Source organism: Oenanthe melanoleuca, chromosome 2 (genome assembly GCF_029582105.1).
Source record: "Oenanthe melanoleuca isolate GR-GAL-2019-014 chromosome 2, OMel1.0, whole genome shotgun sequence".
Taxonomy (NCBI): Eukaryota; Metazoa; Chordata; class Aves; order Passeriformes; family Muscicapidae; genus Oenanthe; species Oenanthe melanoleuca.
The window spans coordinates 67,643,084-67,931,441 of NC_079335.1; the positions used below are offsets into that span (position 1 = coordinate 67,643,084).

Genomic DNA, 288,358 nt, shown 5'->3' on the forward strand with positions numbered 1-288,358 from the left:
GTCTTACAAAGAGACAGTTCAGCTTCATCTCGGCCTTTCATACCTGTGAGATTTCAGACATACTGCGGACTATCATCAGCAGAATCTTGAATCTCATTATTCAAGGTATTAGCATGTTCCAACAGATTGTTAACAAAGCAGTGACTGAAATATGCAAACCATCACTAGAAAGGAAAGGTTTCAGCATACTTATGTTCTGCAAATGCTAAATAGCACTCAGAAAGTAATTGCAGATCTCGGACATAATCCACACATCTTGTTCTAGTATTAGAAGTAAATTGTGGTGAGTCTTCATCTCAGGAACAGACTGGTTAGAATTTTCTTGATAAAAATGAAAGATTCAACTACCTGTTGTAGTTGTCTTGCTTATTTGGCAGCTGCTAATCCTTTATATAAATTTCAAGTGAAAGGAACTTAGCAGCCAGGGAGGGTCTATGCAGCTGAGCCTGATGGAAATGTTTATTAAAGACACTCCACAAGGTTTCCAACTGTTTCTTCCACCTGCTTTACTCAAAAGCCTGGTGCAGAAAAATGGAAACAGCTGAGTCCAGATGCCCATTCTGGGATTCATTTCACTGTGGATCAGTACAAAAGCTTCCTGGACGCAGGACAACTATGTGGCCATCGTAAGGTGGCTGCCAGTAACTCATTTGTGTCCTTCAGATGGCACATTCTGATGTTCATGTAGGGAACAATGAGTGGAAATCTTAGCTGCCAGTAACAAAATTTTTACTACATTGGCCAATTTCGACGTGGTCTCTATGTTGCAGATCAATATCCTGCTAGTGTAGTCTGGAGGGTAAATTTTGTTTCCGAATGTGATGAGAACAAGAATGTCAGTGGCATATAATCTCTCTAAGAACAAAAGTAAATAAATGGTTCTAATGAATACACAACTCACAGAATAGAGAAAGAATCAAAGAGTGTACACAGCTGCTTAGAGTTGGTTACAGAGCCATGAGTTCAGCGAGGTTCTCCCTAACAAAAACTGTGAAGAGTAGCTGAACTTAAAAGGGCTTTCCTTGGTGCAGAGATCTCTCTCACAAAATTAAACTGAAAGTGACTCCCATCCAGTACAAGGAAAAGGGGTGGCATTCTTAATTCAGTAGTCTAGATTGTGTGATTCTTCTCTCTCTACAAAATCAAGTCCATTAGTGAAACTTTTCATTAGAATGGCTATTGGTATGGGCTAGACCGTAATCAGGTTGCTGAAGAAAGAAATCACAATTGCTTAATCTAAGGGGAATTGTTAAATAGAAGCATAACATCTGGACTTTCTTGGGAGGAGAATATTAACCTTAAATATAGGGGATTAGAAATATGGAAAAGAGTGAAACAAAGGCTATCACCTGATAGAAATTGTTTTTCATGACATCATCACAGCATATATCATATTCAGGAAAAAAGGGGAAAAGTGATCCTTGGTGTCATGTTTAACCCCAGCTGGAAACTACCATGCAGTCACTCTCACTTCCCCACCAGCAGCCCAACCAGCCTAAACCATAACTTATCTTTCCTATCAGCAGGAAAGATACCTCACTGCTGCCACCAGTAGAGCATGGCAAAAGTTGTCCTTTTTCCTAAGAATGAAGAGAGTCTTTCTTCCTCAGATCTACTCTCTCCTACTTGACAATTACTTTCTCTGAGTTTGTTATTTTCCTTCTAACTTTGCTTTGCAGTCTCCATTATTAGCTGCTTGCTGAAATCTCCTTTTCCTATCATCAGTCTTCCGTTTCACTGTCTAGTATTTTTCCACTCTCCTGTTGACTCAGCATCTTTCTCTTTGATCTTACAGTTCTATTTTGCTTTCTGATCTCAGTCTTCTCTCCAGTGCAAAGTAATCCTTTCTGTACATAATGAAAGAGGGCTTTAAACTTATGTTGCTGGAGGAGGGGAACCTCATTTCAACCCACTCTTATCAGTTTGATGCAATTGTCAAATAGAGATGCCCAGGGCATGGAGAGGGATCACATGTCGGGTGGAGAGCACCTGAGGAGCAGCACAAAGGAATTCCAGCTACTAGGTCAGCCTCATGGGGGGCCCAACTCAAATGCCTCTATGCAAACATATGCAGAATAAACTCCTCTAAACAAGAGGAGTCTAGAGACATGCACACACCAGCAGGGCTATCATCTCACTGACATTGGGAAGATATGGTGGGGGGGCTCCTGTGACAGAAGAGTTGGAATGGAAGGATGCCGGCGCTTTAGGAAGCACAGGCTGGGCAGACAAGGAGAGGATTCAGTGACGAACTGAAGTTCCTAGGGACAGATGAGGAGCTGACTGAGAACTCAGGAGTCAGGGACAGATGACATTATACTGGGGCTCTGCTGCAGGTCATCCAAACAGGAAAACTGAGCAGATGACAGATATAGACAGAAGGAGAAACCTCACATTTACAAGTCCTGATGCCCATAGGGGACATCAACCACCCCAAAAATCTGTTGAAAGAACAATCCAGAAGGTTCCTGGAATTCCCTGGTGTTAACTTTCTTCTGCAAGTGAGAGGAGCCAATGAGAAGAGGTGCTGTGCTGGGCCCTCTTCTCACCAAAAAGGAGGGTCAGGTGACAAATGTGAAGCTCAGGAGCAGCCTGGACTGCAATGGCCATGACATGATGAAGTTCAAGATCCTAAGAGCAGCAAGGATGGCACTCAGCAAGCTCCCTACCTTGGACTTCAGAAATCTGCCTGGTAGAATACCATGGAATATAACCTCCATTCCTATGGAGGAAAGAGAGGTCCGAGAAAACAGGTTAATATTCAAAAATTATCTCCAAGCTCAGAAGCAATGGCAAACAAGAAGATGTCAGACAAAAATGCCAGAAGGCCTGAGGGAATGAACAAGGAGGTTCTGGACAAACTCAAACATGAAAAAGGATCTTAGTGAGGGCAGGAGTAAGGACAGGTAGGAATAAAGATAAATTGTCCAAGAAGCCAGTGATGAGTTTAGGAAAGCTAAAGTCCAGATAGAATTGAGTACAGCCAGGCATGTCAAGGGCAACAAGAAAAGATTCTATAGGTACATTGCTGATAAAAAAAAGGCTAGGGAAAATGTGTGTCTTCTCTGGAAGGGAGCAGGAGACCTGGTAACCCAGAATATATAGAAGGCTGAGGAACTCAAAGACATTTTTGTCTGTCTTCTCTGGGAAGTGCTCCAGCCACACCATCGCAGCGTGGCAAAGGCCGGGACTGGGAGAATGCCTGCTGTTAGAAAAAATCAGTTCCAGGTCTATTTAGGGAACCTGAAGGTGTTCCATCAGTCCATGGGATCTAATGAGATGCATCTGTGAGTCCTGAGGGGAATGGTGGATTAAGTGCCCAAGTTACTGTCTATTACATTTGAGAAGTTGTGGCAGTCTGGTGAGGTTCCCAGTGATTGGAAAAAGGCAGACACAGCCCCCATTTTAAAAAGGGAAAAAAAGAAGGAACCACGAAACTATAGGCTGGTCCATCTCACCTCAATTCTCTTCCAGGTCATGAAGCAGGTGAAAACTTAATAATTTTAACTTGCAAGTAAAACTTTGTTAATAGTTTATTTAAGAACAAGGTGCAACAAGACTGCAGATGTAATGAAAATGCAGATATTCTAGTAGGCATAGCAATTTTATGAAATAATATGCTGTCTTCCCACTCCTTTAAATATTTAAAATCATTTTGCAACTCTTTCCACATAGTACAGAAGCAGAAAGCAATTGGGCAAAAATAGCAGTCATTAACTTTGTAGATGCTCTAAGCACAGCAGGTAGTATATAGGATTCAAATTCAAACCACCACTCTTCAGAAGCAAAGTCTGGAGGGATTCTGCTTTTTGCAGTAGACAGAGGGAGTATCCTCTGAATGCTCATTAAAACAAAACATAAGGACTGATCCTTATATCTTTATTGCTATGAGTAGACAAAATTTATTTGGAACTCAGGACAATTATGCATAAGAGGAGAAAAAAATCCTTTTGAAATCCTATGAAAAAAATCTAGATTAATGAAATAAAAAATATATCAGTGAACTGTATTACAGACTCTAAAGGATGGAAACCTGACTTTTGCAAATGTGTATGGCAGGTAGAAGTCCATAAAAGTTATCTGGTACTTTTCTGTATGCAGAAGTACAGTATGTAGTAATCCAATATTGCCTTTAACATATTTGATATCTCTTGGGGAAAAGGCACATAGATCATATTTGTAACAGAACATAAAGAAAAGTATGCTATTGTGGCTATGCACTTTGCTTTTGCTACGTGAATTACAGACATTTTCCTTTTCCACCTTCTCTATGAAGGTCAAAAGTTAAACTCCTGTCCAACAGTTGCAAACTGCTAGCAGACCGCATTGACAACCAAGAAATAATTTTCTGTTTAGTCTAAGTTCAAGTCCCTTGTACCAGCAGGTGTGACACAGTGCAGATCACCAAAGCTGTTCCCAGAAACCACAGGATTTTTGGAAGGAGTAGAATGACTCCACACAGTTGTAGATTCAGTGGTGCCATTCTTAATCTCTCTTCAACATCCAGGACCCAGAATCTCACAAGTTTTCCCAGGTTTGTTTCTTTACTGAATGAGAAAACCAAGCAGGTTTTACTGCACTTTATATCCCTTAATCCCATGCAATTTCTATATTAGTAAATTTAAAAGCAGCCACCATTGAAAATTTGTATCTACTGTGAAAGTAATGATGGTAATATTAATGAGGCAGTACAGACTGGACCACAGGCACAGGTCAATGCTTTACCAGAGGTGTACATGCCATTCAGAAGAGATTTGTTTCTAAGCATTTAGGGACTTCTCCTTTGCGTCTGTGAGTGCCTCCTGTTTCCAGACACAGGAAGAATGCTATTTTTTGCAGTGCTACTTCAACTGATCCAAAGATTATCTACTACCATGGGCTGAAATAGAATGTGAGAAAGGGCAGGTTACCTTAAAGCTACTTAATATCCAGGGAGTTAAAAAATGTGCTTATTATCAATCTTTGGAAACTTTCCTGCTAACAAGACCTTTTTAGTGTCCTCTCTTGCATATGAAGAGTTCCTGGTTTCAATCTCCAGCTTTGTAGATAGCTTTCACAAGGGACAAAAAAAAACCCCAAAAACCCAACACAAAACTACTTCACTTGGTTGCTGCCTCAAAAAAAGGGCAAGGATTAAAGATGGAAGAAAACCAGAACTAACCTTGTTGCAAAGATGCCATGGCTACATATGGGAAAAAAGAATGGTAGAGAGGCAGTGAGAAAAAGTTCACTCATCCCATATCTGCAGAAATAACCCTCTCAAGGAAAAGGCTGAAGGAGTTCCATGTGCAGGAAGTGCAAGCATTCCCCTTTAGTGAACACTTCATTTTACTTAGTGAGTTTTATAATTAAGTAGCAACATGCCATTAGCTATGGCATCATACCATAGCCTTCACAAAGTCAAGTCTTTCCATCTATATCAAGCAGGATAATATATTTCAAAGTCAAAAGGAAAAATGCATTAGGCAACATGATGGAAACTGTAACCCTTCTGGATGTATTGCACCATAAATACAAGGAACCACTACAGTAGAGCTTTTATCAAATCCTGGCCTTGAATGTAAGAGACTGAGGCTTCCACAAATCAGAAAAATGATGAAATAAATCAATCTTCCTAATGCCATATTATTCCAAGCTGCCATCCCTAAAGAACACAAGATGGTCAGTAGTTGGTGTGACAAATGGACTGGCCACTGCTGCAGCTTTGAGACATACAGTGATCTCAGGTTAATCAATGTAAAGGGAATAAAATACCCAATTCTTTGATCCTGTTATTCAAAACACCTGTTTGGCAGAGTACTAAAATATATATGGCTAATTTGGAATTCAGATTGCCTTCACCAGCAGCCGTCCTATCCTTGAAAGTAGGCACGTATTTAAATGCCTTACAGAAATGGAACTTAAAAGGGGAAATGGGCTAATAAAGATTTAGGAATCTGAGCTGACAGCACAATCAATTTAAAATTCACTCAGGGATGGTGCTTTTCATGTTACAAGAAGGAAGACACCTACTGTACGTGTTTGCTACTTTGTAAACAACCATACTTACTCTGTTGGCACTGGCATCCCATAACAATTTCCCTTATCCAATTAAAGCTGCAACTGAAATTCCCCTCATAAATCTTTCTTCCCCGAACAATTCAATTGGTTTTGCTTACCTCCACTACGATTAGCTGAGCATGCATTTTCAAATCCTGTTTCTTCCCCCCATTTAAATGTGGGGTCACATGCTGACTTCGAAATTGATTTTCAAGGAAAGTGTTCTGTACTGAGCACCTTGGCTTCTATCAACAGGTGCGACAGGATGTGAACCTTTGTGGCAAAGCCTGTAACCAAGGACACAGAATGGTAATGACGACTGAAAAAAGCAAGAGGGAGAGCTAACACCTCCTGTATGAGCACATTATGGTGTAACTGGCTGCCTCCTCCACGGTCAGAGATAAAATTACTAGCAAAGAAGGCTTAGAAATGAGTGTTATATGTACATGTATGCTGCCTGAAACAGCGTTGTCTCTGCATTTGTGCGGGCTATGAAAAATAAATAGATAAAATTTTGGCCAAGAGGCTGAGAACCATAATCTTCATCTAACCATATCTAAATCCATGGCAGCTGCTGTACGACATCAGGCCTACCACTCTTCACATTGCTGGTGTAATACCAAAACTTGGTCCAAAGCACACTGAACCTAGTTTGTCATTTTGGTGCAAAACTGGTAAAAAAACGACAACATTTTCATAAACATCACAATACATTTGGGAGTGTCTAAGTGAAGTTTTGTTTAATATAAAGTAAACTTCAAAATTGCAAGAGTCTATGGAAAAGTAAGAAACCATTCTGTTTTATTCATAGGAGCCAGAGAGATGAAATTTGGGAGGGAGGAAGGAATAATATTTACAATTTTATATGTAGAACAAAAACATTTTATAGACTAAAAAAATGCATGAGGTATGATGGTATTTATAGAAATGCTTTTAAAAGCAGACCCCAGCTGAAGGGACAGATTATATAAAAGGACATATACTGCAGTACCAAAATGTTATATATGTTGTACCAAATGTAGTATCACTGGATGATTTTTCTGAATTTAATAATAGAGTAAGAACATGCCTGCTTGAGGGAGTCTCCAGCTCAGCAAGGAAAATGAAGGGGTGCTGAGACAAAACACCAAATCCTGTGTTTCACTGAGAGCTCCTCCTGCTTTCAGGCACCACCACAGCTGTCCTGATACTAACCCCTACAAATAGGAAGACTTTGATGTTTTTCACCCTGTTAGAAGAAGGAAAAGTTAGACAGACAAGAGAGGGTCTTATCATGACTTAAAAAAATAAAGAAGAGAGGGAGATATTTCTACTTTGTTTCAAAATATAAGGTAAACTAAAGAGTTTTGTAAAGGAATGGTACTAATTCTAAATAAGCGTTGCAAAATATGTTCTTGTCAAAACACAGTGGGAAAAATAGCTGTTGCTAGCAGTAATTCCCACTTCATTATGTTCCCACTGATTTTAAGTCATTTTAACCTGGATTGAGATAATGCTCTCATTGAACCAGGAAGGATTGGCTAGGAAGCACTGTGCTTTGTGTTGAGCTATATTATACCTTCTAGTCTTCAATTCTTTCAGCATTTTGCTCCAATGGCTATATTTTCTTGCTATTTATGTGTGCTTCGGTCCTATTTTGAATTGGCCAGTCTTTAACTTCCTTTTCTTTCCTTTATTCATTCATTAAAAAGAAAACACAAAGTCAAATGGTTCTGTCTTTGAACAGTTCTTGTTTCGTTAACCTGTAGTTCTGTAATTAATTGTTTTATTGATAAGGGGTGTCATACTGTTTGAATATCTCAATCAATTACATAAATTTAAATTACTTTAAAAGCTAGTCAACTATGTTATGAGGTAATGCCAAGGAATTTTTCCTTTGACAAAAGCAATTTTGTCAACACTGGAACACCTGGGGACTTTTCAAATCTGATACAGCTAAGCCTTTAAGTATTCATTGAGGGTGAGTGTTGTAATAGGGAAAAGAAGTGAATGTATTCCTTGAAAGATCACAGGAGCACAGAACAGGAGGGGAAAAGATTACACTAGCAACTATAAAACATTTCACTGTGGCTGTGGCAGAGAGTCCACCTACCAAGAAAGAATATTAAGGAAAAAGAATAAACAAACTTACATGAAAATATTGTATGAGTTGGTAAATTTGCCCATACTAACAAATTCAAGTGGTCAAATGTCAGATGCATGTGGGGAAACTTAGGTAGTTAAACAAGCAAATTCAAAAAGGGGAGCGTAAAATTGGTAGCTCAAGGGGTTCCTTTTATGAATTTAACAATACAGAGAAGTGAGACCATATGTAGTGTAACTCGATATGCATACAGGTTATAATAGTTAATCTTAAATTAAATATTATTGAGATTGTTGTGAATCTTTTGACTGGCAGGTTTTTCCACCAGGATTGTGTTTAGTATAACTTCTGTTCTGCTTCATGCAGTGTCCTCTGACTCTTTGTGGTATCTGTTGTTTCAAGTGGTGTTCCTTAAATATATGGTAGTGTCAAAAAGCCTGAACTGGAAGCATTTTAGTTGAATTGGTTTTCAGTAAATGTTTTTCAAGAAATCTCAGTGTTCTTGACTTGAATTCTTTGTATCTACAAAGAAAAATTGTGGAAAATTTTAAACTTCCTCTGAAAATAGTGTTGTTTCCTTGGTTTCGATAAGCTCTTTGAAGGAAATATCCATTAAAAGCTGTATACTGAAGACATTTTGAAATACAGATGTTTAGAATTAAAGTGAAGAAGACATCCATCATATATTCAAAGAGTATATCCTCTCTTCACTTGTATTGCATTTATTGGTGCTCTAATTCTTGCAAGAGTAATTTCAAGTATGTTTGCAGTATACCTACAGCTTTACGATGCTGGATCTAATATATTCATGGTATAACCTCATCCATATCTATTGTATTTGCAAGGATTAATGGTGGGAAGCCTATTTGAAGGATTAGGATTTTCAGTCCCAAATAGATTCAAATATTTTCCTGCTGAATACATAATCTCAGACTATAATTATTGTGAGGAATTTCCTTTCTTGGAGGCTCTCTCTTACTTCACCATAGAAATCATAGCACTTTCCTGTTAGCTTATTTTAGAGATTTCTATCAGCAGATTCTGTGATTTTCTAAAAAATTAATTGATCATATGTTTCTGCTAACTTCATCCCTTTATTCGCTCCCTAGTTTATGTGTTGGAGTTCAGAGGTTTACTCCATATTTGTTGTCCATACAACCACTACATCTTACCAGTCTGTGTTGTTCTTGTTGAAACAGCAAAGTACACACCCACAGTACCACCAGCCCAGATTCAGCTGAACTCTTGATTTTTATCAGATTCCCAGATACCGTTGCTCTTAGGAGAAAATTTAGGTTAGGTTGTGCACAGTTGAGCTTGGTTATATTTAGGTTTCAAGTTCAAATTATAAAAGCAATTTATATTCCAAATAATATTTGAGTCTTGTTATATTTTACACTGATTTTCCTGCTATTTCCTTTGCAGTCATTCAGGTGCAAATATCTGTGGGTTTTCCTGGTTAGGGCAGAACCTCACAGAAGGAGCACAACAGCTATTCTATGTGAATTACTTGCTATCCAAGTAGAAGCTTATTCCTCTTCTGTTTAAAAGTCTTTTAATGAGCTGGTAGAGAAGCCTTCTGGAAAAGAGACCTGCACCCTCTTTGATATGGACAAAAATACTCCTTTAGCTTTATGTTAGTTTTGATTTAAGCATTCACAGCTATGGAGTTTCTGGGACTTTGTGAGTTAGCTAGGAGCTGCAACTTTCTCAGTGAAGGAGCAGTGCTGAATACAGAAATACATGTACAAGAGGAAAATGGGATTAAATGAAAGGGGCCCAGAGAAATCACAGCTGATTTTTTTGGAGCAATTAGTCCTACTGTTAGAATATGGAGTATAATGCTGTCTTTAGTTCTGAATCAGGATGTTACACAACATAAAACAGGACACAAAAAGGGCAGAAAACTCATTGCCCAGATTTTAAAATGAGCAACAAAGCTACAGGTGGTGTTCCAGTAACTGAATGGCTTCTTTGCCACTGATGCAGACCATCAAGGAAGGAAATGGTTACAATTCTGCTAGCTCCAAACCTTCAGTAATGACACACAGGCTGTACACAAGCGTGTATCGACTGGAATTCTACAAAGACTATCAATATGAGAAGGGATTCCTTTCTTTTCAGCAGGATTTCAAGGTCATAAAATCAATTTCATTCCAATTAAATTTTAAACTCTGAAATGCAAAAAAAAACCCTTAAAAATAAGGTTGATAATGATATGACAATGAGAAATTGGGGTGACAGGGGGAATGCTACTGCTTTTTCCTTAAATATACATAAGGCATCATCAGGGACTTTAAATACCCCAAGATCATGAAGCAGTGCTGTTGTAAGGCATTGATGCACAGCACTTTAAATTGATAATTAATATTTTTCTTAGTATGCCTTTTCTGTCATGTATATTATGTGCGATAAGTCCATTGAGTGGGTGAAACTATAACAGCAGTCTGTCTCAGTTCAAACTACCACTGTAATTGCAGATTTTGCTTTCAGGTTGCAGGATCAGCCCTCATTCTCTGGCAAATGTTTGATTTATGCCTTTAAAAAAATCGGAGTCCATAAATGGAAACAACAATACCATATATCTCTAGGGCTTTTACATTTTCATTTAGTTTTGTTCAGAACTTCTATCCTTTTTTTTTAAATATTTGTGCCCTAGTAAGATGATAATCTGAAGAGAGTTAAAAACATCAAGAAAGGGCAAATTATTTCAGTTAATATAATCATCTTTTTTTTTCTCCTGCCTCAGTGTCATTGCATTCAAAACCTCTTCTGATGACTTCGTACAAAATTACATTTTACATTTTATAAGCTGACAGAAAAATAAGCCAGACTAAACAAATTAGATATTTCAAAGATTTCATTTTGCAAGCAAAGTAGAAAGGTTTTCTTGGAATTTGTGATACTAATAACAAATGTGATTTCTTGAACAGCAATTAAGTATTTTCCCAGTGAAAATACTGCAAATACGCAGAGCTCTTGCAGATTATTTTTAGTTCTCTTAGACCTCTGTCAAAAGGCAGTCAAGCAGTGACACCCAGTGGTTTTAGAATTCTGTTTTCCGTCTCTACTGCAGAGAAATCTTTTGTTTATCTCTTGGTTTCAAATCCAGTATTACTCAAAATGGGTAAATAATTTCCTGTTGAAGAGGTAGTCAGAATCTAGTAGTGATCCATGGTAATCCAGACTTCTTCACTTCGCTAGGCAACTCTAGATTGAATGATTTAATTATCACCAGTATGGATATTAGCCAGCTCTGTGGATTCAATGAGTTACTCAGGAAATGCATAAAAATAAACACTGCAAATAAGCAATTAAGTTATCTTTTGAACAATCAAGGGTACAAAATTCTGTGCTTAAAATCCTTTAATTGTCAGAAAGAAACATCGTTTTAAACATTTTTAAAGCCTTTGAAATTCATGAATGGAAAATAATGTTCTATTGAAAAATTCTATTTAGATTTATGATATTTGGAGAAATAAATAAGAGGTGATATTAGTAATGGCTTTGGGATGACAGCTTGACATTCTCAAAGTTGCCTGGAATTTAAACTGCAAAGAAATAAAATTCTGCCAAAACAAGTTTTCTTATCAAACACGACTGAACTACAATTTCCTCTGAGGTTTATCTTGAAAAGAAATTGTCTGCCCAACATAAGGAGTGAATGCAAGAAGTCTCATTTTCTAACTGCTATCTCAGAGATAAACAAATATGATATTTTTGAGTTTTGAATCAATAACTTTGCTTTATCAAAACAAGCCAAATATCTTAGTCACAAAGTTGTGATGACCATAAAAACAAATCAGATCACCCAGCCTTTTAAAATGTTCCAACAGCCATTCTCAGGGTGTCTTTGTCAATCTTGCAGACACTGCAGAAGAATAACCCTAGCAGAATTCCTTGTTTTGCTTCTCTACCAGTTCAGTGTAACCAGTTGAGTGTATGGGAATAAAGAGTGTGTAGAAATGCATTACAGATATTTCAGCATAAAAGCTCTATGATTTAATACAGGTTTTATTAACTGAGCTGAAGAAGATAAGGAAGTCCATGTCCATCACTGTCATACATCTCAGCATTCCCTCAGGTTGTGGTTGACTGCCCACTGCAGAAGATGATGCAAGACATCATTCCTGAAAACATTGACACACGTCTATTTCGGTGGGAATTCTGTAAACAGCCATCAGGATTGATAGTCTGTACTGCCACAGAAATGGGAGGGTGTAGTGGCATCCACTTCAAAATTCCTAACGATTCCCAAGCCAAGGTGTCACTGAAGAAACATCCAGATCCTACGTGGCAGTGCATGAGAAACAGCAACAGATGAAGAAAGGAAGTCAGAGAGAGCTGTTCCTCTGGAAAAGGAGAAAACTGCAGTTCTGCCAGGAAGGGCTGGCCTTGAGCACCAAGGTCATCCCCTCTCCCTTCCCTCCCCCCCAATAATTGGTTAATTCAAAAGTTCTTTGAGTTCTTTTCAAAATTGGACAATAAACAATCTTAAATACAATAAAAGAAGGAAAAACAGTAGAAGCGCTCAGCAGCTTGTTAGATAACAGCTCCAAGGTCAGAGATGTTTCAGGCTAAAGAAACCATTTGCTGACTGCACTATTCTTCTTTCTCCTTTTCTCATAGATAATGGCTGATGGATCTGGGTCTATTTATCATGGAGAAGCCTGAGGGAGGACCTTTTCTAAGTATCTGAAGGGAGGGAGTCAGGAGAGGGAGCCGGGCTCTGCTCGCTGATGACAGCAGTAGGATGAAAGTCAATGGGCAGAAACTGATGGGCAGGAGGTTCCACTTGAGCATGAGTAAGAACTTCTTTACTGTACAGGTAACTGAAAACTGGAACAGATTGCCAAGGAAGGTGTTGGAGTCTCTATCTCTGGAGATGTTAAAAAAGTTCTTTGGACACAATCCTGAATAACATGCTATAAGGAACCCTGCTTGAGCAGAGATGTTGCATAGTTGATCTTCAGTGATCCCTTCCAATCTTACCCATTTTTTAATTCTGTGAAGTGGCAGAGGAGACTGGATTGTCCTTCTGTAGTGGCATCCACTTCAAAATTCCTAACGATTCCCAAGCCAAGGTGTCACTGAAGAAACATCCAGATCCTACGTGGCAGTGCATGAGAAACAGCAACAGATGAAGAAAGGAAGTCAGAGAGGGCTACTACTTCTGTAGCAGTGTTTTGGTACCTGAGGAGCTGCAGGTGAGAATGCACCAAAAGCTTGCCCCCATGTTGGACAGAGCCAGGACCAACCAGCACCAAGACAGACCCACCTCTGGTCAAAGCTGAGCCTAGAAGCAACTTTGGTGGCACCTGGATAGCAATGGGAGAGAGTAGCTACATCTACTTAGAAACTCGTAACAACTCCCAAGATGGAGGTCTGAATAAAAGAGACATTGTTGAGTTTTTTCTCAGGATATTTCACCCTTTTCTAATTCTCTGGATATTTCACCCTTTTCTAATTTTTCCTCTTTAAAATATACCGTGAGTATTTCCTTTTGGACAACAGATGCTGCTATGGCTTATGCTGAGGTGCCAGCTGTCCCTTATGTTCAAAAAACAATGCCAAACCTGCTGGCACAGGACTTAATATACTGTCTTTTATGCAATGTTAAGTTGTTCCAAGTGGGCAACTCTTTCTGTTAAAGTTTTCCCTCTTTTTAATAGACACTAGTTTTTATGCTGGAGGTCACTGCTGTTATCTTTACCTGTAGTGACTGGATGTTTGGAGTAATAGGCCATATGGGAGAACTACAAGTGATGACCAAACAGAGTGTGGAGAAAAGAGGGAAGTAGGTATTTCCATTTGTAGGTATCTACATTTTCAACTGTATTAATTCTACAGAGGTGGGATTGTGCAAACTGCTCTTAGGGAAAATCAGTTTGGCTTAGCAGAAGTGAAAGTTTTTCCCTTGTTCAGGAGTGCTTTTCCGCCAGAGTAGTAAAACAGAACTTGTGACCTTGTAAGCAAAGCATCAGTGCCCTCTGCCTAAATCTTCATGAACCAGCATCTTGGAGAAAGACTTCACAGAGACATTTGATTGATCCCATCTCTCATTGCTGACCCACCCCTTGCCCCAATATCATTTATCTAACACAACCATTTCTATGAGACCAGTTATCAAACAGCAAGAGCTTGGGGCCCTTCACCATATCAATACTAGCACGATCCATGGCAACTGCCAAATACATGGAGCTCTCAAATGTTTATTCACTGTCTGGTAACTCCACGAGTATGTACCTCAAAAGCCAAATCTTTATCTAGAGGTAGGTAAAAATATCCCTAAACCACAGTTCATAATTGTGTCTCCTTTGTGGGAGCTCAAAACATGTTTATATGTATGTAGCTGTTCTAGGAAAGAGAGGTTTGTAGCATTTTTGGCTCTCAAACTTGTTCCCACCAGACAGTTCATGACATTTCAGGAGTTTCCCACATGACTTGCTTTTTCTATTTCCCCATCAAAAAACTTTGCTTTCAAATAAAGAGAATGCATTTTCTCTAGGGATGAAATTGGGGAAGTACCAGCATAGCAGACACTAATAACTAAGAAGTCAATATTGCTGGTGCGCATTTTTCTGTAACACCTGGGCCCAAAAGGAGGATGAAAATTCAGATGTTTATTTTAATAAAACACAGGCATATGATCCTGATCTGCACATCTCTCTGATGGAAATTACTTGGAAATAGTGCTGTGAAAAGACTGTAAAGAGCTAGCAAGCCATGGAATTAGCAAAGTATAAAACCAGCTATAATCACTGGAATTTCTCCTGCTTAAACCCAAGCTGCACTTTACTAATTTCATTTAATGTCTTCTCAGATTGCAACATGAAATGCTGTCACTGGAAAGACTCAACTAGCTAAAGATAGCTTCCAGTACCTGAAGGGAGCCTACAGGAAAGACAGAAAGGGACTTTTTACAGGAGCACATAGGGCTCTTGGCATACAGGACAAGGGGCAATGGATTCAAACTGGGAGTAGCATAGATAAGTTGTACAGAAGAAATTCTTCACTGAGAGGGTGGTGAGGCACTGGAACAGGTTTTCCAGAGAAGCTTTGGATGCCCCACCCCTGGAAATGTTCAAAGCCAGGCTGGCTGGAGGTCTGAGCAACCTGGTCTAGTGGAAGGTGTCCCTGTCCAGGAGCAGGGGGTTGGAATGAGATGATCTTTAACATTCCTTTCAGACCATTAATGATTCATGACAAATAAAATATTCTCCAATATATTCTGCAATATAGTTTCTCATTCCTTCAAATATGAATATTTGAGAATTGATGTATCATTTTAGAACATAACATGAATATAATTAGGATGATCACTAGCAGTATCTGCTTTCAAGTTAGCATTCATTATTCATACAGAATTTATTTCCATAAGACAACTGCACTGACATTCAATTCTTACCTTATTGTATCTTCCAAGAAAATGGATCAAAACACAGTACAACTGCATGGTCTGAAAAGAGACAAGCCCCATTATCATCAGGCAATTCACCATCACTTCTTTACAATTTCACCTACTTTCAAATGCTGATGTCAATCTTACAAACGTTCCTCTGGGCAGCAAAAGACTTCAGGAATTTTAGGATCTGTATGCAAACACACAGCAAGCCTTACCTGAACAATCTCTTCTAGCAACAGTATCTACCTATATAAAAAAACCCCAACTTTAATGTATGAATAGAAATACCTTATTTACTTTTTATTTACAATATATTAACCACTTATCACTTGGTGATGGGGAAAATATTTTTAAGGTCATATTCCCTCCTGAAACAGTAAGGTTTTATGTTTCCTGAAAAATGGGAAAGCTGAACAGTAGTATATGGTTTACTGAGTGACATCTACAACATGAAGAAGGGGATTTTTGGCAGTTAAAATTATATTGCTTCAAATCTGTGGGCATTGTTAGATGGCTGGAGCAGGCAGCAATCAATCTTTGTTTAAACACACCCCTAAAGTTAATGCTATTAATTAGGACAATTGGCTCTGGCTGAGATGACCAAGATGCGAAGCTCTCTCTGAGCAGCAAATCAATATAAATCATGAAGCACTGAAGCAAGTTTGTTTGCTGGTAGATTGTTTAACAAATGAGTCAATACGTCATGCATTTAAAATCATGTTTTCTTTGTCATAATAAGTCACAGCCTCAAATAGAGTGCACCACAGCAGCATATCTGAGAAAGCACTCAGATGTGGCTAAGTGTAAGAAAAGAAAATGCTACAATAGTGAAGAGAAAGTCTCACTGGACATTCAGGGTACTCACAATTATCTTTACAAATTCTAGTAGAAGGAATCTACACTGATAGAAAAAATAATAGGAAGGTAAAGGAAATTGTACATGAAATCTTTTCCAGTTTCTCCAGGAAAATGGTACTGTTGCCTCTGACAAAGCAAGTTATGTTTTATTAATATAATGTCCTTCACCTTCAAGACAAAACTATAATTACTACATTTAAGTTCATGTCCTTGTATCACTTGTGTGTCCCAAGAACAGAGCTGCTGCGTGTTTTCAGCTGTTTATTGTACACATGCTTATTAAATTAATTGGTGGATTTACTTCATCCAATTTCCTCCAAAAAATATATAAAAATGCTTACAGGCTGGAACCCTGTTGCCTCTAGTTGTAAGGAGCTTTCAGATGAAAACCCTAATTTTTGCTATGACAAGTCTCTCAAACGTGTCTGTTGTCTGCTGTGCTGAATGTGGGTCAAGATGAACTTTGTTATCACAGAGCTTCTGATACCAAAGGCAGAGTTTGAAAAAAGACCATGCAACTGTAAGTAGATTAAAAAGGAAAATATAGAGTCATATTGGGTGCTCAGCACCTGAGAGTGAGGCCCTTTAATCTCAGTATATGGGTTTCTGGAGTTCATATATCACAGGACACATTGAAAGCTCCACAAATTATCTGGAAAATGATGAGTTACATTTGAGACAGGTGTTAGAAATGAGATATTCTGGGAAACTTTTTTTTTGTTCTGTATCACAATGATTTAAAAGGCTATCATTTAAAGAAAAGAAAATCTCAATCTTTTATGTAAAAAAGGATATTACTTCAAAAAATAAGTTGTTCTCTTCCTTCTTTTTTACATTTTTTTTATTTTGTTAAAAAACTATATAAAATAATCTAGAAAATCAGCTTGTTCTATCTGAATAGAAAAGAGGAAAAAACTCCAATTGGAAAAAAAAAAAAAGAGTAAGAAGGGTATTTCAGAGAAACCAGTTTAGAAAAAGTGATGAATCTTTGTTCTTAAGTACTTTGTAAGCCAGAATTTCAGATGCCTGTTTTCTAATATTAGCTAGAAAATGCTACATGATAAAACCTAACCAGTGCCATTTACTTGCATGGTCTTCCTTGAGGATATATATAGACTTCTTTTTTATCTCTGTGTTTTAGCTTAAGCAAACCCTAAAATCACTTAGATTAAGTACACAGAGGCAGTGATTGCTTATAGTATCTCCGTTGCTGGTTTTTGGATTGCCTTTGCTCTCTGTAGGGAAAAAAATGATCATGTTTATCTGAGTTCACTTAGTTATTTGCCTCTTCATTCTTTTCACTTCTAGCACTTCTAATTGTTTTTGAAATTTCTTTTGTTGATTATTCTGAAGCAGAGCCTCCTCTACCCATTTAAAAACTGCTGCTTCCAATGCTTGTGTTCTTTTATTGGCTGTGTTATGAAATCGTGGGGATTTAAAAAAAAAAAAAAAAAAAGAGAAAAACCAGTTTATGTAAACAGCTTGATATTTTTAGAGCACGGGGTCAAGCAGATCAGCTTTTAATTAGAAACAGATTAAACTTTGATCACTCCTGCAGAGCTCTACAGCATTGACTGAAGGTAATCCCCACAAGCTTTGGAGTGAGCGTAGTTAAGATATCTTGCCAGTGACTTTGCATTTAAAAACTGAAGGTCAGAAAGTCAAAGCAGCATGCTGAAGCTGGGAAGATTCTAAACCCTACTGGGGCAGAGACACAAATGATGTGCTGCTGGGAAACACAAAAGAAGAGCAGTCCAAACTACAAATCAAGTGCTAAAGTGCTCCTAAGTTCTCAAGTTCATTAATTTATGGTAATGTATGAATATCTCTTTTTCAGCAAAACTTATATAAAAAATAGTATTGTAGCTCGTATCTGAGGAAGAGAAGTAACAATTTTTGTTTCAGAAGTTTTAGGCCACAGAAGCTAATAGTAGCTTCAAAATGCAGTGGAAAGGTTGATGGGATTTGAGTAGCAGTTTATACCATGCAGCTATTTATGGAATTTCTGTAATGATCAACTTATTGCTACATCCCAAATGCTTAAACATTCTCTGTGCTCATGTAGATGTGCAACTCTTAATATTGCTGACTATTGTGAAATCGCACCAAAGTTCTCTCCAAAGCAGTCTAGCCCCATGAGCAAGTTGTCAGACTTATCCAGCTCTGGAGAACTCATTTGGAAACCCTTTTTATCTTATTTTACTCACACTTTTAGGGGAATATCTTGCCCTATAGGAGTACCTTAGGTATTTAACTTATGGGAATAATCTTATTCCTTGCTCATGTATGTTACAGGGCATTATTTGGCTCTAAATTAAGGGCATAAAGATTGGACAGATCAAATGGGCAGAGGCACTGGCGACTGCTGTAACTCTCTGGACATCTGCAGGGAGGCAGTCAGAAATAGAGAGAAATCAGAGAAGAACTAACCTCATGGGAAGTTTTTCACTTACCTCTTCAGACTGCACTGCATTCAAGTATTTGAGATTAAAAGAAATTGCTTTTGGAAGCAGCCGGCTTTTATTAATTAATTGAAGGTGTGTCTTGTCAACCATGAGATTTAGTAAGGGTACCTGACAAACCTGTGTGTGCCACAAGAACATCCTAAGAAGACCAGTTTGGTTTTCAACCTTTTTATTCTAGTGTTGATCTTTTATGTCTAATTCTTTCCGTGCTAATTTGGAGTGATTTTTTTTTTTTTTTTTTTTTAATTGCGTTTGGGGTTTTTTGCTTGGTTTGTTTTGCTTTATTTTTTACTCTCAGGCTATCAATCTGGGATTGCATAACACATGAGTTTGTGTATTCCCGTGGGAAAGGCTTCTCTGTCAAAAATGCGGAAATGAATAAATTTCGATTTCTATAAAGCCTTTTTCTGAGGAACAAATAAACATAAGTTTTATAATTTAAATTGTAAGCATAATGTTCATATTTTCCTAAGTGATTTGATTGACCGCAGTGAAAATTTGAATTGAACCAAATTTCAACTAAAACTCTTGGACTTCAAGGAAGCCAGATGGCCTGATTAATGAGAACTTTATTTTCCAGGATTCCTTAAACCTAATTTTTCAGGAAAGATTGAGAGAGCCTAAGCAGAGTAAATGTGCTGAGTTCCAACTTAGTTTTTCAGTACATTATACAAAAACTTTGGACGAGTAGATGGATGAGCTGCATTTTTTCACTCTTTTGCACCTTTCACCTCTGCTCTCTTGCTGCAGCTGGTGTGCGATGACTGGGTCTTTGTGCCTCACGTTTGTGTTTTTAGCAGGCTTTCCTGGCGCTAAGGATTTGCCCCCATGGCAGCCCCAAGCCTTGACCCAGCCAGGTGACTGTCACTAGAGGGCGGTGCACATCCAGAGCTTTAGGAATTTTTGTCCCTCCAAAGGAACCGACAGGAGCACTGTGGGTTGCAGGGGATCCAACACAACTTGCTGCTGTTGTGGCTCTGAACTTGCTGGTTAGTTGTTAGATAGGTATAATAACGCTGATAAGAAAATATAATAATTTGGGAAATGACTAGGAGATCTCTGTCTGGAGTTTTACTGGAGGTGCTGTGTCATTTTTATGAGTGTTTTTCTTGTTGAGCTTTGCTTAAATATTTCTTTTCCTTTGGCACTTCCTGGCCTTTTCTTTTCTTTTCTTTTCTTTTCTTTTCTTTTCTTTTCTTTTCTTTTCTTTTCTTTTCTTTTCTTTTCTTTTCTTTTCTTTTCTTTTCTTTTCTTTTCTTTTCTTTTCTTTTCTTTTCTTTTCTTTCCTTTCCTTTCCTTTCCTTTCCTTTCCTTTTCTTTTCTTTTCTTTTCTTTTCTTTTCTTTTCTTTTCTTTTCTTTTCTTTTCTTTTCTTTCCTTTCCTTTCCTTTCCTTTCCTTTCCTTTCCTTTCCTTTCCTTTCCTTTCCTTTCCTTTCCTTTCCTTTCCTTTCCTTTCCTTTCCTTTCCTTTCCTTTCCTTTCCTTTCCTTTCCTTTCCTTTCCTTTCTCCTTTTCTTTTCTTTTCTTTTCTTTCCTTTCCTTTCCTTTCCTTTCCTTTCCTTTCCTTTTCTTTTCTTTTCTTTTCTTTTCTTTTCTTTTCTTTTCTTTTCTTTTCTTTTCTTTTCTTTTCTTTTCTTTTCTTTTCTTTTCTTTTCTTTTCTTTTCTTTTCTTTTCTTTTCTTTTCTTTTCTTTTCTTTTCTTTTCTTTTCTTTTCTTTTCTTCCTCAAGATATGCATGGTTCTTTTTTTCTAATTTTTTCTTTTAGTTATTGAAGCATAAATGGGTTGATATTTTTAATTACATGAGTTCATACTTTGTTCCAATGAATTCAGTAAATAACTTTTGCATGTGTTTGACCCTTCTGGTAATGTGCAATAGGTGGGCAAAGCAGCAGCTCATGCTAATTGTAATGTTCTGTACATGTAACTATTGTTAATTAATTGCTATGGACACCTTGTGAGCCATTTATGGAAATTTTAATGTAATACCCTATGGCTGGGATGAACTTGGCTTCTATCAAGAATTGTCACCTGTCTATAATTAGTTTTATTTTGAGAAAAAATTGCCATACTGCAAAGATAGAAGTGTTGGCACTCAGGTTTCCACAGCTGTAGGGTTTTTTTCATTTTTAAATTAAACTCCTTGGAAGTTAGGGAGGTATCTGAGTTGGAAATGGTACCAAACTATCTCAGAGCTTCTTTCAGAGCATTTGAGAAATAAGAGTAGGCTGTTACCACAGGACCCATCAGGAAGTCAGGCAAGGGTTTTATTTCTTGTGTTGCCCATTATCCTAACCAGGAAACTGCCGAATGCTCACTTGAGAAGGTATACTTTTCTACCCTCTAGTTCCCCTAAATGGAATGGAGAATCTGTTCCTTTCTAATCTTCAGGGCTTTTCAAGAAAATTTATTTTGATGCCAGTATTAAGAGTCATTGTTGAAACCTTTTAAATGAGAAAAATAGCAGTGACAAGCTCATAGCTGTTATTGAAGAAAGATGAGGTTGGAGATGTGGGTTTGCTGGTATTTTCTCCCTAAGGTACCATACTGCATCACTAGCTGAGAGATCTGGTGACTTTGTGCTGACTGGTGCAGTGGGATTCCCAAAGCTCAGATCTTGCTATCCTGCCTTACACTGGGCCAGTCTGGGGTGCACCATCACTGTGGGGTGTTAGAGGGAAAATATTGGGTTTTTCTCTAGCTTCTTTCTTTTTGAATATGTTCTTTTCTAAAGACTCGGCTGTAGAGCCATGTTTGGGAAAAGACCACTTTCAATATAGTCAGAAGAGATATGTTTCCTTTTGGTATATACATGAAATGGGCATTTATCCAGTGAATTTCATGCACAATTAATTCACTAGTGAAGCACAACCACATCAAGATGTATCACAGGTCAAGAGCCTGCTCACCAGATACTTCTGCCTGGTCCCCCTGACAGGAGTGTTTGAGATGAGAGAAAGCTGTTCCTCTGGGCAGATGTTTTAAGTTAATTAGCTCTAATACAAAATAAACAGAGCTTCTTTTTGGGAGGGCCCAGATTCTTCCCCCTTCCAAGGGCCTAACATTTTGCATGTCTGCTGTGTACCACACACCAGCTGTGAGAGGTGGAGCCTCTTCCTTTCCACATAAGGAACAATTAAATGCCAGAAGACATTTGCTTACTTTCTCTCCTTCAACTCCAGTAGAGAGCCCCTGCTTTACATCACTGTTGTATCCGGTTTCCATGAGGTCTGTGGTGACACAAAGCAGTCAGGTGATGACCTTGGACCAGAGCAGGTGTCATAGCACCATGTGTTTGTTTCCAGTGCTATTTAAACTTTGCTGTTTGCTCTGAGATAGCAAGCTGCCATTTCTTATGGTAAGTTTTCTTTTATATATGTAAGCTGCTCTGCAAGAAGTTCCAATTTAAACCTGATCTGATGCAAAGAACCATAGAGAGGTTGCAGATAAAGTACATTAATTTTTGGTGCCAAGAGGAGCTTTGACAGGATCCAAATACCCAATCTTCTTCTTCCCTCATGGCTTGAAGGGAGGAAAATAGGTTTTGGGTGTAGCTCATTCTTCTGGTCATTAGGGTACCTGTGGAAATGCAGAAGGAATGGTTTTAAATTCTACTGCAATGGACATAGTTAGATATCAAACCTATCTTTGCTTTTCCCCCAGACAGATATCTTTGGGGATTTGAATTGAAACCTATTAAGAAAGTGTCACATCTGTGTCTGAAATTAAAAATGCTTACCAGAAAAATTATTCATTAAAAAAAATTAATTATCTCACCCAAGGAAAAAAGAAAAAAATGACCAAATTTTCTTGTGAGTACTGTAGGCTGAAGCACCTACTTTCTTCCATGAGTTTCAATGTATTTTGATATTCTTTGATTCCATTATTAGGACCATTAAAATATCCAGTATACAGTAAAATTAAACCATCCCTATCCATTTTTTTTTATTCTACTCTGGTACATGAACAAAGAACAATATTTGGGAATTATTTATTGGTGTCTTTGTCAGGAATTCGGATGAGTGGTACTAAATAAACTACCTTTATTTCTTGTGTACTTGGAGTAGTTGGCATTTTCGTGATGCCTTGTGACAGCGTGTTACCTTACTGACCTCTTTAGGCACAACACACCACAATTCCTTAATTACTTTTAATCTCTTTTTAATGTCATTAGTGCACCTAGCACATTTTCTACTGCCAGTGGAAGTGACCAGTAATAGTCTTAAAATAGGGGTGGCCTGACTGTGCCTTCTGCCTTCTTTTTTGTGGAGCTCTAAAAATTGGGACAGGTAAGGGTCACAAGACCTGTCTGTCAGCTGGCACGGGAAGAGTCGAGTTGCTGATCACAACTACAAAGAGTGGAATTAGCTGTGCCATGAGAAATGTCACCTGCTCTGCATGTGGTTCATTTTGCCTCTGCACTCTCCAGAGGCAGGGAGTAGTCCTATGTGCATGAGGCAGATGAAGGTTTTTTTTTTTTCACTCTATAAATGCTTTAATTTCTTTTAATGTAAAGCTAAGACATAACAAGTTTTTTCCAGTCTCTAGGGGAAATAAAAAAGCAGTTAATCCTTTTCTGTGTTTCAAACTTGCCGCTTCAGATATCTCTTATGTATGAGAGCAGACTCATTTTAATTAAACTCTTATAATTTCTTTTAAAGAATATACTTCTACACCTCAGTGAAAGATGCTTTCTTGTTTCTTTTTTTAATAGCAACTGCCTCTTTCTTGTAGTTTTGGGTTGGTGTATGTTTTGCTTCTCTCTTTAAACTGCACATTTACAAGAATGACAGAGCTGAGACAGTTTGAAGCATCACCAAATCACATCATCAGAAAACCACAGGATCAATGTTCTAATTGTCATCTCTCAAGAGGAGGTGGACAAAATACATTCTGCTGTCACCTTTATTGGTTGGTTACTGAGGATTGATGATACAGCAATTTTGCATCTTTAGACGGAAAATAACCAAGGCAAGCAATCATCTCAGAGCAATTGACTTTACTTCTCTATCTCTTCAGAGAGGCCTACTGCATCTCTAAACTTCTAAGATTTTTGGTTTCTTTCTTCATGGTAAGTTTGCCTTACTGGAAGGGGCTGGGTCAAAACTCTGCTCTTCCCACATCTGTCTTTTTCAGTGTGATAGGCTTTGGTTCAAAGTGATCCCAGATAAAGGGTATCACAAACTGAAGAGGAGAAAGTGGGGAAATGTCTCAGCAGGAAACCTTGTACTGGGGAAGGACTTGCTTTGCCTGCTTCAGTTCTGTGAACTTCTCTGGAAGGGAAGAATCAAAAATCTGCTGTTCCAGTTTTGGTATCTGAAGCACTGGCAAGGGTATCGCCCCCTCTATTCCCCCTGCTACCCCTCCTCCTCCAGTTTACACGACAGAAGAAAGGAAGCCGTGAAAATGAGATCGTTTTATAAAAAGAAACTTGTAAATTCATCTCCTCCAGAAATCCAAGGCATGACGTAATGCTGATCACTTTGTTGTCCTGTGAAAAGATGTCTTTGTTCTTCATAGCCCTCTGGAGGCCATAGGTTAAAGGCTGAATTCTTTGTATATTTCTTCTCAGGCTGAATCTTACCCAAGAGATCAACTAGATCCAGGCACTGTCAAAAGTCCTTGCAATATAGGATGAGCTCAACTTGGGAATATGTGAGAAAAGCCATGAGCTAAATGATTCGTAGGAGAAGTATGAGAGAGAAAGAAAGATTCTTTTCAGCATCTATTATATTATCCCACTTCTTGGCAAATGTGCCCAGAGCACAATACAAATCCTGAGTTTTTGAAGTTCTTTGTGCACTGCCTTGTTTATTAGACCAAGCTGCCTTTTTTTTTTTTTTTTTTTGTTTTTTTTTTTTTTTTTTTTTTTTTTGTTGTTTTTGGGGTTTTTTTTGTTTTTTTTGTTTTTTTTGTTGTATGTGTGTGTTAGTTTGTTTCTGACTGGAATGGCACCTGTGCCACTTAAATGTGTTAGAAATTGCTGCTTTACTGTTCACTGAAAGCAAGACATAATGATGAGAGCTAGTCACCATCACTTGATTTCTGCTATCTTTGGGTTGAGTGTAAGGACACACTCAGCCTTTCTAGAAGACACTGTATGTGTGCAGATTAGGTAACTAGAAATCTAAGATTTAAATTTAGAACTCAACTAGTATTTGAATTTTGATAAGCTGCCTGTACTGTGCATGTCTTCAAGGCCAATCTTTACTTCAGGTCATAGCAAATGAAATTTGAAGGTGAAACTTTGCATCATAGTATTTATTAGGAACTGTTCTTGTATTAAGTTTGTCTCTATTTGTATTGCTGTAGAGTCTCAGCCTCGGACAAAAATAATAAATCTGCCCCATCCTTTGAAAATAATATAGATGTTTGACTAGATGATGTTTAAGGCTTCTTCCAAGCCTAAGCATTCTATTACTTCTGGAAGTGGTCCTTGGGGTAGCCCTGTAATGAAGCCACTCCAATTTTCTACCCATATGGCTTTCTGTCATGAAATGAAAATAAAAGCTCTTCTAGAATGCTCAAAATGTGTTTAGGGAAAGGTCTTTTATTATCACAGAAATAGGACACTTGCCAACTGCATCCACCAGCAGCTGCTCTGAACTTTCTATACAGCATTTTCTGAAAATGGTGTATTAGGTTATGCATTATTATCCAAATTCTGGTTTTCAGAGCCAAAGTAAATGGTGAGATTCAGAGTACTATTAGCAAATAGAGTAGTACTCCATTAGCTAGTTATGCAGCCCCTTTGTATTAAGCCTAGAGCTGGAATTCAATGAAGAATTATAACTAAAAGGACAGTTTGAAAGAGGTAATGGCTTTGCATTTGAAGATTTTCCTTTGTTTTGTGAAATTATGAGATGCTTACCTGCATTAAAGCAGCTGCCCACATTGGAAAGAAACTGTAAAATGGTGTTTCTTGATGGGGTAGTCCCCATTCTAAGGAAAAGTGTGTTTGTGCATATATTTTATAAAACATGTTTGTATATTGAATTTATAGGCCTCAGCTGTCATTTCGCCCCCAAAAGGGAAAGTTTAGCTGAGTTGAATCTGTCTGGAAATTCATTATTCAGCAAGTCCAGGTGCTGTTGTCATCTGTACCTGAACCAAATGCTTACATGCTTGAACACCATGAGTTTTTGAAAACAATCCCTAGCAAAGTTCATAGTCTCACTTTCTCTTAATGAGAGCAAGAGAACACAAAGCACTCTGAGACCAGAAGGCATTTAGTGCATTTTCTGGAGTGTCCAAATAACAGATTCAGGGCAGTGGTAAGCCAAGGGCTTTTAGTTAGTACCCAGAACAGAATCATACAATAGTTTGGGTTGGAAGTCATTGTACAGATCATCTCCTAACACCCACCATGTCATGACCTGGGACACCTCCCATTGGAAAAGGTTGCTCAAACTTGACCTTGAATATTTGCAGGGATTGGATACCCACAATTTCTCTGGGCAACCTGTTCCAGTGCCACACAACCCTCACAGTACCTGCATTAAAGAACTGCTTCCTAATATCTAATCTAAATCTGCCCTCTCTCCATTTAAAGCCCTTCCCCCTTGTCTTACCACTTCATGCCTTTGTGAAGTCCCTTTCCAGCTTTCTTCCCTTCCTTTAAGTACTAGAACGTGCTCTGATAAGGTCTCCCTAGGGCCTCTATTTTCTAGGCTGAACAGCCCCAACATTTTTAGCTTACCTACATAAGATAGCTTTTGTGGCTCACCTCTGGACAAGCTCCAGCAGGTCCATGTCCTTTTTAAGTTGGTATAAATGACAGTAAGGATGATCACAGCACGAAGTAAAAGGCATTGTTCATGCAGCTCTCCAACTCTTAAGCTCATTGGTTCAAACTCATAAAAAATAGTTTAATTTTCTTTCTTTTGCAGTCTTTTGGCAGGAAATATATTTGATAAGCATGATAATTTAAAAAGCCTCTGTAGGTAGCAAGACATGATTATTGAAGTCAGGGAAATAGAAACAAAAATTACACTAAATCCTATGAAAACTCAAAATAGTTTTGTGTGAGTTTTAGGGTGGAATGGCTTATAATATTAAGCTTCTCAGGCTAGACTTATTGGGGAGCACTTTCCATCAGAATCTCATGCTGTGTATACAGCACAGTAAACAAGGTAGCTTGAGGCCTGATAGCAGCCTGATAATTCATCCTGGCTGACTAGATCTGCATCTCCTATAATTCTCCTATGCTGTGAACACAGTGTTAAATTTTCAGTACCTATATACCTGTGCTAGTTCAGGAATTAAACTATTTAACCATTTCTATAAGCAGAAGTGTACAGAAGACAGCATGAAAGACATCCTGAGAGTAGTTATGGTTTTTTATTACTTCTTTTCTATGAATCAGCTCTCTTTTATAGATACTTAGATAGGCTCCCAGGCTAACAAATGGACCTAGTTTTAAATCATTGTTTCTTAATATTTTCTGAGTTTTTTTAATCTAATAGATTAAATACACTATGTAAAGTCAAGCAGAGTTTTCCTCCTTAACCCAGAAAGACATTGTAAGTTTACAAGAGTGGTGGCCAGGCAATAGATAAATAATATGGGGCAGGTGTTTGTCAACAAATTTTATTAGCAGTCATGAGTTTCCTCATAAGTCATAAGTTGCTTTGTGCTGTGCTTTGTTGCTGTTGTATCTTTAGAAGCCTTGGGGCAATGTATTGTGTCTAGGACAAATACTGCTTTATGCCCTTGCTGATGTCTGTCATTTGATTAACTTACAGTGTTTAATCAGTCTTGGCTTGAAGGTCAGGTTCTGGTCAGGTGATGTGTTCAAACATACAGCCAGAGTCCCCTGGGAAGAAGGAGGAAGAGAATTCCAGGTTCTTCATTGTTTCTTTCCTGCCAACAGATGGAGGAAAAATACAGGGAATAAAACAAGTGAAAGTCTTGAGCTTGTTCTCTGTCACCCTTGCTCCAGAGATGTTTAAGCAAGTCCTTTACTCCCTAAGCATTTGTGGTGGGTACTTTCTTTCCTTTGAAGGCAAGACTTCAGTTATCTTCCATCCTCAGAAGGGAACAGAGATTTGTTTTCAATATCTTTTCCAAAGCATGCTGGCTTGCCAGTTAGTCTTCAGGTACCTGGTATAAGCAGAAAAGACAAAAGATTGTGTGAGCTCATACTCCACTTCATGTTGGCTGCAAAGTGTAAAAGGAAACAGGGAAAGATTAAGAAACAAGTTGTGGGAAAATTTATTCAAGTAAGAAAGCAAATATACCTGTAATAGAAAAATATTCTTTTAAAACAAGTAAACTCCAACAAAAAATGCTGCTTTGGGGAAACACTGTGGTCGAGTTACCTTGATGTGTGTTTCAGAGCTGTGATAAGAATGTACTCCACAGTTTTTCAGTCAGGGGAGTGTTCCCCTTGGGTCACTGCCTGCTGCTGTAGCCTGCCAGCAGTGCTGAACAGCAGTATTGGCAGGCTGGTACTCATCTGCCAGGACCAACACTGAAAAAGTGAATGGACAGTTCTTGTCAGCAAATTAGATCATATCACCTTTGAAATTTAGGAAAGATCACCATGTACCTGCACAAGCTGTCAAAAAGTTTCACATTGAGACCTCCAGAACCTTGAAGCAATGACACTGAGAGTTAATTCTCTGGGCAAACTTCCAGTTTGCTGCCTAAAGGGACTTTCATCTTTTTATCTGGTGACCCTTTTCTTTTCCTCACTATGTAACCAATTTCTGCTCTGACAATGCTTAAATAACCAACTATTGAATCATGAATACAGACTGTCATTTCAACAGGTCTTGTTATTTAGAAATATGTCTAGAGCCTTAAAGCTAAGTACCCACTGAAATAACAAGGTAATATCTTATTTCATGAAAATGTATGCATTTAAAAGAAAAACAACAAAACCTGACTTTGAGGTTGTACTAGTATGGGTAACATTTATGAAGGTGACTTCTAGGTGGTAGAAGCTGACAAAATAAATGGAAAAAGCTGACAAAATTTTAAAGAGTAATTTTCTATTTGAAGAATCTTGGTTTTGATCCTTGATTGAGACAGTCTTAGGAAAACTGTGCTATGAGGAATGTTAAACTGTCTGTATCCAAACGTTTAAGGGAATATAAAAATTCAACAAATCACTAGTTGTTTTTGAAATATTTATGCATGTAGTGTATGGACAGGATTTGGAATAACCTGGAGAGTTTATTGTTTGCAAAGTAGTAGGGAAGAAGTGATTCAGATCACAATAAAAAACAAAACTGAGACATGCATGGGATTGTTAGACACGATGAGATCAAAATACCATGCAAGTTAAACAAAATATCTTGTTTCCTTATAGCTCAGAGTTATGCAGATGGTGAATTAGTTGGACTAACATAGGCTCATTTATGCAAGATACCACCAAATAGCCCATCTTCGGTGTTGCTTTTGCACCTGTGAGGGACTGTCACACCTTGTCTTCACAGGACTTGTAAAAATCACTGTACATTCCTATGGATACTAATCAGTACTTCCAAAGAGAGATAAGAAGTCGTACAATATAGTAGGATTTTTTTTATTTCATAAATGTCGATTTTAATTTTTTAAGTTTGTTTGTTTTAAACAAACTGGTCTATTGAGTGCTTTTGTGTAAACCAGTAGTCATACATATGAAATCTGGGAAATGGGGACATATGCTTCTCTGTTGGTTATACTCTGTTTCCCTGAATTTGTTTGTCTATTTTTCTTGGCACAAAATCTTCAGAAGAAATAAAATAATGTATGTAGGTGAGACACTAACAGTAATAAGCTTGCCTCTTGAATTGAAAATAAGGAATATCTTTGACAGCTCTCCAAGGCTTATGCTATCAGCCAGATTAGTAATGTTCCAATTAAATCTTCTTCAGGAAGAATTTCTTCACTGAGAGGATGGCCAGGCCCTGGAATGTATTGCCCAGAGATATGATGTAGTTGCCATCCCTGGACCTGTTCAATAAAACAAGCAGATGTGTCACTCTGTGATATGGTCTAGTGAGAGTGGTGGTGTTTAGTCAGAGGTTGGACTCAATGACCTCAGAGGTCTTTTCCAACCCTAATGATTCTGTGAAAGCAAAAAGCCTAGCACATTTCACATTTTTCAGACCCTACCCCATAACTTAGAAGTTTCTCCATAGCTGCCAGTGCTCAGTGGCCTGAACATGCCAGTGTGCTGCATGACTCCTCCATCCCTTGCCATTGACCCTGTTCTCCCTATCCCAAATTGACCTTCCCTCCCAGGACCAAGAAGTTCTTTAGTTCAGGCCTTCTGGGGGTGTTTTCCTGTGGACTTTTTGGGTGGTGGGTTTTTTTCTTTTCTTTCTTTCGTTCTTCTCTTCCAGCAGATGTGATGCCCCATAATTTCTGCACTTTAACGTTTAAAGGCAGAGACACAGTCCTGAGCATCCAGAGATGCTGCCTTTGGTCACCTAAATTTAATTGTGCAGAAGCACATCTTCCTTAAGCCTTATGATATGACTTGAACAGTTCTTGATCATAGGACACAAAGCCTGAAAAGCAAAATTTTCCACAAATACCCTTCTGAATAGGTGTAGGCTTTGTGCTCAAGTTCTGTTTGTCTTTCCTTCCAGCAAGCACTCAGGCTAGCAGTATTACTTGGAATTTTTAATTTTAAAGCAGTGATTGGAAAGAGTTCACAGAAAGCAAGACTTGAGCTCAGAAATGAAGCATTTATAAAGTTTAAATAAAAAGGCTAATCAACTTATGCTTGTGTCTATTTGCAGAATACTTGTTACCATACTTGTACCATATTTTAAGTATGGTTCCTGAAATAATGGCTGGACAATTATTATACATTATTTTAGCTTAAAAATTACTTAACATGTAATACATCTGCAAAGAAGAAATTGACAAGAAGATATTGTTCTTAAATTATCCATATAGTTATGAAATCCACAGTTTAATAAGTGGATGTCTTGAAATATCTATGCCATTTTCTCCAAGTGAGAAAAACTACATCTGCATAAGCTAAATGCCTGTTCTCAGACATTAGCAGCATTTTGATATAGTTTTTATTATCATTCCAAGACATCAGTGCAACAAAAGCCACGAGAGGGCAACACTTTTGCATAGCTTGTGCAGGGAGCTGGGGTTTGGATGATTCCCTGCTCAGCGTCCATTCTGAAAATTCCAGGGCAATGCCTGTTTCTTTGGGATGAGATTAAACTCCTTCTTCACTGGTAATACACCTAAAAGAAGTATTTTTTCTTGTTACCCACCTACACTTCAGAACCATTTACAGTTCCAGTAGCAGCCACTGAAACTACTGACAGCAGTGTCTAATTGGACAAATACTCAATTATGCTTTAATTTTCAGTGGAAAATTAGTAAAATGAGTTCAAATGAACAGTGTATTCTATTCACACTCCCAGCATGGGAGCAGCCTTGGCACAAAAATGCATACATAATTAAAGGTGGATTTTCCCTCTAGATTGGTCCAGATTTCAGCTAATTTTCTGCCTTAAACATTGATTTAGACTTCTTACTATTTCTCTTTTTTAAGTCTTTGGATTCCAAATCATTGCACTTGCTGAAAGGATGTATTCTTTTCAAAGATTTCAAAAGTTAATCTTATTTTCTATCTGCACATTATCTGGTTGAATTATTTTGAACTGAAACTGCCAGAAAATAGCCTGAGATCTCAAAAGAATTTTTGAAATACCATGTGTCTCACCAGTTTTCATAATTTTTTCCTTTTTTTGTAAATCTGTAGATGAGGATCCTCACTCCAGAAAGAATCTAAGTTTTCTCTTAATGCAAACAATTCAGTTGGCTCTTTGGATTAGATTTGATTTTGCCTAAAATAGTCATAAGGCCTTTTTAAAAATAACAGTTAAAACTATAGGCCTTCCCATGTTAAGAAGCATTTTTTCTGAGTTATTTACATTTAAAAAAGAAGTGTAGATTAGTTGAACCTTAGAATATATTGGGGGGGTGCGGCGGGGGGACAGTGATGGCTTTTTTTGTTCTTGGAAAAAAGAGGCTGGGATTTTTTGTTAGAATCTCTATCACCTTGGTCAATATGGTGGGGGACACAGTGGTGTAAAGAATGTTAATCTTTGTGAAATTGTATCAATTTACAAATCCTAGTAACTGAATGATTTACATGCAGCAAAAGAAGTAATTGCTTACTGCAAGAAGTAAAATGGGGTGGGGGAGGACTGGGGGGAATCAGTGGAAAACAAAGACTCTTTGTGGGCTCTACAAGAGCCAAACACAATTTCTTTAAACCAGTTGGGCAGGTTAAATGTAGAGATGTCTTGTCTTTCAGCAAGAAATCCCCTGGAATTGTCAATTACTCTTCAACCTAGACAGTGATTCATTGTCCATTGAATAAACAAAATAAAAAAGCAGTTGTGAACATCATGATAAAAACACCTTTGAGAAAAGCCCAGAGCCTTGAGGGCTGAGATCTCAGTGACAAATTGTGATCCACCACCAACCTTAGCTTTACAGCAGCTCCCAGTTTGTTCCCAAAAGGATGCAGTTCTCTTCACTAAGCACCACATTTTTGCATCTACCTGACTAATGCTGAATCGGTATGCCTTGGGGAAGAAAAAGTGACTGGGCAGAATACTTTTAAAATTGAATTGAAGGCTTTACAATTATTCCAGCTCTTTGTTCACTAACTAGGTTCCTGATGTTGGCTCAGTGAAATCAACTTGTATTGTATATTAGCACAATGGTGCTGAGTGGAAAAAAAAACATCTCCAAATGAAATTTCCATCTCGAAAGCAGCCTACTCTTATCTGAACTTAGCTGTTTCTATTAGTTGATTAGTATTTAAATATGGTGATAAAACTGAGATTGAAAGAATGAGCTGTGCCTTAGTAGTCTTGATATAGCTCCTGTTAGGTGTTCTAACTCTGTGAACACAGAGTACAGCAAAAAATCACTTTAAAACTTCTCCACCTCTCAGGCAGAGACCACTTCTTGGCAAAAGGAGGAAATGTTCTTACTCAGGAGATGGGTTTATTAAGGGCACTTAATAGATTACAAACATAAAGGTTATTTGTAGTCCAAATTACACCGTCTCTTAGTAATCCATACTGATGTATCTAGAAGAAATTAAAACATTTGTCAAAAGAGCTGTTATACTGGGAAAATAGGAATATGTACATATATTTCCCTGCAAACTTTTCAAAGACTTCTTATTACTTCAATAGTGAGAGTTAAAAAAAAACAAAAACAAAAAAATTACAAAAACACAAAACCAAAAAAAAAAACAAACCACACACAAAGAAAAAAAACTCCAAAAACCTTCTGACTGGACCTCATGCCAGCATACCACTTCTACCTTGAGCTGAAATACTCTTCTAGTACATAAGTACATAGAGCTCCTGTCAGTGTTTGAAAGCACCTGTTGAAAATAAATGCAGCAGTAATCTAGTGGACAGGCTCTGTGCAACAAATTTTCCAATAAACAGCCACCTTGTAGGCAGGACCTGTTATCAATGATCTTATTCCAGCAAAACTACCAGAAAGGTTTAGGGTTAAAATTGTAACAGGACTGGAAAAGATCAAATTGTCTCCTCTTATGACAACAGTAAATCATAACGTGAATGGAAGTGCAAATATTTTTGACCAAAATTTCTTAGCAATTACTGGTGGCAAAAAGAATGAAAAAGTTGGTAAAATAAAGGAAAAGAAGTATTGGTGAAATACTCCAAAGTTATGTTGGGAAGCACGACTGTTATCTCTTAATTCCTGATTCACCTTGAGACAACGAGCTCAGAAACATGCATCTGACCTGTATGTTTATTTTTACTTTAACTTTTATAACACCAACCCTGAAGAGAAAGTTGGAGCAGAAGTTTGAGCAACTACTGTAGTAAGATTTTGCTTAAAGTATATGATTGGGTTAATAGAAGACTAATAAATCCTACCAATGAATAACAGAATAAAGGCAATAAAAACTCAGTATGAAAAGCGTCTTCAACCTCCAGATATGACAGCTTTTTGATGAAATAAACCCCTTCTCTACCCTACCCAAATTGTATAGTGCCATTAAAAATTTATCTCTTGTTGTGACTAGGTTTTAAACTACTAAGAAAAGGCTGGAAGATACTATATAAAGACCGAAGTGATTGTTTCAGTGTCTGGTTTGGGCACTGCTTGCCAGCTGATTTACTTATGCCTTGCCAAATTATGTAAGAGTGTGTTGAGGAGACAAGAATGTATTTTCTTGGCACTCATGACTGGTTACAAATACACCCAAAAAAGTTCCTTAAGACCCAGAGCTCTATTAGTTTCTCTTTGGCATTTCTTCTTTGCAGCTGAGATGAAGAATTTTATTTTAAAAGGTGAAATAGCAACAACAAACTATTTGAGGGAATGCAACTTTTTTTGTTTGGTGAAGGCAGAAGACATGTACTGCTTTCAGTAGTTTTCTCCTTGCTTGCACAGTTGCTAACAGAAGACCATACAATGCTGATCTTTTTTAAAATCATCTTCAGTAGGTGATGTTTTTTTCAAACTTGAAGAAAAATAAAAAAATAAATATTTAATATGTGCATATGGCAGGGAGCACCCCCCCACCCCAAACCCCAAAACCTGAAACAAAATCCCAAACTAAAACCACTGCACCCCTAAAAAACCTTTCTGATTTTTTTTTTCCTACTGGCTTGAAAACCTGAGTTCTCCTCTGCTGGCAGCATTGGTACCTATAACAATTAAAGCAGTACAAAAAACTAAGTTATTGTTTTCAGATGCTGATGCTGGGGAAGACCACAGAACACTCAATCAGATATTTCCAGGAACAAGTCATTTGGATCAATACTTGAAAGCATACAAACCTCCCAGAGGTTCAGATGCCAGACCCAGTTAAACCCTAATTTGAGATCATTTACCTTCACTGAAAGCTGTTGGCTCAGAAAACCCTAACCAGAGACTGCTTTTCAGAGGTAGTTAAGAATGGATGTTGTACACAGGCAGAATTGGCTCAGTGCAAACCACCTCTGACCAATACATAAGAGAAGCATGATGGAGTCACAAGATTGATTACAAAAAGGGCAGAACAGCAGCATGTTTGGGTTTTTTTTCCTTCTGTCTTTGTATTGCTCAAAGTCCATACACTCCTTCCACAGTTCTATTTCAATTTCAGGAAACAAGATATTTACTCCCAGCACCACTCTCCTTAAACACAATTTTTTCCATTCTTCTGCCACTTCTGTTTGGGAAATGTACTAATCACCTGTCATAAGAGAAACAGCTAAGAATTCATGTTGCTCGATCCCATTTTTGCTGGTACTTTTTGTGGCCTGGGGTGATTAACCTATTTTTGTTAGGTCATTCTCCACTTCTGTAAAATGGGCTTATTTCTCAATACTTGTATTATTCCATAAGGATGTTCTAAAACTTGGGTAAAAGGTTAATTGAGGTGACTTGTAAAGCATATTTAAAGATTTACCAGTGAGAAGTGCTATATTCATGCTAGCATTTTGAAGACTACCTGTGCTTATTAAGGCAACAAGCCAATGAGTTGAAGATTAAAAACTAGGAACAGAGGTCCCATTGACATGTTCTTGTCTATAAATGAGTAGCAGGGAATAGACCAGCTAAAGAAAACAGATAAAATTGGATTTATCATTCCCTAGTGTTTTACTAGATATCAGCATCTACTTACAGCTTCTATTAGGATAACTTTTCAGCAAAAATTGCAACATTTTCAAAGTTTGTAGGAAAAATTAAGTTGTCATGAGATGAGATGGATTTTTGCCTCTAAAACTGTATTTCTGTGTGGGTGAATAGTAGTCCCCTTCTTGCTGCTTTACCAGGAAATAATTGCTTGCATTCCTGGCAGTTTTAAACTGTTTCTGTTTGTGACCCAAGTTTCCACCCAAAACTTTATCTGCTATTATTCCAATACAGAACTGCGAGTTAACTTTTTTTCCCAGAATCTTCTACAGCATTTTTTTCCCTCTCTCTTTTTTGCCACCACTTAAAAACCAATAGCTGGTTTGAAACAGTCACTCTTCCAGCTGAACAGATGTGACCATTGCATTAAGGCTCTGAGGAATGTTCCATGGCAGCATCTGCTGCTTCACTTTAAAGTTTATTTTTAACATGAAATAGTTATGAGGGTTCATTTGTAACTGAAATGCTGTCTTCTCAAAGCAGTGCAATTAGGTCTGACCCTTCAGCAGAAGGGGAAGAAGGTATGATGACAAGCAGTTTTAAGGCAGAGCTACTGCAGGCAAGCCAGTGACTTTGCTTTGTTATTCATCACATTTGTGCAGATCTATGTATCTTCTATGCTAAAATTTCCTTTGAAGTGAGATTGTGCCATGAGAACTGCATCTTCAGAACTAAATATTTTCAAAAGCTTTGGCAAACTGTTCTTGGGGGTTTTGAAAGTTTCTTATTCTAGTTTACAGTCTCCTTATTGAAGAAAATTTTTCCTTTTAATACAAAATTTTCTCCTTAATTTTTGTGTGACACCACATTGTCATTGGAATAATTGCTGTTATTTCTGTACATAAGACTGATGACACAATGATGGCATAAGATGAGATCTGAGCTTCTGGGAGGCAGAGGGGAGCTTTGCAGTAGTTCATAGCCCCTGGGGAGTCAGCATGGCTGGAGCACTGGGGTGATGAACCTCTGGGGCTGTCTGGGTAGCACAGAGATGCTCCCTGCCATGCTCAGTCAGGATTGTGAGAGAGAGAGAGAGAGGGTCACTTTACTGCCCAGAGCCAAGTGACAGCTCACATCACTCAAAGTGGAATCCCAGATTCTGGCTTACAGCAGTTTTCCATTCATTTAGTGCCAGGGCTGGTGGAGTAGGAGAGAATCTCTAGCCCATTATTTCCAGCCATGCAAAAGGACTGGCAGGAAACATATTGAAGCAGATGTCTTGTGTTTGAACAGAATTTCAGTGAGTCATCTGCATGCCCTTAGGCACTCAATGCACCAGACAGCTTTCTAATGGCTGTGGCATCTTGCTCACAATCTAATATCCTGCACAAGTTCCACATAATAAAACCCCTCATCTTTAGCTGGGGAAAGTCCATGATAAATTTGCTGTGCAGTTGAGGACCTGGCACAGGAATGTAATTCCCAACACAACCTTAATCTGATTTGGTGTTAAGAGCCAGAACCTGACCCTGGCCCATAAGTGGCATTGCTGTAGCAATCTTTTGGGACATGAGCATTTGTCATCTTCTGACAGCCCATGCAGACAAAGGGGTTTTTGTGAGCTGGCTGGCAGCCTGTGAGGTACATACATGCCTGTGTGCTACCTTAGTATTCCCCTTCTTTGTCCCAACATGCTGCCCAGGGACTGACTCAAAGTGAATTAAAAGAAAAGAAAGATGTTTCAGCTTTTAACAGCAGCAAGCTCTTTTTCTTCTATGGGTGCAAAAATGAATCTCTTATATCATGTAAATTGTGATCTTGTTACATGTGACAATATAATGTAGAAGCTACTAAGGGCAGCAGGGAAGTTTCTATCTGTCTTTTTGATACTTACCTGCATGTTTCTTCTCCCCCCAACGAAAGAAATAAAGCCCCATTTGCTGTAGTCCTCAATTAATATTATCTCACTGATCAATTTCATTGTTGGATTGAAGCAGCAGAGGGGACATGCGTCCAGGTAATGATTTCCTGACTGCAAGGTCAAGGAAAATACCTGTGCACAGCCATGGCCTGCACAGCTGATTATGAAGAGCCATGTCTACTTGATCCCACACTTCTGGCTTGCCACTAAGCCTGGACATGAAGCAGGGATTTCTATATCAGCAATAACAAAGCAAAGCTTCATCTTCATCACTCTCTTGGATGACTGCAAAATATTTGCACATATGCTATATGTAACATACCTGATTATTGATGTCATGAATTGACATGTAACCATTCCTGGGAACAAAACCTAGGTAAATCAAAACGTGCTGCAGAAACACAAAGAAACTATTTAACAGTGACAACCAGTGTGGGAAACAGAGAAATTTATGGCAATATGATGTCTAAGCTGAATCATACACTGTTGCAGAGCTGATCTAGGTTTAGTATAATCTGGAGTTTCATACAGGCCTGTTTTTTCTGTTTCCCACATACAATTCAATCTTTTTTTTTTTTCTTAAGACAAACTAATGTTTTTTCCACTCAGTCTCTCCACTTATTCTGTAAAAATAGTTCTCATCAAAAGTCATTTTTACTTATGATTATCATACCAGATTTTCTAGAGACACTATTAAGTATGCTATGCTGGAGGGCAAGGGATAATTTTAGAGACTTTTTTGCATGTCCTGCTGTTTTGTTTTGCTCCTTATGTGGTCTCAAATAATGTATATTGTCTAAAGTGCATAATTTTTATCAGTGTACTCTGTGTACCACATATAGTTGGTTCAGCAACCCTAAAACTGGGAGTTATTTCAGGTGAGTCAAACAGCAGGAGTGTTTCTTCTCCTGAGGGAAAAAAAAACCTTTTAGCTTTACCCTTTGATTAATTTCAGGGTAATTTTAGTACATCCTGAGCTTTGAATACACTCTTCTTTGAACTGTGTGAAAACACTGCACTGACTTAGGATTGCTGAATTTCTGGTATTTGATTCCTCAGATTTTCTACTGTCCTGCAGAGAATTCACATTGAATTCTAAATTGATGAAGAAATTATCTCACTTTCACCTATGGTGGTATCAGACCTTTTCCCTTTGAAGTCTCAACCTACTGCAGCCTGTTCTGAATGACTTTGACTTGCAAATTCTGTTCCTGTATTGGAAACTGAAGCTTGCCATGCAAGAGGATGGCTTGTACTTTAACTTGTATTGTTATCATGGAGAGGCTGAAAATCACAAAATCAATGTAAAGAACCTGACTTCTGGAAATCTAGTTTATTGCCATTTAGTGAAATCAAAGAGAAATTATATCATACATACCTGATTTTGCAAAGTTTAACATCATAACATCTGAGGTTGCCTGTATGAATGCCTCATGCCAGGGTCCTGTACCAATAGTAATGGGAAATGAATTAGTGTGACTCTTTTAATGACATTGATAGAAAATGAACCCTTCATTGTTGTTGAATTGATGTGCTATGGAAGTGGGAACAACTCTTTCCTGCCTCTTGCTTGTGAGTTGTTCTCTGGCTATGAGAAAGGGCATGTGTTCATATTGTAATTAGTAAACAGGCAGTGTAATTTCTGTGCAGTGTATTCCTTCAGCTTCATTCTTTGGTATGGAACTAAAGGAAGTATCAAAGCTCCTAAAGAGTGCAGTAAGCAAATTTAACAGAGACAGTGATGTACCTAACTATTCAAAAGATGAACCTGAACTGGAATGTGACATTCTACATTGTAGCTGATCAGGATCTTCATTACATCCTATGTCAGAATCTTAGATATCTTAGCTTATCATAGATGTATTTGAATTGAAACACTTTGTGTTGACAGCAATACATATCAAGTTTTTATTCTGACTCTGAAGATAACCAAGGAAACTTGGGTTTGCAGGTTTTTGGCTAGGACTTATTTTCTGTTCATTCAAGACATAAATTGCATTTACTCTGAATAGAAGCCTGCTCAGTGAGGTTCTTCAGGACACTGTGGTTATTCATTGAGTAGGGTGATAGTTTGAATGTGTAACCCCATCTTTTTCATATCAAATGTGGGTAAAGAGAGTTTGGCATCTAGCCCACTAACATCCTTAATCACTGAGCTCCTGCTAAAGAAAACTACAGCTGATGGAAATAGGGTCTTTGATTTGAAAAAAGAACAAAGTGGCCACACAACCACACATGCAAACAAATACTGGACTAGCTCTGCAACTAAAAGATGCATTTGAAGCCTGAGGAAACAACAAAAGGGACATAAATGAGGAGAAACTTCCTAAGGCATCTGTAAATTCTTCTTGCTTAACAGTAATGATATATACAGTTCACACAAATTATACAGCATGTAAGTACCTTTACCATTTAGGGGACATTCCTCAGAGAAATAAGTAAGTGATATAAACATATCAATAGGAATAGTAGCATGCTTTAAGAATGCTAAGAGAACAATGGAAATTTGCCAAGTTTCAGGAAAATCTGGATGATATAAAGATATTAGTAAATTATGCCCTGTGTTTGGGTTCAAATGTTTTTGTTCACACAATGTTTAGTGGAAAATAACTAATAAAAGATGCACTATGTTGATTTTATCTATTACATGAATTACATTACCTATGGAATCCATAAACAGAATTACAGTTAAGAGTGATATTATCCACAGTATTTATTCTTGAACTGTTAGGAAATTAGCTACTGCTGGAAAATGTTGACTGGGAAAGAAATTTTGTACTGGTTTTGATATGTGAAAGTGAAATAGTATCTTGACTGTAGAATGAATTATATAAACTAAGTTTGCCATGAAAGGCTGACAAAACCAATGCCAGACAGAATGTAAAAAAAACCTACCCAAATCTAGTTATTTGGGAGTGAACAAGTAGACTTGATTTGAGTAGACTTGAGCTTACAATCAAGGTTTCCTTCTTTACTGTGCTGCCTTAAGCAATAAGCTGGTTAATTGTATGGTGGAACATATCCCTCTGCAAAATTTTTCCTCCAAAGCTGTAAAGGATTAAGTTCCTAACTAATCAGAACATGAACACCTTTGATACATGAATATGAATAAGATAGAAAAATTTAACCTCTAACTGTACATTGAGGACCAAAGAATTGTGTGCTATGCTTTCAAGTGTCCAAACAATCTGAAGCTTTGTGCATTTAAATTTTGATTCTGAGCAGGACTTGAGTGATATTTCTGCTCAAATGTCATCAGTTTTTAAACACTCTTTAGCGTTTGATCTGAAATGCCAGTTTACCAGAAAGACATGCAACTGGAGTCATCCATCTCATCTCATACACACAGGAGTAAGATTTGAACAACACTAACAGGTAGCATATACACTGTGTTCCCTAGAACCAAGGATCCCAGATATAAAAGACAGATGTCTGTCTCCTATATAATGTGTTATGACAGCAGGCTGGAAATTAATCCACTTCCATTGTGTGAATAATAATAACACCTATGTATGTATTTAATACATAAACTTTGCAAAGATTGGTTTGAGAGTAGTGAAAAGTTTTGGAGGTTGAACCCATTTCCTGAAACGTGCATCTGGGATGTCAGTGAATATCAGCAAAGTCCAAGTGCCATGTCCTGCACTTCGGCCACAACAACCCCATGCAGCGCTACAGGCTGGGGGCAGAGTGGCTGGAAAGCTTCCCATCAAAAAAGGATCTGGGGGTGCTGCTGATGTCCAGCTGAACGTGAGCCAGCGTATGTCCAGCTGGCCAAGAAGTCCAATGGCATCGTGGCCTGTATCAGAAATAGCATGGCCAGGAAGTGATTGTGCCCCTGTCCTCAGCATGGGTGAGGCCACACCTCAAATCCTGTGTTCAGTTCTGGGCCCCTCTCTGCAAGGTGCTGGAGTGTGTCCAGAGAAGGACAATGGAGCTGGGGAAGGGTCAGGAGCACAAATCCTATGAGAAGCAGCTGAGGCAGCTGGGTTGTTTCACCTGGAGAAAAGGAGGCTCAGAGGAGACCTTACTGCTCTCTACAAATGCCTGAAACAAGGTTGTAGTAAAGTAGTCTCTCCCAGGCAAACAGTGCCAGGACAGGAGGAAATGGCCTCAAGATGTGCAAGGGGAGGTTCAGGCTGGACAGCAGGAGGAATTTCTACACTGAGTGACTGTTAAACATTGGAATGCACTGTCCAAGAAGGTGGTGGAGTCACCATCCTTGGAGGTGTTCGAGAAACAACTGAACAGGCACATAGTGCCATGGTCTAGTTGACAAGGTGATGGTCAGTCAAAGGTTGGACTTGACCTCAGAGGTATTTTCCAATCTAAATAATTCTGTGATTCTGGGACATGTGTCTAGAAGCTCCACCTGTGTGAATTTGCATCAGAAAATGCTCTTCTGTTTTTCTTTTTTTTTCCCCCCCCCGCTTATGTTCAATAATTGCTCTACAGACATTTCTTCTTTTGTATTATTTGAATAGGTACCCAATGAGATAACTCTGATCTTCTGTGGATCCAAATACTCAAAAATATCCAGTTAACTCTGTGAGGGGACACGAATTTATATTTTGGTATTCCCTGTTTTTATAGCAAACTTCTGATTGTCATCCTTGAATTAGCACTTGTTGAATTCATTAAGGAACATTGACATTTGCTAAACAGCAGATTTGGTTAATAATTACATTTTTTCAAATTTTTAAAACTATTATTCTCATATTTATAAGTGTGATTTATTTGCAAATCAGGCCAGCTGACAAAGAGTGTCTTTTCTCAAGAAAACCCACAATCTAACAGCAAGGAATGGAATTTGTTGAAAGATGAGAAGTTGGGGTAAAAGTCTGCAACATTCAGGTTGTAGACTTGAAGGAGCTTGCTTTTCTTTCTTATGGTGTAAAGTTTTTTTTTGGCCTCCATATATCTTGCACTCTTTGGATTATTTCCTTTCCATTTGATATGATTGCAATTCCAAGGGCATTAGAAACTGCAGCATTTTTGGAAAGTGACTTGCCAAGGACATTTTTCTGCTCTTCACACTCTACATCAGTATCATGTGGACTAAATTTTATTTATATATCTACAAAGAGATCTTGATGCAGGTTTCCACCCTGTCTGACATATACTTTCTCAGTTATCAGAATAATATTTCCCTTTCTACTTAAGGGAGAAGGAAGGAGAGATTTGTATTTCTCGACAAATCAAGAAACTGGAGTGCTCTGAGCTCAGCTCTCCTGGAGGCAATGTCTAAAGTAAGAGCAGATGAACTTAGCTACAAAAGTTAAATGCCTGAAAGTAACAATCCCAGTTGAGAGCATTAATTAGCACCAAAGAAGCATCCAGGTCTTCAAGAGCTTCATCTGCTATTGAATAACCAAGACATCCAGCAACTACCTACAGCAAACAAAGCAAACAAGATTCATTTTCAGAGCCCTTGTGCTTTACAGATATGTTCTTTTTCCTGTGGGAAGCACAACATATTTCATAAGAACAACATTAGAACATAAGAGCTAGATTTGATGCAAAGGCCAAGGCAACCAAATATCAGCTCTGCAGTCACTGTCAAGCCACAAGCATTGTTACAGGGCAAGGTCACCAAGGGCATTGCTTCTCTCTGTTTTTCCCTTCTCTCTTATGCAGTGACTGTGAGAAGACTTCTTGCAAGGATATTATGCAGTCTATTGGATTTTTAGCAGGCTACAGATTTCACTGTTTAAAACTGTTCTTAATGTCCAGCATAAATTTTACCTTACACATAGCTTTCTAAAGGATTTTTTCTGTTCACAGGAGGAACAGGAGTAAAATGGGATTATGTGCAAAACTGAGCCTTTTAGGCTGCCTGAAAGAGTAGCAGCAAGCAAAGAAAAATAAAACCAGTATTTTATAGCTGTTGTAAAAATTATTTCTGTGAGCAAAACATTTTTTTTTAAAAAACCACCTCTTGCCAAGAAGTGACATATTGGGCTTCATTCTGTTATTGGATGCTTGTTAAAAATCCTTCTCTGCTATTGCTTTTTTGGGTTACAGGGTTTAGGTTACAAGAGAGATGAAGCAGGACTTTTCATAAAAGCATATAGTGATGGGACAAGGGGGAATTGGTTCAAACTGAGAGTAGTTTTAGAATTGATATTAGGAAGAAATCCTTTATTGTGAGGGTGATAAGGCACTGGAATAGCTTGCTCAGAGAAGCTGTGGATATCCCATTGCTGAAAGTGTGCAAAACCAGGATGGATGGGATTTCAAGTAACCTGGTCTAATGGAAAGTGTCCCTGCCCAAGGCAGAGGGGTTGACTATAAAGACCTTTTAGGCCCTTTCCAACCCAAACCATTCTGCTAATCCATAATTAATTATTGAAAATAAGGTTTAGGGTGATAATGCAAATAATCCCACCCTGAAGTCTGAGAGCTGACCAACAGTTTACCTGTACATGCAATTTCTACATTCAGTAAGTGGTCATATGTCTAAAGGCTTGCAAGGCTTGTTTCTGTGAGCGTGTTGCAGAGGTTTTTTATGTTACTGGATTTTTTGTTATTTGACTGTTTTTCCCAGTATGGGTTTCCCCACTGGAAGAAAGAAGACAGCTGTCTTATTGTCTATGAGCACAAGAAGCTGCTTCTCCTTGACAGGCAGCAGCTGCCTGCATAGAGATGGCAGTGCTGGGTTCGAGTTGTAGAGCTTGAAGTGATTCTGCCCTGGCAGTATGGGCATCCTCTCTACTTACTAGGGCAGTGCCCTACTGATGTTCTTGAGTTCAGACTTAAGGGTTTGGCAAAGAAAAATTGAAGGAGAAAAGGGAGTTGCCAAGAGGGTGTAACTCTTGGACTCAGCTAACATGCCTGGGAACCCAAGGATGAATAATTTCAGGAACAATATGAGTGCTTCAGAGCTAAACACACAGACATGAGCAGAGTGTGATGTGATGTCTGCACATGATCTTATCTCAATGCTCTCGGAAAGAAAGGGGGATTTTTTCCAGTTGATGGCAATTTGATACCTAAGTCTCATGAGTATTTGTTGGAAATCTTACTGTGAAGATTATCTGTTTAGGCATGCATTCAGCAAAAAATATTTTTGTTTGGGGGGTTTTGGGGTGGGATTTTATCTGAATAAGGATGGGAGAGGGCTAGGTTCCAAGTTTCAAACTTTTTTTAATGTTTTAACAGACTCACTCTACTTATTAGAAAATGTAAAGAAATGAAATGCATTTTAATATACTTTAAATGAACAGCTGCCTCTCTGAAGAATTCTGACGGCAATTATAAAAGAAGGCTATTTATCTTGTGGACACCTACGATATGAGGAAATCATGAGGCATGGCCATACACCTTTTCTTTTCTCAAAATGGAATATGTTTTATTTTGCCAGGGGTCAAAACATGTAACCTGGGTGCATAAGTCAAACAATGGAAATTAAGTATATCCAACATATAAAATATCTTTTATATATCTTATAAATATCTTATATCTTATAAAACATCTTATATATACTGTCAAATATATAATCAATATTAACAAAATAACAAAACCTAAGAGATTTGTACTACTTCTGTGAGTACTGCAATACTAAATATTTTGTATTATCTTTGTATTTCCCTCCATTTGCTTCTGGTCATCTCCTTCTTGTTGAAAGCAGAACTTACTGAAGTGTGTATATATCTTTTTCTACTATGTAGAGAATGAAGAGATAGAGACCCTTGAGCCCCATCCAGCAAATAGCTTTTAGATCCTGAAACTTAAATAAGGAATTTGTTCTAGCCATCTCTGCAGCTTTTGAATGAGGCAAAAGGACTGCAAAGTGCATAGTAAAATGCAAGAATCTCACTTTTTCAATTGCATTGGTTGCCCAGACACTGGACAAGACTGGTGTATGCAAGACTATTATGACAAGGCTCCAGTTGAAATATTGTGCAGCTTTTTTTTTCAGAGTATTCATGGTGATTGACAGGAAATTTTTCCTTGAAATTTAAATCTCCTAGCTAAATGGGTTCCATTTGTCTTTATATGCCATGAAGCATATGCTGAGAATGTTATCAGTCAGAGGAGATTATCTTTTTAATTTCATTTAATATTTTCAGGATGCTTGAGTATTCTGTGATGCTCTCAAGCGCTAATGTTTGTGTAAAGACACCGTATTAACACATATGCAATGTGCTCCAACCCATCCATCACAGCATCAGGGCATCCATCTGCCTGGTTACCCTTCTCGAGGGGACAGCTCACAGCACCTAAATTCAGATCTCGTTTCTGCCTGAAAACAGACAAGTACAAGATGGTCATGTGCAGGGGTTTTAAAAACCAAATCCCCTTTGGATCAGACTTGCCACCTTTGTGGAGATTTGCCTCCCTGCAGAAAATAGTGAGAAGCATGAACTCTTGTCTGCAGAATGGAAATATCAAGCTGATCAACATTTCCGCATTGCTCGCAAGATAATCCTTCATTTGAGCTGCTTATCTGAAATCTGTCTCATGAATCTGATGGGAGGATTTGCCCTAAGTAGTTAATTATGGTGCTGCTAAATTTCCTCCTCTCTACTTATTCTTTCACTTTAAGAAAAATCATGCAGCTATAAAGACTGTAAACTTCAATTAAAAGCAAATGAAACATTATCTAGCTAAAAACTTATTAAGGCACCTGAAATTATCTTTTTACCTTTCATTCTGATCTTACTTTTCCAGATGCTCACTGTAGGTGGATTTTTAGTTGGAGCTAATCTGGCTGTTCTGACAAAATTGTGGGGCTTGAGGGTTTTGTTTGGTTCATTGGTAGGTTTTTAGTATGTTTGGAGGTTTTTTGTTTGCTTGGGTCTTTAGATTGTTGTTCATCTGACTTAGAGCATTTAAATGAAGAATTCTTCTGTGTCAGGCTAAGCCCTGTCTGTTGTCCTGGCCTGAACCTGGCTGTAAAGCAATTGCAAAGACAAAATAAAGACATTGCCAGATTATACAATCTTTTAGTCTAACTTATACTGTAGAGAGGAACCATGGTTTTGGTTTTTAAAGTATTTTGTACCTAATTGAGATTTATGAGAAAGATTTAATATGTTTTGAAATTTAAGTGCCACTTCTGACCCCTGATGTGATTGTGATAAGGGATTGCAAAGACATGTTAACATGACCGATGAAAAATTACCACGGTAATATGGGAAATTGTCAGGTTATTTCCCACACAGAGAATATATTTTGTCTATGAGGAAATATTTTGCTGGTTATTCAGATTTCTCAACCAACCTCTTTAGGAAGAACCAATTCAGGTTCTTTTCTCATCCTCTGGATGAGGGCAGTATATTTTTTCCTGGTGCAGACACTGAATGGAACTGGATGTTCCCTGGGCAAGTGGGTCTGCCTTAGGGTGGGATTTCTTATGTGGTTCAGCAAACGTGCATCTTGTGAGACATGTGAGAAAAGGACTTGAACTCAAGTAATAGAAGGTACTTTCTTAGCAGAGAAGAGGTTAAGTTTTACTCAAAAAGTTATGAAAGTTCTTATTTTTCTTTTACTGGGTTGCTAAACAGGACAGCCCTGGATTTCATGTGGTGCAGCCTCAGCCTCTTGGGAAGCTGCTGGGCACAGCCTTTGTCCTGCTGAGCTCTCCTGCCCAGAGCTGGGTGTGTGCTCTCTGCAGCAACCCAGTCCCTAGAGAAAATGGAGCAAAATGTACTTAATTGTTCTTGCCATGAAAAATGACAGTCTTGGAGGGAGAAATGGCTCCCATCCAACCTCTTTTATAAATTCTTAAAATAAGCTAAAGTTTCTCATCGGAAGGCTTAAGATTTTGGGGATGGTGTTAAATTGCCTTTTATTAGCTGGTGCTTTCATTGCCTTAATTCTGGATGTATCCCAGAAGTTCCCACTTAATCCTCAGGAAGTTTTTGTCTCTAGTATTTCAATAGCAGAGGCACAAGTGTTTTATGAAGACACCCACCTAAACGTTTTTTTTTTATTTTTTTCCTCTTTATATTCCCTTCACACATTGACCAGGACAGGTGTTACCTTACATCCTTCTCATGTTTGTGGCTGTTGAAAAAATTTTGGAGTCTTTTGGTATGTGGTCTATAAAAGCTTGCCAAATGTGAATTTATGTGAACAAATAAATGCTTTCTGCTAATTACTCCAACCAGGCATTCTCCAGGACATGCTGAAGTGCTAAAATAGTTGTGTTTTAACCCTGGCCATAAGCTCTTTTCTTCTCCCACATAGATTTTAGGGGGGTTTTTGCACAGTGTGTGAAGTAACTGTGTGCAAGTCCTGGTCATTTACATTATTATGTACACATGGCCAAGTACTGAATTATAACATATTTAGTATGAGACACAGCTTCACATTTTGTTTTGCACTTTGTTTCTGCTGAGACCTGTGCTCAGAGGCTCTACCAGCCCTGAGGCAGTAGGATTCTCCAGTATTTTGATGCCCAAAGAAACTCATGGGTTCATGGAAGCCTGTGTAGGACTTGCTTGAGGATCCAGTTTTGGGGTTTTTTAAACTTCTTTAGGCACTTGATACACGGGGTTGTTTTTTATTGTTACATTTCATAGGAATTTTGTATCTTGAGCAGCAGCGCCTGCAAAAAGAATGTGAGGAAATAAAATTACTTCTCTCCTGCTTTCTTGTATTAAGAAGCTATTTCCTAAGGCTATCTACTTAACTGCAGCTGCTGTCCGTGCCTGGAGATATTAGAAAAAATGGCATTATAGCTCAGAGCAGCAGCTTACTCTGGTTTTGATTTCTTCTGGGTTCACTACCAGACTCACTGGGGCCCTGAGCACTACCTGAGACTGAGTAGATTGTTAAAACCCAACTGGTGGATGGCTTGTTTCCCCTTAACTGTTTTCATGGTTGGTGGCAGGAAAGTTTCTTGCCACTCCCTTATCTGAGGTTTATGTAATGAATTGATCATAGGCAGTGTGCGCTTTGAACTTGTTCCAGTTTGGCAGAGCTCAGCTGCTCCTGAGTCACCGTGACTCCCAAAGGAATTTTTCCTGACTTTAGAGGCAGGTAGGTGATTTTTCCCTACCATGGGCATTGAAAAAAATGTCCCCAGTGAGAAATCAGGTTCCTAGTGGGTACTGAAATAGCACCATTGTACAGGCACACTCTGATTTAGAGTCTAAAAATACAGACCAGCTCTGACTCCAGGACACACGCTGAACTCCCTGCTCTGTGTGCTGTCCTTCTCTGGATGAGATACTCCAAGTGCATATTCTAGATACCTCTGCCTACTAGGGTCAGTTTGAATCTCCTTACATGAGTGTTTTAACACGTTGTCATTTCTGCACTCTGTGTATATGTGTGCTTTCTCATGGTCACTGACTTGTTCTCCCACAGGCAAGATCTAAGTGTAACCCCATTACCCTGTAAAATAAAAAATTAAACCTTTCACCAAGAGGTAATGATACCAGGTGTAATACTTCCTAACAGATAACTCTACTTTCCCTGAAAGCCTCTAGATTGGGAACAGAGCAACCCAGGATTACACTGACAAATAGCCAAAGACAGCAAATTGCAAGTTCTTCTTAGTGGTTACAACATGATGTAAGTAAAAAGAAGAACATACCATAAAATAGCAAGCAGTAAACTGTCACAGCTGCTAGCAGATGTTGTACCCTACTGACAGGCTGGTGGGCTCACTTCACATCTAGTGGGTTTTATAATGACAGCAGTGAAACACTGGAACAGGATGCCCAGAGAAGTGGTAGATGCCCCATCCCTGGAAACATTCAAGGCCAGGCTGGATGGGGCTCTGTGCAACCTGGTCTAGTAAAAGTGTCCTGGCTTATTGCAGGTAGGTTGGATCAGACAACCTTTCAATGGCACTTTCAACTCAAACTACTTCATGATTCTATTAAAACACTCTGAAGTAATACAGCTTGATCAAACTGCAAAATCACCTCCACCCCAAAGAAGCCTCCATCCAAAAACTCTGTGCATGGTGTGTACAGTGAGGTGCATCTCTCCCAAGCTGCCATGGTAGGCCAGGCAGAATTGCCTGCTGACAAGCAGGTAAATCCTCTTTTTTTCCCCCTTGAGTCTCTTTTAGACTTTCAGATTCACTTCCTTATCCTCTAAGACCCAGAGAAAACCCTGTGAAACTGTGACTGTTGCTGCAGACTCCCTGGCCAACAGAGGTTTTGTGCTCTCTCTCTGCTCTCTGCAGAATTTTCCTTCTTCTTCCCCACCAACAGGTGGAGCAGAGATGTCTCACCTCTGCCACTCTCCACAGGAACCTTGCAGTAAAAATAGCACACTTACTTATTTGTCTCCCCAAAAATTATTCTAAATCTCGACATTATTTCCCTAGTCTTTTTTGCCAACTCACTTTTACCACTTGTGTGTTTGTTCTCTTCCACTGTCAGAATGCAAATATACCAGGTGAGACAAAGTGTCAAGGTCTTTTTTGCTCTCCTTTTAAATATTCACTGGCTGTAAAACAAACCTCAGGGCTCTTTTACGAAATAAATAAAGAAAACCACTTAAAATTGTTTGCTCATTAAGGTATTTATTCCTATATTTTGTGTAGGAAACTCTCCCAAACCTGTGCTTTGCTCCTAAATTACTGAAAGTGTCCTTTCAAATTGCTAAAAAGAGCCAAATAGCACGTGTAAATGTTGCACAATGCACACATAAGAATTAATGTTTAACAATAGAGTGCCACTGCTGAGAAGGTATCTGTAAACAGTGCTTGTTTATATGAGAACCCTTGGCATATCTCTGGCAGTGAAGAGCAGATCTCAAAAAAGTTTGCACCTGAGAGACTGACTTACAGTCCTTCAACTCCTCTAAATGAAGGAAAAAAAGCCAGCTTCCTGCAAAATGAGCACAATGACCTCAGAAATTATCCCAGGGGAACTTTTGTTCACTGCTCCCCTATTTTTAATTTGTTTTTAAGAATTCCAAGTGAGGTTACTGCATTTGAGCTGTATTTTGTCTTGTGCAATTACCTTTAAACAAGCATAGATGTTCAGCTGTGGCATTGAGGCTGCCCTTCAGGAAAAGTAGAATTAGGTGTAGACATGGGAGCACATACTTTGGCTACATTTGCTGTGTTCAGCTTGGGCTCTCTGACATAGGATTAAAAACTCCAAAGCATTCACTGATGCAAACATCTCATTATAGTATTCAAAGACAAACAGAGATAGAAGGATGTTGACATCTTAATGGACAAACAATTAATATATATATATATGGGAAAAGAGCCTTTTTTCTTCCATGGCTAGAATAAACAGTGTATTTCTTGCCTATATTTACTTGGACAAGTCACCAGCAGATCGGGGTGATGGGCTGTGACCTCTAGAAGTTAATATGTTACACGGCAATAATAAAAAACAGCATTAAAGTAGCAAGTGCTGGAATTTGTGCCTGCTGTAGGCATTTCAAGTCCACGTACCTTGACTGCTGCCCTGTTCCACTCGAGGTATGTCACTCTACTGTCATCCCAATTTGAAACATCACTGCACCACCCTCCCACCCCACCCAAAACAGGAAACCTATCTGGCACAGCAAAAGCTTTCCCTGTCATTCAAGGAGTGTTTCCCAGTTGTAGTCAGGATGGCTGTAACTTGGACTGGGAGCATGGGGAGGCTGAGAGTGTGCTTGAGAGCAGCAGGGTTGTCCCTCTGGGCAAGCTGCTTGCCCCACTCCATGCCACACAGAGACAAATAAAGCTCTGTGTGCGAAGGGGTGGGAAGAGGGGAAAAAAGAGGGAATAGCTTTGCTGGGGACAGACAGGCAGGAGAGAGTCCTCCTTTCACAATCTGTGCCAATTTAGATTTGCTTGAAGTGACTATGAAACTGAATTAAGTTTCATCCCATGTACCCAGCTTTATTCATAATTGCTCAGAGACAAGGAGTCTGTTGAGTCTGGGGTAGTATTTAGTTATTTTAATATACTGTCCTTTTTTCTTGCTAGAATCTCTTTGTTCGCTTCATTTCCAAGCTAATGAGATTGACTACACTGCCTTAGTACAGCCTCACACTTCATATCCTCCATCCTACATACCAGTGGTAGCAGGGATCCTCTGGAAAAAGAAAAGTTTAGTCATTTCATTGAAACACTGCTGCTGTTGTTCCAAAGTAACCCTCCTGCCAGGACATGACTGGCAGCAACAAGATCTGGGTTGAAATTGTAGGGAGCTGCTCCAAATGTGGTGACATGAGGCCACACCTGGAGACAACTGGAAAAATTATACTGAACTCTAGTATTTCAAAAGCAGAGGCATAAGAGGCAAACACGAATCCAACAGTTCAAAAAGATTTTGTTAGGTATTTTTTTTTTTGTAAGAGAGGACAAAAATCTGACCAGGTAGATGAACAGTGATAGCAACTGACTGTTAGTTATTCTTTAACTATAACAGTTCATAGTCTTTTTCCTCTAAAGAAGTAATTCCCAGGGTAGAATTTTTCCCATCATCTAAGTGAAAGTAAGTGAAAGCAAAGATTTGTTAGTGATAAACTGCCCTATGAAGCAATGCTCTGGTAGCTGCTGATGGCTGTGCCTCTGGCTGCTCCATTTTCATTCATGGGCCTTGGCAACTCTGCTGAGAGCCCTTTGCTCCCAGCCTGGCCCAGCCACCTCTATGACTCCTGCAGCCTCTGGACTTGCAGTGCTTTAATGCTCAGAACTGTCAGCTGGCTGAACTGAACCAAATGACAATCTGGACATGGATCTTCAAGGAGGCAGGGAAATGGTTTTTTCCTCCCTCTTCTGCATATACAGTCTGCAGCACAGAACCTTGTGAACCCCCTGCCCAAGCTGACTAAGCACGACCACTAACCTTCCACTCAAAGCACAATATCAGCTGTTGCCTTAGGCTGGGACAGCCATTTGCCCAGATACATTTCACAAAGCTTCAAATACATTTGGAGACTATAAATATCATTGTTAGAGCTGCAAAGTTTTCCCCAGTTTTTAAACTCCATTTCTCAGCAATGACTCTCAAGTGTAGTAACACAACGCACAAAATAAATGTTTAGGACACGTTTGTTTGTGTGCCTCCCTCTCACCCCTCTGGAGAGAAAAAGAATCTCCTCTGGTGGGGTCCAGGAGTGTCTAGGGCGAAGGTTGTTCTTAAATTTTTGGGGCAAGCCATCAGGTCCAGGACTCAAAGGGACTGAGTTAAGGATTGTTCTGCTGCCTAAATGTCTTTCCCCGTTTTTTTTTTTTTTTTTTTTTTTTTTTTTGGTTTTTTTTTTTTTTTTTTTGACATAGAATACCTGGGAATACAAGAGACAAAAATACAAGTCCTTACAAGTCCTTCACAACTGGCTGAAATCATTGTCCCACTGATGGTGGGTTCAATCTGACCTCTTCAGCTCTTCAGAAGAGCCATGAGCTCAGAAACTCAAAATCCTTTGTCTTATTTTTGTACCTCTCTCTCATCAAAGCTGGAAGCTCTGATAACAAATCTACCCAGGGTGTCCTTTCAGCTTCCTGCTGCAGCTGTGCTTTTATGATGATGTTAGCAGGATCTTTCATCATCCACCTCCTAAGAGCACCCCCTTCATGCCCACACATTTCACTCCTATTTTAAGAAAAAGGTAAAAGCTGTTTGGCTTTGCTTAGAGCATAGAGGGATTACAAAAGCAGATATCATTATTAAAATAAAGCCATCCTGTTCTCTTTTCCAGGAGATAGTAACGCCCTATTTCACCACCTTAGGAAAGGAGTTGACCCCTCCTCCCACAGATGCATATTGGGACTATCAGCCCCAAGTTCCCAGGGAGCAGTGACAGAAGCCTCCCAGTGGAGAGGCGTTGGATACAAACATTTAAAAGCCTAATTTTGCAATAAGACCTTGGGGAATTTTTGTTGTTTTGTTTTGGGTCTGTTTTCCTGCTGATTGCTGTCTTTCCTTTCTTAATCATTAGTCTTTTCCAAGTTTTAATTCAATAATTCAAATGTTATTAAGATTTTATTGGTCATTTTCTTGTAACAGATTGTCACAAGACTGTTGAAGAAATCATGCTCATTAAAACTTCCTTCCTGAGCTTTCCACAGCAGGTTTTCTGATCATACTGTTGGACCACTGCAGAACCACTGATTTAATTTTTAGCTCCTACAATAAAAATTAAACTAGGAATGAGTTCCTATCTGTTTCATTGGCTTAGCTGCTGGATTCTGTTTACCTTCAAAAAAACTCCATTTAGGGTTCTGAGTCCTGGAGTTTCATTATCAGTTGACCTCAAATATTCTTAGTTTTCCAGTGATGAATCCTATATTCTCACTTAAGCCTACTAACACAGATACCTGAATCCTCATTTGTGTACTCAAGAATCAAAGAGCAGTTCGGGCTGGGAAGGGCCTTTAAAGGTCATCTATAGTCCAACCCCCACAGCATTGGCAAGGACATCTTTAACTAAACCAGGTTACTCTTCCCCCCATCTGCAGTGATCCCCCCCCAGTGCAACACAACACCCACCCAATCTAACCTTGAACATTCCCAATGATGAGGCATCCACTGTTTCTCTGGACAACCTGTTCCAGTCTCTCACCACTCATTGTAAAGAACTTCCCTACATCTGCTCCAAGTCTACTCACGTGTAGTTAAAACTGTTACCCGTTTCTTTTATCACTAACTGGCCCTGGTGAAAAGTCTGCCCACATCCTTCTTATACGCCCCCTTTAAGTATTGAAAACTGCAGGAGCTTTCATTTTTCAGTTTGAACAACACAAATTCTCTCAGCCATTCCTCATGAGGGAGGTGTTGCAGCCCTCTGATGATTTTTTGTGGCTCTCCCCTGGACCCACCCCAACAGTTCCATGGCTTTCTTGTGGTGAGGGCCCTGGAGTTACATGCTGTTCTTCGGGTGAGGTCTCAGAAGAAGCCACAGGCATCTGGAGCTTCCAAGTCAGTATGCAGAAATAAAACCCCAAAACATAAAACCCTACCACAAAGGAAACAAAACTCTAGAATCATACAATCATATATGGATGGATAAACATATCTATTTTACAGTCTATGTTACATCCATCTGAAAATTCCTGGTTTAGCCATTCTTAATGCTCATCTATCAGGAGGGAATGAGGAATTCATAAATCAGTAGGGTAACAAATATAATTATCAAGATCTGTACTAGACAACAATTTGGAAATGCAATTGTTATGTATCAATGAACCGTACTTTGTAATTTTATAGGGAATCACCTTAAAATTGAAAACATGGTAGCAAAGTACTGCTGATTTTCAGTGTCACTCGTGCCCACACCACTCTTTTCCAAAGAGTTAAAAATGCCAGTCCTCAAATTGTATAAATATTCTCCTATGTTATGACATGGAAATCCCCATGAAGGAGATGATTAGACCAGCACAGGGATGACTGTGCAGGGGAGCTGTACCTGTTGTTTAAAATATGGTGTGAACTTGGTAGTAGCTGGGACTGGGCAACCTGACAGGTGGTTTCAGTAGCCACGAGCCGAGGCTGCATAGAGAAGGGCATGGAAGCTTCCACCTGTGGCATGCCCAAGTGTCTACAGGTGGGAACCCACCCTGTTCCCACACTGGAATAGGACACAAGGGTATCTTCTGTTCATGCAAGGACAAGAAAAAACAGGGGCTGCTCACAGCAAGCACCCTGAGAAACCTTCATGTAAGCAATGACTTAGGCTGCAGAGGTTGCTGCAAGACTCCCAGCTGCTTACTCTTGTGTGCACACATGGTCTGACTCAAGCAGACACTTCCTTCAAGTTTGAGAAGTGTTTGGACAATGCTCTCAGACACATGATGTGATTCTCCATGTTCAGTGCAGAGCCAGGAGCTTGGCTTGATGGTCCTTGTGGGTCCCTTTCAATTCAGCATACTTTGATTCTATGAACTACTGGGGTGATTTGGCACATCAAATACAAAGTATCTGTGAACAATTAAAATGTCACTCTCTGACTTTTAGTTTTCCCGTGTAAGCTGTAGATAGGTTTCAAAGTACATAATCAGTGAAAGTTTGCAAAGATTTCCATGTGCGTTTTGGTTCAGTACTGATCAAGAAAGTTAATGTGGCTTTTGTGACAGACTTAAAACACAGGCCAGTGCTGTGAAAGCACCTCCATAGTTATTTCAGGTATTAGTCTAATGCATTTTAAGAGGATTAAAACCTTCATTTGTCATCTTCTAGTAAAAGAAAAAATGGCATGTAAATCTGTGGTTCCTTTAATATTGCATCAGATTATGAACAAGTATAAAACCAATCTCTTCCTTCGAATCTCTATGGACACATGCCTATTTACTGAAGAGTTGTGGTCTTTATCCTAGAAGGATTACCCTTCTCTACCCTTCATGGTCATTATGGCCTGTCTGTGATAGAGAAAACAAGAGTTTCTGTGGGATTATTGTTTTCCTCCCTTGTCATCCACCTCTGCCGAGAGAGTAGAAGGTGGAGAAAAGGTGGGGCTCTGGCTCTCCGCCCACTCTGCTGGGAAGGTAAACTGTGCCAACAGGCTGGGCAGCAAGCAAGTGCTGATCCAGACACCAGCTGCTGCCAGCAGAGCTCCTGCCATGAAGGCAGAGGAGGAACCAAGCACAGATCTTGTCATCACAGTTTGTTTTCTGGGCAGTCCCTGAAGCCACATAGTAGTGCACCACCCTGAGCAGCAAATTCACAGGAAGTCTTGAATTTTTCCTAGTTTGCAGCTGTGAACAGCAAGAAAGTATTCTCTCTATTTATAAGTTAGAGGTTCTCCATATTTATTTTTCCTAAGGACATCTAATGAGCTGTTTTTGTACTCTTAATGCCTTGAACCTGAGGTAATTCTCATGCTGTACGTTTTCCGGATACCTGCAGATGAGTCACCTGAAAAAAATGGAGTGTAGTTTCATTATAATTATGTAATAATTTATACTGCATCCCTAGACTGAGGTTACAGTGTAAGGAGAGCTGGCAGGCCAGGAGAAGACAGAGAAATAAAAAGATTCCAAAATTCATTAACCAGGGTGTTTAAAGGGTGTTTAAAGAATGTGGCAGACTTTTTACCTTCATATTGTCTTTTAGGGGACAGTAAACAGCAGACTCTTGGGAAGATTCACATAGCACCATTAAAACTGGTCAGAGGTAGAATTCCAGCATGGTTAACCTCGCATTCAAAAGAAAGAGGGAAACAAATGAGAGAAGGAAAGTTCTGGAGAACAGACAATCATTACTGCCTGTTTGCGAGGTGAATATTCCATAAATGCAATTGGAATCAGTAGAAAACCTCTCAATATTGAACAGCTTTGGATCATTACAGTGATGTTGACCAGATAATCCATACTTACTCCACCCCTCTTTGACTCTCCAATCCCTTCCTTGATAATTGAAGGACAGTTTTTCTGGTTTCTAATTCTGTGTATTGCTCACAGGAGCGGGGTGAGGAGGGTGACCACAGCCCGTCATAAAAAGAGAAGCTCCACCCTGTCTTGTCTCTGTGTGACCACACCAGTTCAGTGATTCTGTGGTGAAACAACTGTGTACTTCATCTCAGACCAAGATCTCCTGGATTTTTACCACCAGACATCTTTGGAAGACACCCTTTCCTCTTTAGTCATTCCTAGCTAACCCAAATCTTCTGGAAGAAGACAAAAGCAGCAACATTGGTCTCAAGGTATGTTAGCAAAAAGAAAAGTATTATTGCTTTGTCACCTGTTGGTATTAAGGTGCAAACTTTATGAAATGTACAATGGGTGAGTTAAGAAGCCTTTGCTGGCCTCAGAGATCAGGTGATGGCAAAGTCACCCTCTGCACTACTGATCACATCATGACATGCTGAATACTAGAAAAATTTTACTTCCTATGATGTCAATCTAAATAAGCTTACAGAGAATTCCTCAAGGTAAGGAGGTAAGCTATTTTATCATTTACCCCCTCACACTTGGAACTTAAACCTGAGTAAGGCTTTATGTATGTCAGAGCTCGTCTGCCTTCTTCAGATGCTTTCCTTACATTCTCTCAGGGCTATGAGTCTCATATTAATAGAATTTAGTGATTTCAGCAGGTTCATGAGGTCTGTGTTTGGGGTAGGAATGAGTAAAAGGTAGGCTGTTGGGAGTGCATGTTGTAATTTAACAGGAAGCAGCAGTTCAAATTCTGTTTAATTCATGGGAATTGCACAGATTACATGATATGTTAAAGGTCTTTTTTCCCCAAAGATTTAAGGAATATGGTGGTATAATATCAGTGAGCTTTCTTTTTAAATCTTTGCGTGCTTTGAATTGTCGAACTAAGGCAATCACAAATTAGATAACTCAAAAGAAACAGCAGCAGCACCAAGACTGCTACTTTTGTATCTCTGTATAAGTACATATGTATTCGTCTTTACCTGTAGTGTATTAATTTTGGCTTAAACACAGAACCAAAACCTGCTTCCATTTGTGTTGCTAACAATCAGGATAAACTGAAAAGTGCATCAGAGGATGCAGGTATGAAATGAGAATTATGTGTGCAACTATAAAATTCTATAAAATCTATGCTGTAATTTATCCATTCTGAAACTTGAAAATGAAACCTGGAGATACTACTACCTCCTAACCATGGAAAATTTCCAAATTTCAGTGAAATTTGCAAAAAAAAATTCTGAAAAAAAATATTTAAATGTAGTAGAAGTTTTACCCACTCTATGAGCTAAAAGATAGTTGTGGACAACATTAATAAAGCTTCTCCCATGCAGTGTTAAATATTTACATAGAGGACTGTGAGTATATATAATTCTCCTGATTATAGCATGAAGATACATTTTTTTACATCAAAATAGAAATGGCCTTCTTGAAATAGAAACCCTGGTACTGTGTATTCACTACAGACATGGCTCAGGAGAATTGTTTTCTAAGGGCATTTGGGAGTAACTTACTCCAAGAATGACTCCAAGAGTTCGTAGCTAAAGCCCCACCTGACAGTCAGGGTTTCAAAGGCAGCAGGTCTCCCCACTGCCATCACTCCCAGCTCCACTGCTGGCTGGAGAGCTGGGTGTGATGCATGGGAGGGTGCAGGCTGCTTGCAGTGGTGAATGTGTGGTGTTGTATGTGCAGTGTGCTGCACAGGAAACACTGGGAATGTGGGAATCCACAGTCTACAGAGAGGAGCTTTCTGTTTTATGGTGTCATTGGACCATGTAAAGTGTGTCCCTTCCACAGTCTTCTCAGTCCTGCCCAGCTCTACAAAGTTTGGCCTGTCTGTAACCCCACAACTGGAAAAGCATCAGTCACTAAGCGATGTGCTACAACTTCACACAGCTTCTAAATGAACTGTTTCAGATCTGTGGAAAGTTATTTACACAGGAACCTCATAAAGTTTCCCTTTCTGATAGCTCTGCTGGGCTGCATGGCCCAAGATCTTTACTTCTGTCTCACAAAAATTCTGAAAGAGAGGGTAATTCTAAGAGTACAAATTCTTGAATTACAGGAGGAGGTAAGGATGACATGTATTTTAGTGGCACAAGCATCTGTGAGGCAGTGAGTTGCGTCTCTGAAATGCTACTTTCACAACTTCAGACTCTCTTTGGCACGGCAAACAAAGAGCAAAAACCTCCCAGAGAGGAATGGCTGTAGCAGGGTCACTCTGACCAGCAAGCCAAGCAGGATTACCCAGCTCAGTATAATGAAGATAATTTTACATAACTTAGTTAGTGTTTTGATTCAAATTTGTTTTGTTAGGTAGCCAAGATTTCCCAAATGCTTTTTTCAGTCACATAAGATGACATGGTCTTGAAAATTGATTTTGGATTTTCTCTGGATAGTACTATTGTCTTCTCTGACACTGTTCAGAGAAGTATGTTCTCACTGTACAGATGAGTATGAGTCATGCAACTATTAATTTTAGGAAGCATCTTATTTTTTCATGTTGTCTTGGAAGGTTCTCACCACAGCTGGGCCCAAGAACATGGCTGTGGCCCAATGGGTCCATCCCAGTAAATAAACTTGCATTAATATCAGTTCAGTTGAAGACCAGGCCTTGGGTTTCAAATTTTGGAAAAAAGTTCACCTAAGAGGAATAGTAGAAAAGACAGGAAGTTAAAGGTCACTTGCCCAAAATATATAGAACAAAATGGAAGGGAAAACAAATGTTGGGGAAAAAAAAGAATATATGGAAGAATAAGCATGAAATCAATACCTGACCTTTAAAACAAAATCCCCAAAGTTCTGTGGTTCTTACACTCAAGATTGTGTCAGTGTATTATAAAGACCAGCTTCAGTCTGGGTTATGTGGTTGTCTGCTGTGTCCACTTTTAGCCAGATTTAAAATAATCCAGTTTTAATGTCCTGATGGCTTCACTGTTCACAGAAATTCCTCTTGCCCTATTCACACTGGGCTCAAACCATTTCCCCATCTCTTTTAATGTCCAACACATTCCCCACCCCACATATGTGTTCTGAAATACTCTCAGGCAAAAGGATCCTCTCTTTCCAGAGTATTTTTACACGGTATGCTGATGCTTGATCTGCTGTGCAGCTCTTGACTGTCAGCGCTGGATTGCCAGGACTGCACCAGGCACTCTCTCATCTCCTGTGCTGCTCCATCCCTCTCTCCACCACTTTGCAGATCACACCACAGTTTTAAGGAGTTAGTGAATGGTCAAGCAAGGGTTTCTTCAGCAGCCTTTTCCATGCAGGGGGTGGGCAAGGGCCTCTAGTTTTCCTCATCACATACTTTTTTCTAGATCTTAGTGCCAAAAACCCACTAAACCCTTCGCTGACTTCAGTAAGTTTTGGGAGATAAAAGGAAAAAAATCTCTGAAGGGATCTGTCTTTCAAAGCAAAATGGGTTGAAAGATAGCAAGACAAAGAATAAGCTTCAGTAAGTATTTCTACATACACAGAACACAATTACCTGATAATTCAGAACAGCATGAACTATCTCAGCAAAAGCTACAAAAACCCATATCTGTATCCATATCCATGTGCTCTTTCAGATGGCTTGTCATGTGACATATGATTAGTATCTTTTTTGGTTCTTTCTTTGTGATCCTCAATTGACATCACAGATGTTTTATACATAAGTCTCTAAAAGAGGAAGAAAACCAAAATCTGTTCCAAAACCCCCCAGGTTGTCCAGGGCAGGAACTGCCTTTGCTCTCTTGCAGATACCATGCAAGTGCAGTTTGGCACTGAGTTTCAACAGCACCTTCTCAGCACCACAAAAGACACGTCAGAAGAACAAAAAGTGAAGCAGAAACTTGTTGGCAATTTTCTATGTGACTAAGGGCAGATCCAAGCACCCTTGTTCCTTGTTCCCCCTTGAGTGCCCCACTCATCAAGCCATGGTGCCTTTCTGAAGCAAATTCAGCCTATTCAGTGGTATTTGGTAATGTGCTAGGCTGTTATGGACCAGCAATGACCCAATATTTGTTCAAAACTAGTAAATGTTTTTATTTGTTTATGACTCGTTCCTCTAAAATGTATTTGCTATAATTATTTGCTCTCAGCTATTTCAGGTTCCTAACAAAAACAATAGGACATGTAGGGCCAACTCCCAGAGCAAATTTCTGAAGAAAGGGTGCTCTGGGACTTAAGGAAAAGACCTAGCATGCCCTGAAAATCTAACTTCCTGTCTCTTTTTTTCCTCTTTACTATGGATAGCAAAATAAAAGTTTTGTGAGCTTGAAGCTACACAATTCCAATTGCTATAATTACATAGCTAGGAATTTTATGATTGTACAATAAGTCAACTCTTTTACCAGGACTAATGCTTAAATTGCAACTTCTAGATTGCTTAAAATGGGAAAAAGGCTTATGTGGTTAAAAAAGTTTGCTATTAACTGAACCTGACCACAATAACTAACTTCTATTCAAAATTTATTCCTGCTATAAATTTGAGGTTGTTATTTTTGTTTTGGTTCGTAGGCTCAAATATGGTTTCCAATGCTGGGATGGTCCTCAAACAGCTAAATCATAAAAAGAGATTATGTGTTGGACTAGAGAAAAAGTTTGATTAAGGTGCGTATTTGTTAATGCTGAGCTAATTTTAAACTCTTTTTGCTATATAAACAAATTCTTTGGTATTAGACTTGTCTTACTAGATTCCTTACGTGTTCAGTTACGTTTATACTACAAACTCAAATTCCTGAAATATTGCAGGCCAAAAAAAATGCAGCCTTAAAGAGTTGATTCAATAATACTACTAGCAGTGAAGGTAAAAAAATAGGAATAAGTTTTAGAAAACTGTACAAAGGCATAAATGGGAAATTGCACTGGTGAGTAATCGATTTTTATTTTTTATTTGTAAAGGTCTAAACTATTTTACAGCAATGATTTTGTCATCCAAGTTAATTGATTTGCTTAGAAAAAATATTGAAGGGGCCCATCAAAACAGAGATGAAGCTCTACAAACAGGAAAGGGTTAAAGAAACTCAGAGCACTGAACATGCAAATATCACAATTTTATGACACTGGCAAATTCTCATAGAGCCCCTCTCCAAACTAATGCCCTTTGCCTAAACAAAGGAGCACAGCACCCCAATTGTGGGAATTACAATGCACACTAGAAATAGCCCCTATGCCCTTTTTAAGAGGGACAGACATTGCCAAGTAGCCTAGAGAAAAACAGATTACCATGTTGCATCACACAGTGTACTCCTCACATTTCACTCAGCTTTTTCCATATATGCAACTAAAGAATGGGGGACATGGGCACTTGGCCCCACTGATGCTCTGGAGGTGCAAGATAATGAATTTGGTAATTAATAGGCTTTCCCTCTTTTGATATGCTGCACAAAAAGAAGGGAATATAATAGGCAAATACTAGTTCGATGTTTTGTACTTTACACTCCTGCTCAGGTATATAAGAATAGAAGTTACAGCTGAGGCAAGGGAAGTTATTTTGGTGCAGTTTGCTAATTATGCAGATGGGGAAATGTTTGGGTGTTTCTGGAGAGGGTTTTGTGCCTCTGCAGCTTTAGCAACTGCTCTAGAATAAGGGAGAGTTCACTAAGATTTAGGAGTAAAAACAGGAGATGAAAAATTAGTGAACAGATGATGAACAGAGCTGTGAAATCAAGTTCCTGTGATGTAATAGATGACCATTCATTCCTGGAGCTATGGAAACTGACAGCATGTAGTGACAGAACCAATCCACTTGCAAAATAAAGTATGCAGCCTAGCCTATTTATTTTCATAAAGGCTCAAATTAAGATCATACATGTGGCTCATTACCATGGCATGTGGCTCAGATGACCGGGGTAATTACTGAACTGTGGTGACTCAGTCAACTTCTACCCATGGTAACAGGGAAATTAGAGATCAATGTTTTGCTTCTGCAAATTTGTGGTTTTGTTTCTCTACATACAGCTAGGATAGGCAGCTGCCTCCCATAGATATCTGCACATGTGAGGTTGGAGAGAAGGGAGAGGAGATGGGAATTAAGGGGATACTTCATGCTGACAAAGTGAGAAAAGATAGTTAAGGATAACATAAGAATTGTTTTGTTATACACAGGGGGAAATATATAGAAACCGGTATTTTGGTCATAATGCAAAGCTTTGGTAGACAAAGGTGGGCATTTAAAGTGATTTTCCAGTTATGTAGTACAGGAAAGATCAGCATCTCTTTCACTCCTCTGTTACTTGCAAATCAGTCCAATGTCTGAATGTTTCAAAGCATTTTCAATCTGCCTAGGATGGGGTTTTCTTGCATATGGCAATGCCATCAGCCACATGCATCTTCTGACCCCTATTTGCCAAGTCTTGCTTGCTGAGGAAGCAGCTCTCACTTTTGGAGCCGGAGGAGCTGCTTGCATCTACTCTGCTTGGTTACTGAAATGGCAAGACACTTTCTGATGGGCAGAAATGCAGAAATACGAGCTCAAGACTGAAGGGATGGAAGAGTTTGTGGAAAGGGTGACCATTAAGCAGAATCTGAGTGACTATCACCAAGGCAGCCAGGTGAAAAGCCAAGTAAGGCAGCAGCTCAGTTCCTCATTCGAGCTTCTTACTGTAACATCACTCAGCCTGCTTGCTCCCGTCTCCTGGTCCCGGTGTTGGCTGCCGGCATGACTTGTCTGTTGTCTCTGCCATCCTCCTACTGTGGCCGGGAAAGTAAGGTGACACAAATGGAGAGGAGCAGAGAAATTCCTGAAATACCTGGAGAAGCCAAGGCTGTCCAACGCCGGAGGTGCCGGGCTGAGGACACACACAAGAGTTGTGACAGCCAGACTCCTCCGCCTCCAGCCTGGTTTTGCTTTCGCACACAGGTGTAGCGGCCGATATTCTGGAAAAAGGTGTGAGGGGGGATATTCCTGGAACAACACACAGAGATTTTAACGCGATGCCCGCGTTTCCACGAAGACTGTGCCGCTGGGCGCCCCGCACCGCCCGGGGAGTGGGGCTGCCTGCCCCGTGCTGGGCTCGTTCCAGAGGAGGAAAAACCCGGGAGAAGCCTGCCTTGCCGTGCCACGGCCTTCCAGCCCCTCTCCCTGACCACAGCCTCTGCTAATTTTAAAAGTTGTTTGTGCCGCCTCCGAGAGAAGAAAAAATGTCTGTGTGAACAGGGGTGACGAGAAACAGGCCGTAGGTGGCAGAGCCAGGGCTGGGCAGGGTGTGAGGCTGAGGAAAAGCCTCCGCTCCCCGCGGGGCTCAGTGTCGGGCACAGCCGCCTGACAAGCACAGGGTTTGCCAAGTTCGTGGCGAAAGAGACGGAGCAGGGTCCCGGGAGCTGGCGCCGGCGGGGGCGTATGTCGGATTGTCGCTCCTCTCCTGTTACCCCATCCCCTCCTCTCCCACGCAGTGGCGTGGGTGGCGTGGGTGGCCGCCCTGGCAGTGCCCGCGGGGGCACCGCCGTGTTTGCGTTTGTGCCGGGCAGTCACATGGAAACCGGCCCGCAGCGCCCCCGCACTCCGCGCTGCCCGGGCAGCCGAGCCCCGCCGCGCCGGGAGCGCCGCCGCCGGCCTCTCGCCCTCCGTGCCCGGCTGCGGTCTGGCCGGGCAGCCCGGGCGTCAGCCCGCGGAGCGGCTTCCGTGCCGGCCGGGCGAGGCGGGCGGAGCCGCCCCGGCAGCGCATCCCCGCCCGCAGCCGGGCACGCCGGGCTGGGCAGCCGTGGGCGGCGGCGGCCGGGCAGCGCCGCCCGGCAGCGGGGCGGGGAGCGGGGGCGGTGGGGGCGAGGGCGGCTCTCACTCCTGTGCTCGCCTCTCCTCCCTCCCTCCCTCTCGGTACCCCCGCCTCCGACCTTCGCCGCTGCCGGGATCGCGTCTTGCACCGGCCCGTCCTCTGCGAAGTGGCGAGGGGGGCCCGGCCATGGAGACCCTCGTGCGCCCCGGGGCCAGCAAACCCCCCACCGGGTAAGCTCCGCTCCTCTCCGGGCGGCGGCACGGCCGTGCTGGCCGGCGGGCCGCGGTGCCTTCCTTCCTTCTGTACCGCCTGTCCCGCTTCCCTCCGGGGCGCCGAGGTCGGAGCGGCGCGCAGGTGTCGGCGCCCGGCCCGCTCGGAGCACGGCCCGGGGACGGAGGGGCACGGCGAGGATCGGGGGGCGGTGAGCTCGGGAGCCAAAAGGTCAGGAGCGGGAGAAAGTGCCTGTTTCGCCTTTGACCTGCGGGAGGGACGCCCCGGCCCGGCTGCCGGCTCTGCTCTTGCGGCTGCGAGACCGGAGAGCCGGTTCGGTTCGGGGCTTGTTCCCTTCAGGAGGTGGTTCTAACCTGCGGGACGAAGGGCAGCCGCTGCTTGCAGCTCCCGACCCGGGCCGCCGGGCTGGAAGGGACGCTGGCGGGGAGGGTCCGGGGAGCCCCCGCGGCCGCAGAGGCTCTCGCCCTACTCCCCCTTGCCCGAGCTCCAAAACGCAGCTGCCAAAAGCCTTTGAAAGCTTTATTCGGCCGTCCCAGACGTGGGTCTCAGCCCCACCGCACGGCCGCGGCAGAGGAAGGAAGAGCACTGCCAACCGCGAATTAAAAGTGCCCGAAATTGTCCGAGGTTGGTGGGAGACCGCGGTGATTACTCGCGGTGCCTCCTGCCTTTGGTGACAGGCACCGCTCTCGCAGTACTATTGCTGAGTAGCGGGAGGGTTAGGGGTTTTTCAAGAGAACAGACAAGTCGAAGATATGCCAGCAGTGGAATTTATTAGTCCGTTAATTAAACGACGAGAGCAGCAGCACGATGAGGTCCTAAGTGATCTCTTTTGTCAGAGCAAAAGCTGGGCAAGTTTTAAGAGCTGTGCTGTCTGCTCGCTGCAATTTACTGCTCTACTTCACACTGTCTGCACAGACTGAAAGAGACTGTGATTGCTTCAGCAGCTTCTTTTATTTTTAGTTTTAATGTTTATATCACAAATTTATTTTCAACAAAGTAGGAAACAACTCTAAAGAATGTGCTAGTGGGCTACAGTAGTTCTGTTCAGTTTCATTTCCTTAGTTTGTGTTTAATAGGGAACCTTGCAGTGTACACAGAAGGTAGTACAGGGAGCAGTGGTGAAGATGCCATTGCTAGAGCTGTGGTGATGAAACAGTGTGTGCCGTGTTTCTTTGTCTGGCAGAGTAGGACATAGCTTATTGCTCTTTTTGTAAATAAAATGCTTAATTCCAGCTGAAATTGAGCCTGTTTGATCGTGACCTTTTAGACTAACCAGTGGTAGATGTAAGGTTCCTCCCCTCTCTGTATTTAGTTGATGTAACAGTATAGCTCCTTTCTAAAATCCTGATGAAGAGGAGATATGTGGTGCCAATTTACATGGGTGCTTTGAAGAGTAATTCGGATGCAGTACTGTCTAATAATTTGTCTCAATTGCTAGGTATCCAAAGATTCATTTAAAAAAATTAATTTTCAATGGGAATGCATGTCATTGGTGCATCTCAGAGAGGATCGCTGGGGCCTGGGGGCATTTCTGAATAAATCTCCTGAATCCTTTGTAATGACTGTCATCTGTGTAAACTTGTCCACACCATACTCAGATATCCCATACATGAACAGAAGTTGTAGTAAATGCATTAAGTTCAGTCATATTGCTCCTGACATGGCTCAAGGAGGTGAATCCAATCCTAGGGTCCAGACGCACTTGTGATATTGTATAACAAAGTGTGTGGGTGCTAATCTGCTCATGTGGAAGCTGATGGCAACACTGTCCTGTGCACCAAGGGGTGACTGCCTGTTTAATCTGAGCTCATTTCAGCCTTTAATTACTTTGTGTTGCCTTTTCTTGCAAGTCAGATCTTCCCTGCCTGGTGTATCTGAAGTTAGCAGGGACTTCACTGGATGGTTCATAATTCCCTGAGCTGCTATCATCCACACTGGACACTGGTGGATGTTTGATCCTTAATCAGATTTTTCTCATTCTGTGATGAAATCTGTTAGGGTCAGGAAGGTGCAGCCAAGAGCACAGCTTTGTCCTTTTTGGTTCCCATATGAATCCAGACATGAACTGTATCTGTGGAGTGTAGCTGAGGACCTCTGGCTGTTAAGGCTTTTGTGGCAGAAATAATTTCCTTTCTTGGCAGAAGACGTGCTATACACATTTCCAGTTTATTGATTGGCTTAGCTTGCAATTAGAAAAGGGAGGTAAAAATTACCTTAGCTTCACAATTTTAAACAAAATTTAGGCAGAGCTGTCTGTATGTAAATCATTAACAGCAACATTGTGGCCCTCCCTTGTTAAACAGTGAACAAATTCAATGTACAATTTTGTTCAGGGTAGAGCAGCTGTGCTGTGTTTTTATACACATAAATTCACTTATATGTGTTCCATGGCAGAGTTCCTTGAGAATAAAGCATTTAAATGTAGGATACTGTTCTTTAGGTTTCTTTTTTTTTTTTTGTTTTCTCTAAATGGCAAAGGAAAGTCTGAAGTTTGTTCTGGTGTTGTTGCAGGATTTTTCCAATTTTTCAGTTTCAAAAATAATTTTAGACTTCAGAACCAATAATTTTATTATTACTGATTGCTAGGCATAAGGTTTTTTTAATAAGCTTTACCAAGTTCATAGTGCTTTATTTTGGTTTATGAAAGTGAATTTAAGACAACCACTAGCAACAGCAGAAATTACAATTTACTCTATGATTATGCTGTGGATGCTAAAAGACAAATACACTATTTTAGTATCTTTGTTTATATTTTCCCTTGTTTCATTAGGGAGAGCAGGGATAATCTCTGGGTGTTTCAATTGGTTTCTTTTTTGACCATAATTTGGCATAACAGACATACACTGGTCATAATGGCACTGCAAGCTCAAGGATCAGTTCTGTTCTGCTCTGTTAGGAGCCTTGCAAAAGAGCAGAGCATCTTCCCTGGCTGCTGAAGGCATCTCCATCCCACAGAAGCCAGCAGTTTATGGATCCATCTTCAAGCCTCTGTCTGAGCACAGAAAATCTTCCTCTGGAGTCTGGCAAATGTGGGGAAAGCCTCTGTATTAAACTGGATGAGTGCTTTCTTGAAATAGGACCTTTATTTTCTGTGCTTCAACTTCCTTCCCTGTCTCACAGTGCCTTATGGTACTAACAAATACAGGCACATCTTAGCACACCTACTTCCCTGCTGGATTGAAGTGTCCCTGGAAGTCAGATAAGGATGTGAAACATCAGTAATGTTGACATGCAGAACTGGGGAAAGCAAACCCCCAGCTACAGAGCAAGTTGCACATCTCAACTTGTTGAAACATTTTCTTACTATTCTATAACTACTATACATAGTTAAGTTGCTTTGTGAAAGTGCACAACCAGCTTTTAAAAAAATATTATTATTGTGTCTATGATTTTATTTTCTTGTCTAGAAAAGCCTGGAGAGCACTGTTGTGCGCAGAACATCTATTAGTCTGTGCAACACTCGTGTCATGCTGTAGCTGACCTCCAGGTGTTGCACAGTTTAGGATGAAAAGAAACACCATGTAATTAGTTTTTAATTGGAAAACTGAACAATTTGTGTGTGTGTTCTATGTTTTGTATATATGTGAGAGTGGTGGATGGCAAAGGGCAATGACTGCAACCAGAAATGTAGAGTAGCACTGTGGTAAAATCACAGAGTGGCTTGGGTTGAAAGGGACCATAAAGGTCATCTCATTCCAGCTTTCCTGCCATAGGCAGGGACAGCTTCCACTAGACCAGGTTGCTCAAAGTCCCAGCCAGTCTAGCCTCCAACACTGACAGAGATGGGATGTGCACAGCTTCTCTGGGCAGCCTGTTCCACTGTCTCACCACATGGTAAAAAATTTATTCCTAATATCTCATCTAAACCTCTTCTCTTTTAGCTTAAAGCCATTCCCCCTTGTTCTATCCCTGCATAGGAGCAACTTTCAAGATTGCTGCCTTGACCAGTTGCAAAACTGACACGCTTTTTGGCATTCACATTGTTTCATTATTTGTATCTGTACCTCTCCTGCAGAATTCACTTGATTCACTTCAATTCACTCCTTATCTGTCCACTGAGACACGGAGCTTCCCTGTGATGCATTTTTCTGGCACCACTAACATTAACCCTGTCTTCCTCTCAGTTTGGGGCCAAAGTATTTCATTCTATGTCAGTGGAGATACGTGACATTTAATAAAACTCTGGTAGTAATGACAGAAAAATTGCGCTTGCTATTGCATAGAATGAAACAGAGTAATTTTTTCTGTGTTTGGCACCTCCATATTAATGTAACTGTTGAACTAATATACCTTAACAGATTTGTATTTTCAGTCATGACTAATATCTCAGGATTGCTGAAGATAAGGATACTAATTGTAAGAGTAAACCAAATGGCGAGATAAATACAATGCAATCCAGTCCTGACAGCTGTTCTTTCTGAAGTCCAGGTTCTCATACCTTATTTTTTTTTATTTTTTTTTTTTTTTTTCCTTTTTCCTTTCTTTCAGAAATCTGCCAGAGTAGAGAATGAATGTATTATAAAATCTGTTTCATTTCTCTACTGTCTAGAATATTCAGGACTTGTTTTGACTTTCCCCATCTTCCAGTTGTCTCTCATTATTTTGTTCCCATGGAATGTTTTATATTTTTTGGTCTTGCTATTTTTTACTACTCCTGCCACAGTTAGATTAAATAGAACCTTCTCTTTCTTACTGTCACCTGTCTTAGTTGTTGTTCACATTCTTTCCCTTATAATTTCAGGTTCATTTTCCTTCAGATTTTGCTCCTCTAAATTTATATCTTGGTCAAATTGCTAGTCATCATGGAATCATTTCACTGCTCTGCAGGAGCATTTTGATAGGACATATTTTACTTACCAGCCCATCTGGGCTAGCTACACCAGTAACAGTCAATTTCAGGAGACTGCACTAGAGAAGGGGGCGTTAATTACAGTTTCAAGTGCTCTCATGGGTACCCTTTTAGAGATGCTGACCCTTACAGACAAGCAACTTCCTAAATATTTATATTGAAGTCAGTTCAATAAGTACATGGCTGCTTTGTGTGTAGCTAATCTTGCTGGAGAAGTGGTGTATCTCTTTCCACCAAGTAATTCAGATCCCAATGCATGCTTATGGCCAGAATGAAAGAATTTTCATTTTTTTTTTCCATCAAAGGAATGAGAGTTCTTTGGAATACGTGTATTTAATCTTAATCATCTGTCCTCATAAAGACTTCTGTTGTCATGGACTTGATTATCTCACAAGCATTTATGAAGACTTCCTAAAAATATTCATTTGGCTTAAAGAAATGCATTTAGAAGACTCCATATTATTTATATAGGCAAAAGTGTGAACACATTTACATGACCAGCTCCAAAAGCAGCCAGGAGGCCTGTGACAGAGTTAGGGAAATACCTCACTTCTCCTGAATCGCAATTCAGTGCCTTAACAAGTGTTCCCCTGTGTCCGGGCTTTAGCTACTCTGTTAGCATCAGCAAACACTTGATGTTCTGGCAACGACTGTGTTCTGTATACTGCAGCTTTTTGTGTTGCTCTGGCATTGTGATTTCCATGAAAATTGACAGTTTTCACACTATAATGCTGCTTCTAAAAGAATGACGGGCCTTTAGAAATTGTTTTTTCCATAGCGAGTTAAGCCAGTTTATGCATGAGAAACTGGGAATTGGAAAATACTTACAATCCTTGTTTCCAGCTAAAAATGTGATTTAAGGATCATTTAAAAATGGCTGCATTTCCAGGTCATGGAAATTACAACCCTTATTAAGATATGAATCCTCTTAATATAGAGAGTGTTTCCAGAGCTGTTAGTTGCCCAGTGATCCAGGCTGCTTATCATTAAACAAATGATGCTGGGAATAGTGTATTGTTGTCATAGTTTCAGCATGAGAGTGTCAGTGATGAGGCAGGGACTTGGCCCATGAGCAGTCAGAAAGCTGGGTGGCAGGGCTGTGATCTGATGGCACTGATGCACAGCAACTCGTACCCACTTCAGTCCCCTCATACCAGAAAGGATGTCTTTTCAGTTTCATTAATCCCTCTGCTAATGAGCTTGCCTCAGGGTCATTTGTGCAGAGGAGTTGTCATAACTAGAGAAAGGGAAAAAATGGATTGGGAATGGTTTTTCTATGTTCTTTTGTTCTTACTATAACTTCCAGGTTCAGAGTGTCTATAGGACCTTTAAAAATTTATTATTCCCGTGAATTCAATGTGATATTTGTATGTTAAGCTGTGCTTTGTGTGTTCTTTGGGATATGTTGCATGGAAGAGAGTTGTCATTTTCTTGTAAAGTTAGTGTAATGAAATATGAATTGCAAAGCTTTCTCTAGTAGTCAAAAAAATCATGCTTATGTACTTTTTTTTTTGACATGGTGAGCATCATTAAAACAGGTAGGAAAGGTGGAAATGAAGTGGTGCAGTCTGGGCAGAAGTACTTGCAGATGTGCTGTAGACAGACTGCATTTTTGGGTTTGGTTCTGTGTTCACCAGTGTCTTATTTTTATTAAAGGTGGTTGACCTGTGCATAAGTATTTAAGGCTGGTCTGGGAGCTCTTCTGCCTCTTTCTCTCTTGATGTTGCTGTGGTGTATGCAAAGTGGAGCAGCTCAGTAAAGTGTGATGCAGAATTCCTCACCTAAGTAATCATCAACCAGGTAATTAGGGAACTCTTACAGAAAACCCACGTTCAAGGATCTGCTTGGCAAAGGAAGGGCTGAGGATTAAACTTGCAGTAGCTTTTACTACACTGAATTGCTAGGACCAGCCTGCACCCAAGAATCCTCCTTTTTCCTTTGAGTGAGAAGCCAGATAGATGTGAGCCTCAGTATTCCTGAAGCTGTTGTGTTGAAGTTGGTGTCTCAAAGGCTGGAGAAAATAGAGTATTGCTCAGCTGAGCTGATGTTGTGGCGCTAACAGTAAAAATTTCGTTTGTTCAAAAAAATGAACAGCTAACATGCAAAATCATTCCTCTTACATGGAGCTTGAGGAAGAAAATGACATTTTATGTTATCAATGTTCTAAATATAGCCATACTGTGAGGTTCCAACAGCAAGTACCAATCCAAAAGTACTTAATCAGATAAGTGTTACTTTACATTTTCACCAAGAGTGACTAACAGTCACTAGCAGTGACTGTCTGTTTGCTGTGCCTACTTTCCTTTCCTGTGTGTCAGGCTCTATTTAAACAAATGTGTGCTGATCTTGTTGATGGTTACTGGGTTGTTATTGTGAAGTGGAGCTAAAACTGTTTGTTTTCAGTAATCAGGGGTTAATGACCTGTTTTTTTGAAGTCCACACCAATAGAGATTTAAAATGGATGCCATTAATGGTTGATGAGATGCTTTCTGAATTTTCAAATGTTGTTTCCATAAACATTCTTGTTACCATTCATAGTAAGATGCTATAAAACCTCTTTATATTACTGCTTTTTGGTGATATTTCAGTGGCTTAGTTAGACCAAAGAACAATAAAATTAAAGGGCCTGAGTACAAACGCACCATTGATGATCAGTTGTTGCTTTCTCCAAAGTCTGATGGTCATTCTTGTTAATCTGCTGGTCCCCTTTTCTCTGAAAATGCAGAGTTCTTGTTTGTTTTGTTGTTTGTTTGTGGTTTTTTTGGGGGTGAGGTGGGAATGTATCTCCTTTATATTTGTATTACTTGATGACAGGAGATGGTGTGGTAGTGGCTCGAGCAGGAGTTTGTCCACTGAGATTGTGTGGAGGTCCCCACACTGCAGTATATATAAATCCACAAGTTACAGAATCATCTCAGTCAAGGCCAACATCTCCTGGGATACAAGAGGAAAGCTCTGTTTTAGATTTTCTAGATGATTTTTGTTTAAAAAGCTCATTTCTTTCTTCTTGCCCTATGCATCCCACAGTGGGCATTCTCCACTGTTCACCGTGGAGATTTGTTGGGTGCTATGGCAGAAGTTGTAAGAGTGATAGAAGAGAAAATTAACTAGTAAATTCTGCTCAAACCCTTTAAAACACCCATCTTTTGTTGTGTAGAGTTATCTTGTTTATGATAACTACTTTTTCCCTGCATTAGTAGCTTCCAAAAGATAAATAAAACCTCCAAGTTACTTTACAAAAAAAAAATATTATTTCTTTTTTTTTTCTTACTTCTGTGCTTAGATGACTTTCCTTTCTGCACTTTTTATGTTTGAGGTCAGTATCTTGCATAGGCAGCAAAAATACCTCCTAGGTAAATACATCAAGCATAGCATGTCTGCTCTTACTGTGCACAGGACGTGTATTTTCCCCTGTTTTTGTATAAGTTTGCCAGGAGGGGATCCTCCAAAATCAATAAACAGTTTCAGACAAATGGGAAGAAAAACAGTTTTCTCTGCTTTTTTTTCAGTATCTGCTCCTGTGGCAGTGCTTTATTTCTGAATGTCTCAGTAATGGTTCAGGGTGTTGAGGAGTCAATATCTTGGTGCAAATCCAGATTCCTTCTGCTTCTTTTTGTGGTTTTGAGTTTTGTTTTATTTTTCTGGTTTATTTTTTTCTTTTGAATAACTTCTCATGGTACTTTTGGAAGCAAGCCTACGCTTTTATGGATAATAAATAAATTACTGCTGGTTTCCCTGGGGGTACAGCTCACGTTTCAGTGTCAACACAGCTTTCTCTGCTCTAGGGGGGATGGTTGTGTTGCTCGTTCTGAGGAATGCTTGCTGCTACGACAGGGCTTTTTTCTTGGGAAGGAGGCAGCCTTTGGCTTCTGCCATGATTGAAATCTTGGTACTGTGACATCTTCAGGTGCTCCTAAGACTAACTCTCCCAATTCGTTAAATACAGCTACAATTAGGTCAGATCACTTTGCTAAACTGACAGGGTTGTAATTAACACTGCTCTTTATTTTGTTTGCTTTTAATTACCAGTTTCTTTTCCCTTGCTGAACTGGAGAGTCACTCGGTCATGTCACAGCAACACAGAGCAGCATCACATGCTTAAATAATGTTACATTATCAGATGTGCATAACCTTGTGCTTTCTGAGACGTACAGTCTTTTTGCTGTCTTATTTTATGGCTTTTAAGGTCTGCTGTGCAGTCCTCACTAACTGGGACCATTGTCCTCTGAGTAGGTCCCCAAGCCTCCATTTACCTGGGGAAGCTGCAAATTGTCCAACACTGGGCTGTGTGTGGGAGTAGACTTGCCTGAGCCCAGACTGACATAGGGATGATAGGGAGCAAACAGAGTGTGGCAGGAAATTGTTCTCCAGCTCCATTGTGTCTTTTGTAAACCAGAAGATATTTTTGTTCCTGCTCTTACACTAGCAAGTCAAGGATTGCTATATTCTGATCAAGCCTATTGTTCCTAAATAAAATGCGTTAGTGTGGAATTGCATCTTATTATTAAACCTCCCTTTTCTGTTGTGAGACAAACACAGATCTATTCATGTGTGATGAACAGAGGGTTCAGGACCAAACTTAAAATTGAAAGAAATCACCTTTTACATGAGTCATTACCTAACAGAATTTTATCCTAAGTGAAGAGACTTGTGGGTTTTCCAAATTACCTGTGTAGGTAGGAGAAGGATAAAAATTTACACTGCAGTTTTAAATAATAAATTTAATTGGCTTCTTTTTTTTCCTTCACCTCAAGTCCTATACATGTACCAACTTTGCAAAACAGTTCAGCAAAGACTACCTAAGCACAGTCCTGTTGAAGATTAAACCCTGTCATGATGACAGTAAAGTTGTTTCTCTTCCTAACTTCCTAGCAAATACTTGAATTCCCCTTCCAACTTTTACATGGATTTGTAAGAAACAAGAGAATACTTTCCTGAAAGAACAATTAGTTATTCTGCAACAACTATTTCCTCAATTTTCAACTTCACAGGTATCAGTAGAGAACATTGATTATAGTTGTGGTATAGAATTCTTTCTGAAGAAGAAAAATTGTGAATTTTGAAACTATTTGAGTATCAGTGGGTGCAAGCTGTTCTTTGATTTCTTTGCTATTAGTAGTTCTATTTCACAAATAATAATGTCTCAGGTGATCTTAGCACTTGATATCAAGCACTCCTGGCTCAGATACAGTATTTCTTTCTATTTTTTGTAACATTTACTATCATCCAGCCTCATATAAGACAAATCAGAAATTTAATTTTTTTCATAGAAGCATATTTTTTCATTTTTTTTTTCCCTCTCTCAAAATTTTTGGTAAGGCTGTTAGTGTAGTATTGTACAGAATGACTGCTAAGGACTGAGCAGACTCATAGTCTGTCTGTCCCCACGGTCTACTGGACTCTGTTGGGACAGAGTCAGAGAGCCTGCTTGTACTTGCCAGAGAATGAAGAGCAGCAAAAGCACTGGCTAATTGTTCAATGCAAAATTGGAAATGGGACTTTGATCAGCTGCTCTGAAGCAGCATGAATTTATTTGACCTGTTCAGCATGGAGGAGACTGGGCATGGCTGTGCTCCCATTGCCTTAATATTCACATTTTGAGCCAAAGAGCCCTTTGAGTTTGGTCTCACTCTGCATCATTTGCCAGGTTGAGCTGTGCAAATTCCAGATTTTCAGCAGATTGGCTGAAATCTCTGGGTCTGCTCCTGCATCAGACAGGTGTGCACTGATCTTAGTGCTTTACAGAGGTTCAGGTTTATGTTTTATATTAAAGTAACAAAAATTTGGTATCTCATTATAAAAGGAGGGAGGTGTTTAGGTAAAGATGGGTGAGTGCAATCTGTACATTCCTCTGTGTGTTTCTTCTGTAGTTCATTTTTTTGCTTGATGGTAAAATTCAAAGTGCCGTCTTTCCACCAGTATTATACAGCTAAAGACCTCTTGGACACTAACAATATATTGTTCATGCTGGTAAGGATACAGAGGTTACTTGTTTCTGTTCTCATTTGTTCTTTTTGCAAGATCAGATATTGCTTATATTTTTTTATAAAGCCTACAGCTTGACTTCCACTGCACCAGTCTTTTTTAAGAGTACTGCTCAAGTATATAGTTGTTGTTTATTATTGAGTATTCTCAAATTAGCCATAGTTATTTTGGAATGAAATCTCTTTGCATTCAAGTGGTTAAATACCACACTTTCTCCTATTAAAAATGAGATCCAGGTCTACTGGAAAATATTTTACACATATAAAACTGCCTGAAGTATAAAACCTGTTTATACAGATACCATGGATTTCTTGCCATAAAAAGCACCGTAAATTCCCCGTGCTGCTTCATTTTCATAAGGAGTTACTTGAAAAGAAATATTGCTTGCGGTGAGTTGCCAATTATTTATATACTAATTTGCTACCTGAGAATAATTTCAGATTTTTAATTTCAGTTTGGTATTGAAGTGATAGAGAAGAAAAATGTCTGAAACTGCTTCATACTTTACAGTAGTATAGTATAGAAGTACTTTAGCTTAAGTTTGCTGAAAAGAAACTGACAATATTGATTTATTCCTTTTTTTTAAGGGAATGAGTTTATCTTTTTAATTAAAGTGGTGTATCTGTGAATAGTTTTTTTTAATGTAAATTACCACTCACATGTTACAGGACAAACAGCTCAGTGCTGTATATAGAATATTAAGCTGTCGTCATGCAAGTAGTGTCTGTGTGGAAAACTTTGGTGCTAGATTTAAACAGGAAGCTACATGCAATGTCTGGGAGCAGAGAGCTCTATTCTGCCATCATTTGAGAGGACATACACATCAGCCTGCTGTACAGATCAACCCTTCAAGCAAATGATCCAGACAGTTAATGAGGGGAAATATATTCCCTTGCTTCTCTTTTAAATGATACCATTGCTGTGTAGGGAAAAAAAAAGTAAGTTCAGTGGCATTCAGCTGTAGGGATGCAGTTAATAGACTAGAAATAGTATTGCTTTATCTTCCAGCAATGAGACAGTTTTTGTTACAAAAGTTGGGGAACTAAGTGAATTGGAGACTTCATGTTCCTTTTGTGCCTGGTGAGGCACATAGTGCTTATCAGAAATACCTCAATTTTTCTGAATTAAATTGTGTGGGTGTAGAGAGGTCCACACAGAAAGCTGTTTTGGAGGCTTCCTTGCATGATGTTTGTGAGTGGAACCTGTACATCTGCTCGGGAGTGATGTGAGGAAGGATTAGGCTGCAGATGCTCCTGCACAGCTCTAGTCTTTGCATGTAGGTGCTCTGGGTAGCAAGCCCTTTTACCAATGGGTAGCACAAGGGAGAGCAAGCACGTGGCTTACTGAAACAGATTTTTCTTTTATCCTGCTGTTTTTGGTAGGCTCTCTTGGCATTTAAAAGGAAATGTGTGATTATTTTAGGAATCTTTGAAAATGGCAGCATATCTCTGAATTAATATGTTCGTATTTCTCACTGAGTTGCAGATGGAAGATTCAAAACTGTGGTTTGGGCAACATATGTTGATTAATACTGGAAATAAATGCTGCCCTATGGGACCTTCCTTCTGGAGCCAGCATGTCCACTGACTCGTACAGCTGTGCTGGTCTTTCCAGAATTGTTCTGCAATCTATTTATTTTGAACAAATGTTGCAGTCATGGATGGATTTATGAGGATAATTATCTGACAGACCAGGCAAGCTTATAGATTATAAAATTTTCTGTACTCAGGGAAACCACATGTTCACCAATTAGACTCTCCTTATATAGAGGAATGGTACTGTTATGTTCCTCAAAATATATACGGAAGATGAGAGGTGAGGAATATAATTTTTATTGCTGCACAGTAGGGTGCAGGCGTGTTGACACCTGATGCAGACTCAAAATTGCCTGAAATTCTCTACTGGCTTGTATATTACAGTCAGCGTGTTTCTGTGGTTTGGCAGTGCTGCCTGCAGATTTCACAAGTGGTGGAGTTCGGGCCTTCATGGTTTGTTTTTTTTTAAATTGTCGGAAAGTACGTGTACGTTCTTGGGAGCTCAGGGTAAATAGATCTCACTTGGAAAAACATTTGGAAAAAATAAAACTGTTCCTTGATAGTGAAGTCTATTCTTCCTAGCCTTTTTAATTAATTCTCTCTAGCAAGTTTCTAATTTTGTGGCGGGATGGAAGAGGAGAGCCGCGTCCTTGAATTTGTATCTGGAGAAAAGTTATTGTTGCTTGGGGGCTGCGTTATACAAGCATTGGAAGGAGTTTTCTTTGCTATGGCTTGTCATCTGACAGCCACGTTCTGCTTGGTCTTGTGCTCCTTGGTCCTTTTAGGTCTCGTCTGCAAGCCTGTATCTCTCAGCAAAGCTCTGATTCCCCACGCTTGAAGCAGCACTTTGGTCTTCTAAAACTGTCCTTACCGTGGGCCAGAAGTCACAAACTGGGCAGACCCAGGGAGTATGTGCAAAGGCACAGCAGGGCAAATGGTAAAGGAAAGTTTTAAAAGTTCACAGCTACATAAATCACTTTCCTCAAGCTCCTTGTTTGTTGGGTTTTTTTTTTCCTTGACACCTTTCAGTTCTTTCTGCTATCTTCTTTTCACCAAGCATTACTGTTCTGCAGAAGAAGAAAGGGGAAAAATGTTATTCATGAAAAAGCAAGTTAAATTGTGTAGGCATAGTAGTAATCATAAAGTTTTACATGTTTAGATATAAATTTTACAACCAATGTGTTATAAGACACAGCTAAACCCCATTGATTTATGCTTATAGATAAGATATAGGCAGGAATAGAATTACTACTAATAATAAATAGAATAAATAATAGAATTATTTTTTCTCAATCTAATTCCAGCTATTTTCAAGTTCATACAATATCAGTGTATTGTCTACTATATACCTTTGTAACTACATAAAACTGATAACAAGCCATATGACCTTTGCACACAGATCTAAATATTGCCATCAATTCATTTATTATGTCTGAATATATCTCTGTGCTTAGATCAGTCTGTAGTTCATAATGTGCTATCTTTATTACTTTTTACATAAAGAAATGTGGTAGAACAGTACATCAATGAACACTTAAATGAGAGAACTGAGTATGTGATAATGTACTTACTTTTTACAGTGAAAATGTTTTCCTGTTTCAATAGCATTTAATACTTCATTCCATTAAATTATTTCTATCACAAAGTGAAATTTGCATGTACACTGTCAAAACGTGACAAAATATGTATGTACAGATTGAGTAGACAGAGTTCTATTGGTTTAGTACTTCAGTACATTACCTTTTTCACCCCATCTCAAAACTTCCTAATAATCAAAACAAGTGAATGTTGTGTAACTTTTATGATATGGTTATATAAGTCAGGAAGTTCAGTTTTAATAGTGAAATTAAATGCAATATGCAAACAGCCGGGACCTTTTTACCTACAAAACCAACTTAGTCTTGAGTGAAAGTTCAGAACTTTACTGCTGGCAGTTTACTTTCAACTTTGCTGGAAAATTAATGTTTTAACGACTGAAAAAAGTACTCTTGCAAAAATATGAGATTTTTCACTTTATGCAACAAAAATCATATAATATCTTTAAAGATTTGGCTTCTTAGTGAAAAAATTCTAGTTCAAATGAAATTCAGCAAGTTGTCTTTTAGGGAAGGGGAAGGGTAAAGAAAAAATACTTTTTTTCCTACAGATAAAGTTTTATAGCTTTTTTCCCTTTTTCAAATTTTCCCTGAAACTACCAAATCAAAAAGACTTTTGTTTTATGAAACCTGGTCTTGATTAAGTTGATTGAGTTTTATTTACCTACTTAATCTGAACCATGCTTCTTCCTTATCGTGTAAAGTCGCTTACTGTTGCTAAATATACCCGTGCATTTTAAAGAAGCAAAGCTGTGCGTGAGTGAGACCCATTCAGAGCGGGGTTGTAGGGTAGGCAGGGACCTGCTGGTAACCTGAGAGCAAGAGCAGATGCTAAATTAGCAGCTGGATCGTTAGTAACAAGTCCACAAGTGTCTGCTGGGAAATGATCTCCTTTGGGCGCATGTAGCGTGGGTGTGTGGGTTATTCAGAGTTTCTAGCATCTAGTTGCTCTTTACCCATGACTCAAAGGAAAGTCATGGAGCTGTGAGGATTTTTATTTGTGAAGCGACTGGCAACTTTTTTTTAATTGAAATTACAGGCTGCATCTATAAATTGTCATTGCTGTGCAGCATTTTCTACTAGGAGATGCAATTGGAAAATGATTGGAAGGGCAAGGAGATTGCTGGCTGTATTTAGAGTTAAGTAAAAACCACAAAAGATCTGTGAAAAAAAAACATTATAAGGGCATCATTAATAATCCCAGGGTTACATCTGTTTTCACCTTTAATACAAATAGGTATCAACCATTGACTGTAGTCAGAAGTAGCTGAGATTACAACTGGATGGGACTCTAAAATGTGACCAGGGACTATCAGATGATGTGGTTTAAGTGGGAGCCAAGCAGGAAAATCCCAATAAACGATCATGAGGAAACAAGGTAATTAAGAGAGCTGTAAGAAAAGTGCTGAGGAGTCTGGCTTTACTTCATATTGAAAATCAATGTATTTCTTTATATCTTAAGCTAATGATTATGTAAATATGTGTTTCGCAGGTCAGCATTTCTCCATATTGAAGAGCAGGCTTGGGTTGTTTTTTTTTAAGCCTGCCAGTTTGGTGGGGATGATTCAATTTTGTAGTATAAACAGACACAAAAATGATACAGACAGATAGAAACATGATATATGCATATCATGGTTCTAATGTCACCAGAAGATTTTTTGATTTTTTTTTTTGTTATTGTTGATCGGGGAAAAAAGCCTTATTATGGAAAAGAAACAAGCCTTCCAGCTGACAAGTGTGATTCTGCTTACTAGTGACAGCCTTATCATGGGCACAAAGTGAGTTTGTGGTGTTTTGAGGCAGTGACTATGATCTAACCCCCCAAAAGAGACCAAACAAAAAAATCTCCAGATGGACCCCTTCCAGGCTCATGTCTGGACGCCCACGCAGCAGTGATTTAACGTATGAAGGTGCTGTATCCTACTCAGTTATCCTCCTCCAGTAATTCCACTCCAGTACCAGGTCTGACTGAAGGTCAGTCAAAAGTTAAGGCTTTGGGGATGGCAGTGAGATTTTCAGTTGTGTGTCAGGAAAGGTCAGAAAGACAATTCTTACAGAAAACCCTCTAGGCACAAACTTCTCGGCTGTTTCAGAGAGGGATGCACAGGATAGTCTACAGCTTTGACTTTCTTTTTTGGGAAAGGATGAAGAAGAAACATTCAAACAACTGTTTTCATTTGAGGATCCTTTTCCAGCAACTAGACTAGATCTTTCCTCTTTTTTTTCCTGAAGAGATAAACATCTGTGTGAAAGAGAGGGAACAAGTTACAGTCAGTACGGTTTTGTGTGAGTACGGAAGTGCCCTTCCCCCAATCCCCAAAAAAGTTTAGCCAGTGTAGTGGCTATCTATATTAGCCTAAATGTGGAAAAATGTTGACTTTATATAACTTGGCAGAAAAAGACAGATATTGGTTGTATTTGCATGTGCATATGTATGCAGACATTATATTATCAAGTTTTAATTGACGTGTTAATGCCTTGGTAGAATAAAGTGTATGTTGAAGACCATATAATGTTACCCAGTTCCAAGTACAAGCGTGGGGGTGGGTTTATTTTGGGAAAAAGAAAAACAGAGGTTACTCTCTGGTAGCTTTTTTTTCAGGGAAATTTAGGAGTGTGATTCTTTGGTTGCTTTTTGGCAAGAAATTGCTTTTCCATCTTTGTATGCAACTGTAATTTAGCATTAATGGAAAAACAGAATAGTTTGGTGTAAATCCTCCAGAGAGTACACCCCATTCTAGTAGGGATTAAAAAATGTTCTGCTGCATAGCTGATGTGTTGGTTGAGATTGCTGTTGCATAGCAGCTGGGATGGAAAAAGAAGAGAGTTAGCCAATTCTTTGTGATAACCAGGCAAAGAGCAGCAACAGGTTTGGTGTTTGGGATATTTTTGAATTTTTAAAAAATCTGCTATGTAATGTAACACATTTTTAAAAGAAATTAGTGTCTCTCCTATACAGCAGTTTACTGTGAGCCTCTGTCACTAGCAAAGTCACTAGCTTGTCTGACAATTATGTTCTCTTTACGAGCAGGACTTAGATATTTGGGACCTCTTTGGTCTAGTTCTCCTCAAATTGTTTGTACCAGTGTGCCTCTTTTTCTAGTGCTTCCTGATAGCGTGGGTGATGTGTGGTAATGACAACATGAATGATCTGCAAATCTTCAGATCACTCTCCTGTAATTTTGTGGCAGAGTCCTATTCATAGCATGTATAGGGGAGAAATCTTCACTCTTTGCTAATTTATGTAATTGTAAATCAGGAATATTTCAGGCTAAATTGGTGATTTTGGAAACAAGTAGCCACTGTTTTTTGTGAGATGTGAGCTTCTAAAACAGCATTTTAATATAAACTGTACAATAATCTTTTAAAAAGAATGATTAATGCAGAGAAAATGTTTATAATTTCTGATAACTTAATATCTGTGGGGGTTGTAGGAGCTAGCCTGGAAGGGCTGACCTGAGGCTTTGGTCTCCAACCCTGAGCTGGCATTGTGTTCAAGATCCAGTGAGGTCAGTTATGCAGTCAGCAGAACAGACCTTTTAAGAGCATGTAGGCATGACCTTAAACAGCATTTGGGATTAAATTGTTTACTTAGGTGTATGCATATTCTGTCAAATTTTATGTCCCTTGAAACTGTGGTTAAAACAGACTCCTCCTCTGAAGTAGCTGACTGAAGTAAAGTATCTCTTTGGATTTCTGTGTAAAGACCTGGAGGCTGCTTCAGTGCAGTATCTTCTGGGAGAGAAGCAGCTCAGAAGTCATTGCAACTGTGGGGTTTGATGCCTCCTATACCTTTATTCCAGTTCCTTTGCTGCTGCAGAAGCTAAAATGCTTCAGATACAAGTTAGAGGTTCCCCTTGAAAAACTTTATTTGTACATTCATACTTAATATATACCAATGTTCTTTTTTTATTTTTTTCAACAAACCATTTGTGTTGGATTTGCAGTGAGAAACATCTTCCTTTAGTGTATGGCCTAACATATCTTCATAGAACTTCACTGCAGATCAGAATTTCTAGATCAGAAGTGAAGTCAATATCTGTGACAGATAAATTTTACAAATTAAGGTGTAACTGCAGATGTCCCAACTGTGTGAAATCAGGTCCTGCACAGAGAACACCTTCCTGTGTCTGTATTGCATCTTGCTGATTGTGGATGGGGTACAGGTGATGCAGCTACCACAGTTCTGTGACTGCAAGGCTAAATTCAAATACAACAATACCAAGCAAAATTCAAACCAGTCCTTCCCTACTCAAAAAAAAAAAAAAAAAAAAAAAAAAAAAAAAAAAAAAAAAAAAAAAAAAAAAAAAAAAAAAAAAAAAAAAAAAAAGAGAAACAGTTTCTCGCTGCATGTCTTTTGGTTTATATATTCCTTTCATTATAGTATTGTCCTGGACCCTGACCACACAGTAGGCATTGGTAACAGATGAGCAAAGTTCAAAGTTGATGTTTTTTTGACATTGACAGTGACTTTTTCCAGCAGATCCAGCTGTTGGGAAATATGGTTTAAGCATTCAGACAAAATCCTATTTTTTTAACTCACATGAATGGAGGTATTGATGACTGAAGTAAAAAACTGGAGGGTTTATGCTATCTCCGAGTTTGAGTTCTGTGAGTTTTCATGGCATAGGACAAAGAGCTTTGGTGAGGAGGAAGGATATAAAGAAATGCTTGTTAAAAGGTGTTGTATGTCTTCTATCTGTAAGGGAGGCCCTGCAGATGGCCTCTCCTTCATGGTGCTCCACTGTGTGCTTTGACACAGACCAAGTACACGGAGCCTTTCTCCTCCTGCCCTGCTCCCATCCATTCACACCCTGCCTTTTCCACTGTGTTTCTCCTGCTGGCTGCACCAGCCTCCCAAGCCTGTGTCCTGCCTGTGCCGGGCTGTGCCTGTCAGGCTGCACCTGCCAGGTCTCTGCTTTGCCCGGCTGCCTTACAGGACAGCCCATTGCTGCTGGCTCCAGAGCGCTGGGCCAGCTTAGTGTGTGTCTGTGCTGAGCAGGCAGGTGTAACAGAGTCTCATTCTGTGTGCTGCATTATTCTTGGCCAAAGTGTTTCAAAGATAACACAGGTGTTCCCACTGATAAACCCACTTCAGAGGGGAGGGCGTGAGCAGGTTTGAAAGAAACAGGGCATAGGCAAGGCAAATCCTGTGCATTTCTGTGGCATTGGGATCCCATGAAACCTGACCAAAGAGAAACATTGATTCGTGTTGTGTAAGCTGAGGTTTGGCTCTGAGAGAGAATTCCTTTTTTTCCTTCTTTTTCTTTTTCTGGGGATGGGAGGGGAGGTAGCAGTGAGGGCATTTTCCTTTCATATCCTTGCTGACTGCATACAGAGGAGCTGTTGTAATTTAGCTACCAGGACTCACTGATGATCAGCTGCAAATACAAATCCAAGATCAAGGAAAGGAAAACAGGGCTCTGGTCCCTCTACGGAAATTGTTTCTCCTTCACTGCCCTAGGAGGATAAATGAAGGAGGCAAGGCACTTAGCAGTCTGAATTAAGCTGCTGCTGGGAGTGATTTTAGACAAAACCCTCCCTAGGCAGATCACACGGTGTACTATATCTATTTGAAAATGAAAATACTATTACAGTGTGAGTGACATAAATATAAAACTTCAAAAAGGTTGTTTTAGAAAAGGAAGGTGGCATAACTGTCTGGATTTTACATCTGAAGAAACATGTCATGATACACCCAAGGTAACAAGAGAAGGAAATCTTTCTACTTTTTCATTTTTGGTTCAGTTGTGATTTTCAGCTTTCAGATTCCTGCTGCTTTTTGTGCCAGTTTCTGTGGCAGATAGGTGGGTACAGATGCTGACTTGCAGGTTCATGTTGAAATAAAGTGGTAAAGGCATGAAGGGAGGGGTTCAAAAGCAGGCTGCTGCTTGTAACAGCACATGTGCCCTGTACTTCTTAGATCCTCGAAGTATGGGGAATTTTGATTTGATCCTGTGACTGCAAATGATAGTTAAAAGCAAAGACTTTACAGGTGGTGTCACTTGACAATCTTGATTTGATGAGAGGTGAAAGCAGATGGGTTGTTAGACCATAAGCTACCATGAAACAGAGAGGTAATTTTTGTCCAGTGTCTCTTGATGACACTGCTGTGAAAAGCTAGGGACTTTTTTTTTTGGTGTTAAATCTTTTTATGAGTCAACATAAATGCCTTTTCTAGCTTCTTTAGATATGAGTTGTTTTCACTTCGAAAAAACAAAGTACATGTTCTGTGTGTTTAGTAACGTATGATACTGATTTGTCTGTCCTTAATGCCAAATTTTCATCGTAAAATGCCAAAGTACAGATTATCTTTCAGATTATGACAGCTAGGGACCATAAACTTTATACAGAAACACAAACTTTGGGAGCATTTCTAAAATGGCAGTTTTCTCTGTTTTGTCTTGAGACCAAACTGGTAATGGGATGGAATGTGGAGCTCATTTCCAAGGATTAAATCCGACTAATAGTAGCAAGGTTACTTTGCCCATAACAGAATATCAGTGGCTATTCTGTAGTAAATTTATGATACAATGTATATTAAAAACATACTTCAGTGGGATTCCTTTTTGGCTCTCAGCAATAGCTCATTCATATTCTCATTATGATCTGGGAATCCTCCTTTTAGCACATGGTGTCCTTAGGTGCTTGCATGTGCTTCACTTGCTATTTGTTTTCTTGGTGAATTTACAATTCAATAGCTATTGCTATGAAAAAGCAATTACTGCCTTCAATTTTTAACAAATACTGCAACATTCCAACAAAGTTTTTGAGTTTTCAAGAACATTGTCTCATCGTGGACAGATGTCAGATCTCTTCCCTTCTATTAGTCAATCTTTCAGCCCCTCTGCTAGTGCAATGTCTGTTTTCTTAAATGCAAGATCTAACAGTAGAATAGGAAAGAGTAGTTTGTTTTAGGATATATCTGAGTGCAGAAAGTATTAATGTACATGCTTTTTTCCTCTTCTTTGAAGCCCTCATTCAGACTTGAGGATTCACTTAGTTTTTTGTCATAGTAGTTGGCATCAGATAGAGAGATGTGAGAAATCATGGAATATGATACTGATTGACTTCAGGTGAACCACTGGCACTGCCAGGATGTTCTGCTCATCTAGAACAGAACAGAAAAGGAGTTGAGGATACCTAGTCAAGAATTAAACAGAGATGAGTAAATTAATGTGATGAAAAAAATTTCTTTTCTAAAACAACCTACATGAAGTTTATGTATATTTATGACATTTAATCTACAAAAGTATTTTCATTTTCAGATAGATATAAGTACACTATGTGATCTACCTAGAGAGGGTTTCGTGTGAAATCACTCAAAACTGCAGCTTAAAACAGCCACTGCTTTGGGATCTCTGGATCAAACTGTAGAGTGATTGATGTAATAGTGAGTGTTTTTCTGTCAGGAAGTTGAATGTGCCCAAGGCATCTGGTTTTATTCCATCAATTTATTATTTTCTGCAACATGATGCATAGTCCCACTTACAGTGACTGTAAAAGAGCTGCTTCTGCTTTTCTTTCTTGCTCCAAAATAGGGTACTGTAGAATATTTATTATATATGCAACAGGAGTAGAGACAGTGGTCTTTTTTTTTTCTTTTTTTTTTTTTCTTCATTTTTTGTGGACAATGCCTTATTTGTGATACTGAAGATTAGCTTTCAATGAAGATTAGCTTTCAACAGATTACTGAAAAAAAGAGAACAGCTACACTGGGTATCTGGCAGTACTAGATTTCTCTGCAGACTGTAGTCAGCTGGCAAGCATGGCCTTTTAGACAGCCTTTGGATAAGTCTGAGTGTTACTGCCATGATTAAAGGATAATTAAAAACATGAGTGAGTTGTTTTAAACTGAGGGCTGAGTTGCAGAATGACAGATTTCTCAGTATTAACTAATGAAAGTATCTGTAGTTAGGTTCAGAAAACCCCAACTCTGAATCCCTCTGTGTGCACAAAGCAGCAAATCTAGTACATCTGTTCATACATCTAATTCTTCCAGCAGCCTTGCTGTTGCTTTTTGGAGGGAATAGGCATTTGCTCCCTGCTCTTCTCAGTTTCTAAACAACTTCCCTATATGTTATTAACGGTCATGAACTTTGCTGAAAATGTAAAATGTGACTCCTCATTACGACACAGGTCATTAATAGTAGTAAAGTGTGATGAAAATAGTTCAGGAGCAATGGATAGTGTAAAATAATGACCTAATAATGATAGTGTAAAATAAGGGATGTATATCCTCTTCATTGTTTCCCAACTGAATTTAGGCTTTTTCATCCTTTTATCAGTGTTTTAGCTTTGTAGTACTCCAATTTTTGAGCATACCTTCTTGCCAACAGTTGCCAAGATAGGATCAATCTGGCAGGCCACATCCTTCTTTTGTTTCTTTCTTTCTTAATTTTCATTTTCTTTGTTTCTGCAAGTGATTTTTTTCTTTTTTTTTCTTTTTCTTTTTTTTTTTTTTTTTTTTTTTTTTTTTTGCCAGTTTGTTCAACTACAGCTTTCACATTCATTCTTCTTCTCCTGATGCCTTCCACCCTGAAGATGTGATTAATGTGCTACTATTCTGTCCCAGGCTAGATTTTATAAGGGTAACATTACTGCTGTTGTTTCTTGGATTTACTGTAAAATCAGGAAACGATCATAAGAAGTCATCTAGAAGTTTCCATTTTCTAAGTTAAAATAAAACACTGTAAACACTTGTAATACATATTTGCTTGCATTTTTAATTATAGTTTTAGCTTTATTGGTGTAATGGTAAGTGGAAACAGTTTAAAATCTCCATGCCTAGTGCATGTTTTTCTTTCATAATTTTGTGTGCACGATTTTTTTTTTAATAGGAAAATATAAAAATTCTCAATTTCACTGATAGTTGTCACATAGATGCTGCTCAGAAGTAAACTGGCAATAGAGTATGTATGTTAAAGACATCTTGGAAGCAGGTTATTTCATTGGTTAAGGAAAGGTTATCCCTTTAATGTAATGGGCAGTGCTGATTGGCACAGCAAGGGAATGAAACATTTATCAGTTTTATTTCTCTAAGGACTGTTACAAAATCAGTCAGACAGTTGTTCCCCCAGGCCCACAGTTAGCCCAGACGCCTTTTGTGATTCCATTAAGTTAATTCTCTAATGATGGCGTAATTAGCGCAGTTTTCCCAGAGGAAAGGGGGATTTCTCTTTTGGCTCCCGTACTTGTTTTCCATCGCGAACAATAAGAAGTCAAGAGCTATAAATAGCGTTTAAAAGCGCTATATTAAAAAAAAAGGGTAGTGGGAGAGTCCCCTTGACACGCCGGAATAGCGCGGGGCGCGGGCAGCTGCAGCTCGGGCTGGGCTCAGGTTTAGGGAAGGGAGGAGGGAGAGGAGGAGGAGGAGGGAGGAGGGAGGAGGGAGGCTCCGGCAGCCGCGGGCAGCAGAGCTCCCCCGGGCGGCGCCTGGGGCTCGCTGAGCTTCGGGCAAACACCCGACCTTGTTAATTCCTTTAAAAATACCGGCATCGGCAAACTAATGTTTGGTACCGGCATGAAAAAGCAGCTTTTTTTCTCCTCCCAAGAGAGCCATAGCAGGTTTCAAAGATCCGAAAACAGAAGCGATGCTGGACACGGAGCATTAAAGAGGCTGGAGCGCCTCCCCTGTGAAAAGCCGGCAGAGACAGATGGGGTTACTTAGCCCGGGGAATAGAAGGATCCAGGGAGACCTTACAGCACCTCCAGTACCTAAAGAGGGTTTACAGGGGATCTGGAGAGGGACTTCTTACAAGGGCATGTAGTCATAGTACAAGGAGGAATGGGTTCAAACTGGAAAAGAGCAGGTTTAGATTGGATATTAGGAAAAATCCTTTGCTGTGGGGGTGGTGAGGCACTGGTTGCCCAAAGAAGCTGTGAATGCCTCGTTGCTGAAAGTGTACAAGGCAAGGCAGGATGGCGCTCTTGGCAACCTGATTTAGTGGAAGGTGTCCCTGCCCATGGCAGGAGGGTTGGAAGAATCACAGAATCATCAGATTTGGAAGAGACCTTCAGGCTCAGTCAATCCAACTGTCCACCCAGTCCTGTCACTGTAACCCCTAAATCACAGCACCCAGCATGAGATCCAGACACCTCTTGAACACCTGCAGGGATGGGGACTCCACCACCTCCCTGGACAACCTATTCCAATACCTGACCACCCTAACACCTAAGTGAATCTTTAATCTCTCCTGTCTCATCTTAAGGCCATTTCCTCTTTTCTTTTTCCTGTAGTCATGGCTGAAGACAAGAAGACTATCTTTATGCTCCCTTCAAACCCTGACCCATTCTGTGTTTCTACATGTGAATTATTTTAATAGATACATATTTCTTGATGACATTTTTCACACCCATTTTACCAACATATGGCCACAGCAAATGACCAGGAAGCTCTTGAGCTCAAAGTTGTGTGCACACCACTGTAGTTCTAAAAAAGGGTGTCAAGGTGTAAGCAGAACAAAGTCTGCAGCAGTGCAGGTGCCTTACAGTGACAGGTATCTCTATGACATGAGTTGCTTGTTTTGCTTTTTTTCAAAGGTGTTACGTTTTTGAAAATCCTACATTTACTAGGACTATTAGAATTTGGCTGATTTGGCTCTTTGGTTTTAAGACTGTTGCTGGTAATGTAATCTGTGTGAAAAGTTAGTATTTTAGTGATTGCAATCCTTGGCTTACTGGCATTGAGTATTGAGTAACAAGGCGATTGAAAACCTGAAGTAAAAATGCAGGGACGGGGTTTTGTGTTTCAGAGAGTACACAGAGCTTGTCTGCCACCATCCATATGTGTTGCTGCATCCCTGTGTGGTGATACTGTAAGACGAAGCTGCAATGGCTTTCTTTCAGCATTTAACATTGAAGGAGCATTCCCTGAGCTGGATTTCAGAAACTGCTGTTTATTTCTTTAAATATTTGATTTTACTGGATGGTTGTGTGGTTTATTTTATTATCTTTGTTTTCACTGATTATTTGTGAGTCCAGTTTAATTAAAGAAGAGGTCTAGCTTATTTAAATGGTAGACTTTCAAAATTTGATTGAAGTTTTTTCTGGTGTACTGCCAGCCAAAGCTGCAGGACAAAGGTAAGACTGAAGCCCTCTTGCCAAAATCTGACAAGCAACATGATCCGATGTTGCTGGCCTTACAATTAAGGAATTATGCCATCTGTGCTGCTGGTGAAGCTCCTCACTGGCCTTCATATTTTTCTTGTGTAGTTTCATAAGGCACATCCTGTGTTTAGCATGGAGTGAAGGTGACCTGGGTGGATCAGGGTGGGGAGTATTGACTCAGGTTCAGGTATTGGCCTGAGAGTTTTGCATCATTTTTACTGCGTAGCCTTTTTGGGTCTGTCATGAACCTGGAGTTAAGTGAGATCTGCCAGTGTTGGCTTCTACACCCTGTTGGTTGGTGTTCTTCTGTAGAGGCTGTATTTTTTCACACAAAGCTTCTTGCACTCAGCCTGATGCTTAAGTCACTTTTGGGTCTTGGGCAGGTCACTGGGCATGTTGTTAAAACCCTTCTCTTCCTTGGTGTCTGAACACTTTGCTGTAGAATGTGTGTTTCCAGAGAAGGACAAACTGGATGAGCTTGAAGAGGTGGAGGGATCTGTCTGGGTTGTAGAGAGATCTGCCTGTAGCAGAGGAATGACTGGGACCTTCCTGTCCTGCAGCCTCTCCTTGTGCCTCAGCTGCGGATTCCCAGGCAATGTTCCTGAGCTGGAGAAGTCAAATGAGAAGTTACATTTCTTCTCAGCATCTTCACAGCTGGTGCTGTTGATTTTTAACTGTGTTGTGTATCACTGGCAGGGTGGTGGGGCAGCCCCAGTGAGGAGTAACACAACCTTTCCAGTTGGCTCCACAGCAGGACATGACTGAGGAGGAACCCAGCTGGCTGCTGCCCTGGGAGGAACATCCTTCTTTCTTGTTAGATGTGCTGAAATCCTGTATACCTGTTTCTGAAATAGTCCTTCTCTTGCCTCATCTCCCTCCCTGCTTCCCCAGTTTATATCAAGAGACTGGCTAGGAAAATACTTGAAAGTACATAGCTATGTTTGGGCTCTCTATGTCTGTGGCTTTTCTTCAGACAACCTGAAGAAGAGAATGCAAAGTGATAGAAATTATTACCTCCAAAAGTTACTTGTTAATACCAATGAAGTCAGAATAAGATTTCTTTTAATAACCCATGTTTCTTCTTTCAACAATGAAGATGTTTAGGGATTGACAGAAATTTCCGTTTGTATATACATGTAAATGAAAATGCAAAACCCCATTGCTTGTCTATTTGACAGCAGTTCTTAGTGAATAAAAGTTTGTTGATTCAAGAGAGAAACTGCTAAGTGAGGTTAGGATTAGGCTATTTAATTTTTATTATATGTTTTATTATTCGTGCTGGCACTAATTCTTCAATTTTTATATAATACATAGAGGGTTTTTTCCATCCTGCTCTGCAGCATAAATGAAAAGCAGTATTATGCTACTTTCTATATTCTCATTAATATCACTAGTATAGGAAGTTTTTCCTTTTCTTCTTTGGCTTTTTTTTTTTCTTTCTGTTTCAAATGTCTTTGAATCTTCAGATTTCTTTAAATCATTTCATGCCAGCTACTTCTACCAGCTATGCAGACTGAGTGCAAAAAAAGGGTGTGTGGAATTCATAAGCCCAACCCGGATATTTTCAATTGTTCAGACTCTTCCAAGTTTAAAAATAAGTGGTTAAACTTGTTATGTGACACCATTTATATGTGTTTAATTTAGCTGTCATTTTCCAAGACTATCAACATGCCAGGTATTCATTTAGTCAAAGATTAAACTTTTCAGTCATTATTTGCTTTGAGAGAAGAAGCAGTAGTGAAATGAAATTCTCACTCTTCCTGCCCTGTATCTCTGGGCCTAATCCTGTGGTCAAAGACATGTGTGATAAAGCTTGCTTTTAACAGCATGGTCAGGATAATTTGAATAAGGTTGATGCATTAATAAGTCTTTGGATATTAACAGGGAAATGGGGCTGTGTGTAATTAGTACTTTTGCTAATGCCTGTATGCCTGGCTTGAGTACATGGAAGTGTTTGATTCACTCAAGGTGGACTTTTTGCTGCTTATGTAAAGCATATGTCAGGAGACATCTGCTTCTGAGCATCCATTTGCTGCTCCATAACAAGCACAATTTCACCTCCAATTTTTGATATTAGTGACCATGGTTTTTGACACTTACATGTTAGGCAAATCCTTCAATGTACTCTGTTACTGTGGTTCTGGACCTAGCAGACCAACTGCTCTGTCAAATCTAGTGCATCCTCTTATGGGGATGTGATATTAACATTATAGCCAACAAATGACATGATCAGAATGACAGAATGAACTGGGTTGGAAAAGACCTTAGGGATCATCAAGTCCAACCTAAGGCCTGACACTACCTTGCCAGCAAAACCATGGCACTGAGTGTCACGTGCAGTCTGTTTTCAAACACCTCCAGGGACAGTGACTGCACCACCTCCCTGGGCAGCCCATTCCAATGCCCAGCTTCTTTTTCTGAGAAGAATTTTTTTCTAATGTCTATCCTGAACTTCCCCTGGTGCAGCTTAAGACCATAGTACACAAATGCCTCCATGCCTGTTTCTCTGGCTCTGAGCATGGGGAGTGATGATTCACAGGTGGTTATGATCTCTCATGTCTTCTATTATTGCATGGTAATATTTCTGTCGTATAATTTTATCATCCTCTGCTCAGGGCGGGGAAAAATTTTGGTCAAGCAGTTTCCTAAACACGTTCATCTTTTGCTGGCTGATCTGTTCCCATCTGCTGAGATTGAATTTAGCTTGCTAGGATGCCTGGGGCAACCACAATCTAAGTTGGAAATGTACTTGCTTTGAAGTCAGCACTTGGTGGCATCCTTTTGTAGAGCAACAAGGAGTGATCAACCAGATCTGCTTGTGCCTGTGTCAGTAGATGTCCATAATAATTTCTTTATTCATATTGTTGTAGAGGAAGTTGATAGAAGGTAAAGCAGTGCTGTACAGAAGCAGCTGCATCTAAACAGTGAATATAATTAGTATACTGTTTAGTCCTGCTTCTCATATATTACTGACTCAGAAGCAGAAATGATGACATTTAGCCTGATAACATTCTCTCTACATCAGATATATGTGCATGACATGCCTTTGAGTAAGGGGAGAACAGCCTTTACATGCTGTATGCCATGTGAAGGTGAGAAGCAGGCCTGTGCTTTTGTCAATTATGATGTGCAGCAGCTGTGGCTGTGAAAATGCTTTTATGTTCCTGTCAGGAGAGTGCACCCTTCCTTCCCACGCTGTTGTGAGTGGCCTGTGCTAATTCAGCAGCATTTATCCTGAAGTACAGGGGTCAGATGAGCTTGCAGGAATAACTTAGATTGCACCACTGTTGTTTCTTCAGGGCTATAATTAGAATACAAGGGAGACAAATCCCTTCCACTTCTTTTATGGTAGGTGTAACTCTGGGTTTCTCCCACCTTGTTGCTTTGCTTGTATGCTGGACTCAAGAGAATTATTTGGAGGAACGTGGCTCTGTAAGCTGCATGCAGGATTTTCCTATGGTGAAGTCAAATAAACAAGAGAGGGGATGCTAGGTCTGCTTGCTAGCAGTTGAGTGTTCTCATCTCTCTTTGGGAAGCACAGTGCCAACACATGTCAAGTGAGCAATGTTAGGCCCTGGCTCAGGGCGTGCTCTCTCTATGCTGGTAATTTCACCAATTATCACTATGCCACTGGCCTTCCTATTTGGGAGGAGGTGACCAGAGAAATTGTGGTGTGGCAGGTCTGGCTTTATCTGGTGTCCTCAGATTTCCTTGACCTCTCTGACTCATTTTAGAATCGGAAATGGTAAAAAGGCAGGGTGGTAATACATGAAGATAGCCTTGCTTGCTTTTTTAATTGAATTTTTTTCCTCTCTCCCCTTTTATTTTTAAATACGTTAGTTGTATTCTGGTTTTCTGTGAGATGCAGTGAGAACATCTAAGAGAACTGTGCCTTTGCACAGCTAAAAGGCAGCTGGTTGGATGCCCAGGGCAGTACCATGTAGCTGCTCTCCACTTCCCAAAGCTTCTCTAGGTGCCATGCTGGTACCTGAAAAGTGCTCCCTGCTCTGCTGGTACCTGAAAAGTGCATTCTCCCTGGGGGAGCCAGCAAGTGGGGCTGTCAGCACAGAAATGAAACTGAGCTGTGTTAAGGTTCTGCCAGAATGAAAACTTGGCTTTCTGCAACGTCAGTGGCAAAAGTTTTACTGACTTCACTGAGTCCAGGGTATCTTTGTTCTGGTTTTCTTCAGTTGTGAGGAGGAAACTCTAGTCAAATACTTCCAAACTCGTGTTTTCATCCACTGTTTGCCAGGGGGGGCCTTTCAGATGGGACAGACACCCTTGCTTCAGCAGAGTCTGCCAACAGCTTGTGTGGCCATGCAGTGCTATATATACAATTTATACAAATATGCAAAGTTTATTTCATGATGCTCTTTGCCTGTATTTTTCTGAAAAATATTTATTTGTTTTTTCACAGGTTAGTTTGGTTTCAGTTTAACTGACAAGAGAGAAAGAAAAGCCTAATGTACTAGCTTTTTGTAAGTGTCTGGAATGTTGGTGGCTGGCAGGGAGAAGGGGTCTTGTAACCACCTTGGAACCAGTGAGGTGACAGCTGCAGGATAAGGTCCAGAACTGAAAAGAGCTTGTGAGACTTGTCACCCTTTTTGATACGAAAAGCAGTTCAAAACCAGGAACCTGGAGGAAATTGGATGTCATTAATGCTGCTGTTTCTTTGTTTTTGATAAGGAGATGGAAGTTCTCTCTTGGTTAAAAGCCCAGCTCTAAATCACAGGTTTTTTTGTTGCTTGCATTTGAAGTATTTGTGCCTCTTGCCACTTCTAGTATAACTGTGGCAGTTCATGTTATAAGGTAGTCTAATATATCCTGTTTCTTCCTGTGTGGGTGTTGCAGGCTCTGCTGAGTGTGCAGCTGGCTCAGGCATGTCTACAAAATCTTGCAATCACTGCTGAATGCCCCTCAGTACTTCCAGGGCAGCCTGAAGCATGTTTGCATTGAGTTATCTCTTGAGCAGCATTTAAAGCTCCTCATCAGCTGATGCCTTCAGATTCTTGGTGATGTTTTCTCATGGATAACATGTAGTTATCCTGTGGCTTCCAGTCTGCTGAGAAGAAGGCTTTGGTTCTGCTCTGGAAAGTCCATAATGGTCCTGGCTCCTGCCTGTTTCCTGTGTCCTGAGCCAGTGCCACACATCAGTAAAATGCCCACAATAATCATTCCTGATTGGAATGTGTGTGATAAAGAGGGAGGGTGTTTGGCTCCTTCCTCCCTCATTTAATGCTGTCTGGGTGTGTTGACATGCCTGATTTATCAAGATTTTCTTCATAATGTGCTCTAGTTTGCACTGCATGAGGCCTGTATCCTTTTTGGTTTTGAGAGATTTAAAATCCATTAAGTAACTCGTATGCCCACAGGATACGTTAAACAGACTTTTAAGTGGAAACTAACTAAAAAAAATGAGGTTTGCTGGCATATAAAATAGTCCTTAAAACACTTATTTTCTTACTTGATAAATCAGGATCACACTTCAGAGTCCTCCTGTTTGGTCTTGTAACATCTGCAGTAGTCTTTGCAGTCAGACTTTCTGTTTTCTATGTGAACATCAGTCTCTCACCTCCATAGTAGAATTGGAGTGGGGTTACTCACTTAAATTTATGATTTGCTTTTAATAAAACAAAATACTTGAATTTTAGTTGAAACCAAGAAGTATTTGATTCCTGTGTCATTTAGAAAGGAGAGAATATCATAAAAATGAAAGCAAAATACTTGTGTTTCTAATAAGAATTTTAATTAAGCAAATCAGCGCCAGAAAAATACACAGAAAGTCAGCTGAAGATGTGTGATTTCCTGATAAAAATACATGAGGCATCCCAAAAGTACAGGGTCTGACAACTGTTCAGACTGTTGTGTTGAAGTTGGATATGTCTTTTTCTCATTGACACTGAATTTCTGCCTCATTAACCTTCATTTAATATACTGTGGTACGTGAATTCCTTGCTGTGTGATGGAGTATGTATTAAAACCGAATTATAAATGCTAATTATGATGATTAGGGAAGGTAAGGAATGTCCTGGCATCTCATTCTTTTTCTCCAAGAGTGAATGTAAACTGTATGTCACAAAAATGCATTGTTAGATATTTTAAAGGCTTTTTTTCTAGCTCTAAAGAGAAGCTTATCATCCTTGTAGTTCAGGTGCTGGCTTCTTATATGACATGTAGTTTACTACAGTTGGAATTTACAGAGTAACATTAGATGGAAAAAAATGGGGTAGATTCATACCTTTTGTCTTCTAGATCAGACAATCCAAAGTAAGGTGTCTTCTTGTTTATCTTTCAGTATGTCAACAGTTGTGGACTTTTGAATATATAGCAATCAGTAGTGGGTGCTAGATTTGGATACAGCTTTCCATTCCCAGAGATCCCCAGAATATCTGATGTAAGGTCAGCCATGGTAAGATCATGAGTGCTTCTTCAAGGGCAAGTGAACTAGAAAGGAAGCACAAAGGTGCTTCCTCGTTTAGGAGAGCTCAGTGCAGCTGGAAAATAAATGGCTTTTGTAGTCCTGCCTGCCATGTTTTGTGTCTGTCCTTCCTGGGTCCTTGTAGCTGAAGAAATTAGCCAGGTTTCAGAAGCACAGATGCCTTCTAGCCTGGTGCCTGTAAAGACATTGGGGCAGTTGCTATTGATTAATTGAATATGTGCCTAGAAGTACATGTTTCCAATGTTTTGAGAAGCCTTTTGGGTCTAAGGGGTCTAGACCTTTTGGGTCTAACTTTTTGTCTGTGCCTTTTTCTTTGGTATGTTAAGGTTTTCTGAAGTATCTGTGATCTTGTCACCATTTGCAGACAGATGTGTGGAGGTAGGTGGAATACCATAGGTGTAATTCTGCAAATTCTCCTTTAATTGACCATTGCCTGCCTATTTTTGTGGGAGCTGTTTGTGTCAGGGTGAATAGGTGAAATGAGCTTCAGTGGTGTACTCCTAGAGTGTTGTCACTGAATGAGAGATCACAGTAACAGCTCACAGATCTCAGCTCACAGTAACAGGTGTTAGTGTTCACCACACATGTACTTATTTAAGCAGCTAATCATGCTAAACAATTCTTCCCCTGCTGTACCTCAGATGGACACTGTTTTAAGGCTGTTTCTAGTTGAAACAGGCATTGGTAGGAATATGTTAGTGGTTTCCACTTATAAAATGCTTCTAAGCATTTAGTAAAACTTAGGAATTAGCCAGCATAGTAAATCACATCAGAATTTCATTAACTATAGGTACTGTTTCTCCTTGATTCTTTTAAAACTATTCCATCTTTTTGTGGGAATAAGGCAAGCCCTTTACTGCAAGGAGTACTAATCTAAAATCTCACTGAGGTTAAAAGCTTGTGGACACAAAAACAGAGCACAGTCTGGGATACCTGTGCTCAACAATACAGTGCAAATGCACCTGGAATTTACATGTTAGTTGACAGTGCAAGTCACCACAGGAGAGTTTATAAATCAGTGTTGCTAACCAATAAACTTTTATTGAAGGTGATTGTTGATAAGAGATTAAGAAAGGACAGCCACACTGAAATCTGAACAGCACCTATCATTTCAGGGGACATAACATGCAGTACAAGTGTTTCTGAGATAGCCTCAGGCTTGAGAAACCATACCTTTAGTCATTGAACCCTCCAGAAACAAATCATCTGCTCACGGCTGTCATGATTCACTGTTAACAAACATGGTAAAGACTACTGTGTGGTAATGAAGCCTATTAAAACAGCAAGGTACTTTTCCAGACCTAGAAAGTTCGTCATGGAGTTGTGGCATCCTCACAAAACTTCAGCTGACAGGTAGCAGAGTGAGGGCATCTGAAGGATGCCCATTTGCCCACACCATGCAGAAGGCCAGCAGTGCCTCCAGCCTGCTTGGAAATACTCCTGCCTTGTCCCATGGCAGTGTTTTCCACAGGTGAGCATGGCTAGGAAGAATCCAGTTAGCCAACCTGAACCTGACTATTACTTCATGAATAATACTGAGAAATCTCATTAGTTGTCTTGCCAGAAATTTTAACTTTGTGTTTTTCACAATTCAGACATAGTATTTGCCCTCTGCAGAGAATTCAGTGTGCAAGTGGCTTGTCTGCATGGTTATCGCCTACTATCTGCTTAACTGAGCATCTTTAACAGCTCAGTGATGATTTGAGAGCACAGAGAACAGAATAGAGTGCCCTAAACAGGGCTTGGGCATTTTACAGTATAAGCATCAGTATTTTGGTTTCCTCTTTTAAGTACATTTGGGGTGTTAGCATGGATGCCTTTGGCAATTTGTTTATTTTAGTTTGGTTTTTTAACCAGTGCCATTATGCTTTCATTCAATAACACAAATAGAGTTCTCTTTTCCCACTGAAGCATACCATGCAAAGCAGCCTGATTAGTCACAGATGAAAGAACTGTATGATATTTCAGCTGAGCACAAGCAATGTGATGTTTTCCTTAAGTTTTTTCTTTATTTTAATATTATTGTTGATTGGAATGGAATGAGAAAAATAACTCAATTCTTGATAAATGGGGAAAAAACATTGTGAATTTGTGGATAATGAAGGAAGAAGTCAAAGATACTGGTGGGGATAGGATTGGATGGCTATTCACTGAATGCTTTGCACTACTGTATTACTGTTTTCTCTGAAAGTCAGTTTAACAGCAATCTTTTGATTTTGCTCAATGTGAAACTGGCAGGCAGTTTTAGCTGAAGTGGTGGTGGCTAAACATATTAGAGTACTAAATTATTGCCTGTGTTCATGTTCTGGTTCATCAGCAGCTTCTCTTCTGGCAGATGTCACTGTGAAAAGACCAAGGCTTCACCATTCCTACCTAGAGTGGTTTTTTTTTTTCTAGTTTGTTTTTCCAGGCTACATTTTTTTGAAGGTGAAGCTTCTAACCTGTACCTCCTGCATGAATTGTTGGTGGAATTTTGTTTGGATCATGTCTCTCAAGCTAAAGAATTAAAACTATTTGTTTTAATCTCTCTGACCGAGAGATGTGATATCCCTGTAGTTTAGGTTGCAGAATTTTACCTTTCCAAAATAGAACCTCTCTGTGCTCTCTTGCCTTTAACCACTAAAGACTTCTGTTTTTTCTTCAGTGTGTGATTCAGCAGATTAGGTAAATAATTAAATAATGTTAACTGCTCTCCCATTTCGTTCCTCTGTACTGATGTGCAACCCAGTGGAGTTGTACAGCATGGCACCAGCTCGTAGTGTGGTCTTTGCCACACACTGAACGTGTGGGTGGTATCTCAAAAGTCCTATGATAGAGCTATTAGTGATACAGACCTTACAGTGTTATTCAGGCAGTGTTTCATTAACTGCAGTGGGCATGTACCCAAATCTTGGGATTTGGCTGCTTTTAAAAGAATTTCTTTAGGGCTCATATTCTGCTTTGTTTTGGGAACTGATACAGGTTAGGCTCCTTAGCGTGGCTGTGGTTACTAAGTGTAAAAGCATTTGTAGGCTCCAGTGTTATTCCTTGATCAGTTAAAGCCCCCTCCATGTACAGTCCATCCCTGCTTTCACTCTGAGAGGGCTTTCTAAAGTAGCAGTGGGGAGCACTGCATGGCCCATGCGCTGCAGGAGGTCAGGTTAGCTTCTGGCTTCTTCTAGCCCTAAAAATGACTCTGCTGTGAAACTGGAATGTCAACTGCTCTGTACCAGGTCTTGAGGGAATGCCTTAGTGACTGGAATGAGAATTGTTGGAAGAGAGGTACACTATGATTCTTAATCCAAAGTGTAGATGATGTATAAAAACACGATTATTTGAGGATACCAGCCACAGGCCACCAAATCATTTGGCCTTCCTGTCAGAGGCTGAGCCCTTAGTAGTTCAGCTACCTTGTGTCAGTACAGGAGTTTTTATAACAATTTTATAACAATTATTCACTGACACATCCAAGACCAGGAAACTGCAGCCCAACACTTTTAAATGATTGATTGGTTAAGTTTGTGAGAAGTTTGAAATTAGAGAGAGAATATGAGGAACTACTTCCTTTAAACTCACCTACTACTTCCATCATCTTACCTTGGCTTCTGTTTATTTTTCTTTAGCTTCACCCTTGGGCAGCCATGATCATATACTTCCATCCCTGCTTCCTCTTCTACAGATGTATTCATCTGTAGAAGATGTATTCATCTCTTTCTATTTGCTTCTGGTCTTTTTTCTTTTTCTTTTCTTCTGGCATATACTTTTATTTTTAAAGTATATAAAGCTGTAGGGTTTCTCATCAGCAGAATCAAATGGAAGATAAAAAATGTAATTAAATAACTTTTATTTCTTTGCCAGAAACAAATTATTTTTCATGTCTATTTTGGGTGACTTTATCATGCCTGCAAGGAAATAATTTTCATTGTGTCTGTCAGTGTGATTCTGCCTGAAAAATAGAATGATCTTTTACAAATAATATGAAATTCCACTAAATGTTTGAAAAGAGAGAAGGATAAAATAATTACATACTATAATAGTCATGCAATTCAGAGTAAAGTCTGCTAAAACAAAGCAGTAAGTTGATTAAAAAATAAAAAAATTTTTTGCCTGTGCTGCATCCACTAGTGATCTAGTTCATTCCATCTTAGTGCCTGCTGAAGATTTCAGCTCTTTGGAAAGTATAATATTTGTGTAATATTATTAGTTTTACCAAAATATTGTAAAATAATATTGGAAACAAATAAACACAACAGTAATGCATTTTAAACCTGTAGCCTGTATAAGACATTTAAAGATTTGCATTTCCTGTGTTGCATGTAATTGTAATGAATTGGTATATTTAGCCTGTGACAGACAGAGTAAACTTGAGAATGTTCTTTGATATTTTTGTTTTGTTTTTAATTTAATTGGTTAATTTAAATGTTATAGATGGCAAAGTGGAATGAAGTTCTAGTTTATGCTGTAAGGCTGTCTGGATGAATTCATGCCTCTTTAGTAGTTATGGACATTGTCAGGCTCTCCTGGTGTCTGTTCTCAATTTCTCCAAGATTTGTTTGACTTTCAGTTTCCATTTTCAGAATTCTTGAGCTGCCTTTATCTTCCTGCTGATCTGTTTGTATTTCCTTTACATTTGTGTTTGTTGCAGTTTTTCTGACCTGCTGCATAAGAAGCTGAAGGGATTTTACATACAAAGAGGAAAATTGGCATGCTGTTTATTCTGATATAGTGGTTGTCTCTTTCCTAGCCAGTGATCTGGGTTTTCTTTGGTTTGCCATAAGCAACAAACAAAGAATGAAAATTAAACGTTCTCTGAAAGATCTCTCCTTCACAAGTTAGATTAGTGAGCATGAATGACTTCTACCCTGCTGTGTCTTGGTGGCTTGGAATATGAGGTGTGTACCTCAGGGCTGGCCTTCTGACTTTGCTGTGCAAGTTCCCAGGGGAAAAGGACCAACTGAGTGACCATACTCATCTCCATTTTTTTTTCGTGCTTATGTGCACAGATTTCCCCCCAAAAGGCTATAGGAGTCCAATCACCTCAAAATCAGGAATGTTTATTCCCATGTTTCTTGGTTTTCACCCAAGGGATTGCTGTGTCTCTATTTTGCTCATCACTGAACACTTGCAATGTTGGTTTATTTCTTCTAATTATGAGATGGAGTGTACACAAGTGTCACAGAAAAACCCTTTGCACCTGTTTTAGCCTTTTGATCAGACTACAAATTGACTTGACCAGACTGTGTTAGTTTGCCAGTACACAAAGAAATGAATGTTTCCCATAATTGTGCTATGGTTGAGTTTTTGTTTTGTTTTGGATTAGATTTTTCTTGGATTTGTTGTTGGGTTGGGTTTTTAAGGTTTCCTGGTGGGGTTTTTTTTCACCCTTTTTTTTAATATTCTTTATTTTTTTTCCTGCAGTTTGTGTGTGTATGTGTATGTGTGTTTGTGCTTTTGTTGCTGTTCTTGCTTGCTTAAAATGAATGGTTAGAGAGAGACTGGTCTTAGAAAAGATCAGATTCTACAAACTGTTGAATTATGGAGCACTTGCCAAAGTCCTGCTGACACACATGGAATGAAATCTGTCCTGTACCTGTTAAGTTGCCTTTGTTTTACAGGGCAGAGAGGATTATTTATTGGGAATGGTGGAAGTGAGTAGCATTTTACTGTTTCACTTTCAGTTTTTACCGTGTGTGTGTTAGACCTTATCTGAAGAAAGGCAATCTCTGAGTAGCTTTGCCATGGGCGTGGAAGTCCCAGGACCACTGCTGCTCAAAAGATAGATGGTGTTTTTCTAGGATGGGATTGTAAAGTCCAGGTTAATCCTGCTGCTTGGTGGTTATATATTAATAAATTGTAGGTCCAAAGGGCTTGTGTTACCTTGTCTTGAAGTTCATAATCTGATGAAACTTCATTTCATTTCTCTTGCATTTCTTCTGTGCTGAGCTACAGAAACACTGATCTTACTGGTCAGTTTCCTTGTTTTTCCTTTTCCATCTTAAGAAACCTGGTGCTTCTATTGAGAACAGTGCTGGTAGGTGATTTATATATTCTGCCTAGTTATTTCATTTCTATATGTGTTTTTTCCCGTTTACAGTTAAGTGAGAATAAATAGTTCAAAAGCCACTGTACATTTGTGTATTAGAATAATCTGCTTGTTTTCACTGTCTCTGTCTCAAGGACTGGATGGAAGCATTCATGTAACCATGAGTTAAACTTGATCATAGATCTGAAGAGTTCCCACTTGTGATTTCTGCAGACTAGGAGCAGGTGCAGTGCCTTAACAGGTATCTCAGTGGTGAGCACAGTTAAAAGTGTTTGTGGAGAGAAGATGGCTGTGTAACTAAATTTAGGTTGAATTTATCTCACACTGAAGAAGGGTATGCAACTCTTTTATAATATGTTGTGGTTAGAGCATGGGAAGTACCCTTGCTTCCCATGCTTTTAAATCACTCACTTTCTTTGTGCATTATTTTAGTGGGGTAACAATAAGGCTTTTAGTACAGAGGGCTTTTGTGTTGTCCTTTATAACCATTGTTGCTCTGACAGAGAAAGATGAATTCTTTTTCTCACTCACATTCAATAGTATTAACAAGCTTCTAGGCACCTTCTGACTGCAGTTGCTGGAGCCTGTCAGAAAAAGCAGCTGCTCATGTCAGATGCAAGGTAGAGTTAGATGTGTGGATTTCAGTCTGTGATTCATGGAGCTATGTTCTACTACAGAAGTGTTTCAGAAAGTTGGCTGGAAAATGCAAATCTGTGCCACTCCACAAATGTGAACTGCAGAGGCATCTGCTTCCACTGAAATAGTTTGAAATCTGTAATTTGGAAAATGTTGAAAACCAGGAATTTCAAGCACAGTGAAAATATGTAAGTCACTATTGTGGAAAAGTTCGTATGAGGTCACCTGAACTGTTGCTAGGTTAGAGAGACTGCAGTGGGAATGTTTTCCCTTTTCCTTTCTCTGATGTCTCTGAAGGAAACAGACCTGCCCTGTCCTTTCTGCACAAAAGAAAAGGAGGATTGTAGTATCTAAAAGGCCCTGTCTGAATAATTCCAAGAAGAATATTTATTGTTGGATGTTATATGGAGTTCAAGTGAACATCACTGGTCAATGTATGTCAGATGCTTTTGTTGGTGTGATGCCTGATTTGCTGACACACTCCACACCCTGCCCCCCTCTAACCCCCGGCCTCAAGCAGTTTTATACAAGGTCTGTGACTGCAGAATTGGCTGAGGAGTACTTAAAAAGTTTTTTAAAATAGATTAAAGAGATAAAAATCGCACTCTCATTAAGGTGTCTGACCTGGTTTGTCTGTTCCCATGGAACACCTCAGGCAGGTTTATGCTCTTGCCAGGGAACAGACAGACACCTTGTGCAGCATATTCCTGATTTATTTCCAGCTCCTTCACTAGCTTCTTAACTGAGTCTTTCTTCACTGCTTCCCTGAAGTTTCAAGTGTCTACAGTTTCAGCTGATTTCAGTTTCATGATTATTTTATTACCATTGCTGTATTTCTTCTACCTTTGTTCATTGTGAGATCTGGAATTTAAAAGGTAAATCATAATTGCAGCTAGGTCTGCCAGGCTCAGAGCACTTGCCTGCTTGTTTTCTTTCTACCCCCTTTGTCAGGAGCATTGTATTGGAATTATCTCCTACAGTATAGAAAAAGCTTTAAAAACAAAAAAATAAAAGATTGTTTTAAGAAACAAGTTAAACTCTAGCTACTCCTATTGATGTAGTTGATATTATGTAGGGCAAGAATTACATGATTTGTAAATTTATTTGATGCTCTTAAACTTCATGATTGTAAGGTTGTGTTGCCATGAATCTGGTTGTGTGCAAAAATTCCTATGTCTTTCACCATCTGCTTACAAATAACAACTGTAGCTAAACGTGAAGGGATCTGAGCAGAAGATTAATCCAAATTTCTTTTTTCTTCCTTCAATAGACAAATAAATTAAGAGAATGGAGACTCAAGGTAGTTAATTACTTCTCAATGCTGAGAATTTACCATCACCTCGATGGGGAGGAGCTGCAAGTTAGTGACTGATGACTTCATGCCTCTCAGTACACATAGGACAAAAAACTAAATGTTCAAGGAAATTCCTGATGAAAGGGAAATTTCTCTATGCTAGTAAATAGGGCAGTAACTCTTCCTGCATATCTGTAGAGAATGCTATTTGTTATTCACACAGGGAGGGAAAGGCAGTATCTTCATCACTCCTGATTTAACACTGCCTTGCTGACATCTCACTGAAATGAGCATTTTCAAGGAAGTGTAAAGATTTTTTGCAATTTGAGATATACTGTTGGTCAAATGCAGATACTGATTACAAAATATGGAGGGTTTGGATTGCCTCTTTGGTTGGTTGGTTTGGTTTGGGTTTTTTTGTTAATGTGATAAAGGTATTACTTTTTTCTTCTGCCAGGAGCTTACAGTGGTAATCCAAACCCTATGTTTAGTTTTTTCTATATGTGAAAATAGAGGTTATGTCTTATTAAGGAGAGTTTGATTTGGTATTTCAGTTCAGTTTTTATTTTTTTCCCCCTAAACACAGTTTTGCCCTTGGCTGATTTGACCACTAAGCTTTTCCGGCTTTTAAGGGCTAGAGTGCTTTTTCTGTACTCTTCCTTTCTGGACTTCAGTTCATGTTGTTTGCAGGGAAAAAATCGTGTGAAGAATCATAATCTCTTCATGCACCCTAAAAACAAGCAGATTAAAAAATGCAGGCAGTAGGCCTCCATAATAATTTCTGAGTAAATATTTTACTGCTTTTTCCATCTGTTACACTAAAATCTGACTTAAACTAAGCGTAAATCTAGTCAGAAGAGGTCACTGGAGTATTAATCATCAGAGTTAATCCTCTTAGACATGTGTTTGGTATGAGGCCAGCTATTCAGAAGTTTAACAGCACACATATGTTGCTTATCTGTCTGGCAGCTTGCCAAAGAAGTAAACTTCGAGTCTGTGGTGGGTTTATATCTCTGTAAAGTATGCTGCTTCTTTGGTGCAAGCTGATGCAGCTTTTCTGTATCTCACACATGGTGCATAGCCTGCTACTGAAGAATGAGTTCCTTTCAGGGTGCTTTCAAAGAGCTGTAGTGTTGGTGTTGCATGGTAAGAAGTGATATCATTCACAGCTGACCTTTTCATGGTGCTTCTCTATGAAGTACGATGAGCCAGATTTAATACTACTAACTTAGAGCAGAGGAAGAGACAATATTTCAAGTAGAGTAAGACTGTGGAACCCAAATATAGCTGAATGAAACCTCACCCTGCTTCCACTGCTGCCATTCTGACTTGGAGGAAACATTCATGTACGTAAATACAACTCTTTCTTGAGTCAGGTCTGGACTGGACCCAGCATTTCTGTTTCTCACTTCATAGGAGTGTGCTTCATACTCGACAGAAAAACGATTATATCATATCCTAATTATGGAACTGATTCATCCCCTGGGGCATGGAAAGCAAACAGTAGGAGTGAGTGCATCATTAAAAAATTAGTGTATTTTTAGAGAGGGGGTAAATATAAAAGTACAACTCCACTGAAAAGGTTAATGATGAAGAAAAAAATAACATGCATTAAAGGAACTTTTTTAAACAACCTGAGATTATGGCCAAAAGAACATATATTTCTTAGTAATGTGTTTGGATTTTCTTGCAAGAAATTATTAATTTTCTTCTTGCCTTTCTTTCTCAAGGAAAAGAATGAAAGCTCGTGCTCCCCCTCCACCAAATCAACCTTCTGCAGCAAGTAGAATTCACAGTGAGCACAAGTCACCTGCAGAGACAGCTGTAATTTCTGATCAGAACCTTGTGAGCATGAAGGAGAACATGATAAACAGGCTGGTGGACTTCACAGTAGTTTTACCCAGTGGAGTGGAGCAGAAGTGCACAGTGCAAGGAAGGTAAGGCTTTGATTACTCTCACTTCTTGAAGCCTTTTGTTCCCTATGGGATACTTGCTGGTGCTGTCTTTCTGAGTTTATGGGACTTCTCTGTCATGCTATTCTCTGCATTTTAAGCAGCTGTTGCAGCAGAGTCCTGAGAGCCATGAATAAAGGACATTCTCTTCTGGGGCAGGAAGGCTTTAGCAGCTATTGTGTCAGTGTTTTCCCCATGGATCAGCACGTGTGCGGATCCGTCCCTTTCATGTAGTGTCACTCTGCTTAGGCTGTATCACATCCCATAATCCAGAGTGGGCTTCCTGCAGTGGAAGTAGGTGCTGCTGGCAAACAGTCCTGACAGTTTGAGTGCCTGGAGGCACGCCAGGAAACAGGCTGGGAAGATGGATGATTCATTGCATTCAGAGATCCCGCCTTCACAAACACGGCACAGTTGTGTAGACAGTGGAGCATCTGCTCCTGTTTAGGAAGCCTTTTATATACAAAAGAAAATCCTATGGAAAGAGACAGGGGTTTTCTGTGTTACTTACTGGGTACAATTGTATTGGAAAGGTAATTTGAGAGCTCTTCTTTATCCTCATTCTTTCTGTGTAAATTGTTTTGAAAGAGGGAGACGTTACTTTAGGAAATAATATGGAGAAGTTTCAAAAATATAAAAAGTATTATGATGAAACAATAGCAAACAATGTTGTGGTCAGGAATAGTCAAGAAGCTGTAGAAAGTGTAGCACCACATTCAAAAGGTATGTAGGTGCCTGTTGATAAATCAGATTCTGTGTTTATTTTATATTTGCTATTTTCAGTAGTTAGTCTGCATTCCAGCAGAGCTGCTTTCTGGTCTGATATATTAGTCTGTGTTGACTGTTTCTCTCATACTGCATTTTGATGGCCAGGGAGGGTGTGCAAACTGGTGTTTGGTGTCTGGGACTTCTTTTTCCCCTGCTACTTTTCTGGTAGAAGCTAGCATTCCCTTGTCTATTCTCAGATGTGTGCAACTTGTGGGTGTCCACCCCAAAAGCCACAGTGATGTTAAAGGTTTGAAAGGAAAGCAGTGCTTATCAGAGCTCTCAGATAAGACATGTGGTGTTAGAGTTTTTATAGGGAGATTTGGACTTCGTGAGAGAAAGAGGAAAACAGGCGTGGTAAGTGGAACAGGACATGAAACTCAGTGGCCATTGGATTCCAAAGAAAAGTGGTATTTTGTTGGCAAGTGCATGCCAGCTGGGAGCTTCAAGAGGTCAATATTCATGCAGCATTTTGTATTGAGACATAGATAATTGCCATATGGCTACAAACTTCTTTTTCCCTCCAAAGTAAGCAGCCCAAGAGCACTATAAGAGTTGTCTTTTAATGTGACTTTTTGAAGAACATAAAAGCTACAGGAGCAAAGAACAAATAGGAACGTCCCTGTACAGTAAATATCTTGTGTCTCACATAGGTGTTTATCACTATGTATCACATACACTGAGACTGTTTTGTTTATTAGAGTCTTTAGTCTGTGGACAAAAACCTGAAAGAAATGGCAAGTATGAAACTTCACCCATTTCTGTGAGGCTATTGATATCATCTGCATTAAGCATTCTAAGCAACCAAAATGTTCTCTCTGCTGTCTGTGAAGGTGCTTGTTTCTCTCCAAGGTCTGATGACAGGTCTAGGACTCTGAGTCAGGTGGCAATTCAATTCCTGCTTGTGTTAATGTGCTAATCTGCACATCTCTGGTGCCTAACCTAGGCAGTGGCAGTTCTCCCTCAGTGCTACCTTGAAGTCTTGGAGTGGAGAAGTTGGTGACACTGATAGCCAGCTGTGGGAAGTGGAAGATGATAGAAAATGAGAAAGGGAAATTAATAATCCTAACAAGCTATGAAATAAGAAAAGGATATTCTGTAATAAGCTCTGCATTACAGTGGCATCAGTTTGTGAACAGACCTCACATTCTTTGTAATCACTGGAAGATGCAGTTTTATGTATGTTAGCCTTGGTTATGTTTTTAGGTGTGTGGAAGAGTGAATAATAATAATGCAAAGATTATCTAAAACTTTTAGGAGGTGAACTTTCCTAAGTCTCCAGATTTGGGTGAAAGCCCAGGTTTTTTCAAATTTTGTATTGTTTTGATATTGTGAACTAAACAGCTATGAAATGCAATGATACTCAGGGGTAAACATTAAATGATGAAGTTACTGGATTTTAAAAAATGTGGGATTTTTTGGTTGGTTTTTTTTTGGTTGGTTTTTTTTTTTAGTTTGAGGCAAATGTTAGAGCCACTGCAGGTAATGAATTATTTTCCCTGTTCACTCTTTTTATCTGTGATGCTCTCCTGGAAGGACATTTCAGAAAAATCTGCTGATGTTTATACTGCTATAAATCTTCAGCATTTTTGTTGCCATCATTAAAACTGTATTCTGCAAAATCTCCTTTTGGCTACCCTGGGGAAATAGGTTTTCTGTTTCAAAAAAATTTGCAAATCTTTGCCCTGGGCATATTCATAATGAAAAATGATTCTGTAATTTCAGGAAAGCAGTTCACAGAACAATGAATTGCACTAGATTATATTTGAAAATATAAATACTGTAGTTAATTAGTATCACTTAAGATTATTACAAATTAACTAAAAGTAAAAATTATGTCTTTTCATTTGTTCATTGTATGTAACACGTTGTAATTTAACTTTGTTCTCTATGTAAAAAGTTCCTGTAAATACCAGCAAGAAGGCACAAAATTCTTATTATATTTTCTTGAAAAACACTTTAAGGAAAAAGGTGTGTGCTACTTAAAGATATTTTATTGGAATCTGGAACCTTGAAATTGTTTTATTTATAAAAGTTAACTCAAGCTGACAGTCTCTCTGACAGTTTATTGCCGTCTTGTAACACAAAATTTGTTTGAGAATTTGGAAGTATGTGGTGCAGATGTTAGTACAAAGCTGAGTCCTTAGGGAGTGTGTGCAGCAATAGAATAGTATTAACAAACAGTTTTATTTTTGAAAGAATTGACCTCTGGGGACCTTACATGTTGAACTTGTATTCATGAAAAACTGTTAGCCTGCTTCCCCTTGAAAGGGAGGGAAACACTGTGTTTGTACTCTGTGTATGAGCACTGACTGATGTGCTGAAAGGATAGGTAAAGTGCTGGCTATTTATACATTCTGTGCATGCAGATCTGTAGCACATCCACACAAACTGTTAACAGGTCTGAGAGAGGTGATGGGTACACATTTAGAAAACAAGTAGAAAAGCTCCCAAGTTATCAATTATCTGTTTGTGATTCTCAGAGGTGATACTTTCAGTGGGTAACCTGTAAATAAAGGGATCATGCATCTGTCTCTGTTCACACTGGGTGGCACTGAGGAGGACTTCCTGTTTAACACAGACACAGACATTGTGTCAGCACATTGGAGCTCACTAGTATTTGAAATGCATTGCAGAAAAATAAGGATGTTTGAAGCTAAGTGAGGTTTGGTTTGGAGCTGTCAAAACCAATATGAAGGAAACTGGACAGTTGTTGCTCCTCTGTTATCTTGCATATTACACAAATTCTCTCATACAGATGATGTACAGAGGGCAGGACACTAGAAGAAATAGTGAACTAGCTGAAGCTGTAGTCCAATTCTGCAAATATTGCATTATATGGAGCATAAAGCTAATGTCATTGCAGAAAGAGTATTTTCACATATTCTCAGTGACTCTTTATTGTGGGCTTATAGCTCAACATGCAGAACAGTGTCTCAGGAAAGACTGAAGGTGTGAAATCAGCCCAGGTTGGTAAAACATTAAAGAAGTGTTTTAGAAGATAAACAGGGCACATGGCAAAAGAATTAAAATTAGTTTAACTAAATACTAAGTAAGAGTAAGGTCAAAACTACAGTAGTTCAGTGTAGGCTAAGGGGAAAAAAAAAAAAGTTGTACTAGAACTTATGTTGGAAGGGGCCACTGGAACACACAGTCTCTAGGCAAGTTTGAATACCTTCATGGAGGAGGTTTTTGGATTTCTCTGCACCTCTTTTCCAGGGCTGGAACCATCTTTATGGAGGCTATATGTTTACATGTACCTAAATGGAATTTCCTATTCAGCACTTTCCTCATTCTTCTTGTCCTCATGCTGTTCACCAGCAAGAAGAGTCTGTCTCTGTAACCCTACAGTTTATGCTTACAGACAGTAGCAAGGTCCCTCTTCACCTTTCTTGTCCTAAGGTTCAAAAAGCACAGTCCTCTGTCCCATCTTGTGTGTCATCCTCATGTTCCTTCTGTGAGCTTGCTCAGTTATGGAAAATAAGAGCCCAAATGTACAGGAGCAAGCTAAGAAAAGAAACAGAAAACATTTATGAGTGTCTTATCTATCACACTTCCTCAACTTTTTCAGATACAGATTGCTACTTAGTGTGTACATTTTTGTTTGCGTAGAAAAAATTGTAATCTTTTCATGGAGTATCTACTGTACTTTGGAGCATGAGAAAATAGTGACAATTTGAAAACCCTATTTTCTGGTTTAAATGCAAATAGTGAAATAATTAGCAACTTCAGGTCATCCAGCCACGTTACACTGTTATGTTTCTTTTCCAGTCAATTGCTACTGTAGATTCTTAATTGAGATTTGTATTTGTAGATTGACCTAAATAAAGAAGATTCTCCAGTTTGAGATTTTCTAATTTTTTTAATTTTTTTTTAAATCATGGAATTGCAGAATGGTTTGGGTTGGAAAGGACCTTAAAGACCATCTAATTCCAATTCCTCTTGCCATGCACCAGGGACTTGCTCAGAGCCCCATCCAGTATGGTCCCTCATACTTCCAGGGCATCCACAGTTTCCACATCCACAGCTTCTCTGGACCAATTCCTGTGCTTCACTACCCTCACCTGAAGAAACCTACCCTCAGTTTGAAGCTATTACCCCTTGTTCTATCACAACATGCTCTCAGGAAAAATCCCTTTCCAGCTTTCCTGTAGGCCTGTTCAGGTACTGGAAGGCATTTGTAGCATGAAAGTAGAAGGTAAAAAGAAAGTTGGTTTCGTTTGATAGAATACAACTTTACCCTGCACATTTATTTTTAGATGAACAAGACTGTATTTTAAAATGGATTTCTGTGTTTTATCCAAGGAGGTTAAGCCAAACCACACCCAAAACATCTCAATTGTTTTATACTTCCTAAAAACTATAGGCCTCTGCTGCATGTCTGCTCAGACTTGATCAGAACTTCAGCACAATAAGTATTGCTGACAGAGTAGCTATTCTTTACTGTCCAGAATTTGCATTAATGTCAAACAGCTTGGTAATAAAATATCAAAACAGAGCCAAAGTACTCTCCTTTACTAGGAATAGTCATATGGACCTTCTTATCTGAGTCTTGTGTTCACTCCCCAGTTTTGTTTCTGTGCTCTAGTATTTGCTTGTCAATCATTAACCTTTGGTGTTTATTGCATAGTCTTTGGTCTCTCGCCAAAAATTTCAGCAACATCTTACTAAAATGGAAAAATAAGGTGTTTCTTAGCTGAGTAGTTGGAAAGGCAGGACAGATTTCAATTCATTTCAGCTTTAGATTTAAGATCTGCCTGAATTTCAAAACAGAGTATACTCTACCAGATATCCAAGTGGGTTAAAAGAAAGTGGAGATCTGTGTGGAACAAGATAGAAGCACAGGAAGGATTGACTCTTTGCATCTTCCAAGAGCCTTATTCAGCCCAAGGTTAGAAAGAAAAGTTGGTCAAGATTAGTAGATTACCATTGTTTTGCTGTGTTTAGTGACTCTTTTCTGTGTGTGCCATATATATGGACTTACTTGAAATAAAATTCCCAATTAAAATCAAGCTGAACTGTATTATGGTTTAGAGGGAATTTTTTTTCAAGTTGATCCCATAGAAATCTGATATAAGAATAACTTCAGTGCAAGGATTTCCCAGCTCTCTTACTTCACTTGAAACACAAGAATTCTGAACTTTGTGGAATTCCTCTCCTCTCCTCCTCTCCTCCTCTCCTCCTCTCCTTCTCTTTTTTTTCTTTAGACTTCATAAGTTTTGTGAAAAATTTCCCCCAATTTTACATTTTTAAAGAGCATATTATTTGCTTTAAAGCTTTTTCAAAAGCTTCAGTTATGCTTTCAAATCGTACAGATGAAGGCTGGTGATGCTTTTCGTGGAACAATTGTGTATTCTGAGCAGCATGGCACAGGTTGGGATGTTGCAGAATTCCTTAAGTGTTATATTTAATACCTGCCTGTTCTTAATTAGCAATAAGCTGAACCTCAGATTTGGCTGGATTTTTGACTTGTCCATTATCCACACAAATTTGTAAAAGTTGCCTGGTTGTCTGTAACTTCTTTTCTCTGATGGCTGGTGTGGGTTCTGGACTTGTTATAGTTATGGTACTGTTGCTGCTGAATATATTTTATAATTTCAGTGGTATGTGTGTGAAATCATGAACTGTTATTGTGTTGAACTATCCTCTCTTTAGAAATTTGAATAAATTATCACAGTATTATGCTCTACAAAATTATATTACTATTCCACGTTAAATATAGATGTCATGCACATAGGACACCATGTATTGTGACTCTGCCAGGATATTACTTTTCTCTGAAACAATAGTAAGAAGGCTGAGGGAAAGCACACACATGCAAATTTTAGTTTAAAAGAAATATGTCTGTAAACAGACAAGTTGAGATCTGTATCAGGAGAACTGATAAGCACTTTTAAAAAGTGTGCACTGCTTCACAGTTTATGAATATTCATGCAAATACTGGTGTAGGTGGGATTCTCCTGTAGTTTGGACTTGGTAGCTGTAAATATGTGGTGGTTTGTGGTGTGTAGGATGTAAATTGAACATAGTTGTGAAACACAGATGTTTTCAACTTGGGGACAGTGTCAGAATGAGTCATCATGAAATGAGCTGAAACAGTTTTGATTTGGATGCTGCACATTTGTATTTGTGCTCTCTATGTTAGCAGTTGCTGCTGTGCACTCTGTTCTGAAGCCTCCTTAATATACGTGTTAATGACATCTGTTTTCCTTATTTGGTCTTCAGTCATCATCAGATGATGACTGAACCATTAAGCAGACTGATTTATGAAACCAAAACTTTTTAGAAAAATGACCAGTTTTAATAAACCTATTTTCCCTGTTTCTGTAGGGAATTTTTGAGGGGAAGGCTGTGAAAATAAAAGAATCCTATGGTGGTAGAGGAGAATTTCCAGAGTGTGAGGGACCACTGTTCATATCTGCAGTACTAGGCAGTATCAAGCTCCTGTGAATATTGAGTTCTTGACACAGAATGGAGTACCTCTGTGCAAAGGCACGAAATGAGAGGGACAGTTGCTGACTCTTCTAAAATCTCATGTTTTAAGAATCATACTGTAGTAAAAGCTGCTGATAATGGGGACACTCAAAACCAGATGGTTTTGTACAGGGTTAATATCTTCTCCAAAATAAATATAGACAGGATCTATTGTACTGGAAAACACTGCTGGTGTCAAATGGATGTGGAGAACTCGAAGTTGTAAACTGGAAAAATAAGCTTTATCTACCATTTGTTTCAGATTTAAGTGTTCCATTTTGGGTTATGTTCAACTCTAGATTGAGTTTACCAGACCATGAGTTGATAATTTATTCATATCTTGTCTTCATGTTAAAGAACAGGATTTGGACAGGAGCATTTAATGTATGGATTTAGTACATTATGACCCTCAGTTGGTCAGAACATGGTGCTAACACCACCAAGGTTGTGGGTTCAATCCCCATGTGAGCCATTCACTTAAGAATTGAACTTGTTGGATCCTTGTGAGTCACTTCCAACTCGGAATATTCTGTGATCTGTAGTCTGGAAGAAAGTAAGATGCACTTTGTCTCCTTTTGGCTTATGTTTGTTAGTGCTGTGATTGGCACTGCTGTCTGCCTGATTCTGAACAGTTAGTTGTGAGCTCATAAACAGGCACTGAAGTGTGAATATATTTAATTCCTGTTTTATCTGATCTGTTTAACATTTCAAAGCATTAGCACCGTTCCCTCCCAAAGATGGTTAACTAGTGGCACATCCACAGCACGTCTTGTTGTCTTTTATCCCCCCATCTTAAAACTGAGGTAAATTTTCTGGCAACGGTTTTTTCTCATGCTAATGGTGAATTCTTCTTCCTTGTAGTAAAGCTGTGATGGATGTATTGGTTGATTTATGCAGCCAGTATCACTTAAACCCATCCCAACATAGTCTTGAACTAAAGTCTTCGGGAGCTCAACAAGTTCTGAGTTACAAGCCAAACACTTTGATAGGAGCACTGGATGTACAGACAGTACTTCTGAAAGAGAAGATTCCTGAAGAGAAGGCAAAGCGACCTCTGCCAAGGGTCCCTGAGGTCAGTACTCTCTAGGGCTAAAATGATGCCATGGAACATCATGCCATTCCTATGATTTCAGTTCTTCCAATCTTTCCATCTTTAAACCAGATGGGAAAGACTTGGGATGGACTATAACCTGCTTTACTAGCTTAACTGTTTTGCATGTAGATTGGCAGAGGCTAGTCTAGGCATTTAGACAAAATGGTATGTTGCATGTGATTGGATAGATGGAAATCTGAAGTTTGGGGGAATTGTAACGGCTGTAATGAGTGTTGTGGGGTTGTGTGGAGATAGTGTTTTGGTGATATTTTGTGTACTGTCTTCACTGAAGATATGGGAGAAGGCTGATCATTAATATATGTATTTCACTGTACAGTGAAGATTGAGAAGTGATCATTTTCCAAATGTTTGCTGAAATTTTTTGTTATTCTAATAATTATATCTAATTGTACTCTCCCACCTCTCCGAGTGGGACTAGTAAATATTTACATTACATCTGCCTCTGATTTCTTTTCCTTATTCTCACGTTCTTGTGACTGTCTCCTTAGTGGAAAGGGAGGTCTGAGATTTTATTCTTTCAAACAGTATTTTTTGCAATGTGAGATAAGTTTGCCTAGGAATAGGCAAGACAATATGGAAATCCCCAGTGCTTTTCTCATTGTAAAAGGACCTATCCATCACAGAAGGGAGACTGAGAGTTTGTTTGTTTCTGCAGAAATCCGTGAGGCTGGTAGTGAACTACCTGAAGACACAGAAGGCTGTGGTTCGAGTTAGTCCAGAGGTGCCTCTCCACAACATCATCCCAGCTATTTGTGAGAAGTGTGAAGTCAGTCAAGAGCACCTTGTTCTTCTGCGGGATGGCATAACTGGGGAAGAGCTGGAGCTTACCAAGTCCTTGGAGGAGCTAGGGATAAAGGAGCTGTACGCCTGGGACAGAAAAAAAGGTGAGCCAAGACTGAAAAGCAGTCGCTGCAGGGTTATATGATGTGACAGCAATATTATGGGCAATTAAAAGCATTTGTGCTGCCCTTCTTTTGGGGTCAGCTGAAGCAGCAGAGTGAGATCTCAGTCTGGAGGGCAGCAGGGGTTTGTTCAGTGAGCTGTGCCCAGAGCAGCAGCCAGGTCAGCAATGTGCCCAGCCGTCCTTGGCTGCTCTTGGGCCGTGTGCCAGGCTGGGCTGGACTCTGGCAGGGTGCAGGTTGGCCTGGGGCAGGGCAAAAGGAGGAGCTTTGCTATATCCCAGAGCTGCTGTCAGTAGAGGTGAGCTTAATGCAAGGGCCCTCGTCCAGGCAGTCTGTCACCTGTGCTGTGGCTTGGAGAGAAGGAAAGAAGAGACATGCCATAGTCATGGCAGCTCTGAAAGCTGAGAGGCAGAGGCAGCAGACCAGGGCTTATGAGAAACACACTGGACAGGATCAGAGACGGTTTCTCCAAAGAGCAAAGGAGTGAAGCTCCTCTTAGTGAAGAGGGGCTAAGAGGTATTTGTATTTAAAATTTTATTCTCATGCTTACCTATCCTCGCTTTCTGTTCTCATAGACAAAATTGTAGTAGCAGCTTCTCGGACTTCGGTTTTATGAGCCTGATTATGTACTCCCTCTGTGATGTGCTTTAAAATATACCTGCTTTAAAAATACACATTGACAAGCTCTTACTCCTTTGAGGTCAGAAAGTGATAGTCATTAAAATTGTCTCCTGCAGTTTCTCTCCATTGCTATCACTTCCAGCACAGTAAATGTCCTTATTTATTGTTTAGAGAACGTCATTCTTGTAGGTGCTGAGCTGTAGGCTTATTTTTTATTTATAAAATTATTTATTTATGTTGACATTCTGTCTCTTCTTTCCAACTCTTTGATAAGTAACAGTTCTACCTCTGTGAGAGTCAAATTTCACTGAGTTTAGACTTCTAAGTAAACTAAATATCTCCTTTTCTTTTGAATTGCTGGGATGTTCCAAAAAGAGACTGAAAACATGTCATAACTCAATTGCATGTTTGTTTTTTTCAAGACATGTTTACTGTAATTAAGCTAACCATTTTGGAGCAGCATATTGAACATGGAGTGTATTCAACAGGATTCATTCCCTGAACATACTTCAGGGACAACTTAGAGAGTAATTATCCTATGCCTTCACTAAAGTCTTTCCTTTCAAATGAAAGTGGTGCTGTCTATGCTGGTGCAGTGTTGGTCCTTGAATTTAGTTGTAGCATATACAGTCAAAACCAAGACCTTACTACAGGGCTGGGGTTACAGCATCAAATTGTCACAGAATCACAGAATACATTGAGTTGAAAGAACCCACAAAGATCTACACACCATAGTGTGCTGCTTTCTACATCAGTTTTTTTTTATATTCTATTCTTTTTTAACCTTTCAGCATTCCTTTCATTATGATAAAATCCTCCTGATCCTGAGCATAATTCAGGATCTTTTATGCCTTCCTCTTACTCTCCACCATGGTGTCTGAGAAAACCAGTAAATGCACATAAAATTTACAAGAATTTTTGCTGTATTTCAGCAAATTCTTCTTCAGTCTTCTCATTTGTAACCTCCAAGAGGAATAAACCTGTTGGTTTCAGCAGCAGTTGGTCTGTGACTTGTGCACTGAGTATCTAGACTGTTTGCTTAACAGAAAATAGATTTTTAAACACATTCTTACTAATGAGTAAGGCATCACAGGTGCTGAAAGCCATAGGCTGTGCTTGTAACAGCAGATTCTAGAAAAACTCTTCACTCTTCCCTTGCCTGAAACAGCAAACACCAAGAGCTGAAGGATTATTAAAAGAGAAGCTCTGCTGCCACCTGCTTACTTAATTCTATTTAGCAGTTGAAGAGCTTTGTGAATGAATCAGAAATTAATACAAATGCAGCTAAACTGCCTCAGTAGCAGCTCTGTGTGTTGTTGGTCAACGTGTTTTTTTTCTGTAATGCTTAGGAAAAAAGGTGCTTGGACTAATTAATGAATATTATGCTTTACAGGGCTATATTAGAACTTTAATGTGTTTTCTCTTATCCTTTCATTGCCTGACTTTTCCAGTTCCTCCATCAAAAACTCAGTCTGAACCTTCTCTGAACTATAGAGGTACTGTACAATGCTGCTGGGGGGAAACTTCACTCTGTGTTTAACTCTGTCGCTTCACTCTATGTTTAATGTGGGTTTGGTAGATAGATCTTTAAGAATGTAGACTAAAATGCTATAGAGAAACAAGCTAATTTTGATCTGTTTTGTTGCTTACATGTCTTTTGCTTCTGCTAAGAACAAACACATTCTGTGCTTCTATCTCTTCAGTAATAGTCATTAAAATGCCAGCTAGTAACAAAAGCTTCTATTTAACTGTTTTGTGGTGTGGTGTCTCTCTATAGATCCCAAGCCTGTTCAGTTTACCTAAATCATGATTAGGTAAATTTCAGAATTACTTACGTTTCTGATGTCTCTTGGGTTCCAAATTTATGTAATAGCAGAGGCAGAAAATTTTGATGTCTGTGAAGTCTTCCACTGCCTTCAATTTACATATAGCAAAGCACTTTAATATCAAATGTATGCAAACACATCGAGTAACTGAATAGATAGTGACTTCTGAACTGTTACAGTAGTTGGGGTTGGATTAGATTATATTGATGCTTCTGCTTCTAGTCAAATAGAAACTGTGTGTATTTAGTGTGTCCTTTTCCCTAATGAGTCTGTTTTAATACATTGCTTAAATTAATTATCCTCAAGAAAGGTATGGTTGATTTCTAATGAGCTTTAGTTCTTCACATTACTAGTACACACAACAAAACAAAAGTAAAATTGGATAAGTTATTTAAATTTTTATGAAGAAAGTCCACCTCTAGTAGGTGACAGCCACTGAGCAAATCTGAGTTCATGGCCTCTTGGCTTCACAAATGACAGCACTATTCTCCCTAATCCTCTGTCATTATTTGCTGTGGCTTCCTCTCACGTGAAGATCAACACTAGATCAAATATCTACTCTATGTATATAAGAAAAAATTATACAGATTAATAAAGACTCATTATTTTGATATTATATGCATTACTCCCAATTTATTTGGATTACACAATGTTCATTGACAGTGCTAATGATCAGCTGCTACATTAGCCTTTCCACAGCATTGTTTATGGTGGAAGACTATACAAGGAAAGGAATCATAATGCATATCTAGTCACAGCCCAGCCCCAAGCAGAAAACCAGCCTAGGTAGTGCTTAGTGTTTAAGAAAAGCATTAAGTCATTACTGTATTTGCTTGCAGTGCAGCCTTTCTTTAGGATAGTTTCTCCCTGTTGTCCTTCGTGTTCATTGTATACGTTTGACATCTTCTGATACGTGAGATTGTTTATATGCAAGAGTGATCTGTATGAAAATCACTTTGTATGTTATGTAAATAAGTTTACAAGAGTTCTGGGATGAGGTTTTTTGGTAAAGTAAACCTTTATTTTGTGTCAACAAGTAAATAATTTTGAATTTGAGTTTTAATTGTTGTCAAGCAAATATTTACAAGATAAAGTACTTTTATTTTCACTGTGAGCTAAACTTTTTGAATGCTAGTGGAATAATCTGATGTGCTTGGAATCAGAAGAAAAGATTTATAGCATTATGGAGAGTCCAATTTAAAGTGACTCTTTAAAATGAGATGCTTCATGGTCCGTATATTAAATGGGTAATGTTGTTTCCTGTAATGCATGAGTGTGTCATTTTTCTCATCAATCTTGTGGATGGGAAGCTAAAGGGGGAAATTGAAGGGATACTAAATGGTATGAGAACTCCCACAATTTCTTAAGCAGGTTCAAGGAAGATGCATATGAGCTCTTACTGCCTGAAATACCTATACACTCCGCTCTTTTCCCACCTGAAGTAAAAGCACCAAGATAAGAAAGATTACCACAACCAGCTAGTTTAAATTCTAAGGAGAGCCTTGTTTCAAAGGGGAAGATTTTTTTCCTCTTTATAGAGCTTTATCCAAATTACACATTGAGAATCTCTCGTTTAAGTTCACAGTACTAAGTCAGACCTATGAATTGTTAAAGATACTCACCAATATATCTTTTTTTAGGTGTTTGAAGTTTTTTTAGTATTATGGTACTCTATGAGATTTAAGTGATGCATCTAACAAGCATTTCTGAAGTCATAAGCAATTTGATAATGTTTTGGCTTTTAATAAGGGTTACTGGATTGTGAATTCAAAATCTTGTGCGCTTTATTAAATTATTCAATTTGTTTTCATTAGATTTTAGAACATACTCAGAACAAATGAAAATTTGATGACAAAGTGCAGGATCTGGTTATTACTTAGATAATCCAGTCCATAGCGTCTTCAGCTCATAAAAATCCAGCATTTATCCAGGATGTTTTAAAGTACTCATCTTGTGACTCTTTATTTCAAAAATGTAGCAACTATTCCATTAAAATCGTTTCAGAACCAAATCGAAAGGCTTCAGTGAGCAGTGATGCAATAGAGAAAGAAAAGACAAGACTTCTGGGATTGTTTAATGCTGATAGAAGAGGCAGCAAGGTAAGTGTTCAGCAGTGTACTGCTCACTAAAGAGAATTTATTTATTTCCAGATCTATTATGTGTGTGGGTGGTGGCATTTGTTTGGCTTGCCTTCCTTTTCCTTCCAGAGAGTAATCTGTTAACAGGGGCATAAACTGTGTGTGATTAGTGCAGCCTGATGGAGATATCACCTGCTTATTGAAGGGGTCAATCACGTTCACCATTTACTTTTTCTTTTACTTTTTATCAATGCTGTGAGTTCAGTGGGTGTTAAAAAGGGCTGTAGTTTCAAGGAATCTGTGCCTGCTTATTAGTAGTGCTCACATTATAAAATGCATTTATGAAAGGACTGATGTAATTCAGAACAATTTAATTACCAACTAGATGTGTCTTATGACCTCTTCTGTGCATGGGTGATAATCTCTTTTAAAGCATTTATACCTCTTGGAAGCTCTGTGCAGTCCTGCCATTGCCATCTCCAAGTCTGTAAAGCTGATGAATCAGGTATAGAAGAAATAACTTCCAATACTGAGCTGAAGGATCAGTGTCTGCTGGGGTACATGTTAGCCTTTTTTAACTTTGTTTGTATTCTCGAACTTAAAAATTTAGGAAAGAAATTTTGTATAAAATAATTCCCTTGAGATGCATTAATGAAGAGTATTTCATTTGTCACAGGAATAAAATACAGAAAAACATTCTGACTTAAGAACATAGGAAAAATAGTGGGCTTTAAGCTTCATACTTTTTGCATTCTTTGCTAAAATTGTTAGTGTTAAATGATTTTGGACCTAAAGTGTTTAATACTCTAGGAGGAAAGATGGAATTTTCTTTTTTCAAGTGTAAACCCTCCAAGGATTTTAGAGTGGAATTACAAAATGTGTACCTGATTAACTGGCAGAAAGAAACATTTGCTTGTTAATGGATTAGTATTTTACTTATCCAGTCTTCTCAATCAAAATTCTCAAAACTGTGAAGGCTTTTCAAAATCTCTAACAGTTGTCTGCCTTTTTGTTCGTGATCAAATTTGTGGTAATTTTGCTAGGGAATAGATTCCTTTATGGACGTTGTGAATTACTGTGTGAGAAAACCTTATTTCTGTCACAGATAGATACTAAACTATTCGTAATATCTTATAAGGGACACATGGGAACTATTTTATGACATTAGAAGTCAGTCATTTTCTGAGTGTTTTTTCACTAAGTGTAAGAAAATACTTCCTGTTTAGAAGGGAAAAAGCTATAACTGGAACAATAATAATACATCTGCTCAGAAGAATCAAGTAGACAAGGGAGCTCAGCCTCTAGAGCACGCTGTGGGACTGTAATTCCTCTGGAAGAACCAAACATTACAGCATGCACTTTCTGCATCATACTTTGTTCTCTCATTCCATTTTACTTAACTCAGCTGTGAAATCTGTTCTTGCAGTTCTAGCTCCTGAAGCAGATCAGTTTTAACTTTTAAAGTATTGATGCTTACAATCTTAGCAAAAGTTGCTATGAAGCATCCTAATTCAGTGGTTACTGCCGTGGGTCAGAAATGTGTTCAAAGACTGCAAGCTCCTCTCTTTTTTTTCTGTTCTCTTTTTCTGACTTGCTAATCAAAGCAAAGCAGGTGATACCCTGAGCTTTTAAAAATACAGATTTTAAAAAATGCTAAGGATATTGAGAGTGAATTAAATTCAAAATAGTATTTGACCTGGGAAAAAATAGGAACAAGCAAGTATGGGAAACAACTTCTAAATCTGAGGAAAGTGTCTAAGTCCTTCTTGCTGATAGTTCTGACAAGTTAATTGATTTTCCTTGGTAATTTCTTTATTGGACTCTTACTTTCAAATGGCAGTTACTCTAGGAAAAGAAACTAAATCAGTCATTTTGTTCAGGCAAGCAAAGAAGGCACTGTTGCCTTCACAAACCTATGGGAATTTAAAAGGCAATAGATGGAAGAATTACTGAAAACTGAAGAATAGCACAGCACACAGGAGCAAGCAGGTGTTAACTAGGCATAATATATCTGACTTGCTGTTGTGAAAGCTTTGTAACCAAAACAGCAGTGAAACTGCTGAGCAGACTTAGCAGGATGAGGCCAAATTAATAAAGTTCTTTTAATAAAGGATTTTGTAGGTTTATGGAGGGATTAGAGGATGGGATGCCTTGTGATTTCAGGGAACTGGAATCAAAACCCCAGGCTGCCTAAACTCTGCTCTTTATGGCTTTTTTTACATTTTTGCTTCCCCACAGTTGGTTCTGTATATTTTTTGTTCCTTTGTTTGTTTGCACTATTCGCAGTGGTGAGGTGTGTGTGTATGTGGTCATGCACAGTCTATTTTAGAACCATTTAACAGGAAGAGTTATTCAAAATCCTGAACAGTAGTAGGACTGCAAACTTGCAGGCATTTGCAAGGGGAAGGCAATTTCTTTTGCAAGGGAAGAAGAGTGTTAGCCTGTATTGCAAGCTGTCCTGGATCAGATGTCACTGCACACTACAAGCCTGTGCTCAGATTTCCATGCCCATGCTCATGCTTTCTTTCTCAGCTGGCTCACTGAGAGCAGTAATTGTGGCATGACAATACACCAGATCTAACTTTTCTAAAAAAAACTTTCTATTATATTGAAAACACTGTGACATAGAATGAAAGCAAAGCCCTAGGATCATGGCTGGTACAAATTTGTTAAAAGTATTTCTTTGGTTAACTTTGTACTGGCAGGCTTAATGCCAGATCAGGTATCATCTTGTTCTCTCCATTCTAATTTTATGCTGGATCAGTTACCCTCTGTTCTCCTGCAGCTGGCATAAAAAACGTAAAGGTGGCATGAACTTCATTTCTTTTTGATGTTAAATGTAGTCTTTTGCCTGAGGCTAAATCCAGATCAAATTGGCACTGCTAAACAACCCAGTGGAGCTGAGGTGTTATGCAGACAATCCTGGGATCTAGGCTTAAGTAAGGTGTGTGCTAGCACACAGAAACATTTCCTTCATGGTGAAATGGCAAAGAAGGAGCTCCCTGCTTGTTCCATTGTGTCTGTGGATACAGCAGAGACCAGCAGTCTGGTTCCTGATGTTACAGGAATTAGTTACTCCCTATTTTTATCCTTACCTAAGAATTTTTTCTTTGTATTCTCAAATCCTTTTGCTGATGGCTTTCTTAGCTCCTTGCTTACATCAGAGAATTTTGCAGACAACTTCAGAGTTTCTCAGGTCCAGCACTGCTGAGGCAGTTTGTCTTGGTTCCATGATGGGGTTTGGTATTTTGCTCTGGCGTGTTTTTGCAGTTTTGTTTCCTTTGCTGCTGCTGTGTAGGACACTTGTTTGTGTTGCAGACAGAAGAGTACTTGAGGATGAACAGAGATTGGGGTGAGGAGGATGTTTTTAGTTCTGCATCTACAAGTGAAGGAAGCTTGGATGTAAGTACTAACACAGCTTGTAGATGCTATTGCATTCTTATTAGAGCCTGCAGTTTGATTTAACCAGAAACCACTGCTGTTCCTGATGCTTAGCCAAGTAGAAATAGAAATAGCTTATGCTTTAGCAGGCTTCGTTTTGTGAGTGCACTGTTTGCATATCTTCATGAAGTTCAAGTGTAATGCATTGTCTTCAATTAAACTTGCTAGCTTCACTATGAATAATGTTTCTTTCAATGTTAAATTCTAAGCAGTTGTGAGAAAGAAGAGCATAGGTGCTGTGACATGCAGTGACAGTCCTGCATGATGCAAAAGGATGTTTGCCTTACCACTGCTATTTAAAGGGGGCTTTTCTTATAAAATCACACCTTTCCTTTTCATCCCTGTATCTGACTTCTGCAGCATGGCAGCATTCTATTTGTTACATAAGGACCTTGGGGGTGAAGAATAAACACTGGAAAAAAACAGATAGGATTTTTATTAAGTACTTCAATAGGGTTTGGGGTACTAAAATCCTGTGAACACATTTAGAAATGTTTTAAGTGACTGAGAACCTACCAATTTATGAGGAACTAAACAGGAAGATATCAGATCAGGAGGTGTGAATCCTTAATATTTTCTAAGACAGTTCTGGTGGTATAGTAGTTATAACTAATGGCACATCTTTTTATTACTTTTTAAAATTACTTGACTTTTTTATCATATTTTCTAAACCTAGAGAAGAATGATGATGTGATAAAAGTTTGAAATGCCAGGTTCAGCTCTGAATGCCCCTTTCATAAACAGATATTTGGAAAAGGAATGTGGATCTGCAAAATATAGAACTCACTAGCCACAAAAAACTGTCACAGGAAATTGTGGAAAAAAAGAAAGGAGTGAGAGAACAAATCCCAGATGAAAAGAGTACTACAAAAGGAGTTCAAAAGGAGAAATAGATAGAAAGTTGATTGGCTGTAAATTATAAAACTCTGCAAATCTGTAAAGATTTCATAATAAAAGATTACTGAAATGGAAAAGCTGCAACAATTTTTTGTGATACCAAAAATTTGGGTAACACTATAAAGATGAATATATTAATAGATGTCTCTTACTAAAACAAAGTCCTAGAAGCAGGTGATCATGTGTAATTGAAACAGACTAAGTAAAAGCACAGAAAAAGCATCCCAAGCTTTGCCAAAATAAAATAAGTTTGTATTCACTGCCATTATAAATTAATCTCAATATCTTGATACCCAAGTACTAGAAACAAGGAGGAAGAGCAGGAATTACAAATAATAATAATATGATGGTAAAGATGTGTGGTGCTTTTTTTATTTTTCTAGGGAATTTTATAGGGCAAATTGAAAATTAATTCTTTTTCCTCTGCCCTAGTGGCATTGATGGAAAAGGTTTTCAAAACCATTTTGAGCATGTAAATGTCTTCTAAAGGTGCCAGTTTATCGGGAGGAAAGAGGCTTTTGCAGAGGTAAAAATGTTTTCTTTTTATTCAGTTAAATGAGCATGTCAGGGATTTAAATTTTTCCAGCTTTCTTCTTAAGTGGAGCTAATCTTGAAGAACAATGTAGCCCTTGTTCAGTGTTTATGTCTTTCACTTGTGGTTTGACACCTGTATTTGTATGAGCACCAATCCTGAGCTAAGACATGAACTCATAAAGAAATGTGTTGACCCTGTTGTATTGAATTTGGTAGTATTCTGTTCAAGCTTGTAGGTGTATTAAAAAAGTCTGACAGATTCACTCAGCATCACAGAAGGTCTGTCTTTTCAAGAGGCTAGAGGGACTTCAAGAAAAAGTTCAGCAATTGTGATGCCTTAGGTGAAAAATTCAAAAATGTTGCAACCTTGGCACAGATAGTTGGCATAGATAACTCATATTAAGATAAAATTTAAATGGAAACATCAGCAAAAGCACTTCATAGTTTTAAAGGTTCAGCTTAGCAGTTCCTTATGAACTAGATTTGAGACCCTCAATCATTCTGAGTAATTTGTTATTCTGCTTGTTCAAAAGATGCCTCATTTACTTCAGTGGGACTAAGAATGCCTGTTCCAGCTAAGTGGTATCTTACATGGCCATCTATGTGAAATGTATTTAGAGACCATTATATAGAAGTTTCATTGCTGGGATAGGACTGTTGTCATGCAGTAGAGGCTTCCTCTTGAGCGTTTTCCTCAGGTCTGCTTTCTAGTACTGTTTTGGGTCATATGAAAGTGTTTTCATTTTGCTGTGTGGGAACCAAAGGCAGTTGCAGTTTTGTTTCTGAAAGAAAAATATCTTGCCATTGCTTTTGGTACAGTACCAGGAGTTAGACTGACTGGATTGAGAAAAATTTTCTTGCCTGTAACAAAATAGTTAACTCGTGAAGTACTACCAAGGTAAAGGTATGAACAATCATATGCTTAGTTTAAATCCTTTTCTCACTATAACATGGTGGGGATGTGCACTGTGAATTGTAGAAAATGTAGTGATTCTGTTCTGGGTATTGATTTGGATTTGGTTTGTTTCTTTGTTTAAAGTGGATATGAAGTAATGGAAGAAAAGTGTGAGAAATAAGAGACCCTTAGGTGTTTATTCAAGCACAAGTTATAGTCACTTTTTAACCACCAAACCATTCTCAGTGCCATTTTTATATAATTATGATTGGAATTATTAATGACTCTAACATACTTTGAGTTGTTGATGAAAAAGCAGATTTTCAAAGTCAAGATGGCAAAGTCAACACTTATGCTTAAGGTGAAAGGACAATTTTCCACAGTATCAGCAAAAATAAGGCAAAAGTAATTTGTTAACATCTTAGAGAGAGGGTGTAGAAATGCAAGAAAAGACTTCTCCATGAAAATCCTCAAAGTGCAGCAGTTCATTACACCTCACACCAGTAAAGGATACAAAATCCAGCAGTGTATTGTAAATGAAGCAGAAATCCTTTCCCTTAATCTGGGAAGAAAACCAAATCTGCTTTATGCTAAGCAGATGAGTTTTATGTCCAGGTTAACTTTTAACAAAACAAATGCTATTGAAATACACAATATACAGGTAAAGCAGATGGAAGTTGCAGCACAGTTGGCTGTATTCAGCTTTTTCTCTGTCAGAGCTGGAGTTCAGAACAGCTGGAAAAAAAGGGGAACTTGAGTCCTCTCTGCCGCTTGGTGTCACTGTCCTCATAGAAACAGTTGATCAAGATAAAGCACAGTATTGGAACAGTGCTAAAATTAGCTGGTTTTATTTTTGGGCCTTCGTGTTTTCATAAATCAAGAGTGAAAAAACACATCCCAAGTGCTGAACGATGTGTAGCTCTGATGTGGACTTTGTTTATGTAATATATCAGCTTGGGAACAAATATTTAGAAGTACAGCCAGGAACACTTATCAGAGTTTTTGAAACTTTAGCACAAAGTCTTATCTCACAAGGTTTCTCTAGTTCAAACACGGCTGCAGCAGTGCAATGTTGGAGGATCTTCCTCAGCACCACTTTAAAAATACCAAGTCTTCAGTGTATGTCAGAATGTAAGTTCTGCCCATAACTATCAGTTTATTAAATGAAGCAAATAGTCCAGTAACTCTCTACTTTGTGAGTCTCTCAGGATATGAATATACATGCTTATATGCAAAACTACAAGAGGAAAAGAAGCATGTAGTTTAAAATACCAAACAGTCATCAGATACTTTCAGGATATGTGTGAGGGATTTTGGTTTTGTTTTTATTTCATAAAACAAATGGACCTGAATAATTGCAAGATTGTTCTCCAGAAGAAAAGTTCTGTGCTAATATTTGATAAAAGTCATCAAGAACTTTGCTGCATTAATAATCCTGCCAATCACTTCTTAAGTTCCAGCAACAACTCTTTTCCATATAAACACTTTAAAAACATAAATGGTTTACCTTTTCAGAGCCTTGTATTCTAGCTGTAACTTCTGTGCTCTATATGATGGCAAGAGTCAGTCACACCATTCATGATACACTTTGTTAGTTTGGAATGGGTGGAAAGAGGAATCAGGTGCAGTTAGATAAATGTAATTTCTCTTCAGCCATGTTAGATGCCAGGTGATCAGGTAATATATTTTCCTGTCAAGGATTTCATGTCACATGAAATGTGCTGTTCAGGGCAATAGGAATGAGAATACTGCCCATGTCAACTAAATGGAAGTTAACAGCCATCCACTATTAATATTTCCTTGTGTTTGTCAATCACGTGTGTTTTACATTCCTGGTTTCATTTTCTTCCTTCTTGGTTTCCTGACAATACTTAGAGTGTGTTTATTTGTTACTAGCAGGGACAAATCCTGGGATAGTTATGTTGCATTTTGTAGAGTTAAAGTTATCTATGCACTGTCCAAGATGTAGGTTGTGATCTGGCCTTGAAACAATATTTCCTAGTGTGATTTTGTTTGCAAAATATGAAACTCAACAGGCTGAGCATGGAAATACTGCAGCAGACAGGTCTGTCTGCCCCAGTCTTTCATTAAAAGGTGCCTGTAAGCCAGTATTTGGATGCCAAAGGATGACACTAGAGAAGATACAGTTATAAAAAATTTCATTTGTGCAGCCATGATTAGAAGAAAAAGAGATCTAATAAATACCATGTATCTCAGCATAATGTTCACCATCACAGTAGAGTTAGTTTTATTTTGATAGCCTGTGATACACTGTGGAGAAAAAAATCATTACTGTTAACTTGCCTTGGTAAGACAAAAGGTTTGCCCAAGGCTTAAGCTAGCTTTGAGAGAATTTCAGTAGGTAGTAAAGATGCCAATGATCAACTTTATTTTTCCTTATCTACTGAGGGCAGGTCAGGAAGAAATATGCTTTATATATAGCAATAAAAATTTAACTTGGATGCAAGAGGGAGAAAAATTTGTCTGCATGGAAATTTCACAGGGGAGCATGCTATTAAAATGACTGTGAAATTCTTATCATCCCCTAATCCTCAGACCTCCAAAAATGTCTAGAGGATGTGCTACATGTACTTTATTCTGTCTCAGAGCAGAGTTACAGATTAAGCAGACGGTGGAGGTGTCTTTCAGCCAGACTATGGCTGCTGGAGAGATGCAGCTGTACCCACCTCCTTTTGTGCTGTGTGCTTACAGGATATTAACTGTCTGCTCATGTGAATCATAGATGGTTTTGCATATTATGGTATCTTTAGATTTTCCTTACAGTATGTGATAGCAGAAGGCAAGAGCTTGAAACAGTGGCTGCCTGCCACCACCAGACTTCAAGTTTTTGTTCTACAATGTGGTGTTACTAGACCTCTTCAAAGAAAAGGTCCTTGGAGTTAGTGCAAAAAAAAATCATCTCAGAACCAGCTGAACTACTCTGGCTGAAAAAAATAAAAAATAAAAAGAAATAGCCCGAGGCAGGCACCTGGAATGGAAAGTCTCAGCATCCATGGTTAAAGCACGGTGAAGTTACAAGCTATTAAAAACAGTATCTGGTGAAGAGACATGTCGGCTGACCCCTGTTCTGTCTATGCTGCTTAGCTTGTACTTGCCAACTTCATGCATTCAAAAATCACTTGTCAGCTCTTGCCCTCACCACACAAAAGTGGCTTAAGATCATGAGATTTGAAAAGAAATCATTAAGGGTGGACTCCCCTCCACTTTACTTCTGAGCGTTATTTTTGTAGAAGTTGCATTTAAGCTTCTTTTTTTAGCTTCTTTTTTGTGACCATGAAGGTTTGTTTGGGTTTTTTGTTTTTGTTTTTTTTTCTTAATATTATCAGGTAGTCAGTGGTTACCAGAACCTATATCTTTATTTAGAACTGTGTGGTTCAGAGTTAAACCATCACAACTCATGGTATTCATGTTGCTGCTTTTAAAAAAGACAGCTCATAATCTTCAGTTCCTGCAATGGTTTTAGCAGGACATTTTGAAGGAAATATTGTCAAGAAATGTTCTGAGATGAGCACAGAGAAATGGATTAAGTCAAATCAAAAGGGCTTGAGTAGGGTCATATCTACAAAAGGAATTGGGTACAACTATGCCTGGCAGTGCCTGTTTTAAATACCTGACAGTGTGGGTGTCTGGACTCTGAATCTAAGCAGCCAAGAGCCAGATTTCCCGAGTTTTGAATCCACTGAAATCTTCACAGCAGGAGTTGCTTGTTAAACTCTGCCCATCTGTGTCTGTTACTTGCCTCTGTTCAAGATTCAAATCTCAAATCAGCTGTTAGATTAAGGTATTTAAAGCTTTTACTCTCGAGCATTACCACCTACCACTGTTATCCAAAATGTGAGTGACCTACGTTCTCTTTTTTGCCTTTAGAGATATCAGAGAATTATTTCCTCCTTTGCAAAAAAAAAAAAACCAACAAAAAAAAAACCAAAACAACGCAAACCAAAATACTGACTGGCCTAGAGACTGCTTGGAACAAAGCTGTGAGGTATTCTTGATGTGGGAAGCACCCTTTTGTAAAAATACCCAAATATTCAGTGACTCAGAGAGCAAGAGCAAGCTTAACTATCCAGACCAGTAATGAACTTACTTAAGTGCAGTGGCAGCTCTGGGTTCCAGTGCCAGCGCCAAAGATGTTTTTCTGTGTTTTATGCTAAGCAGATGTTACATCCAGCAAGTAAGTAGTCACTAAAGCTAGAACTGGAGGAGCCAAATGGCTTCCTGCCCAGATGAGTGCCCTAATCTCAGTTTCTTTTTAGCTAAACTCATGTTCATGTCCTTGAACAGAGAATAGTCTTGCTCTTCTCACAAGAGGGGAAAGTTTGTTATTTCTCAACTTGGCAGTGCTTTTGGACCTGAATTTACCATACCCTTACTGAATCATCAGACTTGGGGCCGGGGTTTGGACAGGACAGGAGGTTATAGTATATAATATATATAATACATGGTATATAATACCATAGCTGCCTTTTCAGGCAGTTGCATTTTTGTGAAGCCCAGTTGCTTAGTTGTGCTTTAAGCACACCTATTGGATCAGGCCCCTTGGCTGGCAAAGGAGATTGCAGGTTTTATGGATCCTGTTGGAATTTAGGCAGGAGGTTAGACACATAGTTTCTCCACAGTTTCTATGCTCAGCATGCCAGAAGCAGAATTCAGGCACCAAAATGGAAGTAAGGGATATGTGTCAGGCTCATTGATGGGAAAGCACAGACCACTGTGATTTAGGGAGGCATAACCTAACAGGAGCATGCTAAGTTAGGCTTGTGTGTGGCAATTCCAGACCTGGGCTGATGGCATCACTCTCTGCACGGTGATGTACCCAGCCAGTCTGGCATAAGTTGGCTCAGATATCTCCCTCGGATGTTTAATTAAGACCTGGTGACACGCCCTTAACCACCCAAATCCTTTTATGTCTGATTCATCTTTTGTTACTGATTTCACTGAAAAGTTCTGAAGTTAACACACTGAAAAAAAAAAAAAAAAAAAAGCAACAGCTAATAAGACCAATGGCTTTTAATTTGCATTAATGAAAGCACATTAAAAAAATACCCAAAGACAAACTCAAAATTCCATTTGAGATTTTTCTACTGACATGTCAACCGCTCAGGCTTTGCTTTCTTGGTAATTAATATTACCAGAACCCCTTAATAGTCTGTAATAGCCTTGTAATTCACATTTGGTCATAACACATTCAGCATATTGCTCTTAGTGGCAAGCATGCAGTGGTCTGGAAAATACCACCTTTAAACAGAAGTTTATACCAGGATCAGGCTTTTCACAGTTGGAATTTCTTGTCATGCTTTCCAGTGGTAACTGCTGTAGTGAAAGGATTAGTGTGTATTTATGCCAGTATCCTCTACTAGATGAAATCAGAAATGACTAATAGAATGTCATTGATACCATATTTCTAATATACAATGGAAATTTTTTTAGACAGTAAAACCTGTTTTATAGTGGCATAATCTAAATCCCATGTAACCAAGATTCATTATATTAGTCTAAAATATCCTATTAGCATATGCAGATTTTAGATACAGCAAAAATTTTCAGCACCGGTTAAGGTATAATTTCTTTTCTTTTGCAAACAATTTCTGAGGCATGAGCACTAATAGGATTTGGTTTCTTTCCAGCCTCTTCTGTGGACAGTGAAGGCTCAATTTCATTAAAAGTAGTGGCATACAATAACATTTCTTTTAATTAGATGATCTCATGATTTCCACACATATTTGTTCTGTGCATTATTGTTCGTTGGCAAAACTGAGCTGCTTGGTAGCGTGTGAAACCATGTGTCTCAATAACATCTTATGGCAGGTAAGGGAGGATTTGCAGAACACTTGCTGACGGGACACAATGCATTTTACTTTGATGGGGAAGTTTTCCTAAGTGAACTTTATGGCTTAGTTCTCTCATGCAAGTCAGACCTACATGAGGCTCAGTGGCCCTTGCAGGTCTTCCTTTAACTCAAAGAGTTGTCTGCATGAAGCAAAGACTGTACAGCACTGAGTGTGCTTCTCAGTGTGTGCTTCTCAGTTGTTCATCACTACAAAAAGAGACCATATAACACCTGTAGTCTATGTAGCTGTTTCATATTCTCTCTTCTTCTTCTTTTTTTTTTAATAGATAACTGTTGAATTAGGTTTTTTTGTCTTTTATGTGCAGCTGCATATTGTTCCTCCCCTTGGAGCTTAGCAGAAAGAACTACAAATAATTTCAGCCATTGCTTTTTCTCCTACTCTCTTTAAAGTGCATAATACTTCATTTGAATTCTAAGAAACATTTTGGGATGAAAACTGAAGTGGGGAAAGAATGTGGCAAATAGTAGTCAGTCCATTTAAAGGCTTTTCAACAGTGTGAAGTAGTCAGTTCCACTTTCTTGAATTATTTTTTTCAGTATCATTTGCACTTTTAAGCAGATCTTAAAACACTTGGGCAAACTAAGGAAAATATTTCTGGGTTTGGAAGTGCTCAGCTGGAAGGGCAGAAGAGAAAGCAGATCAAGACAAATAGCAAGATGTAGCCCTAGAGAGATCTTAAAAAGGAGAGTAGCTGTAGGCATTGGCCCCACTGCCTTTTCCAGTGCCATTCCAAGCACCTGTTTAGGTGTTTTGCTGGTTCAGTACCTCGGTGACCTGCTGAGCCAGGTAGGACCAGTGTGTAGGTTATGAATTGTGCAGGCAGCCTCTGAAGTGCACAAACATAGTGAGATGGAGAGATTGCCTGTAGATTTATGTTGTCAGTGTGAAATTCCCCACACCCCCCTTCTCTGATGGTAACGTTTTCTTCTTTCTATCCCAGCAAATGCTCAAGTATGCATCTTGATTTCAGTCTCTCAGAGTTTCAGCACAGAGATGGTGTGATTTCATTGACTCTAAATGGAGCTTGTTCTGATTTACAGTTGTTTGCACAGGACAAGAGTCAGGACAGTAAAGTGCACTGTAGAGGTTTGCCTTGTAAAAACCTAATGGCAATGGATTTGACAGAAGGGGGAAGGGAAGAAGAAACATTTAAGACTATTTATTAATCAAGAATTCCAGCAGGGAGGCTTTTCTTGCCTTGATTCTGGCAAATGTACAGATGAGAGATACTGTGCAGAGACTGTTTCTGCACAAACAGAGAAAGCCCTTCAGATGTAAACATTTGAGCAGCTGGCATGGAGATTAGTGCAGCAGCAGTGGAAGGGGGGTAATAGTGGATAGTGGTGCTGCCTAAATTTAACAAATGTTAAACAAGGTCCTTGTTCTAGTTTAAGGGTTACAGGTCAGAAAGACAATACCAACTAAAAATACTGGCAGTTGTACAAGTCAGACAAAGTTATTCTAGTATTTAATTAAAAGCAACTTGCCTATCCAAAGTTGTGACACCTTTCTCCCCCCTTGCCCAAAAGGGGGAGAAATAAGGGAGCTGGGAAAATGCATCCTATGTAACTTCTTTGATTTAGGAAAAAAAAAACCACTTTATTCTCCATGTATGGAAAGGCAATACTTTAGGACTTCTTAATGTTTTCGGTTTTGATTGTGAACTTATTGTATTGTTCTACTTTTAATTTCCTGTGGCTGAAAATTACATCAAAGAAAGCATCATGCTAAGGGTGAAAGTAGAGGTCTTTTAGCTTTGTAGACAAGTTCATATGCTGCTTAACATCATGTGTTTTAGTTTTTTAAACGCTTGCCAGTTAATTACCCAACTAGTTGTGTATCAGGATAGGGTATCTGATCATGCATTGGGTTCTATGGATTTTGGTTTTTAATCTGTTTTGATCATGCTTTTAAAACAACTCCTTGACTATTTGTTGGGATCCAGTTCACATGTGTGTGTTGGAGGTCCTTTATTCATTTCTTTAACAGAAGAGATTGAATTATGGATATCTGGAACCAAATTTTATGTTTAAAAAATGAGAGCTATGCTTTCTCGGCTGGCATTGTTATGATTTTCATTAAGCTTGAAAGTATACTGAGGAAAAAGATTTTTCTAGAGAAATGACAGTGACAGCATAGTTTGTGGTATTATTTTCTTTTGGTGTCATACAGTTAGACTGACCATTGGAGACTCGATGCAGAACTCACTAGAGCCAATGGAAAAATTCCTGCTGGTTTTAACTGGCTTTGGACCATGTCCTTTATGAGTTATTATCTATTATCTACTCTAGTCCATTTTAGAATTGTTCTTTCTTGTCCTACTTCAGGTTCTCAAAAGTCATCTGGCACTTTCACTGTAATCTCTTAAAACGTAAGACTTTCATTCCTTTTTGATGGACAGCTGGCGCAGATAAACCCCTTAAAGTTGCTTAATTTATGGAGCGTTTTCTCACTGGAGAAGGAGAAAACCCCAAAGTAAACATGTTAAGTCTTGTAGAAGATGAATTGCAAACAGTGGCAAAGGAAGGGAGTGGCTTTCACCAACCAATAATTTGTTGCAAAAGCAGGTTTTTCTTTGTTATCTGAAGCAGTGAGTACCCACAAGTGAGCAGAATTCCCAGCACTGGTTGCCCTATTTAAACTGTAATTGTGCCAGTTGAAGTCCAAGTGTAGGTATATGTTTTATCTCTTGTCACAGGTTTTTAACTTCTGTGTCTGTTAAAATTTTCTGCCAAAACTGAGCAGTGGGGAGTTCACTCCAGTGAATTGGAGTGCACCACTGTGGAAATAGATAGGAGAGATGTGATTTCTGAGTATTTCACACTAAATTCACAAAGAAACAAGGCTATACACAGTTACACAGTAGGAAATTAGTTTCTTGGGAATAATAAACATTCACAAGTCAAGCTCTGGTTTCCTAAGGATATGTCTTTTTTTTTTTTTTTGACTTGGAGAAACGTCGCAGGCTACAGTATACTGCAAAGGAAGATAAAATTATAAATTTATGTGTGTGTATATCCAAAGTGGGAAAAGGCTGAAGTGGCCTTGTCTCCAGCACATCTATAGTTCCAGTCCCTTTGCAGTCCAGTCCCTATATTTTCATGTTCCGTTTATTTAGAAGATAGAGCGGTCCGGACAAAGTTAGAGTTGAAAGAATAGCGAAAAATATTCACAGTAGGAAAAGGCTTAAAGGCCAAGGATATTAAAATAATGTCAAAGTATTACTTCAAAGAAAATTCAGAGGGAGGGTCTGCTTCTTTATTCCTCTGTTCCTCTGAACCCAGTTAATGATTTTTGCCAGCATTATCAGGTTGTTGTTTTTTCTACAAAGAGGATAGTCTTTGGAGCATCCTTCAGGATGGAGAGGAAGCTTGGATTTGAATTTCATGATTTTGGAAGATTCAGATCCTGGAATTAATTCACTTCTTCAAAGTTTAAGCATATGTATTTTTCTATCTAAATTAACCACCTCCTTTAAAGAGACAAGCTTAATTTCTGCAGGTATCAATCTGTAGATGTTATGAAACAGAAGGTGGCTGTGTTGCACACCTGGATATGGTCTATCCATTGTCCAGCAGGGGAGTGTTGTCTTTAAACCTTCTTCTCACACCTGTACTCTCACATGGTGTCCTCCTGACTCCTCTCCTGACCACTGATGCTGATCTGGGAATAAATATTCAGTTGTTTTAATAGTGGTTTGTTGACATCTGTACCTGACCATCAATGTGTAAGCATGATGTGAGTTTGTCTCTTGATTTTATCTTTTGCAGAAAGCTGTCATATCTCATTAAAGAGTTGGCCTGCTCCAGTGCTGTAGTTTGCAGTCAGAAGTTGTCATGAAACTCCTGAAAGCATGAAAGAGGCAGGGAGTTAGAGAGCTTGCTTAGGCAGCCCTTAGGGCCTCAGACTCAGCATAGGTTTGTGTGCATTGAGGCACCAACATGCGTGCAGACGTCAGGAAGAGCTGACTGAAGTGATGAGCTGCGTGTGCATACATCCCTGTGGTTCCATGTATGCATGCACAGAGGTTGAGTACAAGCACAGCTGCACATGCAGACATCTGTAAGAGCTAATTGAAACTGTGAAACTCCTGGCTGCAGACTTCTGATTCATGTTGCTAGAATCATCTTCCTGACTCTGTAATTATGGTTTGTTTTAAGATTTGCACTAATTTTAGAGTTCAAAAACTTATTTGTTCTTCCAATTTAAGTTTTAAAGTCTTCAGAGGTTATATTGTTTTTCAGTAACATCTTCAGCTGTTTTATCATTACAAAGGATAAAGTTTCCTTTTTGAAAATTTGCTTTGACAGTTGGAAGATTGTTTTTGTCTCCCTCTAGCTAACCACCTTCTGTCACCACATACTTCAAAGGAAAATGTTGTTGCAGGAATGCATTTTAAGTTAATAAAGTGTTTGTGTCAGAATTGGATTATAAGGACTGGAGCTGGAAGCCAGATTCCTGAGCTTGAATAGATCAGAGCAACACCTTTAACCAGAGTTCTGCAGATCTTGGTAAAAATTTGCCTTCGAATCTCAGTAGATTTTCTTCATTCATCAACAGCTAAGAGATTTTCAGAGGCCAATATTCATATGTGTCAGAATTTCAGAAGACACTGAAAGCTTTTGAGGATTGATCGTTCATGTTTCTTGCCTCCGGAAAACTTGCATAAGGACAACACCTTCATTAAAATGTGGAGAAAACACTTTCTAATTCAAGTGGAATAAAAATACTTTCAGTAAGACTCAGAAATTATTTCTCCCAAACCAAAAAAATACACACCCAAAAAGCTCGTGCCAGGAACTATTCCATTCATAATTCTGGTCGCCATAAAAATTGACTATGCAGACATTAAAGAAGATACTTTTAAAATTGTATGTTTTATATAAAGTTTCCATCTCCTCCTCCAGTATAAATTGGCATATCTACAATGTAAATATATTGAAGATGATCAACTCTAGTGGTTTAATAGTTTCTATATGTTAAAAGAATTCGTGGAGAAGAACTTCTTCTGCAATAGTTTTTAAAATAATTTTAGGAGAACATATATTGCATATATTGCATATATTGCAGATGTAACAACTCCTATCTTCCATGAACTAAAAATATTGGCTGATTGATTTAAAAGAATTAGTAATTCTAGAGAAAATCAATTCATATTGCAGTGATTAATTCATTTTACTCAAGATTTCTGATCCATTTTTTGATTGATGAATGCTTAACACCAGTGGAAAAATGTCTTTTTTTTTTTTTTTTTCCTGTTGTCAGTCTTTGACCTTTTGAACTCCCTGAAGTCTGTTGCCAGACCATTAGGAAAGACAGATTTTGATTTTTGGCTTGGTTGTTCAACACTGTTGGATTAAGCTAATCTATTTGCATGTAGTGCAAAAGTATAAGTGAAAGGAGAAACCAACTTTCCAAGCTTACAAAAATGTGGCTTTTTCCATTCTCAGTCTTCCAAGATTCTCTCATTCTATCTGCTAATGCCCTTCCAAGACAAAGTGTAAATAGCCTCTTTTCTAATGTTCTTCCCTTGTTTTCCTTCCGGCTTAATATTTTCCTATTTTCTTTCTGTACTGGGATTAAATTGAATTTTGGAGTTCATATGACTTTTTCTCTGTAATTCTTTCTTCAGGTTACTTTAAAATGTGTTTTTCTATTTGGATCTCTCATTTGCTTTTTGGACCTTTCTTCGTAGGTTTCAAAATGTTTCTTTGTTATTTTCTTCCATTCTGCCTCATTTCCATGTCTTACTATGCATTAAATCCCTACCACAGAAATATTTATCACACATTCACAGATCTGTATATATCAATCACCTTTTCTTTCAGTGCTAAATCTTTTCTGCTTTGAGTTCTATTCATTTGACTTTTCCCCCACTGCCTTCATGACAAGTGAACATGAGCATCAACATCTTTCTGGGCCAGTATATGGACAGTCATGGAGTTTTCTTACAAAATATGATTTCTGTCCTGCACAGCCTCCTTAGTTTGTTATTCCTTCCCCAGGATATAAGTCAGTACTCTTATCATCACATTCACTGAACTCTTCTACTTTTTGCTGTCTTCCTCTCCTTTTCCAGACTTTCATCTCTGATTTTCTTCAAGGACTTACTTTCTGGTCAAATCTCATGAACATGTTCATTTTTTGCCACAATTAATGTTTTTGTTCCCATCCTCACTTCACGTGTTCTTTCGTACTTCTTTCACGTCTGCTTTTATTCCACTTGGACAAATACCCAAAAAGAGACTTGTAATGTTTTCCACATTTTTTCTTATTTCCTTTTATGATTCACCAATGCTTTCATAATTCCCTGCACATCTCTCATTACAAGCACGTAGCTATCAAAAAAGAAAAAAAAAAAAAGAAAGTTACGTGAGTAGCTGAATTTGCTGACTCTCTATCTTTTGTTGGATATTCCTTTCTGGGAATCTTTTGAAATTATTATTTCTTCCCATCGTGGCTTTATGTTCTGGTATTTTTGACAGTTATGAAAAATCTATTTTCAAAATATGGTGGTTTTTTACAGGTTGACATATTTTGACAGTGCATTGTGACAGAAAGTGTTGGACTTGTGGATGATAAGTTTTGAGCAGTCTAGCCAGAAAGATGTAAATCAGCCCCGAGAGGGTGCATTTTAGATGTAAAGTGATTCTGGTATTTTCCCAAAATGATATTAAAAGAAAGAAGGAAAAGAAAAAAGAGAACATTTCCGTCAAATGAGACACAAAGTTTTCCACACACTTCTGAAAGTCAAGATAAATCATTTTACACTTGTATGGAATGCAAACAAAGCTTGCCCTAAGCCTCTGGTGGCACCCTAGACTGTCACCCTCAGTTCAGCCTGATTTTGGAATTCACTTCGGATTGTACCTTCAGCACTCACTCCCTACCTTCCACCTGAGTGATGGGAAGCAATGTATCCTTTAAACTGCCAAGGAACATAGGAACATTTGATCCCAAAATGTTTTCCGTGCTGTGTTAATGATGGGTTTTTTCCTCACTAGGGTTTACCTACACAAAGCTAAAGCAAAGGTATTTGCATTTTAGTGATTTTTAAAATATGTCTCTCATCCAGAAAGTTAAAAAAGAACCCACATGCTTTGTGTGCTGTCACTCAGCCTGATGGTCTCAGCTGCATAAGGGCAGAAAGGAGGTTGGCATATTTTGAAAGGTTGTGCATATACGTTCATGTTTTCTCTGTAACATGGCACTATAAAGTGACATTTTAAAGGACTGGACACGCATGTCTCTTCTTTTTAAAAAAAAACATGCTGGTTTTAGCAAATCTTCTTACAAAGATACCTGTAATGGACACATGCTGAAGCCTGTGGTTGTTTCATGGATGTCATTTGATTTATACCAATGTTGAAGTATCTGCCAGTATTTTAGTGTCTTATCATCTTTAGCTTCATTTTTGTAAATTGAGAATCTGGAGAGTAGTGGAATATCAAGTGTAAAACATGTTGGTTTGTGTGACGTTGAGCTGAAGTTTGCTGTTTTGAACATACCATTCCTTGCTTTGCTGATCTCATTTGTTCAGAAAAAATTGTTTAGCAGCCTGAGTTTCTTTCATTTGTGGCTAAATAAATATCTTCAGTTTCAGCAAAATGGTTTCTCACTCCTTCACAAAACACACAGTGACAGAAATTAAATCAATTATGCATTACCAAGATTTGTAGCAAGTGTATTTCCACTACATTGAGTTGAGAGTGACTTGTCAGTGCTAACAGCTCTGAATCAAAGAAATTGTTTCTCTTCTTTTTAGCAAGTTCCTCAGCCGTGATTCACAAGGTCCACAGGGTATGAGCTTGCTGGTTACAGCAATGAGTTCAGTGTCCAGACTGATAGGAGAGGACACAAAGGATTATATGTGTGTGCCTTCCAAACACCCATTTATACATTTGGGTCTTCCCATTAGTACCAGGCAGCATTCCACCTGCTCTCACCTTCTGAGTTACTGAGACATGGCTGCTCTATTCTGTCAAGAAAGATTGGTTGTTGCTAATTCTGTTGGAATGCTACTTTTTCTTTTTTTTTTAAATGTGAATTTGTTTGAAACACGCTGTCACTTACAGAAGAGGTGATACAAAGACAAAAATATAAATCAGGTTAGCTTGTCTTCCTTTTTTTGCATCTATTGCTACAATGGAATAAATATATTGTGTCCATTTATTTTGATACTGATTGTCTCTTAATACAGTTTGACATAAATGAATTTGGGTAGCAATAATAGACAAAGGTTTTATTAGGCATGAAGGGTATCTTGACTTGAGAAAATCTGAGAAGTAAAACAGGAAACAGGAGAATTTGTTTTGAGGAAATACATTGAATTTTAAATCACAAGAAGTATTTTAAAAAAAGCTTTAGTTCTCAAAGCATTGAGGAATTCTCAAAGCACAGATCTGTCATAAAATCTTTTAAAAATATAACTGACTTTGACAATCTCTGAGTTGCTTGATTAATACACATTGTTGAACTCCTAGACTTGTATTATACTGCTTTATATGTTCTGTGGTACTTCCTTTAATTTTGGAGAACTCAGATTAAATTTCTCATCTGAGAGTGGCAGAATACTGAGGGAGGTGCTAGTAGTGGGTGATACTGCAAATGTTTCTTTATGTTTGCAAGAGTTTACAGACATGTTTATGTTTAGCTGGAATTCGTGTATTCCCAATCCACGTTTTCTAACCTCCTAATGATTTGAGTAAAATATTTATATTCCTAAGCTTCAAAATATAATATTTGACAGATCATTAAAAAAAGTAAGTAGCTTATGTGTGGGTTTTTATTTGTGGGTTTTGCCATATTCATTCAGTATCCAATGATTTTCAAATGGAAATTAAGTTTTGAATATTGCTTCATTTCTTTTATATATATATGAGGCGTAAGAAGTATAAAAAAAACTAAAGAAGCTTCTTGGAAGCTCTCTCTGGTTCACACCCTTGTTGTCCTCAGTGTGGTGGAAGGGGCCAGAGACAATACCCATACTTGTTCCCTACTGAGAAATTCACAGTGAATCTAGGCCCCTTGGTGTGTTCTGGAAAATCTTTTTCCTGGAGGCTTCCATTTTACTAGTTCCTTTCCTTGGGAGGTTGTTCTTTCAGCTTTTCTACTGGAATAGAAATTGGACACCACAGGAGTTGCAGAGTGTACATGAATCAGATGGAGCTGGAAACCAAGGCTGTACTCTTAGCTGTGGAGACCATTTCCATCACATCAGCTTACCTAAGTGAAGAGAAGTAATCAGATAAGCTTCTAGGAAGGGAAGTTATGCTTGAGGGACAAGGAAAAAATTAATTATAAAGACAATTAAGAAGAAAAACAGCATAATTGCAGATGGTGTGAACCTGTGTCATAGGAAAATTTTTGTGACCTCTGCAGTGACAGATTGGCAGATCTGTCACTTTAGCACTGAGAGATAAAATGGATGATCTTGTATGGGAAGTGACTGCCTTGCACCTAGCACTGCTAGGATTTCTGATCGAAAAACTCTGTACTAAAACAAGAGGAATGTGGTCAGCCACACTGAGGGAGAACTGGCAGGGGCACAGGAGACAGAATGTTCTCAGACATCTCTGGTTCTGGCTGTGTAAGATCTGGTGTCTACCAAATGGGCCCTGACCACAAGATCTGGAACTGCTATCTAGATGCTCTGATAGACTCACAAGTGTAAGGTAGCACGTGTTGTACAGACTTCAAAATATAACTCAAAACTTTTACAGTAAGAACTTGAGAGTCTACTTGCCAGGCATATGAAGTCAATACAGTACTCCTGTGTAAATAACTGTTATAAGAATGAAATAGTTTCTTCTCTTTTATTACTATGATGTGAGACCAGATAATTTCCTACCAACAGCAAAATGCAGTGAGATAATAAAGCAAGTAAAGTAAATTGCATAAAAAGGCTTTTTTTTTTTTTTTTTTTTTTTTTTTTTTTTTTTTTTTAATGGTTCAGAACAGGAAAAGGTTAATTTTTTTTCTTCTGACTGCAGACCGTCAGCACAAGTGCTTCAGGGAGTACAAGAAAACAAACTGTATTCAGTGTGGCTGGTTAAAAAGGAAAATCTGAGTAGTCACAAATTTTTGGGGGTTTTTTTGCTGAGTTTTTTTAACTGCGTCTCCACGCGATCTCATGACTGCAGTATAATGCTTCAGTTTTGAAGCAGAAGCTGGGATTAATTCAGTTTCTGTGTTGTCAATTTTAGTGCAAATTTAGTGTCAGTAATATCAGTGTCATGTCAGGGAAAGCAGCCTCTAAGTTCACTTTGTGCAGTAGGTCTGACATAACCTGTCTGGCATTTTATATGGCCAGTTGTAATCAGTTGTGCTATCATTCAGCTAATCAATAAAAGTTTGCATTAACGGAGTTTAAATGTCTAACAGGCATAAATATTCTTGCTGTCACTGAAAAGAAGGATTTGTTTGCCTGCTGTAAATCATACCTTTCATATTTACCCACAGCACACTTGTAAAAAAAAAATTATATCCTTTATGATATTTTATTTTTTGTTTCTATTTTGGAAAAAATAAAACCCTTACTCTTTGCTAATACATCTGGTACTTTGAGTGCTTAAAAACAGCTCAATTGATTACTTCTGATTTAAAAATTTCTGAGAAGGAAGTTGCATAACAAGAATGGGAGCTCAAATATGTGAGTTTTGGCAAAGAGCTGCGGAAGAAAGGCTTGTCTGTAGCAACCTCGCAAGAAAAGAACTTGACATTTTGAAAAATTTTTATTGACCAGTGTGAACAGGGAATAGGAAGTCAAATCACTCTCACAGGCAATCTGCAGCCTCTTCCTTGCTGACCTTTAAATGCCACTTAGTGTCATCAGAAAGTCAAGGAAATGCTAATAACAGGGCTTTGGGTAAAAAAATTATATATAAGGGACATCTTTTAAAAACAATTGTAAGCTGTTTTCCATTTTTATACACATCTGGTTTTGTAGAACAGTGTTCTCACAGCAATACAGTCACAGTTTTAATAGATTATTCTTACCTTTATTTTTATATGACTAAGATTTTCAAAGTATCCATAAGATACCAGAACTTCTGTTTGTTCTCGAAAAGGAGGTAGTTTGAAAAAGGTATTTTACAATTTCATTCTAGATTTATGACCTTGGAACAGAGACTGGCCTCAGCATTAGGCTCTTAATCTCTTGTATTGAGTTCAACAGGCTAGGGGACTTCAGAAGTCTTGTAGAAAGCTGACTGCTTGTTGTCTTCTGATAATGAGGGTGATATAGAACCTCACCAGGTTACTCTTAGCCTTCCTACTTCTGTGTATTTAGCAGTCCCTATTTGCCTTTCAAAAATGTCTTGTGCTTCAGTACATATTCCAAACTGATGTCCACCTAGTATCTCACCTGACTGCTGTCCTGTGCTGGTCTATGTGGTTTTGTATTGGGTTAGCTTTAATTCAGAGGGAAAACCCCCAAACCAAACTGTTTCTTTTTCTTGGTAGTTTGCATTAATTAATTGCTGTTTGAACTGGTCGCAAAGCGCTCGAGCACTAGTAGCTTAACAAAGACTCTGATTTTGCAAGTTAAGAGACATTTTTGAAAGCTCTTTATATTGAATTAGTTTCCATAAATTTTCTTTCATGAATTGATTTTTTTTTTCCTTTTTCCTTTTTTTTCCATTTTCTTTGTTATGAAACACATGGATTCTGTGAACTGATTTGGATTCTGAGAAGAGTATTTGTGCTAACCTGCTTGTCAAACGAAACAGAGGATAAGGGCTGGCTTTTTTTAGCCAGCAACATTGGCTTCAGTTTCTCGGCTTGGCTTTCCTTACTTACACTGCTGTAATTTGAGTAATTCAATCAGTTCTTTGATAACAAATTAGAAAAACAAGAAACGAGGGATGGTTGGAGTATTTGGCATGTAGATATCATGTCTCTGCAATTTTGCTTGATTAATGTTGTATGCTCTTAATAGTTGCTAAACTGCCTGAAAAACAAACTTCCAAAATCCCATGATTTGAAAAGAAATTGCATTGCATTTAACCCAACATAGAGTATAAAAGCTGGATCAGGTGTTGTCTTTCTGTATTAGTTATACAACAAAAGACGGGTCATGCCATAATCACTTGTGTCAGTGTTTTGTGTCCAGGGTTGTTTTTTTTCTCTTAAAGCTAATGAAAATGGCTACACACATGGGAGAATTTGAAGGTCTGCTTCCAGTTAGGCAGAGCTCTTGTTGTTGCATGAGAGGGCTTTCAAAACCAGTTCAAAACTGTCCTCATTCCATTCCCTTGGAAGCTGGGGCGAGTTTTTGTTTTAGGGCAAGTGTATTCACATGAGCATTCTTGAAATGCTCTGTAAGGCTGGACTGGGAAGAGAAAACAGATGAGTTTGCAAAGTTGGGGTTTTTTTTCTATCATTCAAATTTTTTTATTAAAAACTTCTTATAGTGTCATGGAATTATTACCTTTCCCCCCACCCAGTATCTTCTGTTAGGAAATCCAAGCTTCAAAACAGAACAAACCAGCTTTAAACTGTTTAGTTGTTCGTCACTGTATTCCTTCCCAATGACCTGTAGCTTGGAAAAGGATTCAGGCACAAGATCTTGAGATAAAATTGAATATGCATTTTAAACTGGTTATGGCCTATCATCTTACCAGTACTCTGTATTTGTTGTGCAAGGAGGGAGGTCTTAGGGCTTTTTTATTATTTTCATATATCTTTGTCTAAAATTTCTCCACACTTTTATGTAGAAGGCTAAAGAATTAAGAGTCAAAGCATACCTGCAGAATCCGCTTTGAAATTGTTTTGTTCATTTAATTTTTTGTAAATGTGTGAAAAGAGGAAACTTCTTTGTATTTCACTCTATGAACCCATCATTTATGTAGGAACAAACAAACTTTATTTGATAGGACCTTGTACTGATAATAACTTAAAACTTGTAGCTTACAGATGAGATCATTATTTTTTCCACTGGCCTTATAAGATACAGGGCCAAGACAAGACTGCTTCTCTGTAAGAGTTTACCTAATCTTTTAAAAAATACCTTCTACTTCAAACTTTTTTCTTCATTTCCTAGAAGGGTAAAGATGCTATTGATGCCATTCAATTCAGAGAAACTGGTGATGTAAAAGATACAGCAAACACTGTTTGCTGTCAGAGAAGGCTGGTATCATACTCCACTTGTGCTAAATACATTATTCCAAGATCAACTGTGCTGTGCAGAGTGCAACATAAAAGTTAACAAAAGCATCTAGGTCCGTAATTGGTATCACACACGCAGTAAGTGGAGGACAAGGCACAAATCTGTTTCCATCTCAGTTGCTTTCACAGGAGAACATGTAACTTTACCAGGCAGTAAAGGAACCTGTATTGTATGTCTTTTTGCTCTGCTCTGTTTTTTAGTCTTAATGCTTTATCAGTGCTTCCTGAATGATCCTAAAAGTAAATTAATTGTGTTTTTAAGTTTGCTGCCCTGTGTTTTCATTTTTTTACCTAAGCTTGCACTTGGCACCTGTGGAAAGAATTTTAGGGGTTTTTTAAAGTAATGGCATTTGGGGTGGCCTGTAAGTTTCCTGCCAGTATGTATTCTGTGGTTTTGGACAAAATTCCACCAGAGAGCTTTATGTCCTCTATGGGAGAGTTTTGCAAAATTGTGGTAGCATGTTCTGTTGTGATAAGAACAGCATTATCAACCATGCTCATCAGTCTATGTTTCCAGAAGAGCTATTCAGCTCCAGGTCATGGTGAAGTGGTATCAGTGGTGATTCCACAGAAGATATTTCTGGGAAGAATTTACAGTCAAATAACTTAATTAAAATTAAAATCTTCAATTTAATATGGAAGATTTTCTTAATTAAAAAAAGGAGAAGGTGACTCAGATTTTGAAGGAAAAGTTTTTGCAAGATTTTTATTAGCAGAGTAAAAAAAGAAATATTGAATTTAAGAGTAAAAAGTAAAGTTAAAATGCACATTTTAAAGCGGTCCTAGTTCTAATCTTTCATATTTGTTGATTTCCTACTATGTGACTGTATATGTTTCTGTTTGTATATTAATATAAAAATGTGTTAAGATTCTGAAATCCATTAAACTTTTTCCATTGATTTTACTCAGTTTTCAATGAGAACTAAGGTAATTTTTTGCAGTAAGGAATTACTGAAGTAGTTTTCTGTTTCTCTTTTCATCTGGGCCTGGTAGAAACCAGAGTGATGCCTGTCAGTAGCACTTCTTCTCACCAAGTTAAATGGTTGTTTTCAATAAGTTGTAAGTGGTTATGCTTGATTGTGCATGTAAATTGGAAACAGTTTAATGGTAGCAGAATTTCTCTTATGTAAATCTGCAGAGAAGACTCCGGTAAATCAGGCAGATTGATAACAAAATAGACAAGCCTGAGACACTGACAGCATTTTATTAATACAGTGTTCTCGTTTAAGAGTAAATCTTTCTTCCAGAAATGTGTAGCACTTGTAATTTAAATGCAACTGCAAATGCATTTGGGTAACGGTAATTATGTGTCTTGATGTGAACTTTATATTTTAAATAGCAAGCAGCAGCAGTGTTCCCATCAATACTACTGTTAAACCACAGTAGGTGCTTATCATGCCTCCTGTCTTATTAATACTGCCTGTAAGCTTTGTTCCAGTTGACCTTTGGAAGTTTCCAGAAGTTAGAATTTGCAATTCAGCAGGTTTGGCAGAAGAACATACATGATTATTCATATCGTTGTTTAAACGGTAACCAGATGTGTCTTGTTTTTCTTCTTTCTTTCCCATTGTTTTTGGAGAGTGATGTTAATCCAAGATGTTAATCCATTTACAGGGTTTTTCCACAGCACCAAATTCCCCTTCGGTGAATTCTCGTTCCAGTAGCCTGGGTTCATCACTGTCCCTCGGAAACATCTCTGGAATGACAGCAAACCCAGAAGGGAAAAAGCGCAGAGCACCTCCTCCACCAGTTGCAGCTCCACCGGTACTGCCGAACGCGGAGGTGAGGGGACAGGAGAGGACAGCAGCACAGGTAACAGTGACACAGCTGGATGGGCTCCTTTGTTTGCTGTGCTGGGTGCCATCCATTCACTCAGCAGTCCTAAAGCCGTTCACAGGTTAGCCATTAGCTACAGCTGACAAAACTCCATCTTACGAGATAAAATTATAGAAAGTCTTAGTACACTTTTACTGAGCTCTGTTGAGACTGCCCCAAGCTTTCTGCCCTGTAAAGAATCATTCTAAAACAGGAAAGTTTTGTAAAGCAATATGCTTAGAGAAGGAGAGTAAAGAAAAATTAAGGTAGAAAAGCTGGAAATTGTATTAGGTATCCTTACTGACCAGGGCAGTCCTGGAGAATGAGTGAGAGTTCTAACACAACACTAAAACCTTCAGCACACTGTTCTGTCTAGATACTTGTCAGGCTAGCACTTGTATCCCTGTCTCCAGTGCTGCCATGGGATAGCAGAATATCTGCTCTGTTTTCTGAGTTGTGCCATGTGACCTTTTAAAGCAGTGCTCTGGTTTTGCTTTTATAAAAGGTCACTGTTCCGCTGTACATTATGGAGAATGAAACAGAAATGGGGGGAAACCTTTCTGAGGACCTAAGCCTTTGAAAAGAATAGAGCTAAGGGAAGAGGAAATTGCTCTTGCTTTTATAGTGACACTCAGGGGTGTGTTACTAAACCTGCAGAAGCACATGAAGTCTTCTGGTTCCACCAGCCACTAGTAGTATTATGGTCTAAATGTAAACCGTAGAAATCAGCTTGTAAAGTTATACAGGGATGCCAAAGAAGAGTGCAGGGAACCAGTATCACCAAAGCTGTGTAATGTGCAGTGACTCCTACCTGCTTAGGGCTTGTTGCCTCTACAGCAGACTGATCTTTGGAAAGCAAACTATCCTAGTGCAAAATGGAGTCAGAAAGGAATCTTCGAGTTCACTACAGAGAAAGTAGAGGAGGAGCCTGGTGTTTGGTCTAACTCCTATTTATCTGCATTAAGACATGTTAAACACCTTCTCAAGTGAAGCATTCTCTAAGAAGAGTTGATGCACGCTCTTGTTAAAGTATTGTGGATTTTATTTTCACATTCTTAGGTTATCTAAGTATGATTGCTGGAACATAGTAGTGTTTTGTCTTTCAAAATTGGTATAGATGCCTTTGAAATAGCACTAATTTGTGGATATAGCTAAAGAGAAATAAAAGCACTTTTCTAGCAACACTTTTGCACTTTTCCCGTTAAAATTTCCTTTTGAAATTCCTATGTAAATATTTTTATGCAGGTTTCTTGCGTCCCCCAGAGTTAATGTGTTTAAGGTAAATAGATCTTTTCACACAAAAATACTATGGCATTATAACTCCTAAGTTTGTGTAAGTATGGTAATCACAGACTGCATAGTTCTGCCATTCTCTTTGGCTGATCTCCCTGCAGTATGGCATTGAGATTCTAAATTGTTATGTACAATAACACTGCAAATCTGAACTCTCCTTAAACATACTAACATTTCTATTTTCAGCATGTTAGAAACAGGTTAAAATGCTGGTTTTCTGAAGCCATTTGTAGAAAAATCTGTATTTTTTTATACAAGAGGTATAAAGTACAGTATCAACTTCAAATTCTCTTAGTCTGAAGGAAAAGTTATGTTGAAGAAGGGAAGCAGATGAAGGTTGTGTCAGAGGATTTTCTGTAACAAATTTCATTTTAGGCAAAAGAAATGTCCTGTGTAGCTGATGAAGTTGGTGAAGACCACACCACAGTAGAGGTGGTAGAGTACATTTGGCTGCATTTGTTGAGTAAAGGACATCTTTCTGGAAATGATGGCATAGGTCAAAATGTTAGAAAGTTATGCTGTGTTTCTGAATCTCCCAGCCTGAATGTTGCTCAGATGCTGCCATTTACTTTTAACAGGAATGCAGTAGAATTGAAATAAAGCACGAGTTCCATGAAGCAATCAAAAACTGAGGAATGAAATTAATTATTCAGTATTATGGGGCAAAGTAGCAATGGAGATATTGTTTATAAGAAAACCCAAATAGTTCCATTTTATCTACGTGCAGACAAGCCAGTTTGCTGTGAAAATAGAGTAAAAAATCTCTGGGTGTAAGTTTATTTCTTTAGTTTATGGGAAAGAATTAGCACTGATCTTTTTTTTCAAGGAAGGACGTCAATTCCTTATTAATGGACTTCCTTCCATAAAAAGATAAGATGTTTGTTTAGAAAACTTTATTTATGTGCGACTGTTACTAACAGGAAGATCCTGCAAAAGGGGAACATGTTTATTTCCAGTGAAGCTAGCACACTAATAGAAGATGAAAAGGTGGTACTCTGAACTTTCAGAAGGTTTTTTCTTTTTTAGCTGTCTGGTTCCATGAAATTGTGTAGGAAATAAAGTATTGTAGCTGTTATGAACACCTGTAACTTTCCAACCCAATCAGCCTGTTATTTTTAACCCATTGTTATGTTCCAGGCATAGATGATTCTGTGGGGTTATATATATATCTTATCTCCCTGCCTAGGGGTCCCAAACAGAAATTTCCATGTGTAGGAAGACTGGGGTGTTTTAGTTTATGCTGTACATTTAGATTTTCTCCATTCACTTTTCTGCATAGGTGACTCACTGCAATATATTTTACAGTCTTACAGTTTTTGTTCCTGTAGAGCTTAGGATCATTTATCTCCTTGTGGATAAGGCTCCTGCAGTAACTTTATTTATTTTTTGATGCAACAACATTAGTTTTCCATGTCTATTTAAAGGTAATGTTCCCTCTGTAAATGTTTTAAATCTACCCTAGAAAATATTAATTTCTGTTCAGAGTGTGCTGAACATATGCACTAAGTAGTTTGCAAAGGAATGCAGAATCAAGGAAATGAGTGTACAGATTTCTTCTCTGGACACTTCACCCCTGTTTTTTCTTAAACATCCTCCAAATGGTGCCATTAGGAATAATGGGAAGTCACTTGAAAAAGTAATCTTCAACAGGTTAGGGTATATAACAGTTCCAGAAAAAAATCCAGAAGGTTTGATGCTTGTGAAGCAAGGAGGTCCTCTCCTTTCTTAAGGTGCAACACAGAGCCCACACAATCTGAAGAGCAGAGCAGAACAATGTAGGGCTGAGTTAAAACTGAACACCCTGTGCAGTCTCTATTGTCTCTCACAGCACTCCAGGAGATGTGCTTGCAGAATTTCTGGCCCCCCCACCCCCAAAAAAGCATGCACCATATCAAAAAAATATAAGAGAAGACCTGTATGAGTATGACATTGTAGACAGAGTGCACAGAGAAAAGCCACAGGTGAAATCTGACGGAATTACAGGCATCTCCTTAAGACACTTGATCAATTATCTCTCTCTAAAAGAAATGCATAAAAGAAATGTATTTTTCTTGGAAAAAAATACCCTTTTGGAAGAACCTGAAAGAACAGTGAACTTGAGTTATTTGAGTTTCTAGGAAGTCAAGAGTATTGTGCACTGGCAGATTAGTTTATGGGAATAATTACTTTTTTAGTTTTTTTAACATGTATGCGGAAATGCAGAAACGAGTGAGGGTTGTGATAAAGTTGGCCTTGGGCTTTTCTTCAAGAGCTTTGTCTATAAAATGCAATGGTTTATTCAGAAGTTCATGGGGGTTTTTTGGAGGCAACACAGAGTTAGATGAGAACTCTTCAGTGCCTTCATGAGATTGTGATAAAGGAGCTGTGTGTTATTTCAGCTGCTACCGTTTCCAGAACAGAAGCCCTGTAATCTAACAGGAGGCATCAGGGATTTTTTTTTACTAGCCAGTCAAATTCCTGTACTAATAGAACAATAGAATTATATACCAGATACAGTATTCTTCCATTTGTGTCATAGACTTTAATTTTAGTTGTTATGTGGCAAGACAGTGGGCTTAAATAAAAATAATGTGTTGATGTTTTTAGTGCAGGTGAAAAACGGGACTCACACTTTTAGAAGTTTGTATTATAAACCAACACAACTTTCAGGCTTTTTTACATGTTTGTGTAGTCTCCTGTATGTTGCTATAGACATACTAATGTATATAGCATGCTGTGAAGTTTTATCCTGCTTCTTACATTCCTCTTTTCTCCATTTAGATCTCAAAATTGGGTTGCTGAGGACCATTGTTGACTCTGAATTATTGGTCACGACCATATTTTAGAGCAGAATACTTGCACTCAGTGTTTGATCAAGGCTAATATTTTCTCACCAATTATAACATATTTATTGAAGAGTGTTACTCACCTGAACAAAAAGGCAAGAGAGCCAAAAGAGATCCACAGGCTTACTCTCATCATTTCTGGCAGTTTTCTCTCCCCCATTGCCCATAGTTAAAATAAACCAATTCTATGCCTAAATGAGAAGTTTGGCTTTAAGAGAATCATTATGTGAACAAATGTAAATGAGATTTTCATATCTTTCCTGGAGAAAGTAAGATACACTAAAAATTTGCCAAATGTCTGGCTTATGTAGAAGATATTTTCAGTAATTGCTAGGATTTTGCCATCTTAGTTGATGATCTCTTACACTGGCCACCACATAGGATGGTGTTTTTTCCTTTTCCTTTTCCTTTTCCTTTTCCTTTTCCTTTTCCTTTTCCTTTTCCTTTTCCTTTTCCTTTTCCTTTTCCTTTTCCTTTTCCTTTTCCTTTTCCTTTTCCTTTTCCTTTTCCTTTTCCTTTTCCTTTTCCTTTTCCTTCTCTCCCCTCTCCCCATCCTCTCCCCATCCTCTCCTCTCTCCCAAAGTATGCTGCCAGTGCATATTGCACTTGAAAGTGCACTGATACTGCTGGCAGTCTTTCATAGGAGTGCTGCAGAGCTGGCAGGACCCTGGGTTAGGCATCCTATCCATTTAGTAGCATTTTCATGCTTTTGCTAAGGTTGCCTTTCTCACAGCAGAATTTGTGTTACAGTACTATTTATCCTTTTTATGTAAACCAATATAAATAGAATACACCAGGGATTGAAACCTTAGGTCCTCCCTGTTTGGTTGAGGTTGTTAGCAAGCGGGTCAAAAGGAGGAAGAATACTCCAATGAAATGTCCTTTCTGGAAGCCATTGAATTTGTACCTGTCTACAGGCAGCCCTGAAACACTTGAAATTACTCTGAAAATGAGTACAGCATGTAGTGAAAACATACCTGGGATTCATTCTCCCAGCAAGAACCACGGAATAATCTTCAAGCAGTAAAAATAAAGTAGAGGCAATAATGTAGGAATATTTTAAAATTGAAATCATAATTAACAGACTAAATTTTTTTTCAAAGTGTTATTGACCTGTAGACTCATCCAAATTTTTAGAATCAGTCCCTGAATTTTCAGTTCTTAAATTTCCCATGTGTATCTGTGTATGCTACAGGTATGGACTTGGAAGCTGCTGGGAACTATGACTCATAATCTTCCTTAGAAATAACATATATTTTAAAACAGTGGCCAAGATTTTTAGAAATGGTTAGCTCAGCTGTCCATAATTAGGAAGCTGATTTTGGAGCTTGATGTTTTTTGAACTTTTAAGATGTCAGAAGCTACGTCTGGTTGCTCAGCAACTCAGTATCTGGCCACTGTGATTTTAATATTGTATTATTTTTCAGTGTGCCACCTTCTGTCACCAAAGGAGTTTAAATTGAGGTTGTTAATTCAAAAATCTGAGCAAAGCAAGCATTTCTTCCGCTAATGTCCCCCCAGCACAGCAGGGTTTTTGCAGAGTTATCTTTCATGCATGTTTGCACAAAGTGATAACCACTCATCCACCTTACTTCTTTATAATCTATTGCCACGGATTTGTGGTTAGCAGGCTGCAAGGATAATCTTGATTGATACGAAATCACACTGTTACTGTTGTTCTCCTCAGGTTTTCAAAATCACCTATTTCCCTGTGGCTGCAAATGAAGCCTTGAAGCCATGGGCACACATCCCGTAGAGCAGTGTAGAGTGAGTTCTTGCCATGTACATCCGTGTCAGTATGGATGCCACCAGTAGAGCTCTCTGTCTGTGTGCCTGTGAGTCTTGAATCTGCTTTGTCCCTGGGTATTTCTAATAAATCTGATATTTCAAATAATAAGACTCCTGCAGTTGGCTTTCCCTCTGAGAAACAGTAGAGTCTTTAGGAAGAACCTGTGTTTGTGTGGATGACAGCCTTTTTTCCTCACAGATTTTCTTTGACTATGAGAATCGTCCTTTGTAAGAGAAGCATGATAGCAGCAGGCCCTGCAGTTGTGGGAAGCTGAGGGACAGAAGGATCACAGCTGAATGAGAGCACCTACCACAGCTTCTCACTGAACTGAGATTTATTGTAGCCAGCTGTCTAAAACCCACTTAATTAACATCACCTCTAGAAGCACAGTACTCGTACCACTTCTTTTCTTCTGCTTCCTCTTTTGTGCTGTAATGTATTATTGTCCAAATTTCAGATCAGTGTCTCAAGAGGAAGAGTTTCAAATTAGTTTAGATTTATCTGGGTGGTAGATGCTATTTTTTGTAGAAAGTATGGCAGTCAGGCTTGAAGGAGGGGTTTGATTTTTGTACTGCAGCAGGATATACCCATATCGTTTATGCTATGGGTATTTTCTTCCTTTCTACCTTGTACTTTATATCACTACTTCTGTATAAGGTGCAAGGTGATGGGCAGTTCATGGGGACATGGAACAGATGTATTCTATTTTAATAAGAAACCCAGAATCCAATGAAAGGGTGGATGGCTTCAGATTACTTATCTCCCTTTCATAGGTTACACCTAAACCAGAAATGTCTACTAGAAATCAACAAGATATGAATGCATGCTTTTTTTATCATCTTTTAGAGAGGAAGGGAGGTTTCTCTTGACTCAAAGGTCTTCTGGGTGAGGTCTTCTCAACCTTTTTCTTATGACACATTTCCTTTCTCCCTTAAGTGTTCTGTGAATGTATTTTTGTTTTGCTTTGTGGTTTTTTTTTCTATTCTGTGGAGCATCCAGAAGTCTCCTTTGAGAATAACAGATACATTTTTTTTCACATTCTGAGGAAGGATGCAATGAATCAGATTATGCTGTAGGAAAAATCTGTTTTTCAAAACGTGCCTCTTATTTCTACAACCTACTGTATCTTCTAGGTCACTTCTCAGGTTTTTATAAGTTCCCTGAGGATGTGAAAGCAGGATTTATTCAGAAGGAGGAGGGAGAACACTTGAATTACTTTTTAATTTGTTTTAAATGTTGTTTAAATGATTTAAAGTTAATTAATGACTGGGTTTATATGCCTTTTCAATTGTTCTGATTTAGATTTTCTTTCCTTGCACAGAGGCCTGAAATGTGAATGCTTCATGCTATTTTTAAAGTGTCTTTGCATTTGTTCATTAACTGAGGATATCATGAGTGTTAGCTGTGATCTTCTCCAATCTTTGTGGCAGACTTGTTAGAATTCTCAGGCAATATGTGATATCTCTCAACAGCATTTTTGGGATGAGGACAGGGATATTGAGTCCTTATTAAAGATATTCTTTATCTGGAACACTTTCAAATGCCCAAATTATGTAAGCCTTAAAGAAGGAAGCTAGTTTTTTGTATTAGAGTTTGGATATGGGGTGCTGGGGTGCACCTTTTACTGCTGTGTGATACCAAATTAAAGGGCTGAGGACTTCTTAGACAATTGGCATGGGGCAGTATTTTGATAAGATCAAAGAGGAGCTGTGTGTCTCTCTCTGTTGATACAGATAAACAAATAATTATTGATAAACCAATTAAGAATGGAGATTATATCTGTTTTATTTGTTTCTGTGTTTCACATCAAATTTGTGTAGCAATTGCTTATTTTGGATGTACCAGGCTGTAAATAGTGCATGGTAATTACATAAATTTTCCATTAGGCTTTTAGTATCTGACTTTTAATGTTTTTTTTTTTTTTTTTTTGTGCTTTTCTTCCTGACAATTTAGTTAGAAGATAATTTATTTCATTTATGCATTTCTACAGATGTTGAGAGTCTATGGGTAACATGGGGTCTTTTTGCTCTGTTCATAGAACCATAGACAAATAATCTATTTTATCTTACTCTTTGGCCAGAGAGTTGCCTGTTAGTCTGAGATGGTAAAACAGTTAAACTTGGCTTTACACTTTTCACAGGTTAAGGCTGCTGGCACAGACAGGTAATGACCATCAAGCTTGTCCAATAACAGAGATAAGGAGTGCTCCAGCTCTTTGTCTGAGGAGCGTGCTGTAGCTCCTTTGTCTGAGCAGAAGCTGTGTGAGGTATTCTAAAAATGATGCACCAGAGACTGCACTGCTGTCTGAAATAGGACAGATTGTGTAAAATAACTGTGTCTGTAGTAGGTCTCTCTACTATGTGGAGCAAAGAAATAGAGAAAAATAATTATTGCATAATACTGCTAATTGCTGCCAATGCCCCATTCTGGGTTTCCATTAAGAAAATTCAGAGAAAATGGGTGAAAGATACAGCTGCTGTTTGGAAGGTGTAAGAGAAACAGAAAAATAGAAAAGCCTCCTTAGGTGGTTTATATACTGGAAAAATTACTAGAAATATAATAGAGAATTTAACCAGTTGTCATCTTTGTAAAGATAGCAAATAGGTAAATGTAGCTTTAATAAAAGAGAAACCCTGCTTTACAACTCCATTACATTGCTCTTGATGCATTTAGCAAACAGATGGATGTGATCTGGTTGATACAGGCTGGGTTTCCACAAAGCTTCCAAATTCCCTCATCAAGAATTTCAAAAGGAAACCAAGTCTCAGTTCTCAGGTCATCTTACTCTTAAATAACAGGCACTAAGGAAAAGATAAGAGAGGTTTCAGGTTAGGACTAAATGATCTGCTCATCTAGTGGTGAAATGTTGCAGCAGCTGCGGAGTATTTGGTCATCCATGATGATATTAAGAAATGACCTGGAAAAGGAACAGTAAAGTGAGAAATTTTGTTGCTCCTACTTGAGTTATCTGGATAGCAAGGGACAAGGCTGAGTAGGAAGAGCAACAGTTGAAAGACGTTATGAGGCTGAATGCTGGGAGTGCTTGCAGATGAAAGTATCTAAATTCAGTGTGGGGAAGGGTGAAGTGGCACACATGAGAAAAGGCCACTCGGAATTCTCCCTTGTAAGATACTGATCTCTCAGCTGGCAGTAACTGATTAGGAAGGAAGATCTTAGAATCACAAGACGTTTTTGTTTTAAAAAAGTCATCTCAAAGCTCAATAGCTATCAAAAACACAAATCAGATTCAGAGCATTTTAGGAGAAGAAAAAAGAGTAAAAAGATAGTTTTATTACACCACTACATTATGAGCTTTTTTTAATGCCATCTTAAATACAGCAACAGTGTTCCCCTTGTTTCAGAAGAATATTACAGAATAGGATGAGACTTGTGGAAGGACATCAAGGGTGATTAAAGGTGTGGAGTAGTTTAGTACAGTGTCCTGTAGGTACCTGCCACAGTCTAATAAAGAAGCCTGAGCAGAACCCTTAACCTAACACATGCAGCTATTTTTGGAGAGTACTGAAGAGAGTTGTACCCAAATAATTGTCTCATACAATCTGATATCACTCCAGAAAAGTCACTGGCAGCATTCACAATGACTTCACTAAGTCTTCTTATCAGTGGTAATTTGATGACCAGAAAAACATGTTTCCCATTAAAAACAGAAACAGCTGCCTCTGATTGCTATTCCCAGTCACCAGTCTCTCTGGTTTTTGCTCTTAAGTGCAAAACCGCATTCAGAGAATGAAATTGGAAGTTTTGCCAGTAAATCATAGGACCAATAAGAATTTTGCACCATGAACCCTAAAGCAACTGGCCTGGTATACATTTTTTACTTATACAGCTCATCTTACAGGTGGCTGGGAGCTGTATCGGTGATGTCCAGTGCACTCTACAGGGCACGTGCCTTTCACTGATGAAATAAAAAGCAACATGGAAGATGGGATCCCTTTGCATGTCAAATCAGTATCAGATACAGGTGCATGCCAGGTATAGTCTCTAGATTGCATGTCCTCTGAGGAAGGAGCTGTTGAGACACTTCTTGTGCATTGATGGGGATACTGTTTTACCTAGAAAATTATGATATCTCTGCTCAGGAGATAGTCAATCTTTAGGTGTTCCCTCTGTCTATTCACTTTTGCTTGAAGGATCAGGCAATATTTTTTTTAAGACTGTATAAGGGAGGAGCTTTTCTTAATGACTTTCACTTAATGGCCTCGTCAAAAAAGCAGTCACAAACTACTGCCCTTCACAGACGTAAAATTTTGTGATGACATATATTAAGTATTATAGAAACAATAGTCTCTCTAACAAATCATAAACCTGGAAAGTTTTAGGTAGTTCATATTTCCACTGAACCTGACTAGTGCTATCTTACAGTAGAAACCATTATCAAGGTGTACAGAACCAATTAGCAGAAACAAGAGTGAGTCGTAAAAGAAATCTGTGGTCTTTAAAATGACTGTACCATGGTAAATGACTAAGAAATCAAAACTTGGCATTTAATTTCCACTTGGAAGGTGTTTTGTTCATTTTTTAAAGAGCTTTAAGCATGACATTCAGTTATCTGAATGAGAAATATCTAGACTTGTTCATGTCTTACAAAACAATAATCAGATGGCAAACATAAAGCCATCTGACAGCACATCAGATAATGTTTGCTGTGCAGTTTGGATGCTTAATTTAGCTAACAGCTGCACTTTGGTTTGGATAAATGATGCAGACCCAAATTAAAAGAAAAGAGTAAAGTGCAATGATGGCTGAAGGCTTATCTTGCTGTCATGTAAAGCATAAAATTTAGCAAGGCTAAAAAAAGCCTCTAGAGAAAGGGAGTAATTTGTACTTCTTCTTATGATAGAAACAGCTCCAAAAATTAATTCTGGTGTATGCACACTTAAACACATTAATTCTTTTAAAGTAGTTATTAAAAACTACAGCTTAAATGATACATGCAGTGTAGTGACTACTTTCTCAAAATCTCCAGAGAGTATTAGTTTAAGAGTATGTTGTATTTTAATACTGTATTATGGAATTTTCTTCTCTGTACCTCTCAGGAAATTCTGTTGTTTCAGTCCAAATTGCTACCCATCCTCTTTATTGCACCTAATGCTCAACTCATGTTGCTGCACATTTATTCACTAATAGCATGTGTCTCATTGAAAAAAAAAAAAAAAAAAAAGTTGTAGAAAGCATTTTAATAACTTTAGGCAGCCAACTTATTTTCTAGCAGCTTTTTTATCCCTCCTTTTCTTTCAACTCTTTTTTCCTTTTTTGATTTTAAATAGGGTAAAGTGTCACAGTGTGATGAATTATTTAAAAGGAGTCTAAGCTTTCTCAGTCAAGAAGCGATTAACTACAATTGGTTATACTTTTTCCTGAAGCTTGGCCAGTAGGAACTAGGATGTTAGCTCAGAATTTCAGCAGAGGTTTTTGTGTTATTGAGAAGGTACAGCCTCTCAGAAGTGCAGTTGGAGCTAAGACTCATTTTGCAACACCCCTTTGAGAATTTTTATTCAGATAATGTTCACAGTCAAATAATAGGTTTTGCACCAGAAGAATATAAAATTTTGAAATCTGCTTTAAAATTATGTCTTTTTACATTGTGAGAGAAATCCAATGTGTGGCTATTTTGCAGTTTAAGAAAGAGTGTTTTTACAACTTTGTCTGGGAAATAGAAGCAATGGTGATTTAAATTGCTTACCTCTAACTGAGGGCTGGACTTTGTGAAATGCTGACTGCTTCACAATTTGACTTGGACAGGCTGTTACTTTAGAGAGGTTGGAGAATGTAATTATAAAATTTTGTAAGGTTCTTCCATGATCTGCTTTCCTGTTGTCTTCTGAAAAGTCCAGTCCTGCACTCTAACCTATAAGGTCTGAATTGACATCAAAGTTGGAGTGACCTGATGATGGTTAATATATATGCAAGAACACAAGCAAGGTGAGCTTACAGGGTCTTTATATTACAATTTAACGTACAGAACATAATAATCATGCAAAAGTGCAAGATTTGTTTGGCAGGAGGACTTCCATTTTTTTTTTCAAGAAACATATGTCTTGAGAGTTGAATCTTTGAATTATGTGCAAGAAAAATTCTTGGAATAGTCTTTTTGCCAGCATCAATAGCGTTCTTGATCTTTTGCAATAATCCAGTTGCTTCTGGCTGTGAGTTCATGGTTCACCTGCCAACTGTTTCTGAACAGACTATACTACCTGCCTTGGGAATGATACCACAACTTACCATCTGGTGAGATCATGATAGCATCACTTGACCTCCACATGTGGTCTCTGTCAAGCACTTCATTGAGAACTGGCAAGACGCTGGGGCCGGAACATACTGTTCTATGCAGCCCTGAATTTTGGCAGGGTTGCAGTGCTCAGTAAGTAAACTTCATCTGGCTTGCAAGTCTCAGACAAATAGAACAGGCTGATGTCATAGTAAGCTTTAACTCTCATTAAAGAAGAAAGTATGTGTCAAGTAATTATGAGGCTTTGTTGGGCATGGTATTTAGGGGAAGTTAATAGACAAAGATCATTTTGAGGAGCGAGACTTCTGAAGAGCTGGCATTCAATGGGTGATGAAAAATGACCCTAGCACTGTGCTTAATTTAGAAACTGGGTTTGCATCACTTTTCAGACTTTGCTTCTAACTCCACCTTGCACAGTTCCTAAATTAAAAAGGTAAAAAAATTACAGAATAGAAAAATTAATGAAGTAAATGTGCGCTGTGTCAATCAGCTTTAATTTTATGGCTTATTAGCATAGTCATTTTTTAGCCAAATAAGAAAATAAGGAAAAATATCGTGGGTATAATAAAAATTGTTCTCTGTTACTTTAAGCTATTTTTCACAGAACTGTGGAATTCTTAGGGATGGAAGGGACATCTGGAGATCATCCAGTCCAACTCCCCTGCCAAGGCAGGGTCCCTTAGAGCAGGTTACACAGGAACATGTCCAGAAAGGTTCTGTCCCAGACAGGGAGACTCCACAACCTCCCTGGACAACCTGTTCCAGTGTTCTGTCACTCTCAAGGTAAAGAAGTTCTTCCTCACTCTGAGGCACAACTTTGAGTGTTTTACTTTATGGCCATTGCTCCTCCTCCTGTCACAGGACACCACAGTAAAGAGTCTGGCACCATCCTCTTTAAAGTTGCCATAGGTCATTTAGAGAAATAGAGCCTGACTCTCTTTGCAGTATGCCTGTCCTAATGAGAATATAATTTCTCACCTCCTAAGACCCAGTAGACAGCTCCTGAGTCCTGCTCAGCTCTATGTTGCTGATGCTTCCAGGAGTGGCTAGCAAGCAGTGTGCCATGATGGATTGATTCCTCTAACAAGTCTTCATAGAAGAATCTATTTGTAATTTTGGATAATAAAATTTTACGCTTGTGGTGGGTAGTTTGATGTAGTCCCATATTATGCTGTGGTCCTGATATTATTTCTAATTGACACTGTGGTACCAGTTTGCTATTCTCCCCTCTTTGTACTTTTAGGTTGTGGAGATACAGAAACTTTTGGCTGGCATTAATAAGTGCTGGAAAGAACTAGGCTTGAGTGGGATTTTGAAAGGGGCACTGTGAAGGCATGGCACTCACGAGGTCATAGTTAAGGGTCCCTTCTACCCAAACCATTCTATGGACCCATCGAATCAGAAAGGAATCAGGATCACTTGACTTACTGCCTAAACCATGTTTCCCAGGCATTCTGTGTGCCTGTGGAAGGAGAAGGCTTATAGAAGGATGTAGAACACTGTAAATAATCAGATATGGCTTTCTCAAAACTGAGAAGACTGCCAAGGTGACTTAGTGCTAAGCACTAGAAATTTAACTTGGTTATCTCTACAGAAGAAAATTTTAAGTCTAGAGAAAAACCTAAAAGCTCCAGGAAAGTATGCCACTTACTGGAAGTAGAAAGGGTAGTGTTCTCCTTGCTCCTTGTCATATGTTTGTGTGAATTCCCTTCCACATTCTAGCCCTAACAGATTTTAGGCTACAGCACATCCTTTTGGCAAAAAAAAAATGGAAAAAGATGAAAAATAAATTTTGCAAATCTTCATGATATCTTTGAGATTTTTAAGGACAGACAAGCAGATCAGCCAATCATCCAGCCTGTAATCCAGGGTGTGAGACTGAGAAAAAAAAGATAATGTAGGAAATTCTTAGTCTAGTGACTTTCCAAAAGGCAGTCGCTTGAGAAGATGACACTGATCATATCAAATTCATTGACAAAGTTGTCAGAAGAAATATGAACTGCACTGCTGCTATTCATCTTCCACTCTTATTAATGTTCATTTATTCTGTTAATTGTATAGTTCTAATGAAAAAAGATGTTCACAAATATGAGATGAAAATCTGGAGGTTGATTTTGCCTTTTTTTGTTTAATTTCTCTAGAGGAGAAATTAATATTGGTAGCAAATCAGTTTGTAGTGGTTTTAAAATGTGATTTTTAAGGTTTTGATGGTTCCCCCCCACAAAAAATAAAGACATAAATGAGGAGAATTACATTGTATTCTGAGAAACAGAGGAAGTTCAGTTCTTTGCCAAAGCAAACATCCGCAGTCTTGTGTAGTCTACATGTTTCAATGCGTGTGAAAATATTTGGCGTTGCAGAGTGATTTCCTTGAGTGGAAATAATACTGTAGCTAGAAATGAGTTTTTGCAAAGAAGGAAATCACAGCTATCTTGGTAATTTAACATCTCAGATTTGTTTATGGATGGTTTCCTGTCTGACACATTTAACTGAACAAGTTAAAGGGTTTAAAGATTAGAATGACATTAATTTTTAACTGTCCTTGACTGTGACATTTCACAAAGGGTGTGTTCTATAAAAACAGATGGAAAAATGAGCTTGCCCCTTCACCTTGTGCTGGCTTTCTTGTGTTAACTGATTTAGCTTTCTGTCACCAATCAGCCAAGTGTTCAAGGACATACTTGCCTTTTGTCTTCATTTTGTGAATAAATGGCACAAGAACATAGCAATTTCTGTAAAATCCAGTAATACTAAGCTTTTATCTCTTATTGAGACTGAGGCATTTTTGCAGTCAGAGCTGTATTTTTGATAATCAGTATTAAATTTTATGATGAAATGATACTAAAAATATAAGATTGTATTAAAACTATAAAAATATTACAAAATTTATTATAAAATTCTGTTTAACACCAAAGTTATATAATAAAAAAATTAATCTGAAATTAAGCATCCTAGGCAAAATGTTTTGATATGTGATTAAAATATTAATGATAGGGGTATTTTCAGAAGGTGGATGCAGTTTGCACTCTGATTCTAAGGTAGTTCACAGTGCCTGAGCACTTCCAGCAGGAAAGCATCTGGGAAGCTGAGGCAGGGAGTACAGGTGGGATGCAGCCATCAGGTGAGACAGACACCTGCACAATACAGGGAAGCACAGTGCAGAGTTTCAAAGTCAACAGGAAGCCCCCTAATAGGGAGTGGTGCTGCCAGGACTGAAACATGGTTATCCTGTTCCAAGAGTTCCTTGTTGTTACTGTGGACTTAGACTCAAGTTGGCAGTAGCTTGGGAGTCTCCCATCTAAATCTGTTTCTGTGTCCAGAGTTACACAAACTGTCATGTCTGGTCTGTCCAAATATCAGTCCTGCTATCCCAACATACTTACTCATATGGCTTACTTAAAGCTAAGCCTGTTATTATTTATTTTATTGCCAGGCTTGTGAGATCCAACACATCAGTATGTACAGAGTAAAATAACCAATGCAGAGAAACTGTTTGCTAATTTCTAAAGTGCAGTTATTTCTGTGCATTTTACCAAAATGACAAGTTTTCCAAATAATACCCTCTTTAAAAGTGTTTCAGTGTGTTAGATTGTTTTATTATCTCTGTGTGTGTTATTTTGGTAATATGTTGTTGTATTGCATGATATCCTAGTAAGTATTTTAAATAACCCACACAAATGCATTCTGCAACGTCAGGACACACTTCTGAGAGGCATCAGGCTCCTGTCTTTGAGTGCAGTTTCTAATATACTTGTGTTTTAGTGCACTTGTGTACTTATGGATTAAACATTCATCTTTTAATCAAATGAAACAGGATCCTACCCAATAAGGAAAGAAGGTAGAGAAGTTCAGTGCTGAGTAGACAATTCTATTAAATGTAGCTTGCAGTGGTCAGCCTCATGAGTTGCTCATACACCCAGTTTTGAGAGCTCACTGAATTTTCCTTTGTCAGTATATGCTGGTGAAAAGACTAATGATGTATGACCTGTCCAAGGAATACTAGGCACATGAGTAAATGCTGTATAAGACACATTAATGTTCATGTGGGACTTCTTGTGGTTTCTAGTGTTAGGCATGTTGAAGCATCTGCTGCCCTGTGAAAATGCAGAATCAGCTGGGCAGAATAGCTTTTATATCATCAAGTTTACTGGACAGATTTATGTCTCCATTCTGCAGCTGAAAGATTTATCTGTCTGATTTTCCTAGAACGACTCCTCTTGGATCAAAATATTTTCTTCTCAACTGCTTTGAGTTATGTCATAGGAATATGTATTTAAATCTAAACCCATAAATCTTACATACCAATCTATCACTTGTCTTTCAAAGAATATTATAAAGGATTAGTGCAGTTATATCAAGAGTTTAAAGCCGATTAATGAAATGTGTCTTTTTTCTTTCAGAACTTCTTGTAAAATGGCTCTTAATTATTTCAAGTTTTATTGAATTTTTTTGCCAGGGGAAGCAGTTTGAGATGGTCCCACACATGGTTTGGGATGATACTGTTGTTTGTTCAGTTACAGGTTAGCTTTGGGTTTTTTCCTTTGGACTGCATTTAAACATTTTTGAGATTCAATAGGCATTCTGACCCCACACAATATCATCACCATCAGGTGTATCAGAATCTGGATTGCTTAAATCAGAGTGCCTGCTAGTCAGTGTGGAGTGATGGAACCACTTTGTAATGAGGGTGTGCCAGTGATTGAATCCATGGGTCCTTTTCCCAGTTCTTTTTCTTTACTTCTAAAAATGGTTTCGACAGTCATTCACTGTTTCCATGAATAATACAATTTGTATACAAATTAGCCAATTCCTCTACAAAACAAGAAAAGGTCCTGATGTGTAACATTGTGTAAAAAGGAGAAAGAAGCAAGGGAACAGGGACTTTCTTCACACAGTTTATATCATATGCTATACTTTTTTTTTTTCTGCATATGCACAATAATCATCTGACATCCCTTAAAAGCAATCCTTATTCCAAACATGATTCTATTGCTGATATATCTGTATCATCTGTAGCTATGCTGTTTGAGCAGGAAGAAAATTGCTTTAAGGGGAATTTTGTTTAATATTGAGACTGGAAAATTTTTAGGTTTTCAAGATTTTTCCTTTTCTGTGTCAAAATGATAGGGGTGATAGTAAAAGGAAAAGTCTGTTGCCATAAGACAAATGCTTCTTACAATGTTTATAAAAATACTGGAAAGACTAGTTTGGATTTTGAAACAAAAACTGTGCCAATTAATGGTACAGTTTCTGACTTACAGAAGGAGGCTCAGTTTTGGGAGCCATAAACCTGCAGTGAATTTTGGCCTAGTTGGGTCTGTGGGTAAAAGAAAGTTAGCATTTACCAGATGACTTAGTACTTGGTCGTAAATAAACATTTCCTTTAGAAAGTTTAAAAGGGAAGGGCTGACCAATACAAAACCAGTGTCTGGCCTGTAAGCAGAGGACAGGCAAGGCAAAGAGTGGAGCTCACACTGAAAGTTTGTCTGAGAACCCCCCTTGTCTCTGAATGCTTGAAGAATTTTCAGTAGTGGTAACTTTTGTTTCCTTGGGCCCCTTTAATATTTTTCATTACTTCATTTTCATTGCAACCTGACCCAAAGAAAATACTGGACTTTTGCACATGAGGAAACTTAAACTCAGTTTGCACATGGACTCCTACAGTGTTCACAGGTTGTTTGCAAGTTGGGTGACTGGGAAATGCTACTGATTGAAAATTTCAAGTATTGGCCTTGTAGGATTATTTTCCACACAATTTTGACAAGTAACCTCCCCATTATATTGTTGTTATGCTCTAAATATATTCTGAAATGTTATCTAGAGCCCTCAAATTTTGATAAGTATGTTGAACTTTCAGAGTAGGAAAACACATTCACCACATTGCTCAGATATTTTGTCTGCAATATTGGAAGTATTTTTCAAAGAACGTGTGAGCCCTGAATGTGGTAGATTTTCTTTGTATTATTATTGTATGTGATCTTCTCAGTAGGGGAAGAGAAATTACACTCTTTTTCAGATTTGGGTCCTCTTGACCTCTTTTATTCATCTCTAGCTCAGTTCATGGTATTAATTATAGTCAGAACTTTCATCCTTTTCATCATTTTCATCCTTTGTTGTAAAAGGAGCTGATCTAATAATTTCTTGTTGATAAATATAGGTGAAGCACAAGTGCTAAGACAAGGAAATATTGTTGCACTCAGAGAGGAGTTCCTGTACCAAAGTTTCAATTGGAAATTACTCTAAATAATGTTGTTAAGGCTTGAATTCTTTATAAAAGAAGCAGCCAACCATAACAAATTATTTTCAAGTTCTATTGGTTTTGTATATACAATTGGAAGAAAGAAACAGAATTTTCTTTGTGCTTTTTCCATTCATGTTTAGCCTCATAGGTTTACCAAAATTGGGATTGAGGAAAAGATACTTTTAACAATTTTTATGACCTGTTCTTGAACTAGACACTTTTTATACACATTGTAGCATGACTGACTTTAAACAAGCTTTTCATCTTCTTTATGGTGTTTGTGAAGAATACTGCACTTAGCTGACACTATAATAAAAGCATTTTTGTGTGTGCATTTCACCAAACTTTCTTTATTGTAGTCGTGCAGTAGCTATTTCCTAGCCTGTTCTTTAACTGTAGCAGCATGGTCATCCATTCATCTGTGTAATGTTCCTCAGAAGATTCGGCTAAGTGAGATTACACAGAGCTGAAAAGGATAAGCTGACTCCTAACAGGGATCCTTTCTTCACAGGAAAGCAGTTATGTGTCTGTGGGATTTGGCTATACAAAGCTAACATCCTTCACTTCTGCTACTTGGAGAAGGGTGATTAGTGATCTCTATAATTGTAAGAGGGATGACACATTTCCTTCTTTCTGCCTTGATTCTCATGATTTCCTAGCTTTATCTTTTAAATCACCAGTCCAACCATTTTTTGTGCTAGAATAAAATGACCTTTTTTTGTCTGGAGAGGGAGGAGTGAAGGTAGAAGCTGCACAAATGCCATTAAACACCTGCAAAAGTCAAGCTTGTACTTGTGAAGTGTTGGGAAAGTTCAGATGGTGCCTGTCTCCCGGATGATTCAGGTTTTCCATCGCTACTGAATTTTGCAGTCTTTGTAGTAATCAAAATTCTCACTTTGATAATTCTCTTTTTTTTTTTTTTTTTTTTTCCTGTAAGGTAGTACCCTAAAGAATCAAGATACAGTATTAAGTGCCTACATGTTGCTAGTTATTTAAATGCAGGGCAGAAGAATGGAATTTTTTTTTTCCGAAGTCTGTATTTGCCAGTTTCTTTGATAGAGAAGAATGCAGCATTAGGTGGCTGTCCTTGGTATAATTCCCCTTGAAACCAAAGCCTGATGAGTCTGTTTCACTGAACAGAATTTCTGCTGTTCAGCTCATTATTGGGCATTCTGGTTCAACTTCAGTTAGTTGTGGTTAGTTCCTAACCACTTCAGGCAGTTTCTTTGTCAGGGAAAGTGTCCCATCTTTATGCAGAGCAACATCATAACACTGGGCAAAAGTTTTCCAGTGGAAAACTTTTTCTAAAATTTTGCTGTATCTGTTTTGAGCATTTTATGTGGTGATCTTTTCTGGGTATTAGTCCAATTTTTTTTAAAATCTGTGAAATCTGGTGACCAAAATTTAGGTCCACAAAATTCCTAGTTACTCCTAACATTAATTTTTCATTCAATAATTATTTCAATAATTAGTGCCCATTCACTATGCCTAACTTTGTCTAGATTGGCCTCACTGGCTTTAGTCATGCACTGTATCTGGTGGAAATTTAGTATAAAATGCTGGTATAATCCATGATAGTAGGAATTAGGTCCAGGACACCTTTCTTTCCCACCTTTGTTTGGTGTGAAGCTGCAGCTCATCCTGGCTGGTGTACTCTATGGCCAATATAGTTCCTACCAAGTTTCTCCCATGCAGGATGCAGGTTCACCAAGGGGTGGAAAGTGTGCAATTGTCATGTGGCATGGTGGTTAAAGCATAATCTTCAAAGGTGGGAACAAAAGGATTCTTTTTTCAAAATTTAAGACCCTCCTGAGTGCTTTTAGAAAGGAAGACTCCTTTCCTATCCTGATCTTTGTAAAATTCATTTATTCTCAGATTTTTTACTCAGCATAGGAGAGGAAATCTAAATGAGTGCCTTTCCTCTGAACTCTGATGGTAGATTGAAGCAGTGTGAAGCTACTATTTGTTTAATGAACTCTCCCACCACAGTTGTATTTTAAGGTTCCATTAATCCTCTGGATGAAAGGAAATATTATGAATATGATTGTTGTTATTTTTACTTTTATTAGTTAGGCCTTTGGAATAGTAGAAAATCACCCACGGTTCTGTATATTAGATATAGAAGTAAGACAGACAGAGCAGTTAAATTAAAGAAGTGGAGACTTCTTTGGAGGAATACCAGCAGCATGTCATACGTGGGCAGCCACCATTACTCTGCCTCAGCAAAGCCTGGTACTGATTAGTGTTGTCAGTACCTGTCAAATATAAAAATTCCACAGATTTTCCTACATGGTTTTATTATTATTATTTTTCCGGAAAAAGGAAGTAGGACTAAGTTCCAACAAGCTACAGAAAATATTATGCAACCCAGTGAAAGCCAAGTAATTTGTAATAACATTTTTCATATTTTTAAAAGCAGCATAAACAGTAATAAAGTGTTGGCATATCAACCAGCATGTTGCAATTATTGGAAGCCAAGGTGTTACAGATCTTCAAAAGCGTGTCTGTGAAGTCCAGCAGGCATGAATAGAGTATAGTGTGATCTCATCATCATGCAAGCAAACAGTCAGTTCTGATTCTCCTCTCTTAGACAACAGTTTGAGAGGAAAATAAAAGAAATGAGGAAGATTTTATTCATTATACATGCAAATTGCTGTATTTAACCATAATTTAAATTTTGAAGAAATCAATGGAAAAAGAAGATTATGGCTCAAGCTTAACAACACACATAGTGTTGTGCTTTGCTGAGTGTTGGGCTCTCTAGTTCACTTTTTCCATAAACCATCAAATGCCTACCAGACTGGTATTTCTGCTGTGACACTCATCTGCAGTTCTTGTCTCCTTCCTTTTCTGAGTGCAGTATTGCTGTAATTGTTTAATCTCTGGTTGTCACTATAAATGCTCGCTCGTTATAAATATACTGTGCTGAGAAATTAGGTCATATGGCAAACACTTTTTTTAATTATTGAAAATTTACATTACCAACTAAATATATCCTTCACTGTGCTTATTTTTCAACTTTGTTAGATATCTCAAGGAGCATCCCTGAACGATTTAAGGAAAAAGAAGAGGCGTGCCCCTCTTCCACCAACTGCATCTGCTCCACCTACTCCTGCCATGCCAAACAGGACTGAAGACAGGGAAGACAAGAGGAAGAGCACAATGGGTGAGAGGCGTTCTTTCTCCTGAATAACCCTATTCATGTGCTTTCAGTGCTCACTGCTTGAAGTTGCCTTAATTCTGTTATGCTGTGAGTTTGGAAACTTTTGTAACTTGGGGGAAAAACTACATTTCTCTGCAGAATGAAAGTCTGGAAATAAGTGTTTGTAAATTATCTCTTTGTTTTTTTTTAATGGCACCATTCAGAGTACCACAGGAAAGTAAAATGTAGATAACACATCAGATGATTTGAATATTTGGCAAAACTTAATATACAAAGGCACTAGCCCTGAGCCTATTCTGCACCTTGAAGGTCATGACTGGTTTGCTTGTAAATGGAAATACAGAAATAGTAAATGAAAATGCTAATAAATGGAGATAGGCCAGGCAACACTGAATGCATCTGAAGCCATGAAGTTCTGCTAGATCCAAAGTACAGTCAACTTGGTTCAGCGTTCCCTCATGTTTCTAAAGCCTGCAGATATTTGATTTTCATGTAGTCCTCCATCAACTGCCCATATAAAGTAAAGGTTGTTTTTTTAAAATTTCATCCTCACTTTTATTTTAAATCAGTGTCTGATAATTCTTTAGCTAATCAGTAGAATAAAAGAGCTGATGCTCTCAAAGGAATGCCGTACATACCTGGACTCAACAAAAGAAACTGTATCTTCAGCTGCATTGGCACCACATTTACTCACACAGGAAAACTGAAAAACATTCTCCCAGACCTCTGTTTTTATCTGCCTGGTAGCTTTTTCGGATTGGTGAGAGCTTTGCCTGAGTGAGGACACCAGGATTATGCTTCTAGAGAGCAAAGTGATTTTATAATGGATCAAGTTATGAGATAATGACCCCTCATATTGGAACTCATTTTTCAGTACATTAAGAGAATCATTCTTCAAGTGCCATAATGCACTCAGTGCACTTCAGTTCACGCCTTTGACCTCATGTTTCATAAAATGCTGAAGACATACAGATATGACATTCTGTCATACATAATTGCTTACATTACAAATGCCTCACAGTTTAGAAAGAAACCTCTTGGCTTTGTTCCAACATTTATTTTCAGTAAATGCTTCACATTTAATGCCTCAGCATTTATGTAGCAGCAGGAGTCCATTATCATGTGACACATTTGACTGCACTGACATCTCTTGTTTAAACTCTTTAAGGACAGTGTTATTGCTGGGCCATATAACACAGGAGTTTTCAGGGAATTAGCTTACTTTTAATCACTACAGATGTCACACTCTACCACTTCTCACACTTTGTCCTACTACCGGTCACTTTTTGATGACGTTTGTTGCCTTAACTTTTTATAAGTGGCTTGGGGTTTTTTTTGGTTTTTTTTGTTTTTTTTTTTTTTTTTTTTTAATATTAGTTCTGAAATGTTACAGATGAGTTATAGTAGAGCAGAGCTACTTCTAGTCTGTTCAGAACTGTGTATGTAAGTGCTTGCTGGCCAGACTCTGCTCATGTAGGATTCTGTAGTATCATTTGCTTTAATGGAGCCTTATTATTTTACACTGACAAAGAACTCGTCCCACAGTAGCCCTGTCTTCAGTACTTTTTGTTTTCTGCTACTTTCTTGAATGAATGTGTTCATTAACAAGAAAAAATGTTACAGCCAGAGAGGGTTGGTAAAACAGCCTCTCTTCGGGGCCCTTGCAAGAAAACAATGAGAAAGCACAGATGGCTCTGAAAGCATGAGAGAAAAGCTGTGAAAAAAAGCAAGACTCCAGTGAGGGGAAAAAAAGTGCTGCAAGAAGTAGTCAGCCACATGATGGAAAAAGTATTAAAGATACCTGCGTAGCTCTCAAGTTAGCCATGTGAATCAAAGCAAAAGATCTTATCAAAAATATTCTCAAACTAACAAATTCCCTGTAGTATTCAAGACTGAATCATTTATTGTGACACCAAAGTATTGTGCCAAATTTCCTCAAAGCAGTGGAAAAGGCCTTGCACTTTTGCCAGCATTAAATTGTGTCTTTGGAAGATACTCCTCTGGAAGCTAGTGACTCCTAAGTAAAAAATCTTAATGGTTTAATCTTTTTTCTTCCCTCTTAGTGCTGCTTACCTTCTCAGCAGCCCCAAAGCAGGAGAGTGTAGGAATGGATCAGGTCAAACATCTGTCTCTGCCAGCATCCATCCTCAGCACTGACCACAGCACATGCTTGGGGCAGGGTATGAAAGCAGAACGAGCAGGTAGTCATGGTTCCTCAGTGCACTTTCAACCTCCAAGCACTTTCCAAATAGCAGTAGCTCAAGTTCTCTACACTACAGACTGACAGCAGCTTTTTAACATTGAAAGTGGTTCACAGAGTACAGTGCAAAGACACACATATTTGTTTAGGTATTGCACATAATAATCTCCCAGACAAAGCTATGGGCATTTCCTTTGATAGCTTCAAACACCATTTTGCAAAAAACGACTTAATCATCTGCTTCTCTACAATGTCAAAATAATAAAAACTGACTCAAGAAGAAGAACAGAAGAACCTATAAGATACCTACTTCAAAATAGTGACCTAAGGCATCTTCCTCTCTCTCAGGAAGCGTCAGGAAAATAGTTACATAAAGTATCTAAGAGGTCAACAAATTCAGGAGTTTGACACTTCAGAAGAGAAAATGAAAGACATTTTTCACGTTTTCTTACACAGCTTTTTAATTTTTTATTTTTTAATTTTGCTGAACTATTTTTCTCCGTCCTTACACCTGCCAAAACTGATGATTTTAATTTTGAGTTGTAATGTAATGGGCTCAAATCTGGTCCCACTGCTGTTGGTTTAAGACCCACCTTTTCCTTCTCCCTTAATTATTTGGATGTAAATAAGAGCAGAATTAGATCCAAAGCGACTTTGGATGTGGGTGAGGGAAGATCAATGTGTTTTTAAAAAATAGCAATGAACGGAGCCATCATTATCTTGCAATGAAGTAACAAATCAATTGATCCTCCTGTAGGTGATGGACGGCAGGTGCCACAAAAGCCACCCAGGGGCACCACTCGTGGTCCCCCCCAGTTAGTGATCCCCCCACCCCCACCTTACCCTCCTCCTGGCAGTGACATTGTGGATCCAACAGTGGGTTACAGAGAAGCAGATGTTACAGCACCAACAGAGCTGGTACCTAAACGTATGTTCGAAAATATATGTATTTGCATTTCCATCCTTCTGATGATTACTCTCAGGGGTAGCTTTTCCAGACTTTCCTCTCTGCTCTTTAGACATTCATTGCTGTTTTTCCCCCTTTCTCCCACCTGCTGTCTTTCAAAATGCCCAATGCAGTGTAACTAATTAATATAAAGTAAACAAAACATTTGGTTGGAGAGAGTTTTGCACGTGGTACCTGCTGATTGTACAGAAGCATTTTAAAATAACCATCAAGCTTTGTTGCTTTGTTCAACTGAAAAAAAAGAAAAAATACCTGTTGTCTTGCATTAATTCCCCAAGTTTGTTTTTCTGTACTAACAATTTCTTTGTCTCCCCAGAGACAAGTTCCTTTGAGAGTCAGTGGGTCTATCAGTCTAGGTTGAAAACTACAGTGTATTCCTCTAGAAAATTCCTCTAGGAGCTGTGTATTGTTAAAGGCCTTCCTGTCCTAATGGGTACATCTTTCTTGGCATCTCTGGGTAGTCCTTTGTGTGCTCTTCACCTTGGGGCATAGCAGCTGTCAGATAAAGAAGTACAATATTTTTCACAGCCCCATGTACTTGTGAAAAGCATGTTTTCATGCTGCTTTTTCATGCTTATCCATTGACTGCCTTTAAATCTTTGTACACAATCCAAGTCTTTGATCATGTATTATGTTCCCTGTGGGCTTGCCCTGCACACCCATGTAGAGCCAGTAAAAGCAGCAAAGCTCTGCACGTTATGACATCTCATGGATGCACTTCCTTTGAAGACTAGGAGGGTGTCTCTTAGCCATGGGATAGAGAAATGTCTCAATTAGCTACCATTTTGACAGAAGGTCTCTTTCCAGGACCTTATCTTTACCAAAAGTGCTCTGCAGGTTGCAGTTACTCTGATACATTAATGTGGGTGTGCTTGCTGTTGGTTACCACGTAAATCTAAAGCACTATTTTTCAAATCTGTGCTGAGGAAATACAAATTGATAAGTTTTATTGGAGCTAAGGATGGAAATTAAGGATATAATACCAACAGAAGACCTGAATCTTATTGAGGATTAACCCTAAGACATTTTTGCCAGCTTATGCACAGAAATAATATAATACTTAAAATCTTATTTTTGTTCTAGATACCATCAGCTTGCCTACAATGTTTTCTTTATTAAAAATCCATTGTGGCCTTCTTTGCATTAATATTTCTGCTTCATTTGAGTTTCTATCACTGTTATTTTGCAATGCTTTCCTGATCTACCTTGCTGATCAAATACCCTTTAATCAATGCAGCCCTGATGTAATCAGCAAGATCGTTTGCTCTTAAACAACACAGTATCTCAGCCAAAAGGATTTGATTAAGCTTGTACATAGAAACATAACATGAGTTTTTATTGTCCTCAATTTATGGAGAGCAAGAGCTTAGTAAGTACTTATTTTAGACTTAAAGCATCACTGTTGGAGAGGGACAAGTTTTAGCTCTGTAATTATGCTTTGTCCTACCTAGATAAAGATAAGTGTGTAGATTTACACAAGAGAAGCCTGTGTAGATGTACCCATGAGAGACAGCAGCACGTAGGACAGATGCTAATTACATTGCCTAATGCCATTCTGAGAGGTGCTTAGAGACTGTAGTGATTGAGCTGTGCAAGAACATTTTGCAACAATGGGTTTTATTGCCTGAGAATGCCTCAAGCAGTGCAAATAAGATTTGGGCGGTAGATTCAAAGAACAGCAAAATTTTCAATCTTCCTAACTCTAACCTCAGTAAATGTGTTTTCTTATAGAATAAGGTGGGGAGGAGGATAAACTGCTGATGCTAGCTGTTGATAAAAAACATGTTTTTTCTGAAATCACTCTCAAAACAGCTTTCTCTGATAACGTTGTGGTCTTCCTTTGCTGGTGGGTGATTGTCAACAGCAGTATGTCTTCCACAAGAGAAAATTCCCATTTAGAAGTGAAAATTTTGTGATCATGTGCAGTTTAAATTCTCACTCCTTATGATCTTCCACCATCTGTGAAGGACTGTCCTTCCTTCCTTCCTTCCTTCCTTCCTTCCTTCCTTCCTTCCTTCCTTCCTTCCTTCCTTCCTTCCTTCCTTCCTTCCTTCCTTCCATCCTTCCTTCCATCCTTCCCAGCAAACACACAGTTGTCTCTTTGTGCTCTGGGAGACACAGGTCGAGGGATTTTTGTTTCATAGAGAGTGGTGGCAATCACTGTTCATTGAGTTTTCCAAATTTAGGTGGAGTGTAAGTAATTCATGATATGGTCTTTAGTAAGGTACTTGAGCTTTTCTGTATCAAATGGTAAGAACCTCTTCCACAAACAAGGCTACAAAAGTTCCTCGCAGTTTTTGCTCTAAAATATTTTTTATTCTAATTACATGACATTTTCTCTAACGTTTGGTCTGGTGGAACCTTAGCTGCATGTTGTGTGCATGTTTAAATTGATGTGTTTATGGGATCCTTTCTCCTTCCTTATCTTACTAATCCGATTGTTCATGGCCTGATTCTGAGATTGACTGTGCTTTGGGAGTGCAGAGATGGAGATTGTTGCATGGTGTTTGGTTATGCCACTTGCATGTGAAGTTCCAAATGTGTGAGTTGAGGTAAGCTCTGTAGATTACATGCATGCTACTGGTTGATCAATAAAACCAGGTTAGTTCTAAGGTACTACAAGAACAGAAAAGAGTCTTGTCCGTTTATCTAATTTTTAATTTTTTCATTATGTCACTGATATATGAACAGGTAATACAAGGCCAGTTGACAAAGGCAATGACAGTTTCACAAACAGTTCCATTCTGTTTCTTTAGTCACCTTAGATATATATCTAGTCTTTCACAGGACTAGATTCTAAGAGTTGGGTTTTGTTAGCTTGAAGCAAAAATGGGTAGAAATACAGAGGAACCTTCACTGTCTCACATGTGGCTTTAAATCAACTGAGGGCTGCTGTGCAGGCAGTTTTGCTGGCTTGTCATGGTACACTGCTTCCTGAGGCATGTGTCAAGTGACCCAGCCTTTTCTTTCTCAGAGGTGGTCTTTAAAGCAAGAACACCTGCAGGTGTGGCTTAGGAGGTTTTTATTGCCATCACCACTCTTACTCATTCAGGCATTCTGAGACTAAAGAATGAAGTTGAATCTCCAGTATCATCTATCTTGCTCCTTCTGGAGGATTAAAATTCAGGCCAAGTAAAACAGAATTATTCAGTATAGACATACTGCATATCAGTAAGTATTGTGCTGTTAGGATTGAGTTAGCTTATACATGAACCCAGGGAGTTAGTCTCAGAGCATCTGTGGAATTCCAAATTTTAAGATGTGCCCATGTTCCTACACCTCCTTTGGGCATCTAATTCTTTAATGTTGCTGAGCATGCTAGCCATTATACTGACTGACCTACACAATACTTTTAATTTTATTATTTTACTCTTTTCCCCCAACAGTTTACTGTTGTGCATCATTCCCTTCATACTCCAAGCGTGTCTGACAGACCTTGCCTCTTCCTATGACCTTCATACTTCTGAACCTCCTGTTGCCTCTGCTACCCTGATTCTTCTGTTGCCTTCCTTCCTTCCCAGCTGATTAAAAAACAAAAACAAAAACAAAAAACCCACCTTTTTTTGACTGAGATTTTGGCTTCTTTTCTTTTTAAACTTGCACATTCTCTTTAATTACTATTGATTATTTTTGGCTGTGGTTCATACTCATTTGTGAGTTGTATGCTTCAGAAAAAAATGGTGTGTTATATAAATCTATATATCAGCCTCAGAAAGATTATCTGTCGTTCTTATCCAAAAGATTCTCCTTATTTTGAGCCATAGTTTGATTTCATTTGATGTTGCAGAAGAATGTGTTCTTGGAATAGGCTGTCTCACTTTCCATGTTGTTTAAAGTTTTAATGAAAAGTTTCTAAAAACTTTTTTTTTTGTTTTTTTCTTTCTGTTACTCTAGGTATAAAATTTTATATTCTCTATTTGTTCTACTTTCCTTTTACTGCATCTATTTTGTTCCTTTGGAACAAATCTAGAACTGGGCATGGCCTAGTTAAGTTGAAGTGCAAGATTCTTTCTGTATCTTGTCTATCAATCAAGCTGTCAAAAAAAAAAAAAAAAAAAAGGAGCAGGAAGATCTGTTGCATCTATAAGGGGCTTAAAAGGAATACCAAGAACCAATACCAAATGCACTGATTCATATTCTTTACTTCTGCTTTCATCCTGATGCTTAATATGAGTAACTTTATCTTGATGCTGGAGACATGCTGTGCAAATCAAGGTGTGTGTTCTATTTCTGTAACAAAAGATGCAAACGCTGTTTGCTCAAGATGCATCTCGTTCCACAAGTCTCCTTTTTGCACTTGTACTAGGAACAGTCAGTGAGTTCTAATTAAGTATCATGTATAGGTTTGTGCTTGGCAAAAACTGCTTTGTGCTAAAGGAAGTTCTTCATGAGAACGGCCCATAAGACATGGATTTTTAATAATCCTGAACTACAAACACAGGCTTTATGAGTTGTAATGTAATGGTGCACACACCCAGAACTACTCTGACCTCACATGTACTGTGCTTTAAGACATTCATGTTATTTAAATGAGTGACTTGCAATACATAACTCTCATTTAAATGATGAAAAATTATTGTTTTACCCTCAAGCAAATAATCATGTTAATCTTGACTCCTTTCCAGGTAGGCAAAATGGAGAATAAGAAAGCAAAGCATTCCTACAGATAATATGAAATATGACTAAAATGGAGTTTGACAGTCTTTAATACAAATATGACATGTAGTTAGTAAGTTTTAAGTGATTCTTTAGAAAGTATACTTAGTACCCTAAGGGTCTTCTAATAAAAGTGGAGTGGATTTGAACTCTCTGAGCTGCCAGGTACTTTGTAATATCTTCTTAAGACAAGACAATGGTTTAATTGTGAGTCTTCACTCAAAAAAAAAAAAAAAAGTAGGTGTTCACAATGTGAAGATTAAGAACCTAATTTACCCATTCTCATTACTCTGTTCTAAGCCTATTTGTAACTCCACAGTTATATGGCCCATGGAGTTCAAGCTAGTGTGAAAATAATGAAGTGGTGAAACAAAGTGTTTCATATTGAGTGCAAAGTACTGTGTATTGTCAAAGCAGTTTTTTCCATTGGCACCATTTTCACTGAAAGGTGGCACAAGTTTTCGATAAAACCACATTTTTAGTGAAAATATCTCCTTTCTTTAGAATCATACAGCTATGACCCCTCTCCACATAGCTGACATGTTTCCTACAAATAGCAGTCTCTTTTCAGGTAGCCTCCTCATGATCTTAAAAACTGTAGGTGACATCTCAAAAAGTTCATTATTTACACTTAATTTACCTTTAATTAAAATGCAAAATTTACCTCTAGAATATGATCTGGACAATAAAGAGATTTTGTGAAATTCCTAGGTTTACTTTAAAGACCAGTTTAAGCTAACCAGCTCTGCCTTTCAGGATTTAAAAAGGCTCATTGCTTATATTCACTCATATTCTTTTATTATGATTTCATAAGTTACAGATACAGATACACTCTTAAAGAGGACTTTAAAGAATATAAAGATTTCTTTGCTTTACAAGAAATCATCCTAATTACAAGAAATTATACTGTGACATTAGCATAGTTTGAAACCCTCCAGTACTGTACATGGTGTAAAAAAAACCTTTCAGTGATACTCATTAAATCCAAATTTGTTGAGTGGAATTGCACAGATACTCTGTCTCAGAACTGTTTATTCATAATAGGGTGTGTGCACTGAGGGGTTTAAGCAAAGCATGATTGCAGGACTGGGAACTCACTGAAAGTTGGGTTCCTGAGCTCCAGCTCAGCCCTGAGGTACTGCTGGGGAATTCTTGTTTGTTGCAAGCTTCAGCTCAGGATTTGTAATAGCTCCCCAACCTGGCTTCTGAAAGAGAATGAGTTTTTCTGTCATTTTAATAACAGGAAGGAGTATCAGTTCAGGTCTCTTTGATGGAGTCTTTGGTCTGCAGTGATATGAAAGGATACTGGCTTGGTTTTATTCCTTTTATTCTAACCTTAGAGAGACATTGGAAGTGTAGTGAGAATGGCATGGAGAAGTTAGTTACAAATTGACCACTACAATAAATTTTTCACCAAAATGCTATTGCCAGAGTTAGTAAGACACACATTTAATATACTCAGGATTTATCTGCACTACCAAACTGCCTTGTTCAAATGCTGTCCTTCATGTTAAGATATCTGGGGTGAAAATCAAATAAGCAATCAAAAAAAAAAAAAAAAAAGGTGGAGAATATCATTGAACCCTTTCTGGAGAACACATAAATGCCTAGATAACTTATAAATCAAAACAAATTCCTATCTTACAACTCCCATGTCAGTGGCATTCAGTGCTTTTAGAGAATAAGGACAGAGGTATAATTTATGATTAAACCTATTCCAATGAATGTTCTCAACCCATACGAAATCCAGTGAATTAAAACCAGATTAAGCTTCTTGGTGTACGAGATTTTACTGAAATCCTTTTGTATGTTGACCAGCAGAGGGAGCCGGTGTTGTCCCAGATTCACAGTCGGAGAGCAAGGAAAAGTAATGCAAAAGTGAATTTCAAACTGATGGGTCCCACATTTACGCAAAGTTTTTCAGGTTTTAGTTTTTGGAATAGTTTTGGGTTTTTCTGTAGCTAAAAATAAAAGATAATTTTGTTTCTAGATTTTTTTAAAAATCAATTTCATCGCAAATAAGAAAATGAAGATAAAATTGTATTTTCAGGTAATGCCACTGTGATGGCATCTTCCAGATGCAAGCTCAAATTTTTGCTGTAAGCTTTCTCAAAGTATGGTGGCATACTGGGTTGGCTATTATATTGCATAGATATTCCCTTGTATCCATAGCAGCTGTGTCCAAAGTGTGGTAATTAGTGCATATGGCTGGAATATGTCCTTAAAATATGTGTAAGTGCATAGGAGTAGGTCAGGTCTAGAGCCAGTATAAAAAGACCGTGTTCTGCTTGGTGGATCTTGTCGGCTTGAGTCTTAGAATTTTAAAATCATGACTAGATCAGTTTAGTATCCATCGTCTTCCACAGACAAATTATTTTATTACTAGCAATTCAGTCACTTAGAGACTAAAATCTCTGATTTTCAAAGCATCCTTAAATTTATTTTCTACATGTAATACTTTTGAGTTTTTTTCCTTACAGTTGTAATCTTTGAGGATCTAAATGGATGTTGTCTTTCTCACAGGGAAGATAGATTTTTTTTTTTTTTTGTCTATTCTAGTGGCAAGGCTGTAGAGTAATATTAAACTTTGAACTCATTCCATTTTTATCTTCAGAAAATGTGTTACTGGTCTAGCACTGAAAATTATTCTGGACAGGTAAAATACAGAGAAAAATATTCTAAATGTATGAATGGAAAAATGAAATATTTCTCTCCTGTTGTTTTTCAACTGGAATTATTTAAAGTTGTCTGTGGTATCTACACTGCTCCAGTAAGTGCCAAGGGAGAAGGACTGGTAGAGAAATCATCCAGTTCGAATTGTATGATGAGCTGCAAAGACTTATGATGGGTTTGTCTATTAAACATATGGCCATCCAATCTATCATATGCTCCTCATCTGTCCCTTTATTCTGCTTTTTTAAAGTAAACTCAGTGGTCATGATTCTCATACCCTCATCATTTATGTTTACAGCCAGTTTAAGCATTCTTTATTGTTCTGTCCCAGTGTAAAAGTGCTTCTTTTTGAGAGCTGGGCTGTTTGTGTGTATGTATAACAGCAGTTCTGTCTTCTGAGCTTGGCTTCCAGTCACTACCATGAGTCCCAATATATATTTAGTACATGCAGTAGGCACCATTTAACGTTCCATACAAAAATACATGTTATTTTAGAAGACAGAATGAAACTTATTCCATCCCTCGAAAATTACAGCCATGTTGTTTTTTGATGTCATTGTAAAACTATGGACTCCCCCCTCAAGGACAGCGAAACAAAATTTCTGTCTCTGTTTACACTTCTTATTCATAAGCTTCTGCTATAGCAGCTCTGTGGCTAGAGGAGTCTGCTGTTAAAATTCATAAGAAGTTGACAAAACAAAAAGTGACATAATTAATTCTTTGTTCATCCAGAAGAGCTTACGGGTAATAAATGCTGATTTTTACTGAGTGGATAAGGGGAAAGGTGATCTTGTATATTTACCTGCAAGAATCCCCTGCTTTTTTATTGCATGTTCTTGTGTAGTGCTCTGGCACCATTTACTAGTGGTAAATGACTGTTGAAAGCATCAAGTCCAAAGAAAGAATGAATGACTCTAGAAGCTGGCAACATGCTGAATAGGTATCAACTACTGAGTCCTTTATATTCATTGAATGTATCTTGAACATGAAAGATTTTTTTCTTTTTCTGTTCACTTTTAATAAGAAAATAGTATATTTGGGTCCCCAGATCTGCTTCATTTTCTCGTGCCTTGAGAAAGTTCTAAGGAAGGAGGCTGAGCCCTGGGTACAAACACAGGTTGGAAAGTGGGGGCAATTTCCTATTCTCTTACATTCCCCTACACTGTGCTGCCTGCCTGTGTTGGAAATAAAATTTGTGATTTTGCAGACTTTGAGCCAGAAGTCAGACTGTAAGGGAGCACAATCAATTTTGAATAATTGAAGAAAATATTTTCAGTTTACATAAGTATGGGACTGGACCATGAATCAAATAGTCTTTCTAGACACATTTCCTGGTATTTAGATTTTTAACTGGCTACTTAACTATTTCATGTAGTGTGGAATAAACCAGAGCTTCCCTTTTCCCATCCTGTCTAAATGTGAAGACATTTCTTGTCTCCTCTTAATTGCCTTGCAAACCAGCTTTGCAATCCAAATGGTCTGTGGATAAACTGTGAATGTTTCTGCCAAACCAAATTCACTGTTGTCCTCTTCCTTCACGAAAAGAAGAGCAGTTTTGACTACAGGAGCTGTACCTTTAATAACTGAGTGGCATCTTAGACATACTCTGCTGCCCTTGAATGGTGGAATGTGAGGAAGTCATCACAGCCATACACATAGAGAAATTTATTATTCTTCAGTCACAAGTGGGGCTAAACATCTGTGTTCAACCAAATACGTGCATGTGGTGCAAGTGTGTGTGTGAGCACTTTCATCCTGGGTGTGAATTTGAAGTTATGCCAGGTTTACACATAAGGTATGGGCCAAATCACACTGGAAGGTTGGTGCTTTAAGTGGCATTTATAGTGCAAGATCCTACTGATTCAAATGCAGACAGTGCTCATGGAGCTGCAGTAAAAAAAACTGCTGGGAATTTTTCTCTGTCCAGGTAGGTGATGATTCTAATACCAAAGTGCTTTTCCATCCTTAGAGATGCTCATACTCAGCTTTTCCTATTACCACTTCTAAGTCAGTAAACACTGACTAAAATGCCTTGACTACTTTCTTCTGAGAACTTGAGAATTCTGGCCATGCACATTCACTTCTGGGTTTTTGGGCATGAGGGAGCAAAAGGCTGAGAGCAGAGACTGCTTCTCTTGTGTCAGCTCCTTTTGTGGATTCCATAATTGGTCCCTGGCATGGATAAAATAATTACTTTCTAACCTATACCATAAGCAAAGGTGGGGTGTAATGGAGGACAAAGACCTAAAACAAAAGAAGATGGAGGAAAGAACAAAACAGGAGGACTGTGACAGACAAATACAATTTTTTCTTTTAAGAATATAGTGATTAAAAGGTGAAAATAAAGTTGTAAATATATGGTGCCCACCCATAAACAGTGAAAGACTGGTAGGGGATTATCTGCTTACTTGTTACAGCAAACAAAACAGCTAATTTTTCCACTTCAAGCATCTAATAAAACCTACTATTGTTTTCTGATTTTTAAAACATGTAGGTAAGCATTTTTCTTTTCTATTCCATGCTTGCTTTTTTTTCTCAAATTTTTTCACTTGACAAGAAGGTAAAAAACTAAAAGGAAAATATTTTTACGGTTTGTAAAAGCATAAAACTTAATGAGGAAATAGTTTCAACATTTTTTTCTAAACTATGTGGAAACATGCAAGAAAACTATTTTTAAGGTGCGTCTATGGATGAAACAGCCAAGATTTGAATGAATACACTTCTTAAAACATAAGAATTATGATAAATTATATACAAATTATAAAGACTGTAAGAAAAAATAATTACTGGCTTTAAGTTCAAGATAAGAGCTTTGTTTGCTTAACTTTCACCATAAGAGATGGGGCATTTTGGAAGGCAAACAAACTCTTACAGACTTGTTCTCCAGAAAGCCTCACAGTGGACTGCCAAGGACTGTAGAAGGGCCACCCAATATAACTCCCTAGTGTTGTTGGAAGTAGATGACACTTTGGGATCTACTGTGTGAATGCATTGGTATTTTGGTTTTGTTCTAAAACCCTTTTTGGGTACTACCGGTCTCAGACATGTTAAATCAATGCTTAGGAGTGACACATGTTTTTTTTTTGCCAAGTGGAACTTATGCCATTTTTCTCGCAAAAATAAGAAATTTCTTTTTTTTTTTTTTATTTCCCAAAATAAATTCTATCCCAATTAAATACAATTTATGTAAATATTTTATGGATTACAGTTTAAATCTGTAATTTTTCACTTCTAAAACCCTTCTCTGCTTACCTTCAGAGAATTAGAACAATATGCTGATTAACTGGCTAGTGAGTTAAAGAAACTTAGAGGTTTAAGTGTCCAAGTTTCCAAATGAAAACATTTAGGTAAAAAAAAAAAAATAATTATACATATACTGTAATTTGCTTGTTTGCTCCACTCCCTTGTGGACATGCCCAGCTTCCTCTGTACCTGGCAGCTTTCCTGTTCTGTATTCATCATGCTAATCAATGGAATTCAGATGTTCCTGAAATAAAACCATTTGTCTTCAGTCTCCTCTCACAAAAGACACAGACTGTACTAGAAAGTCTTTTCTTCACTGTCAGAGTACATTAAATACATGCCACTGTTCATAATACGAGGCTTTGGCAATGTATCGATTGCTTTCTTTTACACAAAAAATCCTTGCACAGGGAAACTCCTTGTGGTTTTTTCCACAGACTTAAATTAGTGCCTGTGAGAAAATTAGCAGGCTGAAAGCAATTGAGACAGAAGTCTTTAAACTTTCATGCTGTAATGGGAAGAGTAATAACAAACCACCAGCTTGATTCTGTGCTGGTTTGATAGGGGCCACTCTAAGGTGAGTGGAGAGTTTTATACCACCATGCTGAAATTATGAGCAATCAGGAGAATTAAGGTAATGTTTGAGCATTACTGTACAAACTGTACTGTACAAAGTGCAGCAGTGGCCAGTCACACCTGCTAAAAAATTTTCCAAACACACTTCTTGGGTGATGGTTTTAGGAAAAAAAATTAACTGGTTTTTGGAGTTTAAAAGAGAAGGTGCCTTTTTTGTTTTAATAGTCTTTTTGATTTTTTAAATTAGGGATACAAACAGGAAAGAGAGAGGATAATAATGAATAAAAAGGGGAAAAACAGATGGGGATTAAAATCCCAGGAACTTGAAGTTCTTGCTTTCCAAAACAAAAAAAAGATTTGAGAATTCCTCTTTTCTTTTTTTCTTCTTTGTTTTCTTATTTTCTTTCCCCAGACCCCCTCAAGTAATTCCTTAAGCATTTCTTTTGAACTTCTGTATTAGTGACTGAGTTCTCTGATATCTGAACCCCATTTCACTTGGGGTTGAAGTGTTGCTTTTGTTCATAGCATCCTTCCCTCAAGTATCCTGGGTAGATCATGGAAAATGAGCTTTTATGTCAACACGTATATGAAGAAAGTCTCTGCGCTCTTCTACCTCTTTATTAAACTTTTGTAACTGAACTCAGTCTGTTATCCTTCCTGACTCATTCAGGTGGCCAGTTTAAAAGTTACTGGAGGGTTTCATAAACAAGCTTAAAACTGACAATAGGGTGACGACCTCAGCCTGATTTTAGGAGGATCTGAAGCTAAAAAGAAAGAAACTCAAAGGCATTTCCAAATTTCCCCCTTTTATGCTGATCCTATTTAAGCCCATTAACTCAGGTGAAAAATTCCCCAAACTAGCTTGCCTGTTTTGAGGGTATGATCACAGCAAACCTTCAAATTCTAGAAATGGCCCTGCTCCAGCAAAGCACTTAAGCATGCTTAATCAGGTGCCCCATTATACAGCATGCACATTATTATTGAATGAACTGTGTAAATGAAAGCCTTAAAATGCTTCACATGAATAAAAATGCAGACAAATTTTCCCTGTGGGGATTCATCCCATGCAGGAGATATCTGCAGCTTTGCATTTTAATCAGTGAACGGTCTGATCCTGCTGCTGTTGAAGTCAGGGGCAGAACCTAACTGCTGCAGTGGAAGCAGAATCTGATACTAACAGCATGTAATATGAAAGAGGAAATTTTTTTCCAAGTGGGTGTTCAGATGGTGACCCATTTCTTGCATCAGGCTATTGTTCACCAGAGCACCAGAGATGGCACTGCCATTAACATTTTACTATCCTCAAATCAGTACAAGGCGTAACATCCAGTTACTGCTCTTGCATGTTTGCATTTCTTCAAGTTAATAGGGAAAGAGAGCCCCAGGGCAAAGCATGATTGATGAGATAATTGACTTCACACAAGGACTGTGGAAGAGCAGGCCAAATTCAGCTCTGACTTAAGTATTTCTATCTCTGCTTGTTTCTGAAATAATCTGATGTAGTCCATCTGCTGCCAAAGAGGAGTGGTGGCATGAGAGCAGTGCTCTTCTGTGAGAACTTTGTTCTCTGCTCGTCCAGAATTCCCCTTCTCACCAGGCTTCCAGGGAGGGCTTCAGTGTGCACTGCTGGAAAAGAGAACTCCATAGTTAGTGTGTGGAGGTCATAGTATCAAAGAACCATGAAATGGTTTGGATTGGAAGGGACCTTAAAGTTTATATATAGCCTAACACCCCTGCTATGGGCAGGGATACATTCCATTAGACCAGGTTGCTCAAAGCCTCATCCAACCTGACATTGAATGCTTCCAGGGATGGGGCATTCTCTGGACAACCTGTTGCAACATCAAAATGAAGAATTTCTTCCCAATGTCTAATCTAAACCCATCCTTTTCCAATTTAAAGTCATTCCCCTTTGTCCTATCACTACATGCCCTTGTTAAAAATCCCTCTTCAGCTCTCTGGTAAGGCCCCTTTTCAAGGAGCTGGAAGGTGCCATGAGGTGTGCCCAGAGCCTTCTCTGCTCCAGGCTGAGCAAATGCAGCTCTTTCAGCCTGGAGACATGCTCTGATCATCTTCATGGCCCTCTGGACTCACACTACCTCCCTGCCTTTGATGCTTGTCCCATGCTGTGGTTGCTTGGCCCTGTCTGTGTCACTGAAAAAGAAGTCTGTCTTTTGTATAATTCCATAGAACCCCTTGCCCTTGTGGGCCTCTGCAGCATGTGTGTGCCTGTTTCCTGCCAGTTTAGATGCAGGGGTGTCTGGAGGTGTTGTAGGTGGAGATTGTTATTGGCATGTACTCTCCTGGCCTCACTGCTCTTGGGTTGCCCTCGTCTCAGCACGAGTGTCTGGTCTTCAAAGGGTTTAGGGAACGTCCTTTGGAAATGGTGCAGTGCCTTGCAGAGGGTATCACACAAGAACTTCAGGGAAGTACTGTGTGTGCTCCAACCCTCAGTTTTCTTCCCTGCAAGAGTAATTTTTCTTTACTGGGCAGTTTCAGAAAGCAGACTGTTTTAGAGACAAGAAGTGTCCACGTACTCCAAGCAGTGTCTCACTGGGTATATACTTTTACTGACATAATTGGATGTCTTATAGCTCTGAGAAGCACAATAGCAGAGTAATCCAGTGCGTATGTGCAGTAAAATGTGTTATAATTCAGAAAAGAAATGTGCTCTTCTAGGTTAAAATATTTCTGGAAATACAATTGCCAAAGTAAACCGGCAGCCCAAGTTTATTGAAAAGCCTCTTGGAGATGGAAGCATATATTCTACTGATCAGGAGCTCCAAGAGGAGTCAGTTAATCTACATCAAAAGAGGTCAGAGTAGAGCTGTGTTTCTTTATACCATGGACGTGTATGAAAATGTTTTCATATCTGAATTTGTAGCTAGCTGTTGAAAGTCTGTGTAGGTATTTACATTATTGGTGGTTTGGCTGAAGTATGTCTTGGCCAATTAAATGGAGTAGTTTTGTGCCATTTTAATTGTAAGTTAGGTGGTTTGTTCACAAAACAGTTTTCTCAGGGCTCTGTCTGACTTCAGATTATACTAAGGTACTATTATATAAAAAGAGAAAGAGATGTAAGGGAAAATGATGGGTGCACTGGTGGGGGAGCTGGAGGGTTCTGCAAGAGTGATTAAATCCCATTTTGTTAATCATCACTCCAGCCTAAAGTTCACTATTAGCTTTTGGTATTAAGCAAAACCAGTGCTTGTTACCATTGCTTCCTAGTAAGTCTGCATCGATAGGAAAGTTTTTTCTCAATTGTGCAGCAGGTCTCAGTGGAAGTGCTTCTGTATACTGTCTTCCACTTTCAAGACAGTATATAAGCGTACTTTGTCCACAAAAATAGAAGGCAGCTGTTCAAAAGGGGTTTTTTAATGTGTGTAATATTTAATGGTTTCAGTAATAAGTTATTACAGATTGACCTGTTTCTCCTTCACCCTTCCTAACTTTTAAATCACTTTTAATTAGAAATAAATACACAACTGTGAATAGAATGGTGTCTCTGTACTGTGGAAAGAGCTCTTAAATCCCACAAGGGTACCCGTACATATGTGTGTGTGTGCTTGGTTTAGGGTTGGGTTTTTGTGTCTCTTCTTTGCTGAGTTTGCTGGCAGCCAGTTACTGGGGAAGGAAAGGATAATTACAATGCAAAAGTGTTTTATGTTTTTCTCCTGTGGATGATGCTATAAATACAAAACTGCAGTAGAGATTTTATGGAATTGTTATCAAACTGAGGAAGAGAATGAATTGAAGCAGAGTGCACAAGGGTAAAAAGATAGCGAAGTTTAAAAAGAAAAGTTGAGCAAATGGCCTTTTTTCTGTGGTCTTAAAAATCACCTAGTAAAACATTGTTTTATTGCATAGGTACACTAATCATTTCTGGTTTTAATCATTACACTGCATATGCTTTTCAAGCAATTTTATAGAGTGTGTTCTCTAAGGTGGCTCATGAAAATCACCTTCACAGTCCATTTGTTTAGATGCTACAGCGTGCTTCATTGAAAGCTGACCACCTCTGGAAAGGATGTGGATTGCTCAAATTTATCACTTAAGACTAATAATTCCCAGCAAAATGGGGAGTATGGGTTGTTTCTTCACCAGAATCATTATACTGGTAACTCTCTGGTTTTAGATCTAGATTTTCCTGTCCTGCAGACACCCCCAAAGAGCCCTGTTACACACAGTGATTTATGAAGTGCAAGCTCGAAGTTATCTATAATTGCTCTTACATATATTTCTGTGCTACCTTCCTCCTCTAGCCTACATTGTCTGCTTGTTGGTAGTCGTTTTGAACTGCACGGATTAGGTGCCTTCCCCTCTCCTCACCTGAAGTAAGTGACCATCTAGAGCCCTGAAATCACCTTGTGAATCATTCTAGCTTGCTGTTAACCTCAGAAAGTGAGCACCAGGAGCTGTTGTGAAACCCTCCCCATCATATTTCATTGGGTGAAAAAGGAAATGAACAACTCACACCACTGATTCATTTTCTAAAATCTGTCCTTCCCAAAGCCAAGTCACAATGTTCTCCAGTTAATCAAGGAAAGATCTACTTTGACACATGATCCTTTTTCTGTCAAAGAGCATTTTACTCTTTGTGTTGCTTTTATGACATCTGATCCCTTTGAATAAGGAAGGCTAGTTACTGGCTATGATGTAGAGTTGTCAGAGAGTCCAAACAAGGCTTTTATAAAAGCGAGGAGCTGGTGGGTTCAAGAGGGTGCCGAAAAGGAGAGAATGAAAAGCAGTTCAGCAATAGCAACAGCATTCTAGGTCAAATGGGCTTTGCAGGGGTCAGAGAGTCTTTTTCAGTCGCTAAAGAAAGGATTGTGGGAAAGAAATAGGAATAATAAAGTCCAATATGTTGATTTTCCCCTGTCTGAAAATCTGTGCTGCATAGTTCAGAAATTTTTCTTTGCTAGTTTGGCAGGTGGTTAAAATGAAGTTCTGAAATGGGAGAGAGTAGCAGACATTTACTTGCAGGGGTAGCTTCCTCTGAATCTTTCAAGAGCCAGCAGACATTTTAGGTAGTGTTGTTTTGAGAGAGAGAGACTTCAAAATCGTTTTCGGTATATGTTTGAAAGGAAAAGCAAACATCAGTGCACAGATCTTCAAGCTGCTTGTACATGGAAAAAACAATGGAGGGACTGGAACACTCTTCAGTTCTCATTCCCTGGCTTGATCCTATCTTGTATTGCCTTTGGTGTAGGAAACTCCATTGCCAAAAAAGCTTTTGTGAAAGTTACAATACTTTTCTGTTGTGATATCAACTAACAACAGACAAGTTTAACCCCAAGGGAAGTGCTTAACTCTCTCAAATTCATAAGGCAGGTTAAATGAGTCCACATTGCATTCATTTTCCAACCATAGGAGAGTAGACCTAGGTAGCTAAGTTAGCTGTCATTAGTTTGGGATTGACTATGGAAATGCTGAAGATTCACAGGGTGTAACTAATAACACTCCATTTGCACCTTTCTGATGGTGTGTTTGGTGAGACATGTCCTTTGTGAGTCTTTTAATTTTTGTTATTGGCTAGCATGTAAAGGAATGGATTTACTTGTTTTCAGGGTTTGCAGTGAGAATGACTTCAATTAAAGAGCCTATTGGAAAACATGAGGATGGGGCATAAGACTAGGAAGGAGACTGAGAATATCTCATTATGTGAGACTGGAAGTCGCATGCAGGGCTGTGTGAGTCAGCAACGTGCCCTTGCAGTGATGAAGCACTAACCACAGGCTGGGTTGCTCTAGCAAGAGCCCAGCCAGCAGATCACAGGAAATGATTATTCCCCCTTCCTTGGCTACCATGAAGCCACATGTGAGTCCCTTGTCCAAAAGTGAGTCCTGTTTTGAGCTCCGTGTAACAAGATACTGAGACTGAGACAGACTCTCCTGAGATACGCTGCAAAAAGATAAGACTGCAGCAGTGACAAGTTGCAGCTAGAATTTTTTTAGGTTGACATTAAAATAATGTTCTTAAGTGGGAGAAGCCTCAGGCGCTGCCCAGGGAATGATTCATGATTTTTTCCAGAGTGGCTGTTGGGTCTTCATGCTTGGAGATTTTCAGAGCTAAGCTGTTCAAGGCCCTGAGCTACTTTGTCAAAGCTGGAAGATAGCCTTGCTTTGAGGAGGACATTGAACTAGGTGACCTCCAGAGGTTCTTTACAAATTAAACTGTTCTGTGATTCTGTGACCTATGTAAACTAAGCCAACATTAAGCTGCTCTGCATCCTCATTTTGGAGGAGGACTGCAGCTGCAGAGCATGGTACCTCAGCTCAGTATTTCCTGTCCTCTTTTTGAGCTTCAGGAAGGCTGTTCCAGAAGTTGATAGAGGAGTGCATTGGAATTGATCCCACTCCTCTAATACTATTGTTAAAGTACAACAGTGATCATTTATTTTCTCTTTGTTTCTTTGGATTGTTTTTTTAAAGAAGAAAGTATGCATGTATGTTCAAATATGCTAAGAAGCATGCTGATTTAATATAATTTTCATTATGATAAGGAAAAGACCACCCATTCTGTCTACTGCTTTATCTGCTCACTGAGTGATCTTTAGCACTTATCTCTGCATACAGTTTTTTGATCCGTGAGCAAAATGAGTAAAATATAACAAGAACATGTTGTACCTGTGTGAAAACCCTTAAGCTAATCCTGTATTTTCCATTTTCATAATCTCTGTAAATAATTGCCATAACAAATGTTTTCTTTTCCTGTTTCTTCCATCGGTCTTCTTCCAAGTGTATGAAAAAAAAATGCACAGTATTTTAATACTGGTCTTTTTTGATGGTCTCAACTTTTTACTGCCAGGACAAATAATTAGAGCAATGTTTCTTTCTCCTGCTAGAAGTTTTAAGTACTGCCCGTGAAAGAATTATGTTCTAATTTGGGGATCATTATAAGAATTAATATTCTTTAACATCATGAAGTTTGTGGTAATTTTTTACAACTTCATTGAAGTAGACCACTTGAACTACAGCAAAGGAATTTTACTTCATGAAAAGAAAGTTATTTGGCAATGGAATAAATGATAAAAGAAATTATAAAACAATTACCAACCTCTCAGCAATAATTAGATGAGTTAGAGAAACTCTGCATCTCTGAAACGATTGTGAAGTTCAGGTTACTCATAATGTAAGGGTTGAGTCAACTGTTACATCTTCTGTCTGTCCTTATTGAATAACAAAACATCAGGAGTGCTGTAAAACCAGAAGGTCACAGCACTTCCTGAACAGTTGGGATTTACATCCTGTGCCCATTGGACTCAGGAGTGATGACTTGGGCTTTGGTGACTGATTTTGTAAGTCCAGATGGGGTAGGCATCTTTTGAACACTTACATCCAATTCTAATCTAATTCAAATTTGATGGTGGTTATTTTCATAGTAGTAATCAAAGTAGTGAGTATTTTACCCACTGAAGTCTTCACATATTGAATTAAATCTTCATTTCTGAAAGTGCTGATTTGCATTTAAGCCAGGTGAGGTTTATCTGTCTCCCCATCATTGCCATTCTGGAAGAGTAATGTGTGCATATACGCGATATCAAACTGCACGAGTGCAGATATGACTCCTCTAAACTCGGAGTTCAGTGTTTTCCTAATTACTTACAGGCTATCGAGATTAAAGCAACAAGATCTCTTTTGTGTTAGACAAGAAGCTCACATTCTTTACTCATGAGCTACTCTCCTCTTTCCCTCTTGATGATCACGGGCAGCATTCTTGCAAGCAGACGTCCCCCTCTGCAAGAAAGCCTTTGTAACTTGTGGTTGACCTAATTGTGCAGCGACAGCGCTGCTGCTGCAATCTGGGGAGATCCCTGGCACAGCGCTCCTGTGGGCTTAGCAGTGTCTGCAGCCTCAAGCAGGACACAGGGCAGCAGTGCAAGGCTTGGAGGGACTCTCTCCAGTTTCATGTGGGGGTGAGGTGAGATTTTAGAATAGCTTGGAGAGCGCGGACCGACTTCTACTCGCTTTTCAATATCACACCCCACGTGGTGCCAGTGAATGGGATCACCTTACTGAAAATTGTTATGTACTTGAAAACTCAGCCTTCTGTATAGAAATCTTCCAGTGCTATTTCATCTGTGGCAATTGTTATTTGTGTGTTCAATCCTGAAGTACTCACTGAATACTCTTTCTTAACCTGCATGAGGTCCTGAGGATTGAACCCTGAATTTTTCGTAGTGTTATGACAGAAGAAAAAGTGGAAAATGTTGAGATTTTTCTTTATTCGACCAACAACAAAACCTCAGTAGCACCATCACTGTGATCACACTGTGTTAGTGTGGAGTGGTTTTCTGCATGTGAATCTCCTTGGGAAAAAGAAAGCAAAAATTGCAAGGCAGAATCACATCTACTACCAAATGTTACCCTGTTCTCCTTGTAGAATTAGAAAATTTCATAAGGTATTTTCTGTCTCCTGAAGACAAAACCACTCAGTAATGTTGAGGTAGCCTTTCTTCATGTCATGTGTCATTACCCAGTAATGCCCATCCCATCTTCCGTTTGCACCAGTGAAGACTTAATCAAGCATGTAGGAGGAAGAATAGTTCTTACTTAATCCATCCAAGAATGGCTTAAATTTGGAACAGGGGTGTTTTAGTGCTGCTCTTAGGTGAAACAAGGTTGTTAACATGACACAGAACCAACTCAGTTGTGTTTTATATGTGTGCTCTCACGTTCAGACAAGTAGTAGTGGCAATCAAAATGGTTTGTCTCAGGCAATAATGCTGTTCAGTGCCATGCATTAACTGTGTTAAAAATTCATCTTCTTGGTGAAGATAAAGAATAGGGAAGCACTTTGTCAAACTGTTTTGCTTGAGCTTTGGGAATTTAATCATTGAGTAGAAAGATGTCTATTTGTATTTCCATGCTTCAGGATAAAGCTGCTGTTGAATGAGGAGGTTCTTGCTCTGGCCTGGGTGATTCAGCTGCCAAGATCCAGACATAACACGGATCAATCCACCCATATACTGATAATAAGAGATTGGTTTTCCTCTTGTTTGTCATCATGTGGGAACAGTAGGCAGGGGTTGGGGATCGTGCTGCAGAGCAGGGAGAGACTTGAGTGTTGTTATTACTGCAGTAGGCAACTAGGGCTCTGTGACCAAAAGGATCTAAATCCCTGAGCAGAAAGATGCAGGAAATAGTTGCAGGCAGGCAAGAAGAGGATGAGGAAATGTGAGAGACAGCAAGGGAGGAAAATCTGTCCCCCTCATGTCAGGATCTGGGAGTAGGTACTTGGCTATAAATTGCTGTGCCAGCTTTAGGGTGGAGGTCATTTATGGCATCCATGTGACAATAGATTTGTCATGTATTACAGAGAGGTCTCTTTGCACCAAGTGTATATACTGCATTGTGCATTATTTCACAATCTTCCTGTGTGCTTTCACTCTTCAACTTCCACTCTATAAATTGATTTTTCATTATCCTACTTTGTCCTGGTTTTAATATATTATAACTTTTACTAATGTTTGTTACTGGGCTTTTTTTTGTTTGTTTAAGGGCTAAGAAGCCGTACACTTGTTTGTTCACTGTCAGTTTTTGTGGGGTTATGTCATTTGATGTTCAATGTCAAACTATTCACATTTATCCTTCATGTTGGTGTTTTCCTAACTGTAGTTCTATGATAAGCATACTCAAATTCATTCAGTGGCACATACTTTGTTCCTGTAATTGCCATTTTAAAATGGAACAATCTCTGAGACTATACTCAGAATCTAGAACTAATGTTACAGAAAATAAGGTCAAAGAAATCAAATAACATTGCTTCCAAAATTGCAATAGAGTCTTTGGATCATCTTCCATCATTAATATCAGTGCTTGACAGCACTTAAAACTTTAATCATGATTTGTAACCCTCTGAATTTTATTGCTTCTACTGTTGGAAATCAATTTCAGTACTTAATGGCATCTTGTAACCTCAGTCAAGGAGAATGTTGGCTTGATTTTTATTCTAGTTTTACTCGAAGCTTCACTGCTGAGCTATACCCTGACAAAATTATTTCTGTGACATTCTTTAACAAAGTTGTTTTCAGTTCTCTGGCTTAAAGAAAATACTTTTGAGTATACAGTGTAATTCAAAAGTATTTCTCTCTGTTGATTATTTTTATTGAGCTATAGCTTCCTGTATTCTTCAAAAAGTTGTTGATTCTGAGCCTAAAATACAGTGAAGTGTATGTTTAATCTTAGTCACACTTGCAGACCTGGGACTTCTCTTGTAATTAACATCCACCACAAGTGTCTGGAAGATCAGACCATAAACTGTTGTTTAATCTTCCTGCTGCTTACTGAGGTTCAAGAAGAGAATGAAACACACTTATAATTCCAAATTAAACATTTAGATTAGTCTTTATTGATTCCTTTTGATCAGGAGAAGAGTGTTTGGGCTTCATTCTGTGTTTCATCACTCAGTAATTTCAGTCATTGAAATTATTGACCTGGTTGGGAGCTCTCCATTAATGGCATAATTGCAGAAGAAATTTAGTACATTTCTTGAGAGAAATTAAAATTGTGTTTTTTACCAAAAAACACAAAAAGAGGTAGCTCATAGGAGCCAAACTAAAACAGGGTGCAATAAATTATACTGTGTCTAATCTCCTCTCAAAATTTGCAGCTTTTAATACAATTAAACATGCAAGGGCGTATCCCTTGATCTCCTTACAAATAACTAAACATTGGAAAAGTTTCTATTTTAAGTGTGGTACTGTCTACTTTTCTGTACACTTATTAGGGCATTTTGTAAGCTTTGAAAAATAGAAAAATTGAAGGATGATAAAATCAGTGACACCCACTGGGCCAGTAGTAGATCTAGTTTACCAATTATGTGTTCTGACTGGGGAATGCTGCCCATTTTTGCCTGTACATAGACTTCTTATTGAAAATAATAGAATAGAAGAGAGATAATGAGATTATGTTGCCATAAGGAGTAACAGGAGTTATTTCTTGAACTCCATCATTTAAACTTCAGTCTAATTCCTCAAGAAACAGTCTCTGGAAAATGTGGTATTTTTTAGAGAATTAAGGAAACTGATTTGCTATGGAAGTTGTAAGACCCAAACCCTAAAGGACCAGCATAGCGAACTACATCTCTAAAAGTGAAGGACATAATTTTTGTCACTTTTCAAATCATCTTTATCTTATATACAAATACTGAGCGCCTTCCCTCACATTTCTAATGCATTTCATGTGGGTTTTTCCAATTACAAAGGGACAGCGCTCTGATTTATGTGCTGACGACTTCCAGCTAACTTTCCTTGTTGTATTTCATTTAGAGAGCCCTCTGTCTGCACATGATAGTGTTTATGTAGTGGATGACACGGCTCTGGAGCTATCGGAGGTGGAAGAAACGGCGTCAGAGAGCAGCTGCTTTGCATCAGAGGACACCACGGAGGACTCGGGGGTTTTGAGCTCCCCGTCTGACATTGTGTCTCTGGATTCACAAAACGACAGCATGAAGTTGAGGGACATGAGGCTGGTCAATGGCTACGTGGAGGCAGCTGAGGCGGGTGCAGCGTGTGGCACAGGGACGTGCCCTGTGCGGAACGCCCGCTGCGACAGCGCGGGACCTGACGGCGCTCCGCTGAGGTAAACATTGACCCACCACCAGCACCCACCAGCCCTCCTGGTGGGGAATCATTTGAGACAACCAGCTTACACTCTCTTCTGCTCTTTCATAAACCAGCACCAATGCCAAGTGACTCCTCCCAGTGAAAAGCTCACTGCCAAATCCCCTCCAGCAACATACTTGTAGCAACAGGCAAAGGTCACTTTTTTGTTTGAACTTGTAGTTACATTTCTTGCAAAAGACCGCTGCCCTCCAGAGTTGATTTCTTCAAGGAGTCTGAAATAATTCTGTTGCAGTTTGGTTTATTTTGTATTTCTGATAGCACATGAAGTTTTTTGAAAATGTTACCGTATATTGGTCCGGAAAAAGGTCGTGCAGGTCATATAATGGAAAATTCAGGCCATCAAAAGCCAGGTGGAAAAGGACTGTATGCAGTGAACTTTGGAGATTAGTTTGGAAACATTTGCATGCATATGCATATGTGTATATATATATATATATATATATGTATATATATGTGTGTGTATATATATATATATATCTGTTCACCTTATGCTAACCCCCGCTGGTTTTATACTTTGGGGTGGGGTTTTTTCAGCATTTTTTTTTTTTTTTTTTACCATAAACAAACATTTTTCTACAGTTTTTGCAAGAAAATACAAGAACCTGGAGTTTTAACTAGAAACTGCCTTCAAGCACAAATGACTCTGACACTGTTTGTTTGCCAAAACTCACATAGTTGGTGGCAGGGCTGCAAAGGGAACCCAAAATTTATAGGACTTTGCAAATACAAACTGGCCAAATAGGAAGCTGTGCCTCCAGCAAGGAGGGTGGCCTGGTAATACTGACAGGGATCCACTCTGTGTGATGCTGAAGAGTCATGGGACAGGGGCCAGAAATTCCTCAGAATTCTCAGTTGACACAAAATCTGTGCTTTCTGGTCTCTCTCCATTCAGCTGCTAATCTGTACCCGCTTCATAAAAGCATGTATCATGACCTAGTTATTTCCATCCACACATTTCTGAGTGAGAACTTCATCTCAGATCGTGCAGTGGGTGATAACTTAGGGATAATTTAGACCAAAGTCAGTTTTTAACCTACTGGAATGATCTTGGTGTTTTTCTTTATCCATCAGTATCAATGGGGACAAGGTCAAGCCTCACTTAGATACTTGCTCAACAATTCATTTTTCTTGTGATTTTTCCTTTTGCAGTGTCTTAGGTCCTGATGTAGTTTCTATTGGAAGGATTAGATAGGCTGGTATAGTAACTGCAATTAACATTCCAGACCTGATCCAAAAAAGCAACCCATTAATTTCACTAGGCTTGGATTGGTCCTTTTGAGGTAAATATGCTATCCCAACTTTCTTCAAAATGCAGGATCTAAAGTGGTTTTCTTGAAAAACACACATGCATGTTCAGTGGGGTAGGAAGAAGTTAGCATTTTGTTGACCAAAGACATCAAAGCAAAGCTCTGTAATAAGAATACTAATCAGCTACAATTTGGGGGAAATTTTTTCTGTTTTTTTTAATCAAATAAAATATTAACCACAAGTCATTGTGACACACTCACTCTTGAGAGTCAGTATTCCCTCCATCTCTCACCTCAGCCAAAGATATGTATTCTGTCCATGGCATTTAGATTTACCTCTGCCCCACAAACACACACAATTTTTACTAGTTGGAAAGAGTGCACAGAGAAGAGACAGTGGGATGTTCCAAAAGCTGTCCAGCAGGACTTGAGTCCAGGGGTCTTGCTGAGCCAGAGTGGAAGCTGGAAGGATAGTGTGATGCACTGCCCGTTGCAGTCAGGAGGTGCTGAGAGCCCAGTGCTGCAGTGTCCCAGTGCAAGAGAGAGACTGGAAAACTGGAGAGGGTCCAGTGGAGAGCCACTGAGGGGGCTGGGGCACAGGGAGGAATGGTTGTTCACCTTGGAAAAGCAATGCTGGTAAGGAGGAGCCTCTCCTTAACAAAAGGAGGACTATGAGGCTTCTCAGGCATACACTGTGAAAGGACTAGAAGCAACTAACACTAGCTGCTCTAAAGGAAATAAAAATTACATATGAGGAGATTCCTCAAAATGGGAATGTTTAAGCAGTGGAAGAGGTTCCCCAGAGAAGCTGAGGAATCTCCATGTCTGGAGATTTTCAGAACTCAGCTGGTCAGAGCCTTGGGCAGCCTTCTGGCTTTGAAATCAGCCCTGCTTGGAGCAGGAGATTGGGCTAGGCTTCCAGCTTCCTTTTTTTCCCTGTGTTTTTATTATGCTAAATATTCTGTATTTATCTAATATATTTGTAATTTAAAAACAGTGTTTTGGGACTGAAATAGGAGAGTTGTTGTTTGGGGAATGCATTTATTTTTCATAAATACTATTTATTTCTTAAGTTCTGGGACAGCAAAATTGCTCCAGCTCAGCTTAGGAATATAGCAAAAACTGAACATTTGTGATGTATTTTAATCTTATGGCAGCAACCACTTAGACTGACACAACAGTGATGCTGAGAGTAGTATCTTTTAAAATATTATGCTCTGAATGTGCCAGTAATATTTGAAGGTAAATCAAATTCCACTCATAACCTATCTTTGTAAACAACACAGCTTTAAAAATTGTACTGCTCTAATCCTTTTGAGGTCAAGCTGCTAAGTTTTTAAAAGCCACTTCCTAAGTGTAGAGGAAAGGAAAAAAAAGTAGTTTTTTAAAACTATTTGCATTAAATTGTTGGTTTAATCAGATATAAATCCATTTTTAGTACAACTTTGACTACAGACAATTTTGGAGAACATCAGCTTCCATTTTCACTGCCAGAACAGCTGTACCCCACTAGTAAAATGTGTTGGGAACTCAGAAATTCTACATAGTTCTTTGATTAATACTGGACCAAACCAGCCTCTTAAATCCCCAGACAAGTCAAAATGCATTTCGTATGAAGCATCAATATGAAGCTATACAGAGTTATAACTACATTTCATAAGCTACAAAATATAAAGGAAAATTTTGCACTCATTTCTTTCTATCTTCTACTGTTTAGTGATCTAAACTTAAATCTAAAAGGAAGAGAAGAACAAAAAAATTGGTAGAATGTGTTGCTACTGTGAAGTAGTAGGGATTAGAAGCAGTGAGACTGAGTTCTCCTTGAGTCTGAGCTCTACTGAAGCCAGAAATTTTATTTAGTGACTAATTTGGTTAAGGCTTGGGGAAAAAAAGGTTAATAAGAATAATGGAAACATTTAGTCTGTCATTTTAAATTCTAAAGCTGACTAAAAATCGGGCTTTTCATCCCATGAAATAACAAATTCCTAGGTAATAGTGCTATGTACTAAAATAATTTTGTACTCTGTAGATTGTGAAAAGTAACCCTTAAAGTAAAATTATATTTGGAGTGTGAAGGGCTGTAAAAAAAGTCCAGTTAATATTTTGCCCATTCATTGTGAAGTGCACTGAAGAGCACAATCAAGTTCTTACCTAGGTTTACTCCAGAGTTAGCCTGTGCTCCAGGAAATCAGGAATATTTTGCCATGTTGCTTCCTTTAATTAGTTGTATGTTTTATTTAAAATTAATTTTTCTCAGGGTTTCTGGAGTTGTTTACTGGATGTCCTAGGTGGTCTCTGTCTGGTTGTAATGCCTGATAACACTAGAATATCACAGCAGGGTCTTCATCTGCTGCTGAAGTCAAGGAAACTTGTGAGCATTTAGGGGTACAGTCTCTGACATGGGATATGTTTGTCAGCTCACAGCAGGGTGAGATTGTGGCCAGGTCAGAAATTACACCAACTACGGGCTTTGCACAAACAAATATGACAGCACAGCAGAGTTCCAATCTACTTCAGTTCCCAGAGCACAGAAACAGAAATTTCTAAAAGAAGGTACATAGATTCCAGGATTTCCAAGCTCAATTTTTCCTCAATGGTTTTAATTTTCTGTTCATGGTAGAGACTTGCAAATACATTCTTTCTTGTTTGATTTGGGGATTCTTTTTCAAACAATCATAATCTAAATACACTAATTAGCAATTAGAATATCAAAACTAATGTGAAAACACTCCAGTTCTACTCTAAGCTCTGCCTCTAACCTGTTAAACCATCTTGGTCTCTCTGCCAAGAAGAGGGATCTGTGAGATCCCCTTCTGACACTGTTTTTTTACAGTAAAAACCATAACACAGCTATCATATCTCACGATACATTTGTGCAGTGCCTGGTGGAGCAGAATCCAGACCTCAGCTGGAGGTGCCAAGGGCTAAACCCATATAAATAATTGACTACATGCAACGTTTGCCTGTGAATGTTTTAATATTAACTGCTGAGTCTGAACATTGTACTATATAGTTCTCTTTATTCATATCCTTTCTTATGGTTGATGTCTTTGTGTTATGTATCTGTTCACCAAATTTTAATATATAGTGTTAAATGAGTAACAAGAAAACCACAGAGAAGCTGAAATGTTGCTTATGTAGCAGTAAGTACATCTCATGATCTCACAGTGTTGCAACCCTGTCCTCCCATACCCCCTCTTTTCCCATCCCTGTGTGGTGTCATCACGCAAGCTCCTAGGGGCAGGGATCAGACGATTTTAAACGCCTGTAAAGCATCATGCACACCTACTGTCTGGAGCTTTATAAATAATTACACATTGAAAATTATGTTAAAATAATATTGTTAGGGATGCTAGGTCATGCGCTCAACGACAGGTAACTTCAATATTAAAGCTCTGTGTGTAATCTTAGATTCTCCCTTTTTAATGCCAATTTCCCCCTTTTGAACTGTATGATAATGTCTCTGCTTACAGTGATGGGACTCTATTTTATTTTCTTTCTAAGTTTCAGTACTCAATTAATAAGTCAGATATGTCGCTGTTCACTCAGTTCAAATTCTTTTCTGGAGACAGGACTACATTATTTCTTTTGGCTTTTTTTATCTTACTCACTGCACTGGTATTCACATGCTATGCAGACTTTAATTTGTTTCTCTGCATAGTGCTCATGTGATGTGAAGAGGTGGCATTTTCTTGTTTTAGGGAGGGAGAGCTGATGGGCTTTCCTCCAGTCAAGGCAGAATAGTGAACAGATAGACCATGCCAGATCTACCTTTTTTTTGTAGAGGGCTGAGTATTAAATAGAATTTCATGTATCAGAATGCAGTTCTCCTTTTCCTCCAGACTCTGTTCTTGGAAGACATTTAAACATTTTGGTTGAAATAAAATAGTAGAATGATTATAGGCATGATGTGAATTGTCATGTGGACTGTCACCTCACGGACATGTTTAGTTTCTCAACTTTATAAGCAACTGAAATCAGTGTTTTAAAGGGCTTAACTCTTAAGAGTGGTTCTGCTGGCCTATCTCAGAAAAAGAGAAACACTTTAAAATAGCAGTCTTTTTTTTAATTCTGAAAAGTTTTTAAATGTATTGAAATGTTTAAGAAATAAAAGTATTTTAAAATGTGAAGGGAACTTTGTAGTTATAAAGATATAAATAAATGCAGACTTGTGTGTGATAAAAAGACAAAATACCTTCTGAATGTCTGAAAGGGATTTTCCCCTCCCTTGAGTGTCTGCTTCAGTAGCCATGAGAGAGGAATATTTTTTCACGTACAGCTAGTAGAGGACATAGGGTGGGGGTGGGGGAACCCTCCAGAGATCAGTTCGTGCTGTGGGTCTGGACAGAGATAATCCCATTTCCTTCCTTTCTCTTGGAGGAATTTGTTACCTTTGGCTCTGGTCAGGGTAGCTGAAGCTGCTGGAAGGTCAGTCCTCTTAGTTACCAACCTGAGAAGTACTTGCTGTTTGCTACTAAACTGTTTGGGTCCTGATGAGTTAGTTTAAAACAAAAGCTTGAAACGATAGGGCTGGGTGAACCTGTTCTGCTTAATTTTTAGTCCATTCACATTCAAATGTTACAGGGTTTTGTATTCCACTTGGGAGGGACAGGACAGAAGAAGTTAGTAGCTGGAGAGAATTCAGTGTGGAAGCTGGTCAGAAGAAATAAAAATAGTGAGTGGCAGAAGGCAGGAAGGAAAAAGAAAAACTGCAGTGAAAAATAGCAGTGTATGTATGTATTATATGTACCTTTATGCACGAACACATTCTGTGTAATTACTTGTCACTTGCAACTGTCTCTGAGAAACAGGAGAAAGTTTCTCTATAGGATAGGTTATATTTTTAACTGGCTTAGCCTATTTTACTTTTCTGAAATCAGTTTCAAGGGGTAGGAAAGTAGAGAAAGGGTTAAAGTGACACAGAGAACCTCAGGGAAGAAAAATTATTTAAGACCCAGATGTCTGACAGATTTGCAAACCTCCGCTTCTTACATAGTTTTCCTTCCTTATCTCTGGCTTTCCCTTTCCCCTTGTTCCAGAAAACTCTTCAAATTTGGAAACATTTGTGCACTTTTTTGCTGGCAGATCTTCATGGAGGAAAGATATTATGGATATTATGGTTAAGTAATAGATACTCTCAGTCATTCTAGGGCAAGAATACTGATTAGCCTTTCTGTTAAACTCATCCACTGGAAAAATCCAGTATGCTTTGGAGCTGTAGAATATTTTAAATATTAGAGAGCAGCTTTGCTTGCTAAAGGCCTGGTGTTGGCTTACAGGAGAGGAAGGCTCTGGTCCTTTTCTGTTTCTGTTTTTCTGTGTAAATCAAGAGAAGTTATTTTACTGTGCCATCTTTTAATTTGCAGTGTTACATTGGGCAGGTGATGTGGCTGTATTAAGAGCTAAATCATGCTAGTCCACTTTGCTGACTATTTCTGGCAATTCTGTCTGCCCACGGGCTTTCCTGTTGAGAAGCTGTTGCCAGAGGAGGAGGAGTGGGGGTGCATCCAGCTATATGGCAACTACAAGCTGCTGCTTATGCAGCAGGACCCTGGAGCTGACATATGTCAGGTACTCTGGAAGCTTAAATCACCCTGGTATGTAACAAGCTTAGAGATTTCTAGCTTTAGAACACAAAATGATACTATGCAAAAGCATATTTGTTTGCTTTCTATTTAGACTCTTGACCAGTAGCCATGGAGGAAAATTGTAAAAGGACCATAAACCAAGCGGCTGTTGAAAAATTGCTTCATTTTCCTCCTCGCCTTTATTTTCAAGTTCTTATTGTTAATTGGGTGGCAGTATATCTGAAGACACTATTGGAACTGTGTATTAAAGGATTGAAAAATAGTTAAATTCAATCTCTGATGGCTTGTTTTCAGCACAGATATAAATGCAGTGTAAAGACTTTTGTTTGATGTAGTCCCACAGAAGTGGAAACAGAACACAAACTAAAAATGGAATGGAAGTAATACCTGTAGCTTGCTCTCAAAAATATGTGCAGCTTTTTTTTCTGTTGCCTATCTCAGAATGTAAAAATGAAGGTTATCTGATATTCAAGAGAATATGACCATGTGCTTTTTCCCTTTCCTAGTTGCCTGCCAATTTCAGAAATCTTGTGTCAAACACAAGTGACAACTTTGCTATCTAACCAGTCCCAAATTGGTTGTTCTACCACAAAGTCTACAACTTTTTAATTTTAACAGGCTTTGGTTAAAAATTCATTCTCAAGTTCACAGGAGGCAGAAGAAATGGAAAATATCACTGGTCGGGTCATGGCTTAGGTGACTAGAAAGTCCAGCACTTACACTAGCTGCTCTCCTGCTGCAGTTATATTACTTCCTTGAAAATAAATGAAAAAAAGTTACCTAGCCTAAGAAATGCAGAGAATGGAAAAATGGTCTCTAAGCAGGAACCATTGGTTAATCCAGAAAACAGTTACCTCCACTTTTGAAGAGTACTGTGCTGCATCACTCACAAAAATGAATGTATAAAAACCCTGAGTTTATTTAATGGCATCTTTCTGGCCTGATTGAATAGCAAGTTGTTTTCAAAAAGCTTCAGCCATACTTCCTGCAACTTAAAATCCTTCAGCATCAGTCTCTTCTTTAACACCCACCTTGATGCATACACAAGGTAGAAGTATTTCTCTTTGCAGCATTTGTGTAAGAGGTGGATATCATGGATTCATTTTAAAGAGAACAAACTTGGATACATAAAGATGGATTAATGTAATTCCCCAGTACCAGAATGGGATGACTGTCAGAGCTGGGAAGAGAGTCTGAATGCTCCAAAGCCCAGTCTTTGTAACTGGAGTAACCGTGTCAGTTTTCCATGTAGGTCAGTCCCTCTTATCTGCCCAAGGCTAAGGGAGAAGCTGAATGCTCTCAATGTGCCTCACAGTTGTCACCACAATCCTGTATTTTCTATTACACAGTGTGCCTGTATGGATTTGGATTATTTGCAATGGCTCTGTCTTCCCACCCTACCTAGTAACAGGTTCACAGGACCCATGTTATCATGTCTTTTGGTGTAGCAAATATTGTGCAAAATTGGTGAGAATGCAAATCACATTCAGTTAGCCTGAGATATGTATACTACTAGATTTCTTCTTACCTGCTGCCATTCAGGTAAGATGCAAGTTTCCCTGTCTTCCATATAAGTTTAAGAGCCCCAGACAGATGACTTGGATGTCCTACAGCATTTAAAATGGCACCAAATAACTCTGTTTGGATAATTGAATGTCTTCCTTTATCCATTCTCTGCAGTTTACATAGGTCTGTGTTGTATTTTAGCAGTTATGGTGGCAGATGTGGTCTCTGCCTCTGGTGCCATACATGAGGCTCACCAGAACTCCCAGGAAGTGCTCAGAGAAACTTGGGTCAGATTTATCATTTATGGACCCACAGGTAACGCTGCTTTGACTATAACAAAACTACAGCTGCTCTCATTGCAAATCCCTTGTCTGGCCACCAGCTTGAGTTTATTTTTGTGCAGCATTTCCAGCTAGTTTTATCAGAGAAATTTCTCTCTTTCTTAGAAAGTAAACCTTCTCATAAATGTATGTCTCCCATGGCACTAATTTGGTAAAATGCTGCTGTAAGTTTCATTTTGTCTCCAACTGCGCAAATGACTGCCAAGGAGTAATTAGGCGCTGTAGCCCGAGCTCAGTGGAACATTAAATGCTGTAGTTTGGTAGTCATTTTGCTTGGTTCTGTGCTCTTGCACAAATCTCTGCTAATCTACATAAGTAATATGTGCACAGCTTCCAGGAACCGTGCACATTTGCCATTTCGAGCTCGGGCTAAATGCTCACTAGTGCTGTATTTTTAGCACCTCATGTGTTAACCAGGAAGGCAACGTAAAGGTTATCAAGTTCTTCCCTAAGTAAAAAAAAAAAAAAAAAAAAAAAAAAGTATGAGAAAATACCACTGGTAGTGTTTATCCAGAATGTAAAACACTGTATCGAAATAAGTCATATTTTTCTTGGCTCCTGGCCAGAACAGCTGTCAACAAAAGAAAAGTGTGTAGGGTTAGAAGGGAAGAAGGCTATGGAAAAAAAAAATTGAGGCCCTTTTGTTTTCCTTTTTCTGTGAGAAAGAGTCTTAGGCATATTTGTAAGTCATGTGAGCTACTGGAAACTACCAGACCTTCACCTTACAAAACACATAGCCCATTCTAAATTCCTAGTGGTAAGAATTTTAAGAAAAACACTTGTGATTAATCTATACCTTCTGGCTTGCTTTGTTGGTGAGTTTGGAGATACATCACACAATAGGTCTTTTAGAGATTTAGAAATGCAAAAGAAAAGATCTGCATTTTTCTGAAGCTCCCTCTGTAGAAGGAAATAGGATTCTTATCCTTTCATTTTTAATTCATTGTTCTCTTTCCTTCAGAAAAATTCTGTGAATTGGATAATATTATCCCAGTTGTCTAAATAAAGGATTGAAGCAGAGATTGAGAGGCAAATTATGTATAGTCACAGCATAAGTGCACAGAGGACAATGAAAGAAACCACTGCTGACTGTTGTGCCCAGCAAGGAGAGGATAATTTTACTGTGAGGAGTCACTGAAAGATTCCCACTGATAGACATGAGAAAAGAACTGGTCAGTGCAGTGCAATGGACCTACACTCCCTGTTTGAAGCCCAGGAATGCTGGGCTCCATCCCAAATATGTTTTTCTAGATAAATTTCCCATAAAATTCTCAGCCCTATTGTTTCCTGGAGAAATTCCAGCACAGATAACCTTAATACAGATTTTGGCTGTATGGTAGAAGAGTCAGACAACAGACAGGAAAATATAATCAGGTACCAAAAGGGTGGTGAGCTGGCATGGCCTTCATGAAATTAGGTCTCATGAGTTTACAGATTTTTCTCCCAAGGCTTTGGAAACAACTTCTCCACAGTAGGTCAGAGAATGAGTCTCAGTGTGTGTGTCACTTACTTGCCTCCAGCTGTGGTGCAGCTATTCTGCAAGACCAGCTTTGTAAAGAGGGAAGTGGTATTTGCTTTCCATGATGGACAGACCTGTTGCTTAGCTGGTGCACAGTTTGAATGGTTCTCCCATTGGAAATGCTCTCTCTGAGTTTGCAAATTGTTTTAAATGCACTCAGAGGAGAGTATTTTTTAATAATTTTATGAAACTTTCCACTGCAAGAACAGTATGAAATTGAGTTAGTTCATTCTTTCTGCCATCTTCACATTGAGAGTTTTGTTAATCAGTCTTCTCTCCCAATTCGAATACTGCAATAAGTGTAAATCTTTTTGTCAGATTGCTCAGATGAGCAATCTCATTGATTTATGGATCTGTGTGTGTGTGTGTGCCTCAGGGTACAGGGGGACTGCAGTCCTACAGCGCCAGGTGCCTGCACTGGAGGCTTTAACTGATTTGCTCTACCATCCTCATAATCCATCAGGGGAAAACTCAGTTCACCATGAATCTTGCAGTGTGGATGTTGAGCCTGAGCACCATTAGATCACACTGGCTTTTGGGGATGTTCAGGGCCTGTCAAAGCTCAGTGGCAGATGTTGGAAGAAATTTTATTCCAGTCGCAGAGCACCCTGTCTCTCCCTCTATATTTAAAACAACCAATTCTGATTTCTGTCTTGGATTCCAGTTTAGGAAACCTCTTGGTCATATATCAAGCGTTGTTGTCTTTAATTAATCCCATCTGTGTATCCAGATACAAGAATGTGTGCAGGAGAGTTTTGGAAGGTGTCCTTGAAGGTGTGTGTTGCTGTTTTCATTGATACCACATACATGAAGTCAGCTTTGTATGTGCAGTGCAGTTTGGGTAAAAGAAGAAGGATCAGACTGCAGGACCACTGCAAAAGATGTACAGGAGATGTGAATGCTAAATAAATAATGAAGTAAAATCAAATAAAACATCTGATGCTTCAACATGGCCTTTCAGTTGCTCCTGGTAGGAGCAAGGGAAAAATCAAACAACAAAGTAGCAAAAAATGAAGCTACATTGTTGGACAAAATTTAAATCAATGTCAGGAAGCATCCCTGAATTTTTATTCAGATTAGTATATTAAAGGGAAGAAGAAAAATGGCATTTTTCTGGTAGTGTTTGGTAAACTAACAAAAAAAAAATCTGTCATCTGATACTGTATCTGTGCAATTAAGGGTATGATCTTGAAAAGGGAAAATCTGCTTCACCCAGCTAGAGTTAGATAAAGTGTGGCTAGAATGGAAATCAACCTTTTCAATAGACTAATCACAAGTCTTTCCTACCTTTTCAATCACTAATTGCAAAACTTAGATACAGTGTCACAGACCACATCTTAAATTCAGGTGAGGTAACTGAAAGAAACAAAATGTCCAATTTGAAATTCTAGTTTCACTGATTTAGATAAAAATGTTCTGCTGATTGAGATTTTCCTCTAAAGAAAAGGAAAACTGTTGTGTACCAGATTGACATACAGGTGGATTTTTATTGTTGGTTTGTTGTTGTTTGGTTTTAATTTTAAGGGTTTTTTTAAGGATTTTTTTTTTGTTTTGTTTTGGTTTTTTTTCTTATTTTAATAAGCCAAATCAACACTTGGCACTCATTCTGATTTCAGACTTATCTTAGGTCATTGAACAGCTTCATCAGTTTTCTAGCAAAATCAGGTCCCTTGATATGTTTCATTAGAAACTGCTTTCACTCTCTCCCACACCTCAAGATGCAGAGTGATTGTCTAACAGTGCTTTGACTGTGTTTATTTTCCATTACCATGCAATTTTTATTTAATTAAAGTGCACATATATTGTTACAGCGGGTGCACAGGATGGTTAGTGGTCTGCCTTAAAATTGCATGGATATGCAAAACCTGTGTCCTGGCATATGTTGTGTTTCTGCAGTCCAACTGAAATGCATGCTTCACACTGAAGCCACACCATTTCTTTTCAGGCTTTATTTTTGTAATATTTTGATTACCAGCACAGTGGATGTGCTCAAACACCACCAAGATCTTTCCTAGGTGTGGATGTGTCAGTATGGGGGTTTGTGTGTAAGGCTGCACATTTTTCATACTTTTAGGAATGAGTTTCAGAACCCCAGTGGGAGCAAAGGGGCTGAAATTATAGTGTGTTTCAGAGCAACAGTGCAAAGTGAAAGAAAGGGGAGAGACCCAATGATTTTATCCTCTTTCCTTTAGCAGGCAGGATGAAGCAATGGCTTTGGCTAAGCATGAGAATGAAGATACATTCATTGCAGCACAGCTCCAACAGACTTTGGCTAACCTGGATGAAGATTTAGAAGGTAGGAAAGTGTGTTACCTCTGAAGTGCAAAAGACAGAGACACAGGCAGAGTGTAGCTGTACTCCTGAGACATCCTGTATGTTTCTCACTAAGATCACAGTCTACCTCATGGGTGTGAGGTAGACTGTGGTTCCCCCAAAGTGGCTTCTTTGCTTCAGGAGCAGACACCCTTTATAGGGGTGCCTTTATAGGCTCCCACTGAATATTTTTCAAACTGCATATCAGATTGTCGTTGTATTTCAGTGTCTTCTACCAAAAGGAGATGAACAGTCTCCTGAAGCCAATGGACACATTTTGTTGGCCAAATTTAGTATAATTTCATTGACTTCTGTGAAGCTAAATCAGTTGTGAATGTGTTTAATGAAGAATCCCTCTGTTTTTATTTTATCATTATGAAGTGGAAAAGGATGGAACATTTTTGTACCCAGCGTCTCCTCTATGTTAACAGGCACATTTAAAAGTTAAAATTGGAAAAACATGAAACAGTGGGAAGAGATAAAATGTCATATTGTGCTCTTCTTTTTCCTACTGTGAATTAAAAATACTTCTCTATTATTGGTTTGTCAACAAATGACATCAAGTACTTTTTATTTAATTTCCCGTCTTCATTTTTATACTTCTGCAATGGATTTGAGTCTCATTCGATTTTTTTGTGAGTTCTCAGGCACAGCCATTCCTTAGCTTGTGTTGTAACCTTTGATTTATACCAGCAAATTTGAGAGGATATATAGCCCTCTTGCACAATGAGGCTTCTGGAGTCACTGGTAATAAAGGGTGAGAAGAATGGAGAAAAAATAAAAGTACTGTTTCTTTGTTTGCTTGCTCAAGGAAATCCTTCAGCTGGGCTGTTATTACTAACCAGGTCTGGGAAACATAATTTGGAGTTGCTTGCTGTTTCTTAGAAATGTTTCTCCTTTGGAGTCATGTGGTGAAATGTTTATCACTTAGATAAGTTAGTCAAAGATAAGGTATGAACAATAGATGAAATTCTGCTTTCAGCTGCATTTGTTTGTTTCCCACTGACTGAAGCAGGAGGACTGCAGGACTATTTTGCCAATCCTAATCAGCAACCAGACAAAAAGAAGGACCCAGACGTCTCCTTTTTTTGTAATACAGGCATATAAAAAAAAGCCTGTTACTTTAAGTGTAACTAAAATACCTGGTTTGCTTAAATTTATACTGTCTGTTTGTGTAATTTATAGTCATATTGCCTAAATACTGCCTGTATGTAACATTTTATGTGTATTTTGCAGCAGTGGATGGTGTCAGTAACTCTGACTCTGACTACACCAGTGAAGCCTTGAACCCACACACAAGAAAAGTTGAGGCCACCCAAGATGTTTCCATTTCTGTTCCAGTAACAATCATAGATGATGCTCCTGAAGTTAGCACCTCTAATTCAGAGGAAAATCAAGAGACAGAGATTATGATTTCACAGAATATCTCAGCAGACTCTGTTAATGTGAGAAACTTCACAAATAAAAACAATAATGCAGGTTCCTTTGATAAGGGACACACAGATGGTGGAGCTGTATGCAAGGACCTAATATATCAGCAACCATCTGAAAATGAATTCCTTCACTTGCCTGTGGAACAGAGGAGAGATATGTTTGAATCTCTCACATCTTCCTTTGAAAAAAGAAATGAAAAGAACTTAAGACTGGAACCCTCTCCCAAACATGCTGTGAAGTCTGAGGAATGTAAATCCAAGCTCAGTCCATCTCACTCCAAAGCCATGATTGAAATCAGTACAGCAAAAGAGAAGCTAAATCCAGTTAATGAATGTAGTAGCAGAGAGAAATCTCTGAAAAAAAGTAAATCAGAGTTAGAAATCAAATGGCCACCAGCAAAAAAAATGGAAGAAGTCCCATCAACACCCACATGGTGTCATCGTGCCCAGAATTCAGGATCAAGCTACGAACCTAAAATGGGTCTGACAACCTTTAAAGTTGTCCCTCCCAAACCTGAAGTAAGACATTTTGACAGAGGAGTTTCACTCTCCACTGGTGCCATTAAGATAGATGAACTAGGCAATCTAATAGGTCCAAACACCAGTGTTAGTAAGCAGATACAAGGTTCTGCTTCTGATGAAAGTGAGGAAATTCATATTGGGAGAGTGAAGGCATTCTGGAGGTCAAGTTCTATGGAAAAGCAAAGTGATGACTTTGCTGAGCATTTTCCTAAAAAGTCAGCTGTCACCACAAGCTCTAAGCCCTTTGCTACAAAACATGAACACAAACCTGTCTGTCTTGCAGCTCCAAAACCTGCAGCACCACAAAGTGTTACTACCCAGGCAGCTGAAAGACAGACTGAGAATGAGAGGACCAAAGCAGCTCCTTCAGTTACACAGTCCCAGGTAGCACCTTTAGCAGCCCCAGCTGTTAGTAGGGACAAGCTGGAACTCCCGTTCGTAAAGCCACACAGGAGAACTTCAAGTCAGTATGTTGCCTCTGCCATTGCAAGACACATCAATGCAACCACCTTTAAACCTGACCCTCTGGAATATAATGAGAAAGATGAAAATAGGCAAGGGGTGGGAGAGGTTAAGAATGAAGCAGAAGTTTCACCAAAAAGATGTATTATTGTGGCCAAATACAGCCCTGTGGAAACAGAATCACCAGAAACAAGAGAGACACTTTCAAGTATTTTTGCTTGCAGTCAGAAAGCATCCCACAGATTTACACCTGGTGATAATTCTGGCATGGAAAACAAAGTAGTTAATATCAGGGCACCAAATCAAGCAACTCCTGTGAGTTTCTATAAAAAGAATGCCAGTGTCCCACTTACTAAATCCTCTTCAAAGGATAACAACAGTGCAGAAGATGATCATGGCTTAAACAGCAAACAAACTGTAGCAGAGAAAAAGACTGTGTTTGACCAGAAATATGAGACTTTGACCCATACAAATTCATCCCTCAAGTCTCCTGATCTCCAAGGAGTCCCATCCTCTTTCAGCTCATCTTTGCGAGTCACTAAATGGCGTCCCGGTAATGGTGCACAAGTTAGTTCACTTAAAGCTTCAACTGAGCTAAATGGTGCAGCAGCAAATGTAGAGTCAGAACAGGAGGAGAAACCTGATGATTCAGATGTTAATACTGTTGGTGAACTGGATGTTAATGTGCAGACCAATATTTTCGGACCAAAGAAGAAGTTCAAGCCTGTCATCCAAAAGCCAGTTCCAAAAGACACATCATTGCACAGTGCCCTAATGGAAGCCATTCAAACAGGAGGGGGAAAGGAGAAACTCAGAAAGGTAAAGTGGAAACCTTTTTTAACCTGACCAGACTGCAGAGCCCTGTATTCACCCAGTCAGACACCAGAGGTTTAACAACTTGTACGGTTGCTGGTGAGGTGGAGACTACAAGGCATTTGAAAAATTTATAATGGCAAAATGCAGACCAAGCTGCTGCTTATTCTGCACATCCTGTACATTACACAACATCATGACTGCTGCACTAGCTGAAGGAGGCAGAGGGTACATAGACACAGATAAAGGAGAGGTTACTGAGGTTAGTCTAAGAGCCAAACCCCTATTTCGGTGTGTTAATTAAAAACAGGAACACACAGCATGGAGAAAACTTGTAAATACCTGCAGTGAAAGAAAATTGCGTTTTGTTTTACTAGGGGATAATAGTATGCCACTGACTTCATGCTCAGGCGATATGGACTGCATCTCTAAGTACAGGATTACTATCTACACACTTACTGTTCAGTGTGAATAAGGTTTTACAAGCAGGCCCAAAAAAAGACAAACTGATTAGTCTTCATAGTTTGCATTCTGGTCCAAGTGCCAAAAAGTGTTTCCTAGCTATCTTAAAGTAAGTATCTAATAATGATGTGAGGTTTATTCCTTCATATTCTAGGTTTCAAACAGTGCACTAAATGGCAGTCATGGGAAACCCTCATACACTGAGCCAGAGAATGAGCGCTCAGCCCTACTAGCAGCAATTAGAGGCCACAGTGGCACCTCAAAGCTAAAAAAGGTAAGGAATCAATATGGTAAGTGATATTTGAAGTGCATTCTATTCCTTCTGGGTGTTTTGAAAAACCCAACTCTCCCACAAACGAAACGTTGTGCTGCAAAGAGAGAAGTTGAGGGGGTAACCATATGACAGAAGACAGATCTGTCTTAGGCAGAGAGCATAGCAGGTTCAATCCTATTCTCTGCTATAAAACTTAGAAGTCTTTCAGATAGTGTGTTTTTAGCTTAGAAAGAAGCATGTAGAAATCCAAACCAATTACAGGGAGTTACACAGAGGACATCAAATGTTCATCATTTTCACATTTAGGGGGCTCTTCTTGGTTTTGGTTGCAAAAGGTGGTTTTGGTTTGAAAGGACTTAGGCATTATCTAGTTCCAACCCCTCTGTTTTGGGCAAGGACATCTCCCATTAGACCAGGTTGTTCAAGGCCCCATTCAACCAGGCCTTAAACAGCAAGGGGGATGGGGCATCCACAGCTTCTCCACACAGAGGAGCTATACTTTAGGAGTTTGCAGTTGGACTTATTTATTTGCATTACCTACCAAATATATACACACACATTCCTGGAAACACACTAGGACTTCTTCACACATGCAGTTTAGCTGCAAACATGGTACAAGTTGTTTGCAATAATTGATGTTGATGTTTCACCAACATTCACCACAGCAGGATGATTCCTTCTCTCTGAAAGATTCATCTAATCATTAAAGCATCTCTTATTCCTAATAGCCAAAACCTGCATTGTTCTAGCCTTAGTTTTCACTCAGTTGACTAATCCAGCCAAAGATGTGTCCTTGGCAAGGAGATTTCCATTTCCCTCGTGCAATGACTCAGTTCATTAGCACATATCCAGATAGCTGGCATGAGATAGAAAAATTCTCTTGTCTGTGTTGGGGAATTACTTCACTCCTCAAATATCCTACTGCCCTTGCTGCAGGTAGGGCACAGCTTCCTCTGAGCCTGTGAGCAGGATGTGCTAAGCAGCAGCAATCTTCACACGTACTTAACTGCATTCTGCATTCATTAGGAATAAATAGCAATTTGTGTAAAAGAGGCTCTGACAATGAAGTCATCACAGAGACTTTTTGGAATACTTTCCTCTGGCAGAGAAGTTTCTGCCATGATCTTAAAGGAAGTTGCCTAGAAACCATATACTTTTTCACACCATGTCACCTGTGCTAGTTAAATTAGTGTGTTTGTGTGTGTAGGGAACACAATACAGATGTGCTGTCCCTTCCATATTATCCCAAATGTTAGCCTTTTATCTAATATGACACAATGCTCATATATATATCTCGTGTGTATATGTATAGGAAAGGAATATAATACAGATTGTCTCTGGATTATTTTAGGGGAGATGGATCCTTTAATTTTTCACCACAGAAGCTCTGTGCTGCAATTTGTCTGAGAAATGAATTATAATGGATCTGCTTGGAAACCTCCTATTTTGGCCCATAGTACTGAATTTCCTAATAATTGCTGAATCACTGTAATTACTAACAATTCATCATGATTATTACTAGTAATGGCATTAATGGCAAAAGTATCTCTTGACACAGTTGAGGGAAAACTGGCTTAGTCTGAAAGACTGTCTTTTTTTGCCTGCACGTACTTAAAGTAGGATGAGTTTCCAAGCTGGTAATTTTTGCACAAATTTTAGTTTCTGAAATTCCACAGAAACACACTTGGAAGAATAATAAATTGATTTTGTTCTCAGTGCTTTCACGTAGCTCTCTCTAGTCCTTCCTTTTTTTTTTTTTTTTTCTTTTTTAAGTATGGCTGGAAACTTTAGGTTTAATGATTTTTTTTTTCACTGAAGCTATGTCTGAGAGCTCAGATCTGGAAGAGCTTCCCTGTCATCTGAGATTATTTCTGTGCAGCCCAGACTGCAAAAAGTAATCATATTCCTGGGTGGCTACTGCAGCCTTAACATATCTTCCTGATTCCAAAACCCTTGTGGTTGTTTCTAAATTAATACCAAGTCCAACTTTCTCTCTTACCTTACATGCCAAGAAGAGTTACAGGATGCTGAAACTCACAGTAAATAAAGATTGAGTTTCTGAGACAGACTCAATGCCAAGTCCTCGATGCTGGTAATCAGCCCAGCTGAGTGATGTGAGTGAGTAGTAACAGATGTTCAACCCCACGAGCAAACAAAAGTTCTATGGGTTTTACATCATCCAAGAAAAGTGAAATCGGGGTACTGAAAGTGCATCAAATGTCAAATAATTACAGTTTAGCCATGCTTGATATTAACCACCTTCTTCCAACTGCTTGGTGAGCAGATCTCCTCAGTGGCCTCCCAAGAGCTGCAGCGTTTTAGGGACGCAGAACGGTCCTTGCAGAAGGCACAAGACCTTCAGGAGGAGCAGCTGTGTATCCCTCCTGCCCCTGCCCAGCCACCACCACCACCTCCCATTCAGCTGGCACCAGCAGCTCCTAAATCCTCAGCCACAGCTTCAGGTAATCCAATGGAGGCAAGGCAAGCCCTATTGGAGGCCATTCGCTCTGGTGCTGGAGCAGCAAAGTTAAGAAAGGTAAATGTGCTTTCATATTTTACTGTGGATGAAACAACCTATGCTTGCTGTTTTCAGAACCATTTTTAAGCTGTTCTAGGCACAAATTTCTTTCTTCCATTAGAAGAAGGTACAAGCACTGTTTCCTTTAACTGAATAAAAGATTGGGAATGTATTTGAAACCTTTGAACAGCTAATAAAACACACCCGTGCATATATGCAACTATATGAAAAGACAATGCATTTTATTAAAGAGACCATCAAGAGCATGACTATAATTTCAGAAAGCGTTTTCATGTCATTTTCGGTCTGTATTATCTGGATGTCCTTTAGACAAGGTGAGCCTAAGAAAGATCAGATATGAGACCTCGAAGCAAATTTATAAATAAATATTCTCTCCTAGTCTCAGCTGTGTGTCCTAGACCTTGATTCTCAACACTTAAGCCCCTATCACACGTGCTGAGAGCTGTCAGTAAAACTGTGAGGTCAATTTAATGTCTGTCTGAACTTTATTAATTGAATGATGTGTGTTTCATTTTTGTGGTTAGATGTGAATTGGTCAACTCCCAGATGGCTAAATGCTCAGTTGCCCTGTGTGTGATTTTTGGAGCAACTATACTTATCTCTTTGATCCAAGTTTGCTCTTCCCAATCTCAAGTTACTCTGTGTGTCTTGGTAAAGAGAAGCAGATCAATTGTCCTGAGTGGAGACATCCCAATATTACACTGTATTATCCAAGAATAGACTTTGATCCAAGGACTTAAGGGAATGCAGAAAAGCAGATGCAGTTTTCCCAGCACATGAGTTAGCTGATGCCAACCATAAATGTGTAAATAGTCTTTAACCTTGCTCACTTGTTCTCTTTTAAATAATTTTAAAATGCACTCAAATTTTAACATTCAAAAGTTGTCCAAAAAATCTGGTTTCTGATAAACCAGAAATTCCACAGAATCATACAAATGGCACAAAGAAATCAGTGTTTCTGGGAAATTTACATCAGCATGTTCTGATTACATCAGAAATATGGATGTGCAGTTAATTTTTCATGTGAAAAATTGCATCTATGTTATGCAGATGACTATGAGGAGCAGCTGAATTCACACTTTGTTCAGTTTGGAGAAGGCTGAGGAGCAATCTCATTGCAGTCATTGCCTTCCTTGAGGAGAGCAGCTGAGGGGTGGGCACGGTCTCCTCTCTGTGGTGGCCAGCAACAGATCCCAAGGGAATGGAATGCAGATGTGCCAGGGAAGTTCATATGACAGTAGGAAAAGGTTCTTCACCCAGAGGGTGGTTGTGCACTGGAACAGGCTCCCCAGGGAAGTGGTCACAGCACCAAGGCTGACAGAGTTCAAGGAGGAGCTGGGCCATGCTCCTAGTCATATGGTTTAGTTTTAGGCAGTTCCTGGGAGGAGCAGGGAGTTGGACTCAGTGATCATTATGGGTCTCTTCCAATTTGAGAGATTCTGTGATTCTAAGACTACAAATTATGAAGAAGTCAAGCCCTTATTTCCCCACTTCACTGACTGACAGAAAAAAATGGGACTTGGACATTCAAGGGTACTCCGTGCAGTTGTTTTCTAGATACTTCCAAATTTCTTATTCTTCCAACTTCATTGCTCTTGCAGAAGTCTCTGAGGGGATCCATAGCTCTACGCATGAAAACAAATCTTTATCATATCTTTGGGGGTTTATTTCAAAACACTTGGATAACCAGTGCAGGTCATGAAAGTACACCAGATAGACTGCTGTATTCTGCTAAATACTCTGCCTGTCTTGTCTCATTTCCAAGACAGAATAATTTTTGCTACTTTTGACATTGAAACAACAGAAGAGTACATCTCATTATATAGGTCTCTTATGAAAATAAAAGAGAGCAGTGTTTTGTCCAAGGCAGAGTATGATTTTCTTATTACTGTGCTGTCCTTCGAGATATTGGATATGCAAGCTAGTCTTATGAATGCCAAAGTCATCATGACACTTTGACATCTGAGATCTCATGCCCTTGATAACTGATTAAAGTTAAAATTTTGTCAGATTTCTGAAAAGGCTTTCTATCCAGTGTGTTTTAATATCTCTTCTAGTTTTATGTGTTATATTGAGAGCCAAATTCTGATCCTTGCCTGCAGCTGGACAACTTGTGACAGCTAAAGTTGAATCCATAGAGAAGAGAGAATACAAAATAGCTGAATATCAGTGTTTTCTTCCTTTACCCATGACTAAGGAACACTGAGTTTTTTGTAGGCAGTGGCTGACAGTTGCTTTGTGCCCCTGCTGAAGCAAATTTTTTCTTTGTTTTGCCTGCTCTGTCAAAGTTCTATGATGCTGTGATTTGGAGATGTGAGCACAGTGCTGTTTTTGGCTCTGCTTTCTGGAAGATTTTGGTTGCAGCAACTAGACAGCAGAGTAGGTAGTTCAGTTCAGTAAAGGCATCTGTTTCTCTTCCATTGTCTTCCCAAAGTCTTCTGGGACAAAGGCTTCTGACAGCAAAGTCATTTATTTAGCTAATATTGTGGAGAACTGGGAAAAATCTGTGTTGCTGACAGCAAAGTCATTTATTTAGCTAATATTGTAGAGAGCTGGGAAGAATCTGTGTTGCATAATTATGTGTGACTCGGTGCTTATTTATGTGGGGTGAGTTGCAGTGGAAGTAGATCAAACGTAGCTGTCACGGGAAGCAAATGTAAAAAGCAACCAATTGCCTAGATAAGGAGCATCCCAACAAACATCTGAGCTCAACTAATATCTGTGAAAAGGCAGCTCCTCCACTCCTCCCCTGATTACACAGCTGTTTGCTAAAGTCATGAACTTTAAGGTTAAAAGATTCGCTCTGCAGGAAATGAGGAGAGAAGTTGCTGCAGGCTGACCTTGCTTAGCTGAGAGTCAGGGTCTGCACAGCACAGTCTCTAACTGGGTCAGCCAAAAGAAACCAGAGCAGAAATAGATGCTTGAGGGAAATGCCAAGTATAGGCAAGATAGTATAAGCATAGCTCTCCTTGCTCTTCCTTAATCCATTTTTTGGAGTACTGTGCCTGTTTTGGCAAATAAATTACTCTTTGTTTTGAAGAAATGGCTTCTGTTTTATTGCACACTTTTGCTGTCCACAGACTCCTGAAGGAAAATTCTTTCAGGTGACAAGCCCAGTTGAGCCTGCTCAGTCAAATGTTCATCCCCAGTGCAGGGTAGTTCAGAGACCTTCCATAAAATCACACTACAGATCCTACCCAAAAGAAAGGGAGACACAGAAGTGTTGCAGGAATGGGATGAATTTACCAGCCTGGAGAACACCTGACAATGTGCAAGGAAGCAACCCTTTTCTTCAGTTTTGAAATGGTCTGCCAAAGAACCTGGCAGGTGTTCAACACAGCCAAAGTGCAACAGCAAGTCAGGGAGGTGGCATCAAGTAATGCCATCAGCCATGATGGGTTTCTTGATGCCTTTAGTGGTTACTATGGGAAATGAGCATGTCTCACTGGCAGGGAGGCTGTCCCTACCATGGGATCTACTGCACATGCAAAGGAGAATCATCTGCTCTAGGAAGTAAACAGCTCATCTGAGACCAAATTTTGGCTGATTCTGGTGGACAAAACTCAGGTCATAGATCTGCACCATTTGATGTTCTGATTTTAAAAGTCAACTAGTGTTTTCCTTAAGTTCTGTCAAACAGTTTCATATAGTTAAGATCTATATGTGCAGTTTTTAACTTCCTATTGGCCATCTCAAAAAATGCAAAATTATATAGCTAGATGTCTGAAATTCTCTATATCAATGCGTGTGTATTTTTGTGTTTATGTAACTTGCCTTGGGATTTACCATGATTATTTGTGGAAAAAAACCCATAACTACACATGCAAATAACCTGTTAGATGTCTAGCTGTAGGTATAGTTGCAGCACAAGTCCATGCAGGATTAAAAATCTTACTCAACAAAGGGAAGCTGCAAAAGTTGCTTATATGCCATACACTCATTTTAGGTAGAGTTGTACCCAGGGATTTGGTAGAAATATTGCAGGGGAATGTGGCTGCACATGGTGGAGAAAACAAGTTATATCTCTGAAGAACAGGTTGCTGCTCTTGGTGAAGTGATTGCTTTCAACCACTTTTTAATGGTATGTTCAAGGGAGATTCTGCAGATTCTGTATATTTTCCAATAGAGATTGGAGTTGCAGCAAAGTAGCCTTTTCTGTTTTTTCACTGGGATTTTAAAAATTAATTTGGCTCCATCACAGCTCCCACAAGCATTCATGGTGATGTTTGGCATCAGCATTAGGTCACGTCAGCTCTTGATACGTGCAGTGTATCATTCTGTTGGCAATCAAAGGAGCCAGGTAAGGTAATTACTGCACCAATTGCAATGAGTCCCTGTGTCCTCTGGGATAATTTGGAGTTGGTTGCCAACAAGTAATGCATCGATCAGAATTATGGCATCTTGAGTGTCTTCTAGGAAGCATGGCCTAGTTCCATACCTTTATGTCAAGCAGCGGACTATTCTTCTCACATAAACAGAGATGTATAATAGTGAATGAACAAATACTGTTTCTTATCATTAGTATCTGTGGGTGCAGTGAAAGAAATTACAGACTCAAAGCCACAGTTGATGTAGGCATTGGGATGCTGGAAATGGGGCAGGACGCCCAATGATAAGGTTGGCCAAGCTTGATATACAGGTACTCAAATGAGCCTATAAAATGATGCTGGTTCCCATGCAGTGAGAGGCAGGCATTTGCATGCTGTTACTCTGTTTGAAATGGAAGATAAAGCATAATTTGAACTCTTCACCTTGCTAATAATTTATACCATGACCTATTTTTTTTCCTCAAGAGTAAGGGTCGAAATGGAGAATTTAGACTTGGTCAAATGCATTGTTCCTGTTCAGCTTTTATGGTGACCTTAATGTATATCTCTCTGATAGAATCAAAGCTCAGTAACTTTGGATTTGGAAGAGCACCTTAGCATATGTATTTAAAATTAAGCATATGCTTAGATGACCCAAAGAGTGGGAAGGAAGATAAGCATTTGTTTAAGTGTTTTCCTGAATCAAAGTCACTGGGAGTTTCCTTCATGCAATCAGGAAGCAATGTACTCATCAATTGATTTTTATGGCCAGTGACAGCTAAGCAATACAGAACAGATTTTGATTGGCAGAGGTTGCATACTTTCAGCCTGGGCTTCTGTTCATTCCACAAAATGAAGAAATTTCACAGAAAAATGCATCACCTATGCTCCAGAAATAACACAATTGCAAACATAATACCTAAGGATGTATGAGGTGTGGGTTTTTTAGGGAAGGATAGCACTTTTCATTAGACCAAGTAAAATAGCTAGAAAAAAATAAGCAGATAAGCTTAAGTAGTCTCAAGGAGCAGATGAAGAGACCAAGCCTGAAAACAGCCCCATGGGAGAATGTTTGGTTAACAATGTCAACAGTTGGAGGTTTAAAAATATCTTGAATGATCATGTGCTTTTCTTTGTTACAGGTCCCTCTGCTCGTTTGAATCCTGTAAAAGAATAGCTACCTGGAAAATCTAACCCTGTATGCACCCATAATCATCATTCAAAGTCTGAAGTGGCAAAAAAACATCAAGAAGTTTAGTTTATTCTCTTGACTACAAGCCAAAATAAGTTGTAGTTAATTTTCTGTGTGTTCCTGCATAATGGTTCTAAGGGGAAAATATGTTGCTCTGCTGTAAAGCTTCTGTGCCAAGGAATTGTGTTTTGCCTCTGAATATTTAAGGTTGCCAATAAACTATTCTTGTTGGCAGGTTAATAAGAATATAAACACTGTGCAGTCCTGTGTTAATACTTAATTGTGTTTATGGGCAAAACTAAAAGCTTTGCTAGCTATCTGAAAAGTAATACTCGTTTCCAGCTGTTAAAAATATGTAACTATTTCAAACTATTTACTTGCTTCTTTTTTGATTTCAAGAAGGACTGTAAGTGATTAGACTGAAAACCAGAGTAAAGATCTATAAAAAATAATCACAAGAAAAAAGTTATGATATCTAAATTGTTATGTGCTGGGGTCATTGGTTTTTAAAATTAAATTAACTTTGTGTCTCTGCTGGAGCTCTGAGAATGCAGGCAATCAATAATGAATGTGAGACAGTGTCTGTTGAAAAGTTACTTATGGGATATGAAGTATAGAATGCTAATGTGCAGAGATATGCTGAACCCTAGTAACAAACATGGCACTTCAAAATATTGAGCCACCTTAAAGGATCTCTATTTGCAACAGACTGTGAAGGTTATAAATAAGATTCAGAGTACAGAGGTCCAAGAAGTAGAATTCATTCTGCACTGTAAAATGAAGAGGAGCTGGTTTATATCAATAACCAGGACTTTTGTGGTCTGTTGTAGAGGTCATGAATAAGTTGGCCCTTGATTTCTAATTTGTATGACTGTTGTATGTTGTCTCACAAGTATTTATAGCAGCATCTTTTTCAGATGTTAACTACTTTGGTAGTTGTTGTACATATTTTGAAAATATTCCGTTAAATTGATTAACTTAAAAAGGACAAATTAAATTCTTTTTCACATTTCCTATATTGTAATGAAAATGAAGAAGGAGAAGTTTGTACATTTACATTTTTATAATTACAGACTACAGTGGTGGCAGATTTTTTCTTTAAGCTGGAATTTAAAATGTATAGCTATGGACTGTTGAAAGCACGAGAATATTTAGCCATTTGCATTTAATGTGACTATATATTATATATTGTAAAATATTGATGTCTGTTAGTGCCACAAATAAAAACAAAATCAAAACCTGACATGACTGTAAAAGCGCTTTTTTTTTTTTTTTTTTTTTTTCTTTCTTTTTTTTTTTCTTTTTTTTTTTTTCTTTTTTTTGGTCAAATATTTCCCATTTAGTGTAAGAACTTAGAACTAGAAATGGACTTTAGCAAACTGCTATGCTGTGCTCAGTACCTCAAGTCTAACATAAAATATCTCAAGTCTAACATAAAATATCTCAAGCCAGGAAAGTGCTCACAACTAACAGTTTAGAAGTGCAGTAGAAATCACCAGCTAGGATCAATATGTGAGCTATACACATTTCAACAATTCTAGAATACTGGTAAGGTTCCATTTCCTCATTAGGGAGACTTAGATATTCAGAATTAAGGTTGCACCATAAGGTAAATAAGATCACCTCTGTTGATTGTGATTATCCTTCTTTTGCCTTTGAAATCTTTTTGGTGTGCTGGAGATCAGAAGCACTAACATTGAAAATGCTATCACCGGAAAGGATTCAGTCACTCGTGAGTTTGGTGCTGTAGATATTTCCCACAGCAGCAAATACTCCTTCCTTGGTTGGCTGCTGTAAGGCAAATCTCAGTGCATCTATTCTTCTTCTTCATGTTATTAGTGTTGCCTGAAGGCTCTGGGTGCAGAGCCCTTCTTCCTAACACCCTTGTAGTGTCATGAGTTATATAAGTGCTTACTTTTCAATGTAAGGGATTCAAAACTGGAATCTTTGACAATAGCATCCTCTGGTTTTCACAATGCAAAGGTTGTGGTTCTGGGTGCTGGCGCTATATAGAACTAAAATTTCTAAGTTTAATTCATAGATAAACTTCTGAGTAAAAGCTATAAAAACAGCTACAAGATAAAATGTCGTCTTCACTTTGACAGCAAAAAAAATTACAAAAACCTTGATGGCTCAGTCACAATTCAAACTAAAAGTGGAGGGGGAGTTCATCTATCTACAGTAGGAAGCCTAGGCTGGGTGTTCATTCCCTTCTCATGATAATGGGAATTGTGTCTGCTCTTAAACTGTTATCCAGGTGCTTTTGAACTCTTTGGTAAGAGCTCAATTGACCCCCAGGTTAATGCAGATTTTACTGTACACCTATTTATAATGAAGTCTAGTTACAGGTACTTCTATATAGTAACTTTCTGTTCATGCTTTTAGTAGTAATAATGGTTAGCTCATCCTGAGTTAAAAGAAAAACCCTGAAATGTGTCTGTTAAAGACATGGCCTTCTCAGCACCAAGTACTTTCATCTGCATGGCTGCTCTTACTGTCCTACACTGTTTTATAGTGCAGACACAGCCTGTCGAGATGTACATGTTGCCCAGGCTACACCCTGACATGTCCTGTCATGGCACAGTCTGCAAGCTCCTTTTTTTTTGAAGGACTTCAGGAAGGACAGGGAGCTCCCCTTTTCCTCAGTTCTCTCCATCTAGATTGTCCCCACATGCTCTTGCCTCAGTTCAGCCAGAGGGAAGACTCACATATATTCCTGATTCATCCAGCCCTTTATATTTTCTTTTTTAGTAAGAGATTGAAATTAAGTGAAAAAGTGGTATCACCACGGAAACTGAATGGAGAATTTGGATTTGATATCTTTCTTTATTGTGCAGGTACAATTCAATGTTCAGGGCTTAAAGAAATCTAATCTTATGTCTCAAATAAAAATTTCTACTTCCTCTCTCCTCTTTTTAAACTTTTTTTTTTTTTAACTTGAATTTAGAGTAATTCCTCAACCATTAAGTCAGTAATAGATCTCTCTGATTAGATATCTAATTTTAAGCAATATTGGTTGTCTGCTACAAACTATTTGACTTAGAGGAGTTTATTAGAGATTTTTTTTTTTTTTTTTTTTTTTTGTAAAGACAGCCTGTTAGCATTAGTCATACAAAGAATTGGACCAAAGGACCTCTTGACATGCACATCAATCTACAGAGTTTCAGACATGGCAGGGTTCAACTTCCCCAGCTCATACAAGTGATTTGCACTATTTATGCTACATTTGCCACAGCCAAAAATTGGCACTTCATTAGGAGAAAGAAAGAGAACAAGAGATGCATTTATGAAACAATGGAAAACGACACCCCGAGATAGTTTTCCCTCTAACCTCTCCAGAAAAGAAAGAAGCAGTTCTATTGTTGAGTGCTGCTTAGCATTAAGCACAAGGTTTAATTTGAATCCCAAGATTTGCACAAATCTTGATGTGAATCAGTTTGTCTGAATGAAATGTTTGTAAATTGGTTCTCTGTTGGGTTATATATACATTATGTGCACCAATGTGCTTTGCCTGTGAGACTTCTGTTAAGATTTATTAGACTATTCCCATTGTTGGTCCTTTTGTTGCTGCTGAGCACACACAATAAAATACTTCATGCCCATGCTATATAGGTTTAGCTGCCATAATGGTTGTGTTTCCTCACTGGCAGAAAATTACCTTTGCAGTGGTAAAGTTCTTTTTTAAACATAAAATGCAACAAATTCCTGATTTTTCAAGTAATGTTCACCTGGATTTTATGCATCATTATTTTGATCTGCTTTTCTTTTTTATTGGTGAGTATGGCATGGAGTTTGATTCATAGCTGATGGCTTCCTGTGGCTGGATAAAGTTTACCTGTAGTTGTATTCTCAGGGTTGTTCATCAAAGTATGGTAAGATAGGTGACCCTTTCTAAAAGCAAAAAAGTACCCTTTTTTTGTTATTTTTACCAAATATAATTATTTTTACATAAATATGATTTTCTTAGATACTACTAGGTTGCATGATGCTGCACCAGATATCAAAATCCCACTATCCTCTGTTTGTCTACCAACTTTTTGTTCTTGTTTAAACAGTTTCTGATTTAGTGCAGTATTGAAGACTTCAAAAAGAGAGAGAAAATAGAACTACTTAACAGGAATATTGTGTTTTTCACACTTAAGGAGTTTAGGAACAAGCTCACTTCCATAGTCTGTTCCCTCCCATCACTCATTCCATATGTACAGGAGCACGCGCGTACAGAGTCTCCTTCGTCATTTCAGAAGGTCAGGAATAGTTAAAAAAGCGTCTTTACCACGGGATCCTTTTCCATTTTTAACAGTAGCTTTTTTTGTCCTGTAAAATAGGAACTTTCAGAAAGTCAGGGACTGAGTTTTGGCGCAGTCACAGCAGCTATACAGTCACTGCTGGAAGCAATGTCAAATCCAGCTCCATATAATGCTATCTTCAGCCAATTTCTTTTCCTTTGGGTTTTTTTTTCTTTCCTTTTTCTGTCTGTGAGCTGATAAAAACATGTATGTGCCATGTCTCTTTTCCTGAGGTCATTATTGTGCTGGAAGCCCTAAAAGGTTTTCCCCTGAACAAAGCATAGTGGTGCTGCAGTTGAGCACCAGACTGAAAGAGGACATTTATTCATACACAAACACCACTGTCCAGTTTGCAAGTCAGGAGCTGGAAAAGGAAACCTTATTGAAAAAACAAGACTGTGGAACATTATTGTCTTCTACATCAGAACCTGTGTTTACTGTAACAGGAACAAAGCAAACACAGTGCAAACAGGCGTGGGCTTCCTTTGTCTTGTTCCATGCATTCAACAGAGGGGTTTGTGTCAGAAGCACTGGCATCTGTCCCTAGTAGTGCTTGGCACTGGTGAGTGGGTCACAACTTGAGGGTGCTGGTTTGGGTGGCACAACTGATGGGTTGTGTCACTGGTTTGGGCTTTTTGTTGCCTTGTGACATGCCAAAAAGGGGTTTGATGTAGCCAGTACTCGAGACTGCAAACCAAGCGCCTGTGCTGCACAATGAGCAAAGGCTTCAAGTGTGGACCACAGCTGAGGTGGAGAGTGATCCATGATCCAGTCTGTGCCAGCTAGCCAGCACAATCTCATCTTCTTAAGCCAGAGGTAATGATAATGGTGAAGGAAAAGGGAAATGGATGCATCTACCTTCTGACAGAACCTAGGAATAAGCCACGTGTAATTCAAAGAGCTGCAGCCCTCCCTGCCCCAGCAACATCTCACAGTGCAAAGAACATGCAGGAGGTGCCTCAGTAATCATCAGGTCCACCAAAACTACTGATAGATCTGAATTCTACCAAGATCCTGAAACTGCACCTATCTCTGCTGATGCAGCTACCTGGTGGGCTCACATGCTCCATACCAGACTAATACTCTCACCAGTACAGACCCTCTGCTGATAAAATCCAGCCCTCAGTCCTTCAGTCAGCTCAGGAGGTGGGTGTACCTGGCATGGTCCCAACCAGCAGCACCAAATACAGAGCAGTGGTTTGGCTGCCTGCACAGTGCATGCCTCCTCATTCATTAGCCTCTCTGCTAATGTTCCAAACTTCCCAACTTATGGAAGGAACTGTCAGAGGCAATTTGCAGGCAGCCAGTGCTGCAGAACTGCAAAGAGTTATATTTTTACATGTTGATGAATAATTTAGCAACAATTCTGTGTTATGTAAAATTACTGCTTTACTGCTACTGGGGCCAATGTTTGTACAAAGTGTTCTAAGCCCAGTTATACAAGTTAAAGCTTGCTAGTTTTATCCTATGCATCTGTCATTAGAGATAATTTTTCCAGGTTCAAACTGGGAAGCAGAGCAGGTCTTTGATTCCAGGAGAGGGAAGTTCCACATCCTCATTCTCCTTTATAGTCCTGATCATCCTACCTGTTTCCAAATGGCCAGTTTTGTACTAGGTCGTGCAGTAGTGATGGCTTTCCCCACAGAGGAGGATGCTATGTAATATATTTCCATATAAACACCATGGAAATCATCAATCCTCCAGACCTTTGCTTTATATTACAGAGCAACCTAAGGCATATTTTCATGCAAAATGGCCACAATTTTCATCCCCCTCCACTTGTGGATGAAGCCTGTGCACTTTATGTGGGCAGGGAACACAGAATATGGGCAGATGTAAATATATCTGGTTTTGGTTTCAGGTTGGGAATTTTTCCTTTGAGATTCCACTTATTCTATAATCAGAGCAGGATTCAAAGATTATGGAAAGAAAGGAGTAATATTGCCACCCAAAAGCATGCTTGTAAGGGTAAATTGAGATTGAAAACCTACAGTAACTCAATATGGTCCATCTCCAGAAATGGAGAAACTCACAGGCTTCCTTAGGACTCTGCACCTCAGCTACTGCTTCTACCATATTCTACAAGTGCTGCCAAGAGATGCTTAGTTGCAAATTCAAATATGTTCAAGGCTGAAGGATCAAAGAGCAATTAAATTAAAAACTGCTGACAGGTCAATCTTAATAGTCATTTCCATGCTGAAATAAGTCAATAAATCTTAGCATGCAATAAATCTTACCACATAAAGGTGGGCTTGCATAACAGGAAAATGTAGTAAAATATAGCAATATATTTTATGCAAATGCTTTTTAAAAGTAATGAGTAGCATGTTTTATTCATCTTGTCCTGCCATCAAAGCGGTCAAGAAGACATTGGACTTCTGGAATGGGTTAATCCTCTGCAGCAGCAGTGTGCTGAGCAGGCAGAATGCCTTCTATTTATATTACTATTTACTTATATTTGTAAATACAAGCCTTAATTGAGCTCCTGAGTCCTGCTGTGTTTGGTACTGTGCAATCACCACATAAGTGACTGTCCCTGCCCCCAAAGACCTTTACAAACTAGAAAAGTCAGAAGAGGAGGATGGGAGCAAAGCAGTCGTGTGACTTGCCTGAGGTCACCCAAGCTGTTAGTGGCCGGGGCAGAACTGGAGCCTGGGATTCCTGTGCCATTCTTTGGTCCTGTTTTCCAAGTCACACAGCTTCCTGGCCTATATACTAAATACAGCAAGTATGGATCAATTAAGAAACAAAGCCAACCTCTCTCACTATCGTTCAAGCTTCAGAGAGGCAGAGAAAACAGCTGTTGCCTTGGCTTTTATACCAGACACCACATGCCCTTGTGTTTTTATCTGTTCTCTCAAATGCATTAAATATGAAATATTAGATAATGCTCCTAGGTGCTTGTGTCTATAATGAGACACATCTCCAACAAACACATAATACGGGAGGGATTTGGAATCCAGCTGCTAAATTTAAAACAGATTTTCTGCGTAGCAGAAGTTCCCTGATAGTTAAATAGCCAATATTGTCCATCACAGCTTCCTGCCCACCTGTAGCTGTACTGCTGCTATCCCGAGGGAAGATCCAAGAGGAAAAGGTTCCTGATGCTGCCGCTTCAGCAGTGCCCGAGTGCCTTAACAAGGATCTTTCTATCTGCCCCTGTGTAAACACAGGATGGCAGCCCAGGCAGGCAGCACCGGGTGGAGGGAGCACGGATCGTTTCAAATCGTTTGCACGTTCTAAATCACCGGGCACGATCCGCGAAGAGTGGATCTTGTGTTACACACCGCGCTTGGGAGGCAGCGGAGACCATTTCCAGCTAATAAAATTCACAACAAATGACCCGGCACAGGAGAACTCCTGTTCTCCAGGAAAAGCCTTGCATCAGCACAGGCTCACAACTTGCCCTTCTTTTCACAGTGGAAAGACTGAAGGCTTGAATCCCAATTCTAAAACAAGTCAAAACTTGGTGAGTATAGTACTTGCACAGACAAAAATAAAAGGGTTGGGACAACCTGTATGTCCCTTCATCCCCCCGGTTTTTTGCCTAGATTCAGAAGAGCTGCTCTTAGGCTTATGTGGTCTGTGGCAAGATGCAGTTCCTCATTTGCAGAGTGTTTTTCCTGGCACTAAGTGAAGCACAGAGCCCAACCCAGGGCAATACCATACTGCATGTTCCCAAAACTGTGAGCAAAAGGTGAGGGCTTCTTGTTTTCCTCTGAATGCAGGTCTCATGTTACACATCTAAAGATGCAATACAAATGAGATTTCAAAACTAATTTCAACCTGTTCCCTTTGCATACCTTGAACCAGAATAAAGTTTTCCACTGTTAACAGAAATGGCAAAAATGCCCTTTTGCCTCATATGTCCAGGATGGTAAATTGTCACCAATAATCAAAGGCAGCATTAGAAAAAAAGGGTTTAACATGCTAAGGGAGGTTTCTCTCAAGAGCAGGTAACATTATTCTCCACAGCAGCAAACCAGACCAACACTGAAGTCTGCCAGTGAAATACCAAACGGAAGATGTAAATCTGGTTTTATAAAAAATACATCCCAGCTCTACCTGACCTGTGCCTAGGAGCAGATTTTATTTTTCAGTGTGTGAGGCAGAATTTTCAGGGATGAAGAATGATGAGTCAAACCCACAAAATCATGAGACCAGTATGCAGTATGATGAGGGTTGCATTTTTCTGTTTTTAAGGGAACAGGTTCTGCTGTGTGGTTTGGTTTGCCTGATTTCTGAAACTCCTTTGTCTGTGGGGTGTGGGTAGGGCTGTCAGCACCGTCCTCTCCTACTTTGTCCCCCCAGCTGTGCTGTGGGGTCAGGCAGGGAAACCCAAAGTGGCCCCAAAGGCAATGAGCAGTTCCAGGAGAAGGGATGTTGAGTCAGCACAGTGCTCAGGCAGCTCCAGTGAGCACAGCTTCTCACTCAGCCCGTCCACACCAGTATCTCTACAAAGGACATGAATTGCTCCTTGAAAAGGAAAAGAATGAGAATAAGAAGGATTAAAGTACAACATTCCCTGCAAGCACTGTCATTCATGCTACCAGTCTACTGAGTATTTGACCCACATTTGCCAGTGAGTACTGAAAGGTAGTTCAAGCCAGTGCTCAAAAAATATTGGCCAGACTACTCATTAGAGTTTTTAGAGTATTGAGGGGGAGAAAAAAGAGACTGTCTCTAAAGTTTTTGCTCAGGCCTGGTCGACTCAGGTTTTGTAGTGGTACAGCTATTTCCATTCAAGGTGTGATATTTTTTACTGAAATAGATAAACCAGTACTAGTTGGAGACACTTGTACTGGCACAACGGTGCTTTATTCTAGTACAGCTTATTCGCCTGCTTGTATGGAAATAGAAATTCAAGCATAAATAAGCTTCTTTATACTGGTGTAACTGTTCCTACCCTAGGGAAATTAAACCATTTTTACTATACTAGTGTAGTTACAATTTTGTGTGTAGCCAAGCCTTTGCAGTAGTGTGCCTTCTGTGTAGAAAAGCCCTCACGGAGGCCAGTGCCTCGCTGTGCCAAAAAGCTGCAGAAAGTCAATGAGATTATTCAGGTATTAGTTATTTCACTGGATCGTGCTATCAAAACCTGGTGGAGGAGGAGAAATGCTTTCATTTATTTTAGTTGTCTGCTAAAATAGCCCATGTATCTGGCATCGACTTGCAGTGGTTTTGTTGATATCTAGAGGCAGCAGGCAACAGAAATGAGAGTCAGTTTTTCGTAACACATTGCAACAGGAAGAGTAACTTTTACAATGTCTTCATAAGTTCGTTTTACAGGAGGAATAAAGCTTTGGTAGCAGAAGCCTGTCACTTTTAGTCTCTCTGCTTGAAAATGAGCATCCTTCCCTTGCTCACACCTGGGTATCTCCAATTTAACTCAGCACGATGTAGAAGCACAAAGCTATTATCCTGTGAGATAATAGCCTATTCAGTTGTCATCTCTTACAGACAGTGTCTGTTAAGCAAAAAAAAAGAAGAAATACAACTTTTAAGGGTAGTCAGCAATTATGTGAATCTTTTCACCTTAGAATGCCTTGCAAACTCTAGTTATATTTAAACTCATATCGCTGGAGTATGCCTGTGGAACTCTGTGTGGGTGCTCTGTCCTTTTTTATATGCTCTGTGTAAACATACCAGGAAGATAGGCAACACTCACAGGTCAGTGTATGCAGCAGGAAAATGCTTGGGCTGTGCATAGCAGTGCTTGGGAAATGGTCGAGCTCCTGCTGTCGGGACTCCTGTGGGAGGAGAGGGAAGGGAAGAGAGGGGAAGGGAAAGGCAGGACTTTGTTTCTCACAGCCTCAAGTTGTGCTCAGAAATGGAGTCAGCCTCCTCATTTAGGTGATAAGAAAAGTAACTCAAAGAATGGGTGGAAATTATTTTTAAATACCTGCTGACAGTATGATTACTTACGGCATTACAGACAGAGTATGCAAGTTGGTGACCCAAATCTTTTCCCACTAAATATGAACCCACAGTCTTCTTCTCTTTGTCTGTAATAATTTAGAGGTCATTTTGGCAGTATGAAAAATGGATTAATTCACCTGCTATCCTGATGGCCATTATGGGAAAATCACAAAGTCAGGGAAGTGTCTTGATTTTTACGACTGAAGTCTTATGCAGACATGAGTCTATTATTCAGCTGCAGAGCTCTGTGGCCCTTGAAGCTGAGTTGCAAGGGTGAAGGTCACTGCTCTGCCAGTAATCACATTGCCATTACATGAAGTTTTAATCAGCAAATACTGGGCAGATACAGCTCCAGTACCATACTGTTAAATACAATGGAATTTGCCCCACAGATGACTGTAGGTCCTTGTTGTTAAATCAACTCTGCCTGTTTACCTTTCAGCTGCAGGTTAAACATATGAAATGTGCCATAATCCAGCTTTTCCCACATCAGAGGCTTGAAGAAACCACTTTCCTGTAGCACTGCATATAAAGAGGTAACTTTTCTTCATTTGCCTTACATATCAAAATTCAAGGTAATCAGTCATTCATTCTACATCATAAATAATACATGTACCCAACCAAACACAAAAGGCTGTACTTCTTTCTGTTTTCCCTCCACACTTTAATAAGATCCTCTGAATTTCAAGATGAAATGTGCAGTCTCATATTTAAATCATTAGGTCCCTATGTGGCATTTTGTCTCATTTTTGCAAGGTCAGGGTGCCCAATGTGCTCAAAGAAAGAATGAAAGATAATGACTTTATCAGCAGAACAAAAAACTGATTCAGGGTGAAGAGGAAATAGGGGACCCATAGAGGGTAAAGGCTTGCTGGGGATTTGCAAGAGAGCTGTAAATCAGTGGTTTCACGCTATGGTGAGATTCATGGTACAGTGTCCTGCCATAATGAGCCCTCTGCTCCTCTGTTGGCCCTTTCCCAGGTTTGGATGTGTTTTGCTGAAAGGGTAGCAGTCCAACTTCCAAAATACTTGTGGCAATTTTAGGGAATCTGGAACAGTCACCCAAACAAAACAGCATTTCACAATATCAATATGTGTCCAGTAGCTAAAACTTCCTGATTTCTGTGCAGTTTCTGGCCATGATTACTTGTTTGGAACAGAGAATGGTCCTGAGACCCAGTAAGCCTGGCTTACATTTTTTGCCTCCTCTCAGACTTCCTCCATGACTCCAGGCAAATCCATTCTTGTATGTCCCGGTTTCCAGGCCTGTGTTCATATAGGATTCCTCTCTGCTGGCCTCCCCTGTCCTGGCTGCTTCAAAGGAAACCTGCCCAAGGATGAAGAGGGGGCTGAATTGTTGTGCATTTGTTAAGCACTGGGGAGGTTCAAATCTTAGGCAGCAGTTGTGGTCCCCCCAACACAGGACTATTATAATAATGTGATTATTTAACTCAACTAGCTTCCCTGGCTGTTGAACTGCAGATATTTATGGTGGGTGGCCACCTCAGAAAGGTGGTGTGGGTAATGTTTGTGAGGCCCTGCTTAGATTAAAGGTGTTAAGTTGTCTTTACTGTCAGGTCCCAACAAGTGCTGGGCACATGAATGCATTGGGCACAGAAGCATCAAAATAAATGCTGCAACTCAGTTTTAGCACGGGCAGAAGCAGGACCTCAATCACAATCCAAGAAACAAAAAGAGAAAAAATTTGGCAAGCAAAGTACACTATATTCTCATGTCATCTTTAAATAACCATTTAACTAAAAATAAAGTCACCTATAAATCCAGACAGAGACACATGATTGAACTCCAAAGCTAGTTTAGAAAAAAGGTTTCCAAAGCTCACATGCTTATATGTTATCTTGAACCACAATGACCTGGGCAATGCCAAGACCCCTCTCAGCAGGGACAATTTAGGCACAAAATAGCTACAGAAGTGCATAATTGAATATAGTGTTGAATGAGTAACACTTGCAAAGTGTCATGCCTTGCCCCCCAGCTATACCCATGGTAAATTTTGTCCAGCTAAATAAATCTTCCATGATGCTCAAAGCTGCTCTCCCTCTTCTGTGATGCCCCTGACAGGACCTTTCTGTAAGAAGTGAGGAGATCACAAAGGACCCTTACAGGTAATTAACTAGACTGTGGGAGTGGTCCAGCAAGTGCAACCGCTTGACAACTTTATGACAAGTAATCTCATTCAGTCATGGTCCAGTTTGGGCTGATTGTACTCTTCTGGCAGGTTGCTTCTCCACCAGGACAGCTGTCCCAGGCACCCACTGCAGCACCAAGCTTTGCTTTGCTCCCACCATCTCCCAGGCCCTATTTCCAACTGGGATGCTGGGGCAAGAACAGACCTTGGCAGCTGGGGTGGAGCTCATGGCATCACTGCTTGGCAAAGAGGTCAGAGATTTCCAGAATCCAGAATCTCCTCACAGCCAGCACAGCCAGACCATAGTGGTGAATAAACCACTGACCACAGAGCAGTCACAGACCCAAGCTGAAGATTATTCATGAGAGGAATGGATTGTTTCCCCCTTCAATTATCTTTTTACTACTGAAAATAAATTTTAAAAAATCCTTTAATTATATGGGGTTTCTTTTCAAGTCCAAGGGTTCAGGATAAACCAGCAGGCTTAAGAAAGAAAATGACCATAAAGGAAAAAATGAAGAATTCAGATTATTCAAAACATATATCCTTTTGTAATGATTTTCCTCTCTTCTCTAAGATGCTGAAAGAAGATGGGCTGATAGATGTATTCCTGAACAGCCCTTTGTACGTGACACATCTGGAAACTGGAATATATACAATGAGTTATATTGACTGCCTTGCACCTAAATTAATCACAACCCAGATGGAAAGCAAAAGATTTTACACACACACACAGATATACACACAAGCAGGTGTCTCACCTCCTGAGGAGGTTGTAAAGGAAACCTGGAAAGTGATGGATGAAAAAATAAGGACTCTTAAAAAATAAGAGTCCTCCCTATGTTTGTTTAAATATGCATCCCCTGTAGTGCTTATCTAAACCCAGAGCTCTCAGAGATGCTGATAAGCATGACAGACCTATTAAAGCTTCATTTGAAAATCTCCAGAACATGCACCCAGCCCCCTGTTGACTGAAACCCTGCTGTCCCCAGAGCCCCCAGGCTCATGCAGAAACATTAGCAATGTCTAAACAAGCAAGGTGTATTGCATCTCTGTGTCTCATCACTTCAGGCATAACTGGTAAGAGTCCACAGCTCCCCTCTCTCCCTGTAAATGTTGCTCAAGTATCAAAAATTATTTTGTCTTCAGATCCTGACTCACAGCCCAACTTCATCCCTGGGTCCTGTGCCACACATTTTAAGCCAAAGACTGAGGTTTTCCTTAAAAACTTCTTTCCTAGCTTCCTTTGCTCCTCCTAGCAAGCAGCCAGATCAACTGCTAGGATAACCCTGGCTGCTCCTAGAAAACAACTGAATGAGCTTTGCTTTCTTCCTCCTAGAGGGCACAGTGTTCCCAGCTGCTGAGGTGACTCAGGATACCCAGAGGGATTTTTCTGATGCACAAACAAATCCTATGGAGGGAAGAAGAAGTCACAAAGAGGGCAGGGGCAGGGAGCCACCTTTCAAAAGCAGCCTGATGCAGTGTGCCTCCCAGAGTGTGGCAGGGCCTCAGCAAAAGGATTCACTGGAGATGGCCTTAGGCCCTTTTTACACATGCAGTCCTAGGCATGGGATCTGGGTCAGTTTCTGGAGACATTATGGTTTTATGGGGTCATTTGACTGAAGACAGTCAAAGGTGCACAGCAAGAACCTGCTCATACTTGTTTTCATTTCAGCACAGTCCCAGAAGATGGGCATTAGTGAAGGAGTGACTATAAACTCCCTCTGTGTCATGGGGCATCCCCTTTCCTACCCCACCACAGGCTATTGAAGCTCAAACTCCACCATGACTTGTTTGTCTCACAAATCTGCTCCCCCAAGAGTGTAAATCTTGCCCTCAGATCATGAACAAAAGTTTGTCAGTGACACAGTTCAAATTTTTCTCCCCCCTCTATGGATTATGAACTGTCACTCTCTTTTGCTGGGTCTTGTCCATGTGATTGTCATTAGCTTGTGAGCTTCCTACAGAAAAATTTCCCATGGGGATACAGAGCTGTAAGTGGTCTTTTGTGGCAATAAGCCACACTTACTGCCTTTACAGATCATCACTTTTCCAGCTCTAGGGTTTGGAGCCTTCATAGCAGCTGAAAGACGATTGCAGTCCTTCTGTCCCTTATTTAAACCTAGTCAACATGTGTTCCTGGGCAGTTTATAGTTCTTCACTTGGAAATGTGGAGAAAAAACTTGTGAGCTGAAAAAGGGGGCTAAACCTTGACTTTCACTGACCTCATGTTCAACCACAGTGAGCTCTTGGGTATAGCCCTGCCTCTCTCTCCTCTGCAAGTTCAAACCACATCCCCATGTCAGGCAGCTGCTGCAGAGGGACCAAAAGGGTGTTTTCTCCCTTCTGCTGAGATTTGAGCTTGCTTGCAGCCATGTAGCTGAAGAGTGTATTTGCACAGCAGAATAGCTGGTAGCTATTGTGGTAGAAATGGGCTCTGTAGCCTGCTCAGCCTTACAGGTAAGTACCTGCCTCCTTAACAAGCTGTTGTTTTGGGCCAATTTTTAGGATCATCTTGTATTACAATAGCCCAGGCTTTAAAGCTTTGATGTCTCTCTGATAGCAACTTCTGTTTAAGACACGTTTTTTCCTCTGTTATTACTCTGAAAGTGCACAAAGATGTCCTAAAGTGTTTCTTAATTGTTTTGACCTGTAAGGTAGTTTTCTGATAGCCTTGTTCATACCCATCAGGAGGACTAACGAAGTGGATTGTCAGATTTCTCTACCAAGAGACAAGGTCATACGATTTTTGAGAAACTCTCTCTCTCACTGCTGGGAGTTCAATGTGTAGAAGCAAAGAGCTGAGCACATTTGGGTTCACCTGCATGGCTGCTTTGCTAGTGGTAGTGGTACTCCACATGTTCTCCTGCTTCAAGGCACAGGTGGATGGCTTCTTCCAAGTCCTCAGGCTCCCATCAAGTATGACAGCAAGAGGCATGCCTGAAAGTCTGAGCTGGAAGAAGAAAAAGAGAGAGAGAGAGAACCTGAATTTCTCAGCTAAAGTGTAAAGAAAATACATAAACAGCTTTCCTATCTTTTGTGAGATGAGAGAAGCGGTCAGGCAAGTAGACTGGACTTTTTGTTATGGTTCTCTTTCAGGCCTTAAAGGAGTTGGATAAAAGGCACCATTTCATATCTTTCTTTTCTAAGGATACTGAATATAATATGTGGTTTTATCTGATTAGAGAAGCAAAATCCTGACAGAAGGGGAAAAGAAGTATCATTTTCTAAGGGAATGCTTCCTGCTGGTTTTTGTAGCCCCTGGGCCAGGCTGTAAGCCTTTGGACATGATAAACTCTGTGACCTCCTCATGGGAATAAAAGGTGGTTTGATTTTTTTTACCACTTTCTTTTTCTTTTTTTTTTTTTTTTCATTACTGCTCCAAGTGATATGAAGCTTGGCTGGAGATATTAAAGGACATTAAATTACTTGGTTTCCAGAGCTCAGTTTCCTTCTTAGAAGGACTGTTTCTCTCTCTCTCTCTTTTTTTTTTTTTTTTTTTTTTTTTTATTGGCTTGATAATTTGATGCTGCTGTCTGGGAAAAGGTCAGGCCTGCTGTCATTGTACAGCATTTCTGGGTATATTCTTAGATAGGAAAATGCTGGGTACTGTCACACTGTCACCATCCATGCTATACAGTCCTGTCTTGCACTTAATATTGCAAAAACATCTCACAATTTCCTTAATAGAATTGAGGTGCATTTGTAGGGTACTATTACTCTGCAGAGCATTTGCAAGGGTGATTTCTGTATCAGATAGAGATGACATCTTAATTGCTGGTTGTGGAAAAGTCCTCTCCTTCTAGGCTGAAGGCAGCTCCTGCTGAGTCAGTGCTCGTAGCTCTCCTGTCCTGAGACTGAATGCAGTGGTCTGAGCTTCTCTTTCTGATGCACTCCTCAATTATATGTGTGACACCAGCCAAGTCAAAGCAGGAGTTCCTTCCAGGTGGAGGAAGTGGTGGGGTCCTGTCCTTCTAACACTGGTCAAGGAATTGTATCATGAGAAGGGAAACTGTGACATCCCCAAACTCACTGTTTGCCTGCAGCACCATAGGACCAGAGCTTTCCTGGATTTTCCCTGGGTATCCTTTACACTACTTACAGCTCATATCTCCAAGACAGGCCTTTTAACATGTATTCAGCCTGTCCCTCATCCATGGTCGTGCTGGTTACAGGAAATGACTTCTTGTGGGTTTTATCCACAAGCTCTTGGGTCACCCCAGCAAAGCCCTGGCAGCCCTCTCTCTCTGTCACCCACCTGGTCCATGTGGTGCAGCACTGCCCATTGCTGCATGAAGCAGCTCTGCAAACAGAGCTCAGCCTCCTGTGAAGCCCCAGTGTCTGTAGCTGCCTGCTGGACACCCTTACAGGGCTATGTTGGAGGCACAGCTAGCTGTGGTTTAGAGAGGTGGAAAGAGAGAGGCTGTTTCTCCAGAGAGCTTGAGGGAGAGGCAGAAACCAGAGCCAGGTGCTCTAGTGCCCATCTCCACAGTAGCTTAGGTGCACCCCAAGAGACTGCCAGGTGTTTGTTGAAGGAGCTATAGGATTCCTGAAGGCCAGCAGGTGCTGCTGACAGGGCTGAGCTGGGCAGGGCTGTCAGGACTGCCAAGATTTGCTGTGCCCTGTCCAGCCTGAGCCAGCACCATGGGATGACCTGTCAGCCCTATGGTTCCTGGGAGATCACACAGTCCAAACAGGTATTTGCCCAACACAGATTTCCAGCTTAGGAGACGTGGCCCAGTGAGGGAAGTGCTGCATAGCTCTGTGTCTCATCTTGTCCTTCCAAACTGCCTTCAGCTGCCACATTACTTCTTGTAGTCATGTCACTTTTTTCTAGGGTGTATTGACTCTTCCTATCGCTTCCTTCAGACAGTGTCCCCCACTCTCCCATCCTTCCCACCTCAGCAACCTGTGTCTGCTGTTCTGTAAAACCCTGCACTGGTCCTCCCCTGCCAGCCAAACCAACAGGGGTGCCTGCCCCATGCAGTGATAAAACCTCCCTGTTTAAATAAGCATATCCAATCCAGGCTTTTTTTCCTGGAGTCTCTGGCAGCTAGCTGCAATAAAAGGGGCTTTTGCCATTCTTCCTTTCCCCCATACTCAAGGAAAAGTGCTTCCCCCTGTGTGTCCTCCTGCACTCAGAGCATGTTCCCTTGCAAGGTCACAGCTCCTGCCCCACACCGTGCACAGGAACATGCAAACACACATCTCATGCTCTGCTCAGTCACCCTCTGCTCATGTCCTTCCCCCTCCATGAGTCCTGGGGCCTGTGGCAGGGGTCTGCCCTTGAGTTCACCCACATCTCCTGCCTGTGGCTGCCCTGGTGGCTGAGTCACCCCCAACTCACCACTGTGCCCTGACTCCTGCTGCCTCACTTTCCCCAGGAATGCTGGAAAAAGATTTCCAGTAATATTGGATGAATACTCACATTTCTTGCATGACTCAGTCACATCAGGAAAATATCTGAGCTTCTGAAATGAAATTGAGATGTACACATCATCTCACCAGCCCAAGTAAATAAAAACCACGTTGAGATTTTTTCTACCAAATTAATGAGATTAATTTAAACCCCTGTAATATATGTATTTTAGATTCTCTGCTTCTTTTCTGGTTTTAGAGTGCAATTGGGAAGACTCAGAACTACTATTTCAAAAATTGCTATCAGCCTTCAAATGATATCACTACATCCATGCAACAGGCTGAGAATAGAAAGAAAAAAAAAGCTAACATAATGCAAAACTTGTGATGAGACCCTGAGCTGTCAACATCAAATAGTTCAAGATAATTAGAAGACCAGACATGACTTGCCCAAATGGATATTTGATTTACTGCATGCAACCACAAATATATACTCATGGGTCATTTAATTCCTGCTTCTGAAGCAAGGTAGAGACAGTAGCAACTGCAGGCAGAGGTACTGTTGGGATGGGGATGGGGATGAGGTTGGGAACTCCTTCTTTTTGTTGACTTCCAAGAGAGAAACCACCAGGGAGCACAATGCAAGTCAGGAAATCTTGTTCCCATCATTTTTCACCAGCACTTCCCAAATCTTTTGTTACCGGATAACCATGCTTTGCAGCTCGAGCAGTTTGAGTGCATCTTGGTATTGTTGCCTGTGCACTGGGACAAGAAATGGTGATTGCTCTGGAGCTCTGTTACATGGAGCATCTGCCCACACTTACACCTGGTGACAGGACCATACAGTTTAAAACCAGCAATGAAAAAAGTCACCACTCAAGAAACAGGGTGCTCTGTGGCATCCCTGCTCTGCTCTACTGCCCCTTCTTCAAGACCACAAAAAGAGGGGAGATGCTCTGGGCTAGGTGAGGCATTTCTGCATCAGGAGGAGGGTGGAGGCATGGGTGGAGGCTGGCATGCAGTGTGTGAGAGGGCTTGGGGTCAGGCACAGGGGTTAAATGAAGCAGGAAGAAGGTTTTCCACCTCCTAAGATAGCTAAGTGAGAAACTCCCATGTAAGATGAGGAAGAGCAGAGAGATTCTGGGATAGAGCAGGACTGGGAAGTCACTGATTGTGCCCCATCCCTGAGTCATCCCCTTTTCTCCCCCCGGGAGATGCAGGGAGAGGGTAGGAAGTGGATTGGCAGTTTTGGCACTGGGTGTCTGGGACACCAGCCCTCTGTCCCTGGCAATTGTGCCTTAGGGGGAAGCAGAGAGGAGCCCTGGCCCGAGGGGGCTGTGGGGAGGCCAGAGGAGGCAGTGGGAGGAGAGAGTCTCCAGCGAGGGCCATGGAAGGAGGCAAGCCCCAGCAAAGCACTATTTTCAGTCTGTACTGTCAGGCAGGATTTGTTCAGGGACCATATATTTCCCCATTGTGACAGCTCTGGCAGACGGTGCAAGCGTGGCTGGTCCAAAGCTCTGCTCAGGGGCTCACTTCCTAATTAGGAAGAGAATTTGGGAAGAGTTCCTGAATGTTTTGCTGTTGTTTACCAACATCCTGGTGGTCACCTTGCTAGGGCAAAGCAATTCTGCAGCCTGGAGGTATTTGGTAAAACCTGCCAGGGGACAGCTGATAGAGAAAGTATTCATGGCACAAATGGTCACACAAAGGTTCTGTCTGCACAGGAAGGGATGCACAGGCTTGGAGCTGACAAAGAAGACAACTGAACAATTAGTTTTGAGGATGTATTTAAAGCAGAATAATGAACCTTATAGAGGAAGTTTTCATAGTCAGAGTGCAGGAACAGGAGAGGATCAAGCAAATTAAGAGGCGAATGGAAGTAAAATAAATTCTTTTAAGGAAGGGCCTTTATACACAACCAATAATTAACTTGTGAAACTTACTGCCCCAGCTGCTATTATTGAGGTCAGCAAAGAAATAAGATTTAAAAAGGCCCATGAATAATAAAAAACACCAAGCGTTGCACTCAGTAGAATAACAAATTACAAGGGATATAAATCACCATGCTTTAGATCTTAAATAATAATAAATTGCCCAGTGATTAGAAGGCAACTTTTGCTAGGGGCAAGTTCCTTGGTAATTGCTCATTTTAGCACTTCTTGCCCTTTTTTCCCCTGAATGTGTAGTGCTGGCCACTGCCTGAACAAGAGAAATGAGTTCTTATGGCAAGCAGACATTTTCTCTGCATAGTGTATTACAGGGAAGAATTTCAGCTTCTTCTCTTATATAAGAATTACTTAAAGGGGAATTTCCCTTATATAAACAGTACAATAGTAGCAAAAACCTGCATTATGCCATTGTATTCTGCAGTGTTGGGTTAAGAGTTAAAATAAATAAATTTTAAATTATTTTAGTACTTTTAGCTTTCCCAGACTGGTTCTTAGTTTTTATCATACTTTTATCATCTTATTTGTTTTTGGGCTTTTTTATGGAGGTCATAAAAAAAATTTCAAGATAAACATTTTGCTTAGACTATTGTATTTTTGTGGCACCTGCTTTTGACTGGTCTGCCAGACAAACTGATTTATAGATTGGATAAATGCATGTTACTTCAGCTGACACACCAGAAGGCCTAGGTTCGAGCTATTTAGACTCCAGCTCCTTCCTAATAGAGATTAATACAGTTCTCTGAGTTAACATTTAATTTCTGGGCTGCCAAAAAGAAAGTAATTTGGAGCAGCTAAGAGACAGTCGTGGAGCTGAGCTGGGTACAAATTGAATCAAGGCTTTCAGAGCTCCTCTCACTGAGGCAATGCTCCCTGGCTTGCTTCCTAGCAGGATGCAGGGCAGTGTTACTGGCACAGGCGCTCCACAAAGACATTTTGTGCTGCTTCCCCATCCTGAGGTTTTCCATATGTTTTCTCCTTACTCAGTAATTAAGCAGGGCTCAGGCAGCACCACCTCATTGCCCTTGGGATGAGGAACGTGCTTGGGAAAGAGGTTTTGTAGCTTAGGTCTGTCTGTACAGACCAGTGGTTATTCTGGTGGCACTCAGCTCTGCTAGGCATCTCTGTGGGCATTCAACAGGCACACTCCTTTATATTAATAGGGTTTCTCCTGTGACAATTCAGAAAAATTGAATTGCCTTCATTTTTGAAGAGAAGGCAATTGCACTAGTTTTCTGTTTCCCCTCACCATAGCACCCTGCTGAAACACAACACCTCACCCTTCTGAGTACCCCTAACCCTTTTCTCCAGCTCAGTTTGCCACAATAGCAGGATATAACTACCTGAAACCAAGTTTGGCCATCTCCCCTTCTCTGGGCAGTCACATTGTTGGTACAGTAAAACTGGACTCCTGGATGACACCAAAGCTGCTCCTAACCCACATCTGCCCCTTCTCTCCTCAGGAAAGCGTGATCAGTCCTGCCCCAGAGAGAGAGACTAATAATACAGTCTCCACTGTTTTGGACCAGCTGCTTCCCTAAAATTAAATGCACTGGAGTGCCTGGCGTTTCTTCTGAGGAAGTGTTTATAAATGTTAGGCAAGGACTTTACACCACTGGTTATCACTTTGCAGGATGTGCTAATAAGGCAATGCTTGATGGAGCACCGACATCACCCATACTGCACAAGCAAAAGTGGTGGCAACATTCATCTCCCAGAGGGAAAATAGGGAACAACCTTCTTAGGGTTTAGATTCAGAGGGCAAAGAAACTAGAAAAGATGTATTTGCATGAAGGGCAGCCTACATTATCCTAACTCTGTACTGAGGACATGATTTTCAGGTTTTCCACAGGATTTTTCATACCTGTCGTATTTTATACACACACACACACACACACACAGATATGTACTGTTTGGAAAAATGGGATAGTCACAATTCTTTAACAACTTCTGGCAATTCAGGCTGGTGTGGGACAGTACTCCCCTAGCACAGCCCTGGCCAAGGTTAGCAGCTGGCCCCTGTGGTCTCAGTGGCAAGGGGACAGCAAGGGGAATGGCCACACACAGCACAGTGACCTCCTGGTGCCACCTTATGAATGGACAGCCTGTGGCCACACAATATTTACCTGTGAACACAAATGTTTAGCAAGAGCCTTTGGTTTGTTTTACATCATATTTCTGTCTCACCACAGGGCACTTATCACCATTCACCTGATTATTTAGTGTCAAACGGTTCTGCTAACTTTATTCAGCTGGGCTCTTCTCAGGGAAGGACGGCTGTTCCCATCCACTGAGTCCTTGATGGAGCAGATAAGTCAGCATGATCCAGCTTATTTTCTTGGCCTCCAGACAGAGAGAAAGTAGATGAAGAATCATAGAGCCTTGAGACCAAAGGAACAAGAAAATTATTGAGGTTAACGATGTCTTGGATTGAATCGACACAATTTTGGCTGATCTTAGAAGGAATTTATGGTACTCAGAGATGAGACTCTGCACCCACATAGACAACTGGGCATTCCTCCCACGACTGTATTATCTGGCCTGCTGTCTGTAGCACATAAATCTGCTGCTGGTATTCTGTGCAAGGAATCCCAGGATCAAAACACACAGGACCAAAAGGGCTTGTGGTGGTGATTTTCCTGGCCTGCTCCTCCCCCTCTGAGGTGCTCAGTTTTTGGTGGCACTGGCAAAGCACTTGGCACCATGGTGTGCACCAGGCCTGTGTGTGTGAGCATTCACAGGCACATGGGAGAAGGAGTGCATAGAGAGCTTCTGTCCCAAATGCTTCCTGCAGACTCTTCCCTCCTCTGCCACTGCATTTCGCTGCAGCTCAGGAAAATCTGCTTTTGCACTGTTGGCTGAAAGTTATTAGGAATATTAGCATTGTGAAAAGGAGGTCTTCCTCTAAGGCACTGCAAACTAACTTAGAGAACATATAGATACAAAATTCCAAAACTCCACAAATCAAGTAAAGGAGATGATTCAAAATAATACAATTAACTACTTTTTTTTTTTTCACCCTGTTTCAAAATCATTTTTTCTTCATGACAGAGTTCTGCTGGAAAAAATACTTGCTTCAGCTATGGATTGCAAGCAATTACCCAAGAATGCTCACTTGTTTGTTTGCTTGCAGACAGAACCTCATTCTTCACCCTAGAGAACAGGTAAAATGGCAAACCACTCACTATGACTATTTGCTCATCCTCATTTGAGGCCTGTAATTGATACACTAAATGACGTGATATGTTCCTATTCCCTTGGTGCTGTGATTAGATGAGTGGATCTCTTTTAAACAGAAGAACAGTGAAATAATGACTAGTGAATAATAAATCTTTGTTTTCATCCTAATACTCTGTGGAATATCAGGTGTGGTAAAAAAAGTGGCTATCCCCCAAACAATTTGCTCAAACAAAACCCTTGTTCTGAATTCAAATGCTGTTTCTGCCATATCCAGTCATCTGTAGCCAGAGGCTTTGCAGAGAAAGTGTTTCAAGGAATGATTTAAATGAAAATGGGCGGCTGCTTGGATCATAAAAGAGGGAAGTAGTTCCAAGAATGAGAAACTGCAGAAAAAGGGCCAAAATCATAAAATGTAAATTTGTGCTTTAAGGAATTGCTCCCTACTTTTCAGACAAAGGGAACTGCTTACCCTCCACTCCCTGGGAAGCCTGTCTCTGGCTCAGGGAGAAGGGGAGCTTGGGAGTTTGATGGGAAGGGGATGGATATGGTAGAGAAGTGGCCCCAACCCCAGCAAGTGCTGCTTTGCCATTGCTGAACTCTGGCTGTGCCCGAGGCACCAGGCTGCTGACAGCCAGGGAAAGGCTCCAGTGCAAGGCCAAGAGCCTTTGCTTCTGGAGGAGAAGGGCAGAATTCTGCAGCAGCATGGGCTGTGAGGATTTCGCTGCTGATATGATCACGGAGATCGAGGACGAGCGCGGCTTTTAAAAAGCGCTGCAGGATGCACACACATCCACCAGCACCGTGCATGCAGGCAGCAGGTATGATGGAATGCCCGTGGAATGTGGGTGTGTGTGTGTGCACACGTGTGCACACAGCATCAGGCTGACAATTGAAGCTGGTTTCTAAGAAACAGTTTGTTTCTAACACAGTTTGGGGATGCGATAAGCCTGACTGCTTGCTGAGTTAAAATTGTCTTATGCTGTGTAAAGGATTTTTATATTGTTCTATTAATCTTAAATTAATTTTAATAGTTTTATTAGATTTACTTAGGTATCTGCTTTGTTTGCCTCATTGGATTATCCATTATGAGGGTTAGATTTCCCTCAAATGTGGATATATGCATGTTGCTATAGCTACCCTGGTTCTGGCTATTTTTTCCATAAAGCCAGAGTTCTGAACAGCCTTCCTGTTCTAGCATCTGAAACAGTTCATCCATAGTTTTTTTATTCCTGTGTATCTTGCATTTAAGACCACAGAAGCTTCTTTTTCATTCTCCTCTTGTGGAATAGTAAGGATCTTTATCTGAGGACAATTAAGCTTCACTTAGGTACAGGTGGGAACAAAAGGTGTTTGAAGAGCACCTCTGAAATTAAGAATTTACAAAAGGCACAGTGAGGAAAGCTTGGAAAAGGAGAGCTAAAAGCCCTCCTCTGCAAGAATTAAATAGCAGGAAACTAAAGAGGAAAGGCCAAAAACTAAAATGCGTGTTAGGGATGGAGAAAACACGCACAGCTTTCTTGTGTGTGCTATTCTGTTGACAGAGGACATCACTGGAACTTACTTCCTATCAAGAACAGGGGAAAAATCTGGCCTGAGACTCAAGTTCCCCATACAAGGTCTCACAGGAAAGAGTACTCTTGAGAACAAATTCTGTCTGTGTAGAGTGGTCCAGGGGCACAGTGCAGTCCACATTCACAAACAACCATCTGACACCTGTGTTCAGGTGAGACTCAAAGGAAGAATGGAGGGACATGCAGGCAGGTGGGTGAACTCAGATGTGAGACAGATGTTTTGTTCTGCAGACAGGACAGAAATTTTATGGTGCTACCATATATCCTATCTGACAAAAATTGCGTGTAGGAAATCCTTCTTACATGGCTCCTGAGGTTGCTTCACCTAGAAGCAAGCCCAGTTTATAGCTCAGAGTTTCTTATGCAATGTTCATACCAAAAGGCTGACTGAGAAATAGCGTAGAGTTGGTGGCACGAATGCAGAGCATGGGGTCAGGGGGTGCACCAGTTTCCCTATTTGTGCTTGACAAGCTGTATAGACATAGCCTAGAATTATCACCATCCTCTACTCCATCGACATCTCTGGTATTTCCTCCAGGCCCTGCAACTGGCAGCACTGGATTCTTATTTTACCTGGCATCTGTTGTTTCCTTCAGACCAAATGGTAGCCAGTGTGTCTCATACACTTTAATATCATATTAGCAAAGTCCCAAAATATGTTTGAACACTGGGAATGTGGTTTCCTAAGGTTACAAATTGTCAACTATTTAAAAGTGCAATTCAAGGTTTTTGAATGGGGTAAACAAAATAGGGGAGAGAAGTTCCTACCAAGTAGGAGTTTTTAGCTTTCAGTTACCTGAAAATACTTGAAGTTGATTCAAAAATAGAGAAGAAATCATTGGTTCTGTGAGGCATCCCTAAGTCCTTGCAGTTACTGATTGCCTCACCTCAACCAGCCCCAAGTGTTTGGACTGTAGGACTGGCATTTAACCTCGATTTCACATTTCATTGAATGCCAAGTCCAAAGGCTTTTATTATTCAACAGTTCATCGAAGCAGAAGGGTGTGACTCTTTGCAGAAACAGAGATTTCAGACTTGATGAGTATCAAGCTACACCCTTATCACATATTGAATTACTTTATGATTTCTAAAAGCACAGAATAGATTGTCCAGGATATACAGTGAAACCTTGCCATTCATCAGCAAATACTATAAATGTGACCTTATGTTCCTCGAATGAGCTGTAGATGTAATTCACATTTCCCTGACCCCAGCTGTTGCCTATCTTGCCTCTCCTGAGTCCTCTCCCAGCTCCATAAGGGCAGCCTTTCCAAGAAGTATTCAGCATCCTTCACTTTTTTCTTGGTGTAAAGAACTAATGTTTCCCTACCTCAATCTGCAGCTATACCTTCATGCCAGCAGAGCACAATGCCCTTTACGTGCCCTGGGACCGCAGGCTGAAATTAAATTCATACTTTGGGGATGCAACTGGTGAACTGAGCCCTGGTTACACTTTGGGCTCAGTCCTCTGCATGCTTTTGCAAGTGAGAATTTCCTCTCTTCCCTGTTCCAGGAATCAGGCCCTGGGCAGATTGCTGTCTTTCAACTGCTCTCCTCTAAACTCTGGCAAACAACACTGTTATTGGGCTGAGGAACACAGACTGGGGAATAACCTTGAGACTGTAAATGTCTTCAAGGGGATGCTGCTTAATGAGGGCACTGTTTTGATCTTTCCTGCACCTTTTTTTAGCCACCACTTATGATCGAATGTTAATCATTTAGATAAGGGTAGTCTGCAACACAGACTCACAGAGGTTATATGATATGCAGCTAAGTAATACATATTAAAGCTCAAACTTTGTGCTAAGATGCTAATGATCAAGTTATCTACGTCAAGGACACCTTGACCTGGTAACCTGAACAGAGACAGCATCCCTTTTACTGTAAACAAATGCAGAGGGCTGTGTTTATGTGATGGTGACTAATAATATTAAAGCAGTGTTTTGCCCAAAGATTTATAATTTTTCTTCACCTCCTGCAGCACAATCTTGGTCATCACCCACTGCTGTATTAGTCAAATGCCTTCTGGGTATCAAGATTCAAAGTAAACAGAATGTGCATAAGAAGTCGGTGTCCTGACAAAATGTAGCAGAGACCAACCTCTGTAATCTCTTCCATACAGAGGCACCAACAAGATGTTTGGAAATCAAAGGTAAGAAGGAAATGGTGCCTTTCCCAACCACTGATGACCTTTCGTCACGAGAGCTATTTCCTTCCCTTCTTTACCCATGATAATTTCATGTTCACTGCTCTTCCAGTTTCATCCTTCACTGGCATAATTTTCTTTGAAACCAGTTGATCTTGCTCTTACCCTCCTTTTCCTCTTTTTTTCTTATATACACAGTCTTCTAGTACAGAGAAACTTACCTCTGTTTTATGTTCAGGAGAGAATCCTTGAATAAGAAAGGATCAAAAACTTCGGACTTCCATTTCTCTAGCTCCATGGATTTTAATTTGTTTATACTCGTGGTGTGTCCAGCACAACATATCTGCTATCTGCTGACTTTGCTCATCTGGGTCTTTGCTTTGTAATCTGTATTTTGAGAACTAGCATCTTGCCATTATCAAGAAACTATGCTTAAGTAGGGAAATATGAGTTATTTTGAACTTCAACAGAATGAGATATTCATCACTAAACCATTTAGGAGTAAATTTGCTTACCTTAAGTTTTAGAAACAAAGAAAGATATTCTGCATATTTTCTTGAAATAGCCCATTCTGCAATTCAATTAACTGCACCAAAATAGCAGAGTAATAATACTAAATTACACTGGGATACCCTAAACTCCCAGCACATTTGTTTAATCAAAAGTAAATGTTGTATCTACAGAAAATTTTTAACAATGTGTTATGACTACAGCACGTCTCATAATATGTTATTAAACACAATAAAGAAAGTAATATAAAAACATCTGTTTAGAGGAATAATGGTATTTTAATGCAAATATCTGTCTGCATTACCAGGCTGCTACAGATAATAAAAGCTATGCTAAATATGACAGAATTATCTAATGTTTTATCTTCTTATTTTTAAGTTTGGCTTGGGCACCTTTCAGTTTTCAACTACTAACTGCTCAGCATGGTATTTAAGTTACCCAAAGACATATTATATAATTTATTTATATAATTGGTTCCAGCAATATGCTGAGTGTTGTTTGAAGCACAGTGATAAAAACAGCTCTCACTGCAAATTATTTACAGTCTAGAGAGAGAGGCCAATTCCCTCACAGTTTAAATGCTCAGGACACAAACATCCTTTTAAAATGCTAAGGATCGCAATAGTTTCCAGAAATTTCCCTCAACGGTAGCAAGCTGACTGTGCCCCTTTTGCTCAAAGTGCACTCAGCTGTGGCTGGCAGTGTTACATGGGGTTACCTTCCACTCTGTCTGGAACCTCCAGGCACCCTCAGCCTGTTGCTGCTGGGCTCAGACCTGGACAAAAGTGATTTTGGTTGTGATTTGCCTCGTCTGCAGTTCTCACACATTGGAGTGCTGGAGTCTGCTGGCCAAGGAACAAGACAAGGGACTCTCTCTGCTCCTTACACCAGCGAGGAAAAACCTGGAAAATCATAAAGGGAAGGCATGGTCCCTGCCTCGGAAAAGGAATCTTCTGCTAAGCACTGTGAATCATATTAAATGAAGTAACATGATGGTTGTTAATTAAACCATCATATAAAAAGGGGATGCTTTAGCAATTTACTTGCATCAGGCATTTCTAAAATATATGCTGTCCCACCCAGATTTTTCATGAGCTGCAATCTGAGGACATGGCTCTATTCCCAGCTGTGCAGGGGAGATAGCATTTGTCAGGCAGCGAATCAGGCCAGATGAGACAGAGCTGATTCCTGCAAGGCAGCTTAAACAGGTTACAGCACCTCACACTGCACCACGAGCAAGCCTAAGCACAAGAAGAGCTTTGCACGAAGCAAAGCTTCATGATTGCTGCTGCTTGATTTTTACATGAACCAGGTATCAGCCAGCACTCACCAACTCTCTCTCTCTCTCCAAACCATGTTTAATTTATTGAATAATTTCATTTATCACAATCACAAGGGTGCTTTTAAGCTTGAAATGCATTACATCACTAAGAAATGCATGCTCAGAGAGAGCAAACTGTCCTGCCATTACTGTCATTACTATGGTCATTAAATAGAAGTTGTTAATAGTTTTAGTTGCTCTCCTAATCATTGCATCATATCTTGTTTGTGTTAGGGCAAAATGTTTTACAGGCTGGTCACAGCTCTAAAAAGTGGCAGAAATTAATCACCTGCTGTCTCATTGTGGTCTGGGGAAGCTGACTCAAAGCAAAAAAAAAGCCCAAATCACCTCTCCATCAACACACTTGGCTGCTGAGCAGTGGAGCCCTGATTCCCCATGTGCTGGTAGGAGAGGTGGGCTTGGCACCCCAGCACTCCTAAGAAAAGACATACACATAATAGACATACACAAAAGATAAACACACAGTCCCAGCAAATGCCCATTGTCCTCTGCCCGCCAGGGAGTGGGGGTGCAACAGAAAGAGGAACCAAAGAGGAGGCTGGTTTTCTTGAGGGCACTGCCCTAGAGCTGAAGATGAGCCCATATTGGTTTCAGATGGTAGCTCTCCAGGGGAAGTCAGCATGGGTTTTATCTGGCCAACTGCCTCAAAATGAGTTGCTCTAAATCAGTCCCCTGGAATCCAGGCAATGTAAACCTTTCCTGTCCCCAGCACATGCCAGCATTCACAGCTGCTGAGATGTGGGCATACTCCTGCATCCCAAAAATAAATCATGACCATAGCCGATATACCCAGCCCTGCGCCCGAGGCTGCAACTGTCTTAGGGGCCAGCTGTGGAAAATGCAAGGCACTTGGATGCTTAGGAAGTGCTGGCTATAGAAGGGAAGTGAACATGACAAACTCTTTTCATAACTTGTGAGAAGTCAGAGAGACAATAGATGAAAAGCCAAGACAGGGCAAGGTCTGAGGTGGATGCAATGAAATGGTTTTGGAGGGCAGAAAACAGATACATGGATTTATCTCCAAGCCATTGCCCATGTCTTCTCTAGGTGGCTTTGATGGCACTATGCTGAAGTATATCACCCAGGGGCTCTGAGCCATGGGGTCAGATGAACTGAGAATTTTTGTGTGATAATTTATTAGTCCTTTCGAGAGCCAAGAGAAGAATGGGAGAGTGGCACCCTGCTGAAGCCAGGCAAAGAGCCAGATAATGTAAAATGCCCACTGGAGGGTCCCATCACCTCTAATATGGTGGGCTTTGATTGCTGAGTCACTAGCAGATGAATAGCCATTTCACATTGACTCCACTCAAACTATGGACAGCTTTGTAACTTGACAAATACTTCAACTGCAGTAAAAAGAAATCATGCCCAAAGCTCAGTATTCAGCCTTTCCTGTCCTTTGATCCCAAGAGATGAGATGATTGCCAGACTCCCACTTCATACTGGTAAAGGCTGAGGCAGCTCAGCACCTTGCAGAGGCAGATCCTGGAGCTATTTATGAGGAATATTTGCATGTAGTGATGATTTTAACCATTAGCCCAGAAAGAACAGTGCAGTCTGCCAAAGTCCCAAATGTATCAGCTAAAAGTGATAGTAGAATGATATTAGTTGCTGCTACTGACTGTGTTTAAATACCTGGTTCTTTAATAGAAAAGAAATCTGAAAAAAAAAGGTTCATAAAAATATTATATCCTACTGGAATATCTTAAAAACCTTTTATGAAAGACAAATAGTTTAATTATAAACTGAGGCATTCTTCTATCATTGCTACTGTGATTTTTGGAGATGCAGTTTGTGGTTATTCTTTCTAGTTTTCATTTTGGGTGGAAGACAGCTCTGTTTTGAGAGAAAACAGGAAAGAAATGAGGCCAGGAAATTTAAGAGAAGACATCACACAGCAACTTCACAGAAACTCTTCCTATCAGTCATTAAATAATTAAGTAATAGCTCCACAACACCTAGCATTCACCTTTCAGAGCTGGGAGAGTTACGGAGACAAGACCACAGGAAACTCCATCTCCCTATAAAGTAAAGAAAATTGACAGGACAGACTTCAAAATGCTGATGCAGGCAGTAACTTGCTGGTCATAAAAAAAAAAAAGATATAGTCAAAATGTGTTGGATAGAGAACATTGATGAGGTAATTTGTCAGATTGTGAACTGCCTGAAATGTAAAGTCAGTGTCTGATGATGTGTCCCCTTTCACATGTCCTTTTGTCTGACTTCTCCCAGGCCCATTATTTAACCATATAGAATATGTGGTTGGTTTTTACCCCCCACACCTAGCCTGAATAATGGGCAATCAGTAAAAAGTTTCTGAGAAGATAACTCAAAACTTCATTTGAAAGTTAATAAAATTTTAAAAATTAAGCATAACTGAGGAACCTGAGAGGATAATTTAATTTCACTACATAAATATAATCCCATAGTCAGTTTAAAACATAACTTTTAACTGCAGAAATAAAGTTCCAAATATTTTTAAGTGGGAAGCCACACATCCTAGTATTCTATGTACCAAAGACCTAGGTGTCACTTAGGATGTGATGTTCAGAGTTACTTATGTACTTGGAAATCAAATTTAGGTCAGGAAAAATAGAGCCATTTGAAATAACAGCAGCAGGTGCTGAGACCTGGCTGCCTCCTCCACTGATGCAACCACCCTCAAGGATTTCTCAAAATAAGAAGTAAATTACCCTGAGAAGAAAAAATCTGGCAGAGCCACTGCCATTTTACTGATAAAGGGACTGTTTGGTGCTCAGCCACGTTGCCCATACTAGTGTGACCAAGTCTCTGCATTCCTAGCTTGTCTCTTTCTTTGGGCCCTGTTTTGGATAGAACCAGGAGAACATGCTGAAGTCTGGCTACTCATTTGGGTTTTTTGTTGGAATGTTAAGAGTCTTGGACTTGTCACGACCACCATCATAACAGGAAGATAGGAACCAGCCTGGTGGAAGAAAAGCTGACCATGAGAAAAGGCTGGCCTCTTGCACCCCTGGGTGTGCTTGGAGGATGCACAGCTCCTACAGCCTCCTGCTGACCTCAAAGAGAGGACTTGTAATGAGGCTCCTTCATGAAGGACTCATTCACTGAAACACCTTAGCACCTGAGGGAAACAAGTCAGGCTGAGCAGCTCTGTCTGGAGAGAGATACAAGAGGGTCCCATTGCATGAGCATGACGTACTGTCTGGGCTGAAAGGCACACAGCAGGAGGGCGTGCTCTGAGTCATATGTTCACATGTGACATGGGATTGTATAACCATAAACTGCCATGGCTTTGCTTTTTTATAGTTCTGACAGATATAGATGTGACTACTCAGGACAGCAAGAGTGGCTGAGTTTCTCTGCACTAGTATGTTGTAGATACTCAGCTCTAAAATGTCCAAAGATTATTCATTTTGTGTTAGACCATCTGCAGACTCCTAGAACAAATGAAAAAGCCTTTGGGTTAAAACCTAAAATGAAAGCTCATATTCTGCAAGAGGCAGAACAAAGAAGACCCTGATCATGGGGTTGAATTTCTAGCACAGATGCTCATTTTGGCTTCATTTCAGGAGGCTTTGAGAGCACCATGCAATTAAGCAAACTCTTACCCAACATACCCCAGCACTAGAGTTCTACTGACTTGTGTCAAATGCAAGTGATGCTCTGACCCTGGGGTGCAGCAGCCTCCTTAACACTAAACAAAACTGCACACAACTTTTTTTTTTTTCTCCCTGCTGTAGTTTCAGTAAAAATAAATTTTTACATGGGAAAGAGTAAATAACACTATTTCGTTCTTGCTCTAGAACTAGTAGCCGCTCTTTGCTTATTTGGTAACCAGCTGAAGTCCCATAGGATGGTTTCTGAGACATGGAAGATGGTAGCTGGTCACAGCAAACTAGATTGGCAGGTAACCTGGGGGATGTTGTCCATTCCTAAACTGGGACAACACTGGAGAATAGGACAATACAGTAGACATCCTATTTCCCCTAGCAACAATCTTCCCATGAAGGGCAGAACTATTCAGTCCTGCAGTATTCATAGTTTACCCAGTCAGGAAACATATTATTGCCTCATAAAATGGGGCACCTGTCTCATTTTCCATTAAATATTAACAGCAACAACATAGAAATGAACTGTAGTAGTGTTATTATAGTAATGTTCTGGGTAAATCTTATTAAAGTGTACCATAGATGTCAACAATTAGAAAAAAGTAGGAAAACATGAAATACATGAGAAATTGCAGACTGATGTGTTTTAGACATCACAGCATCCTTTTTGCACAGGTAACAAGTACTTCTTCATCCTTCAGTGCTGAGCTACAGAACTGGTAACACTTATCACTTCTGAAGTATCTTTGTTATCAGTAGATAGCAAAGCCTTTGCTTAGGACTGCAGAGGGCCCTTGCAGGGTGCTTGTAGCAGAGGAAAGCCAGGTGCAACCACCTGGAGCCAGCTGTATGAGCTGCAAGACAAGCAGTGCAGAAATAGAGCCGGCACCCTGACGCTGCTCCGGGCACCCTCCCTTATCCACTTAGCAGTGCTTGCTATATAAGGGACAGTCTGCCACATCTACCAGAGACTTATATCCCACACAATCTCCTTAGCCCTGCTGCCTGCCTCCTGACCTTTGTGGGCAGAGTGCACCAAACCTTGCTTTAAAAAGTCACGTACCTCACCCTTGCCTGCCTCAGCCCAGGCAGGAAGCTGCAGTACAGAAATACACACCGAAGGCTGCTCCTGCTGCTTTCCATGCTGACCTTCCCGTTCCTGTTCCCTGTGGACAAGTCTCCTGGAGCCCCTGGATTGTGCTGAGAGTCTCCAGGCTTTCTCAGGGGCTTTCCAGTTCGTCCTGGGTTTAGCTGAGCTGGGGAATCTGCAAGAATAGCTTTTGTCCTGCTGCTGCTGTATTCCTGTTTCCCAGCCTTGCTGAAACAAAAGGGGCACAGGGAACATTTTCAGCGTTGCAGATGAATAAGATTTTTCTGGAACAAACAAAAAGGTCAAATTTGATTCCCATCACAGCTCTTGCACATTTCTAGCTTGTGGGCCCTCTCTGAGACTCGGCCACTTTATGCTCAAAATCCAACCACTGCCTTTTGCCCAGTTTTGGTCCTTTGTACAGGATTTTGTTTAAAACACTCAAGCAAATGAATGGTTTATCCTACTTTTGTGGACCCAAATTGGTTACTAATGCTGTAGACATGAAAGACAGAAAACTAATAAAGACTCAGTTTTGATGTTTCTTTATGTTTTTCAAAATTCCCAAAAGCAAAGCTTTACACATTAAAGCATCCTTAATGTGTTCTGTTCTCACCAGTGGTATCCAAATGGTGTGGCCTGAAACAGACTGAGCTGGGAAACTGAGACTTCAATTCAAATTCAGAAGGCCATAAGCCAGAAAAAAAATTTACAGATTAGCCAAATAATTAGGAATATAATCTTAGCTGTACAACAGTACCTTCATACATTCTCTGTTATTTCCAAAACAAAGAAAGGGAGGAAGAGTGAAAGAAAGAGAGAAAGAGAGAATGAGAGAATGAGAGAATGAGAGAAAGAGAGAGAGAGAAAAAAAAAAGGGCACTACTTTTAGAAATAATTCAGAAATGTCTATTTTATATAAATTCTATTTGTCATGTGAATTAGTCTGTGATAAATTCAGACTTCTCTCATATAATATGTCTACCATACATGCCTTGAGGGGGCAAAGAATTTTGGTGGGTAAGTTCTGAATAGATAAAAGATGTAGTAGGTTTTCCATACATTCTAACAATCCTTAAAGAGAAGGAATATGATAAAGAATATGTACCTGTCTAATCTCTAATCTTTGCCTTAATAGAGTTTATACTTGGGTATAGTCCCAGACTAAGCAGTTTGTGGGAATAGAAGGGAAAGAATGATTTCCACTGTTGGGAAAAAAAGTTTAGTAAAGATTTGGAGGAGGAAGTTAACAAGACTTGATGTTTGAAGCTGATCAGGGCTTGTTTGGCACAGTTCCAGGGCAGACTCTCAGGGATTTTTGCAATTATAGGGACCTGATAAACACTATATTGGAGACTATGCCAGGAGTTTGCTGAATGATGAGAAGAAAATTTACAAATGTATGTGTGAATAAATAATCTTACAGCTGCTTGTCAGGCAGCAGCTTTTGTTATTTGAGCTGTTTGTAGCATCAGCATTTGTTCCCTTAAAATATTTATCTGATCTGAAATTGCAAGAGGTGGTTGGTTTGCTAGCTTTTGTTTCCTCCTTTTTTTTCTAATTGCTCTTCAACGTTATCCTGTTAAACATTTTCAGCCATCTAGTCCAGGTGCTACAATTATGCAGGATAGCACAGCATGATAAAAAACATAAAAAAGATAAAAAAGAGCAAACAACTTGCATAATAACTACAGGTAGACGTACCACTTTCCCAAACCAGCCAGCAAATTTTTTCAACAAATGATATTTACAGGCAAAAGTAGGAAAGATTTCATGACAGGTAAGTAGTCCAGAGAAAAGACAGAATGTCACAGAAATTTATGCCATGCTGGCTTCAATGATCTTCAATAATATTTTTCTTTCAATATATGTTATTTATTCACTATTTATTGAATTTGGTCTTAAAGTAGAACAAGAATCCATCAAGTACATTTTTTACTTTATGGAATTTATATTCTGTCACTGAGAAATAATATTAATGGATACAGAAGTGTTTTAGATCATAGAGTTCAATTCTGGATTAACGAGGAGCATGTATCAATGTTATTTTATACTTGAATAGACAAATTTAAAAGGATTTTCTTGCCACACAAGACCACCGTTACATTCAATGCCACAAAGACCTCACACACTTGTCAAAAATGAACTTTGATTTCTGAAAAATCTATTGCTTATAAAATTATTTATGCATTGTTAGAAAGGCAAAAAAAAGGGAGGCTATGGAGCTGAGTTCTGTGTAACGGCTCTGAGACTGAAAAATGTAAACAAATAAAAAATAGAACCAATAATACAGTTCAGTTGTGTCTAATGGCAGATAATGCTGGTGATAAGTACTGTAATATGTTCTGCCTTCTTATCTGGAAAGACCACAAATAATGACTAACTACTGATAAAAATAACAATTCCCTTTGCAGGCTTTCTTTTTCCCCTCCAACTCTATGTGGACTCTGTGAACAAGAGCCCTGTGATGATGATGACTTCTGAGTAACTTGCGTCTTGTCTTGGAATAAATTTTTAATTTATGACTGTGTTGATTACCCTGGATGAAGGGGGGAAAGCTTGAAGCTCCCAAACCCCCACCTCCTCTCCTTTTTCATCCTCCGATGTTTTATTTTCCCAGCAGTCCAGCTGTACTCTCCTCATACTGTGTGTATTGTTGGGATTATCTTCAGCCATGTGAACTATAAACATGGCTCACTGCAGCCCAGCTAACAGAGTGGCAAAGGGCCAAGAAGGAAAATCATCCTCTTCATCTGAGAGGCATCTGGAAGATGGACCCAGAAAGGGTCTTTCCCTAGGTCTGCTGGAAGTTCTCTGACACCACAATGACTAAGAAAAGCCCACAAAGTAACAGAGCTGCTGTTTCTAAGTGATGGAATACTTCCAGGTAAACATCATGACAACAAGGATTTGGATCCTGGTTGGCTTTTTCTTTTCCTTTAAGATATGAGGGAAAGAAAGGCTTGTCCCCATTTCCCACAGAGGCAAGGATGTTGTCCAACAACACATTTTCAGAAACGAAAAAGCAGAACTTGAGGCACACATTTTCCAATAATTGTGAATTTGGGGAAGACAATTCCTCTGTGTCTCAGTTCCATAACATGTAAACATGGAAAATAAATCTGCACACTGATTTGTAATGTGTTCTTGTAGCTATAATGTCCAGTGTTGAGTTTACTGCTACAGAGAAGCACTTTATTTTACTGAATTCTACCTGGAATAAGAATAGCAACAACAACAAAGGTTTGAAATCACTTAACACCCCTGGTGGAAAATTAATTCTCTTTAAAATTATTGTGTAGTAGAGGACAAAGTGGAAATTAAGAACATAGAGAGCTCTCTGTATCTGTCTGTGGTTATACTGATATAACAAGGCGTACCAGGGCTAGTCCCTAATTAAAAGAGAATAGTTGTCTGATTAATGGGCAGCACCAGATGGCATCAAAGGAGCTGCCTTTTTTAGCTTTACTTAGCTATTCTTCAAAAATGCTTATTTCAAGCTGTGATGAAATTTTTTTCCATAGGGTATCACCTATAAATCTATGTTCCCTCCACAAATTCCTCAAGTGCCTGGGAAGCAGCATTCAGAATAAAGCAGCTTATTGACCTTATTGGGAGCTCTTGTTAATGCTCAAGCCATATTTTCTCTTCCTTGCATCACATGCACTTTCCATTTCAGTGAAGAAGAAACGAGGAGCTCATCTCCAGCCCTGGCAACTGATGTGCAGTGCAGCCACGCTGATGCTGGAGCCAGCAGTGTCAGAGCATGTGTGGAAGCCTTGTCTCCAGCAACCCTCAGCACGTATCTAAACTTTAGATGAAAGGTCAAACTTTGCTTCTGCCTGTTTCTTCACTCAGAAAGCCAATGTCCTCAGGCAGCCAAGCTATTTTGCTGTATTTCATCAGTTGGTGGAAAGCAGCTGTACTGCTTAGCATAATTAACGAGGAGGTCAGACAGTAATGCTTTGTATACAGTAGTGTTATATGCAGCACTAAGGCAAGTAATTACCCATAAAAACAGTTTCTTGTAAAAAGAGTGGGGAAAATCCCCCTCCCATGAAAAAAAAAAAAAAGAAAATGGGAGCACAGTACTTCCTTTTAGTCATTGCTAAAAACATTTCCCCTTCAGGTTCTTCAAGGCCAGAAAATCATTTACCAAAATATTCAGGAAGTAATCCACAGCAATACCCATTACTGTTTATTGAAAATTTGCAGCTGACTGTTACAAATATACATGAAAAATATTCATGTAAAAGGAAGGCAGGTGCACACTGTGCTTTATTGACTACCCCTCCTGGTGTATCCTAAGGTAGTTTTAAAGATATTAAAAGATTAAATTCCCAATAGTTTCCTGTAAGTTCCTTTGCAGACAACTTGACTACAAAATAATATATTTCTACAGGCAGGTGGGAGAAAAAGCCACTAGTATATGCTCATTCACGATAAAATATTTCCTTCCCAACCAAGGCTCAAGCAGGAGGCACATTTTCAGAAGTACTGAGCAGGCTGACTCATTCTTCGAGAAACAGAGAGTGCTAGAGAAAATGGCAGGGTGAATGGAATCCCTCTTAAGGTAAGATGTTACTGTTCAGAATAGAATAGGACAGATTTTTTGGAAGGGATCTACATCACCCATCCAGTCCAGCTGCCTGATCAATCAATTCAGGTACTATCCAAAGGATTCTAAAACTCTGACAGGCTTTGGGCATTAACCACCTCTCTAGAAAGCCTGTTCCAGTGTAGGACTACTCTCAGCAAATAAATGTTTCCTGATGTCCACACTGAGCATCCCCTGGTGCAGCTTTGTGCTGTTGCCTAATTTGGGTTTGCTCTTTTTTGATAGAAATGCAGACTGGCTTCAAAAGAACCCAAAGGTGATAAAACTGAATATTCATGAGCAACCATCTGATTCATTCCACTGAAGGGATGATATTCAGGCCAAATGAAAGGCCTCTGGCTCTGCCCAGGGCATCTTCTCTTTTTGCAACTTTTTACAACAGATGATAACACAAAGTGTTTCTCATATGCTCCTTTACTTAAGAAAGCTCTTTCAGTCTTTGCTGTAATCATGACATCTGGAGAGTGTGCTGCCAGACTTTCTCCTGCTGACTAGTAACCTGCTTGTGCAGAAAAGTATTCATCACAACTGGAGGATGCCAAGATCACCATATATATCACACAGGTTACAGCATGTATTCCAGCCCTCAGTGTGGGGCCTTATTCCATGCCAACACTGTGGAACAGTGCCTGGCAGCACCTTACTCCATTCACAGTATCACTAATTTTAGTGAGGATGTCCCCAGTGCAATGTGGATCAGTGCAGCTGATGTGAAAAAAATCTGGTCCTATATAAATATTTTAGGGCCCTCTGTGAGAAGGGATATTAATATATTAATTGCTCTGGAAACTTTTATTTTATATATTTTTTTAGCTTATCAGATGGTACTACTTGAACATTTACCACGCTGTCTAAAAGTAAGGAATCTAGTCCTGTCTAGTCTGTTGGGAAAGTCACCCATGCTCATCAACTATAGAGGAAACTCAGGCAATAATTTTGAATTAGACACCTAACATTTGGTGGTCAAAGCCAGAAAATATATACCCATGTGTATGTGTGTGTGTGTGTGTATATATATATATATATAATGGTTTTATTATATATATGTTTCATATTATATATATATTAACAAATTTCTGTTATTTAAATCTTACACATGTTTTAGCATTTACTGAAATCCATATAACAAGCCATTTCCCTGTAGCATATTACTGCAATATACCTGGCAAAACTTGTAACATGGTGTTCCACTTTTTTTTTTCCCTGACTCTTCTTTTGATCTGCAGAAAGTTACCTGGTAACTAGAATTAAAAGAATAAATAAGATAAAGGTTAACTAGTGCTAACTGGCTTTACAAAGGGCTGCAGAGATGTTAAGCATGTTTCCCAGGCAGGGCAGGCACCATCTCCCACTCCCCTGTGAGGGGAAGGTGGCACTTTGTCTTTCACATCTGTTACACAGACATCAGAATGAGCATCTGGGAGCAAACATGCTGGTCATGATATACTCTGTGAGTTTTTTACCTTAGAAGCCCTTCCACATCATGGTGGTTTTGGCAGGTCTTGGGTGCTGTAGAATCAAGCTGGAGCTTGGGTTGGGGGGTATTTTTGCTGCTGGAGCCTGGAATATTAGGCAAAATCCTCAGGAGCATTTTTCAGTGCACTGAAAAGACATGTTAATATTTCAGCCTAAGACACAAAGTTAATAATATCCTAATGGCTGGCTCTTGGACTCCCTCCTTGCAGAGACAAATGTTACCCACACATTCCTTTGCCCGATACGCAGACAGTCATAACTTGGCGATTAGAGTGGTTCCAAGGTCTGCTGAGATAAATCACAGAAAAGCACTGCATTGCTTTATATAGACTAATAACTGGAAGCAAGTTGGGAATGCAAAGAAAGCTGTAGGAAGGGATGTTTCTAATGAAAAGCTCTCTGTCAAAGATAACAGCAAGGAGCATGAGTGACGGATAGTACCAGCAAAATAGGCAACACAGAAGAACCAGGGAGGAATCTGAAGCCCAAACAGAAAAAGATATAAAGGCAGTTTATAAATTCTCAGCTGATTCTACCATCTCTGGGATGTGACTAATATGGAGACAATGACAGTATGTGGATTTCTCAGGGAGAAATAAAATGGTGCAGGGAAGGGAAGCAGTGTTTGGAATTTCTAAACTGAAAAAAAGTAGTGTCTGTTTCCTTTTTTAAAAATTTAGTATCATTTTCATAGAGACATTGTGGATTTTAAGAAGTAAATGCTCTCCCAGGAATGGTAAAAATTGGTGTTAAATGTGAGCAATATCCCAACAAAAAAGCACAATTGCCACATAGGAGAAAAGGAAAAATTGGGGCATTCATTTGTCCCCTGCAGGATATCTGAATTCATGAAAAGGACAGTTAACTGTTCTTATGTGTAGAATAAAACAGGGCTGTATTTGGGCTTGTCTGCAATAATGCAAAGGTAACAAAAGAGGGAAATAAAAGTGTTCATTTCATACAGAGGTTGCATATTTTGCATGCATCCATACAGACTCGAGGTGTTTTCTACTAGATTTTCCCTTCTCAGAAACAAGGACATATAAAAAATACTGCCTGTAGATTTATTCTGGTAGCTGCTTCTTTGATTGCAAAGCTGAAATAATGTACCCTCCAAACCCACTAATATTTCTATTGTGACCAGACTTGTCCAGAGTTTTACAATCCTAATTAGTTTCACAGTTGTCTTGTTGTTTTCCTGTACTCCCCCTCTGTCTGCTCATCACCATCTGCTGTTGTCCACGGTGTGATCTTAAAGGAAGTACCATCTCTTTGTTCTGCCTCTATACAGCACTTCATAGAAATAGCTCATTATGGGAATCCAGGGCTGAAATTCCTGAACACCATGGCAATAAATGTAGTGGACAGAAAGAATAATGAGTCTCAGGAACAGTAGAGAAATGCCCAGCTCCTGGCTTTTGGGTACTATCTCCTGTTTTTTGACTCTGTCTTTTGTTCCTGTGCCATTTCTGCTCAGCCCATTACAAGAATTGCTGGAAGGAGTTAGATGAGCACAGAGAGTTAGGTCACAATGCAGCCATCATTTGGGAAAAAAAAGACAGTGATAGATGTGGGAAAGGGAAAAGTGAACATCAGAACTAATCCTCTTTCAAACTCACACAAGTGCAAATAGGGAAACATCACCTTTGTTGGTACCTGTACTTCAGTCTGTCTGCTTGAGGCTTTTGTTCTGTTTTTATCAAGTTAGAAACATTTAAATGGAGACACATAAGGTGCCAGTGTGTCCCTATAGGGAATGGGTGTGGGTGTGGTCAGTGACAGTGTACCAAGGTGCAGCATTAGCACTAAGGATCAGCCCTTCTCAGTGTTCAGCAGCTCTTACTCTCTCCAAGAGCAGTCACTAGCTGGGCATAATATTCAGTGGATGCCTCCTACTTATTTCACTTCTGTCCCCTACTTCTCAAAAGTGCTTTATGTTTGCTATTTGCCCCTACTAAGAACATAAAATCTAGTTCACTCAGTAACTGAAAGAACTGATGACATAGGAAAAACAAAACATAAATATCATTTCATCTGGTAAGTTATGGGTGGTCAGATTTGGGACCTCCACAACTCTATTATAAATTCTTGAGGTTTAGGGGTCAAGGGGTTGCTTAGATTTGTGATGAAGGGAATGGAAAATCTGAAAGAAATGGATATTTTTCACTATTACTTAATAGAAAAGGGTAACATTCCAGAGGCAGGTTAGTTCAAAGGCCTTACTTGGATTGAATGTGCAATGAGATCAAATTGCCTCCAAAAGTCTGAGGTTTGTGGCTATAGGAAATACAGCAGTTTGGGAGGCAATGTATTGAACCTCAATGACTGGCTTTTGGCATTTGAACAAGTCAACATAAAATGATGAAACTAAATATTCAGGAGGACTGGTCTTTCAGAATTCCTGAAGTGACATTCATTTTTATAACTGCTCATCTTACATTGTGTTCTGCGGGATTCAGTTGCTCATAAAAATCTTTTAAGTTGAATTGCATTTTCAAATAAGGCTGCACTTTTTATTTATGGGCATTTATTAATACTTAATCAATCATTACAAAGTTCATCAAGTCAGTAGGTTGCTTATCCCCACAGTTCATGCCCAGTTTCAGCATTCTCTCATAAAATACTTATACCACACAGAATATTCATTTATGCGACCATCATGTCAAGCCTGTAAAATTCTTTCAACACTAAAAAATTTTATAAATTCATCATTACCATAAAATATAGTATTAAAATATATAAAACCTTGCTGGATATTTATTTTTAATGTTTAGCATATCCACTTTTTAAATGAATGTCCAAATCTGCGCTATTGTTTTAAAACTATATGACCAATTATGTAAGCTACAATCCTGTTCCAAAGGAGCAGATACCTCTGCAGCACATGCAGTCTGTCTCAGGGTAGGAAATTGCTGAGTGATGAGCAAATGCTAAGGTCATACTAGTTAGTTATTTAAGGTGACTTTAAAAGACCAAAACGACTACTCAGAAGATGACAGTGTTCCCAGGGAAGCCCCTAGCAGGGGTAACACAGCAACCCATTGTGCAGGGCAGCAATTAGGAGTGCCAGTGCTGACTGGAATCCTGGGATTCATTGTTCTTCCTGATTTTCAGGTCATTCCACCCAATGGACAGATGCTGGGGAAGTCATAATAGAGATTACCAGTTTGGGGATGCCACTTCAACAGAGGACCATGGGCTAGTGTGGGATTTTCATTTGTCTGGACTCTGCTAGAGGAAATAACTTCTTTTGAGAGGAAAAGCTAACTACAATGAGCACAAGTATTTGGTGCTGTGTTTGGGGAAATAATTGCCAGTGTGCCTCTGGCACCTTTGGGGAGCCATCAGGGCTCACATTCCTTTCACTCCTAACACCCTGTGATCACTGGGGTAAAGACCATCATTACCTGTTCCCTGCAGAAGCGTTCCCAGGATGTACCAGCAGTGCACCCAAACTTCAGAGCACCACTAAATGGCCCTGAAAATGCTTGCAAGCAGTTTGGCAAGCCAGCTTCAGGCACATTCCCAGGAGCTGAAGTGTTTTGGTAGCCCCCAGTCTGTGCTGGCCATTCTCAAAGGTCAGCATGGGGCTCTTGGTGGGGTGTGAGAAAGGAGGAGCTGGAAATGAAAGGCCTCCAAGTTCTGCCATGGAGAGACCTTGGTAAAACGGATCTTTCTCATGAAGTAGGGCCCCAGTGCCAGAGAGGTCAGCACACCCTATTGACAAGCTGCTCAGGGAGCTGGTGTTGTTGAGCAGTATCAGCATGTTCAGAACATCTTCCTCCACCTGAGATGTTCCACTCTTCCCCTTCCTTCTGTCTTGGACCAGACCAAATTTGGGGCACCTGTGTGTTCTCCTTTCCTTCCTTTGCCTTGTATTTTCAGCCCACTTCAGCTTCCATAAGGCTTTCCTGGCAGCAGCACAATGCCCATTCCCAGTGGGGTCAGTGCAAGGTGCATTTCTGCAGGGGCACACACTGGGGGCTGCCTTAGCTTTAGCCTTGACCCTGCTTGAGGCTCCTCACTGGGTAAGGCAGCCTGGATAGCAGTGTCTGCCCCCACTGCTGAGGGATTGCTGCTGCAGATCATGGCACTAAAGCAGGCAGATGGCATGGAGGCAGTGCTCCAGAGCATAGTGACCCCAGTGAAACCCAGGAGTAGTGGCACACAGCTGACCTGACCAGGTCTCCAAGTGTGGAGAAGGGAGATGAGAGTCCTTGAGGGGATGAACAAGCTCAGAGGCACAGAGAAGGGAGATTCCTGCGGCTGCCTGAGGCAATACAAAGACTGCAGCTGAAAGACAGAGGATTTACACTAGAAAAAGGGCACCCAAAATCTGGAAAAGGTCAGAAAAGGGCAACAAGAAAGGCTAGGAAGGCTTTGCCTCATAGTAAATGACATAAGGATGCTGATCTAACAACTTTACAGCGAATGTCAGGAATTGTTAGCACAATTTACTGAAGAACATGGTCACATCCAAACCACCTGAAGACTTTAAACCAAACTAGCTATGAAAAACTACAAGACAGCTGAAAAAAGACTTGAAACCACAAAACAACAAAATGTCCCATGCCCTGAGTGTTGGGTAATCCAAAGATGTTCATACTGTCATCTCAGAGCCCAAACATGCTCTGCATCTCCATTATGAGCAACATATCAATCTAAGCTAAACTAGTACCTGCGAGTTGAGCAAATTCCTTATGCTTGTAAGAAAATATCTCTGATTCAAAGCCAAAACTTATTTTTTGTGTCTGTGTTTTGCAAAATTTTTCACTTGCTGTACAATAGGTCATGAGGAGGCAGGAAAATTTGTGATCATGATCTTACATGGGTGTATAACTGTACAGTGGTAAAGTATTTACTTGCAGCAGATGGAATGAATATGGGAGAACATCTAATGTGGTAATTGACGCTAAAACCTAAGGCATTAATTAAATGTGTGTTCTACTTAAGGAGTCGAATAAATGATGAGTGACAATTAAAAATGATGTCTTTATAATTATTCCAACTCCTATTTATGAAAGTGGAGTGTGACTGCATATTAAAATATGATTGAAGGTTTGATGACTCCCTATTCTTTCACAGTTAAAACGTTTGTAATTATTTCTCCCTCAGATTAGAGCAATGCATAGTGATGTAAAGTAAAACAGCGTAGGCTTGATTCTCCAGTCACTTAACACAGGTTTTGTATTGGCATATGGTGACTCCCTTCAGCAGAGCACTCCTCAGTTAGGGTGATTTGAATGGACAATTAAGCTCAGCGTGCTAAATACTGCAAATTCAATATGAACATCTGGGGATGCATTTAAGGATCAATGATTCATTTTTAAAAATAATATTTGGTTAGGTTTGGAAAGTCTCATGCCACTGTAAGAGTGGAGATTCATCCTTCCTGATGAAGCAGTGGGAAAAATCCCTTTTCTTTACAGGGCACAAGATTAGCCTATTAATAGAAGTCAGGGTCCTTTCCCTCAATCTTTGTGTGTCTATCATATCTCTTTGAAAATGCTTAATTAGTATAGCAGATTCAAACTTTGCCAAAGGGCTGCATACCACTGTCTTTGGATTATGTTAACTAGAAGTCATAATTGGTTGCAGTACCAAGAGATGTTTTGAATACAATTTTCCTACACTTCACAGATAGTGGAAAATTCCCTTCTCTCAACAAGTTTTGAAAACTCCTCACAGTCACAGCCAGAGTTGTTTGGGGTTTTTTCTTTATGTAGCCATTAATAGCCCTCACTTCCATTTATTCTTCAGAAGTTGTACTGCAAATATTTTTATTCAGGAACAGAAGTTTGATTTCATATTACACCCAAGAATTACAAGATAGAGGAATCCTTCCTTTATTTGAATTTAATTTGTATTTAGTTTTACTGTGCACATTCTTTTGCCTTTCTTTCACCTTTCTTTCACCCTCTGTAGTTGTTGTGGATATCATGTGGAACCAGCAGTTCATATCTTTGAGAAGGCAGTCAGCTCAAGGCTACCTGGCAATGCTGTTGATTATTTTTACTGCAACTCTGAAAAGAAAGAAAACAAAAAGTGTGTGTATGTGTATATATATCTACAGGTTTATTTACACACACACTGAAGATAAATATTCACTGAAGCTTTAAACCCAGTGCCAAGCTGGAGAAGCTGGTTTTTGCACTGGAGCCTTTCCTAGTACCCAAGGCAAAGGGCTCTACCCTTGTCTGCAGAGCAGCAGCATCCTTGCAGCCTCTGCACTTGTTTCTCTCAGGGGTGGCCAAAAGCCTGCTTCATCTACCTGCATTTCATCCTCTGGTACTATTACCAAGCCTCTCTTCTCAGCCTCCATGGCCCACTTCTCCTATTTATATTTCCTCAGCATTTTGCAATAAAAAGCTACCATCTCCCAGCTTGAGCCTTTTTGCTGCTGCCCCACTCTGACAGGCACCCCTGTCTGCTCCTGAGTGCTGCTGCTGAACATTCTCCCTCCTGCCCCAAGCCTACACCCTGCACAGCTCTCCTGCTCTTTCCAGCTGCTATACAAGAATTTCCACATTTTCATTTTGAGTTTCTGTCTGGAAAACATCTTCACTCTTCCAGTCCATTGGCAGGTCTCAGCCATCTCTTTTTTGTGTTGATTCCCCCAGTCGCCTGGTGCATCACGATACTTTAGCTTCTCTGTTTACCTTGTTCAATTAGCTTTTATTCTGTTCTGAATTGGGCTTTGGCCACCCATAATTTGTGAGTATTTAGAATTAGATATATTTTGTAAGCCATTTGAAAAACAAGAATATCAGCTTTCCAGATGGCATAAAATTCTAGTTTCTGGATTTAGTACTTCTCAGGATAGAACCTGTTAAAATCATGCCTGACTGGAAGGGTGGAAAGAAAGCAAGAGGGCAGTCCAAGTACTGTGCTTCTGGGTTTTGTTTTACCTCGTTTTGTTTACCTTCCCAGAGGGCCTGTTACAGGTGACAATTACATGGTAATAGGCAGAGAAGAGCAGGGCAGTCAGTTCCAGTATGCATAAGATGCATCTAAGAGATGGTCAGGATGTGCACAAAAACCTAACCAGGGGCTCAGAGATTTCTTTCTCCTCTTCATGTTAAACACAATTAAACAAGATGGTGGCAGTGCTGACATTGTAATTCGCCATACTAGTTTTATTCATGTCATAATAAAAAGTCACCACTATATTTTTATTAAATATAAACAGCTGTAAAATTTAGGAAACTTTTTGGTTCAATAAATGTTAGTGTATGAATTATGCCTAAGTCACAAAATAAGGTGATTTTTAAGATCAGCTCTCCACAGCTCATTCGACCCTTAAAAAAACCACTTTACTTTTTACTTGTGCCACTACATTTTGATCTTTCTTCACTTCTAGATTCCTCCTTACTTTACAAAGCTACAGGTCATCACCTTATCTCCCCTGTAAAGCTCCCCAAGACCTTTAATCTGTTCAGTCCACTTGTCACGGACTTTCTCCTTTTCTAATAGGTGGAATTCAAATAATCTCACTGGCAGTCTTTCTTTCTCTGAGAATATTAGACCCCCATTAGAGCTTTCTCCTGATGTGAAGGCTTTCCAAATGCTCCATAAAATGTCTTTGACCCAAAGCAAAGGCCTTGGTATTGTGCCTGGCCTTCCTTCAGCAGAACACAAATAATAATATAACATGTGAAAGAAAAATCTAGTCTGGAAGTTCCTACCTAGGGAGGGGACAAGTACTTCTGCCACATATGCAGACATCCAGAGGAAGTCAGGGTGTGCAAAGAATCAAAGAGAGTAGCACTGCAGGATTTTGGGCACCGCAGAGATTAAATGCCAGAAGACCATCCCTTGGCTCACCATGATATGACTGTGAATGGAGGAGGGACAGGCAGTGACTGGCAGCCCCAGTGAGCAGATGTCCTACAAGAGAAAGTCTTTTATCTCATCCCCTGCTGTGTCAAAACTCCTCTGACAGCTCAGCACTGAATAACCACAGGAAGAATCTCAATTACCTTACTGCCCATGTTTCCTCCACAGTTATGCCTGCCCAGGAGCTGTGATACACCAGGCTACATGTCAATCTCTTCCCAAAAGCCCCATAATATTGTACATGAGCCATCCAACCCCAGATGCACGTGCTGCAGCACAACTGGCAAAACAAGCCATACACACGGCAGTCTTTCATTCAGTGATCCTATTTTACAATGTTGACAGAGGAATCTCTCCATGTTCATTTGCCAGTCTGCTGTCAGTGTTGTGGTATTTATATTACAGATGCATTTACATAATATTTATGTATTGGTGCTGCTTTCACTAACCGGCTTTCCCACCCAGCAGTGAGGACTCGGCAACTGCAGATTTCAATGATACTGTTGTGCTCTTCAAGGCAACAGGTAGATACAGTTTTGGGAGATGTAAAGGCCAGGTAGCAAGGTAGGCATGTGGTAGTTATGCCTGTTGATCTATGCAGACATTCAAGATTAAAAATGCATGAAGCCTGGTGGCAAGTCAGAGGATCGCTAACGTTGAGTAGAGAATTATCCCGTCCAAAAGTTAGACGTGCTGACAAGTTACTGCTCTAAACTAATAGAAGTGTTGAAGACCTCTCTGCTAACACTATCAGATAATCTCTGCTTCCCACATTTAACACTTCTTAAGAGCTTGCCTACACAATGAAGTTGTTCTTACATTGATTTTAAAAAACGTCATTTGGTTTATAAGTCATTTAGTTCAACATCATTCAAATAAATTCTTTTGAACAATATGTGTTTATATAAAATATTGGATGCATGCATGAATAAATGCTCGACAGAAACCAACATCATCCAGGTTCTGACTTGGACGGAAATTGGATTGTTGTACAGTTTCCAGTCTTGGACTCAGATGAAGGTCTCTGTTTTGTTTTGGTTTTTATTAAAATAAATGAAAATGTCCCTAGGCATTTTAAATTACTGTTAATTTTTAAAAATTATATATATGTGTGTATATATATTTGTATAGGTTTATATGCACACATATACATAGACATATTTTACTTCTGTTGGCAGAGCTAAGGCTTTTATTAGATGTCTTTATCTGCTTAGAGACACTTTCACTGAATAAAATGAAGTGCTATCTGAGACACTCACAGCCCTAGTATATCTAGACTGAAGTGCTTTCCTCTGAGAGATACAGAATGTTTAACAATTCCTTATCATTAATACGGTTGTTACTGATGTGACATATCCTTTCTCTGTTGTCCATCAACATTCTAACACCAAAGTTAAATCAGAATTGGCACAAGTGGGATTTCTCCTGTTCTGTGATGTAGAAAGAATAGCCAGTCATGGTTTGTATAAATTACTTCATAGTCACAGTTATATACAATACAGTTTCCTAATGAGGCCAATTCCCTAGGCAACAGCCCAAATCTGTAAATGTCTGAGCACAGAAATACAGCCAGCAGGATGTCTAATTCAGTTGAACTCAATGGAGATGATTTGGTACTCATAATCACCTCACCTCCATGAGCTGTATGCCTGTTTAAAGCAATGTAATGAGAAAGAAAAAAGTACTCAAATACTCCTTCCTAAAGGAATTTTTCTAAAACCTCCTCATTTGCCCTGGGTATTTTACTGCCCATGTTTTGAAAAATTGTTTCTCTCCTGAAATTCAAAACAACCTTCAAGAGAAACAACTAAGAAATTAAACTAAAGAAGTCCCAAGTGTAATTAATGCAATGCCTTGTGGTTTGAGTTTCTCTCCCACATCTCTATTCATCTGTATGAAAAGGCTTCCATGACAAATCAGTAGGATATTTTGCCTTGTCAGTCCTTTCAGACAGCTTCATATGCACTCTTGCATGTGTAGCAACAGATGCATGGACTGCACCTTGATCAAAAGTGAGGCCTAATTGACTTCTTACAAGAAGACCAAATGGCAATGAGATAGCTACACATGGGGATGATTCAGCTTGCTGCGTGGCTGGGGCACCAGAAAGTTTGGCTATGTCCTGACAATACTCATAACTCTGAAACACACCATTCATTTGACCTGATCATTGCTGGCGTAGGTCACTACAGCACTACCATGAAGCCTCAGTGAAATGGCCCCAAGATGGAAGGAAAATAGACTTTGAGGCTATTCCTGTACCGCTGTCTCCCAGCCATGCTGAGTGCTGCTCAGCCCGTCCCTATCCAGGAATTGGTGCCACAGCAGCTTTGCAAGGGCAATAAAAAGAGCAATCAATTTTTACTCCTCCTAAAGGACAATGCAAAGCATACATGCCTCGAACCCCAGCTTTAAAATAGACAGTGGGAAGGTTTTACTAGGTCATAAATGCGTGATTCATTGCAGCCTGTCTTACATGATAGGACAGAGCTCACCTATGTGTTGGTTGCACTTTTGTTCCCAGTGAACCCACAGCACTGTGTAATATTAACCTGCTAGACATGAAAACAAAAAGAAGCTTGAGGAACGTACAGGTAGGTTGCTCCCTATCTGTCAGAAAACTGCCTAGGGAAATGAGGTCAGCTATCTACTCAGAAACCATGCTTGAACACAAGAGAGCCTAGATTTGTTTCTCTGTATTGCAGAGGGTTTGGTCTTCCCCACAGTGAAAGTGGAGGAAAATTCCTTCTGCACTTTCATCAAGGTTGAGCCAGCAGCTTTACAAAGCACAAAGATACACGAATCAGAGGGACATGCTATTTGTGGAGAATAATAAATTTTCTTTTAAGTCTATGTAGTGTTTAGTTGAGTACTGGTAAATGAAGGACTAAAATATTCACCTGTTTGGTTTAGCCTGAACTATCCTTGCATCGCCTCTCATTTAGCTTTGACTATTCTACTGCCAAAACCATGATCCAGTGGAGACACATTATTGGATACAAATGTATGTTATTAGGAATAAAAAGCAATTTATTTAATTGTATGGAGGGATTGGTAAGGATTTCTGCTCATAGTATGATCTTGAATCTCAAATTGTGAGCATTTTCTTTGCTGCTCAGAGTAGATTTGAACTGCCACTTAGTAGGGGAGGAAATTCTCCTAGATCTGACTGGTGTCTCTGCTGTACTGTCAGTTTGCACATGAACTCCTTTTAGCTAATCGTGAGCAAGGGATAAAAATAAATAGCTACCGAAAAGAAGCCTCTACAATTATGTCTCTTTGGAACCAGAATATCCTGGACCTGCTCTCTCCGATGCAACATGTGAAAAAAAAAACCTGTAATCTGCTCCCCTTTCTAATTCCTATAAAGATAGGAAGAAACAAAATCTGGTTTTGTATATAAATTAATAGGGGAGGTTGGGGAGAGTCCTCCAGCAGATACCAATGGAAAAGGCTTTTGAGGGAAAGCCCTTCCACCTTTAAAGGCCTCTAGTAGGAAGTTCCTAAAAATTGCAACAGAATCTAGATGACTAACTAGTGAGGTTGTTTGAGGACTTAGCCACAACACAAATATGTAAAGACTGCAAGGTCTAAGAACTAATCATAATACAAGGAAGAAACAGTTTTTTGTTTTCCCTGTTTAGCTTTTATGGGTCGTCTGCCACTGAACTGTGAACAAGTCTGGGAAAGCTGGGACTCTTCCATCTCTCATATTTAAAGTCATGGAGTCCAGCTCTGGATTTGGTTGGAGAATGAAGCCATTCATTGTGGGGCAATTCATTGATGGCTGGAAGACATTAGAGTTGTTGACATCTGTAAAGTATTTCAGAAATTACGAGGATATATAGTGATGAGCAACACAGAGGCCACATCAGACTGGAGCTTCAGAGTCACCCAGGAGTTGCGTAATTGAGGAAGAAATGTGGATTCTTTCCAGAAGATGTCAAATCAAGTCCATCTGTACCGAAGCAGGACTGAAAAATGTGCATTGTGTTCAAGTACTAATTCAAGCAAAAGCTCAGTCAGAATTACCCTTTTACAGCTCTGACTGATGTGTATTCTGCCTTTACACTGATAGGCTCCTTTACACTTCTGTAGCATACATTTCTCCTTGTTATCTTTAACACAGACAGATTTAAATTCACATATTAAATTCCACTTTCTTTCTGCTAATTCTTTTACTGTTGCATTTGCATTCCTCTCTCATTTTTCTTTGTTGTCTTTCCTAGGGAGGTAGGAGAGCTAATTAATTAGTACTCTTATTATTGGGAGGTAGGAATGTGTTGCTGAGAAGCAGAGGCATTACAAATACTTAGCTGAGGTATTGTAGGGACTGGGTGGCCACTCCATCAGAAGTCTGGGACCTCATAGCTGTTGGGCAACAATGGATTAATCCTTGGGTCCTGATGTTGCATCTGCTGTAGGAATTCCACACTGGATGTCCGGTCCCTCACAGATGACCACAGAGTGATTCTCTGCTGTGGGTTTGCAGGAGCCTGTGCTGTTTTGCAGCATAAGGGAATGTTTTTTGAATGCTGAGCTGTTACCCTTCTATACTGTATTTTGATTGCATCTCACTTCTCCCCTGCCCCATTCACTGAAGTGGTGATTCCAAAGCTGCCACCCTAGCTTTCCTGGTGGCTTGCATCCATGCAAATGAGGTGCAAACTCCCAGCAAACAGGGCGTCCATGCATTTAGCCATGTCTGATGAATTGATGAGCCTGGGTTACCAAGGCAGGAAAGGGGTGAAGGAGATGGAAAGAGCTTACAGGAACCAGTGCTGGAAAGAAGCCACTTAAGATGTCAGGCTTTGATTGTGCAGCAAATATGATTTCTGCATTACTATAGCAAATAGTTTCTGCCCTCTCCCACCCTGGTTCTTTTATTTTTGTTAGAGGTTTGGCTTTGCCATGGATCCACTTTCTCACATAGAAATTGAAACCCCTTTTCTCTTCAAAGGGAAGAGATAGGCAACCTATCCATTTTTTGGGAAAAGGGGGTTGCAATCAGACTTTCCTTTCTTTCTGAATTTTGTTTTCTTTTACATACTGTCATGCAGGACTTTCACAAACAAGGAGAACTGACTAGCTAAAGAGCAAAGACGCTAAAACTTAGAATATCAAGAGAGCTGTCAAATGTATTGAGTAAGTGGGGAGGAGTAGAAATTTTCTTCTAATCTCTTTCAGCTATTGTAAACACATCTCACTTGCAGCAGCACATCTTATCAACAGATGTTGGTTGTTCTTGTCTTTAATTGCTGCTGTCACTTTAGCTTCTAGCAGTTCCCGCTCCTACAGCTCAGTCGTACAAAAGTTCACTTCTCCCCTAACCTCCTTTTGCTCTGCTATCCTGCCCCCTCTCTGGCTGTGTGTTTAGGGGGTGGATGTGGGTGCACTTTCCTTGCAGCTTCACTTTCCTGCTGCCACGCTCAGTGTGGTGTGTGGAGGTTGGTAGTGTAATCCCCCTGTGCTCGGTGTGTACCAGATTCAAAGGATGAAAACTGTTTTCTCCCATCTGGTCCCAATCCTGGAAAGCTGCAGGAAAATTGTATGGCAGGTGCTGCTTAAAGAAAGCTCTTCTCATCCTCAGACAGAATGCCCTTTTTATCCCACAAAAAAAGTGGCAAAGTATTTTTCTTCACATAATCCTCTCAATTCCTGTCTATTTGCTGCTCTTCCTACCCCCACCACTGCCTTTTCTTTCTCCCATGGGACTGGCAGAATCTCAGAGGAAATAAGTAAAGCTTTCCTAATATAGAAGCTCATCTTCTCTGAAAACACTTCTCATTCTGTTAATGGAGTTCTGGAAATGTTTCAGTTCTCTCCCTACACTAATACTTTATTCTTTTCCTCTGATAGCTGTCCAAGCACCAGTGTCATCAGTTTTCCTAGCTTTATTAGCTCATTTTGCAAAGGAATGCTCAGGCAGTCTAACAAAATAATAATAAAAAATTGGCTGGAGAGTTTTATAGCTATGTACTCTCTTTAAAAAAATAAATATGTATCTGGAGACATCTTTCTGAGACCATGTCTTTACAGGGGTTTTATGCTTCACAAATGTATGTGCTCTACATTCAAATATCAATGGGAGGTAGCACAGGTTGCTTAGTAGATTTACATATGCTTCTTTCCCCTTCCTCTCAAACCCTGATATATGCCTGGGCCCAGGGCTCTTCTTCCTGAGTCTCTCCAGCTATGATATCTGTGCTCAATATTTGCAAATCCACTCTTAAAATTTTATGTAACAAAAGCACGAAGTGCCTTCAAACCCTCTGCGTAGAAGGGAGTGCTTTTTCTGTGCCTCCCTCCCCCACAGTTACACTAGTTCTGGGAAGAAGCAAGGCAAGTGCAGAGCAGCAGACGTGGAAACGCTCTTATTCTTCAATGACAGTAGGGTTTTCCACCAGGGAGAAGGTGCAGCTTAGTACTGGGGCAGGTGGATTTGCTGTACCCAACGCTGCTCTTAGAGGCTGCAGCAGAGAGGGAAGGAAGCTCAGGCACCCTCTTGTCCCCTCTAAACCCCAACCTGAAGATGGGGGTGGGGCAGGGTGAGCAGGGAGCCTTCCATCCTCAAAATAGAAATTGTGGGGAACGAGGATGTGCTAAGCACGAATGCATGTAAGGGTGGGAAGTTGGTGGGAAGTCAGTGGGAGGAGGAAGAGTTCTTCAGAATGGTGGCATCTGAGGAGACTATGGCTGAATGCAGAAGCATGGGCAGCCCATAAGAGGAGAAATGCCTGCAGTTGCCCTGGGAGAGAACTACTTATGCAGAGAGTATGGAGTAGGCTCGGTAAGCACATGCTTAAAATACTCCACCTGCATTTTGGAGATGTTTATTATCACAGGCTACATTCCTTGTGCTTCATCCTAGCTGCCCAGGATGTGCTTTCTTGCCTACCCTTTCCCAGACACAACATGTGCAGAAATGCGAGCTGACTGAGATAAGCAGCACGCAAGACATGGACAACTGCTGCCAGGCAGTGCCCTGTCTTATGGCTTGTCCCAAATCCACAGGAGGGGAGATAGGAGAAGAGTTTTCTGGCACAGGCTTCCATTTCACACAACCCCTCCCAGGGAAGACTGATGGGTGCCCCAGAGTGCCCCAGAGCAGCACATACAGAATTTCCAGGCAGGTTGCAGCACCTGGTCTGCCTGGTACCGTTCCATTTTTGACCCATGAGGACGCCAAAAGGGCAGTTGCTTATCTATGGTCCACCCAAAACTAAAAGTGAGGGCAAGAAAAAGAAACTGGATACCTCCTAGAGTAACTTGGTTGCATGAAGTGTAGTTTGGGAAATGAACCAGTCTTGATAAAGGCTGGCCGTGCTGGAATCAGCATTTGGAGTGCAGATTTGGTCATAACTATGTGCACAGAGCACAGAGACAGGAAAAACCTGAGCCAAAAAAGTGTGTTCTCCAGCAGGAACACAGAATTAAGGTGCTACTTTTATGCTGCATTTTTATTAGTGGTATCTCAAAAATATCACTTTCAGCATGCCTTTTTCACTTCTCCCACAGAAGCATGAAAATTAACATCAGCTAACAAAATTTTCTATTGCACTGGAGGAAATGTTGTTGAGAGCTGTTTATTATTTTACATTACTTTTCTCATTTGTTTTTTATTCCCTGTGCTTTATCAAAGTGCAGTCATAATGAAATGGCTGATTATTTTCCTTTTTAAAAAAAAAATATTAATGCATTGTTTAATTATTTTTCCACCTTCCAGAGTTTAAGACACACACAGACACACCTCAACAAGAAAAACACAAGATCCTTCATGCAGAGGCATTTCCCACCAAATTTCACATTGGGCATGATATACCAGCTCAGACAGAATATAGAAGTGAAAGCCACGTGGTCCCAGCACACATCTCCCAGGCACAGGCAGCAAACTTTCCCCCTGTATGGCTGGAGAGCATCTTCACTGATGGCAGATTGGATTCTGCCACATGCAAGAAAATAGCTGCACTGCCCACGGAGGTGAGGTAAGGTCACATTTGGGGGATGCAATTCATTATTCCCTACCCATCCATTATTCCAAGGGAAAGGTGTTTGAGCTCACATCCTCTTTTGGCTGCTGCTGTGCTACCTGGAGTGGTCAGAAAGAGCCTGTTCCCACCACCTCATCTCTTGGTGTCAGCACCACCCCTTCCAAGCCAAGTGGGCTAAGGAGATGTTGTGGCTGCACATGCAGGGACACACACTTCCTCAGTGCATAGGAGGAGAAATCACAGTCAAGTCCTAAGCTTCTGCAGCCCTTTTCCTGCATACCAAAATCCCAGAGCATCACACCTGCCTTTGCCTGCTCTGTGGCTGCACAAGAGTGACAACTAGGTTTTATTCCCCCAGGCTGAAGTGCTACCATTTACAGGTAGCTTATGCAATCCTGTTCATGAGTTAACTTTATCCCAAACAGGAACCTAAACAGGGTAAAGGTCAATTCCTGTGAAAAAATACTATGCTGCTGCTTGGTCTATCGTTCAAATTACTCAAGGTCAGGTTTTATTTAATCATGCTTTCTTCCACAATTTTTTCCTTCCAATATTAAAATAAAAAAAGGCAATTAGATAACGAAGCATATGTAGCTTGTTTTCTTGGATTGTTTCTCAGCTTTTTCCTAAATTGTCACTGCCCCTTTGGACTTCAGCAGTGGGATAGCTGCCAGGTTTCCACAGAGATGCAAACAAATTCTATGCAATAAAATATCATCTCTACATAATTTAAGCCCCAAATGTACATGGTGACAGTTTTATGTTTGAGTAATATGAAAATCCGAGATATTGGATGTGAGCATAATTTAGGATCGAGAGCTGCAAATATTTCTGTGCCCTGGAATCCAGTTAAAATGCACCATTGCACATGCCGTGTTTCGGTGGTGAAGTATTGCTTGCCTCTGATTGCTGCAGGGTAAGAACTTTATTTTCCTAACCCATGATTTAATGCTTTCCACCCCCTGTAAATTGTAACTAACAATGCCCTCTATGTGAGCTCTGGTAGCTGAGGAGACAGGGGGAGATGGCTGCAGCATGGAAAGGGAAAGAGGGGAGAAAAGAAGGGCAAAAGAGAGGAACATCTGCAATGGGTTAAAAAAACATTCACAACTTGCCTTCTCAAAGAACTGAAGGCTGAATATTGGGCCAAAGCCCCAATTAGATGGTGGCAGTGGAACTCCACTGATTTTGAAGGAGCTGAGCCAGTCTGAGCCAGCTGAGAAGCTGGTCTGAAGCTTTGCATTTAGAGCCCAAAGTGGTTGGAGCAGGGGAGGTTTGAAACTGTACTCCTCACGTAGCACAGAGGGGCCTGCAGGAATAATGTTTGCTTTGGCATGGAGGTGGGTTAGTGCAGACCCAGCAGGTCCTGCAGTGAAAGACTCCTTTCTGCTCTGAGTGATGGTGACTGCCATAAAGACAGCAAATTCATCCAGAGATATGCCTTAAGCCACATCCTTCTTTAATTTGTAAGTCCTTGCACAGTGCAGACCTCAAGGTGAATCTATGTGGATGCTCTTGCCCTTGTTTTCATCCCTGGATGTCCTCTGTTTCTCTGCATGGCACATATCGCATGGTGTTTTCCCTGGATAACCATTCCAAACTCCCTCTTTAGTACAGCAGCAGTCAGAGGCTATGTCAGGACCTGACAAACTCTGAGGCTTTTGAAATGCCTCTTTCACAGCTGTGGGTCTCAGTTAGGGAAAAGGAGCTGCTGCATTTCCTCCATCTTCCCTTTTCCATATAAAAAGCCCCTAAGAGGAATTTTTTGCTAAGACCTACCCATTTCTGGCATGTTTTCTGAAATTTGTTCTCTTCTTCCTTCCTATCCTCTTCCCTTTTCCCAGGATGCTTGCTCTGGCTCCATCTCTCTAGAAAGATTATCTTCTCAAAGCATGTGAAATTAAGAAGTAGCTGTGAGGAAAAAGCATAGATAGATAAGAGGTTCCTCTCACCACAGGCAGCCTGGTGCAAAATGTTTCAAGCAGTGCAGGAAGGCCTGAATGAGGCTGAGATGTAACAGAGCTAACATCCATCCCATTAAGGCCACCTTCTTTCCAAGAGATGAGTAACAAAGCAGAGGACAGGTGGACAGGGAATACTACCTGATTTTTTTTCTGATATAGTGATCAGAGGATATCGAAAAAGAACAGCAGACAACAGGTTTAAAATAGACAGAGATACCACATTATGCAAATTATAATAAGCAGCTCCTCAGTTTAATCACAGCATTTTGTGAAGAATTAAAAATGGTAAGGGTGCAAAACCTGATTGCCAAATACATTAAATTAAAAGAAGATAACTCTCATGCAGGGAATCCCTGAGGCACAAAACACAAAGAAAGGAAAGTACTGAAGGAAATACCACTTTGTGTTAGATCTGCTGCTACACTCTCCCAGGAGCATCTATGTATTGACCATCCCTCCAGGTAGGGCACTGGGCTGGTGGCCTTGGTCTGACCCAGTTCCACCTCTGCTATGTTCACAGGCCCAGTCAGTCAGGTGCTGAATGCCACCAGACCTGCAGCACAACTCTCTTTGAGAACTTAGAAAATAATGGGCTAGATTGACTTTCTATCAAGACCAAATTGGTCTAGGGGATTGGTAATTCCAGATATTCTGTCCAGGAATTCTGAAGACATTTTCCTTCCACACAGAGGAAAATGAATGCCCATGATAGAGGCTGACAGCACTAACCTATAAAAATTCATCTAGCTGATCCATATCTAGTCTTTATACCTACCTGAGTCAATGGTAAGATGGGTATCCCACCACTCCCAGACAGATACACCAGTCATTCTTTCTTCTGGGCTCACCATGTGCTGATATTCCTCACCTGACTGCAGCCATGGCAAAGCACATGGAGTGAGAAAAAGAAGGCATTTTTGAAAACCAGCACTGAACCTGTTTTGTGTGGCAAAACTCCAGGAGCAACCTTTCTCCTTAGCAATTCGGAAGGCTGGTGTTGGTGTAGACAAAGAACATACACATGCCACATGCAGGAATGGATGCCAGCCCCTGAATGACTGTACTGTTCACTTCTGATGTCACATTATCTTTCTTCCAGCATTATTGCAACTAACACCAGAAATCCTGACACAGAACACGTGTCTGTTGTCTGGTGGGGGCATCTGCAGGCTGGTAAATGGTAGTCCTGTATCAGCTGAGATTTGGTGGTGTATTACATGTGGCAAGTTGAGAGAGATGCTGAGTTCTCAGACAGAAATGTTTTATCATCAAAGGAGGTCTTAATTTGGATAAGCTGTTGTGTCACAGCACACCACACTGCAATACTGGTATTTTGCTGCAGAGGCTTCTCAGCATCTTAGGCATGTCAGTAATACCTGTGATTTGAAAGCCAGGTTAGTAACATGTCCATTTTTCAATAGCTGGAAAAACCTCCACAGTTCTGCCGAGTATCTAGGATTCCTTTTTAAGAAGTACAGAGCAGACACCACAGCTTACCAATCACAGCTTCTTCTAAATTATAGAATCTATGTCATGATGTCAAGTCTCCTTGTCAGGAATTATTGGAAATATATCACTGCTATTTGTCTGCAATGAAAATCTCATGCTCTGAGTGTCCTGGTGTCAGCTAATGTGCATATTAATATTGAGCATGAGATCTTACTAATTCACTGCTGAATAAGGACTTATGGACTGAGAGCATTCAGCAGTAGAACAGATCAATCATCAAAACAAACTGATTATAAGCATTTCTAGGAAGATATAACAGCATATGCAAATTCTAGATGCTGTCACCCTTCCTCACACCAAACCCTACCTTGCCAAATACCTCCTGCCTTCCAGAGCTACTACAAGAGCAGGGACTCCTCAGTGAAACAGCAGTAATATATTTAAAAATAGGGGACCAATTATGTGTTTCTTCCAGCCCACAGATTCTCTTGCTTCAGCTGCCTGGACTGGATACCTAACACAAAACAGAAAACATGCTAGTCCTGCTTCAAAATTGTGTGCTAACTGGACTATGAGAGTTAAGATTAAGGATTTCTGGGGGACCTACCTGATAGGTCCTGAAGAAAATTATGACAAGGAAGGAAAACTATTTTCTTTCAATGTGATTGATTTCTGTAGATCTTCAGAGATTCACTTCACACTACTTGCAAATTCACACTACTTCATGAAGAAACATCAGAATTTTCCATAATTTCTCCTAAGAAAAATGTATGCCTGAATTAATGTGTTTAATTAGCGGGTCTCGGTTCAGTGTTGAGAGCTGTTTAATTTAACATTTCAATTTTACATATTTGCTCCCTTCATCCTTTTTTTTTTCTATTTATTGTCACAAATCCCTTTCAAGAAGGTGGCATCAGGTTCTAGGATGTTACTGCTTGATGTAGACGTCTACACAACTCGCTGATCTGGTTTGGTGGCCATTGCTCCATCAGATCTGATATTAAACCTTCAGAAATAATCTGACCTGACAGATCTTCTTGAATATTTAATTTCTCCACTATAAATTATATACTTAGCTGTCACAGTAACTTCTGGACACTTTGCAACTACAGTTAACTCTCTTAGCTTTGATGTTGTATATAAAAGAATTGGTGCCTACCTCTGAGAATGAAGTAATTAAGAAAAGAGATTAAGAGGTTTTAGGGATAAACTCTCAAATAGCAGAAAGGTGTCCTAATGTAGAGTTTGTTAGGCAAATTAACTTACCCCATTCTGGCATTTCAGTAATTCTGATTTTGATAAGTGTGATGTGTGAGACTGTCACATACTTAAACTGGTCTGTCAAAAATTCAGGATTTGGTTGTTTGCTTTTGTCTTCATTCAAGTTTTGATTGCCTGTAACTACTGGAAAAAGAAGTGCAGGAATGTTGTTTCAGCATGAGGATTCTTAGATTGGGTGTCTAGATGGGGCTAAAGGTGAAAGGTTTCGAATACTTAACTTATTTTTTGAGTAAAATGCATCCAATATCTTTTTGTATGGTCAACTGCAGATCTAACTTCATTTCCACTTACATTAACAGGAGTTTTATCCACTGCTTCTGTTGGCAGAGCCTTCTGCTGCAGTAAGAAGCAGTGTAGCCAAGTTCATATCAGAGTTCCTATTTCAATTTGATTTTAAAATCTTTTATTTTTAATAGTGTCTCTAGCATAATGATGTGTTATACTAAAGACCTGACTCCCTGCAGGTAACAAAAGTTTCAAGGAGTTTTATTTGGAGAGAGAAATGATACATGATTTGAGCAGTAGCTGTCAAAGAAAATAGGAATTTCACACTGGGATGAAGATTGATTTAATTGGGAGATACGAGGGAAGATGAAGGAGTGAGAAAAGGAAGACAACATCTCTTTATATTGTGAAATAAAAAACATATTTATAGGCCAACACTGTTGTGAGAGATGGAGCATAATGAAGAATTTAGCATTACCTTAATCCTCCTGGCCTTTTTTTAAATAAATCATCATTTCATATGACAAGTCTCACTTTCTTCACACCCATTTCCATCATACAGATTTAAGCAACAAATTGTTTGTCTTCTCAAAAAGAAATATGCCAAAACACAAGCTAAATCCATGAGAAGACTACAAGACACCAGTTTTCTGCTTACTTCAATCTAGCTATCCTTTAAAATTTTAACTTTGCTGTAGTTGCCTGCGTTGGTTTCTGAAAGAGCCTGGAGTTGTGAACATCAGAAGATGACCTAACCTAATTTTTGTTTTCCTCAGATGTGTTTTGGTTAACTCAGAACTGCAGCTGTCTCAAGATAGCATCTCCAAAATGCTGAAAAGGTAAGCAGAAAGCAAGTATACTAGATTAATATCCTACACCTATCTTACCCTTTGAGCTTTTCTTTCTGCCTGACTTTTCATCCTTTCTCTTGTTCATCTCTTTAAGAATGTGTGAAAACCCAAAGATGGGCAGCAGAAAAGTGCCTGTGGTAATTCTGTGGCACCTCTTCTGTTTGATCTCCTCATGGTCAGTCACTCATCACAACCACTCACACTCCACCACACATATGTGTTTTTGCTCCTTCTTGTCCCAGTCTACTGTTCTTTCAATGGCAAACTGCCTTTTCCTCCACAGACCATCTCTTCCACCTTTTCATCTCCTTCTGGCTCCGTTCCTCTCTTCCTGACGTAGTTTTGTGGCTTGACGAGGCACATGTTATTTCCCCTAGAAACACAAATTGATGGGTATGGTCTACCACGTGTTTACATTGACTTCAGAGATTTTTGGATGTGATCCTCTCCCTCAAAAATATGGACTGTAAAGCAATATGTTATTTCTTCCTTGTTGGTTCTAGAGTGTTCCATGCAATACTGCAAACTCAGTCCTTGCCTTGCACACAGCATTCAGAAAGTTGCTGAATGTTGCTTCTGTGCTGTACATTTATTGACTGAAACATTTGAGTTGTTGCTTTTCACACTGGTAATTTTAGAGCGCAGATGCCTAGCATGTTTACTCACATACCAGGGCTCACATTTAATGAGCAAAATGTCAAGTATATTGTTATCCACCATAAAAACTGTGAAAAATATCCTTGCCATCTGCAGCGTGCCTTCTGCTTCAGCCTAAAAGACTTTTACAAGCAACTACATGAAATTAGCATTAAAGTCAATATTTATAAATGGAACCACCTCTAAAGGGCCGGATCTTCTCCCCTCCCACACCCCCTGTTCCTCTGGGATCTAATGAGCTGGGGAGGCTGGGTGCAGCAAGGGAGCTCCTGGTTGCAGCCAGCCAGAATAATTTGCCTGCACTGAGGAAGCAGCAGAAAGAGAAGAGTGGTACTAAATGGCATTGACAGAGTCCAAGGACCAGATCCTGCACTGGTGTCAGTAGGTGTAACGTCATTGTCCTCACTGAAGTGACACAGTGAGCACAAACCAGCTCAGTTTGGGTGACTGACACAGCACTGTCCTGGATCTGTCCTACCTGAGCATGGAGTCGGTAATAGCACTCATGGAATAGATGGTGGATGTTAGAGCTGATTTGATACACTGCCACCAGAAAAAAATATCATCTTCCAAGAAAATGTTTGCTAATTCTCCATCAAATGTGGAAAAAAACTGGCCATTTGTTCTGGTGCTGAGGACAATGAAGATCGTCTGCTGCTGAAGTCTCTAGATTGTACTGCAAGAATAATAAAATGAACAATTACCAGTAGTAGATAACTGCTCCTAGGCCTTCCCTGAACAGCCTATATGAACTTTAAATTTTGCTCTTGCAAAATCTTCAATCCAGCCACGATTAGTGTGTTGCAGAACTGAGATCTAAGCACATTTTGAAAACTGTTGCTGTCCACTGCTGTTATCCCGACATCCATAAGCAGCTGAAATTCCAGCCAGATCTTTATGATGCAGAGCTGATGAACCAAAGCCAGAACATGGTCCCTCAGATGGGTGACCAAGATAACTTTTGCCATTTGTTCCAGCTCTTCTGCCAAGTCACCCACATATCATCGGCTCCACCAAGCTCACGTGAACAAGAGCCTAGCACAGACATCATGAAAGGTGGTCACTCCTACAGCTGGAGGCTTATGAAACACAGAAAGGCAACATCATCATATAATCCACACCACTTTGCCTTTTTCTTTGTGCACATGTTGAACAAGAGGATCAGGATGAAAATTGCTGTGGTGATTAGCAAACACAGCATAAATATTTATCCAGAAAATTCCAGATCAAATAAATTTTAAAATTTTTATTTATGGTTGTTTAGATGTAAATATATTTCATTAATTGGACTTTAAGAAGGGCTTACATGTTCCCTTACAGTATTTCTAATATAATCATTGCTTGGGCAATTAGGCCACTCACTAAGCCACAAATCTTATCTTTCACACCGGTGAGTCATAAATAAGGACTGAGTCACAAATAGACCAGACAGACAAATGGTGTCAGGAAGGAAATAAGATTGGCTGTGAATATATTTAGGCTGGAAATTAGAAGATGGTTGCAGACTACCTGAGGAATGCAATTCTGATATAGTTTTCTAGTTGGGATGAACTGAGCTAAGAGAAGTAACTTAAATTGCTTTATCATTTAGCTTCACAAGCTCATGAAGCTCATGACTGTGCTCCAAGTAGGAGAATTTCTTAAAACTGAATGTGATGATAGAAGTCCTCAAGGATTCAGAGTCTTTGCCTGCCATGACTGCCTGAAATTAGAGGGTTACTGGCCTGCTTACCCAAGTTGTCCCAGCCAGACCCATTGCTATCAGGAGTCCTTAGGACTTATACACAGCAGGGACAGATTGGACAGATACAGCAATGCCAGTGTCATCATACAGTCAAGGTTTTGTGCAATGCAGACTCCAGTGTTCACACTGTGAGTGTGAAGCTGTGTTGCTGTTGCAAAATCCTCCTATCAGATAAAGTGAGAACACCTTGACTTCATATGATTGTATTCAAGGGCAAGTTCAATTATGGAGTATTCTATGATGGGGTACACCTAGTAAAATGGAGATCAACTAATAGCTCTATAAGCTAATTAAATGTTTTCCAATGTTTGACCAGTGCAATGACTTTCTGTCATGCAACCAGAATTCCTGGGAACACTTGTAATACAAATAATGGGATTTATGGTGTTGGCTTACCTTTACTGACTTCGGTATTTCTCAAGGAGAAAGGGAGACTGGGATTTTTGTTATTTATGGAAGAAAATTTACTTACTACCTTGGTGTAAATAACACAGAATATGCTGATGTAGAGTGTAACATAGGCTGGAAGGATGTCTGTGTGTGAATGCTGTCTGCTAAATGAAAAGACTCCCGTGTCTGTCACAGATGGATTTAACTGTGCCTTTTAGCTCTGTATCATCTCTGCTCTGCACCAGCAGACTTGTCTTTAAATGTGATCCTTGCTTTCCTGTGACACATTATGACTCAAAAATATTCTTCTTTTAATCAGTCTTGAGTGCATGGATACACATCCCATAATATATTGGGCACATCAAGTCTTTTCACCTTTTGTATCCAGGGTACAGTCTTCTCCCTCTCCTTCCCTTTCCTGCATGACCTTTGGTCCCTGTCCTGTCATATGATACAGGCATTGGTGCTTCCTAGAGATATTCATGCTCAGTTAGGCAGCAGGAATTCACATGACATGATGTTGAAATTATATGGCCATGTATGATTCTCGTGTGATACTGAGCACCTGCATTTTGCTATAACGAGGGGCACGTTCCCCAGTGGAACTGAATGAAAGGTGCTTTCCACTGCAGATAAAAGGGCTATCTGACCACAAGATTCAGTACTGGTATTTTACAGAATCACAGAATTAGTTAACTTGGAAAAGACCTCTGAGTTCATTGAGTCCAACCAATGACCTAACACTACCATGTCAACCAGACCATGGCACCAAATGCCTTATCCAGTCATACCATAAATACCTCCAGAGACAGTGACTCCACCACCTCCCTGGGCAGCTCCTTCCAATGTCTAATCACCCTTTCTATGGAAAAATTCCCCCTAATGTCCAACTTGAATTTTAGGGTCAGTTACTGATTGCTTTCTGAAAACTTACCATCAGGTAGTGTTTCATTGTCCTGGAGAAATATTTCTATTTTTTGCTGCTTCCCAACATTTTATCTGTCCACATATAACAATAAAAAGGTGCCCTACTTTTTTGCCTCAATGTGTTGGAAGGTGAGAAGACAAAAAAAAAAAAAAATCACCTCCACATACCTCACTTCTGTTTCCTGGAAATAAAGAAAATTTAAAACATTAGTGTGCAAATAATCTTCCAACTATACAGCATGTGCTGCAGAGTTTAGAGATTAAGAAATCAAGCCTGACTCCAACTTGTACTTTGACCTCACTGGGACCAGAAATGGATCCTAGTTTATAATGCAGCCTGCTTTCTTGAAAAGCATACGGAAATACACACGGAGTAATAAATTTATTAAAATCTATAAGCAAAACACCATTTTTATAAAAGTGGTTTTCTCTTTGCAAAACTATTTTTCTGAACTGCTGGTAGAAAAATGGAATTTCACTCCTCAGAAATTTGTATTTTTTATCTCCTGTGTAGTTTGCCAATGGCTCAGCTTTCGTTTTCTCTTTTTCTAACTTACACGGTGAAGATCATTATAAAGTACTTCTATTACGAAAGGGCCCACTTTTGAAACCCCATGAGAAATCACCCTTCCATAAGCATGAAATAAAACCCTTAAGAAGAGGAAACACTCCCTTAAATCATGACAAAGTTTCACATCTACCTAAGTGCTATGCAACTTTGCAAACCATGACATGTGTTCCACACATATTTAACATACACCTGAAGATAATGTTTGGCTCCTACACATTTTCCTAGCTTCACTTCTATAGAGAGTTTAGACCCAGTAAATATTTGCTGTTGGGGTTATGCACTGTAATTTATAGCAGAGTTGTTTGCTGTGTGCCCAATGTTGTTCATGTTTGAGGGTTTTGTTTTTGACCTCACTGCATATTAGAATAAGGTCTGAGAAATAGGCAAGCTTTCTCCTACTCTCCAATTAACTTATTTATATTGTGCTCCAACATTTGGGCTGAAATTCTTCACATTTCAATATCATTACTGTCTTTCTTTCTGTGTCAGTGGAAGAAGTAGGAAAATCTTTCTGCTTCTTCCACTTTAAAAATATCTCTTTCATTACTCAGGTTTGCTTAGCCCTGACTAAAGAAATATACTGATGTCTATTTATGGAGAGTTTCACCATCTCAGCAGGTTCCCTGGATCCAGCTGTGCTCCAAGGTATAACACCTAGCAGGTATTCACGTTCAGAAATTCAGTTCCACTTTAAACAAGTGCTCAACTTGTCCAAAAGGTGCTTTTTGTGGGCAAGTTGTTTCAAGAGTAGCTGGATACTCCCCATGGGCTCACAGGGAGAGCCTACAAAGCACAGCCCAGGACTGAGCTGCTCTGGGTCCTGGTCCAGCTACTTACTTTCTTGTGGGGTTTGGGAAGTTCTCTTTTTTGCCCATGGCTTTGACTCTGCCTCTAACTAGCATCCCTTAATTTCATGTGCTTGATGTTTGAGTGCCACGCTTGTGGCAGAATGCTGGGATTTTAGAGATGCTGATTTTACTTCAAGTGGAGAAAAGAATCTCTTGGAAAACTGTGGGCATGGGAATGCTGTAAACCTGACATGCATCAGTTTCCCCACATGCTAAAGCAGAGAAATCCTACTAAGTCTGCTACCAGGGCACTATAAATTACATTCATTATTGTTTGTAAAAGGCATCAAGTTTCTGAGATCAATACTGCCACCGAAGTACAAAGTAATAGTACTTCTCAAGGAGGAAGAGGATTGCCTTTTGAGCTGCCATCTGCTCCTGGCCTGACTCCAATTGCTTCCTAGTGAGTAATATGAAGGCAATTTCATTTTCACAATATGACATATGTAGCTCTTGGTCTTAAAGAGGGAGGAACAATCCACCAGTAGTCTGCCTCCCACTGTAGAAGCAAATGATCTAAATTAGAGCATAGTAATTAGACAGATCCATTGATTTGCTGTAAATATCCTAGCTCTGTCGTCACTCCATTGTGGTTCACAGAATGAAGTTTGTTTGGTTGTTAATATGGCATTTTCTACATTATCTCATCCCTGAGGCATGGCTGAAATAAAGGTCTGTTCAAATGCTTGCCAAACAATATCAGGATAAGAGGATCACCAAATCTTTGGGAGGAGGAGGGAGAACCTACAAAGCAATCAGTGTAAGACCAGAAATGTCATCTGTCATCTTAGAACAAGGGCTGTTTGGAACAGAACCCTCGCCCTTGAGGTGGGCACATGATCACAGAGGAGCCACATTCCTGCTTCAAGGGAACCTCTCTGCTGGAGCCCCAGTCCAGCTGAGGCCTTTCTGCCATGCAGCAGCCTGTCTAAATCTTCATGGAGTAGTTAGTGCATGTTGAAAAGGCTCTTGGTCAAGGAGAAAGAACTGCCCTTACTTGGTGGATGTAACTGTTCTGAAAGTCTTTTCTGCAAAAATATTCTCTGTTCACTTTCACTAAACATTTTGAGGTCCAATTAGCATATGAGATTAGACAAATGTGCACCTTTACATGATTGAGGTGAGAAAAACAGAATAAATCACAGCTAAATCCTAGGCAATTGGTGACAAGCTTTCCTGACCCAAACTTCGAGCTAGAGGTGGTGAGAGCTTCCTGAGGAGCACCAGTGGATTTCCTCTCAGCTGCTGTAGCAGCTCCCACAAGACTCCCCAAGACTTCTCACAGCCTGTGGACGTAGAGTGCTGCTGAAGATTAATATCTGCACTACTGTGTTGTAACACAACTTTATTTTTTTATTTCACGTCTGCTAAAGCATCACAACAAATCAGTCAGTGGCAATTTGACCTTCATAATTTTAATTGCATTTTTTGATCATGAAATGAAGAATCCTCAAAAATTTACTTCTCATGAAAGTTACAGATTGCTCTAAGAATATATGCAGACAACTTGGAAACATCTGACAATCATGAAAAAGAGGTCCTTTGATAAAGAACAGCCATCACAGTTTTGAGAGGAGGGGAATCATAGAATGATCAAGGTTGGAATAACCTCCAAGAAATCTTCATTTTGTCAGGATAGCAGCTACAAGGCAGTCCTTTCTGTTGGAAGACTGCTCTCTAATCAAAGGATGCATATCACTTTGTGTATATCATATAATTCATCCTCCAAGATTGCTCTATAATAAAGATACACTAAAAGCCTACTTCTGGCCAGACAGTACAAAGTGCAAGCCCTGTCAGTCTCTTTGGATTACTATTTTTCCAAATAGAAGGAAATAATTTAAAACAGAGAATGACTTTGTACTCCTTTAGTATAGTTGAATAAATAGACAAGACTGGTAGAAAATATAATTTTAAATCACTGTAGACACAATTTCTAGTTTAACACAAGTTCTCAATGCTCTGTTTAAGCAGCCAGCCCACTGCTTGCTATGGATGGAGGAAGGGCATCTTTTCCTGCCAGACAGTTTCTGAGAAAGTTTGGGCTTAATTGGCCAAGAGGAGTTAGTGAGAGACCATAACTGTATGACAAATTATTAATTTAGATGACAATGCAGTGTACATTTGTTTTGGTTTGGCAATTTTTTTGGTAATTCTTGCACCAGGAAAGCAAAATATGATTTCCTTTGCAAATGGCAGTTTAAATGCAAAAAGTCCAGTTCAGACTTGAATTGACTCTTAGACACGAGCATTTTGTTTATTTAAAGTCACAGGATGGGAGTGGTCTCAAAACTCCACATTACCTGCTCTGGAGAATGTCCTTAGACATGACTTGGCTGCTATGGGGAGTGGTGGTGCCTATAGCATGTGGGGAAAACCAACCTGAAACACACCTCAGCTCTGCATCCATACCCTGCAAGGCAATAAAAGGCACCCTGGCTCCTTGCAAGGCTGTGTTGTACAAAGGTGCATTTTAACTCAGAGGGTGCTGGGGTCTGCCCACAGCTCAGACTGAGGGGAGATCTGTTTTGGGTCCAGTACAGCTGGATTGCTGTGCCTCTTCTCTCTGCTTGGTAAAACCTACTTCTATGTAATAGACTTTTGTTTACACCATTGAAATGTTTCTGGTTTTCAGATGGCACTAGCCTGATGATCCTGCTTCAGCTGTTGTGAAAATATGCTCTGAAAGCTACAGCCTGCAGGCAAGTTATGGCATTGAAGATTTTCTCTTTGTCTTTATTATTATTTTAATTGCCCCTCCCTCAGGAAGTAAGAAAATACTTGAGACAAAATCACAGTCACACTAAGCTCCTTAAGAGTTTTGCCACTGACTGCAGTGTGGCTGGATTTCATTCTGAGTCACAATTTTTGTTGCCTTCTCTCCTTATCTGTGGCAAAGCTGTGAATGAGCACTACATTTTGAATAAATCCTGATTTCTCATGTCAAAAATGAGAATGTAAGTATCGTTCGAACTGAATCTCCTCCTATTGCAGTATAATTTTGAATTTTTCTTGGTATCCTAGTTGAAAACTTATTATGCATCAGGAAAGCAGCAGACTTTAATTTGGGGAAAGTAAACACTTTTAAAGTGTCATTTCACTTAACACCTTTGATGTCCAAAAGTGCCCATTTTCTTCATCACTTCATTGGAACTGAGAGAATACAGCAATTTATAATTCTTAGTGTTGAATCAGTCTATGTGTTAATTGTGGAGCTAGCAGTGGGAACAGATGTGTTTTTGTAGAAGGGTGGGCTGAATATATTCGTCTTTTTAATGTACTTTCTGTTTGAATGATCAGTATGGCTTAAAATTCCCCTCTCCTCTACAGCACCTTGTGTAACTGCTCTATTTTGTACAGTCCAGGAAGAGCACATCTCTCTCACTAGAGCTTAGGACTCCATCTCAAATTACAAAATGTCCCTGACTATTCAGCCTTTTGAAAAAGCTGTAAATAGAGATATAACTTACCTAGCAACAAAGAGTAGATCTCCACAGTGTGGTCTACGAACACAGTGCATTTATTCAGTTATGGTCACGCCATAGCTTTTCTTTTTCTGCCACTAGTCTGTAGATGCAGAAAACAGAAAAGGTCTTTTCTATACTCAACTACTAAGAAATCCTCTTGATAATGACTGGGCAGGAGATGAAGTCTCTAAACTTCTAAAACTAATGCATTTGATGAAGTTCTTGCTGAATCAGTTAAAAAACAGAACTGAGCAAATAGTTTGTGGAAATCATATAGAGTTTTGAAAATCTCAGTCATTTCAGTCTTTTGGTGTATAGTGAAATTTAATTTGTATCCTTTACCACATACAGCTATATTTAGAGAGAGTTTTTACAAAGTTTTTAGGTTTTTTTCTTGGTGCTTTCATTTTTCCTTTCAGCCTACAATTTCCACCATATATGGAATGATAAAATAAATACAATAGAAAAGAAGGATGTAGACAGAAAGGAATGAGAGTGTTCCCCCTGCTTCCATCTTGATGTTATAAAGGTTTATGTTTTTTTGGACAGCTTTTAAAAATATTGT

The 288,358-nt window shown here is 39.4% G+C and overlaps 1 protein-coding gene and 1 long non-coding RNA gene across 16 annotated transcripts; both read left to right on the plus strand.

Moving 5' to 3' along the window:
- Nucleotides 1–50,709: 50,709 nt before the first annotated feature.
- LOC130248946 (uncharacterized) lies at nt 50,710–56,915 on the plus strand. The gene is made up of 2 exons (XR_008839713.1): nt 50,710–50,762; nt 56,673–56,915. It is a non-coding gene; the product is annotated as an uncharacterized LOC130248946 (long non-coding RNA).
- Nucleotides 56,916–63,907: 6,992 nt separating this feature from the next.
- On the plus strand, nt 63,908–219,654 carry COBL (cordon-bleu WH2 repeat protein). 15 transcript variants are annotated; one of them, XM_056483122.1, is made up of 16 exons: nt 63,908–64,572; nt 105,768–105,974; nt 114,090–114,300; nt 114,998–115,226; nt 117,317–117,361; nt 119,696–119,790; nt 123,088–123,171; nt 146,191–146,388; nt 167,817–167,955; nt 170,910–171,080; nt 193,537–193,849; nt 206,287–206,390; nt 207,644–209,643; nt 210,254–210,373; nt 212,658–212,909; nt 218,362–219,654. In XM_056483122.1, exons 1-16 carry the CDS (start codon nt 64,529–64,531, stop codon nt 218,377–218,379), a joined length of 4,230 nt encoding a protein of 1,409 aa, XP_056339097.1. In that variant the 5' UTR covers nt 63,908–64,528; the 3' UTR covers nt 218,380–219,654. The 15 variants fall into 15 exon arrangements, with proteins under 15 accessions (XP_056339097.1, XP_056339098.1, XP_056339105.1 ...); XM_056483123.1 differs by having other exon boundaries at nt 206,290–206,390; XM_056483126.1 differs by lacking the exon at nt 63,908–64,572 and adding an exon at nt 101,992–102,095.
- The last annotated feature ends 68,704 nt before the right edge of the window (nt 219,655–288,358 follow it).

Coding starts and splice junctions, on each gene's coding strand:
- COBL (XM_056483122.1), top strand. CDS start 64,529: ATGGAGACCCTCGTGCGCCCCGGGGCCAGCAAACCCCCCACCGG. Junction 146,389..167,816: donor AGGAGAGGACAGCAGCACAG/GTAACAGTGACA, acceptor CAACTTTGTTAG/ATATCTCAAGGAGCATCCCT. Junction 209,644..210,253: donor GAAAGGAGAAACTCAGAAAG/GTAAAGTGGAAA, acceptor TTCATATTCTAG/GTTTCAAACAGTGCACTAAA.